Below are 264,833 nucleotides of genomic sequence, written 5' to 3'. Positions count from 1 at the left end.
GTATTATTGTATAACCTATCGAGGACTGAAGGATGAAACACAGGCGACGTCGCAGCGCGACGGTCTGCCTCAATGCGACAGGAGAGTGTAAAATAGTTCCGGTCGGCGGAAGGAGCCCTTATGGTACTAGGACATAGGCTACGTGCAGCTCTGTGCATCCGCAGCGGGTGAAACTGTCTAAAGGAGGGGGTGGGGCAGGAAGGCAGCTGGTGCCGGGGGAGGGTTCCTGAGCGATCCCATTAGTCATGTCATGGCCAAAACGAGGCTATGCCTTGTTTTCTTGGCTGCCATCTTGGTTCATTCGACGCGTTTGGCAAAACACAAGTCAATAAGTATCGATGGTTTAGACGGCAATAAACACGAGATTTCTCAGTCAATTCCCTACCCGTGAACACTGCCTATTGGACTCGTCCATGTCCCTCCACCACAGTGCTTTGTCTCAAGCAGTGGCGAGGCTTGGAAGGGCGGGAGCTGGGGATTGGCGGCCATTTTGTGGTCTCTCAAGTAGTTGAGTTGACTCGTAATGGCGGGCGGGTTGGGCAAAGCCCACCCACTCCTCATTGTGTGCCGTGTTTGACTGGAAAATGCCATTTTATTGCGGTTTTTTCACTACATTCCCATTCTACATGACGGGGAATGGACTTTGAAGGCTTTGCTTTGATGTAATGGGCGTTTTATAGCTATTTACATGGGAAGTCCAGTCAGGGTTTACCAGTTTGATAATGGTGGATGTGTAAACTCAAAGACTGAAACTTAATTCTACCAATTTTCTTACTTATTTTCCAGTTTACAAGAATAGGCTTTGTATATCACATATATATATATATATATATATATATATATTTATATTTTTTAAGGTACAAATGTAAGAGATGAAAATGATAATTTATAGTTTTTTTTAACAAAGTAATTTTTTTGTAGTGTTTTATGAGATTCTGAATAATTAAACCATTATTTTATTATATTTTTTCCTTAAGGATGGTTTTGTATACACGTTGGAGATGCCATTGGGACCACGGTCACAGGCAAAATGATGCCGCAGTGGACGCCATTGGGGTCCGGCTCATGACAAAACATACCCATAATGGAAACACATATTCTGTGTGTTTAGTGAAAGGGTAGAGGTGGAAAAAGCCATTTGTCAATCATTGTAAATTATAGTATGTTAAATATTGACAAATTGGCCATTTTATTAAATAAATGATGAAATTTTGTTGCAGATTTTACACTTTTTAAGTCCAAAAAAATACTATACACCGTACCACACAAAATATACCAGTATAAAAAAAATCTAAATGTTTATTTGCATTTATTATTTATGTATGTATTTTATATTAAAGATGTTGTACAATAAGGTCTCCTAAGTTTTTAACTCTAATCTTTTTTGTTAAAAGGAGTCCAAAAACTTAGAAATATATATATATATATATATATATATATATATATATTAGCTATACGTTGAATGTAATTTTTTTTCTACAAAATTTTTTGAATTTAATATATATTATACAAGTGCTATCAATGATATTGAGTTGACTTACAATGTAGGACTATTTTGCCCATCCATCAATGATATGTTGTACCTGATCTTAAAATAATATTGTTATATTATAATATGTGTCAGTTCTATTTTTTTTTTAAGGGGGCAAACGCGCGTGTATTTTTGCAAAATACACGTGTAAAAATAAGACTCCCGTTGACTTCAATACAGGCATATTTTTACACGTGTAAAAAATATCATTGAAGTCAATGGGAGTCTTATTTTTACACGTGTATTTTTACACATGTATTTTGCAAAAATACACGCACGTTTACTCCGTGTGAAGGCTCCCTCAGGTTTACAAAAATTGAAAAACAAATTTAAAAATGAGGAAAATAAATTGCATGGAATTTTTACTCCATTTTCTATTTGTTGCAAACAGATGTTGTTTTATGCCTTTATTATTTTTATGAAAAAAAATATACAAAATGAAAAAGTTATTCTTTCGACAATAACTATTACATTGAGATAGAACCGACAATATATCCACCACTTAAGTTTACTAAACAAGGAATTATATTAATCTTTAAGTTTATTAATCTAAACATTGAAATTTAATTTTTATCTTGGTTTTGTTAAAATATAATACTTTTTTTTTTTGCTTATACGATGTGCCATCCTATTCCACAAAGATGACCAACATGGGTATGGATGTTTATTTAATATAGATGATTAAAGTATAATTCCATTTATATAGCAAAATCATTATATTGCAGGAATAATAATTTTTCTGAATAACATTTCCTGCAGATTTTGCTTCTAAATAGCAGTACGAATTGGTTGTGATTCAGTCTGTTCATATCTGTGCACTAAGAAACTGGGCGTCCTGAAATGTCCATTTAACTCCCATATCCAGTAAGGGAGTGAGTGCTTATTATACTGCAGGAATGATTATTTTTCTAAATAATATTGCAGTTTTTGCTCCTAAATAGCAGTATGCATAGGCTGTGGTCCACTCTTCTGATGTCTATTCACTAAGAAACTGAGCATCCTGAAATGTCCGTTAAACGCCCTTCTCCAATATGGGAGGCGGTGATGTGGAGAGCTGTCTACTAGATAGTAGGACACCCTGTCTTCTAATGTAAGTCTGACTTTTTCATTCAGCGGTTTCACTTTAAAAGAACGAATACCCAACAGATCCTAATATAGCCAATGGGGTATGTCGGGCACTATTGATGTCTGCTATTTTAATGGTCCACATTAGTTATTCTGGTTCTCCAGAACAACATACAAGGGTTAGATTCTTGGTTTTGAGGTTTATCCAAGGATTTATTCTGATTGCGGTGATTAGGAAGGCTAGGAACCAGGCCCTTGCCCAAAGCAGAACAGAATTGCTGGCACCCAGATTCAGAGAAAAAGATGAGACCTCAATTCGCCTTATTGCCACCTATGATGACAAATTCAAGGAAATTAAACAAGTTAAGTCCGACATGGAAGATTTTGTCATTGGATCCTGACATATCTGATGCTGTGACTATACATCCCTCCATTACTTATCGCAGGGGACGGAATTTTAAAGACCTACTCACTCATAGCCATCTCGGCCCAGCCCCTAGAGAAAATAATTGGTTAGAAAGAAATATACCACAATGTACTTACAAATGTGGACAATGTAATGCAATGTCCCTATGTGAACAAGAGTGTCTCCTTTAAAAGTGTAGTCACTAATCGGACATTCCGAAATAGAGATTTCATTAACTATAAATCTACAGGTATTGTATACCTGGCTACCTGTACTTGCCCTAGGTGTTATGTGGGTAAAACCACGAGGGAATTTAGGAGGCGTATCCTAGAGCATATTGGAAACATCAACAGGGCGAGGAGCAACCTATAAGCAAACACGTATGGGAGTTTCACGGGGGGGACCCCAAGAGTATTTCTTTCCAAGGTATTGAAATGGTTAAAACAAACAGGGGAGGGGATCTCAATTGTCATTTATTACAGAGAGAGGCACAATGGACATACCGTCTAAAAACAGTGAAGCCTCAAGGATTGAATGATGCAATTTCATTTGCGCCATTTATTTAGATCCTTAGTAGGTCAAATGCTACATTTAGAGTCCCTGATGCATGACTGGAGATATATGCAATTGGAGGGATATATACAGAATAGTCACATTGGACAGGATGTGGTTATTCCTGTCTTTTTGTTCTTTTCATGGTCTTGGGGGGCTGTTTGTACATAAAAATCTAGTTCTATTGAACTCCTTTAAATGCACATGTGGGTTTAGTTATATAACATCAGTTCATATTATAGATATAGAAGATCTATGAAATACACCTATGCAATATACTTATATAGATATATACCAAAAGGGGGCATATTGTGACATTGTTTCAATTTAGTATCAGAACATCTGCTGTTTAAACTACCATCAGAATGCCTCTTATATCGATAAGTATAACATCTGGAATAGGGTATGGGAAATAGCTGATATGTATATTTAGGGATGTCATAGTGTGAACATGCGTAGGATTGATGCCACCGTACTATGCCCCAATGAGATTTTGGGCTGTATGGTGAACACGATACTGTTTTGTTGAATCATCGGTCTATGGTCATCTTTAATACATAGGTGAATGAGTGTGAGATAGTTTCTATATGAAAGAACTGTTGATCTGTTTATATTTACATACACCCAGCATCATGTGCTTATTGGAGATTTCATAACAATTTGTCGGGCTGTAATCTATATTGTGGTTCCTTGGTCCTAAATATAATCCTGTAGGTCCTAGGTGGTTCAATATAAAGCAACATTGATTAACCATATATCGTATTTTTCGGACTATAAGACGCACTTTTTTCCCAAAAAATTTGGGGGGAAAAGAAGGGTGCGTCTTATAGTCTGAATGTGGCGCCTGGCATCCGCTGTAATAGAGAGGCGGAAGCCGGCAAGTGATAGACGCCGGGGCCTGAGACATCGCTGCGCTCCTCTGCCCTGCATGAAGCCAGCAGCGGGAGGAGTGATGCTATTCCGCTCCTCCGTGCCCCCGCCGCTGGCTTCATGCAGGGCAGAGGATCGTAGCGATGTCTCAGGCCCCGGCGTCTATCCCTCCCCGGCATCCGCCTCTCTAGTACAGTGGATGCCGGGTCAGTATCCGTGGCCCCTTCTCCCCCGGGGCCGGTCCCCACCGGCCCCGTACCTGTGAAGTTGCAGGCCGGCTCCTGCGCGGCGATATCGCAGGAGCCGACCTGTTCGGGTGACAGCCGGGAGCCTAATGAGGCTCCCCGGTCTGTCACTGCTATATATTAGTATTGCGGCTGGGTCTATGACCAGCCGTAATACTAATACACAGAATGTCCTATAGACGGCAATACACTTGTATTGCCGTCTATGGGACTTGCGATCAAGTGACCGCAGGTTCAAGCCCCCGGGGGGGAATAAAATAGTTAAAAAAAAGCTTTAAAAATATGAAATAAATAAAAGTTCTAAATCACCTCCTGTTTTTTTTTCAATACAAGGTGATCTAAGCAATAGATATCCCCCAAAATGGTATAACTAAAAAGTACAGCTGGCCCCGCAAAAAAAACGCTCTATGCATCCCCGTACAGCTGCAGGGTCACCTGTCAATGTGGCCTTGCAGCTGTTGCAAAACTACAACTCCCATATATTAAATATTTTACCAGTTTTTGCTTCAAAATTTTTTTTCCCTATTTTCCTCCTCTAAAACCTAGGTGCGTCTTATAGTCCGAAAAATACAGTATATATCCATTCGATACCTTAAGGTTTAGTGGTGAAGAGTCATCTGTATAGATTTCTACTTACCAGTAGGTGCCCTTTGTAGATCTTAGAAGATCGATGATAGGGTATAATTCACACTATAAGGAAACACGTTTATTAACAAATATCTGCTTTGCGTTTTTCTGTTTTGTATCAGTTCCAAATTGATAGTGAAAATATGAACTCACCAGATAACTGGGACAGATATTGGTAGATTTTAAATACTAGTAGAGTATAAGTACATGTGATATCTGAATAGTGTTGTACAACTATTCAATTTGAGGTAGAATGGTATGGAGTTTCCAATATGGATGTATACTTACCATCTTTGGTCGATGTTTGTAAACATATGTTAAGTCATAAATTCACATTGCAGCGTTTTTTGCAGCAGTGCGGTTCCTTCCAGTGAGCGGTATTAATCCCACTTTGAAAGTGAACCCTAGGGATTACTGATAGATTTACAACTGACAGTAAATGTACATAGCCTAATCTGATCCCCAAACTAATGATGACTTTATTCTCCGCTTCATCTTGAATTTACTTTATTTTCGTTACGAGAACTTTGTATGTAATCATCCTTGTCCGCAGTCTATGTCTATATGCAGACGGCTGCAGAGCTTTGGTCCGGAGACGATAACCAATAGGAGAGTGGGGGTGGAGACTTGCCACCACACCCCCGTACCTAACGGCTCCAGGATTGGTTGGCGGCTTTTATAGTGAACATATATATATAGAACCGCTTGGCAGACGCTCGCTGGCTTACATCAAGTATCGGCGTCCACCACCAGGGCGCCAAGAACTGTGGTTCTTACCACAATTTATTTATTTTTGGGATCTCTATTTATCTCCTAGGTATATGATATTCTCCTGATGAACTTGGTAGATAGGGAAATGCGAAGGGAAACGTGTAGAGAAGAAGTTTATTGCTAATAGCCGGGGTTGGGCTTCATTGTGGGCTATAATATCAATAGCACACGCCTAGTACCATACCCCGAAAAACTAATAGGAGCAGTTTTTGGACAGGGACACACACATTAGTCTCTGCCTGACCCAAATTTGTACATATTGATGAATTGATGTGGCTCATTAATATATCCACATGTAGCTCTGGAATAGGAGTTTAATGTATATTGAATCATATCTGCTATGAGTTTGACATAGATACAACTTTGCTGCTATAAATTAGAAACAAACAATTTTTATTTAGTAGCCATAATATTCAATGATAAAAGGAAAATAATATACTGAATAGATTGCTCTGGAGTGAGTGGAAGGTAACAGTTGCATTTCCCTTTATATACATCCCACAGAATCGCACATCCCTTACTGCTTCCTGATGGAAATGTGAATGAGGGTTGGAGTTAATGAGAGGGTGTGGTTGGGTTATTACTCCTAAAGTCCCGTTCATCATATGTGGATGTTAGGCACACATGCACATTTTATCAGAAGCGTCTATATCCTTATCCTCCACTGAATGAGGTTTAGTGTAGGATTTTTTAGCATTTAGTCTTTATGTGGTTGGTTACACAAACACGAAGATTACATTACATTAAGGACTTTATGCTAGTAACATTGTAACATTATAACATCACTATATATGTGTAGTTTTAAATATTCTCAATAAAGTTTTGAAGTTTTAAATCACGTTATTTTGCCATACAATTTTGGTTACTAGAGTCGGGAAGGAATTATTCCCCTAAATTGAGGGAAATTTGGTTTCTACATCATGGGGTTTTGCCTTCCTCTGGATCAATATCGCAAATTAATAGGCTGATCTGGATGGACATATGACTTTTTTCAGCCTTACAAACAATGCGGAGATTCACGAAGGACTGGCATATTCAATGCCAGTCTCCATATCCCTTGCATTAGTGTAAATAATAAATCTAGCCTTCCTATCCATGAAAGTAGTGTTGGCAGTGCAAAACAGAAAAAAAGTTAAAAATCTTTTGTGCAAAACCAGATATACTATATATATATATATATGATGCCCTTTATAGCAGAAAACTGATGCATTAGAGATACTAAACCTGACCCAAAGTTATGTATTATGTTAAAGAACACCTACATAGTTATATGGTTAACTTGAGTTTATACATTATATGCTCTAAATAGTAATTAAAACGGTCACTGTTACTGTTTCAACGCGTTATCGTCGTCAGTGTTTGCAATTTATCTAGACATGGACAAAACAAATCTCTACATCTGAAATGTGTACTTATTTATTATTTTCTTAAATGAAGAGTGTCATTATTTTACAGTAGCATAGTGACTATTAAGGATTCAGACACATCAGTCTTTAAAGGGATTCTATCATTAGAATCATTTTTTTTCAGGCCTACCAGTTCGGAATAGCTTTAATAAAGGATATTCTTCCCCTACCTTTAGAGGTCTTCTACATGCCGCCGCTCCGGTGATATTCACGGTTTTTACCGTATGCAAATGAGTCTCCAGACAGCACTTGGGTTGTTCCCCCTGCGCTCAAACAGCACTGGGGGGTGTCCCCTGCGCTGCCTGCAGATTCTCCAGCAACGCCCTCCATCCTTCTCATGACCTTTTCTCTGCGTCTTCAAACAAATGCGCATGTGCGGGGGCCATTTTCCTGTGGCCTCTTACGCGATTGTCTGTTCGGCCACATGAAAATGGCTGCCGCACATGCCCAGAACAGCAGCATGGAGAAGACATCTAAAGGTAGAAAAAGAATAGCCTTTCTTAAGGCTATTCCAACGTGGTAGGCCTGAAAAAAAGGATTCTAATAATAGAATCCCTTTAAAGTGAAGAGTAAGCATTAGAGATGAGCAAACACCGTTCGATCAATTAGATATTCGAGCGAATATTAAGATATATTGGGCCTATATACTGCCGTATATACTACTATGACAGTATACAGGAACGAGTGAGTGAGTTGACAAACTGATGGATTGTATACAGATTTTTTTCTTTTTTTGTGTACACAGAAGGTAGATATATTGGGCCTATATACTGCCGTGTATACAGGATAACAGTATACAGCTTTCTTATTACCCCTATGAGACAGGTATACAGAGTATACCACTGGTGGAGAATTTGAGCCCTAAAAAGGGCTTTTGTGAAATTTTATGAGCTAAGTGTTTATACTAGTGGTGTATATACACTGGTGAAGTAGTTTATCTCTTAAAAGAGCTGTTGATTTAAATTTTTCCTGTCTATCCAAACCTAAATCCTCTCTCACCTTCAGCACATCGTCTCTCCCTATCTAACTCCAAACCGCAAATGACACGAATATGTCGGCTGACACTATTCTTATAAATCGGATGTCACCTGATTTCGCCAGCCAATTACTTTTTCCCATTTTTTTTCGATGCCTACGTTTTCCTGCTTCCTGTCCCACCTTCCCTACACAGTTATTAGTACAAAAAAAGCGCCAGGGAAGGTGGGAGGGGATTCGCATTTTCATTGCATTTACCGCGTGGTATTCGATTGGAATCGAATACCTTAAAATCACCCCAGCGAATCTGGTCTCTAAAGACCGGCCTATTGTAAAAATACGGCCGGTCTTCAGAGACCCCCTTGGCAGGGGAGGGAGCAGGGTTTAGGTGTTAATAACACCTAACCCTCCAATCTACAACATCCAGTCGAAACTGAGTCTGACTGGACGTTTTAACCCTTTCGATCGCGCCGTGAAACATCACGGCGCGATCTAAAGGGATCCGCCGACACTGTGTCACGATCGGCACCCACCGCAGCGAGATCGGGGGTGCTGATATCAGTAAAGGGTAGCCTGTAGAGATGAGCGAGTACTGTTCGGATCAGCCGATCCGAACAGCACGCTCCATAGAAATGAATGGATGCACCTGGCACTTCCGCTTTGACGTCGGCCGGCCGCTTAACCCCCCGCGTGCCGGCTACGTCCATTCATTTCTATGCGAGCGTGCTGTTCGGATCGGCTGATCCGAACAGTACTCGCTCATCTCTAGTAGCCTGTGGTCTGGCCAGTGACCAAAGGCTGCCCAGAGCCCCCACATATCTGGTGATCCTGCCAGGACCTTCTGACGTCAGACTGTGTCTCATAGAGCATAATAATCAAAGTATTGCTGATTGAAGTGTCCTAAAGGGACACATCAAAAAGTGAAAAAAATCCCTTTTTCACTATAGAAAATGAGTTCTATCAAAAAAGCACTAAAAATTAATAAAAACAATGCATATTTGGTATTGCTGCGTCAGTAACAATCTGTACAATAAAACTGAAATAATATTTAATGTACACGGGGAACGCCGGAAAAAAAAACGGAAAAAACTCGCCGGAAGTAGTGATTTTTCGCCATCTCACCTTATAAAATATGCTATAAAAAGTGATCAAAAAGTCATATGCACCCCACAACAGTACCAATAAAAGCGCAGGTTGTCCTGCAAAAAACAAGCCCTCAACCAACACTGTCAACCGAAAAATAAAAATGTTACGCCTCTCAGAAGATGGTGATGCAAAAAACATTGATTTATGTCCCCAAATGTGTTTTTCCTCTGCAGAATTAGTATCGCATAAAAAAATAATATAAATTAGGTATCGCCGTAACCGTACTGATCCGCAGAATAAAGGTCATATGTTACTTATACTGTACGCTGCATGGTGAAAAATTAAAAAGGTAAAAATGCCAGAATTGATTTTTTTTTTTTTTTTTTTTTTTTTTTAAATTCAGCAAGAAAGAGTTAATAAAATGTATTCAATAGATTGTAGGCACCCAAAAATGTTGTCATTACAAAATGCATCTCCTCCCACAAACAACAACCCCTTATATGGCCACGTCACCAGAAAAATAAAGAAAATATAGCATCTAGTAATGTGAGGACAAAAAAAAAATCGCCAAATCATTAGAAAACAACTGGCTGCAGCAGGAAGGGAATATATAAGCTGTGCGAGTGTCTATCAACAGACACCCCCAGATATAGAGCTTACAAGGGAAAATATACCAGAAGTGACCCCCAGAGTGACTCCCCCAATCATAGGAGCTACTGGGACATAGTGCGGAATTTGGTGTCTGCAATGTCCTCCGCACAGCTTATATATTCCCTCTTCATCATCCGCTCTGCAGTCACGTCCGGGATACTAATACTCACTACACCCCCTGATAAATTCTTTGAGGGGTACAGTTTTCAAAATGGGGTCACTCCCTTGGGGAATCCACTTTTCTGGTACCTTACAGGCTCTACAAACATGACATGGCGTCCAGATACCAAACATCTGAATCTGTACTGAAAAAGTCGCATAGCGCTTCTTCCCTTCTGCGCCCTGCTGTGTGCCCAAACTGCAGTTTATACCACATGTATGACACATGTATGATACTGGTGTACCCAGGATACCGTACGTAATGTCATGTGTAGTATAAACTGATATTAGGTCACAGCTGGACACAGAAGGGAAGAAAGGTTATTGGGGTTTTGGAGCACAGACGGTTTGGTCTTTGGATGCCATGACACTTTTGCAGAGCTGAAACGCCAGTAAAGTGGAATCCCCTGATATGAGACCTTATTTTGGAAACTACACCCCTGAAGGATTTCTCTAGGGGTACAGAGAGCATTTTTAACCCCCAAGTGTTGCTATAACATATTATCCATAAATGAATACGAAGCTGATTGTGAGAGGTGAAAATGACAATTTTTCCAGGAATATGTCATTTCTGTGCCTAATATGTTGTGCCCGCGTTATATTACATGAACGCTCTAAAAGCTGTTGTCCCCGGGATACCCACTTAACAGTTTTTGGAGTGTCTCTCCTGACATAAGTCGGGCACAACATATCGGGCACTGAAATGGCGAATCTCTGGAAAATTTTAATTTTTAACTTCTCATTATCAGTTGCGATTTCATTTCTGGAAACTAAATAAATGCAACACTCAAGGGTTAAAAATGCTCGCTATGCTACTTGATAAATCCCATCAGTGGGGTAGTGTCCAAAATGGGGTGACGTCTGCAGATTCCACTTTATTGGCAATTCAGGGACTTTACAAAAGTGGCATGATGTCCAAAAACCAAACTGTGCTCCAAAAACCAAAATAGCGCTCCTTCCCTTCTGTGCCCGGCTGTACCCAAACTGCCATTTCTACCCACATATGGCATTAAGCGCCTTATCCGGGGTACAGCAGTGTCATACATGTGAGCATACACCGCCATTTGGGTACACAGCAGGGCGCAGATGTGAAGGAGCGATATGTGCTTTTGGAGTGCAGATCTAGATTCTTCATTTTTGGACACCATGTCACATTTGCAGAGACCCTAAAATTACCCCTACAAAATGGGGTTACTTCTTGATGAATTCCAGATTACTGTCACCTCCAGGGCTCAGCAAAAACAACATGGCGCCCAGAAAGTCCCTCTAACTCTGTACCCCAAAAGCTAAAAAGCGCAGTGCTCCTTCCCTTCTGAGCCCTGCTGTGTGCCCAAGCAGCAGTTTACACCCACATATACAATGTGGAGAACATGGAGGTGAAAGAATCAAACCAAATCATTGACTGAGGGTTTATAATTGTATTTATTAACTCTTAACATTTTTAGGTTCAAAAACATCCCATTATCAGTCCCAACCTATGGAAATTGGCTCTGTGTTGTTCTTTTGTATTGTAAGTATCAGTGGCGTAACTAGGAATGGCGGGGCCCCGTGGCGAACATTTGACATGGGGCCCCCCCGACACCGAAGATCTCGACCGAGTCCCTCCTACGCATTCCTGCGCGCTCTATTATGTTCCATAGTGGCCCCTGTACACAGTATTATACCCAATAGTGGCCCCTGTACACAGTATTATACCCAATAGTGGCCCCTGCACACAGTATTATACCCAATAGTGGCCCCTGCACACAGTATTATACCCAATAGTGGCCCCTGCACACAGTATTATACCCAATAGTGGCCCCCTGCACACAGTATTATACCCAATAGTGGCCCCTACAGGACTAAATACTGTCACGTCACCCGCTGACCGCTATACCAGGACAAATTGTGGATAAAAAATTTGGTCATGTGCATTACAATTTAGTAACTCCATGTGCCTCATATTAATAGCAGTTAACCCCATCATCTCCCTCACATTAACCCCTGTGTGCCTCACCATAAGGGTTAATGATATGTGAGAGACATGGAGGTAATAATAAAGTATCTTCATTATTATTACCCCCATATGTCTCACATATCAGTAACACTTATGGTGAGGCACAAAGGGTTAATGTGAGGGAGATGATGGGGTTAACTGCTATTAATATGAGGCACATGGAGTTACTAAAACACAAGTAATCACCCCATATGCCTGACATTAATAAGTAACCCCAGTACGTACCTGTGTAGCTTTAGTTTCATTTTCCTTCTTCCTTTCTTCCTCCAGTGCAGGACGGCAGGAGCTCGACAGGGATAAGCCCCGCCTCCTCCTCTCATTGGTGGGCAGAGGACAGCAGAGAAAGGGAGGGGGGAGAAAGGGAGGGGGGAGAGAGGGAGAGTGTCCTGAAGCGCTGACAGGAGCCAGACCCGCAGCTCCTGTGTCTCAGCCGTTGCTGCAGCTTCGGGGCCCCCTGTTGGTAGAAAGTATTCCACCAACAGGGGGCCCCGATCATTATACTCGGGGGTCCGAAAAGACCTCCGAGAATAATGATAGCAGCGGTAGCAGCTGTCACCGGGCCCCTAATGCCCCGGGCCCTGTGGCAGCTGCTACCGCTGCTATGGTGGTAGTTACGCCACTGGTAAGTATTCTTTTTGCATGTGCTTACTTCCAAGCACTCGTACTACTATGGTTAACCTTTTATGGCTATGACTAGCTTTTAGTCCCTTCCTACTGGTGGCATTTTACAATTTTTGTTTATTTCACTCCTTTCAAACCACATACCTTTTTTATTTTTCCATTCACAGAGCCATACGAGGGCTTAATGTTTGTAATCTAGAAATTAATATTCTGTATGATGTACTGAGAAGCTGGAAAAAAATTCAGAATGGGGTGGAATTGAAAAATTGCATTTGTATAACTCTTACAAGCTTTGTTTTTATGGCATTCACTGGCCAGTCAAAATGACGTTATCTGTATTCTGTGGGTCACTATGATTCCAAGGATTATACAGTTTTACTTATGTTTTAACCCCTTAAAAAAAACAAAACGTTGCAAAAAAACAAACATTTTCTTGGAGTTGCCATATTTTTACACCCTAACTTTTTATATTTCTGTGTACAGGGAGGCATAGGGAATTTTTTTTTTTTTTTTTTTTTTTTTTTGCAGGACCAGATTTTTAATGGAGGCAAAACAGCTAAAAAAACAAAAATAGTAGTTTGATTCTTTTGATTTTTTTTTTCCTGCTACAGCGTTCACTGTATGAGAAAAATATTTTTAGAAGTTTGTAGACAGAGTGCTTTCAGGAACCTAATATGTAAGTGTTTCACTTTATTTTTTCTATTTTTAGGTTAAGGAAGGTGATTCCAATTTTTAATTCCTTTTTACTGTATTTATTAGAGCCCCCAGGGGTCTGATCACTAGTAAAATTCATAGAGCAGACTGCAATAGAAGGTAATGCCAGACAAGCCTGAGAATTTTCAATAGGCTCTCGGCTATTTTTTCAATAGGCTCTCGGCTGTCATGACAATGTATCGCCGGCCTCTGATCTCTTTCTGGGAAATGGTGCCTATGCACCACCAGAAAAATGGTGCCTCTGCTAAGACACCTGGGGCCTTAATGTGTTAGCGCAGGGTCTCTGCTGTGTAATACAATAGGGACCTGGCGGCTATGGATATATCACTTCAGGCACAAAATGAGCAAAATAAAATACAGCCTTAACTTCAGGCAAGACGGTGAGAAACAAACTCCTGTTTGTCTGAGCTCTTGACTAAACAGTAATAATAAACTAACTATACATGTGGCTTACTAACAGTCACACAAACAATTCAATAAGCACAATACAGTCTCATTGGACTCAGAAAAATAGGACAGACCCAGATGCCTCCTCTCACTCACTGTATCTGCACTGAAGTGCAGGATCTGCAGCCTTTTAGGGGCCAGTAATGAGTCAAGGACTCACACCTGGGCTGAAGCCTACACCAGACCCGCACTGTACCACACATAGGTCAGAAAACTGGGTCTGATATAGCGGGACTCCAACACTCTGCCTGTTACCTTTTCACTAAAATATATATGTGTGTGTGTATGTACATACACAGTCCATGCAGAAATAAAAGCACTTACATAGCTTGAGATCCCACCAGATGTGCGTAATGGGAAGGAAGTCCAGAGACTCGCCAAACCATGGTAGCATGAGGTGAATAGAACACCTGTAGCTGGACATCTGTTTGGTAGCCCAATACAGACCTATGAAAAAGTTTGGGCACCCCTATTAATCTTAATCATTTTTAGTTCTAAATATTTTGGTGTTTGCAGCAGCCATTTCAGTTTGATATATCTAATAACTGATGGACACAGTAATATTTCAGGATTGAAATGAGGTTTATTGTACTAACAGAAAATGTGCAATATGCATTCAACCAAAATTTGAGCGGTGCAAAAATGTTGGTACCCTTATCATTTTATTGATTTGAATACTCCTAACTACTTTTGTAACCTCACTGAGCTTTGAACTTCATAGCCAGGTGTATCCAATCATGAGAAAAGGTATTTAAGGTGGCCAATTGCAAGTTGTTCTCCTGTTTGAATCTCCTCTGAAGAGTGGCATCATGGGCTACTCAAAACAACTCTCAAATGATCTGAAAACAAAGATTGTTCAACATCGTTGTTCAGGGGAAGGATACAAAAAGTTGTCTCAGAGATTTAACCAGTCAGTTTCCACTGTGAGGAACATAGTAAGGAAATGGAAGACCACAGGGACAGTTCTTGTTAAGCCCAGAAGTGTCAGGCCAAGAAAAATATCAGAAAGGCAGAGAAGAAGAATAGTGAGAACAGTCAAGGACAATCCACAGACCACCTCCAAAGAGCTGCAGCATCATCTTGCTGCAGATGGTGTCACTGTGCATCAGTCAGCAATACAGCGCACTTTGCACAAGGAGAAGCTGTATGGGAGAGTGATGAGAAAGAAGCCGTTTCTGCACGTATGCCACAAATAGAGTTGCCTGAGGTATGAAAAAGCACATTTGGACAAGGCAGCTTCAGTTTGGAAGAAGGTCCTGTGGACTGATGAAACAAAGATTGAGTTGTTTGGTCATACAAAAAGGCGTTATGCATGGCGTCCAAAAAATACAGCATTCCAAGAAAAACACTTGCTACCCACTGTAAAATTTGGTGGAGGTTCCGTCATGCTTTGGGGCTGTGTGGCCAATGCCGGCACCGGGAATCTTGTTAAAGTTGAGGGTCGCATGGATTCCACTCAGTATCAGCAGATTCTTGAGAATAATGTTCAAGACTCAGTGACGAAGTTAAAGTTACGCCGGGGATAGATATTTCAGCAAAACAATGATCCAAAACACCGCTCCAAATCGACTCAGGCATTCATGCAGAGGAACAATTACAATCTTCTGGAATGGCCATCCCAGTCCCCAGACCTGAATATCATTGAACATCTGTGGGATGATTTGAAGCGGGCTGTCCATGCTCGGCCACCATCAAACTGAACTGAACTTGAATTGTTTTGTAAAGAGGAATGGTCCAAAATCCCTTCATCCAGGATCCAGGAACTGATTAAAAGCTACAGGAAGCGACTAGAGGCTGTTATCTCTGCAAAAGGAGGATCTACTAAATATTAATGTCATTTTTCTGTTGAGGTGCCCATACTTTTGCAGCGGTCAAATTTTGGTTTAATGCATATTACACATTTTCTGTTAGTACAATAAATCTCATTTCAATCCTGAAATATTACTGTGTCCATCAGTTATTAGATATATCAAACTGAAATGGCTGCTGCAAACACCAAAATATTTAGAACTAAAAATGATTAAGATTAATAGGGGGGCACAAACTTTTTCATAGGACTGTATTATACCTTCTGATGGTATAGATCTACACTGATGATTTGAAGATCATTTGTGACATCTGCTACTTACTTAATTTGCATAACCCTATGTCCTGTCCTTCTTGGTATTACAAATTTAATGTTGAGGAGTGGATTATCTTAAAAAGGGCCTGGAAAAATTTAAAAAGTGGCACTATGATATAGGTGAGTTAAATTGCCAGAGGATGTGGCCAACGTATGTAGGTATGTAAAGGTGTTTTTGTAAAGTGCCTTCTACCATGAACTGCATGTGCTACTATTGTAAGATTATGGGACACTTTAACCATCATGCTGTGTTCCCGCACTGAGAAATTTAGAATAAAGGCTGTATCTGTATACTGTCCTGGTCTGCTAGAGTAAAAAATAGGGCATAATCTTGCAAGTGTGACTTCACTACATGTGATAAGGAATGCAGGAGATAGAATTACTATTGTTATGATAGCGGTCTGAGAGGATATAAACCCAGGTTAGTAAAACCACTGTGTGGTCTTAGTGTGGTAACTATAGAGATTACTGTTATTATTATATTTTTTTCACAAAATAATGTCCATTAATGCTTGAGAAATATCTGCAACAAAACAGTGAATAATATTTCCTATAATACACATAATCATATTGTGGGAAATATCAGCATCCTCCTGCCAATGTATGTAAACATTGCAGCGGCACTCAAATCTGCATATATGTCCCCATTCCTAATCTGTGCAAAACAGAGGATACCTATGCAGCCTCAGGTGTCACTCATATCTACATGTAGGGAAGAGATTTAAATACTCTGAAAACACTGAAAAGCCCACTTAAATGGCCTAGATAATCTACATATCCCAGAGAACCTAGTTTATACCTCTTAGCCCTCCTCCCACCTTCAGCAAAACTCACAAGAGATTTAAAGAGGACCTTTCACAGGCAGTTCTATATACTGCTGGAAAGCTTACAGTGAGCTGAATTCAGCACACTGTCGGCTTTCCCAATCTGTGCCCCAGGTGTAGAGCTAGTGGTCCCGGTACCGTAGCTCTTTACAGTCAGAAGGGCGTTCCTGACAGTCAGTCAGGTACGTCCTTCTCCACAGCAGCGCCTATCGCGCTGTACAGTGTGAGCGGGGAGGAACTCCCCCTCCCTCTGCTCACAGTACTCATCCATAGACGAGTATTATCAGGAGGGGAGGGGAGTATAGCATTCGGCTAATCAATGCTGGTTCTACCAGAGGAGGCGGAGTCTAAGATCGGTCCACAGCAGTTTCCATTGTGGTCCGATCTCAGATGTAGCAGTGCTGACTCAGCTCTGCTACACGGAGAAGCAGCAGAGCTGAGTGTGCAGCAGGATTCAACGCACACTCAGCACTGCTATATCTGAGATGCAGCAGAGCTGAGTGTGAAGCAGGGTTCAACGCTGGAGTAGCCGAGCTGAGCGCACGGCCAGCTCTGCTTCATCTCTGATGTAGCAGTGCTGGCCGTGCACTCAGCTCGCCTGCATCTTCAGAGTAGCCGAGCTGAGCACACGGCCAGCTCTGCTACATCTCGGCATAGGAATGCATTGACCAGCGTTGATTGGCCGAATGCCATACAGAGTACAGCATTTGATCAATCAACGCTGGTTCTGCCGGTTCTGGTCCGATCTTAGACTCTGCCTCCTCATAGACGAGCCTCCGGCAGAACCAGCGTTGATTGGCTGTACTCTGTATGGCATTCGGCCAATCAATTCTGGTCAATGTATTCCTATGGGAAAAAGTCAGCTTGCGCATATACATCTATCCCTGTCTCACAGTCACATAGTTCACAGTCTCATATGAATCGGATATTAAATCCACTGTTGGTATAAATTGGAGGTCACCTGAATTAGCCAGCCAATTACTTTTTTCGATTTTTTTTTTTGGGATGCCTCCGTTGTCGTAGTTCCTGTCCCACCTCCCCTGCGCAGTTATTGGTGTAAAAAAACGCCAGGGAAGGTGGGAGGGGATACGAATTTTTAGTGAGTTTGCCACCTGGTGTTCGACTCGAATCGAACATTCCGAACAGCCTGATATCCGATCGAACATGTACTCGATCGAATGCTGTTCGCTCATCTCTATTAACTACCGTATTTTTCGGACTATAAGACGCACTGGACTATAAGGTTTTAGAGGAGGAAAATAGGGAAAAAAAATTTTGAAGCAAAAAATGGTAAAATATTTAATATATGGGAGTTGTAGTTTTGCAACAGCTGCAAGGCCACATTGACAGGTGACCCTGCAGCTGTACGGGGACGCATAGAGTGTTTTTTTTTTGTGGGGCCAGCTGTACTTTTTAGTTATACCATTTTGGGGAATATCTATTGCTTAGATCACCTTGTATTGAAAAAAAACCCGGTGGTATATGATATATATATATATGTGTGTGTGTATATATATATAATTTTTTTTTTCTAGGGACAGGAGGTGATTTAGAACTTTTATTTATATTTTTAAAGCTTTTTTTTTTTTTTTACTATTTTATTCCCCCCCGGGGGCTTGAACCTGCGGTCACTTGATTGCAAGTCCCATAGACGGCAATACAACTGTATTGCCGTCTATGGGACATTCTGTATATTAGTATTACGGCTGGTCATAGACCCAGCCGCAATACTAATACAGCAGTGACAGGCCTGGGAGCCTCATTAGGCTCCCGGCTCTCACCCGAACAGGTCGGCTCCTGCGATATCGCCGCGCAGGAGCCGGCCTGCAACTCTACAGGTACGGGGCCGGTGGGGACCGGCCCCGGGGGAGAAGGGGCCACCGATACTGACCCGGCATCCTCTGTACTAGAGAGGCGGATGCCGGGGAGGGATAGACACTGGCACAGGTGCCGGGCCTGAGACATTGCTGCGCTCCACTGTCCTGCCTGAAGCCAGCAGCGGGGGGACGGAGGAGCGGAATAGCATCGCCCCTGCCGCTGCTGGCTTCATGCAGGGCAGAGGAGCGCAGCGATGTCTCAGGCCCCGGCGTCTATCCCTTTCCGGCTTCCGCCTCTCTAGTACAGTGGATGCCAGGCGCCACATTCGGACTATAAGACGCACCCTTCTTTTCCCCCCAAATTTGGGGGGAAAAAAGTGCGTCTTATAGTCCGAAAAATACGGTACATACACTACTTATGTACCAGCCTCATACAGTGCATAAACCAGCATTCAAAGCTGAGAAAATACTGACCAAGGCATTTTAAAAAGATTTATATGTTTACAATGCCTGCCACGTTTTTCTAAATAAAGATTTACTGTATGAATAATAAAATATACTTTAACTTTATGTACAATTGTTTTGTAGTTATAAACATTTCATTGTTGCAATTTCTTGTGCAGTGATCATTGATAGTGAAAGAAATGTCTCCACCTAGTGGTGACGTAGGTGAAGGCATCTATATGTTATGTGTAACGTAATACAACTCTAGAACCTCTATTGTCTGTTTTTGGCCATGTTTATTGTAGATTTAGGTGTAAGCTGAAGACGATATATAAAATTAGAATTTTCTGATAGTTTTCCTTCTATAGATGGTAAGATGTCGTAGCATTTAGGTTTGACATATAAATGCATAGCATTATTGTTCTTAAAGCAATTCTGCCACACTAATAATATAGTCCAATCTGCATGTTATAGAGCAGAGAGAACAGCGCAGACTAATATGGATGTCTGTGGGAATAGATTCAGAATAACTTATATTTTATTCCTTTAAATCTCTTCTTATTCTGGGTTTACCATTAAAGTGGGCATTACTCAGTGATTGATAGCTGTCTCTGTATAGACACTCTCATGCAGGGAAGACTAGTAGGACCGCCCACTGGACTCCTCAGTTTAAAATCAGCAGGGATTTAATGGGGTGGTGCCCATCTCTATCTCATTATAATGAATGGGACTGAGCTGCAGTATGACCATATGACCAACACACATAATGTCTCTTCTTGAGAAGAAAAAAGCAGCCTGTCCTGTGAGTCCTGTGCCCGTTGAAATGGATAAATGTTACACTGGATGTTTTCCCACAAAACCTATATATACTCCTCAACACTAAAACACTAACAAGATAAAGTCATGGAATTATGGAAATCACAAGACCAATAGACATGTTCATGATACGCAAATAATTAAAACATCATGATTCATTCAGTATCGAGTATGAGTCCCATGTGCAGAAATCCCGGCACTTACACTCCTTGGCATGCTATAAATGAGGTCATTAATGGTTGTCTGAGAAATCTTATGCCACGCTGAATGTACTTGCAAATCATCAAGACTGGCTGCTGGCAGGTTCCTTTGTAGTTGCCGACAAATGACGACCCAGATGTACTTGATGGGAGACAAGCCCGGAGACACTGCAGGTTGTGGTACGATTGTTAGTGTTTGCTGCCATAGGCTTGGGATGTGACGTCCAATTACGCTTCGGTTCTGCACATCTCCTGCTGTCATTCCAGTTCATCATTATTCTTCCACCCACTGGACACACAACATTGAACAGTACTGATATCTAGGTCTAGCACATTGAAATCTTAAATCGTAATAAACCAAGTCACTCAGTGCAAGGATTCTTTCCTTCTCCGTTTGCAATAACTGGCTCGTTGTAGAACAGGAGGCATCACACAACATTGCTTTCATTCTGACTTTTATGCCCCGTCCACATGCCACACATTGAAGCTAGAAAATGTGATCATTTGCCGACCTTAGTGACACCGGCTACTTCCTCAATGTGTATAGCCTTACAGTTTGTCCGTCTTGGTGCTCTATTTCATTGTCGAGAAGTGTATCAGTCCTCTCACCTGCTCCTGCGTATTGCACTATATTATAAGTGTGACAGTGTTCAATTCAATGTGTTTCCTACAGGCGGGAGATAGGGAGAGAGATCCATGTACAGCAGGCAATGTGAATGGTGGCAGCACTGAAAAGGGCTGTTAATCACTTAGATGCCTACCAACCACAGCTTCTAAGCCATTGTGGCACATGGGCACTACCATCTTGAAATGAATCATCATCCCTGAAAGGTGATCGGAGGGCTGCGATCTGTTCTCATGATAACTGGGAGTTTATCATAGGCTCTAAGGCTTGTCATTTTTTTCCAGCTTCCCAGTGCATTGTGTAATATATTAAAGGGATCCTATCCTTCAATCACATTTTTTTCTCATTAACACGTCGGAATAGCCTTAAAGGGGTTGTCCCATCACAAGGATCCTATCTATACTGCTTGTTAATGTGGATGTAAGACTTTTCCTAAATACACTGCTTCAGCAAAACTACTTTGTTTGTCCACTATCTTACTTTATTCAATTCATTGTTGACACAGTCCTTGACTTATCTGCTCAAAAGTCAAGTGATGTATCTGCCTGCCCTCAGGGGGGAGGGAGGAGGGGCTAAGTGCACGGGAGCGAGCCTGTATTTCTAGCTATTCCTGTGTCTGCACCACGTGACCTAGCTTCCTGATCTCAGATAGAGGAGAGGAGCTGCTTTCATTTCTGAACATCTTTTGTTCTCCCAGTTATCAGGCTAGCTAATTCAGTTGTGTTCATTATGGCAGAGACTGGCATTCTATGGCAGTCTCTGTATGTAACACAGAATGGAGTTGCTCCTGCCTGTACTTAGTCCAATATTGTGCATATAGTGTTGTTTGAGGACCTTTGATGACATCACAGGCCCTTCAGCCGCCCCATAGGATCACGCTATGTGGTGGGCGGAGCTAAACGGCAGGTTGCATGTGAAACCCTGCCCACCAAATGATGCAAGAAACCAGGAAGAAAGAAGATTTTACAGCAGTGAAGACTGGTGAGTATGCGACGTGGGAATACCCCTTTAAGAAAGGCTATTTTTCTCCTACCTTTAGTTGTCTTCTCTGTGCAGCCGTTCACCTGATATTCCGTTTTTTGTTGGTATGTAAATGAGTTCTCTCGCAGCACTGCGGGAGGGCCCCAGCGCTCAAACAGCACTGGGGGCTTTCCCAATGCTGCCAGAGAACTCTCCAGCGCCACCTTCATCTGGTTCTGGAACGAGGTCTTCACCTCATTGGTGTTCCTTGAGGGTTCCGTTTCCATTCCGGTTTTTGTCGGTATGTAAATGAGTTCTCTTGCAGCACTGGGGGCGTCCCCAATGCTACCAGAGAACTCTCCAGCGCCGCCTCCATCTTCTTCTGGAACGAGATCTTCACCGCGTCTTCTTCCGATAGTGTCTTCTAACTTCTAGGCCTAGGGCAGGCCAACTGAACATGCCTGCCGGCCACGAGAAAATGACCGCATACAATACTGTGGAAGCGGCCATTTTTCTTGTGGCCGCGGGTATGCACAGTCGGCTTTGCCCTAGGCTTGAGGTGTAGAAGTTAGAATACACCGCCGAAAGAAGACGCGGTGAAGACCTCGTTCCAGAAGAAGATGGAGGCGGCGCTGGAGAGTTCTCTGGTAGCATTGGGGACTCCCTCAGTGCTGTGAGAGAACTCATTTACATACCAACAAAAACCAGAATGGAAACGGAACCCTCAAGGAACACCAATGAGGTATGAGAAATGGGGTACAGCGTGCACAAAGCAACAACTGACCTGATGATCTTCGAACAATTTACTAGTTAAGAAGCACTACGCGTTTCGGGCAAATAGCCCTTCCTCAGGTGCATAAAACTACAAAAATAAAATCATTCTAATACCGGACATGTCACGAGAACATTATATTACATTATATATTTAAAAAAAAAACAACAACACATAATAGATAAATGAATAAATAAATATGCATATGAGCTGTAATCAATTGACAGCCTTATAAGATTATCCCACTCCTGGGGTATATTCAGTCAGGTGTTGCGAAACTAAACTAAGCCAATATGGCTGTTCCCATGTGATGCACTAACCTTTACTTCCTAATGCTTCAGGAGTCTAAGCTATAGATTCCAATCAGGTCCTTAAATATCCCCTTAAACTTGCTACTATATAGAGAAACCTCCATTACTTACCTGGCTGATAGCCCTCTGATAGTGTATCCAATATGTTTAGACGCCGGAGCGCGTCTCTCAGCGCTTTAAAAAGGGTCTGGCTAATTCGTGGGCATAATTGAACCTATGCCCTATAGGTTACATAGTATGTATGGAAGAAGCCAAGACCAGGCTTCTCCGTGTAGCTCTATTGCGCATGCATGGAACCTCGCATGCAGCCGCGAGTCGCTCGCTGCCAAATTCTACTGAGTTTCTTCCTTTCTATAGTGGAAACAACAAATGTCCCTTGATGCAATGCAACAATGGGACTATTAGGGCAAAATAGATGGATATGTGATTTAATAAATAGATTACTAAACAGGTACCTAGGTGGAATATATGGCTTCTTAAATAGACTTACGCTAGGTTCACACCTGCGTTCTTCTTTCCGTTCTATGGTTTCCGTCTTCTGCATGCCAGAAGACGGAAACCATAGACCGGGTCCGGCCCTGAGCGGCGGTGAGCGTTTTATGCTCTCTGCTGCGAAACCGGATTTTTTTTATCCGGACACAGAGTACTGCATGTCCGACTCTGTGTCTGGATTATAAAACCCGGTTTTGCGGCGGAGAGCCTAAAACGTTCACCGCCGCTCACGGCCGGACAGCTTTCTCGCCCATTCAAATGAATGGGTGAGAGAGACTCCTGCAGGTTTCCGTCTCCTGCCTCTGTTTTAGGCAGGAAACGGAAACCTCAAGTACGGAGTGCCGGCGCAGATGTGAACGAGCCCTTATAAACCAGAACCTAGATGGAATATGTCACTAAACCAGTACTTAGATAAAATATGTCAATATTCTTTTATCAATGTTTCCCCATAAAAAATAATAAATAACAGTACATTATACAATACAAATTCCCAACAGTAGGCCTAATGAACGAAATCACAGAATTGCAGGGGTGCCAATACTTTTGGTCAACACTGTATACTGTATGTTGAAATAAAAGGAAAAAGAAAATATGGTTTTTGAAATGCAAAGGTGAAAAAATTACAGAAAATCATTTGGTCTGTAAGTAATAAACTAGGCTGTGTTTTCACAAGTATTTCACAATACTTATGCAGATCAGATGAAATGCTGATGCTTGTACAGAATGGAAATCTGTGTGTTTACATAGAAAGATAACAGCTGAATGATTGTCCTGCTGGCAAGAGCACTAAGTAATTGACATTACTTGTCCTATAGGTCCGTGGTTATAGCAATGCTGTGTACACAATGGGAGGAATACAGTAAGTTCACATAGCAGATAAACAAAGCAGAATTTCTAAAGCAATATATTTGAGAAAAGTCTTTAATTTACATAAGCTACCAGTATAGAAAAGATCCTTGAGATGGGAAAATCCTTTAAGGGTTACATGCAATGTCATATAAATAATGGTGTCATTTTAACTGCAAGCCACCACCACTAGGGGGAGCCCCTGTGTGTGGATTTACACTGGTTGTATTGATCCCAAAGGATGCTGTAGATTTATGTATTCAGTAAGTGACCTCTAGTGGTGGCTGCTGGTAAAGCTTATGTAAAAAAATATATACATAGCATGAAAAGCAGGCTTTTTCCTACCACAGACCCACATAAACCCTTATTCTTGGCTAGACACTACACTATAGCAATCACAATACTATACTGTTTCTTTCAGAATGCTGTTGTTATGGTCCGACTTTATATATAAGTGTATAAATATCACAACCTTAGATGATTTACAGAGCCAGATATCCAGCTGTAAACTGTCCTAACATCTCCAGAACCACTAGGACATGTACTTAGGCTTTTAGCTAGTATATAGTAAAGCTGATCTACTTGCCAGCATAAAATAGAAATGTCTTTGGATTATACACATATGTGCATATACCTCAGTTATTCCCAGAAGATACTAAGCACTTGGACTCTACAATAGTATCTTGTGATCAACAACACATGTAAATACGAGCTGCGGTCTATGGCCCATACACTAACATAATGTCTTCTCAGCTGCCATAATAATATTTATAATACACGCTAAGCAATTAAACTCCAAATAAGGAGAGAGACTCAGATTTTACTGGACTTACCAAATAAGACATTGCACAGTCACAGCTATATTTTTAGCTTTCATGTTTTCTGGCACTTACAATGTATTTTCTCCCCTAGAGAAAATGTTGCATTTCATTGATACTTTGATCAATTCTGGTGACCCCCTGCAGAGGGTAGTGCCCACGGACTAGGCAACTGAAACTTCCTCCACTCTTACTCTAACCCCGTCTTAGTGATTCTTACTTACTGTATGTAGGGCCAACCTATTCCATAACACTTTACGTAGCAGGGGATACATCTACAGTCATGCTCAAAAGTTTGGAGACAGTCAAATATTTTAGCTCTAACAAAGCTTGCTTGCTAACAAAGTCTCAAATATCATGTCCTCGCTCTATCTGAAACTAAATCTCTCCAAGACTGAGCTACTACTGTTTCCACCATCTAATAGATCTGTCCCTGATATAGCCATTGCAATCTCAGGCCTTACTATAACTCCTAGGCAGTATGCCCGCTGCCTCGGGGTCATGTTTGATGCAGACCTTTCCTTCACCCCTCATATTGAATCACTCGCACGTTCATGTCACCTCCACCTCAAAAACATCTCCAGAATATGCCCTTTCCTTACCAGAGATACACTAAAGACACTTATTGTCTCTCTGATTCATTCTCGCCTTGACTACTGTAACTCCTTACTAATCGGTCTTCCCCTCACTAAACTCTCCCCTCTACAATCTATTCTGAATGCAGCGGCCAGGCTCATCTATCAGTCTAGACGCTACAGCGATGCCTCTGGTCTGTGCCAGTCACTACACTGGCTGCCTATTCATTATAGAATAAAATATAAAGTTATCACCCTCATCCACAAGGCTCTCCATAATGCCGCACCTCCATACATTTCCTCCCTCATCTCTGTCTACCGCCCAACCCGTGCTCTCCGCTCACCCAATGACCTAACACTTACATCCTCTATTATCAGAACCTCCCACGCTCGTATACAAGACTTCTCCCGAGCTGCACCACTTCTCTGGAATGCTCTACCCCGGACAATCAGATTAACTCCCAATTTCTACAGTTTCAAACGCAAACTAAAGACACATCTTTTCAGACAGGCCTATCACAATGTCTAACGTAAACCCTTAACCCTCCTCTGTCCCCGCTCCCACATTTCCCCACATGATATCATGTCATCTAAGGATAACTTTATCTGTCCAAGCTCCATCCACATGTTACAGGACACGACTGTCGACTGCTCATAAAGTCTTATGTTTATGCAATGACAGTCACCTCTATTGCAAAAGTGTCTGACCTCTGTATAAGCAATGCCGCCCCTGCTACCTCTTGTGTCACCCCCTCTACCTTATAGATTGTAAGCTCTTGCGAGCAGGGCCCTCAGTCCCATTGTGTGAAATGATTTTCTTTGTAATGTATCTTTCTGTCTGGATTTGAACCCTACAAATTGTACAGCGCTGCGGAATATGTTGGCGCTATATAAATAATATTTATTATTATTATTATTATTATTATTATTTAGATCTTTAAGGCTAGGTTCACACTAGTGCTCGGTTTCCGTTTGGGGATTTCGTCGTCCATTCCGCTTGAAAAATGGGGAGGGGAAAGTTCTACTTGCAACCGGACACCGTCACTGCAGCTCATTCAAGACAACAGGAGCTGAGTTGCAATGGCGCCTGGCTACTTATACAAGGGATGGAGCAACGTATAGCTGATCGTCCGAGGGCCAGCTCTCAGCTCACTTCCCACCCATCAGGGATTTATGGCCTATCCTGAGGATAGGCCATAAATAGCTTAAGCCCAGTTAACCCCTTTAAAGGGGTTGTCCCATGGAAAGCATCCTATCTATACTGCTATTTTATGTGGATTTAAGACTTTTCCTAAATACATTGCTTTATCAAAACTGCTTTGTTTGGCCGCTATCTTAATTTATTTACTTCATTGTTGACACTGCGTTTCTATGGCCACTGGGCTTATCTGCTCATTTCCCAAGTGATGTAGCTGCCGGCTCTCAGGGAGGGAGGGAAGGTCTGACAAGCAACGGAGCTCCTCATATAGGGAAGGGGGAGGTGAGAGCTCCGGGATTACTGTGCTGTCTATCTTCAGCTTTTCCACTTATCAGCTGGTTCAATTGAATTTGGCTGATAAGGGCTGAGATAAGGAGTCTGTTACCTCTGTATGTAATGCAAGCTGACTTAAATCCAGCCCTGCTACATCAGTTTCCACATCAGCTTCATACTGTGGTAATGCATAACAGATAGCAGAGCACGTGAAACCCCCTCCACCAACGTGCCGAGAAATCCAGGAAGTGAAGAGAGCACAGAGCCCTCAGGCTGCAGAACAAGAGTTATGGGAATACCCCTTTAAGTCTTTGAGGAGCAGGAGAATTTGTTGATATTTCCTCTTTGCATTCCATAACTTGTTCATTTTCGGCTAGTTTTCTTTAGGTCTCAATATGGGTACAACTATATTAGTATTTAGAGTGAATCCATCAGCTTCATATGCGTCACTTTATAAGAGCAGCGTATTACAGCTACAGGACAGTACTTTTAGGGGCCAAAACAGCACAAAAATGTCTTGCATCAAGCCATAGAAAAAGTAATTTGCCGTACACACTTTCAAAGTACCAAGAAAATTTTTTAATATGCGATTTCCACAGAATAACAATACTGGTTGATACGCCATATATAGGAAAAATTGATGCAAAACTAGAACAATAGATCACTGTAACAAGTGACGTTTCAGTCGCAAGACCTTCTTCATGCAAAATCTACAGATGCAGTAACAGGGTTTACATGGCGTTGACTTTTCTTGCAACTTGGAAAGTATGTTCAGCAGTTATTTTTTTCTTTGCATTTGGGGTCGGAGGACCTTTTTTTTCCCTGTGCCACTATCCACTACTATTAGAGTGTGCGGCTCCATTGTTACATTTTGTATTGCATCAAGCCATGACCAGAACTATCACATAGGTAAACAATGAAGGGTTGAATTCAATGACAGCAAGCAGAGATCTTGAAAAGGTTGAGCTTCACTATTTTGTGAGTGATACTTATAAGCCGGTTCTGAGGGTGATGGAGAATAACAACCAGCGAGGTTTAGTCCTGTGGGTAAAAAACAGTTTGTTGACAAGAAGAGCCACAAGAGAGTGTCAGAGATTGCACAGGATATTCAGCTGGCCACAGTCCAACAAACAACAGCTCAATACCGTAGTGCAGTGCTGAATCTCATCTCGGAGAACAGTTTGTCACTTCTTGGCATGGATGCTTTACCATACTGAGCTATGGGGTTAAACAGCAGAAACAAAATGCGGCGAGGCAGGGGATGTGAAAATCAAAGCCGTAGTGGTTTGGTAAACAAGGAATTAATGCAGAAAGTATATTGGGATAATGTATAACTTTTTATTATACAAACTGGACAATCCCTTTAAGTCAGTGCTTCTCAAAGTGGGCGGTAACGCCCCTTTGTGGGTGCTGGAGGACTACAGGGGGACATTAAGGGGTCCAGAGAAAATTGGGTGAGTGTTGAGTGATGAAGCAGTTTAGGGGAGTGATGGCTGATTTGTGTTTTTCTAATATCTTAAACTAAAATTAAAACCTACCTCAACACTACATTTATTATTATTAGAGATGAGCGTATAGCATTCGATCGAATATCAGGCTGTTCGAGATATTCAATTCCAACCGAACATCACGGGGCAAACGCACTAATAATTCATATCCCCTCCCACCTTCCCTGGCGCTTTTTTTGCACCAATAACTGTGCAGGGGAGGTGGGACAGGAACTACGACAACGGAGGCAAAAAAAAAATCGGAAAAAGTAATTGGCTGGCTAAATCAGGTGACCTCCACTTTATATGAATGGTGGATTTCAGATTCGGTTCATATGAGACTGTGAACTATGTGACTGTGAGACAGGGATAGATGTACAGGCAGGGATAGCTAGGGATTAGCTTTATTTAGGTGGGAATGTCACTCACACAGCTCTTTGGGGCTCTATCTCATGGCAGCCCATTATATGCCAGTCGGGATCTCTGTCAGCTTGCGATATGCACGAGCTGACTTTTTCTCATAGGAATGCATTGACCAGTAGAGATGAGCGAACACTAAAATGTTCGAGGTTCGAAATTCGAATCGAACAGCCGCTCACTGTTCGTGTGTTCGAACGGGTTTCGAACCCCATTATAGTCTATGGGGAACATATACTCGTTAAGGGGGAAACCCAAATCCGTGTCTGGAGGGTCACCAAGTCCACTATGACACCCCAGGAAATGATGCCAACACCTCTGGAATGACACTGGGACAGCAGGGGAAGCATGTCTGGGGGCATCTAACACACCAAAGACCCTCTATTACCCCAACATCACAGCCTAACAACTACACACTTTACACACTCAATACCACCTCTCTGACAGTAGGAAAACACCTTGAAACATGTGTATTTGGCACTTGGAGTGAGGAGAGCTTGTCACCAGCAGTGAATTTGGCCCTTGTAGTAAGTTGAGGTTGGCACCAACATTTGTTTTGAAAATCAGGGTGGATTGAGCCTCTAACCAGCAGAGTTTGGGCAAATTCATGGTGGAGGGAGCCTCTAAACACCCCAGTTTGGACCAATTCATGGTGGAGGGAGCCTCTAAAAAACCCAGTTTGGACCAATTCATGGTGGAGGGAGCCTCTAAACAGCCCAGTTTGGACCAATTCATGGTGGAGGGAGCCTCTAAACAGCCCAGTTTGGGCAAATTCATGGTGGAGGGAGCCTCTAACCAGCCCAGTTTGGGCAAATTCATGGTGGAGGGAGCCTCTAAAAACCCCCGTTTGGACCAATTCATGGTGGAGGGAGCCTCTAAACAGCCCAGTTTGGGCAAATTCATGGTGGAGGGAGACTCTAACCAGCCCAGTTTGGACCAATTCATGGTGGAGGGAGCCTCTAAAAACCCCAGTTTGGACCAATTCATGGTGGAGGGAGCCTCTAAAAACCCCAGTTTGGACCAATTCATGGTGGAGGGAGCCTCTAAAAACCCCAGTTTGGACCAATTCATGCTGGAGGGAGCCTCTAAACAGCCCAGTTTGGGCAAATTCATGGTGGAGGGAGCCTCTAAAAACCCCAGTTTGGACCAATTCATGGTGGAGGGAGCCTCTAAAAACCCCAATTTGGACCAATTCATGGTGGAGGGAGCCTCTAAACAGCCCAGTTTGGGCAAATTCATGGTGGAGGGAGCCTCTAAAAACCCCAATTTGGACCAATTCATGCTGGAGGGAGCCTCTAAACAGCCCAGTTTGGACCAATTCATGGTGGAGGGAGCCTCTAAAAAACCCAGTTTGGACCAATTCATGGTGGAGGGAGCCTCTAAACAGCCCAGTTTGGACCAATTCATGGTGGAGGGAGCCTCTAAACAGCCCAGTTTGGGCAAATTCATGGTGGAGGGAGCCTCTAACCAGCCCAGTTTGGGCAAATTCATGGTGGAGGGAGCCTCTAAAAACCCCCGTTTGGACCAATTCATGGTGGAGGGAGCCTCTAAACAGCCCAGTTTGGGCAAATTCATGGTGGAGGGAGCCTCTAACCAGCCCAGTTTGGACCAATTCATGGTGGAGGGAGCCTCTAAAAACCCCAGTTTGGACCAATTCATGGTGGAGGGAGCCTCTAAAAACCCCAGTTTGGACCAATTCATGGTGGAGGGAGCCTCTAAAAACCCCAGTTTGGACCAATTCATGCTGAAGGGAGCCTCTAAACAGCCCAGTTTGGGCAAATTCATGGTGGAGGGAGCCTCTAAAAACCCCAGTTTGGACCAATTCATGGTGGAGGGAGCCTCTAAAACCCCCAATTTGGACCAATTCATGGTGGAGGGAGCCTCTAAACAGCCCAGTTTGGGCAAATTCATGGTGGAGGGAGCCTCTAAAAACCCCAGTTTGGACCAATTCATGGTGGAGGGAGCCTCTAAAAACCCCAGTTTGGACCAATTCATGGTGGAGGGAGCCTCTAAAAAACCCAGTTTGGACCAATTCATGGTGGAGGGAGCCTCTAAACAGCCCAGTTTGGGCAAATTCATGGTGAAGGGAGCCTCTAAAAACCTCAGTTTGGACCAATTCATGGTGGAGGGAGCCTCTAAAAACCCCAGTTTGGACCAATTCATGGTGGAGGGAGCCTCTAAAAACCCCAGTTTGGACCAATTCATGGTGGAGGGAGCCTCTAAAAAACCCAGTTTGGACCAATTCATGGTGGAGGGAGCCTCTAACCAGCCCAGTTTGGACCAATTCATGGTGGAGGGAGCCTCTAAAAACCCCAGTTTGGACCAATTCATGGTGGAGGGAGCCTCTAAACAGCCCAGTTTGGACCAATTCATGGTGGAGGGAGCCTCTAAAAACCCCAATTTGGACCAATTCATGGTGGAGGGAGCCTCTAACCAGCCCAGTTTGGACCAATTCATGGTGGAGGGAGCCTCTAACCAGCCCAGTTTGGGCAAATTCATGGTGGAGGGAGCCTCTAAAAACCCCAATTTGGACCAATTCATGGTGGAGGGAGCCTCTAAACAGCCCAGTTTGGGCAAATTCATGGTGGAGGGAGCCTCTAAAAACCCCAGTTTGGACCAATTCATGGTGGAGGGAGCCTCTAAAAACCCCAGTTTGGACCAATTCATGGTGGAGGGAGCCTCTAAACAGCCCAGTTTGGACCAATTCATGGTGGAGGGAGCCTCTAAAAACCCCAATTTGGACCAATTCATGGTGGAGGGAGCCTCTAACCAGCCCAGTTTGGACCAATTCATGGTGGAGGGAGCCTCTAACCAGCCCAGTTTGGGCAAATTCATGGTGGAGGGAGCCTCTAAAAACCCCAATTTGGACCAATTCATGGTGGAGGGAGCCTCTAAACTGCCCAGTTTGGGCAAATTCATGGTGGAGGGAGCCTCTAAAAACCCCAGTTTGGACCAATTCATGGTGGAGGGAGCCTCTAAAAACCCCAGTTTGGACCAATTCATGGTGGAGGGAGCCTCTAAAAAACCCAGTTTGGACCAATTCATGGTAGAGGGAGCCTCTAAACAGCCCAGTTTGGGCAAATTCATGGTGGAGGGAGCCTCTAAAAACCCCAGTTTGGACCAATTCATGGTGGAGGGAGCCTCTAAAAACCCCAGTTTGGACCAATTCATGGTGGAGGGAGCCTCTAAAAACCCCAGTTTGGACCAATTCATGGTGGAGGGAGCCTCTAAAAAACCCAGTTTGGACCAATTCATGGTGGAGGGAGCCTCTAACCAGCCCAGTTTGGACCAATTCATGGTGGAGGGAGCCTCTAAACAGCCCAGTTTGGGCAAATTCATGGTGGAGGGAGCCTCTAACCAGCCCAGTTTGGACCAATTCATGGTGGAGGGAGCCTCTAAAAACCCCAATTTGGACCAATTCATGGTGGAGGGAGCCTCTAAACAGCCCAGTTTGGGCAAATTCATGGTGGAGGGCGCCTCTAAAAACCCCAGTTTGGACCAATTCATGGTGGAGGGAGCCTCTAAAAACCCCAGTTTGGACCAATTCATGGTGGAGGGAGCCTCTAAAAAACCCAGTTTGGACCAATTCATGGTGGAGGGAGCCTCTAAACAGCCCAGTTTGGGCAAATTCATGGTGGAGGGAGCCTCTAAAAACCCCAGTTTGGACCAATTCATGGTGGAGGGAGCCTCTAAAAACCCCAGTTTGGACCAATTCATGGTGGAGGAAGCCTCTAAAAACCCCAGTTTGGACCAATTCATGGTGGAGGGAGCCTCTAAAAAACCCAGTTTGGACCAATTCATGGTGGAGGGAGCCTCTAACCAGCCCAGTTTGGACCAATTCATGGTGGAGGGAGCCTCTAAACAGCCCAGTTTGGGCAAATTCATGGTGGAGGGAGCCTCTAACCAGCCCAGTTTGGACCAATTCATGGTGGAGGGAGCCTCTAAAAACCCCAGTTTGGACCAATTCATGGTGGAGGGAGCCTCTAAAAACCCCAGTTTGGACCAATTCATGGTGGAGGGAGCCTCTAAAAACCCCAATTTGGACCAATTCATGGTGGAGGGAGCCTCTAAACAGCCCAGTTTGGGCAAATTCATGGTGGAGGGAGCCTCTAAAAACCCCAGTTTGGACCAATTCATGGTGGAGGGAGCCTCTAAAAAACCCAGTTTGGACCAATTCATGGTGGGGGGAGCCTCTAACCAGCCCAGTTTGGACCAATTCAAGGTGGAGGGAGCCTCTAAAACCCCCAGTTTGAACCAATTCATGGTGGAGGGAGCCTCTAAACAGCCCAGTTTGGACCAATTCATGGTGGAGGGAGCCTCTAAAAACCCCAGTTTGGACCAATTCATGGTGGAGGGAGCCTCTAAAAACCCCAGTTTGGACCAATTCATGGTGGAGGGAGCCTCTAAAAAACCCAGTTTGGACCAATTCATGGTGGAGGGAGCCTCTAACCAGCCCAGTTTGGACCAATTCATGGTGGAGGGAGCCTCTAAAAACCCCAGTTTGGACCAATTCTTGGTGGAGGGAGCCTCTAAACAGCCCAGTTTGAACCAATTCATGGTGGAGGGAGCCTCTAACCAGCCCAGTTTGGGCAAATTCATGGTGGAGGGAGCCTCTAACCAGCAGAGTTGTGGGAAAGCAGGGTGGAGGGAGCCTCTAACCAGCAGAGTTGGTGGAAATCAGGGTGGAGGGAGCCTCTAACCAGCAGAGTTGGGGGAAATCATGTTGGAGGGAGCCTAGTATTAGCAGAATTGTGCAACGCTTATGGTGGATGAGTATGAGGATGCGGAGGAATTGGAGAGGTTGAGTACAGACATGGAGTTTCATGTTGGGGTGCTTTACACAGGTGGGCACAAAAATGAAGGCTCTATCCAGTGGTGGTTCATTTTTATCAAAGTGAGCCGGTCGGCACTCTCAGCTGACAGACGGGTGCGCTTGTCAGTGATGATGCCACCGGCTGCACTGAACACCCTCTCAGATAGGACACTGGCGGCAGGACAGGACAGCACCTCCAAGGCATATAGGGCAAGTTCAAGCCACAGGTCCAACTTCGACACCCAATACGTGTAGGGCGCAGAGGGGTCGGAGAGGACAGGGCTGTGGTCGGAAAGGTATTCCCGCAACATGCGCCTATACTTCTCACGCCTGGTGACACTAGGACCCTCTGTGGCGGCACTTTGGCGAGGGGGTGCCATCAAGGTGTCCCAGACCTTAGACAGTGTGCCCCTCGTTTGTGTGGACCGGTGAGAACTTGGTCGCCTACTGGAGGAACTGTCCTCCCTGCCGCCAACGTCACATGCTGGAAACATCTCCATCATATTCTGCACCAATTGCCTGTGGCAAGCATTGATGCGATTGGCCCTCCCCTCTACTGGAATAAAAGACGAGATGTTGTTTTTATACCGGGGGTCAAGGATAGCAAAGATCCAGTACTGGTTGTCCTCCATGATTTTGACAATACGCTTGTCGGTTGTAAAGCACCCCAACATGAACTCAGCCATGTCTGCCACAGTGTTAGTTGGCATGACTCCTCTGGCCCCACCGGAAAGTTCAATCTCCATTTCCTCCTCATCCTCCATGTCTACCCATCCGCGCTGCAACAATGGGACGATTCGAAGTTGCCCGGAAGCCTCCTGTATCACCATCACATCATCGGACAACTCTTCTTCCTCCTCCTCCTCCTCCTCCTCCTCCTCCTCCTCCATTAAACGCGATGAAGCGGACAGATGTGTGGACCTACTCTCCAGCTGTGACGGATCGGATGCTATCCCTGACTCCTCTGTGTGATCTGAGTTATCCCTGATGTCAATCAGGGATTCTCTCAGAACACACAAGAGCGGGATTGTAAGGCTCACCATCGCATCCTCAGAGCTCACCCTCCTTGTGGACTCCTCAAAGACCCGTAGGATGTCACAAAGGTCTCTCATCCATGGCCACTCATGGATGTGAAACTGAGGCAGCTGACTTTGTGGCACCCTAGGGTTTTGTAGCTGGTATTCCATCAAAGGTCTCTGCTGCTCAACCACTCTATTCAACATCTGAAACGTTGAGTTCCAGCGTGTGGGGACGTCGCACAAAAGCCGGTGTTGTGGCACATGCAGGCGTTGCTGGAGAGATTTTAAGCTAGCAGCGGCTACTGTCGACTTGCGAAAGTGGGCGCACATGCGCCGCACTTTCACCAGTAGCTCTGGAACATTGGGGTAGCTCTTTAGGAAACGTTGCACCACTAGGTTAAAGACGTGGGCCAGGCATGGAACATGTTGGAGTCCGGCAAGCTCCAGAGCTGCTACCAGGTTCCGGCCGTTATCACAAACGACCATGCCTGGGCCCAGGTGCAGCGGCTCAAACCATATTGCCGTCTCATCGAGGAGGGCATCCCTCACCTCGGAGGCAGTGTGCTGTCTGTCCCCCAAGCTGATCAGCTTCAGCACAGCCTGCTGACGTCTACCAACGCCAGTGCTGCAACGTTTCCAACTCGTAGCTGGGGTCAATCTAACAGCGGAGGAGGAGGCGGTGGCGGAGGAGGAGGCGGTGGCGGAGGAGGAGGCGGTAGAGGAGGAGGAGGAGGGGGGTGTTCTTCTCGTGTCCCTGCCAGGAATGTTAGGCGGGGAGACGAGGTACACCGGGCCAGTTTGGGAAGCAGTCCCAGCCTCAACTACATTCACCCAGTGTGCCGTCAGTGAAATGTAGCGTCCCTGTCCGCATGCACTTGTCCACGCGTCGGTGGTCAAGTGGACCTTTGTGCAAAGCGCGGAACTAAGGGCCCGCCTGATGTTGAGTGACACGTGCTGGTGCAAGGCGGGGACGGCACACCGGGAGAAGTAGTGACGGCTAGGGACGGCATAGCGAGGTGCCGCAGTTGCCATCAGGTCCAGGAAGGCGGGAGTTTCAACAAGCCGGAACGCCAACATCTCCTGGGCCAGCAGTTTAGCGATGTTGGCGTTCAAGGCTTGCGCGTGTGGGTGGTTAGCAGTGTATTTCTGCCGCCGCTCCAATGTCTGAGAGATGGTGGGTTGTTGTAAAGAAGCGCCTGATGGTGCCTTTGATGGTGCAGGAGAAGGAGATAAGACAGGAACAGGGGAGGATGAGGGAGAAGTCAACAAAGTGGCGGAGGCAGATGAAGTGGTGTCCTGGCTCGTCCTCTGGAGTGCATCGCCAGCACAGTCAGCAGTGGCAGTGGCAGAGGCAGAGGCAGTGGCAGAGGCAGTGGCAGTGGCGTGAACGGCAGGCGGCCTTTGTCCTGCCGTTGCTGCCTGCCACTGATTCCAGTGCTTGGATTCCAAATGACGGCGCATTGAAGTGGTGGACAGGTTGCTCTTCTCAGAGCCCCTAATCAATTTCGAGAGGCAAATTGTGCAGACAACACTATATCTGTCCTCGGCGCATTCCTTGAAAAAACTCCACACCTTCGAGAAACGTGCCCTCGAGGTGGGAGTTTTTCGGGGCTGGGTACGAACTGGAACATCTTGGGAGATTCCGGGTGTGGCCTGGCTTCGCCTAAGCTGCTGACCTCTGCCTCTGCCTCTAGTTACCCTTTTTGGTGCTGCACTTGCCTCAACATCCACACTACTTTCCCCGCTTGACATCCCCCTGTCCAGGTCGGGTCAGTGTCCTCATCATCCACCACTTCCTCTTCCAACTCCTGTCTCATCTCCTCCTCCCGCACAATGCGCCGGTCAACTGGATGCCCTGACGGCAACTGCGTCACATCATCGTCGATGAGGGTGGGTTGCTGGTCATCCACCACAAAATCGAACGGAGATGGAGGAGACTCTAGTGTTTGAGCATCTGGACACAGATGCTCCTCTGTTAGGTTCGTGGAATCGTGACGTGGAGAGGCAGGTTGAGGGACAATGAAAGGAGCGGAGAACAGCTCTGGGGAGCAGGGACAGTTGGGGTTATTGTTCTGTGAAGCTTGGGAATTTTGGGAGGAAGGAGGACAAGACTGTTGGGTAATAGGAGGAGAGGAGGCAGAGTCTGACTGGCTGCTGGACAATGTGCTGTAAGCGTTCTCTGACAGCCATTGCAAGACCTGTTCCTGGTTCTCGGGCCTACTAAGGTTTGTACCCTGCAGTTTAGTTAATGTGGCAAGCAACCCTGGCACTGTGGAGTGGCGCAATGCTTGCTGCCCCACAGGAGTAGGCACGGGACGCCCTGTGGCTTCACTGCTACCTTGCTCCCCAGAACCATTCCCCCGACCTCGCCCACGGCCTCGTCCACGTCCCTTTCCGGGAGCCTTGCGCATTTTGAATTCCCAGTTAGAAATTGGCACTATATACCAGTAGCAAAAATTGTGGGTGCACGTAACCCCAATATATTCTTTGAATTCCCAGTCAGAAACTGGCACTATATGGCAGTAGAAAGAAATGAGGGTATTTGTAACCCCAATATATTCTTTGAATTCCCAGTCAGACAATGGCACTATATACCAGTAGCAAGAAATGAGGGTATTTATAACCCCAATATATTCTTTGAATTACCAGTCAGACAATGGCACTGTATACCAGTAGTAAAAATTGTGGGTGCACGTAACCCCAATATATTCTTTGAATTACCAGTCAGAAACTGGCACTATATGGCAGTAGCAAGAAATGAGGGTATTTGTAACCCCAATATATTCTTTGAATTCCCAGTCAGAAACTGGCACTATATACCAGTAGTAAAAATTGTGGGTGCACGTAACCCCAATATATTCTTTGAATTCCCAGTCAGACAATGGCACTATATACCAGTAGCAAGAAATGAGGGTATTTATAACCCCAATATATTCTTTGAATTACCAGTCAGAAACTGGCACTATATGGCAGTAGCAAGAAATGAGGGTATTTATAACCCCAATATATTCTTTGAATTCCCAGTCAGAAACTGGCACTGTATACCAGTAGTAAAAATTGTGGGTGCACGTAACCCCAATATATTCTTTGAATTCCCAGTCAGACAATGGCACTATATGGCAGTAGCAAAAATAGTGGGTGTATATAGCCCCAATTCTATTGCTAGGGGACTTGCAGGGTATTTCTGGGGTGAAGGTGGGGGGGCACACCGTTGGAACGGGTATCGGGGGTATATATCGGGTATACGGGAATACACTGACAGTGTATTCCATTCAGGATCCTGGGAAAGCTGGGTTGCGGCGATTGAGCCCGTCAGTGCCACGTTACACTGACAAGCTTCTCCCTGGAATTTAGCTCTTACAAGAGCTGTTGTGGTTGTCTTCTCCTTCCTATCCTAGCCTGTCCCTGCCTACCCAGAATCTAAGCCCTAGCTAGCTGGACGGAAACCTCCGTCCTCGGTGAATTGCAAGCTCAGAATGACGCGAACCTGGGCGGCGCTGTTCTTTTAAATTAGAGGTCACATGTTTTCGGCAGCCAATGGGTTTTGCCTACTTTTCTCAACGTCACCGGTGTCGTAGTTCCTGTCCCACCTACCCTGCGCTGTTATTGGAGCAAAAAAGGCGCCAGGGAAGGTGGGAGGGGAATCAAGTAATGGCGCACTTTACCACGTGGTGTTCGATTCGATTCGAACATGCCGAACAGCCTAATATCCGATCGAACATGAGTTCGATAGAACACTGTTCGCTCATCTCTATTGACCAGCGTTGATTGGCCGAATGCCATACAGTGTACAGCATTTGGCCAATCAACGCTGGTTCTGCTGGAGGAGGAGGAGTCTAAGTTCGGTTCACAGCAGTCTCCATTGTGGTCCGATCTCAGATGTAGCAAAGTTGACACAGCGCTGCTACTTCTTAGATGGTTCTGCTGGAGGCTCATCTGTGAGGAGGCGGGTCTATGATCGGTCCACTGCAGTCTCCATTGTGGACCGATCTTAGACTCCGCCTCCTCCAGCAGAACCAGCGTTGATTGGCCAAATGCTGTACACTGTATGGCATTCGGCCAATCAACGTTGGTCAATGCATTCCTATGGGGAAAAAGTCAGCTCCTCCATTATTAGTGGCGTAATACAAGGACTTGGGCTTGTTAGATGCCCCCAGACATGCTTCCCCTGCTGTCCCAGTTGCATTCCAGTGTTGGTGTTGGTGTTGGTGATGGTATCATTTCCTGGGGTGTGATAGAGGACTTGGTGTCCCTCCTGAGTCGAATTGTGGGTTCCCCTGAAACGAATCTTTTTTCCCCATAGACTATAATGGGGTTTGATATTCGTTCGAATAGTCGAATATTGAGCGGCTATTCGAAACGAATAACGAATATTGTATATTTCACTATTCGCTCATCTCTAATTATTATTATTATTAATATTATTATCATTATTATTATCCTTTTTGATTAAAGTCGAGCCTGATATTAAGAAATTTGTTAAAAATGATCAGATTCATCCTTCACATTAGATTAGTTTTAAAATTGAAATTGAAATGTTTGTTTTAATTTGAATAAAAGTTTTTCTGAATATTTTCATAAAATTGCATTTTATTGCGCTCATTAGAACAATCTCATTTAGCACTAGTTCACACAGAGTTTTTGCAGGTGAATCCGCTTCAAAATCCGCCTTCAAAAGAAGGCTCCCATGAAGTTGAATGGGAGCTGCTCGCTTTTTTTTCCCACTAGCAATTTTGTCCCACTAGCGGGACAAAAAAGCGACATGACCTTTCTTCTCGCGGATTCCACGGCTGAGACAACCGCAGCATCCGCGGTGCGAGACTCACTCCTGATTAGGCCCATTCATTCGGATGCTGTTGCACTGCATCCGGCATCCCGTCGTGGCTAGCCATGAGAGTTCACACGGCGGAAAAGATTTCTTTTGTGTGAACATACCCTTAAAATGCAAGTTTGAACTGAGAAACACGATAAGACTCATATGGCTGCTATAATTAAATAAAAGTAATAACTGCGATTGTGATTTTTAACCACTTCCGGACCGCCCATAGACTATAAATGTCCGGATAGTTGTTGCCTTGTTCTGACCGGACGTACCGGTACGTCCAGTCAGAACACAGTAGCGGCACAGAGATCGTGCAGCTACTGAAGCTGGGAGCCAGCTGTAACTTTAGCCGGAGCTCCCAGAGAGATGGCAGGGAAGGTTTATTCCCTTCCCTGCCATCTCGATTGCTGTGTATACAGCGCTCAATGAGCGCTGTATACACGGCTATGGGCGCCGCCATGATTCGCCTGCCCTCTGACCTGGTGGTCATGTGATCCGCTGGGAGCAGCGTCTTGCAAGAGCTGCTGGGTCCTAGAGGACCCAGATCAGCTCAGTAAGCTGTGTATACAGTGTGCAGGAGGCTGCATTCCTCCTGCAACTGAGGTTAAATGTACCAGCCTCAGTTGCAGGGGAAATCAGCCTCTGTAACAAAAAAAAAGTGATCAGATGTCCCCAAAGGTCTCTTATGACCTTATGGGGACACAATCTGAAAAAAAAAAAAATATATATAATAAAAAAGTTTTTAAAAAAATGTAAATAAAATAATAAAAAAATTATACGCTAATAAAACGCCGTTATTAAATGTTATAGCCCCACCCCCGACGACACCATACAAAATAAAAATTACCGTAATGGAGAGGAAAAACTATATTATAAAGTTTTTTCAGTGACACTTTGTGTTATTAAATAAAAAATAATAATAAATTGAAAACGAGACACAATTTCCCTCCTATTATGTTTATATTTTCCTGGATATAAAAAAAAATTAAAACACATTCGAAAATAAAAACAACATAAAAATAAAGCCCTATATGTCCCCGAAAAAAGACGCAATAATTAGTTGACTGAGACATACGGGAAAAATGTTACAGCCCTCAAAACCGCACATACAAAATAAACCTAAAATGTGCCTGGTCCTGGAGCACAAATTGGCCCGGTACTGAAGTGGTTAAGGTGAAGTTGAACATTTTAAGGGGAAATCAATTGATTCTCAAAGTGGGCGGTAGACGAAATAAGTTTAAGAATCTCTGCTTTAAGTCACTAGAAGCTTTGGTCACCTCTGCTTTTCTGTCTGCGCTCTGTGTACTGGCTGCGATGGTGACGTTTCCTTAGAGTCAGTGATAAGTTCAGGGCAGAAAGGAGGAAGATAACAGGACAAATAAATGAAATTTAAAAAAAGCTTTAAAAATAAATTTAGGTACACTTCAGGCCCAGTTCACATCTGCTTTTAGGTTTCGATTCGGGGACCCCCCAAACAGAAACCTGTCCGCATAAAAAAGCGGTTACCTCAGGAAAAACACGGACCCCAAAGACTATAATGGGCTCTGTGTGGTTTCTACTCAGTTTCCGAACAAAAAATGCAGAGAGAAAAGTGCTGCTTGCAGGACTTTTCTCTCCGCGTATTTCATGTGGATAGGGGAACGGAATAGCCCAAATACAGATGTGAACCGGGACTTAGATTATTACACCATGTAGGTCACCATATACTGTAGGTTACCATGACCTCTGATGTAATGAAGAAAAGGAACACAAGCCTGAATTGGGCTATTCAACTTCAACATCATGTATAACGTGCGTCTATCTGGACAATTACACACAGGGAGTCTGTCACCAGAGCTCAGCATATCAACCCAGCCCAGGTGGTTTTGTCAAAATTCAAACAAACAACTGGAGCCACATGGTGGCTCAGTGGTTAGCACTGCAGCACTGGAGTCCTGGTGTTCAAATCCCGCCAAAGGCATAAAACCATCTGCAAGGAGTTTGTATGTTCTCCCCGTGTTTGCATGGATTTCCATCCCATATTCCAAAGACATAATGATAGGGAAAAATGTACATTGTGAGCTCTGTGTGGGGCTCACAATCTACATAAAAGGAAAAAAAAAGTTCAAATCAACATTTCAGAGCAATGAGGGAGTTAGTCTTACCTCTTTGGAGCAATGGCAACACCCTCATTACTCCAAAGAGACATTTGCATGTTGACAAAAACATTGATATCATGGCAACAAATGCAGCGATTCACATGGGGAAAATCCCATTTGATTCAGGTGACTCTAATCTAAATTTCATAAGGGATATAAATAGTAAATATTTTAACATAGAAGGATTCATCACAGAATTACGAAGCTTTATTTACATTTGATTGGACAACATAAAAGGTGTAAGTTTGACCTTGACAGAAGATACAAATAGTATGGGTGAGGAATGTGACATATGTCCCACTGAACCTGAGAAGATAGGTTTACTGAGATGCTAAAAGCTGGGTAGATGAGTGAAGAGAAGAACCAGAGCTTTGCCAAACAAGACAGAGGGATTGCTCTGTTTGTAAACTGTAATTTAAAAGAGCCCGGGACCCCACATAGCATAAACGCAACGGTTTGGCCACAGCAGATTTTGGCTAATCCTATCCACACATTGCAGGAAAAAAATCTGCAGCGGAAAGCTGCAATTTCAAAAAAGTTTGCCAATCACTGTCCCATATAGGGCTCACAATCTACATTCCCTATCAGTATGTCTTTGGAGTGTGGGAGGAAACCGGAGTGTGGGAGGAAACCCACACAAACTTGGGGAGAATGGGGGCAACATGATGGCTCAGTAGTTAGCACTGCAGCCTTGCAGCGCTGGAGTCCTGGGTTTGAATCTTGCCAGCGATAACATCTGCAAGTAGTTTGTATGTTCTCCCTGTGTTTGTGTGGTTTTCCTCCCATTCTACAAAGGCATACTGATAGGAAAGATCCCTTTATGGGGCTCACAATCTACATTAAGAAAAAGAAAAAAATTTGAGTAGAACAAACAAACTCTTTGTCTTTGGCAGGATTCAAACACAGGACTCCAGTTCTGTATTATGGGAAACTAGCTGGTACCCGCGACTTCGTCTGCGGTGATTGTAGCAGTGGGTATATACAGACGCGGGTAAGGTTTTCGTACTGTGTATAAGGGATGGGATATGAAATGTAACTTTGTATCTTGTTGTTTCTGTAATTCAGAGAATACGTGAGACTTTTGTGTTGAAGTTACTTTGTATTTGAGCTGCTATACGGTGTTGTGAGAAACTTTACATAGTGACTTTGGGACAGAGGTATTTGAAGTTAACCCTTTCCCGCCGATGGCATTTTTTGATTTTGGTTTTTCATTTTTGACTCCCCTCCTTCTAAACCCCATAATTTTTTTATTTCTCTGCTCCCAGAGTCATATGAGGTCTTAATTTTTCTTGGGACAAATTTTTCTTCATGATGCCACCATTATTTATTCTATATAATGTACTGGGAAGCAGGGAAAAAATTCTGAATGGGGTGGATTTGACGAAAAAAGTGCATTTCTGCGACTTTCTTACGGGCTTTGGTTTTACGGCGTTCACTGTGCAACCAAAATGACATGTCCCCTGTATTCTGTGTTTCGTTACGATGCTGGGGATACCAAATGTATATGGTTTTATTTACATTTTGACCCCTTAAAAAAATCCAAAACTGTGTTAAAACATTTTTTTTTTTAAAAGTCGTCATATTCCGACAGCCGTAACTTTTTTATACGTCCGTGTACGGGGATGTATAGGGCGTCTTTTTTTGCGGGGTCGGGTGTACTTTTTAGTTCTACCATTTTCGGGAAATGTTATTGCTTTGATCACTTTTTATTCAAATTTTTATCAGAATCAAAAGAGTGAAAAAACGGCGGTTTGGCACTTTTGACCATTTTTCCCGCTACGGCGTTTACCGAACAGGAAAAATATTTGTATAGCTTTGTAGAGCGGGCGATTTTGGACGCGGGGATACCTAACATGTATGTGTTTCACAGTTTTTAACTACTTTTATATGTGTTCTAGGGAAAGGGGGGTGATTTGAATTTTTAATCCTTTTTATTTGTTTTTATATTTTTTTTACTTTTTTTTAAACTTTTTTTTTTGCATTTATTAGACCTCCTAGGGGTATTGACATGGGTGGGCGGTGTCGCGGATTGTCAGAGCGGTGGGGGTCGGCAAACATGGCTGCTCTGGAGCGTTAAAGAGCGCCTCCTGGAGTATCGTTAAGGTGAGGGGCAAAGTGGTAAAGTATATGTATATGAGATTGTGTGGGGTTAGGGGCGAGACTGTAGAGGGCAATAGGAATTTTGTGGCTTGCTATGGTCCAAAGTGTGTGAGATTGCAGAGATGGTGGTGTGAGTTTGGGTTTTGTGGGGGTCCTGGCACAAACGTATGTGCGCTGTTGCGACGAAAAGTAGCCTATTGCGCAATCGGGTGTATTAACTATGTTTGTGGAAACTTTCAGCCAAATCGGTGGAGCGGGTTTTGCATGATTGAGGAACAAACATCCGAACATGCAAACATCCAAACACACAAACACACAAACCCACAAACATCCAAACTCACAAACTTCACATTTATAATATTAATAGGATATTGCACTGTGTTTCCACTGCATTTTTTTCTGTATTGGTTTTTGGCTGCTGCTTGCTATGTGGGGCCTCAGCCTAAGGCCATACCTCCCAACTTTTGAAGAATGGAAAGAGGGACAAAATGTGTGGAAAATTTATCCCCGCCCACTTTTGTGCTGACTCCGCCCACTCGTTAATTTTTCATGTGCCCGCACACAGTATAATCCTCCTACAGTCACCCGTAAATTATATGTCCCCCCTCTATCTCTCCCCCAGTTTCATATACACCCTTCATCTGCCCCCAGTTTCATATCCCCCTTCCATCTCTGCCCCCAGAATCACATCCCCACGTCTCTGCCCCCAGATTCATGTCCCCTCCATCTCTGCCCCCAGATTCATGTCCCCTCCATCTCTGCCCCCAGAATCACATCCCCACGTCTCTGCCCCCAGATTCATGTCCCCTCCATCTCTGCCCCCAGATTCATGTCCCCTCCATCTCTGCCCCCAGATTCATGTCCCCCCATCTCTGCCCCCAGTGTCATGCCGTCCTCTCCATCTCTGCCCCCAGTGTCATGCCGTCCTCTCCATCTCTGCCCCCAGTGTCATGCCGTCCTCTCCTTCATCTGCCCCCAGTTTCACGTTCCACCTCCACATTAAACTTACCTTCTCCTCCGCTCCTTACGCTAACTGAACTGGAATTGTTTTGTAAAGAGGAATGGTCCAAAATACCTTCATCCAGGATCCAGGAACTGACTAAAAGCTACAGGAAGCGACTAGAGGCTGTCATCTTTGCAAAAGGAGGATCTACTAAATATTAATGTCACTTTTCTGTTGAGGTGCCCATACTTTTGCAGCGGTCAAATTTTGGTTTAATGCATATTGCACATTTTCTGTTAGTACAATAAACCTCATTTCAATCCTGAAATATTACTGTGTCCATCAGTTATTAGTAGAGATGAGCGAACAGTGTTCTATCGAACACATGTTCGATCGGATATCAGGGTGTTCGCTATGTTCGAATCGAATCGAACACCGCGTGGTAAAGTGCGCCAAAATTCGATTCCCCTCCCACCTTCCCTGGCGCCTTTTTTGCACCAATAACAGCGCAGGGGAGGTGGGACAGGAACTACGACACCGGGGGCATTGAAAAAAATTGGAAAAAGTCATTGGCTGCCGAAATCAGGTGACCTCCATTTTAGACGAATAGTGGATTTCAAATCCGGGTCATATGAGAATGTGAACTTTGTGACTATGAGACAGGGATAGCTGTACAGGCGGGGATAGATAGGGATAACCTTTATTTAGGGGGGAATGTTATTAAAAATAACTTTTTGGGGCTCTATCGGGTGTGTAATTGTGATTTTTGTGAGATAAACTTTTTCCCATAGGGATGCATTGGCCAGCGCTGATTGGCCGAATTCCGTACTCTGGCCAATCAGTGCTGGCCAATGCATTCTATTAGCTTGATGAAGCAGAGTGTGCACAAGGGTTCAAGCGCACCCTCGGCTCTGATGTAGCAGAGCCGAGGCTGCACAAGGGTTCAAGCGCACCCTCGGCTCTGATGTAGGAGAGCCGAGGGTGCACTTGAACCCTTGTGCACCCTCAGCTCTGCTACATCAGAGCCGAGGGTGCGCTTGAACCCTTGTGCACACTCTGCTTCATCAAGCTAATAGAATGCATTGGCCAGCGCTGATTGGCCAATGTATTCTATTAGCCTGATGAAGTAGAGCTGAATGTGTGTGCTAAGCACACACATTCAGCTCTACTTCATCGGGCTAATAGAATGCATTGGCCAGCGCTGATTGGCCAGAGTACGGAACTCGACCAATCAGCGCTGGCTCTGCTGGAGGAGGCGGAGTCTAAGATCGCTCCACACCAGTCTCCATTCAGGTCCGACCTTAGACTCCGCCTCCTCCGGCAGAGCCAGCGCTGATTGGCCGAAGGCTGGCCAATGCATTCCTATGCGAATGCAGAGACTTAGCAGTGCTGAGTCAGTTTTGCTCAACTACACATCTGATGCACACTCGGCACTGCTACATCAGATGTAGCAATCTGATGTAGCAGAGCCGAGGGTGCACTAGAACCCCTGTGCAAACTCAGTTCACGCTAATAGAATGCATTGGCCAGCGCTGATTGGCCAATGCATTCTATTAGCCCGATGAAGTAGAGCTGAATGTGTGTGCTAAGCACACACATTCAGCACTGCTTCATCACGCCAATACAATGCATTAGCCAGTGCTGATTGGCCAGAGTACGGAATTCGGCCAATCAGCGCTGGCCAATGCATTCTATTAGCCCGATGAAGTAGAGCTGAATGTGTGTGCTAAGCACACACATTCAGCACTGCTTCATCACGCCAATACAATGCATTAGCCAGTGCTGATTGGCCGAATTCCGTACTCTGGCCAATCAGCGCTGGCTCTGCTGGAGGAGGCGGAGTCTAAGGTCGGACCTGAATGGAGACTGGTGTGGAGCGATCTTAGACTCCGCCTCCTCCAGCAGAGCCAGCGCTGATTGGCCGAATTCCGTACTCTGGCCAATCAGCACTGGCTAATGCATTGTATTGGCGTGATGAAGCAGTGCTGAATGAGTGTGCTTAGCACACACATTCAGCTCTACTTCATCGGGCTAATAGAATGCATTGGCCAATCAGCGCTGGCCAATGCATTCTATTAGCGTGAACTGAGTTTGCACAGGGGTTCTAGTGCACCCTCGGCTCTGCTACATCAGATTGCTACATCTGATGTAGCAGTGCCGAGTGTGCATCAGATGTGTAGTTGAGCAAAACTGACTCAGCACTGCTAAGTCTCTGCATTCGCATACGAATGCATTGGCCAGCCTTCGGCCAATCAGCGCTGGCTCTGCCGGAGGAGGCGGAGTCTAAGGTCGGACCTGAATGGAGACTGGTGTGGAGCGATCTTAGACTCCGCCTCCTCCAGCAGAGCCAGCGCTGATTGGTCGAGTTCCGTACTCTGGCCAATCAGCACTGGCCAATGCATTTCTATGGGGAAAAGTTAGCTTGCGAAAATCGCAAACTGACAGGGATTTCCATGAAATAAAGTGACTTTTATGCCCCCAGACATGCTTCCCCTGCTGTCCCAGTGTCATTCCAGGGTGTTGGTATCATTTCCTGGGGTGTCATAGTGGACTTGGTGACCCTCCAGACACGAATTTGGGTTTCCCCCTTAACGAGTTTATGTTCCCCATAGACTATAATGGGGTTCGAAACCCATTCGAACACTCGAACAGTGAGCGGCTGTTCGAATCGAATTTCGAACCTCGAACATTTTAGTGTTCGCTCATCTCTAGTTATTAGATATATCAAACTGAAATGGCTGCTGCAAACACCAAAATATTTAGAACTAAAAATGATTAAGATTAATAGGGGTGCCCAAACCTGTGTTCGGGTCTCCGTTCTGTGGTTTCCGTCTTTTGCATGCAGAAGACGGAAACCTGTCAGACCAGGTCCGGCCATGAGTGCCAGTGAGCGTTTTATGCTCTCCGCCGCAAAAAACAGTTTTTTTTAAACCAGACACAGAGTACTGCATGTCCGACTCTGTGTCCGGTTTAAAAAAACGTGGCGGAGAGCATAAAACGCTCACCGGCGCTCACGGCCGGACATCTTTCAAACCCATTCAAATGAAAGAGTCCTGCAGCTTTCCGTCTCCTGCAGGAAACGGAAACCTGTATGAATGGAGACCGGGCGCAGATGTGAACGAGCCCTAATACTGTGTGGGAACACAAGAGAGTGGGTGGCATCAAAGGGGCATAGATGAGCAGGGTAAAGGCATGGCTTATCAAACAGAAATTTGCTACAATACATGCAGCATGACACAGATATTGTCCCTCTTTCTGTCATCTAAAGGATGATAGTGATGAATAGATTAGATGGGTTTACGTTGTCGTCCTGTGATCCATCTAAAGATCATAAAAATTGATTGTGTTGATGGGTTAATTTAGGCCAGGTCCCCACATGGTTTGGCAATAACTGCTGTGTTTCACAGTCCCTGCAAAGTGGAGGGTATTCTAGCAAATCCTATCCACACATTGCAGAAAAATATACACAGCGGAAGTGGTATGATTTCCAAAACCATTGCATTTTTCCCATAGGTATATTAGGGTCAGAAAGGGCTAGAGAGTCCGCATGGAAAAACTCTGCAGACTTTCTGTGAAAAGCACTGCAAGAAAAACCGCAATGCATTTCCACCATGGTTTTTTCTGCAGCTCTTTTTGGCTACAGATTGCTACGTGGGGCCTTAGCCTTAAAGAGGACCTTTCACCGATTTGGGCACAGGCAGTTCTATATATTCCTGGAAAGCCGACAGTGCGCTGAATTCAGCGCACTGTCGGCTTTCACGATCTGTGTCCCGGGTAAAGAACTATCGGTCCCGGTACCGTAGAGCTTTACAGTCAGAAGGGCGTTCCTGACAGTCAGTCAGGTACATCCTTCTTCCCAGCAGCGCCTATAGCGCTGTACTGTGGAGCGGGGAGGAACGCTCCCTCCCCTCCTAATGCTCGTCTATGGACGAGCACTGTGAGCAGTGGGAGGGGGCGTTCCTCCCCGCTCACACTGTACAGCGCGATAGGCGCTGCTGTGGAGAAGGACGTTCCTGACTGACTGTCAGGAACGCCCTTCTGACTGTAAAGCGCTACAGTACTGGGACCGATAGCGCTTTACCCGGGGCACAGATCGTGAAAGCCGACAGTGCGCTGAATTCAGCGCACTGTCGGCTTTCCTGCAGTATATAGAACTGCCTGTGCCAAAATCAGTGAAAGGTCCTCTTTAAGTGGGTTTTTAAAACCCTCCGCAGGTGTGCATAGATGATAGATAGATATGAGACATAGATAGATAGATAGATAGATAGATATGAGCTAGATAGATCCTACTATTATAAATGTGAAAGTTTGTGTGTTTGGATGTTTGCTCCTCAATCACGCAAAAACGGCTGAACGGATTTGAATGCTCATAGATAGCTTGTAACGTCAATTAACACATAGGCTACTTTTTGGCTTCACGACTGTTATGAATTTATGTTCACATACTATATTACACTGCTCTTGCCAGCAGCTTATTTCAGGTTTTGATAAAGCCAGGTCTGTTATCTCTCTATGTAAACACACAGCTTAACCCTCAGTGGATTGTGTACATGCATTTGCATATTATCTGATCTGCTCCAGGCAATGCTGACACACTGGATGGAAAAACACCTTTAATGTAAATTGGCAGTTTGCTACTTTTTTACATGCCGGGAAAAATAAAAATCTAATTTGTTGCAAAATTCTAAAACAAAGACAGCTATGAAGGTATCCAGAAGTCACAGAGTTCTCCTCAAGCGGAGCTGACAGGGATCATTGATACCAACAACAAACTCATTATATGGTTTCCCAGCGAGCTGGTGAGATGCTGGAAGAATCATGGGCACAATGCGAGGAACAAGTTCAGCGGCAGGCCAGCTTGACAACTGCCAAAATGCCGAAGCAGGTGGATTATCAAAGCCAACACACTCATTATATGGCTTCCCAGCGAGCTGCCGGGATGCCGGAACAATCACAGGCATGGCGTGAGGAACAAGTTCAGCAGCAGGACAGCTTGAGATCTGCTGAAACACCGGAGGAGGCAAACCATCGACAGCAGAAATTTGCTGAATATAGGCGGATCATCGAAGCCAACAACACACAAACGAAGTCGTGAGCAGAGGCTAGTATTAAATAGATATGAGATGATAGATAGATAGATAAATAGATAGATAGATATGAGATAATAGAGAGATAGATATAGATAGGAGATAGATAGATGGATCGAGATGATAGAGCGATAGATAGATAGATAGATAGATAGATAGATAGATAGATAGATAGATAGATAGATAGATAGATAGGAGATAGATAGATAGATAGATAGATAGGAGATAGATAGATAGATAGATAGATAGATAGATAGATAGGAGATAGATAGATAATCAAGCAGTTGATATAGAGTATGTAGCTAGATACAGTAGAGTATAGATACGGTTAGATAGATACGATTACACAGCTACATATCACATATCTAACAATTAGACATTATCGAATATACCATATACACTATAGTGATTAAATGACCTGAGCATGACCTCAAGGCATCATAAACAAATGAGCCATGACCAGATCACCAGCTGCAGAACCTCTTTAATACCACCCCCTACCCCCCATTCCAGTATATGTCATTCTCCCTCCCAGACAAAAGGCTGTCAGCCACCACCCTGTCTCTACAGTAGCAATGTAAATCCAGGACATGGGCTCCTGAGCAGTGGCAGGTTGGAGGGGGTGTATGAAGCATGCTGTACATCTCCCCACCCCTATCCTTCACTCCTCCTTCCAGAATATGATCGCTGAAGGAGCCGAGCAGCTGCTTACAAATTGCTAAACCCTCACCCTCTTCCACCCTGGGCTGTGTAAGCATTTTCTATGTAGGCTGGAGAGGAGGACCTGCCCCTGACACATCCTATTAGCCAGTCCCCACAGCTGGATTCTGTAGCCTGGGCTGTGCGCACACTAATGGCTGAGCCCTGCATGTAACATATCACAGAGAACATACCCTGCAGGACCCAGCTGATCAGCCATGGTGTCATGGATCATATCCAGGCTTGTAGTGTAAGTATACCCTCCTTATCTCAATGTGACACCCATGCACAGCTCGCCTATGTCAGTGCAAGGTGATCTGTCAGATGCTATATTTAGCTGTTGTCTTTCCCATGTGCTGCCCCTAGGATATAATAAAAGAGCACACAATGGTGTATGGCAGCCCTGACACTATACGGTTAAGGGCTTCTGTTTTTTTGCATGGCACCCATTTCTTCATCTTGGCTCTATCTAGCACACTTTGTTTTTGTGCAAGGGGGGTAAACATTTGCTATTGACACCAGCAGATGGCTCTGTAGTAGAATTACAGGTATTTGTCATTTATGTTGCATTATTGCTCTTATTGTTGCCATCTCTTTATTGTCACCTGGCTTGTTACATTGTATACGCTGGAATTGCCTGTGATGATTGCAGATTGTGTATTTCCTGGGTGGGAGAGGGGTCACTAGTGATGAAATATTCATTGCACATCTGTGATAAAATAGAGCAGGCACGATTCTGATATAATATGTAGGGGCAATGATGTAATGGCAGGATGGCTGGGCAGGGTATAGAGATGGATATGGAGTCTGGGCCTTGTAGCATATATACATGTGATACCGAATACAGTTGATTCTAAGCATTGTGTTTGATAGGAACTGGTTCTGGTTCAGAGGCCCAGCCTTTCTTTGTTCACATGAGGTGTATCCATATCATCGTCTTCCTCGGTGTATATACCTCGCTCTTTGTGAATATTCTGATGGGTTTTCGTATTAATCAATGTATTGTCTAGTGCACAGTTGTCATCTTTATACTAATATAAAATAATCACATTTATAGATAATTTTACGTACTGTCATAAAGCCTGTGTGTATGGAACACTTGCTACAGGCTTTAGTCGGCCATACAAATTCACAGCTGCCGAATTCAATGCATCTGACCAACCTTATATATGTGATGCCCCCCAAACACTTGTATGACAGTAAATGTCTGGGGAGATAAGGATCGGGCCGTAGGATTTCAGCAGCCCAATCCTTTTGTTCTTGTTGCCTCTGACAGCAGCTATGTCCCCTCTCTTGTTCAGGACAGATGACCCTCCCAGTCATGCCATGTGGACATATATATATATATATATATATATATGACTCAGGCTAGATAGCTGTAGGCTGTTGATAGCTTTCTAAAATATATGATCTACATTACATTTGTTGTTCATGTATCTAAGGCTGTGTTCACATATCTGTTAGGCTACATGCACTTGGATGGATGGTACATGGATGATATCCATGTGTGGTCTGTGCCCTCCAAGGACCCATTCATTTCATTAATGATCCCAGCCAGGCAGGACTGAGTTTTGCTAACAGCCCCTTAACTGTGATAATACATAGGCATGTGTATAGGGGCCATAAGAAAATAATGGGTCACAGATAGCACCCAGACAAGGCACACATCCATGTCTATGGAGCCTCAGTTTATTCTATCAGGTTCCCTTTACTCTTTGACCATAGTGTTCAATGTTGCTATTCACCATCTGGAAAAACATAAACCTGATGGATCCATTTTAAGTGAATAGGTGTAAAAACAGGATATTACAAAGAGCCTCTCTTGCTGTGGAGGACCCAGCCCATCAGTGCATTGTACAGACAGTCCATTGGTTTCAATGAGCACTATACAATGCATAACTTCCCCTGAGGTGGCGCTGTAAGGAAATTAAACCCTTGCTTCTACGTTACAGATCACGACATATCATTGGGGGTCCCGCGAGTAGGAAACCCTCTTATCATTTCGTTGTCAGGAAATCCTTATACCAAAAGATTTTCAAAGCAGACGGCTCTTTAATCTGTTCCAGATGTTCACCTTTATTATTATTCCAGCAAGTAAATGTTGCGGTGATAGGTTCGGTTTAGTACAATAGGTATTCAGGCAGGCTCTAAGCTCCTATACCTACAGGTCCCAGAAATGGAGAACGCCAGATGGGTATTTCAGAGCAGACTGGTATTAAGTGACAGTATCCTTGTATATTACTTGCTAGTTGTGACAAGAGCCAGATTGGATATTTTAGGGTTAAACCTTTTTAGGCTCTGCGGTAGGAAAGTGACTAGGGCATTGTTGTTCTCCTGCCAAAGCTTGTAGGGCTGGACTGTACTCGAGTACTGCTGAGCCATGTGCAGCAAACATCCAATATGTCATCTGTAATCACTGGAGATATAGATATAGATAGATAGATAGATAGATAGATAGATAGATAGAGAAAAAAGAAAAATGAACGGCACCACTTAAATTCTGGACAGGCTTCTTCTTAAACCAGTAAAACAACCAACAACGGATATATGTCAGGCAAACATGTATCTCCTTTTAATCAAGGTGGTGCTCACTGCATAAAACAGCATAAAGTCCACAAAAATAAAGAAAAAAAGATCAGGGCCCTCACCCAAGCAGACATATATAAAACCAAAACTCCTTTATTGAAAATCTTCTAAAAGATCGGTACAGCGTGGAGAGGATGGTAACGTTTACAACAGCGACGATCGTTTGATCAGGCTGATGAAATGCGGTTAGCATGAAACGATCATCGCTGTTGTAAATGTTACCATCCTCTCCACGCTGTACCGATCTTTTAGAAGATTTTCAATAAAGGAGTTTTGGTTTTATACATGTCTGCTTGGGTGAGTGCCCTGATCTTTTTTTCTTTATTTTTGTGGAGATAGATAGATAGGAGATAGATAGATAGATAGATAGATAGATAGGAGATAGATAGATAGATAGATAGATAGATAGGAGATAGATAGATAGATAGATAGATAGATAGATAGATAGATGATAGATAGATAGATAGATAGATAGATAGATAGATAGGAGATAGATAGATAGATAGATAGATAGATAGGAGATAGATAGATAGATAGATAGATAGATAGATAGATAGGAGATAGATAGATAGATAGATAGATAGATAGATAGATAGATAGATAGATAGGAGATAGATAGATAGATAGATAGATAGAAGATAGATAGATAGATAGATAGATAGATAGATAGGAGATAGATAGATAGATAGATAGATAGATAGGAGATAGATAGATAGATAGATAGATAGGAGATAGATAGGAGATAGATAGATAGATAGATAGGAGATAGATAGATAGGAGATAACTAGATAGATAGATAGATAGATAGATAGATAGATAGATAGATAGATAGGAGATAGATAGATGATAGATAGATAGATAGATAGATAGATAGATAGATAGATGATAGATAGATAGATAGATAGATAGATAGATAGATAGGAGATAGATAGATAGATAGATAGATAGGAGATAGATAGATGATAGATAGATAGATAGATAGATAGATAGGAGATAGATAGATAGATAGATAGATAGATAGATAGAAGATAGATAGATAGATAGATAGGAGATAGATAGATAGATAGATAGATAGATAGATAGATAGATAGATAGGAGATAGATAGATAGATAGATAGATAGATAGATAGATAGATAGGAGATAGATAGATAGATAGATAGATAGATAGATGATAGATAGATAGATAGATAGATAGGAGATAAATAGATAGATAGATAGATAGATAGATAGATGATAGATAGATAGATAGATAGATAGATAGATAGATAGGAGATAGATAGATGATAGATAGAAGATAGATAGATAGATAGATAGATAGATAGGAGATAGATAGATAGATAGATAGATAGATAGATAGAAGATAGATAGATAGATAGGAGATAGATAGATAGATAGATAGATAGATAGGAGATAGATAGATAGATAGATAGATGATAGATAGATAGATAGATAGATAGGAGATAGATAGATAGATAGATAGATAGGAGATAGATAGATAGATAGATAGATAGATAGATAGATAGATAGGAGATAGATAGATAGATAGATAGATAGATAGATAGGAGATAGATAGATAGATAGATAGATAGATAGATGATAGATAGATAGAAGATAGATAGATAGATAGATAGATAGATAGATAGATAGATAGGAGATAGATAGATAGATAGATAGATAGATAGGAGATAGATAGATAGATAGATAGATAGATAGATAGATAGATAGATAGGAGATAGATAGATAGGAGATAGATAGATAGATAGATAGATAGGAGATAGATAGATAGATAGATAGATAGGAGATAGATAGATAGATAGATAGATAGATAGACACCCCTTATGAATAGCACTGATACCTAATTTTCAGTATATAATTAAAGGGGCTTTCCAGGACTTTAATATACAGTACATAATCTTTCCTTAGGGCAGTCCATAAATATTTGACTGATGGAGGCAGACTCGGACTGGCTAACAGGGGAGCAGATGAATCCCCCGGTTGGCCCCTGGCCTAGGGAGGCTCGATCCCCCAAACCCTGTAAGAGTGGTGCAGGACACTCTATACTCACTGCACGCTATACAGATAGGCAGCATACAGCATCTCAGCCAGTATATGCTCCCATATAATAAACTACCCAGTTCATCCTATCCTATCCTAGTGCAGCTCAGTCACACACAAGTAAGGTCAAAGTGTCCCCCTTCCCTGATCAACCCCTTCATTTTGCCAATCGGCAGAGGATCCACAGTATCACACCTCTACCACTGTATACTAAGGGCCTATTTTAATCATTAGTGACATAGCAACCTATAAACCATCTACTGCTGTCTAGTTTATGGCGGCTTGGGCTGGTTTTCTGGGTAATTGATATTGACGTAGTGGCTGCTGAGAACAGCTGATCGGCTGGGGTGTTGGACCTTTGCTGATCTGATATTGATATGATATTTTTGTACTATTTGTGATCATATCCTTTTGTTCCTCACTGTTTCCAAGATCACTGCTTGCTGCTGGTGAACAGTCACACAGAAGATTGAAAGCCAGCAGACGAAAGTTGTCTGCTGAGAACAAACATTCCTGGAGTTTTCTCATCTCACCCACCTGAGTAGTCACCCCTCCATTACCTGACCAGCCATCGGCTTACAGTACTCTAAATACATATGCTTTCATGGACCATTTTTAACCCTAGCGGCTCAATTTTAGGAAGAAGAGCTTCATACTATGGCATGCATTTAAGAATGTTTCTCCATGGTCCTCATTGTAAAATTTGAGATACCCAATAGCACCCATAGAACTGTGATAGTGAACAAGGCGAGGACTGCATGGCGACCTTACTCTTATCGTGAGTGGAGAAGTCAAAGGGCGATGGGAATTACGGCCAAAGTTGCCATGTAGCCCTTGCCAAAGCATTAAGTGTAATATAGAGCTCTGTCATGTAACAAACCGTGCAGCAGTGCGAGTAGGACCAAATGTGTTTTTAGCTTGGATATCACCATTCGTTGAGAGCAAACACAGATCTCTAAAATGGTAAGAACTGGAACACAAAATACATTAGAAAGCTGGCGAACATGCACATTGTGTTAGGTTTCACCTCTGGTTGTCAGTCACTTTTCCAGTGTTGTAGGACATGCTATGTTTATTTGCACCCCATGTGCTGAACCCCAGGTTTTTCCTTATTTACATGGTTGCAGATTTTATTTTATATGTAGATTGTGAGCCCCATATAGGAATCACAATATACATTTTTTTTTCCTATCAGTATCACGGGGAGAACATACAAACTCCTTGCAGATGTTGTTCCTGGTGGGATTCAAACCAAGGACTCCAGTATAGCAAGGCTGCAGTGCTAACCACTAAGCTGTGTTGCCCCTCATGTTTGCAGATTTGCTCTGACTACTCCCCCTAGTTACTTACACAAGCCTGCTACACCCCTTTATACACTAAGGCATTGGTTTCATTGATTTCATGGCCTACACAGATTGCTTCATGAATGACTGCAAAGAAAAAAATCAATATCTGCCATACTGTGCTCACAAAACTGAGAGTCACTTTGCATAAAATGTGGATCATACTTGCAGTGGGAAGCCGTTCTTGTGATTGTAGTGTTCCCTGAAGCCTGCCAAGTTATGGAGCAAAGCCGTATGCACAGAGGCTATAGAGAGGCAAAAGAGCCCATAAGCACAAGCTGTGAGGGACTACCATATATTTTATCCAAGGCTGGCCCTAGGAACAAGTAGAAAAGACTCCTCACTCAAGCTGCTTGTATAACATGTCTAAATAACACTACCATACAGTGTCCATGCAATGCTACCGTATACAGGCCACATAATCTTATTATTTAGGGCTAGTTCACACTTAGTTATTTGGTTTGGATTTTGACATGGGAAGCCGCGTCAGTCACGGCCTCCGACAGTCACAGCTTTCTGCTCTGGATTATGCCCAAATGAATGGGCCTAGTCCAGAGGGATTGTCTTGAACGCCGCGGCGGTTTTCGACGAAGAATCTGCGTCAATATAGAGCAGGTCGCATTTTTCTGCGAATGGTAAAATACCGCTCGTGGAAAAAGAAAATGACCAGATCCCGTTGAATTCAATAGGAGGTGGTTTTTTGATGCAGATTCCGTGTCAAAATCCAGACCAACTAACTACGTGTGAACTAGCCCTTATATAGCACCATTATTTCCATGGGGCTGTACATTCGTGAGGGATTTTATATACATAGTACAAATACAATAAAGACAAAACTAACAAGATGCCTAACCCGATACAAGTAGGAAAGAGAACTCTGCCTAACCAGGGCCCTGGGCTGAATCAGCAATGGAATTTGTGGCAAGATCGAGCAGGACTTTTATTCTTTCAGCATCTGGCTTCAGATTCTGCCTCCCATCCAATACAATGGGGGAAGATTCAGATTGGAATTTGGAACTGGTTTTGAGGTGGAATACTGCTGCTCAGTTCCCTAATGATGCCACTGTACACCAGTACTACCTTGTGTTGGGGCTCATTTTAATCTAGGGTGGTCCTCATGGGTCTTAGAAGATGGTGTCCTTAAGCACTTGGCCACGTTCAACCCCTAAAACTGGCCTTATTCTCTGGATTCCTGCAGAGAGACTTGTAAAAAAATAGGAATTGTCATAAGCAAAAATGAGGCATGTTCTAATATAGGCCATATTATGAAGGTCAGGGTCTCTACGCACCACCATGAGCGCGGAACGTTTCTGCAACAAACAGAGCACACTTTGGGGATGAATATAGTTTATACACCACAGACAGTTTATAGAAAATGTTATATTGTATTTCTATCTCCTGAGTACTTCTTGCTCCTGAAGATGCAGGTGTCCTTTAAGGCTCGGTGTCCTGATATAACATTGCACTTCACTGCAGATCATCCTCCTGCTATACAGGAACAGACAGAGGAACATGCCAAGGAACATTAAGATCATTCTTCAGCAGATTAGCTATATAGAATTATAAGACGGAGTCCTATTAGTTACAGCCATTTGTTTGGACGTCTGTGTTAAATATGATTAAGAAATTTTATCCTAAAAAACTACGAAACCAGGACAAAAAGTCCTGAACTAATCCTAACCCCCTTTATGTCATCTGAGCAGGAAGTCCCAAGCCATGCTCTTTTGTAGCACGCAACCAGTAACCTTCTTCTGGATTTTCTGGGCTAAATAAAGTTCAACGTGAAAATAAACCATATAGATACATTAGGCAATCCAATGGTCTTTGTATTCCCCGCCGTAGGCTTGTGACCGCTGCGACCAATCAGGGCCTTCAACAGTCACATGGTCTACTTATGGACTGGTCGGGGAGTATGGGAACGAGTATTGATGTTTTGCTATTCTAGAGAAATTGCTTCTTTTTTTTTTTTTTTCCGAAACTGGAAAAATTTCTCACAGTTATTCCGGATTTTATTTGGACTGATAGTGTGAAATTGTTCAAAAAAGGATTTTTTTGGTTTTGTGGTTTGTCATTGCCCTTTTCCTGTCATGATTTCATTATGTAGGCCCACGTCACATGCAGTAACTTTTACTTTTATTTGCAATTTCTGACTTAAGACTTAAAGGGGTTTTCCAGGACTTTAATATTGATAGTCTATCCTTATCCTCTGCCAGTTCCATTTCTTTCCATCTTTTAATGGAGCACTACTCCACTGATTTCAGAGCAATCAGACTATATTCTCTAGCCTCTACCTTGTCCGAGGAATTGGAATGATGCTGTCAGTTTCGGTGCCTGATATGTTAATTAGGCTCTGTATGGTCAGGAGGGCGGTGTCAAGGACAAATAGACAACGGGGCATGGTTCTGAACTATTTGATACTCTCCGATCAGAGATAAACAGTGTCACATGTGTGATCTGGCCTATATAGTCTGAATTATTCCTAGCTGGTAAGCTGCTTGCTGCAGCAGAAACCTCACCCTAATACTCTTTTGGCAAGGAGACGAGGCAAAGTCAGATTCTCCACTTCTGCGCCCATCAATCAGTAATTATGAGCACTAGATATAGATGGAGGACAAGTTATGGGGAGTTATATAACCGCATGGGTAAATGGAAAATATGACATCTTTCTAGTCCTTTATTGCAGACATAACGACAGTACAGACTGCTTAAGTAAATGTGGTAGGATATCATGCGACAAAGCCGGCAGAGTGTTGTGACTGTTGGTTTTCAACACTTCAAGACGATACGTATTACGACCTGCATTGAGTCTCCTCCAGCGAATCCACTTACTTCACATTTTCATATCTAGACCCTCTCGAATAAATCATTATTGGCTTCAGCCCCGGTAAGTCCGGCTTCTCAATGGACAGGGAACAGTTGCAGCAATGAAACTCAATCCCGCTTTAGTTGAGACTCTCGCCTTGGATGGGGTTTAAGATGTCTCATTTCACAGCGACTTTCACCTCCCTTGCCCTGCGTTTAGTCACCGGTTTATCAGCTGTTCAGGGATTCTCGCTGATACACAAGGCCTTCTCCCTTTTCATGAGGGAAAGAATTTGGCAATGATATATCTGACTGTGCAGATATCAGCATGGCGAGATGACAGGAACACGATACTTTGTGTTTGTTTTTCCTTGTATTTTGTTTTACTTTTTGTGTGTAGCCTTGTGATCATTGTTTTATGCAGTTCTTGTGCATGTTTTCATCCAAAAATAAGAGTCACTACAAAAGACATTTGGCTATATTCACATTATGTTTAAACACTATGTTTGGCCCATGTGCCAGGAAAGCTCCTAGCATGTACACTGAATGTCTACATAGGATTCCATTGACCTAATGTGTTCCCGAATCTTATTTTTACTGCATGATATAGTGTCATACACAACAATCACACTCTACATAAGGTGTATCCTTAGGGCTCGTTCACACGTGAACAAAGGGGCGGATTTTGACAGCGGATTTCGCTTCAAAATCCGCCCCTTTACAATGGTGGTTTATGCAGACCGCCGGGCTTCTTTTTTCCACTTGCGGCGGGCTGCTGCTAGCAGAGAAAAGAAGCGGCATGTCCTATCTTCAGGTGGAAGCCGTGGCGCGCTGGTCCTCGGCTTCCGCCTAGCGGCAGCACCCTCCTATGTCGGCTCATTCATTTGAGCCGATATAGGAGGGGAAAGCCGCAACCGCGATGGTCACGGCAGGCAGGTTTTGACCAGAGAGAGACGAGGCTCGCCGCGTCTCTCTCTGTGTCACAACCCGCGCGGGCGCCCCACATGTGAACTAGCCCTTAGGGTGCCTTCACACGGAGTTACGCTCTGTGCTTTTTGTACATTTTACATGTGTAAAAAAACACGTGTAAAATGTAGTTAGCCATTGAGTTCAATGGCTTTTTTTTTTAAATGGGCGTCTTTGCGTTGCGCTAAAAAAAAGCCATTGAACTCAATGGCTAACTACATTTTACACGTGTAAACTCCATGTGAAGGCACCCTTAAATAGTTCAGGTTAATACAAGAAACTTTTCAATATATCTAGATAAAGAAATTTGTTCCTTCTCCACTTTTCAGGCTGGGTTACTTTGTACGTATTAGTCTATGAAGCGGATAGGAGGAATAGAAAGGACACTCAAATAATTGCTGCTTTCACATTTTGCTATTCTGAACTGTTTAAATGCTGTTAAGGACGGGTTCACACCTGCACCCGATCTCCGCTTTGTAGGTTTCCGTCTTCTGCCCGAGAAACTGGACAGGAGATGGAAACTGGCAGTCAGTTTTCAAACCCATTCACTTGAATGGGTTTGCAAGATGTCCGCCAGTGAGCGTCTTCTGGTCTCCGCGGCCTAACTGTTTTTGTTTTTTTAACTAGACACAAAGTCAGGTTACTTCCGGGTTTCAGTCTCCTGTCGGCAGAAGACGGAAACCCACAGAGCGGAGACCGGGGCGCAGATGTGAACCCGCCCTAAGTAACACTACTATACATGAAGAGAGCTGTGTTGTGTATAGTTATTTTCAGTGTATTGTGCATTTCATAAAGCTGTCACATATACAATGACTGAAAAACACTCAAGTATCAATGTACGTCAAGGGATTCTGGGATCAGATTTTATGACACACACAAGTTCTTCCTTCCTATTTAAAGCTGTGGCTTTGCTTTGAGAGATATTGATTTCATCAGGCTTTTATCAGGATTACAATCCTTCTGTTCTTCTACCATTATACTGTGGGTGTCACTGTATCTGGCAGACTCTGGTAATACACTTGTGTCATAGAACATTCTACTTCTATTCTACTAACTGACGTATCTGGGAATAAGACACCTAATATAGAGAGGTTCACTTTGTAGAAGCAGACAATAGCTCCTTCTCCCTCCTTGACTATGACAGAGCATGCTCACTGCACTCTCACAGATAAAATGGTTGGTCAATGGCTCCATATTCAGAGGCGTATCTCAAAGCCCCATTGCAAAATCTATAATGGAGCCCCTACCTGCCTTGCGCCATTTAATAGAGTGGTATATTTTATATGACACTAGAGGGAGGACCCGGCTTCGCACGGGTATATTACATGTTATGTTTGTGTAGTGGCCTCATAAGAATTGTCCAGTTTTGCACTGGTGTATGTTGTATGTTGTTTCTGTGTATGTCTATAAGCGTCATGTGATTATGTGTATCTCATTTTGGATATCAGTGAAAAAACTTTGATCAGTTGTTAAGAATACCAGGAGTAAAGCTGTATCTAATCCTTCCCCATGCAGTACTGTGTTTAGACGCAAGTATCTAATCCTTGTTGGTGTGGTACTGTGTACAGATGTGTGTATCTAATCCTCCGGTAAATGAAACTGTGTGCAGACGTGCATATCTAATCTTACAGCATGTGGTACTATGTGCAGACGCGTGTATCTAATCCTCTGGCGTGTGGTACTGTGTGCAGACAGGTGTATCTAATCACTGGCGTGAGGTACTGTGTGCAGATGCGCGTATCTAATCCTCCCCGTGTGGTACTGTGTGCTGAGATGCGTATCTAATTATCTGGCATGTGGTACTGTGTGCAGATGCATGTATCTAATCCTCCAAAGTGTGGTACTGTATTCAGACGCATGTATCTAATCCTCCCCTGTGTGGTATTGTGTGAAGAGGCGCGTATCTAATCCTTTGGCGTGTGGAACTGTGTGTAGACGCGCGTATCTAATCCTACAGCATGTGGTACTGTGTGCAGATGTGTGTATCTAATCTTATGGTGTGTATAACTGTGTGCAGACATGCGTATCTAATCCTCTGGAGTGTGGAACTGTATGTAGATGCGTGTATCTAATCCTACGGCATGTGGTACTCTGTGCAGACGTGTATCTAATCCTATGGCGTGTACAACTGTGTGAAGACACGTGTATCTAATCCTCCCCTGTGTGGTATTGTGTGAAGAGGTGCGTATCTAATCCTATGGCGTGTGGAACAGTGTGTAGACGCGCGTATCCAATCCCCCGGCATGTGGTACTGTGTGCAGACGCGCGTATCTAATCCTATGGCATGTGGTACTGTGTGTAGACGTGCGTATCCAATCCCCCGGCATGTGGTACTGTGTGTAGATGCACGTATCTAATCCTCCCCCGTGTGGTACTGTGTGCAGACGCGCGTATCTAATCCTCCCCGTGTGATACTGTGTGCGGAAACGCGTATCTAATTCTCTGGCTTGTGGTACTGTGTCCAGAGGCATGTATCTAATCCTCCAAAGTGTGGTACTGTGTGCAGATACACGTATCTAATCCTTCCTTGTGTGGTATTGTGTGAAGAGGCGCGTATCTAATCCTTCGGCGTGTGGAACTATGTGTAGACGGGTGTATCTAATCCTATGGCATGTGGTACTGTGTGCAGACGCGTGTATCTAATCCTATGGCGTGTACAACTGTGTGCAGACGCGCGTATCTAATCCTCTGGAGTGTGGAACTGTATGTAGACGCGTGTATCTAATCCTACGGCATGTGGTACTCTGTGCAGACGTGTGTATCTAATCCTATGGTGTGTACAAATGTGTGCAGATGCGCGTATCTAATCCTCTGGAGTGTGGAACTGTGTGTAGATGCGCGTATCTAATCCTACGGCAAGTGGTACTGTGTGCAGACGCGTGTATCTAATCCTATGGCATGTACAACTGTGTGAAGACACGTGTATCTAATCCTCCCCTGTGTGGTATTGTGTGAAGAGGCGCGTATCTAATCCTATGGCATGTGGAACTGTGTGTAGACGCGCGTATCCAATCCCCCGACATGTGGTACTGTGTGCAGACGCGTGTATCTAATCCTATGGCATGTGGTACTGTGTGTAGATGTGCGTATCTAATCCTCCCCCGTGTGGTACTGTGTGCAGATGCGCGTATCTAATCCTCCCCCGTGTGATACTGTGTGTGGAGACGCGTATCTAATTCTCTGGCTTGTGGTACTGTGTGCAGAGGCATGTATCTAATCCTCCAAAGTGTGGTACTGTGTGCACACACACGTATCTAATCCTCCCTTGTGTGGTATTGTGTGAAGAGACGCGTATCTAATCCTTCGGCGTGTGGAACTATGTGTAGACGCGCGTATTTAATCCTACTGCATGTGGTACTGTGTGCAGACGCGTGTATCTAATCCTATGGTGTGTACAACTGTGTGCAGATGCGCGTATCTAATCCTCTGGAGTGTGGAACTATGTGTAGACGCCTGTATCTAATCCTTCGGCATGTGGAACTGTGTGCAGATGCACATATCAAATCCTTCAGTGTGTGGTACTGTATGCAGAAGTGCGTATTTAATCCTCTGGTGTGTGGGACTGTGTGCAGACGTGTGTATCTAATCCTGTGGCGTGTGATACTGTGTGCTGATCTGTGTATCTAATCCTCTGATGCGTGTATCTCAGTTTGGATATCAGTGTTGGGTTGTGTATGTGGAGTGACCGTGTGTATTGCAGTTGGAATATGAGTGAAAGTCTTGCAGGTTTGTATTGGCTAAGGGGGGGGCATTGTGTTTGGAATGCTGTATCTCAGCAACGGTGCGTCCGAGCGAGTTGGAGTCTCGTCTTAAACCTTCCCGGATACCTGAAGTATCTCTGTACCAAATTTGGTGAAGATCGGTCCAGTCGTTTGGTTCGCATTAGAGCACAGACAGACAGACAGACAGACAGAAATTCATTTTTATAATTAGAGGGAGGACCTGGCTTCGCACGGGTATATTACATTTTATGTTTGTGTAGTGGCCCCATAAGAATTGTCCAATTTTGCATTGGCGTATTTTGTATGTGGTTTGTGTGTATGTCCATAAGCGTCATGTGATTATGTGTATCTCATTTTGAATGTCAGTGAAAAACCTGTGATCAGTTGTTATGGATACCTGCAGTAAAGCTGTATCTAATCCTTCCCCATGTAGTACTGTGTTTAGATGCAAGTATCTAATCCTACGGCATGTGGTACTGTGTGCAGACGTGTGTATCTAATCCTATGGCGTGTACAACTGTGTGAAGACACGTGTATCTAATCCTCCCCTGTGTGGTATTGTGTGAAGAGGCGCGTATCTAATCCTACGGCGTGTGGAACTGTGTGTAGACGAGCGTATCCAATCCCCCAGCATGTGGTACTGTGTGCAGACGCGCGTATCTAATCCTATGGCATGTGGTACTGTGTGTAGATGCGCGGATCTAATCCTCCCCGTGTGGTACTGTGTGCAGACGCGCGTATCTAATCCTCCCCGTGTGGTACTGTGTGCAGACGCGCGTATCTAATCCTCCCCCGTGTGGTACTGTGTGCGGAGACGCGTATCTAATTCTCTGACTTGTGATACTGTTTGCAGAGGCATGTATCTAATCCTCCAAAGTGTGGTACTGTGTGCACACACACGTATCTAATCCTCCCCTGTGTGGTATTGTGTGAAGAGGTGCGTATCTAATCTTTCGGCGTATGTAACTATGTGTAGATGCGCGTATCTAATCCTTCGGCATTTGGAACGTGTGCAGACGCACGTATCAATCCGCACGTATTTAATCCTCTGGTGTGTGGGACTGTGTGCAGACCCGTGTATCTAATTCTACGGCATGTGGTACTGTGTGTAGACGCGCGTATCTAATCCTATGGCGTGTACAACTGTGTGAAGACACGTGTATCTAATCCTCCCCTTTATGGTATTGTGTGAAAAGGCACATATCTAATCCTACGGCATGTGGTACTGTGTGCAGACACGTGTATCTAATCCTATGGCGTGTACAACTGTGTGAAGACATATGTATCTAATCCTCCCCTGTGTGGTATTGTGTGAAGAGGCGCGTATCTAATCCTACGGCGTGTGGAACTGTGTGCAGAGGCGCGTATCTAATCCTACGGCGTGTGGAACTGTGTGCAGACGCGTGTATCCAATCCCCCGGCATGTGGTACTGTGTGCAGACGCGCGTATCTAATCCTACGGCGTGTGGAACTGTGTGTAGACGCGCGTATCCAATCCCCCGGCATGTGGTACTGTGTGCAGACGCGCGTATCTAATCCTATGGCATGTGGTACTGTGTGCAGAGGCATGTATCTAATCCTCCAAAGTGTGGTACTGTGTGCGCACACACGTATCTAATCCTCCCCTGTGTGGTATTGTGTGAAGAGGCGCGTATCTAATCCTTCGGCGTGTGGAACTATGTGTAGACGCGCGTATCTAATCCTACAGCATGTGGTACTGTGTGCAGACGCGTGTATCTAATCCTATGGCGTGTACAACTGTGTGCAGACGCGCGTATCTAATCCTCTGGAGTGTGGAACTGTGTGTAGACGCGTGTATCTAATCCTAAGGCCTGTGGTACTCTGTGTAGACGCGTGTATCTAATCCTATGGCGTGTACAAATATGTGCAGATGCGCGTATCTAATCCTCTGGAGTGTGGAACTGTGTGTAGACGCCTGTATCTAATCCTTCAGCATGTGGAACCGTGTGCAGACACACGTATCAAATCCTTCAGTGTGTGGAACTGTGTGCAGAAGTGTGTATTTAATCCTCTGGTGTGTGGGACTGTGTGCAGACCCGTGTATCTAATTCTACGGCATGTGGTACTGTGTGTAGACGCGCGTATCTAATCCTATGGCGTGTACAACTGTGTGAAGACACGTGTATCTAATCCTCCCCTTTATGGTATTGTGTGAAAAGGCACATATCTAATCCTACGGCATGTGGTACTGTGTGCAGACACGTGTATCTAATCCTATGGCGTGTACAACTGTGTGAAGACATATGTATCTAATCCTCCCCTGTGTGGTATTGTGTGAAGAGGCGCGTATCTAATCCTACGGCGTGTGGAACTGTGTGCAGAGGCGCGTATCTAATCCTACGGCGTGTGGAACTGTGTGCAGACGCGTGTATCCAATCCCCCGGCATGTGGTACTGTGTGCAGACGCGCGTATCTAATCCTACGGCGTGTGGAACTGTGTGTAGACGCGCGTATCCAATCCCCCGGCATGTGGTACTGTGTGCAGACGCGCGTATCTAATCCTATGGCATGTGGTACTGTGTGCAGAGGCATGTATCTAATCCTCCAAAGTGTGGTACTGTGTGCGCACACACGTATCTAATCCTCCCCTGTGTGGTATTGTGTGAAGAGGCGCGTATCTAATCCTTCGGCGTGTGGAACTATGTGTAGACGCGCGTATCTAATCCTACAGCATGTGGTACTGTGTGCAGACGCGTGTATCTAATCCTATGGCGTGTACAACTGTGTGCAGACGCGCGTATCTAATCCTCTGGAGTGTGGAACTGTGTGTAGACGCGTGTATCTAATCCTAAGGCCTGTGGTACTCTGTGTAGACGCGTGTATCTAATCCTATGGCGTGTACAAATATGTGCAGATGCGTGTATCTAATCCTCTGGAGTGTGGAACTGTGTGTAGACGCCTGTATCTAATCCTTCAGCATGTGGAACCGTGTGCAGACACACGTATCAAATCCTTCAGTGTGTGGAACTGTGTGCAGAAGTGTGTATTTAATCCTCTGGTGTGTGGGACTGTGTGCAGACCCGTGTATCTAATTCTACGGCATGTTGTACTGTGTGCTGATCTGTGTATCTAATTCTACGGCATGTGGTACTGTGTGCAGACGCGTGTATCTAATCCTATGGCGTGTACAACTGTGTGAAGACACGTGTATCTAATCCTCCCCTGTGTGGTACTGTGTGCAGACGCGTGTATGTAATCCTATGGCATGTGGTACTGTGTGTAGACGCGCGTATCTAATCCTCTGGAGTGTGGAACTGTGTGTAGACATGTGTAGCTAATCCTACGGCATGTGGTACTCTGTGCAGACGTGCGTATCTAATCCTCTGGAGTGTGGAACTGTGTGTAGACGCCTGTATCTAATCCTTCGGCATGTGGAACCGTGTGCAGACGCACTTATCTAATCCTTCAGTGTGTGGTACTGTGTGCAGAAGTGCGTATTTAATCCTCTGGTCTGTGGGACTGTGTGCAGACCCGTGTATCTAATCCTCTAACATGTGGTATTGTGTGCTGATCTGTGTATCTAATCCTCTGATGCGTGTATCTCAGTTTGGATATGAGTGTTGTATTGTGCATGTGGAGTGACCGTGTGTATTGCAGTTGGAATATGAGTAAAAGTCTTGCAGGTTTGTATTGGCTAAGAGGGGGGCACTGTGTTTGGAATGCTGTATCTCAGCAACGGTACATCCGAGCGAGTTGGAGTCTCATCTTAAACCTTCCCGGATACCTGAAGTATCTCTGTACCAAATTTGGTGAAGATCGGTCCAGCCATTTGGTTCGCATTAGAGAACAGACAGACAGACAGACAGACAAGAATTCATTTTTATAATATAGATATAGGGAGATATAGACCTTTGGGGTGCCTTCCATCATCCATAGTTATCAATAATAGCACTATCAGTAGAAAAAGGCCCCCTTAGGCCTTGTTCATATCTGCGCATGGGTTTCCGTTCAGGGAATCCGCTTTGGGGACCCCATGAACGGAAACCTAATCTGTGTAAAAAAGCAATTACCTTAGGTGTAATCAACTTTTGTTAAATTTTTTCAAAAACAAAACAAGAATACCACACAAAGAAAAAAGGGCCAAGCGCCCAAGGTCCCGCTTGGAGGCCACGCAGGGCCAGAAATAGGAAAAGTACCAGGGGGGAGACCCCCTCACTACAAAAACAGATACTGGGAACCAAAATAACAGTTTAACAGAAGCGGGGTAACAACCCCTGGCGAACTGGAGGGGGAAGACAGACAACAGAAAGACCAGACATAAGAAACAGGGAGGAAAGGACACAACTGACAGGAGACAAGGGGGAGAGGAAAGAGATCACTGAGGAGGCAGAACAAAAAAGGATACGCTCCGGCCTTTCCAGGGCTCAACTAAAAAGGGAGGTAAACTCCGAGGTCTCCTGAAACACCACCCACGGCCGCCAGAGGGTTTCGAACGTAGAGGAATCAGGAGAGTCCATCGCAACCAGATATTCCATTCTACGGATAAAGAGAAATTCCTGGAGCCATTCCGTGAGGGAGGGAGGGACAGGACTGCACCAGTGGCGTGGGATGACCGTCCTGGCGGCCGTGAGGAAGTGTCGCAGGATGTCGCCTTTCACCTTGGATAATTTACCTGGAATGAGGGAGAGAAGTGCTACCTGAGGGGATGGGGCCAGGGTGTGGCCAGAGACCTTATTATATAGAGAGAACACCGCAGACCAAAAAGGTTGGATCCCACTGCAGTCCCACCACACATGGAAGAAGGTACCCTCTGCAGCCCCACAGCGCCAACATAGATCAAAAACCGCAGGGTAAATTTTATGAAGGAGGGTCGGACATCGATAGCATCGGGTCAGGATCTTGTAATTCTTCTCCTGTGCGCTACAGGGTAAAGGTAATTTATGGCATAGGAGGAAGCATCGGTCCCAATCAGCAGCAGAGAGGCGGACGCCTAAGTCAGACTCCCAAGACCTAATATAGGGCGGAGGCCCAGGAGTGATGGTTTTCAGGAGGCAGCTATAAAGGAGGGAGAGAGCACGAGGAGGGGTCTCAACCTGTGCTAGTAGGCTTTCCAAATCCGTGGGGGGAGAGGAGAGGCAGAGCTGTAAAAAAAGCAATTACCTTAGGAAACCCGCAGAACCCATAAATTGTAATGGGGTCCATGTGGTTGCGCTCAGTTTCTGCATAAAAAATGTGGAGACAAGAGTGCTACTTGCAGAGCTTTTCTCTCTGCATGAAAAAGGGGAATGGAATGACTCGAACGCAGATGTGAACTGGGCCTTAGTTGTTGGGCCCCATAGCAGCTGCTGTGTCTAGTTACACCCATGCCAATATGTCACTTTTATATGAGTTTCCTGCATAACCATAGCAGCCTATCTACAAAGATGATGCAGTATAAGTGTGACGGCAGGTCAGAAGCCTGGGATCTGTCACAAGGACAACCCTTTAATGCTGCTACACCGCAGTCCCCAATAACAGCTGTGCCCTATGGAGGCAATACCCAGCATTGCCCGCAGATAGTGACTCTGATATAATTTATAAAAACATAGCGGGGCATCCTGTATAATACAAGGCACTGCCTGTGCCAAGTCCAGCAGAGCCTGAAAGTGCTTATTAACCGGGTCACCATGATGTCATCCAGTATATGAACAATCCCATTCCTGTAAACCGTGCCATGTATTACAGTTAGCATGTTGTGATTCAGAGTGCAGCAAGGGTTAGATGCCGAGTCCCTTTGTGCTGGGAGGTGGATATAAAAGCGGTGTTTCCAAGCGAGAGGCTTTGTTGTGCCAGGTTGCTGCCTCATATAAACTGTGGGGATTGTCAAGCTAATAGAGCCCTTCCTCCATGTGATAATAACCTGTTATCTGGGGATGATATGTGACAATTTATGGATCTCTGCTGTGTTAGTCATGCTCAGTTTGTACCAGATTTTACATGCTGCAGATTGTTTGGTCCCTGAGCACCCTGTAAGGTGTATGCATATATTTGGTGGAACATTGTTGCCAATGGGATGCCTTGATTCCTCTTGCATAGATATGTAGTATCAGTGGTGCAGTGGATGGAGTTGGGTTGAATGATATAAACCTCTGTGGTCAGCACATCATCTTATACTTCACAGTGTGTGTTTTAGATCTTGTGGTGATGTTTTTCAGCTTTTATGTGATTCAGAACCAGACAACTCAGTGCTGTCAGGCTCATGTTGGTGCTGCTGGTATCTGCGGAGAAAAATTCAGGGTGTGACAGAACATGAAAGCATGAGGATAGGGGATGATAGGCTATTAGGATGCATACTCACTGCCCTACAGCAAAATCAATGAGAGCCAGGCAACGTGCATAAGACATGAGACCTATATGGCGGTGCAGAATACAGAATCATGTTCTGCCTCTACATGGCACAGTCTTCTCTGTAAGGTGAGAGCCAAGGGTGTCTTCAAACGGACTGAGAAATTTAAAGGAAGAACTTATACTTACCTTCTGCTAAATCCATTCTTAGCTTTGGCTCAAAATACTGCAGCGAAATCTGCAACAAAAAAGCCCCACAGGGCGCAAACACCACAGTTTTATATTCCCTACAAAATGGATTCTAGCGAATCCCATCCACACATTGCAGAAAAATACACATAGCGGAAATGCTGCGATTTCCAAAACTGTTGCGTTTTTTTTGGAAATCACAGCATGTCAATTATACCTAAGTGTATAGTTACCAATATGCCTGGGGCGATATTTGATGGAGACTAACCAGCAGAGTGTCTCAAGCCTGAGGTACAATAGGAGTTTGTTGCAGAAATTTCAATGTCGAAAAATCAGTACCAATCATCTGGCTGAAGTTCTCTTTGTGGCAGGCACCCTTATGGTACAGTTATCAAAGCTGTGTCCTCCAAGTAGCTCAGCACCTGTATGTCTGTGAAATGATGAGGATGGTGCACTTGTTACCTGGCTCCTATGTTCTGACAACGTTATTAGTCGCTATTGTTTACAACTAACCATTGTTATTTTGCAGGCTGTAAATTCATGGCCATGACTATTTACCTACTCCCATCTACCCATATTCACAATGTCAGAGTCCATTTATTAACAGTGTGGCTATCATGTGCTGTTCCCTTCTCTGCTAAAATATGCATCACATAAGAACACTGTACATGAAATATACATTAACTGCCAAGTTTCTGGAGGTGGGGATAAATATAGCACTGAGGTTCTGCTTATTCCGTTATCCCTTTGTTATATCTGTCTGCATTTACTTATCATATTGGCTGAGGGAGTCTCTTTGTTCTATGAGTGATTTACAATGCTTTCTTCCTTGGCAGACTCTGTATCTGTATTAGGATACAGTGATGAGAGGAAATGCAGGAAATGGAAAACTAGAGATATTACACTCTTTCCATAAAATCAGCCTGGCTGTCCTGACGCTTATCATGTTATTGTAAATCTAGTAAAGCAAGAGATGACATTTATGTATTACAGGTGTTGGTAAATCCATCTACTATGATACTACCCCATGTACAAGTATATACTATAATACTGCCCCTATTTACAAGTATATAACTACTATAATACTGCTCCTATGTACAAGAATATAACTACTATAATACTGCCCCTATGTATAAGAATATAACTACTATAATACTGCTCCTATGTACAAGAATATAACTACTATAATACTGCTCCTATGTACAAGAATATAACTACTATAATACTTCTTCTACGTACAAGAATATAACTACTATAATACTGCCCCTATGTACAAGAATATAACTACTATAATACTGCTCCTATGTACAAGAATATAACTACTATAATACTTCTTCTATGTACAAGAATATAACTACTATAATACTGCTCCTATGTACAAGAATATAACTACTATAATACTGCTCATATGTACAAGAATATAACTACTATAATACTGCTCATATGTACAAGAATATAACTACTATAATACTACCTCCTATGTACAAGACTATAACTACTATAATACTGCTCCTATGTACAAGAATATACCTACTATAATACTTCTATGTACAAGAATATAACTACTATAATACTGCCCCTATGTACAAGAATATAACTACTATAATACTGCTCCTATGTACAAGAATATAACTACTATAATACTTCTTCTATGTACAAGAATATAACTACTATAATACTGCCCCTATGTACAAGAATATAACTACTATAATACTGCTCCTATGTACAAGAATATAACTACTATAATACTGCCCCTATGTATAAGAATATAACTACTATAATACTACCTCCTATGTACAAGAATATAACTACTATAATACTGCTCCCTATGTACAATAATATAACTACTATAATACTGCCCCTATGTATAAGAATATAACTACTATAATACTACCTCCTGTGTACAAGAATATAACTACTATAATACTGCCCCTATGTATAAGAATATAACTACTATAATACTACCTCCTATGTACAAGAATATAACTACTATAATACTGCTCCTATGTACAAGAATATAACTACTATAATACTACTCCTATGTACAAGAATATAACTACTATAATACTACTCCTACGTACAAGAATATAACTACTATAATACTGCCCCTATGTATAAGAATATAACTACTATAATACTGCTCCTATGTACAAGAATATAACTACTATAATACTACTCCTATGTACAACAATATAACTACTATAATACTACCTCCTGTGTACAAGAATATAACTACTATAATACTGCTCCCTTTGTACAAGAATATAACCACTGTAATACTATCCCATGTACAAGTATATAACTTTTGTAATACTGCTCCTATGTATTAGGGTTCGTTCACATCAGCTTCATTTTCAGTTGTTGCTCAGACTGATCCATTATAGGATCAGAACAACAGACTGAAAAAAACTAATATAATAAGAGATGCAGACTGGGCACATTTATCATTCACTGTAATGTTAAGAATAAGACAAAAGCTTTCTTCTGGAAACCCAGCATCAGTATGACTTTGGTGACAATTTGTTCTTAGATAACATTGGAGGTAGATATCAGCTGTATAGCAGTAGATTTTAGCTATTGACACTAATGGTAAAAAATAGGTTTACCGTATAAACTATGCTTTCATATAGAGGGAAAAAAAATACACTGCAGACGTACCAGCATATGCCACAAGGAAGTGCTTTTGTCATATTATGGATGTATGGGTGCCCATAGATATGTATGGAGTAGGCGCCTGGAGCTTTCCCAGCACATACGTCAAACATGTTTATAAGTCAAAGTGTGAAGAGAGCCTAAGGACCATTTTGAAACAATCCTAAAATGATAAAGTAAATATTATTATTATTATTATTATTTATTTATATAGCACCATTAATTCCATGGTGCTGTACATTATTATATTAATTCCATGGTGCTTTACATTTGGGGGTTACATACAGTACACAGAATATACAGGTAGATATAATACTAACAGTGATTGGCTGGCACAGTGGGGTAGAGGGCCCTGCCCCGAGGGCTTACAATCCATGAGGGAAGGGGGGTAGAGACAGAATGAGAGGGGGAGACTGTACAGATGGCGGTGCGGTGATAGTGTTATTGGGGTTGTAGGCCTTCCTGAATAGGGGAGTCTTCAGGGCCTTCTTGAAGCCTGTGATTGTGGGGGTCAGTCTTATGTGGCGTGGTAAGGAGTTCCAGAGTATGGGGGATGCACGGGAGAAATCTTGGAGACGGTTGTGTGAGGAGCGGATGAGGGCAGAGCGGAGTAGGAGGTCATTGGAGGATCTGAGGTTACGTGTGGGCAAGTAGCGGGAGATTAGGTTGGAGATATATGCAGGGGACAGGTTGTGGATGGCTTTGTATATTAATGTTAGTAGCTTAAACTCAATATGCTGTGTCTTAATCTTTGTGTCTGTCTCTTCCAGGCTAATATTTGGCACTCTGTACCCTGCATATTACTCCTACAAAGCTGTGAAATCTAAGGACATCAAGGAATATGTAAGTATTGTGATGAAACATTATAAGCACATTCCAATTACAACTAATGTACTGTTATGTCTATTCCATGGCCTGAGGAGGGCAGTGCTAAGCACATCGATTCAGAGAACCCCAAAAAGAAGTTTCCTCAGGCCTGCACTAGGCAAAACAAGGTGTATTACAGAGGTCATGTACAGAGTATCCCTTATGTAGGCAGAACCTTCTGAACAGAAACTCATACATATGCTGACGCTTTATTACCAGGAAACTTAAAGGGAATGTTTAATTATTTGTGGTCTATAGCATAGGTCATATATTTGTTATGTATTTTAGTAATTTTTTTTATTGCTTTTTGAGTCATATGAAAGAGGAGAGTCTCATTATGTTTTATGAGATGTAATCCTACAGGAAGATTTCCAGAGAATTCACTGATTTTGTCATAGAAATACTCCAATCCCGACTTGCCCGGGCAGCCATATTAGAGACAAAAACTTTCCTGGGGTAGTTATGGCAGGAGAAATAAATAGGGACCAATTGGTTGTATTTACTCTGACCCAGTCTATACAGCAAAGCAATAAAGTGGTAATAGACCATCACTTACAAGTGAGTGCCGTGTGTTGCTACTTTTTAGATTTATGTTAACCATCCTTACTAGAGATGAGCAAAGAGTAAAATGTTCGAGGTTCGATATTCGTTTTGAGTAGCCCCTCAATATTCGACTACTCGAATCGAATATCAAACCCTATTATAGTCTATGGGGGGAAAATGCTCATTTCAGGGGTAGGCAACGTTCAATCAAACTATACTTACCAAGTCCAGGTGTGAGCATCGGGCTGGATCCTCCGAGAAGTCTTCTCCTTGCAGCATCCCCATGGCTGTTAGGACCCGGTCTCAGCAGTCTCGGCCTGTTAGGTTCAGGCGCAGAGTGTCCGGACGGCATTCAGTGCGTGAACCACCTGATGCACGGCAGGGGAATGTTCACACCAGACATGCAGTTTCTGCTCTGGCACTCAGGCGTGGATCACGTGGTGAGTGGCCTGGTGGATCAGTGCCTGGTGTGTCTTGGCCTCTGAAGGGGTTAAGTTCTCTGCAGTGCTGAATACTTTACAGGCCATGGGCGAGGCCTTCTCCTTACTATATAAGGTTGTTGCACATGCTATCTGATGCCGGTCTTAAACGTCTGTTCCTGTTCTCAGTGAATGTCTGTTGTCTGAAGCTGCTACCATCTGCATCCTGGCCCATCCAGTTTCTTGCTCCTGTTCACACAGGACTGATTCGCTAAGTATTGAGCTTGTATCCAGACATAGTGTTCCGGGCGCAGCGAGCCCTAGGTATTTTTCTGTTTGGAAGTTTGGAATTTTGTTAGGGGTTTTTGTGTGTGATCCTAAGTTCTGTTTTAACCTATCCCTTGCTTAGTTCAGTTATTCTGTGTTTCACGTTTATTCTCTTCCTATGCTTTTGTGTTCTCATGTTCACCGTTAGTCCGCATCTGGACATCCGTGGGGGGCTTGTTTTGTATCTGCCTCTCCTTCATAAATGTGAAGCTAGACAGGGGCTCTATTTCCCTTGGTAGGTTAGCTACTTCTCCGGCTGTGCTCGTGCCCCTTCAGGCAAGTTAGTCGGGCCCACGGCTACTTCTAGTTGTGCGAGGCAGGGTGTAGGAGGATCCACACTAGAAGTCCAAACTGCTCATACTTCCGATTTTGTTTTCTTTTGGTGTGTTTTTCCTGTACTGTACTGAGAAGTTATCAGTCAGGGGCCAGTCCGTGGTCGAGGATCCCCAGACCATAACAATGGCGTCTTCCGGCTCTTCATTCACTCTGACAGGCATTGGGCCTGGGCAGAGCCGACTGCGCATGCCCACACTACAAGTGGACATGCGCAGCCGGCTCTGCCCAGGCCCGATGCCTGGCAGAGTGAATGAAGAGCCGGAAGACGCCGCGGGGAAGCTGCACGGAGAAGACTTCTAAAGGTAGGAGAAGAACCAGCGTTGATTGGCCGACTATATAGCATTCGGCCAATCAATGCTGGTTCTGCGTCGAACTTTTACATTCGAATAGCGAGTGGTACTCGATCAAGTACAAGTATTTCGAATACCGTAGTATTCGATTGAATACCTACTCGATCGAGTACTACTCGCTCATCTCTAATCCTTACCATCCATACAGCAAAGATGACAAATGTGATGAAGAATACAGGAAGTGTTCGCCTATGTTCTGTCTCATGTCATGTGTCATATCTGTCTATATCTGGCACCAGGGCACATACTGGCAAGGCTGCAGTGTGCTGAATTGGGAAAACAAACAGAAAATTGGCCAAGCCCCTTGTATATTAGGTGGGACAGGGCGTGGGACAAGAGATAACTACAGGACCCTGACAAGTAGGGAAGGAAGAGGCAAAGCAGGAAGCAGATTCCTTCATGCTGGGAGATGGTCGTCATTACATGTTCATTTCACCTAGTAGGATGAGGATAGGATCCACCAGATCTGACCACCTATCTCTCCAGGTCCCATAGTAGCTGTGAACATCTGTATTGTTTCTGTACAGGATATAATATAAGCTGGTGCCCTCTCATCTCTCCAGGCTTCACTTGTTTCTATGTTAGATATGTGCGTGGGGAGATAAAGCACACGTGTCTGTGAGTTACTGATAATTCCTCTATTTAGTCTGATCAACCATAGAAAAAAAAACCATCATCTCTTCAGTACATTATGTAGAAGCTTGTGACTCTGCCCCTGGCATGGAAACTGTTAATTAAACATGTCTGAAATTGCAGTGCAGTCAGCATATGACCCACATAGCGAAACACAAAACCACATTTAAGACGGAAAAATCCATTTAAAGACCAAAGTAAAAAAAAGAGCGTCTATGCTTTAGGGGAAAAAATCAAATAAATATTCCATAACATTCTGCAACAATTACACCGTCTGTTCCTACTTCAGTCATAATGGGATTCATGTTATTGTAACACACGCTGCCAGCTATGCCGGGTGTACACAGGCCCATCATGGGGCAGGATCCAAGGCCCATCTCAAGGAAGTACTGCTTGGCTTGGAAATATTCCTAGATAGCTAAATGCAGGCATAGGTTGTCATATAGGATGTCTGCATGGTCAGACCGGCCCATAACAGAACTAGAGGATCCTGCATTGAGTCCAGGTCCTTAAAGGGAATGTGTTACCAGAAAATAATAATAATAATAATAATAAATTTTATTTATATAGCGCCAACATATTCCGCAGCGCTATACAATTTGTAGGGTACAAATACAGACAGAAAGATGCATTACAAAGAAAGTCATTTCACACAATGGGACTGAGGGCCCTGCTCGCAAGAGCTTACAATCTATGAGGTAGAGGGGGTGACACAAGAGGTAGCAGGGGCGGCATTGCTTATGCAGTGGTCAGACACTTTTGTAATAGAGGTGACTGTCATTACACAAACAAAACTTTATGAGCCGTCACTAGTGGTGTCCTGTAACATGTGGATGGAGCTTGGACCTATAAAGTTAGCCTGAGATGGCATCATATCATGTGGGGTAATGTGGGAGCGGGAACAGAGGAGGGTTAAATTTTGGGGATTCTAATTATAGTACGGAAGGGTTTACGTTAGAAATTGTGATAGGCCTGTCTGATAAGATGCGTCTTTAGTTTGCGTTTGAAACTGTAGAAATTGGGAGTTAATCTGATTTTCCAGGGTAGAGAATTCCAGAGAAGTGGTGCAGCTCGGGAGAAGTCTTGTATACGAGCGTGGGAGGTTTTGATAATAGAGGATGTAAGTGTTAGGTCATTGAGTGAACGGAGAGCACGGGTTGGGCGGTAGACAGAGATGAGGGAGGAAATGTAGGGAGGTGCGGCATTATGGAGAGCCTTGTGGATGAGGGGGATAGAAAATGAACTTTATGTTTTGTTAATCATATTTTTTTAAGAATTTTTACTTGCCTTCTTTTGTAAAGTAAAATCAGGAAGGTTCATAGCAAGCAGAAAGTGGCAGGCTATGAGTGACTAGCAAAACTTTAATCCTATAGCCCGTCCACTTTTTTATTCATATGCAAATGAGAGGAAACGTGTTTTTAATATGAAAGGGGTTTTCTGAGAGTTAGATACTGATGGCCTATCTTTATAATGTTATATCAATATCTGACACAGAGTCACCCCATTAGCTGATATTGGGAGCCTCGGCAGACAGGGCTATACAGTGATCTGTGTAGTGTCTGTTACTGAAGGCCAAATTCCATTCAAGTGAAAAATTGGCGATGGAGAAATTGGGTTGGGTTTGCTTTCTAGAGACCAGACTGTAATAACTCCCTTTCTTTATATCTTGTCCAGGTAAAATGGATGATGTACTGGATCATATTTGCACTTTTCATGACATTAGAAACTTTTACAGACATATTTCTTTGCTGGTAAGTACAAAACGAAATACATACCGTATATACTCAAGTATAAGTCGACCCGAATATAAGCCGAGGCCCCTAATTTTACCACAAAAAACTGGGAAAGCTTACTGACTCGAGTATAAGCCTAGGGGGGAGGGGGGGTTAATGCAGCAGCTACTGGAAAATTTCAAAAATTAAAATGGTCAGAGTTTTTGGGTGCAGTAGTTGCTGGAGAAGGGGAGGGGGTGTTTTGGTTGTCTGTCTGCCCCTTCCCTGAGCTTGAGGACTGAGTTTTTTTCCCCCACTTGGAATTCAGTCTGGCTGAATATAGGGGATCTGTAGTGCTCCTATTAACCCCTTCCTGATGGAACAGGAGCACTGCAGATCCCCTATATTCAGTAGACCGGGCACTGTCAGACACAGGGATACCTAATGTGTTTGTGTGTCACAGTCATTTTCTACTTTTATATGTATTCTAGGGAAAGGCGGGACTTACAACTTTTATTAATTTCAATTTTTATTATATTTTTTAAAGCTTCTTTTTTTCCCACTATTTTATGGGAGATCCTATACATTACTATAGCGGTTGGTCATAGACCCCCCCCCAAAAAAAAAATAATAAAAAAAAAAATTATTTATCAAGTATAGGCCGAGGAAGGGGGGGTTCAGCACAAAAACTGTACTCGAGTATGTACGGTATGTGTTTTTAATAAGTGTTTCTATTATTTGTAGCTAACAGATCCCCCCAAAAAAGCTGCACTACCAGATATGACCACTAGTTGAAGATGTTGAAGTATTATACTCCAGAGCTGCTCTCACTTTGTAGGGTTGTAAAATATGTAGAGAGTCCACCAAAAATCAGCGGAGGAAAAAGTCCTGTACGAAGGGCTTTTGCCTTTTCCGATTTCAGTTTAAAAACAACAGAGTCAATGGTCAGTGGGGTCTACCGGACTCTGTGTGTAAATGCTGTTTTTAGTGGTCCACCTCTCCTTTGTAAACCTAGCATAAAATACTGCCAAATAATAACTCTCTAGCCTAATGATGCCATAGTAGTAGGCATATAATCCCACTATAAACAGTACATAATACCAATTCATTTTGTAGGTGGTAAATGGTTTAATGTCCCCATCCCTTGTGGTCTAGGACTAGGTTGTGTACAATGTTATGCAATGAATGAAGAAATCTAACACTGACACTTATCACCTGAGACATAAACAAGACCAGAATTTATGACAATTATATTTCAGATATAATAATAGCAAAACCTGTCATGTACCCCATCATGGAGACTATCAGTTTTTCTTCTTTTTTTAAATTATTGCTGTTTTATATAGATGACATTAAATGTTATTTTGTATCTTTTAGGTTTCCATTTTACTATGAGCTTAAAATTGCTTTTGTGGCCTGGCTGCTGTCTCCATACACAAAAGGATCTAGCCTTCTTTATAGAAAATTTGTGCACCCAACACTATCCTCAAAAGAAAAGGTATAGTAAAAACAGGACATTTGGGTTGGATGGGTGGATGGATGGATAGGAGATAGATAGATAGATAGATAGATAGATAGATAGATAGATAGGAGATAGATAGATAGATAGATAGATAGATAGATAGATAGAGTGATAGATAGATAGGAGATAGATAGATAGATAGATAGATAGATAGATAGATAGATAGATAATGTGACAAATTAATATGTGATAGATACATTAGATATAAGATAGTAACATAGGAGATAAGGTTGGATAAAGACACAAACCCATGAAATCCAACCTATAAACCTACCAAGTAGTTCCAGAGGAAGGCAAAAAACCCCATGTGACTGACACCAATTACCCCATCAGAAGAAGAAATCCCTTCCCAACTCCCCCAAATCCTTTCCTTTGTCTCACTGCTCTTACTGTAAAGAAGCCCCATCTATGACTGTGTTAAAACCTGGGAAGAATATGCAAATCTGACTTCCGTGATGTAATTAGGATGTCAGTGCCTCAAGTGTGCACACCAATAGAGGGCGCTGACTGAGAATGTGCAAGTCTAACTTCCATGATGTCATTAGGAAGACAGAGTCTCAGTCAAGCAAAACCTTTATCCCTGTATCTGGTTAAATTCCAACATCATAGCAAACAAAGGCCTCTGAGAAGGTCGGCATGATGTTAAAGGGAGCGCCCTCTATAGGTGTGCTTGACTGAGACTCTGTCTTCCTAATTACATCATGGAAGATAGACTTGCACATTCTCAGTCAGCGCCCTCTATTGGTGTGCATACTTGAGGCACTGGCATTCTAATTACATCATGGAAGTCAGATTTGCATATTCTTCCCATGTTCCTTTGCAGTGGAGCGCTCATGGCTTAATAAGACTCCACACACCTCAATGGTGGTCTCTCCCTATGGAGTGACGATATCCCCTCAACTATGTTAAAACCTTCATTTATATGTATATGATACCCCCTTGTCAGAGTTACAGGCCTAGGTGTAAAGAAATTATTGGAAAGAACACTGTTTTGACCATATGGGATAGATAGATAGATACATAGATAGATATGACATAGATAGATAGATAGATGACACAGAGCAGAATATGCGCACAAAAGGGTTGTTCAACACAAAAAGTTTTTCATTGGGTTCCAAATGTATATTGGCGGGGGTGTATGAAGCCTGCTATACATCTCACCACACATATCCTCCGTTTCTCCTTCCAGAATATGAGTATAATTTAATATTCTTGGTGATAAAGGCATTTTCCCTTTTAATTTAGGAAATCGATGAGTGTCTCATCCAAGCGAAAGATCGTAGTTATGATGCCCTGGTACACTTTGGCAAGAGAGGACTTAATGTTGCCGCCACAGCCGCAGTCACAGCTGCTGCCAAGGTAATTATTGCAGCTTAGGTACATTGATAGTAAGGCTGGTTTTACATCTTTGTTGGAGTCTCTGTTGTAGTTCGCTGAAATTTGGCAGAAGAAAAGGTTCTGCACGAAGGACTCTTTCCTCCACCGCTTAAGTTTTAAAACAGTGGACCCCATTATAGTCAATATGGTCTGCAGCCTCTGTGTGTAACCCTGTTTTAGGCTGAGGCCGCACATTGCGAAAACGCAGCTTTTGTTGCAGATTTTGCTGTGTTTTTTTGAGCCAAAGCAAAGAATGGCTATAGAGGGAATGGGGAATATATAGGAAGCTCTTATACTTCTCCCTTCTGCTCAATCCAATCCTAACTTTGGCTCAAATAACAGCAACAAAATCTGCAACAAAAGAAGCTGCGTTTCCGCAATGTGGGGCCTCATCCTTAGAGTTCCACCTCTTTCTTGTTCTGGATTCCCAACAGACCCAAATGATGGAGAGTCACCACCAGTGTGAACCTAGTGTAAAGTTTAAGGGAATCCATCACCACATTTGTTGGGAAAAGTTTTAAAAAAATGTATTTTTTTAGTTTACTTATAAAAAAAAAACAAAAACAAAACTATTTGTATTTGTATTTTCAACTTTCCTGCACAGGCTGAGGGTGGATGAACAGAGGCACTTACATATCATGGTAAAGAGAAGTTACTATTACAGATGACAGATTTTCCCTATTCAAGTAATGCATCGACTATAAAGAAGCCTAGGCTGCTAAAGGGAGAATGAAGCATTTAATGTCATATTATTACATTTCTTATATTCACCTGTAATATTCACTTATGGAAAGTTATTTTATAATTGAAGGCACTCTTTAAAGGGGTGTTCCAGCTAAAACAAGTTACCCCCTATCTAAAGAATATGGGGTAACTTGCTGATTGGTGAATGTCCCACCAATCTCAAGATCCAAGTTGTTTTGCACCCCAGTTCTGACCATGGCAAGTGCCACTCAATTTATATGAATGGGGACACCTGGAAATTGGTGAGTAAGCATTTGGCTATCTCTAATGGTCCCCATTCAAATGATTGGAAAGGCACGCACTGCATGGCCAGACATGTTCTAACTAGAAACCCCTTTAAGTCACAGCATGTCCCATGTTAGGCAGAGCTTGGTTCATTGCTAACTTGGGGACGCGTTGGCACAGGGCACAGTTTCACCCCTGGATGTGGGGATAGGACCATTAATTTAGGAAGGAAGTTGTTCCCATCAAACTTTGGTGAGAATAGCTTGTGCAAAGGGTTGGTAGAGCTGATGAGTGAGTTTAACCCAAACTCCCAGCATGTTTGGTAATGGCTAAAACTGTCCTATTCTGATCCAAGGATTAGTCTATAGTCAGCTAGAGAGACGTGCCCACAAGGAACAGTCACACTGAGATAGATATGCCATATAATCATATATTTCTAACCATAGGAGTCCAGCTAATTTGACTTTGAAGCCCTGTCTAGTTTTCCAGACAAAGCAGGAGCTTTCTAAATATGGTCCACTTAGACAAATGCATTGTCTATATAAGCACCATGTATCATATACATTACTGGCAGGATATACAATATACCTAATACAGTATATGACGGTTTCTGCTGAACTTCACATGAACTTACAGTGGAATGAAGAGATCAGACCCAGGGGCGAGCAATTCAATTCTATTGGCTTGGAGCACTTTCCACGTGTAGTTATCACATTATTATCTTGCAAATTTTGCATAAACATAATTAAAGGGGAACTCCAAGCGAAAATACAGTATGTAACCAGTAGTGTGCCATCACCCCACAAGACTGTATTCACAAAGACCTCAAATTGTTGGTCTAAATTGCAGAAAATGTCAGAATGTTTCATTCTGCTTCAAAGCAAAGAAAATCCTATTAATATTTTATGTGAAGATGTCTAGTGTCGGGACAGAATGATGTCTTAGTATTTTTGTTGTATACAGAGCAGATGCGGTGAATTATATTAGTTATATGGAGGAGATAGCTGAAATGGGTGCAGATGGCACGGCTTCATCTGAGTGCTGGTGACAGATAGGGTCCATTGACCCGGCTATTAGATACAAGGACGTCAGACCTATAAATGAAGCCTGAGGGTAAGGGGGATGTGGTACAGATTTAGAATCAGGGTACAAGAGCATCAGGTTATACCTCTATTTAGATGAGACTGGTTGCAGATTTTAGCTATAAGACTATGAGATGAGAACAATGGCAGTTGTACGTGATATGAGCTGCCCCGATGCAGCCTGCGCTTCTTAGAATAACATCATTCATTATCGGGCCAGGGCTTGGCAGTGCAGAATAAATTCTCTGCCAGAACAGTGATATAAACTTACGTCTCCGGAGCCTTAAGATTCGGTTTCTACTCTCAAAATATTCCAGCTGTATTTTATATTTTTACTGACATGTTATGACTATGGCTGTTGGAAATGGATGTGAACTGACTATACGCCATGTTCCTTGGAGCAGAGACAAATATTTTTATAAGTAGGGTGGAGCCGATCTTGACTTTTCAGGATCGATTTTAAAATCCGATTTCCGATCATTTTTCATTCGAACCCGATCTCGATCCCAATTCCGATCCCAATGCAAGTCAATGGGATTTTTTTACTAATCGGAGATCGGATTTTAAAAGCAATCCTATTCACTATACAGCATGGAATCTAACAATTGAACGCTTTAATTGTTAGAATCCACGCTGTGTAGTGAATCACTAAGTAGCCAGAGGATTTTTTTTTTAATCCTCTGGCTACTTAGTCCCCCCTGGTGTCCACTTACCTGCAGAGATGGCTGCTCCGGTGTCCTTCTCACTGCCACTCCACGCTGCAGTCTTCTTTGCCTCGCTGCCCCTTGCCTCCCAGGTTAGGAGAGTGTGGGCGGGTACTGGGAGGGGAGACGTCACGTCTCCCCGCCCTGTACCTGCCCACACTCTCCTAAGCCACAAGCCCCGCGTTCCTAGCTCTTTAAACACTAACCTGGGAGGCGGGGCAGTAGGCAAAGAAGAGCAGCGTGGAGTGGCAGCGAGAAGAACACCGGAGCAGTGGAGCAGCCATCTCTGGAAGTAAGTAGCTACGAGACATGTTAGTTTAGTCTCTCTTTAAAATGAATGGAGGCAGCCGGCGCGCAGGGGGTTAAGGCTGTGTGCCGGCTGCTTCTATTCATTCCTATGGAACCGCAGCGGAGCCTTCACACTGAGTATACACTATATACTCAGTGTGAAGGCTAAGGGGAAATAGTGGGGAAATAATCCTCGATCTCGATCCCACCTAAATAGATCATGTTCGGAATTCCGATCGCGATCATGAAATTTTCTCGATCACCGATCGGAATCTGATCTTTTCCCAACACAATCGCTCAACCCTAATTACAGTCATGGCCAAAAGTTTTGAGAATGACACAAATATTCTATTTTCACATGATCTGCTGCCCTCTGGTTTTTATGTGTGTTTGTCAGATGTTTTTATCACATACAGAAATAGAATTGCAATCATATTATGAGTAACAAAAGCTTATATTGACAGTTAGAATGAGTTAATGCAGCGAGTCAATATTTGCAGTGTTGACCCTTCTTCTTCAGGACCTTTGCAATTCTCCCTGGCATGCTCTCAATCAACTTCTGGACCAAATCCTGACTGATAGCAGTCCATTCTTGCACAATCAATGCTTGCATTTTGTCAGAATTTGTAGGTTTTTGTTTGTCCACCCGTCTCTTGATGATTGACCACAAGTTCTCAATGGGATTAAGATCTGGGGAGTTTCCAGGCCATGGCCCCAAAATCTCTATGTTTTGTTCCCTGAGCCATTTAGTTATCACCTTTGCTTTATGGCAAGGTGCTCCATCATGCTGGAAAAGGCATTGTTGATCGCCAAACTGCTCTTGGCCGGTTGGGAGAAGTTGATCTTGGAGGACATTCTGGTACCATTCTTTATTCATGGCTGTGTTTTTAGGCAAGACTGTGAGAGAGCCGATTCCCTTGGCTGAGAAGCAACCCCACACATGAATGGTTTCAGGATGCTTTACAGTTGGCATGAGACAAGACTGGTGGTAGCGCTCACCTCGTCTTCTCCGAATAAGCTGTTTTCCAGATGTCCCAAACAATCGAAAAGGGGATTCATCAGAGAAAATGACTTTACCCCAGTCCTCAGCAGTCCACTCCCTGTACCTTTTGCAGAATATCAGTCTGTCCCTGATGTTTTTTCTGGAGAGAAGTGGCTTCTTTGCTACCCTACTTGAGACCAGGCCTTGCTCCAAGAGTCTCGGCCTCACAGTGTGTGCAGATGCACTCACACCTGCCTGCTGCCATTCCTCAGCAAGCTCTACACTGCTGGTAGCCCGATCCCACAGCTGAAACACTTTTAAGAGATGGTCCTGGCGCTTGCTGGTCTTTCTTGGGCGCCCTGGAGCCTTTTTGCCAACAATGGAACCTCTCTCCTTGAAGTTCTTGATGATGCGATAGATTGTTGACTGAGGTGCAATCTTTCTAGCTGCGATACTCTTCCCTGTTAGGCCATTTTTGTGCAGTGCAATGATGACTGCCCGTGTTTCTTTAGAGATAACCATGGTTAACAGAAGAGAAACAATGATGCCAAGCAGCAGCCTCCTTTTAAAGTGTCCAGTGGTGTCATTCTTACTTAATCATGACAGATTGATCTCCAGCCCTGTCCTCATCAACACCCACACCTGTGTTAATGGAGCAATCACTGAAACGATGTTAGCTGGTCCTTTTAAGGCAGGGCTGCAATGATGTTGAAATGTGTTTGGAGGGATAAAGTTCATTTTCTAGGCAAATATTGACTTTGCAAGTAATTGCTGTTAAGCTGATCACTCTTTATAACATTCTGGAGTATATGGAAATTGCCATTAGAAAAACTGAAGCAGTAGACTTTGTATAAATTAATATTTGTACCATTCTCAAAACTTTTGGCCATGACTGTATAAGCCAAAACTGAAATGATATATCATTAAATGCATATATATATATATATATATATATATATATATATATATATGTGTGTGTGTGTTTAAGAAATAGAAGGGTCAGTAGTTTATTTTTGACAATTAACAGCATGAAGGTAATGAAGAAAGGAGAAATCTAAATTCCATCACTATTTGGAGTGAGCTTTGCCCTTTGCCTTCCATCAGTTCTTCTCGGTACTTGCAGACAGTTTTTGGCAGAACTCGGCAGGGAGGTTGTTCCTGCCATCGTGGAGAACTAAGCCCAGATCTTCTGTGGATGTAGGCTTGCTCCAATCCATCTGTCTCTTCATGTCATCCCAGACAGACTGGATGATGTTGAGATCAGGGCTATATCTGGGGGGGCTGTATCATCACTTCCAGGACTCCAAAGGGCAAAGGTCACACCAAATATTGATGAGATTTACATTTTTCTTTTCTTAATTCACTTCCATTAATTCCTTGAGAAAAAAATTGAACCATTAGCCGTTCTATTTATGAAATCTGTGCACCGTATAGACTTTGTGACTTCAATACAATGTGTAATATGGACCAAACATGTATATTTTTCTTTCCCCCAAGGGACAGGGAGCCCTTTCAGAAAGACTAAGGAGTTTCAGCATGCAGGACCTCTCCAGCATTCGTGGTGACAGTCCTACAGCCTCTCCAGTCACTGTGAGAACAACAAGCAAATCAACCAAGGCTAAATTATCCCGAAGCGCAACGCAGGGCAGTGAACCCTCAGGTTGGTACACTTACTGACATAACACGGTCTTACTTGTGGTCCCTCATGTCATCCAGTCTTATCAACCATTCATCTCAATGTTGATATGTTGACATGTAGTAGTGGTTAGTAGATTTTTTTAGCTTCTTCTTTCTGGACCAGTGGCCACATTAACACATTGGTGCAATAGGTGATCCTATTAACCTGTAAATCTTGAATCTAAAAGCCAAAATGGCATAGAGCTAGGCGTCTCTCGACTGAGTGATCAGCACAAGGATTAGCACAGAAGTAAAGTGCGTCATGTCAGGGTTTCCAGCCGGGATCCCTGTGACATCCATCAATGGAGTGGTGACATGCAGGAACGTTCTCCCACAAAACATATAAGAATAGAGGACAATTGCATAGCAAAAAGGGGGTATGATAGTAAACAGTTCCCAAAACCTATAAGTATTGTCTCTGAAGGATTCATTCACACATCTTGGATTTGACATGGATTTCAGCACAGGTATTGCAACAAAATCTGCCTCAAATCCAAAAATAATCCTCATCTACCATCTACTCCCTGCTTCACCATTCGGCCCCCATCTCTGCTCCAGGAGCTGTAGGTGCCATGTGATGATATCACTTACACCGCGCCGGCAGCTCCCTGGTGCCTCCAGGAGCAGAGGCTTCAAACAGAACAGCAGGGGAGCAAGGAGGGGTGAGGATCAGTGGTTTTTTTTATGTTTGGTTGGTACCAGGAGAGGGACATAATATTGTGGGGGCAGCTAGAGGGGGAAATTAAACTTTGGGTGCAGGAGTGTGGGCATGTGTGCCTTTAAAGAGGACCTGTCATGTCCTCAGGCACATATGGTTTTATATACTGTTAGAAAACAGACAGTGCTCTGAATTTAGCGCATTGTCGGCTTTTCCGTTATGTGCCCCAGGGATGGAGATATCAGTGCCATTACCAATGTCAGAAGGGCATTCCTAACAGGCTAGCTGGGCTGCGAGGAACACCCCCTTCCCGACAGAACTCATCCATAGCCCTGTACTGTCAGAGGGGGAGCCCAGCAATATTGCTGAGCTGTGAAGAATGCCGCCCAGTAGTAGTCTATGGACGAGTACAGTCGGGGGGATGTTCCTCACAGCTTAGTGTCATGGTTGTGCAGTAAGGAGCGCCCCCTCTGACAGTACAGAGTTATGGACGAGTACTGTCACAGTCCAGCTAGATTATCAGGAACGCTCCTCTGACAGTGGGCAGACATCGGTAACGGCACTGATATCTCCAACCCCAGGGCACATATCAGGAAATTCAGCGCACTGTCGGCTTTTTAGTGGTATATAAAACCGCATGTGCCCAAGGAAAGGTCCTTTTTAAGAATCTACAGTGCTTTACTATGCAGCTTAAATAAAAGTGAGGTGATTTTGTAATAGAGGTGTCATGTTTTGTACAGATAATTCACATTATACAGTATGTTGCATTAGTTCAGTGAAAGCAGGGTGCCAATTGAGTGGGTGCATAGGGTAGTACCCCTCTGTGATAGCTATGACGTTTGTCCACTGTGAGCGAGCTAAGGACTCTCATCTAGTGTTCGGAGGGCTGATTCATGGTCATGATCCATAAAAGCTATTGACTGGATCTCTTAAACAATAAACAAAAGAGCATAAAAGTCACTAAATATGTGTCCTTGCTGTACTGTATAGAGTGACATTGTGTATAGCAGAAAGGGACTGTACATGTACTATGACACTTACAGTGAGCACAGAGAGCTGCTTGTTACATCTCCCATGAGGCTTTGTATCAGTGATATCATTGGCATTGTTATATACAGAGGCCATGTGTGTTATCACCACTCTCTCGTGAGCTCACAGTCACACAGTGTCTATAAATCCTGCGGATATCACCATAATACATCTAGAATGTGATATATAATATTATAATATATAATAATATAATTTTTCATCATTTAAAGATAATTTGACACTGTCAGATCCGTTCACATATCGAAATCAGTAAAATACTCTAAGGATATGTTCATACATGTGGAAAAATCCAAGGCAGTTCCTGCTGATAGCTGTCTGTCAGATTTTTGCAGTGGAATTCCAGTTTTATATGCGACTGATCTACCGTATACGACTGGGCTGGTCTGCATTTTGGTATTGATGTGGAATTCAATACGATGTGGGTACAAACAGCGCCTTATAAACTACAGCTCAAGTTCCCACTGAATTGAATGGGAAAGGTCATGAATTTTGGTTAAAATCCATCAACCATTCTGGAACTGCACTTAAACACTCTGCCTATACTCCATAATATACCATCGTTGTATCTGATGGCCATCCACTTTCTGACTCCTCTTCTCTAATAGACCCCTTCGTGTCAATTTTATAATATTCGCCACCAAGTATTAACTAGCAGGGTTGCGTCCACTTCACAGTCCATTGATGTCCATTCATTCATTGCATGGCCTGTGTGCAGCTCTGCAGAGCTGCAATACCAAGCATGGCCACTATACAGTGTATGGCACTGTGTAGTGAAGGGACCACCACTGGTCCAAGCAATGTAGTCTCTCCAAACATTCAATCGGCGGAGGTGCCACTTGCCAGACCCCCACCAATCTGATAATGATAACCTCAGAAAACAATTTAAAGACACAGGTCATAGTGTTGGATTCACTTTGTTCAGGCTGAAGTTATATTTTATAAAGTAGGCAGTGCATTGTAAACTAAACCCCCCCAATTCTTGCAACCCCACCAGCTCCTGCACCATGTCTCCCAGTCCACTGGCTAGACGTTGTTGCATTACTGCACGTTGGGGGTTTTTCATTGCCTTCTACATCTTCTACAGCCGGCCATCGCAATGAGCTCTGCCACTATTTGTACCTATTTTATTAAAATTCCCCGAAATAGAGAATATAGTCTTGTCCATACTAGGAATATTTCAATGATATGAAAGCTAGCCAGGCTGATAAGCGACAACCTGTTTAAAAGAATTCTCCAGGAATTAGAGCAACCTGTGGGGCGGCCATGGGAGGTGTACAATGAAAGAAAATTAAAAAAGCATGCTCGCCTATCCCCAGCGCTTTGTTGTCAAGCTTGTCAGTCCCTCTGGTCCTTGCCGCTGGTAAGGAGCCGGTGACGTATGTAGGAGATATCTTGGCGACTGCTAAGGACACTCATTGATCATGCCGCCCCTTATTGCAATGCCGCCCCTCCTACCTCTTGTGTCATCCTCTCTACCTCATAGATTGTAAGCTCTTGTGAGCAGGGCCCTCAGTCCCATTGTGTGAAATGACGTTCTTTGTTTTGTATCTGTCTGTATCTGAACCCTACAAATTGTACAGCGCTGCAGAATATGTTGGCGCTATATAAATAAAATTTATTATTATTATTATGTAAGTCACTGGGCCTCTGGCAGGCACCCCATGGGTTGCTGCAGTTCCTAGAGAACTCTTAATGAGCCAGAAATGTGTGCAGAGACGTTGTCACTTTTGTCACTTCCATTCCCCAACTCTTTTCCGCTAGTCATGTATTATTCAGCAGAGGATGACAATGAGCACTGACGATAGCTGCTGGTAAGGTTCTGTTCACACCATTGTTTATTTACGTTAGTCAGCTCCATTGTTTGATCGGGCACAGACTGACAGTAATGAGGTCCTTCAGGTTTCCGTCATAGTGTCCATCAATTTACCAGGTGAAATAGTGCAGCATGTTGTGCGGTATTTTTCGGAATCTATGACGGTGAATCCTAAGCGAGCCTCCAAAGCCGATGTGAACACAGCCTATGGTAAAGTGTCTGTGATATATGGGTCAGGATAGAAATAGAAATGTACTGAGCTATAGATGACATGATCACATATATGACCCTTTTTACAGTATGTGCGTGTTGTTCTGCTGGGAAATACATACGAGGTGAGTGATCCCTCCGCCATCTGTGCCGCTAACAGCCCTGGTCCCATAATAATCCGATAACCTGAGTGCTTTGTGTGCCTGGTACTATAGTCTTCTAATGGACTGTGCTCACCTCTACCACTAATGGCAGTGCTCACTCTAGTGTCTGTTTGCTCTATATTTTTTGTCATTGGACATAAGCCTATATTATCCTCAAAAAAAGGGGTGGGCAGCTGGCAGTCACTTTCAACTCTCAGATGCTCAACCTGTGGTTCTTTAAAGAGGACCTTTCATGTCCTCAGAAAGATAAGATAAGATAATCATTTAATAGTCCCACATGGGGAAATTTCAGTATGTTACAGCAGCATAGTAATACAGATACAGGATAATACACAGTAATATAATACAGACATAGACACACATATGCTGAGAAGAGAAGATATACTAGGAGTCCATAGCAGCTAAGGAACAGAAGAAGAAAGAGGAAGACCTCATGGTCATCGTCATAATCATATGTAGTATTATATACTGCCAGAAAGCCGATTCAGCGCACTGTCAGCTTTCCCAGTATACACCCCAGGGCTGGAGATATTGGTGCTATTAGTTTTGGCAATGATATCTCTCCTCTGTCAAAAGGGCGTCCATTAAAGCCTAGCGTCATTGTAGACAGTGAGGAACTCTACCCTTGATAGTACTCTTCCATAGTCTTGTACTGTCAAAGGATGGCGTTCCTTACCGCCCAGCGATGACACTAGTGTCCTTCTGACACTCCTGAGAGGAAGAGGTATTGGTGCCGAAACTAATTAGTGTGAACATAGCCTCAGCCCCCAGCTCTATAGCCGTACAATATGCCATACCCTATGGCCCCCTGCATGAAGGCTTTGATGTGTGTGATGTAGATGAAACTGCTGTGATATATTTGTAAACTTTAGCAGCATGATGAGGCATTGTCATCTCCTTTCAGAATAAAAAAAAAAAAAATAAAATAAACACAGAAATACTTAAATGGATTTTATTGGCCCACCGGCCATTTTATTAACATAAAATACAAACAAATTCTAAATATATATAATAACCATAACTTACAACTCTTATCTCATTCGCTCCAAGCGAGGCCCAAACGTGGGAGATCCTCGGATCCACCATATCTGGTTATAAACAATGTGTATTACCTCCAGCTGTTCCAAACCCTAGCTCGAACGCACCAATTCACCCCACTCGGGTGATCGGGCTCCTTATTTCCCCTGCATATTTCAGACCAGACCAAATGCCATAGCAATAATAACTGCAGAGTCCAGAGCTTTATAGGTTCCCACCTATCCTCCATAGACCATAAGTGACCCCCCAACAGATCCTGTTTTCGTCCCTATCTATTTACATTGGGACACATTTATCAATCCAAGTCTGACAGTTTTCTGTCTACACTTGCACCAAAATTCATAATGCACAGAATTTACGACATATTTATGAACAGTGTGCGCCAAAAAGAATAGAAAAATATGACAGGCGAGTTGAAAAATGTGCACCAGAATGGGCGTGGTTCAGAACAGAATGGGCGTGGTTCAGAACAGAATGGGCGTGGTTCAGAACAGAATGGGCGTGATTTAGAACAGAATGGGCGTGGTTCAGAACAGAATGGGCGTGGTTCAGAACAGAATGGGCGTGATTTAGAACAGAATGGGCGTGGTTCAGAACAGAATGGGCGTGGTTCAGAACAGAATGGGCGTGGTTTAGAAGTGTCTAACTTTACGACACATTTATGAAACAGAGAAGAATAAATATGGCACAGATTTCCTGGGCCATAAAGACCAAGTTTAAAATGGTGTGAAGAATTTTCTACAATTTACTTAGTGCGCCAAAAATACCTGTCCTGCGCCAGATATTTGAATCAATAAGCGAGAAATGATTTGTCTGGTTATGTTATGCAATTATGTCTTGCACTAAATATTTGTCTCATGGTGAGACAGAATTTTGGAGCTTCTAGAAACACTTCACGTTTATGAAGGTCTGTATGACAGATTCATAAATGTGTCTAAAATTATGAATGATAGAAAGTTAGATAGTAATGATAAATGTGCCGCAGTGTCGTTCGCCAAGTCTGCTCATTTCTATATTATTGTTTCTGAGAAGCAAGAAACTGTAATTGGCTGCCAACCATAAATTATACAGAAGAGCTGCAAGAGTTTCTATAAAATCAGACGTGACATTAAATTTGAAGCAAATCTCATTAAACAGGTCATGTCCTATGTCCGACAATGATATAAAGTACTTACTGGGCTGAGGTCCAGCTCGCCATGTCCTGATGAATGTCATCCTATATGCATACCTCCCATCTTTCCAAGGACTGAAAGATTGACAGAATCTGCAGCACGCTAAGAGCGCCTCTGCGAGTATAGGCCCACCCACTTCCACTTTGACTCCAGTGATAATGAATTCCTCCAGTTGCCCCCACATTATAATGAATTCCTCCAGTTGCCCCCACATTCTAATGAATTCCTCCAATTGCCCCCACATTATAATGAATTCCTCCAGTTGCTCCCACAGCATAAACTCCCTCTACTGGTGTGACCACAGTATAATGTCCCCCACCAGTTGCCTCACAATATAAAGCCCCCCCCCCCCCAGTTGCACCCACAGTTTAATGTCCCCCTCCATCTGCCCCCTCAGGTTGATGTCCCCTCCCAGATGTTCCCACAGTATACGTTCTCCCTGAAGTTGTCCCCACAGTTCTATATTCCGCTCCTGGTACCCCCACAGAATCAAACAAACATAAAATAAAAAAACTAAAACCTTGCCCCGTTCCCCTGCTGTTCTTCTCTTCTGTCTCTGTTCCCAGAGGCTTCACCTACTCACCACATCACACCTTCTGCTCCCAAGAGACCAGGAGCAGAGACAGGGGCCGAATGGTGAAGTAGGGAGAGGGTGGCTCTAGGCTTCACCAAGGTATTCAACTCACCTGCGGCCTCCGGACAATTTCGCCAATAGTTGGTGGTCCTAAAACAAGAAAGACATAAGCAGTGAAGATGAGATTTATAATCCTTTAAGGCCCCACTTAGTGAAACACAGCTAAAAAAGCGATGGATATATAAACGTGCCAAAATATACTGGCATATTCCATGCCAGTGTTCATATCCCCTCCCCTGGCGGAGGGTGCACCGCATTTATGAAATTGGTGTGGGCAGAGCAAAACAGAAAAAAGTACCAAATTTTTGAGAAAAATTCAATTTGTACAAAGTAAACTGCAACTTTTTTAATGCCTCGTATGCCAGAAAACTGATGTACAAGGCCTAATAAACCTGCACCGTAGACTTTAGGTTTTTTAGTGGAAACACTACTCAAAGTCATTCGGCACTTGGATCCATTGGAGATGCAGTTGTAACAGAAAATAGTGCAAAGTCTTACTACTTAAACATGACCTTGGGGCCACGGCAGCCTGAATGGTTTAGTTTGGAGGTCTCATCCTGTGATTATTCAGAATTCTGTTGCTATCATTGGCGTCCAGCACTGGCCTTGATAACAGAATCCGTACGCTTCACGGGATCCTCCGCTAGAATACCATAACATTTAGTAAAGCTTCAGGTTTATGAGCTGTATTAGATGGGGCGTTACTAACAGAGGGCCATTTAGGGTTTGTGGATAACAGAGTTCCTTATCAGACTGCCGACTATAATGACTTTAGACTGCAACTTCCTGTTTTGTTGAAGAAAACATGCAGATTAGCAGATTATGGAGGTAATTAAAGCCATTAGTCGCAGAATTTACCACATTTACCTTATCTTAAGTGATTGATCCCATACATTACAATAGATGTAATTAGGAGAACAGTGCCTCTGTCTGCTGCAGACAGAGGCACTGTTCTCCTAATTACAGCCTGGAGAATAGATTTGCATATTTTTTACCCAGAATCCCTAGCGGAGCAGGAATGACTTGTAAGTCTCCGTACTGCCTATGTAGGCACACACTCTCGTTAATGTGTATGTTTATCCCCTGACCCTGGTCTGTAGTCTCTCTTTGCCAAATCAGTATCGCTGCGCTATGCTGAGGAGGTCCAAAAGACCGAAACAGTGCTGTCCAAAGCTGGGAATCTTTTCCTTTTGGAATAGGAATACTAAATTGGCAATAAACCCCGCATCATGATAGTAGACTTGTGAACTGAGTCATGCATGATGTTAAGGGGGCTGTCCCTAGAGGGCGGCGTACAGAGTGCACTGTTCTCCTAATTACATCCTGGAGAATAGATTTGCATATTTTTTACAAAGTATTAACAGATCAAACACTAGAAGTGAGGGCCCTGCTCGCAAGAGCTTACACTCTATAAGGAAATAAGGGGACACGAGGTAAAAGGGCTTGTATGGTACAATGGTCCAACCATTTTATAATAAGGTCATATAACTGGAGCTGTATGAGCTGGTATCTGCGAATATACAGATACTAAGTGCATAGCGTGAAGAGTAACTTCTAGATGGAGGGGTCAGGATCTGAGGAATAGAGATAAAAAAAGTTAATTTAGGATAGGAAATGTTAGTGTAGTGTAGAACAATATGATCAGGTTATGTGATAAGCCTGACCAAACAGATGTGATTTTATGACATGTTTGAAGCTGCTGTAGTTGGGTATTAATCTGATTGTCCGGGGTAAAGCATTCCAGAGCACCGGCGCAGCTCGTGAAAAGTTATGGGTTATTCAGATAACAAGTCTACGGTCATTGGCAGAACGGAGGGGACTAGTAGGGTGGTAGATATAGATAATGGAGGAGATGTTTGGATGTGCAGCTCTATAGATGGATTTATGGGTGAGAGTGATAATTTTATATTGTATTCTGTGGTGGACGGGCAACCAGTGCCGCGACTGACACAAGGTAGATGCATCTGTCTACTGGAGTGACAGAAAGATGAGTCTGGTGGCCGCATTCAGGACAATTATAGAGAATTTAGTAAGAGGAGGCCCAAATAGTAGAGAATTGCATAGTGAGAGAATCAGAGTAACAATGAGGGGTTTTGATACAGGTTTTTACACAATGAGAAAAGGGCAGATTCATATGAATGGTTTCATATAATGCTACTAGAGATGAGCGAACACTAAAATGTTCGAGGTTCGAAATTCGATTCGAACAGCCGCTCAATGTTCGTGTGTTCGAACGGGTTTCGAACCCCATTATAGTCTATGGGGAACAGATACTCGTTAAGGGGGAAACCCAAATCCGTGTCTGGAGGGTCACCAAGTCCACTATGACACCCCAGGAAATGATTCCAACACCTCTGGAATGACACTGGGACAGCAGGGGAAGCATGTCTGGGGGCATCTAACACACCAAAGACCCTCTATTACCCCAACATCACAGCCTAACAACTACACACTTTACACACTCAATACCACCTCTCTGACAGTAGGAAAACACCTTGAAACATGTGTATTTGGCACTTGCAGTGAGGAGAGCTTGTCACCAGCAGTGAATTTGGCCCTTGTAGTAAGTTGAGGTTGGCACCAACATTTGTTTTGAAAATCAGGGTGGATTGAGCCTCTAACCAGCAGAGTTTGGGCAAATTCATGGTGGAGGGAGCCTCTAAACACCCCAGTTTGGACCAATTCATGGTGGAGGGAGCCTCTAACCAGCCCAGTTTGGGCAAATTCATGGTGGAGGGAGCCTCTAAAAAACCCAGTTTGGACCAATTCATGGTGGAGGGAGCCTCTAACCAGCCCAGTTTGGGCAAATTCATGGTGGAGGGAGCCTCTAACCAGCCCAGTTTGGACCAATTAATGGTGGAGGGAGCCTCTAACCAGCCCAGTTTGGACCAATTAATGGTGGAGGGAGCCTCTAACCACCCCAGTTTGGACCAATTCATGGTGGAGGGAGCCTCTAAACAGCCAAGTTTGGACCAATTCATGGTGGAGGGAGCCTCTAAAAACCCCAGTTTGGACCAATTCATGGTGGAGGGAGCCTCTAACCAGCCCAGTTTGGGCAAATTCATGGTGGAGGGAGCCTCTAAACAGGCCAGTTTGGGCAAATTCATGGTGGAGGGAGCCTCTAACCAGCCCAGTTTGGACCAATTAATGGTGGAGGGAGCCTCTAACCAGCCCAGTTTGGACCAATTCATGGTGGAGGGAGCCTCTAAACAGCCAAGTTTGGACCAATTCATGGTGGAGGGAGCCTCTAAAAACCCCAGTTTGGACCAATTCATGGTGGAGGGAGCCTCTAAACAGCCCAGTTTGGGCAAATTCATGGTGGAGGGAGCCTCTAAACAGGCCAGTTTGGGCAAATTCATGGTGGAGGGAGCCTCTAACCAGCCCAGTTTGGACCAATTCATGGTGGAGGGAGCCTCTAAACAGCCCAGTTTGGGCAAATTCATGGTGGAGGGAGCCTCTAAAAAACCCAGTTTGGACCAATTCATGGTGGAGGGAGCCTCTAACCAGCCCAGTTTGGACCAATTAATGGTGGAGGGAGCCTCTAAACAGCCAAGTTTGGACCAATTCATGGTGGAGGGAGCCTCTAAAAACCCCAGTTTGGACCAATTCATGGTGGAGGGAGCCTCTAACCAGCCCAGTTTGGGCAAATTCATGGTGGAGGGAGCCTCTAAACAGCCCAGTTTGGGCAAATTCATGGTGGAGGGAGCCTCTAACCAGCCCAGTTTGGACCAATTAATGGTGGAGGGAGCCTCTAACCAGCCCAGTTTGGACCAATTAATGGTGGAGGGAGCCTCTAACCAGCCCAGTTTGGACCAATTAATGGTGGAGGGAGCCTCTAACCAGCCCAGTTTGGACCAATTCATGGTGGAGGGAGCCTCTAACCACCCCAGTTTGGACCAATTCATGGTGGAGGGAGCCTCTAACCAGCCCAGTTTGGACCAATTCATGGTGGAGGGAGCCTCTAAAAAACCCAGTTTGGACCAATTCATGGTGGAGGGAGCCTCTAAACAGCCCAGTTTGGGCAAATTCATGGTGGAGGGAGCCTCTAAACAGCCCAGTTTGGGCAAATTCATGGTGGAGGGAGCCTCTAACCAGCCCAGTTTGGACCAATTAATGGTGGAGGGAGCCTCTAAACAGCCAAGTTTTGGGAAATTCATGGTGGAGGGAGCCTCTAACCAGCCCAGTTTGGACCAATTCATGGTGGAGGGAGCCTCTAAACAGCCAAGTTTTGGGAAATTCATGGTGGAGGGAGCCTCTAACCAGCCCAGTTTGGACCAATTCATGGTGGAGGGAGCCTCTAAACAGCCCAGTTTGGGCAAATTCATGGTGGAGGGAGCCTCTAAAAAACCCAGTTTGGACCAATTCATGGTGGAGGGAGCCTCTAACCAGCCCAGTTTGGACCAATTAATGGTGGAGGGAGCCTCTAAACAGCCAAGTTTGGACCAATTCATGGTGGAGGGAGCCTCTAAAAACCCCAGTTTGGACCAATTCATGGTGGAGGGAGCCTCTAACCAGCCCAGTTTGGACCAATTAATGGTGGAGGGAGCCTCTAACCAGCCCAGTTTGGACCAATTAATGGTGGAGGGAGCCTCTAACCACCCCAGTTTGGACCAATTCATGGTGGAGGGAGCCTCTAAACAGCCAAGTTTGGACCAATTCATGGTGGAGGGAGCCTCTAAAAACCCGTTTGGACCAATTCATGGTGGAGGGAGCCTCTAACCAGCCCAGTTTGGGCAAATTCATGGTGGAGGGAGCCTCTAAACAGCCCAGTTTGGGCAAATTCATGGTGGAGGGAGCCTCTAACCAGCCCAGTTTGGACCAATTAATGGTGGAGGGAGCCTCTAACCAGCCCAGTTTGGACCAATTAATGGTGGAGGGAGCCTCTAACCACCCCAGTTTGGACCAATTCATGGTGGAGGGAGCCTCTAAACAGCCAAGTTTGGACCAATTCATGGTGGAGGGAGCCTCTAAAAACCCCAGTTTGGACCAATTCATGGTGGAGGGAGCCTCTAACTAGCCCAGTTTGGGCAAATTCATGGTGGAGGGAGCCTCTAAACAGGCCAGTTTGGGCAAATTCATGGTGGAGGGAGCCTCTAACCAGCCCAGTTTGGACCAATTAATGGTGGAGGGAGCCTCTAAACAGCCAAGTTTTGGGAAATTCATGGTGGAGGGAGCCTCTAACCAGCCCAGTTTGGACCAATTCATGGTGGAGGGAGCCTCTAAACAGCCCAGTTTGGGCAAATTCATGGTGGAGGGAGCCTCTAAAAAACCCAGTTTGGACCAATTCATGGTGGAGGGAGCCTCTAACCAGCCCAGTTTGGACCAATTAATGGTGGAGGGAGCCTCTAAACAGCCAAGTTTGGACCAATTCATGGTGGAGGGAGCCTCTAAAAACCCCAGTTTGGACCAATTCATGGTGGAGGGAGCCTCTAACCAGCCCAGTTTGGGCAAATTCATGGTGGAGGGAGCCTCTAAACAGCCCAGTTTGGGCAAATTCATGGTGGAGGGAGCCTCTAACCAGCCCAGTTTGGACCAATTAATGGTGGAGGGAGCCTCTAACCAGCCCAGTTTGGACCAATTAATGGTGGAGGGAGCCTCTAACCAGCCCAGTTTGGACCAATTAATGGTGGAGGGAGCCTCTAACCACCCCAGTTTGGACCAATTCATGGTGGAGGGAGCCTCTAACCAGCCCAGTTTGGACCAATTCATGGTGGAGGGAGCCTCTAAAAAACCCAGTTTGGACCAATTCATGGTGGAGGGAGCCTCTAAACAGCCCAGTTTGGGCAAATTCATGGTGGAGGGAGCCTCTAACCAGCCCAGTTTGGACCAATTAATGGTGGAGGGAGCCTCTAAACAGCCAAGTTTTGGGAAATTCATGGTGGAGGGAGCCTCTAACCAGCCCAGTTTGGACCAATTCATGGTGGAGGGAGCCTCTAAAAAGCCCAGTTTGGGCAAATTCATGGTGGAAGGAGCCTCTAACCAGCAGAGTTGTGGGAAAGCAGGGTGGAGGGAGCCTCTAACCAGCAGAGTTGGTGGAAATCAGGGTGGAGGGAGCCTCTAACCAGCAGAGTTGGGGGAAATCATGTTGGAGGGAGCCTAGTATTAGCAGAATTGTGCAACGCTTATGGTGGATGAGTATGAGGATGCGGAGGAATTGGAGAGGTTGAGTACAGACATGGAGTTTCATGTTGGGGTGCTTTACACAGGTGGGCACAAAAATGAAGGCTCTATCCAGTGGTGGTTCATTTTTATCAAAGTGAGCCGGTCGGCACTCTCAGCTGACAGACGGGTGCGCTTGTCAGTGATGATGCCACCGGCTGCACTGAACACCCTCTCAGATAGGACGCTGGCGGCAGGACAGGACAGCACCTCCAAGGCATATAGGGCAAGTTCAAGCCACAGGTCCAACTTCGACACCCAATACGTGTAGGGCGCAGAGGGGTCGGAGAGGACAGGGCTGTGGTCGGAAAGGTATTCCCGCAACATGCGCCTATACTTCTCACGCCTGGTGACACTAGGACCCTCCGTGGCGGCACTTTGGCGAGGGGGTGCCATCAAGGTGTCCCAGACCTTAGACAGTGTGCCCCTCGTTTGTGTGGACCGGTGAGAACTTGGTTGCCTACTGGAGGAACTGCCCTCCCTGCCGCCAACGTCACATGCTGGAAACATCTCCATCATATTCTGCACCAATTGCCTGTGGCAAGCATTGATGCGATTGGCCCTCCCCTCTACCGGAATAAAAGACGAGATGTTGTTTTTATACCGGGGGTCAAGGATAGCAAAGATCCAGTACTGGTTGTCCTCCATGATTTTGACAATACGCTTGTCGGTTGTAAAGCACCCCAACATGAACTCAGCCATGTCTGCCACAGTGTTAGTTGGCATGACTCCTCTGGCCCCACCGGAAAGTTCAATCTCCATTTCCTCCTCATCCTCCATGTCTACCCATCCGCGCTGCAACAATGGGACGATTCGAAGTTGCCCGGAAGCCTCCTGTATCACCATCACATCATCGGACAACTCTTCTTCCTCCTCCTCCTCCTCCTCCTCCTCCATTAAACGCAGTGAAGCGGACAGATGTGTGGACCTACTCTCCAGCTGTGACGGATCGGATGCTATCCCTAACTCCTCTGTGTGATCTGAGTTATCCCTGATGTCAATCAGGGATTCTCTCAGAACACACAAGAGCGGGATTGTAAGGCTCACCATCGCATCCTCAGAGCTCACCCTCCTTGTGGACTCCTCAAAGACCCGTAGGATGTCACAAAGGTCTCTCATCCATGGCCACTCATGGATGTGAAACTGAGGCAGCTGACTTTGTGGCACCCTAGGGTTTTGTAGCTGGTATTCCATCAAAGGTCTCTGCTGCTCAACCACTCTATTCAACATCTGAAACGTTGAGTTCCAGCGTGTGGGGACGTCGCACAAAAGCCGGTGTTGTGGCACATGCAGGCGTTGCTGGAGAGATTTTAAGCTAGCAGCGGCTACTGTCGACTTGCGAAAGTGGGCGCACATGCGCCGCACTTTCACCAGTAGCTCTGGAACATTGGGGTAGCTCTTTAGGAAACGTTGCACCACTAGGTTGAAGACGTGGGCCAGGCATGGAACATGTTGGAGTCCGGCAAGCTCCAGAGCTGCTACCAGGTTCCGGCCGTTATCACAAACGACCATGCCTGGGCCCAGGTGCAGCGGCTCAAACCATATTGCCGTCTCATCGAGGAGGGCATCCCTCACCTCGGAGGCAGTGTGCTGTCTGTCCCCCAAGCTGATCAGCTTCAGCACAGCCTGCTGACGTCTACCAACGCCAGTGCTGCAACGTTTCCAACTCGTAGCTGGGGTCAATCTAACAGCGGAGGAGGAGGCGGTGGCGGAGGAGGAGGCGGTGGCGGAGGAGGAGGCGGTAGAGGAGGAGGAGGAGGGGGGTGTTCTTCTCGTGTCCCTGCCAGGAATGTTAGGCGGGGAGACGAGGTACACCGGGCCAGTTTGGGAAGCAGTCCCAGCCTCAACTACATTCACCCAGTGTGCCGTCAGTGAAATGTAGCGTCCCTGTCCGCATGCACTTGTCCACGCGTCGGTGGTCAAGTGGACCTTTGTGCAAAGCGCGGAACTAAGGGCCCGCCTGATGTTGAGTGACACGTGCTGGTGCAAGGCGGGGACGGCACACCGGGAGAAGTAGTGACGGCTAGGGACGGCATAGCGAGGTGCCGCAGTTGCCATCAGGTCCAGGAAGGCGGGAGTTTCAACAAGCCGGAACGCCAACATCTCCTGGGCCAGCAGTTTAGCGATGTTGGCGTTCAAGGCTTGCGCGTGTGGGTGGTTAGCAGTGTATTTCTGCCGCCGCTCCAATGTCTGAGAGATGGTGGGTTGTTGTAAAGAAACGCCTGATGGTGCCTTTGATGGTGCAGGAGAAGGAGATAAGACAGGACCAGGGGAGGATGAGGTAGAAGTCAACAAAGTGGCGGAGGCAGATGAAGTGGTGTCCTGGCTCGTCCTCTGGAGTGCATCGCCAGAACAGTCAGCAGTGGCAGTGGCAGAGGCAGAGGCAGTGGCAGAGGCAGTGGCAGTGGCGTGAACGGCAGGCGGCCTTTGTCCTGCCGTTGCTGCCTGCCACTGATTCCAGTGCTTGGATTCCAAATGACGGCGCATTGAAGTGGTGGACAGGTTGCTCTTCTCAGAGCCCCTAATCAATTTCGAGAGGCAAATTGTGCAGACAACACTATATCTGTCCTCGGCGCATTCCTTGAAAAAACTCCACACCTTCGAGAAACGTGCCCTCGAGGTGGGAGTTTTTCGGGGCTGGGTACGAACTGGAACATCTTGGGAGATTCCGGGTGTGGCCTGGCTTCGCCTAAGCTGCTGACCTCTGCCTCTGCCTCTAGCTACCCTTTTTGGTGCTGCACCTGCCTCAACATCCACACTACTTTCCCCGCTTGACATCCCCCCTGTCCAGGTCGGGTCAGTGTCCTCATCATCCACCACTTCCTCTTCCAACTCCTGTCTCATCTCCTCCTCCCGCACAATGCGCCGGTCAACTGGATGCCCTGACGGCAACTGCGTCACATCATCGTCGATGAGGGTGGGTTGCTGGTCATCCACCACCAAATCGAACGGAGATGGAGGAGACTCTAGTGTTTGAGCATCTGGACACAGATGCTCCTCTGTTAGGTTCGTGGAATCGTGACGTGGAGAGGCAGGTTGAGGGACAATGAAAGGAGCGGAGAACAGCTCTGGGGAGCAGGGACAGTTTGGGTTATTGTTCTGTAAAGCTTCGGAATTTTGGGAGGAAGGAAGACAAGACTGTTGGGTAATAGGAGGAGAGGAGGCAGAGTCTGACTGGCTGCTGGACAATGTGCTGTAAGCGTTCTCTGACAGCCATTGCAAGACCTGTTCCTGGTTCTCGGGCCTACTAAGGTTTGTACCCTGCAGTTTAGTTAATGTGGCAAGCAACCCTGGCACTGTGGAGTGGCGCAATGCTTGCTGCCCCACAGGAGTAGGCACGGGACGCCCTGTGGCTTCACTGCTACCTTGCTCCCCAGAACCATTCCCCCGACCTCGCCCACGGCCTCGTCCACGTCCCTTTCCGGGAGCCTTGCGCATTTTGAATTCCTAGTTAGAAATTGGCACTGTATACCAGTAGTAAAAATTGTGGGTGCACGTAACCCCAATATATTCTTTGAATTCCCAGTCAGACACTGGCACTATATGGCAGTAGCAAGAAATGAGGGTATTTGTATTCCCAATATACTCTTTGAATTCCCAGTCAGACAATGGCACTGTATACCAGTAGTAAAAATTGTGGGTGCACGTAACCCCAATATATTCTTTGAATTACCAGTCAGAAACTGGCACTATATGGCAGTAGCAAGAAATGAGGGTATTTATAACCCCAATATATTCTTTGAATTCCCAGTCAGACAATGGCACTGTATACCAGTAGTAAAAATTGTGGGTGCACGTAACCCCAATATATTCTTTGAATTACCAGTCAGAAACTGGCACTATATGGCAGTAGCAAGAAATGAGGGTATTTGTATTCCCAATATACTCTTTGAATTCCCAGTCAGACAATGGCACTGTATACCAGTAGTAAAAATTGTGGGTGCACGTAACCCCAATATATTCTTTGAATTACCAGTCAGAAACTGGCACTATATGGCAGTAGCAAGAAATGAGGGTATTTATAACCCCAATATATTCTTTGAATTCCCAGTCAGACAATGGCACTGTATACCAGTAGTAAAAATTGTGGGTGCACGTAACCCCAATATATTCTTTGAATTCCCAGTCAGACACTGGCACTATATGGCAGTAGCAAGAAATGAGGGTATTTGTATTCCCAATATATTCTTTGAATTCCCAGTCAGACAATGGCACTGTATACCAGTAGTAAAAATTGTGGGTGTATATAGCCCCAATTCTATTGCTAGGGGACTTGCAGGGTATTTCTGGGGTGAAGGTGGGGGGGCACACCGTTGGAACGGGTATCGGGGTATATATCGGGTATACGGGAATACACTGACAGTGTATTCCATTCAGGATCCTGGGAAAGCTGGGTTGCGGCGATTGAGCCCGTCAGTGCCACGTTACACTGACAAGCTTCTCCCTGGAATTTAGCTCTTATAAGAGCTGTTGGTTGTCTTCTCCTTCCTATCCTAGCCTGTCCCTGCCTACCCAGAATCTAAGCCCTAGCTAGCTGGACGGAAACCTCCGTCCCCGGTGAATTGCAAGCTCAGAATGACGCGAACCTGGGCGGCGCTGTTCTTTTAAATTAGAGGTCACATGTTTTCGGCAGCCAATGGGTTTTGCCTACTTTTTTCAACGTCACCGGTGTCGTAGTTCCTGTCCCACCTACCCTGCGCTGTTATTGGAGCAAAAAAGGCGCCAGGGAAGGTGGGAGGGGAATCGAGTAATGGCGCACTTTACCACGCGGTGTTCGATTCGATTCGAACATGCCGAACAGCCTAATATCCGATCGAACATGAGTTCGATAGAACACTGTTCGCTCATCTCTAAATGCTACATTATACCTGCAGCTGATCGCTGGTGGGGAGAGAAATCGGGCTAGCTATACAAAAATGAATTGTTTTCAGGGTATGATATCCACTGTGTTTAGGGAGGGATGGACATGAAAGCCGTGACCACATCTACTGTAGCTACATGGATTCTACAGGAGCTTGGAATATCTGAGATGAAAAAATCTGGTCATCTGGACATATTATTTAGTCATTCTGGTGACCTGCTAACCAAGTTTTTTCAAGTCAAAGTGAGTGAATTCAAAAGGAATGAGAAATATAAGGGAATAACGTAACCTCTCTTGGCTTTGGCTACAAAAGAAGCTAAATCTGCATCAAAAAACCCCAAACACTCAATATGTGTCTTCAGCCTAAATTTTGGATTACTCTATACAAAAAAAGTGTTACTACAAAAAGTATAGGCGTGATGTGGCTCATATGGCTTTCCCTTGCAGTCATTGTTTTTCAGTCTCCTTTTCCTCGGAAGCCTGTGGTTAGACAGGACATCACTAGGATATTGTCTGAAATCTCAAGTTACACTCGATCGGAAATACACATCGCACATATCTGATATGTAATAAACCAGCATTGTAATTTTATCTGCTTCTATACACAGGCTTATGCCCTGTTCACATCTGCGTTTGGATTCCATCCAGGGGAGTCCGCATGGGGACCCCCCCGAATGCAATACCAAACGCAATTGCAAGGGCTGTGTTGTAAAAGCACATGGACCCCATAGACTATAATGGGGTCCGTGTGCTTGCCGCCCGCAAGAATCAAGCGGACAGGAAAGTAGATTGAGAACTACTTTCCTGTCCGCATGATCCTTGCGGAGATCTGGCGGCAAGCACACGGACCCCATTATAGTCTATAGGGTCTGTGTGCTTTTACTGCACCAGTGCTTGCAATTGCGTTTGGTATTCTGTTTGAGGGGTCCTCATGCCGACTCCCCAGACGGAATCCAAACACAGATGTGAACGAGGGCTTAGGCTGGGTTCACATCTGTATCTGGTATCCGTCCACTTGCAAACCGTTATAAGAGAAAAACAGTTTGGTACAAAAAGGATTAAACAGCAGATACCTGAATCTGTTTTTTTAGACAGATTAGTCAATGGGTGTCAGTTCAAAAAAACCTGACCATTTGTGTCGTTTGTAATCCGTTTGTCCGTTTTTGACCAATTTGGGTTTTTTCCTTCCCCCTTCTTCATTATGAGCATGTGCAAAGGGAAAAACGGATTGCAAAAAGGACACAAACTGATTGCTATCTGTTTGTAACCCCTTTGTGATCCATTTTCCATAGACCTCAGTGTTAAAAATAAATAAATAAATAAATAAAAAAAAAATGGATTGTTTGCTGTCCGTCTGGAATCTTTATTATTAGTGCGGAGACAAAGTCCTGCAAGTTCCACTTTTCGCTCCGCACAATAAAGCGGAAACCAGATGGAACTGACATGAACTGATACATGCGATTACTTTTAAAACTCATTGAAATGAATGGATTTTAATCCGGACAGTTCAAAAACCGTTTTTGAAGATTTCAATGACTGATTTCTAACGGATTTGCCAAACGCAGATGTGACCTGGGCCTTAGTGGACTAAAGATGATGATGAGGGTTTTTTCATGGTAAATCTAGAGCGTTTAGAGGGGTTCTCTGAGACTTTGATATTGGTGACCTTAGAATAGGTTGTCAATATCAGATTGGTGGGGGTCAGATGATGAGCTGAACAAAAGCAAGCACTGCATCCCCTTCACTGTTTACCAGGCACAGCACCATACATTCCCTAGTGGTTGTGCCTGGGATTACAGCTCAGTTCGACAAAGCTGGAGTGAACTGTAAGGGGTAGTTCACACTAATGTTGTTCTTGTTAACAGTACATGAACTGTAGCAGAGTAAGGGCTAGTTCACACGGGGCTAAAGGGGCGGATTTTGACAGCGGAATCCACGTAATAATCCGCCCCTTTACAATGGTGGTCTATGGAAACCACTAGAGTTCTTTTTACCACTATCGGCAACTGCCGATAGCGGAAAAAAAGAAGCGAGCTGCCCTTTCTTCAGGCGGATTCTGCGGTTCGCTTTGCCACGGCTTCCGCCTGGCAGCCGCAACCTCCAGCGTCGGCCCATTCATTGGAGCCGACTCCAGGGTGGGGGAAGCCGCGACCGCGACATCGTGGCAGGCGGGTTTTGACCATATTTTGACTTGGCTCCCCGAGTCAAAATATGGTCAAAATCCGCCCCACCGCACCCCGTGTGAAAGAGCCCTAACAGACACAGATGGATCCCCCTCTGTCTGTGTCCAGTCCCAATGACTCTAATGTAAATAAAATGACGGACGCTGTCATGCACAACTTTTTCTTCCATCAAAAAAGGAAAACATGAAGGAATAAAGCTTCTAGCATGTTTTTTACTTTGAGGTTAATGCGGCCAACGGAGGGGGCTTTTTCTGCATATGTCCTTTTAATGTCCGTTGCCATTCTGGGAAGGACAAGAGCAATGGACATTAAATAACAGTAGTGTAAGCCTAGCCTAATAGGCAAAGTACATAGTAAACAATGAAAGGGGCATTTAGCCAGGCATCCCCCAGGACAGGGTTGTGTCAGGAGTCAGAATTTCACCAGTCTGATATTGATGACTTATCCTAAGGATGGGCCATCCAAGTCCCAGAAAACCCCTTTCCCATAATTTTGGCAAGGGTGGTAGTCTCTAGAGAAATGGCTGAATGAATTTGCCTACATAAGAACAATACATTAGACTGGATGTACACCCCAAACACAGCCAGGATGGATCCTAAGGCTACATGCACACGAACATGTGCATGTATGGGTGTGTGGAGAAACATGACAGTAGGCACATGATATCCATTTATCGTCCATACCCTCCAATGACCGATTCATTACCAGCAGTAAACAGACAGAAATAGGACCGGTCTTGTCCTGGGTTCACAGCTCCCCATATGGTCCCATGAACATACAATGGTGTGTATAGGGCTATAGAACATAATGGGTTGGTGTGCTAGCCATTAGACACATAGCTAGCACGCTGACAAGGCGCACATTCATGTGTATGGAGCCTTGCAGGCAGTGCTCTTGTGCGGTTCGCATGCTTTCTTTGATGTGGCAGTTTTGCAGTTACCAACTAGTAAAATACACTGTAAAAATACAAGAATGATTGGCTTTTCTTTGTTTATGGAGAAAACAGATTTAATATTTTTTATCTTTTTTTTTCTCTATGTGCCTATGTTTTGGGTCTCTGATGTAAGTGTTACAGATCTGCATGGAAATGTTGAAGCCTTGTAACCACCATGTTGTGTATTAAAGGGAATCTACCATCACCAGCACGTATTTAGTCACTGGGGGCTGCGGGTGACCGCTTTTTAAAGCGTTCAGGTCCCTGTGCGGATCCATAGAACAGAAACCCCAATGCAGGTGTGAACTTAGCGTTAGGCAAGCAATGGATGGTAGATACAAAGTGGCTGAACTCCCATAGTGGCCTCTGCAGGGGAAACCGTATCATTAGGCACCCAGAATAAGATAATGTAATACATGGTCATGTTGAGTCCTCCAGACTGGGAGACACTCTTTACATTGACTCTCTGACTTAAAGAGGTTATCTAGGGAGAATAAAAGCAGGGATAGTAATAACATTAATAAGCGTCTATATTTACTGCTCCGGTTCTCCATGTTGCTGGCCCTATAGGATAACACCAATCCCTGGAACCAATAAAAGGTCTTGGTCATTGCCTTATTCTATAGTGAGGTCATCCTATAGTTCTGGCAAAGAGAATCAGAGCCACTGCCCAATAATGGAAGATCAAGGGAGACTGAACCACTTTTATATCACGATCCCTGTCACCAGAGAACTTTTATGATCCCTGGATAACCCCTTAATCTTATAGCTAGGGTTCCCAGGCAGAGAGCTCAGTATGTGATATCTATATACTGTAATAGCCAGGGTTATCCATTTTTCAATGTCAGCTGTAAAATGGTGAATATATGATCTGTTCTAGTTTCTTGCTTTTACAAAATAGTAACATGAAGTGATTTAAAGGGCTTTTCCAGATGCAAACTAAGTTTTCATGCTGATGATCTAGTCACAAGATAGGTCTTCATTATGTGATCTGACACCTATACTTACACAGAACATCTGTTTTAGGAGCATCTGGCACCCAGATGACGTGCAGTACAAGTAATAGGAACGGCCCAACAGCCCCGTCCACTGCATAGTGGTGGTCTCGGTGAACTTTAGCGCTGCTCCTATTAATTGAATAGGAATGGTGCTGTACGTGCCACCCATCCACTAGCAGCTTCTGGTACCCGGAGACTATTCAGGGTCCAGGTATCAGTCATATATTGATGACCCATCCTGTGGATAGGTCATCTGTATGAAAACTAAATTTTGTGTCAGGAAAACCCCTTAAATACTTGAATGTGACTTTTGTGTGATGGTAGAATTCCTTTAATGTCTGAACAGTGTGATTCCCACTAACCACGAGTCTAGTTCCCTGGCATCCAGTTAGATCCACTTATAAAAGAGAGTGATGTTTGTTAATATGAACTATGGAAAAGAAGACTAATATCTGGAAAAGGTTCACTTGAAGATTCCCATCTCTATCTAATGATAGCATTGGATTATGCCCAACTCCTATCCTACGCCAGATTATAAATACATCTGTGCACCCTGTTTTTGGAGCAACTTTTCTAAAAATATCACCAAATGGAGATATTGGGGCATATTTTTTTTAACACTTTAATGTAGATAGAATTGAACCAGGCTAGTTGTGCCAAATTTATCACAGTGGCTCATGTTGGAATGTAAATTTGCCGCATCTTTAGAGAATTTCGTCTAACTTTATGCCACTTCTTGGTGAATTTACTTTAGACAATTTTAGGCAAGCGCTAATGTGAACTTACTGGTCCTGCAGAAACAGCATTGATTGGCCGAATGCTATACAGTGTACAGCATTCGGCCAATCAACACTGGTTCTGCTGGAGGCTCGTCTGTGAGGAGGCGGAGTCTAAGATCGGACCACACTGGAGACTACTGTGGTCCGATCTTAGACTCCGCTTCGTCACAGACGAGCCTCCGGCAGAACAAGTGTTGATTGGCCGAATGCTGTACACTGTATAGCATTCAGACAATCAATGCTGGCTCTGCAGGACGAGTAAGTTCACATTAGCGCTTGCCTCCTGTCCGGAATGAGTCCGCAGTAGGACCCCCTACCTCCCTGAACTGAATGTCAGCGCAACTGCAAGTGCTGTGCAGTTAAAGCGCACGGACCCGTTATAGTCTATGGGGTCCATACACTTTAACTGCACAGCACTCCTCCTAAACACTCCTCCTCCCGCTACTCGTGGACTTGGTGACTCTCCTTTAGTCAAATAGTGGTTTCCCCTGAAACGAGTATTTTTTCCCATAGACTATAATGGGATTTGATATTCGATCGAGTAGTTGAATATTGAGGCTCTACTCGGAACGAATATCGAACCTCGAATATTTCACTACTCGCTCATCTCTAGTACTAAACATGGGTGTAGGTACCAGAAATAGGTACAGGTACTAGACATGTGTGTATGTACTTGGTAATGGTGTAGGCACCGTACATGGGTACATATATTAGACATGAGTGTAGGTACTAGACAAAGATACAGATACTAGACATGAATGTAGGTATCAGATGTGTACAGGTACCAGGCATGAATTTAGGTGCTAGACATGGGTACAGGTACTGGACATGGGTACAGATACTAGACATGGGTACAGGTACCAGGCATGGGTGTAGGTGCTAGACATGGGTACAGGTACCAGGCATGGGTGTAGGTGCTAGACATGGGTACAGGTACCAGGCATGGGTGTAGGTGCTAGACATGGGTACAGGTACCAGGCATGGGTGTAGGTGCTAGACATGGGTACAGGTACCAGGCATGGGTGTAGGTGCTAGACATGGGTACAGGTACTAGACATGGGTACAGATACTAGACATGAGTACAGGTTCCAGACATGAGTACAGGTGCCAGACATGGGTTTAGGTACCAGACATGGGTACAGATCCTGGACATGGGTACAGGTTACCAGACATGGGTGTAGGTGCTAGACATGGGTACAGGTACTAGACATGGGTGACAGCATCACTAATATCATATTTTGAATTTATTTCCATGATTACTTTGCATAGCTTTAAAAATAATAATAATAATAATAATTTTCATCATTGTAACCATAAGAAAAATATCTGCACATTTATATAGAAAAAACAGATTTTTTTTATTATATAAATCCAAAAATTAAAGATGAAGCAGATTAGACAATCACAATCATTAACCTGATCTGGCAACCAACAACAAATATTCCACAGTAACCCAGTTAGTTTGCTCACCCTAAACTAAAACTTTTGCAGAAGTCCTGTGTGGTTTTATCATAGAACTGAAGCTCATTAGCTTTACCCATCTGGATTTTTGTGACTCGAGCTAACTTTCTTTATGTAGAGGCTTTGGTTGACCTGAAGTGCATTGACTAACATTAGATACTGGATAATCTGTCCTTTATGTGCACTGCTGTTTGACACTATTCATATTTATTCAATGTGTAGCTTGGTGTGGACATAGTTGTTGAGGTGGATCAGTGTGAGACAACCATTAACTCATCATATGAGATACAGGAAGTTATTTCAGATGAAGAAGAAGAAGATGATGGTGGAATAGTTATACTGGAAAAGACCCCTATACATAAACCACCACGGAAGAAGGACCGACCTATTGAGGTATGGGATGTAGATGCTCAGGTTCCTCTGTGTCTGTGTAACCTCAACCATAGACCCCTAGCCAATGCTAATAAGCCAAGTCTTAAAAATCTGAAAGGTGAGGGCCCCAACTATAGGACCAACCATTGATGTGAGTCTTTTGATTGGGTTCCATAACTCAAATTGATTTTAATGGAGATGTACCGACTCCACAAATACCAGTCCAGAGCCCATTCATTCCTAAGATCAGTGGTGGTGGATGTGGAGATCACTTGTGGAAAATGTTAAAAGAAGTAGAAGTAGTTTTTCTCTTTGTGTATCAATACTCTTTGGTGGGTTCATGGTGCCACTGTTTCTTCGCCACATGTCTACCTCCTTGACCAAGAGATTGTGGAGTAACTATGAGATGCTAAGTCCAATAACTCCATTTCACCAGGGTTTACATAGAAGATAAGGGGATCTAAAATAAAGATACAAATAAAGTCACTTTTTAGGAACTACTGGGCTCCACCTTCTAACTACTCAGGAAAAGGAATTCTTGCCCACCCCATCACATTTCACTTGTGTAACGCATATTTGTGAATGGCTGGTTCAGTGGAGCCACTCTGCCCCCGAACATAGTGTTATTAGTGCACCTAATAAATGCCAAAATCTATATACAGGAGAGTAAAGGCTGAACAACTCTTTAAGGCTAGGGCCACACAGCAACTTTGGCCATGACTCTCGTTGCACAACCAAAGATCACTGTCTCGCCCAGCCTAGCCTGCGACTTCACTCATGTTAGTGAGTGGGGGCTACTACCATGACTTCTAGTTGCACAAAGTCAAAGATTGCTCAACTTTTTGTGATGGTCGCAGCACCCTCAGTTCGCAATGTGACTCCATTCACTTGTGTGAACATGAGTGAAGGAGTTACAGAGTGACACAACGATCTTTGGTTGCATAATGGGAGTTGCATATATATATATATATATATATATATATATATATATATATTTATATACTCGAGTATAAGCCCAGTTTTTGTGCTGAAAAAGCCCCCCTCGGCTTATACTCGAGTCGAGTAAAAAGAAATTTTTTTTATTTTTTTTTGGGAGGGGTGTCTATGACCAGCCACAATGTTAATGTATATAATCTCCCATAAAATAGTGAAAAAAAAGCTTTAAAAAAATATAAAAAAATAAAGTAAATAAAAGTTGTAAATCCCTCCTTTCCCTAGAATACATATAAAAGTACAAATAGATTGTGAAACACAAACACATTAGGTATCCCTGTGTCTGACAGTGCCCGGTCTACTGAATATAGGGGATGTGCAGTGCTCCTGTTCCGTCGGGAAGGGGTTAATAGGAGCACTGCAGATCCCCTATATTCAGCCAGACTGAATTCCAAGTGGGGGAAAAAAAAAACAAGTCCTCAAGCTCAGGGAAGGGGCAGACAGACACCAAAACACCCCCTCCCCTTCCCCAGCACCCAGCACCTACTGCACCCAAAAACTCCGACCATTTTAATTTTTTAAATTTTCCAGCAGCTGCTGCATTTCCCCCCCTCGGCTTATACTCAAGTCAATAAGTGTTCCCAGTTTTTTTGTGGTAAAATTAGGGGGGTCGGCTTATACTCGAGTATATACGGTATATAGTCTTTTTATCAGGTAGGGAGTATAAATCTTTCTTTCTTTCCTTTCTTTCCTTTCTTTCCTTTCTTTCTTTCTTTCTTTCTTTCTTTCTTTCTTTCTTTCTTTCTTTCTTTCTTTCTTTCTTTCTTTCTTTCTTTCTTTCTTTCTTTTGTACCTTCACTCTAAAATCGTGAAAAAGATCGGTTTTGGTTGAACATTCTAAAAATCTTTACCCTACCCTTCTGTCATTCACTACAGACCTTTTACTGCAACATGAGATATTTTTTCAACCATGCCAGCTGTATGAAAGTGAGAGTGAATATGGTTGTCAGTCAATAAACCAGAAGACATAGCATAGTCCATATATGAGTGACTCCTGAATGTGTACACTCTTGTTTCTGTGTTATACAGTGCCTCTTGTAAGTCCTTCAGTCCTGAGAACAACCATCTTAACGTTATTTCATTTGCTTTTTATTAAATTGATCAGGGGATAAGGAGTGGAGACCATTGATGCCATGAGCCCCACTTTAATCAGATGGACTAGGTGATGTACAGGAGCAGTGCATGTGCCTACCAGGGTTATGTCCTGCTTTTCTGTAGCAATATTATGCATGGAGCTAAGGAGATATTCACATGATCTATGGGTCAGCTACTATACGTTTACAATGTAAATGGTATCAGAGTAAGGTTGGCAATGAATATTCTATAGCAGTGACCATTGCAAAACTAAAATTCCCATCATGTCATCATAGCCATGGCAGTGATTTGCACTCCTACACTATAACACTTGGAGCAATAGGTTTTGGCTGCATCAATCCAACCATATTTGCATGGGTAGAGGTTTTATAATAGTGATGGATAGTATGACGGTAACCTGGAGACAATTTCCTCTTGCCAGCTTTCTCTAATGTACCAATGCACTTCTGGAGCAAAATGAACCAGGGATATTGAGAAAGGAAAAATAACTGCAACCCAATGAGGGCTCGGGCAAATCAGAATATGTTTTTACTATGGATGCATCAAGTTCTGCTGCAAGTACCTCTGTTGTTCTTCTGGGTACCATTATGGCAACTTCATTTCAAAAGAAAAGTGAATTGTTGGAGGGGGCTGAGATGTATGGAGTCTCACAGGTCTATTCTGGGGGCATTAAACATTTTTTTTTCCTTTTGGGTTGGAATCTACAGTAAATACAACCTTATTTCTGAGATTACATCCAGTCCACCATTTGCAAGGCCCATTTATTTTAAAGTCTGTCCCCAGAACCAGCATATCAACCCAACCCCGCAGATAGATAGGGCAGATTCACCTGAATCAAGCAGTGTCTACCCCTTATACATCACTGCCTCCATTGCTGAGATATTAGTGTTTTTGTCAGTATGTAAAGAAGAAGTAAAGCTGCAAAATGGCAATATCTCAGCAATGGAGGTATTAGGGTCTATTCACACGGAGTAACGTGCCGCGTGATGTGGCACATATACGGCGTGTGAGACTTTGCGCGCCGTAAAAGCTCCCATTAATTTCAATGGGAGCCTGGATCGTATACGCGGCGTTATTGTACAATCTATCTACGGGACTGGGTTCTGTTGCCAGATTTGCAGGGCCACATCTGATGGGTAAGACTGTGGGTACACCTTGCTTTGCTTTTTGACATGGTTGATGTGCAACTTTAGAGGCATTCCTTGGTTTTAGGGATTATCATTCATCCAGCTTGCACTGCTTTCACTGCAGCCTAAGGACTTACTCTAGGATCACACTAACATTTGGATTTCCGATTTTTGGGTCCACATGGGGACCCAAAAGGTGGAAACCCTGTCTGCTTAAAAAGCAGTTACCCGCAGAAACCCACGTACTGCGTATAAACTATAATGGTGTCCACACAGTTTCTGCATAGGACTGACAGAAACCACAAAGTTCCCATTCTTACCTTCCAGGACTTTTCGCGCCGCTGAAGAACTAGAATTTTCTACAATGCTATAGAACGTACTCAAGAACTTATCACTATTTTATCAATGGACTTCATCTATTGTATCTCCAACAGTCTAATATTTGTTACTTGCGCTCTCATTACACCTGATGTTTCAAGGAAAGGTATACGCAGATAAGTTTTTCTTGATGAAAGAAGGAAAACTTACTCTAGCACCATCAGTCGGTCTGTAAGACTCCCAAAGATAAATTACATGGGAAGAATATGCAAATCTGACTTCCATGATGTAATTAGGATGCCACTGCCTCAAGAATGCACACCAATAGAGGGCGCTCACTGAGAATGTGCAAGTCTATCTTCCATGATGTAATTAGGAAGACAGAGTCTCAGTCAAGCAAACCAATAGAGGGCGCTCCCTTTAACATCATGCCGACCTTCTCAGAGGCCTTTGTTTGCAATGATGTTGGGATTATACAAGGCAGTCCTTCATCCAAGGACAGCTGTTTCGATGTGTTGCATCTCATCAGCTTGGCGCAGAGAGGACTGACCTGGCAGAGGTGAGAGGCTTAGACAGGGTTGGGGGGATATCGTCACTCCATAGGGAGAGAACCACCATTTAGGTGTGTGGAGTCTTATTAAGCCATGAGAGCTCCAGTAAAGCATATATGATCTGTGAGACTCTTCACGCTGTAAGTTGGCTTGCAAAGGTGACGTCTCCCTAAGGAGATATAGTAGCCCATCTGATCTGATATTTTAAGAGACTCTTCTGGAGATTTATTCTGTCTTTGCTGAAGTCCTATCATGGTCATCCAATCCATTGATGGATATGGACCACTTCCGTTTTAAGACAAGGCAAGATAAAAATATGGAAAACTGATCCAGCAAGCCATAGGATGATAACATGTATAATACAGGTGGTTTACAAGGGTTTGCCTCATGGTAACAACTCCTATCATATATCCTATTACGATGTAAGGACACCATAATACAGGTGGTTTATAAGGATTTGCCTTATGGTACCAGCTCCTATCCATATATCCTATTACGACATGAGGACATCATAATACAGGTGGTTTATAAGGATTTGCCTTATGGTAACAGCTCCTATCCATATATCCTATTACGACATGAGGACATCATAATACAGGTGGTTTATAAGGATTTGCCTTATGGTAACAGCTCCTATCCATATATCCTATTACGACATGAGGACATCATAGCTAGTGCCCCTAATCTTTTACCTACAGCTAACTGAAGTATGAAGGACATCTGTTATTAGTCATACTTGGAGAGACGGATAGTACAATGTTAAGATGAAGAAGCTTCATGAATAGCTCCTGTTTCTCTTTGTTTTATCTTTTCCATATTGTACTAATGCCAGTAAATGTTTGTGACGGAGCATCATGTACCAATTGTAAGATTGTCCAAGCTCATTACATCCATTTCCACTTATGTGTCTTTGTTGTAAAGACCAAGAACTGAGATAAAGATCAACTCCTGCACCTTCTCCATCCCCTCTCTCCCTCTCCTTCCCTTGGTTGATATCTTCAGACACAGGAGAGACCGAACAGAAGGTCGCTCAGTCTCCACCGAAAGCAGCTGCTGTGAAAAGACCAGAAGACTCCAGGAGCAGAACAAGCTTAAAAAAGCCGCAGTAAGACTCCATTAACCATGACACTGCTGGTTAATGTGAGTATGACATCTGCTATTTCTATGTATTGGAGATCCTAGGATTTATGAGGTTGTCCTTCTCACGTAGATAGGTGGGGTAAATACACACACATCCCCTAATAGGTAACCAATGCTCATACAAAGTAATGAACCAGCCAGTGCAACATTACACCCCTCGAAAGAATTTCTAAGGGGCTTATGGCCAGAAAATCTCAAATAGATATTTGTTGGTTGCTGGGACAAGAAATAAAAAAGATGCCAAACCATACCGATTATAGCAGTAATTCACAACTAATAGATTCTGCCCCTCGGCCCTGACATGCATCACTTGCAGGGGCTTTACCTGGAGAATTAGATAGATCAGAAAGACATATCCTTGACTACAAGTCACTCATTCCTGACCTAGTGGTGTGCAGTGAAAGCCTCAGACAACTTTGCTGAATCCACATAGAAAAAATTAATGCATGTCATGTAGACATATGTACTGCAGGTGTTGGAGGACTCCAGCTCCAAGTTCCTGTAGGTAAGGTTTCACATGGATGTACTAGAGCATTATGAATGTGCAGCACATCTAGTGCCAAGAACAGGTCGCATCCAATTCTATGAGATCAGTAAAGCCTATCTCATCTTAGTGAAAGCCTGTCCAAATATCGCAGGATGGCATCCGATCCATCACTGGCTCTAAATATACTGCTATTCATGATCCATCATTGGCACTAAATATACTGCTCCTACACGGAGCAGTAATATGCTTGTATGATACCAGCCGTACACTGGTGACAAGACGTATCAATTATGCATTGACCTACTTACGGCATTGTCTTTGTGCCAGTATATCACAAGGTTTCTGAGATGTGCATTACATTCTGCTTTTTCGTAGTGCTAGGACCTTCACAACCTAAAGTCTCAACCTGGCCATACACATTAGAGGTAAACTGGCCAAACCAGATAATGTAATCTACTGTTTATGGGGGGTCTCTCATCTGTATCCTTGTCGGAGGAGATGTGGATCAGGGAGATGTTTTTGTTCTCAGGGATAAGCCACCACCAACGGTGTCTGATGGCAACATATTTCCCTTTTCCTAAAGAGAACGCATACGTGTTTGGTGAGTCAGATCTGTACGTACTCATTAGAGATGGGCGAAACTCCCAAGATTCGTTTTGTTTCAGTTTGGGTAGCTCGGGTCCCTGATTTATTTCAGGTCAAACATGTTTGGATAGAAGTGGAAGTGAAATTATTATATTCTGGGGTCTCTTCAGACCCCATTGTATAATAGGATGAGGTATCAAAAAAATAAAAAAAAAAACATTGATACTCATTCATCTGGCGCTCTCCCTTGGTATCCTTGGTAAAGTCATTGTTAGGATAGCAGATGCAGTTCTGAGCCGATAGTGAGAACCAATACTAGACACACTGATCAAAATGGCAAAACACGGCGCCATGCATCCAACACCACCCGGAGCAACTCCAACCCCACAGTGGTGTTCACCAGGGCCCCAGATGGTGGGGATGAACTTGGCGGCACTGCCAGGCAGAGAGGTACAGGTCAGGGAAAGCCAGACACATGGCGTACCACAAATCACAGCAGAATCAGAATCTGGGAACTCTTACCAGCAGATCATCAGAGTAGTTAACAGGTGGCAGCAAAGTATCAAAGCATAGTCGTCCAATCTGGGTCATCCATGAGAGGGCAGCGCAGTACAGAGGATAATCCAGAGGGAAGGTCAAACAAGCCGAGTCAGTAACAAGAGAGCAGAGCAGTACAAAAATCAGGTTCAGGGAGCAGAGATCTAAAGGTAAGCCGGGGTATTCAACAGAAGCAGGCACAGTTCAAAGGTCAGGAGGCAGAGTCAGAGGTCAAAGCAATGGGTCAGAAAACGAGGCAAACAGACAATAGGAGATGCTTACTATCAAGAACCAGGCACACTGAGTAGCCAGGGGGGGTCCGGAGCAAGAGCCCATGTTAAATAGGCTCCAGCCCGACGCTATTGCTAAAATACCAGAAGTCCCTGGACCAACTAAGGAGGAGACCGGCTATCCCCGCACATCGCTGCAGAGGTTCCAATCAGCCTCCCAAGACCTGGAAGCAGGGAACCGAGAGCGTAGAGAGGAGAGGGCCAGCAATCTCTGCACAGCATTGCGGAGGCTCCGGCCCTACTCCTAATAGTCATGTTCCTGGGGTGACCACTGAGGCATGTTACTGTGACATCATGACACTTGGCATGCCCAATCAAATGCCTCAGTGGTAAGCCCAGGTTCATGACGTTACCAGGAAAGCACTGGACGAAGGTCTGAAGAGACCCCCCAATATAATAAAGTCACTTCTGTTTCTATCCAAACTTCTTCGACCTGAAACAAATCAGGAACCCAATCCACCCCAAACAAAACTTGGGAGTGTCGCCCATCTCTATTGAGCACATACAGATCTAATTCACCAAACATGTATGTGTTCTCTTTAGGATGAGAGTGTTTACAGCAGTAGAATAGCCATCAATGGCAAACATCTCTATGTGAACTCACCAATACATAATACAAATTGAGCTATGTCCTATATTTGCATCATGATGTACAGGCCAGAGCCCTTCCCTGATACATTTTGCTCCTGTTGTGTATTAAGATCCTGTTTTACTGGATTTTTACTAATAACCATATCTGTGTCAAAATTAATCTGAGAGCATAGGTTACGTCTCATAGGTCATGTGAATATGAATATGGCAGAAAATTGGACAAAATGGCTGCAAATGCAAATATTCCTTTCTGCCTTGCTGCAGGTTGTGATTGTATGTGGATGAAGCCATTGCTACGTTCATTTGCGCTGCCATGGTATTGTTATCAATGTTGGCTACAGCATTAAGATATTCTTAATACAGATCTAGAATTGTGTTATAAATAAAGATACAAGAGTTGAGAATGTTCAATGAGTTCAGTTAGAGTACATGGGTAAACCTGGGGGTCCTATAACATGCGCACCCCATTTTTCTGAAGGAGATGCGGACTCGGATTCACTGCATACTGATCTATGATCCCTATATAGTGAGCTCTCTCTAGCATATAAAGCCAATGACAGCTGGAATTGCTCAGCCATCAGTGGGGGTCTAATCCCCGGAATCCCACCAACCAAATCAAAAGTTTTAGGAAACTACAGGTACACTTTAAATTATAGGTAGACTTTATCATTCTAAATCATATAATGATACACTATAGATATGTCTATACACCTATATTAATAGCCAACCCCCATACCCCACTAAACATTCAGGAATATTGGGATATCATCCCATAACGTCCCTAGACGACCAAGACAAAAGATATATATAGAAATAAAGCATGCTATCTTCTAGGATCTTTGCACATTAGTGAGTGCGATCATTATGGATGGGTGGAATATCAAAACTATTGTGAAGGTATCTGTGTATAATAGGAAGGTCTATAGGAATATTCAGAGTATAGAAAAGACAAGAGTCCGGTGCATTCACCAGACATATCCCACACCTCACTCTGCTTTGTATGCCGAGACTTATTCTGCAATGTTATTACAGACATTGTTATCACTCAGTGTCCCTTGAGCAGCTACAGTCTTTATCTAAATGTCTTTGGGGTTGGAGTAGAAACCATAGAACCCAGAGGAAATTGAGACAGACACATGAGAACTTAGATACTCCTTGCAGATGATGCACTTGGTTCAACCCAGGACCTGAGCATTGTAAGACAACAATGGTAACCACTGAGCCACCATGGGCAGCCAACCATCGATCACGGCTGAAATTTATGGGGGTGTTCTCCTCCTGAATACGTTATGTGTCCCAGTCCAGTGTATTCTCCGACCCCCATTAGCAAATGGCTCGATATTTTTTGTGCCATTTTGGCTAATAGCAGAGCAGACCTGTCTATACTATATCTGCTTCAAGCTTTGGATGTGAATGAAGTCCATAATATGATATAACAAAAGGTCATTTACTTTTTTATAATGTGGATTAGGTTAAGGTAAGAGTGGACAAAGTTTAGTTACTGGGACTCATATCCAGAGAATGGAGTGGTGGATTGATAGGAAGTGGTCATACATGAGTGGTCACTCTCCATTAAAATGAATGAAAGTTATGGATACCCTAAAGGTGGGAGACCCTAGAACCCCCAATAATATTGAATCATCTTAGTATTAGAGATTCCATCTGTACACAACATGTGCCTGTCCACATAGCTTCTGTTATTATTGTATAGGTTATTTGTCAATCATCCCAAAACAAATAGACCTTAATGACAAATCACAGCCAAAGTCACCTCCAAATGGGGTTGTCTTCTGCTGGGACTATAGGGACCAGTTTTGTGCCGGAGTCTGAGTCCTAAAGTCTGGTACTCTGGTAAACCTGTCTGTTTGGGCCAGTCCCTTCATTGTTATTAACCTATGTTTACATAAACAGGACTGGATTAAAGTTGGTGGGGGTCCTCTTCTCACCTCTGCCCATTGCCCTCAACACTCAAATCTTTGGGAGTTATGGAAACTTCCTTAAGCTAGGTTCACACTAGTGTTCGAGTTTCTGTTCTTAAACAGTTACTCGCAGAAAATCGCAGATCCCATAGACTATAATGGGGTCCGTTGTGTTTCCAACGTTTCTATACTGAGATCAGCAGGAATTTTCAGTCTGCCTATTTTATGTGGAGTGAGGGACAGATTCCCCAAACACTAGTGTGAGCCTAGCGTTAGCCTTCACAAGAAAGTGCCATCTATTCTGCACAGATAGGATCACAGAATAGTCACCAGAGAAGCTAGGTGGTGGAGTCCTCCATTATCCCCATTGTGGCGGAGGTTTCAGGGCCTATGACATAAGTTGGGTTCACATGTGTGTCAGAGTCTTTCTTGGAGATTCTGTCACAGAGACAGTCTGAGAAAAAAGTCCTGCACAGAAGAACGTTCAGTTTGAAAATGGCGGACACCCTGGTGACCCCATTAAAGTATTGGCTCCACCGGTCTTCATACATAACCACTGTTCTAGCAGTCTGACTCTCCATTGTTCAGGTCCCCTGATGGACCCGAATAGCAGAGAACCTGGTGCTAGTATGAAGCTAGTGTAAGACATTCCCCTAAAATGTTATAACTTGCATAGGATACAACCAAGGATTGATTCTGTGTGGTCTGGCTAATAAACAGCATGAACAAAGGGAGGGGAAGAGAAGAAAATTCCAGAAATAAAGGAATCCTTCACAAGACAGGGAAGAGATCACAACCTTACAAATGATTATCTGCTGAATCTAGTATGAGATAGCAGAATATCTCTATGGCCAAACCCTTCACTGTGAGAGGCATCAATGATTCACATCTGATAAAAGAATTGTCTGACTGCCTAATGCACCAAGCACAATGACCACATCAATACTAATACAAATCAAAGATATTTCCTTCCACTGTACAATTAGATATAATGGACAAATCCAACAATTCTTCAAGAAACATATCATTTACAGGAACTGAATGTGCTAAAAACAAGCAGAAAACAAATGTAAGACCACAGAAGACTGTCTGCAAGTTCAAGGAGCGCAAAATTGTCTATCTCGTCCTAATCCCCTACAAATTATAGGAGCGGGGTTTAGTCATTTAGGCATTTGGGAAAGTTTCTAAAGCTAGTGTCTTCCCAGTCAAACAGTGGTCATTGAGAATTACATGAAAACGGACGGATTACTCCAGTGAACTCTAATTTGGGTATTTAAAGGGATTCTACCAGTAAACCAACATTTTTTCTAATTACTACGTCGGAATAGCCTTAAGAAAGGCTATTCGTCTCCTACCTTGCTCAGTCGCCACCGGCACACCGTTACGTAGAAATACCGTTTTTTACCGGTATGCAAATGAGTTCTCTTGTAGCAATGGGGGCGGGCCCCAGCACTCAAACGGCAATGGGGGCATCCCAATTGCTGCCAGAGAACTCTCTCCAGCGACGCCTCCCACTCTTGTAGTTCAATACAGGAGCGGCCTCCCAAAAATGGCCGCCAGCTGGCATGCGCACTCAGCTCTGCTGGTGTCTCACTGGCAGAGCCGACTGCGCAGGCATCACAGTTTGACGAAGACAGAAGACAGAAGAGGCGGTTGCAGCTAAAGATGGAGGCATCGCTGTAGACAGTTCTCTGGCAGCAATGGGGACGCCCCCATTGCCGTTTGAGCGCAGGGGCCCGCCCCCATTGCTGCGAGAGAACTCATTTGTAAAAACCGATATTTCTACGGAACGGCGGGCCGGAGGCAACTGAGCAAGGTAGGAGATGAATAGCCTTTCTTAAGGCTATTCCAACGTGGTAAATAGAAAAAATGTTGGTTTAGTGGTAGTATCCCTTTAAAGGGAGTCTACACCACCGAAATCCCTTCTAACTTACTTGTATGCTATTGTAGGGCTGGTTAGCGACATAGTGAACTTACGTTTTTGTGTCAAAGTGAAATCTTGCTCCTGAGAAAATCAGCTGTTAATCCATATACATATAAGATTGGTGTTTGGTGCACCCAACTCGAACCTCTGTGAACGTTCTGTGCACAGCACTGCGGGAAGAACCGCAATACATTGCCGCCACGCTTTGTTGCTGCGGGACGCCACGTGGGGCCTTAGCCTTAAATAGATTTTTAGGAAATAACAAATTGCTGTGAGTCTGACTTCTGATATCTGGCAAGCAGCGGCCAAGCGGTCATGGAAAATGAAGTACATGTCAGCCAATATTACGAAATGGTGACCATGTAATAGATGGATAAGCCAAGTCAGAGCAAAAGCAGCTTTGTATTTGCAAACATGTGATCCGCATAGTAGGGCATATGGGAAAGGATTGGCATTGTGAAATAAGCCATTACATATTAAGCAGCCCAGACCTTCGGTCTCCATCTACTGCTGTTCATCTATGGAGTTACAGGGCTGTAGGCTTTATTTTAGCTGCAGGTTTAGCTGAAATGGACCCCAAACCCTCCAATTAGAACAGGGGTTCACATATTTTTTTGGTCATGTCCCCTTATTCTTTAGGCCACAGCGGCAAGAAGCGTTCTTTGGGTGCCATCTTTTGAATGCTCAAGTTATACCTTGAAATAAAAATAGCTTAGTTTGGGGACTGGGATTAGATTATGTGACGGCACTTTACATCTATAAACATATCTTGCGCCTTCACAAACCTCATAGGGATTCAGAGATTTGCCTGGGAATTGGCGAGCAGAGTCTGTTGCCATGTAACACTGTAACGCCCTTATCCCAGCAACACGACAGCTTTATAATCATCTCATATCCATGTTTATTACCACGCTCCAAAGTCTAGAGGACATCAATTCACTTCTATTCAAGCGAAAATGTCTCCAGCATTATAAAGGAGTATATCCCGGGCAACCAGATATAATTATACAGTATAATGGGGAGGCTTAGCTGCAGAATATGTCCAAGAGAAAACAATGACTCTCACCCAAAACCACTGCGCAATGTGACTCCATTTATATTACAGCTATGGCGTTCGTAGATTCCTGCAATTTACAGCTTGGTTACGATAAATATCCAATGGAGGATGTGCCTTATTTATGATCTCTCCTTTAGGGATTGTGGTAATGAGTTATAACAAGTTTTCACCTAACTTTCCCCAGTTCCCCTGTTGATGGTCGCGCATGCACACAGTACTACTCTATTCAACATTTATGGGACTGGCACAGATAGCTAAGCTTTGCGCCCAGCAATCTCCTATAGACTCTGAAACAGGTAACCTAGGATCCTTGTTATCAGGATAGCGGAATACTCCTTTAAAAAGGACCTTTCAAGCTCATACTGGAAAGCTGACAGTATGCTGAATTCAGCGCATTGTCAGCTTTGTTGGTATCTGCTCCGGTTGCAGAGATATCAGTGCTGTTAGTTTCAGCACTGATATCCCTGCACTGTCAGAGGGGCCGGGTTTACAGTTCAGCCCCTTCACTAGACAGCAATGATGTTAGGCTGTAAGGTCAGCCCCTCTAACGGTGCAGGGATATTGGTGCTGAAACTAACGGCACTGATATCTCTGCAACCAGAGCAGATACCAGATAATGTGCTGAATTTAGCATGCTGTTAGCTTTCCAGTGGTATATAATATGGCCAGTTTTTGAAGACCCTCTCAAGAGGACCTTTCATCACCTTCTCTGATTCCAGCACAGTTAGAATTTTTTCTCTAACTCGCATTACTGAGCAATTGGTGCTGTAAGTTTTGGTGTTTTATATGCTACTTAGTCTTTGTACTGTCAGTAGGATGGTGTCAGGCAGAAACAGACACGGGGGCATGAATCAGTGCTCCAATAAGAGGCAGCCAGTGTCAGAGCTCAAAATCACACCCCTTGTCTGCTCCTGCCTGACACCGCCCTCCTGACAGTACAGAGACTGAGTAGCATATAAGACACCAAAACTAACAGGATTCATTGCTCAGGTATGGTGGGGGCTAGAGAAAAGAATTCCAAATGTGGAAAAATCAATGGAGCCATAACTATTAAATGATGCAAAGACCTAGAGTTGGTAGAAGTGGTGAAAGATCCTCTTTAATGTTGAATATGATTTTTTTCTGTGAAATACTGTCTTGTATCCTGCAATTGTTAAGTATGATCTGTTAAAATAAATCAGTAAAGTATACAAATTGCAAAGTGGTACAAAGCCTTCCTTAGACTAATGCATGATAGATAGATAGATAGATAGATAGATAGATAGATAGATAGATAGATAGATAGTTTGATTGATAGATAGATAGATAGATGGATAGACATAATTATATATCTAATTCAGTTATCTTCTTGTTCTTCAGCCTCCACCCAGAGTCCATAAGCCTCGATTCAGGAAGAAAAGTACCTCTGCCTCTAACACGGAAACTGCATGAATGCAGCTAACATCAAGAACCACAGAATGTCTCTTCCCTGCCTTAAAAGAGCAATCCATACCAAGTGACAAGGTGGCGCTAGAGTACAGAAAAAAACAACATCAGACGTGACTTTTCCCAGAATCCTTCACTTCCCCGTCATATCCGTCAGTGTTCAGCTTTCAGTACGTAGCTGCCTTGAAACTGCTCCAAGAACATACGAGGACATTAGCATTATGATTGATTGTGAGCCCCGCTTGGAAGTTGCAGTCCCCTAAGCCTACGATGTGGAAGCTGCCATTGTCCTGAGTGGTATCAGTGACCATCCACTTCCATGTCCTGACCCGGTGCCCATCTTAAGTATTGGTTTACTATCGACATTGAATAGCCATGAGTGTTGGAAAGTTGATTTTTCTCTGTATCTGCTACATGTTTTTGTTTGTATAAATTATGATTGTCTTTCTATGTTTTTGTTTCAGCCGTGATCTTTAGCCCGTACTGGCTATATTTACCCTAGTGGACTAGTCCTATAGTAGTAATGGATAGGATGAACAGCTGCCAATGCATTCTTCAAGGTAGTAGATACCCTACATTGTAAGTATGAGAGTAGAAAGAAGGTTTCTGGTTTCCAGAAGTGGTGCCACTCTTCTACAAATACGTCATTTTTAGAATATCATCTCCGTACCAAACACTACCGCTTCGCACCATCATACCCAAGGAAAAATATCCTTAGACTTCTGTGCAACAGCGCACCCTCAATTCTAGAATGACATTGTAATGAAACATCCAAAGAGAGTAGACCTTCCATGTAATGGACACAGTGCTGTTGAAAAAATATAGTCCCTTGTAGGAAATTTATGGCTAACAAGAATCTCCGTGGGTGAAAAATCCTTCTACAAGATGGAGTCATGAATATTTGGATCTCACAGTAATGTTCTGCAATGGGTCTGAAGATCTTACAGGTCACCTTATTACTCAACATGCCTTGTGCCCGTACTCCAACTCTGGGATCCAGACCCCCATGTAACCACCTATCATATATACTATGCACATGGCTCTTGGAGTTAAGAGACAGATGAGCCTTAGACTCTAAAACTTAAAGGGATTGTGCAGTTTAGTAAAACCATTTTCATACACGTTATTAGGAAGTTTTAAGTTAAAGGGTTTATCTGATTTCTATGACTGGCAGCTTATCCTGATGATAAGACATCAATATTAGATCTGCGGGGGTCCAACACCCGAGACCCCTGCTGATCACCAATACTGTGACAGTGTACGATGCCATGCTGCTCACTTGTCATACAAATGTAGCTACTGTTGGAGTGTAGGAGTGTAGGTACAGTTTGTACGGTGAGTGAGCAGCACTGCCTTGATAGCAGGAAATTGTGGTGGTCCCGGGTGTTGGACCCCTATATTATTGATGACCTATCCTAAGGATAGCCCATTACTCATAGAAACTGGACCCCCTTAATAGAGGAGGTCCATTGTTTTATCTCTTGGCCAGAAACAAGGAAGGTTAAAAATAGAGTTTCTCACTTTGGAGGACCTGTCCTATCCTACATTATAGTGACAGCCTTTTGGTTTCTATGGGCACTGAGTAATGCTTAATTTCACCAGTGGAGGCGCTACAAGGAATTTAAAAGCTTATTCACAGATTATTATTGGGATTCCTAGTGATTGTTGATGGATCCTGCTTGTTTTTTTTTTTACAAATATGGATCATCCAAAGCAAATAATCCCTTTAAACCCATTTCTTGCTCTTTTGACCTGGTTGCGATTTAACAAACAGGTTGGAGGAAGGGGCAAGGGTGGATAGAGAATTGGAGGCCTTCTAGGACCGACATAAGGACAGCACTTTACAGACATTGTCAATCTCTGTCCCTTTTAGAACTCAGTCTGAATTCCCTATGAAACCCTCACAAACTTGCAGATCGTGTCCTTGGTTGGACTCAAGCGTAGGACTTCAGCACTACAAGACCACCATGTTGCCCCTTTCCAATTCAGAAAGGGTCAGCAAGTATTCTCTGCTATTTTGGCAACTCCCATCTAAGTGAACTGAGAAAGATGTGCATGCCTATCTCTTCTAAGGACTACCATTCTTGGGATAACTGTGGGTCCCAGTGGTGGGAACGGCATTTATCTGATACTTATGACCCATACGCTTAAAGAACGCTTGCACCAAGATTGAGTCTTCGTATGCCAGTGGCCACTCCACTTACCAATCCCAAATCCAAGTATTGTACAGGAAGATCGCAGCACGACGAGTCTTGCATCGGGGGGAAAAAATGTCTGTCCGTTACTGGATCAAATTAGGGACATCACAAAATTGTGCAATGTTTTGGCCAGGATACCCACTTTATCCAGCATGAATATGCCATAAATGATGATAGAGAAATATCCCTTTAAGTATTCTAGTGACTTGTGACTACAATACAGTAGATCAAGATCAGTAACTGTGTAAATACGTGTTGTATATAATATTTATTTAATTTTTATTTATGAAAAAATATTTAAAAAATACTGAAAATTCTTCACCTCTCCCAAATATAAGACGTTCTCCATATCCACTCTGTTCAGGAAAAGAACTGTTGTATAGGGAGACCTATGAGCCACAGAGGGTCCAGTACACGCACATGTTCATGGGTAGTCAGGTTCTAGCCTCATATTTTTCTGAGGGTTCAGGGACTAGGGGTCAGGGTTTCTTTTACAGGTTGTTATAAAGGTGAGACCTTTGCAGATTTGTGTCAAAAAGCGCACTTTTAGCATACTTTGCAACTTTTACATTGGTAATATAGGAATGTTTAAAAGGGTTGACCGGGAATATATTTTATGGACAACGGGAGCTGAGGTGAAGTTGATACACAGCCACTATACAGTGTACAGAGCTATCTTCTTCCAGCTCCATGCACTGTATAGTACAGAGACGGGACAAGCTAATCTGTGCCGTGGCCTCCTGTTAGCCCCAAACTGATCAGATATTCATGGTGTATCCCATAGGTAGGCTAAAAATAAAATCCAAAGATCCTGAACACTCCTTTAAAGGGATTCTACCATTAAAGCAACCTTTTTTCTAATTACCACGTCGGAATAGCCTTAAGAAAGGCTATTCGTCTCCTACCTTTAGATGTGGTCTCCGTCGCGCCGTTCCTTAGAAATACTGGTACTTACCAGTATGCTAATGAGGTCTCGGCAGCAATGGGGGCGTCCTTCTTCTTCATCTGCCTCCTCCCCTTGTCTGTCGTCTTCTTTCTTCGTCATGTCTGACGCCTGCGCAGTCGGCTCTGAGACCCTGTTAGAGCCGACTGCGCATGCTCAGTAAGGTCCGTACAGCCCTCCGACGCCTGGATGAGTTCACTCGCACGTTGGAGGGCTGTACGGACCTTACTGAGCATGTGCAGTCGGCTCTAACAGGGTCTCGCTGTCAGAGCCGACTGCGCAGGCATCAGACATGACGAAGAACGAAGACTACAGACAAGGGGAGGAGGCAGATGAAGAAGAAGGACGCCCCCATTGCTGCCGAGACCTCATTAGCATACCGGTAAGTACCGGTATTTCTAAGGAGTGGCGCGACGGAGACCACATCTAAAGGTAGGAGACGAATAGCCTTTCTTAAGGCTATTCCGATGTGGTAATTAGAAAAAAAGTTGCTTTAATGGTAGAATCCCTATAAGTCCTGATTGCAGACTGGGTGGGACCATCCAATTTTTGACATTTTGAGCATACCCTAATTCACCAGGATTCATTCCAAAAATTCTGCACCATCCTAGTAAATTTGGGATATCTGGTAGTTATGATTTTGAGTTGTTTTGGGGTGTTACTGGGCACAGATTAAAAAAAAAAAAAAGTACAACCATTTATGATTTAGAAGATGGTGTCCATGCATTGATTAACACTGTAGACAATTGGAAAACCTGTGCCCATAAAACATAAAATGATGGACCAACCTTTCATAGGTTTGTCTGATCCGCAGCGAGAGGATATACTTGACCGCCAATTTTTATATTTGACCCCCAATATACCTAATGGGCACAAGGAGATGCCATTACTAAAGCTGTCCTGTAGCACAATTTATATAAAGTACCGTACTACAGGATGTGGCCACGTATTCTCACATACGTTTTATTGTGGTCTCCAGTCTCTGGTCCTGACTTAAGTGACAACATTTACAGAAATCAACCCCAGAGGGTACAAATTTAATATTATAAAGTATGAGACCCTAATAAACATATTTACACAGATTTGGAGTATTCCTTTAAATTTGGAATCTGACTTTCATGTATTACAGGTTAATAAAATCCCCCATTTGGTATGCGTGGGTCTATATGGTGGCCAAACCATAGCCATAATACTAGCGTCATTGAACCAACGTTTAGGTGAGTGCCTGCCCCTCTCGGTGCCACATAACCCTTACAAGTGGAAGCAGCCATCTTGGATCTAACACCTTGTCAGTGACAATAATGGAGTCTCATAAACATTATGTGAAGACTATTGCCAATTGAAAAAAGAACATTGAGTATGTCCCTAGGGCAATGGCAAAATGGAGGAACCCTTCAGAGCGACCAATCCGGTCACTGCTTTCATTTTCAACAGCCCTGTGCTTATATGGGAACGGCGATGTCATTGGTTGATTGATATCGGGATCTGCTCCACTTCTCTTTGGTTCTGTTCCCTACTGTGATAACTTTGTTATTAGATGACATTATAATAACAAAGTATATAAAATTAATACAGCGTCCAAATTTAATTTTAGAAAAATCTGATTAATAAAGCGTTATGATCCGAGACAGAATGGTTGCTCCCTAACAACCCTATATATAGGCTTAAAGGGGTTGTACAAGATTTGCTTTCTTCCAAAAACAGCACATCTGTCCATTGGTTGTCTTGTACAGAGTCTACGCTCTATTAAAGTGAATGAGGCTGAGCTGCAATGTCGCGTACAACCTGTGGACAGGAGTGGCAGTGTTTTCAGAAAAACTAATGTTGTACAATAAGCAGTATGGCAAAATGTCTCCCAAGCCTCATCTGCTCAGCTCGACTGGCACCGGGGCACATAGAACAAGTAATCCAAATCCCTGAGCTTCAGCACTGTTGATGCTAAATGGATAGCCTTAGGCCTTATTCACGGCCATTATTAAAACTACAGGGGTGAAAGGGTATATAGTCACATGGCCATTTTAAAACTATCATGTGAATAGGGTCAAAAACGGACCGAAACGTCTGTATTTTACGGATAATAAGTCAGCGGAAATAAAACAGTTATGTGAATAAGGCCTTAGACTCTGTAACACCCCCACACCCACTTGATGACAATGATAATGACCCGGCGGCCTCACCATCTCGGCCTGCATTAGTAATCAGATTTTTTGCATCTGGTCAGAGAATCTTACTGAAATCTATGAGTGTATCCAAACCTATCCATTACCACCACCGGTCACAAACTGAGTGCCTCGTCCTTATACCGTAGTGTAATATTGTGTCACTGTGATGTCTACTGTAACAGCCAAAATACATGTGCTGCTATGGCTGTGATCCGCACCGAGTGTTTGATTCATGGTAGTGACGCTGCACTGATAACACATTAGGCTAGTTCACTGGAGTAACATAAGGATTGAAAAAACATGGCGGCTTCGTTTTAGAAACAGCGCCATGCCTATCCAATGGTTGTGTGTGGTATTACATCTCAGCTCCCTACAAATAAATAGAACTGAATTGCAATACCAGACACAACCTGAGGTCACGGTCGGCAGTATTTTTGAAATGAAGCAGCCACGTTTTCCAACCCTGCACAACCTCTTTAATATCTTCTATCACAATCTTAGATTTAGTTCTGATCTCACACTATTAATCATAAAAACTAGATTTTTCACAGATTTTAGTGCCCAGTTCAATTCACAATTTGTCAATTTCACAATTTAGGAAAAAATCAAAATGCATCTTGTAATTTATGTAATGTATCTGGCAGGCCAGAGGAATTTCTTTACAGGTGTTAATGTATATTTTGGGTGTATTATTGCATTGTATGTGCTGCATGTTGTTTGTATTTTTTTTATTTTAGTTTACTTTTTTCTTTTTCTTTTTACAGAGCCGTACATACTAAAAAATAAATACAAACGCTAAGCTCATGACGTGAATGTGTCAGTGTATTTATCACACTTTATTGGTCCAATACAGTGACAGTCACAGTGCCCCAAAATACTCTCGATTTTATTTTGCTTCATGAGATTGGACAGCAGGTGGCGCTGTTTTATAAGCATAACACTAGCCAAGTGCTGTATATCTAGTTGCACTATATGTATAGTATATGTATACTACTCTTAGTGTTATTACAAGTGCAGCAACTAATACAAAGTATACAGACACTAGCCAAACAACTGACAACAAATGCCATTTATACAAATTAAGACGAGGTATTCATTCCCTCGAAATAATACATTTAGCTATAATAATAATTATACGTTTTATTTATATATATATAGTGCCAACATATTCCGCAGCGCTGTACAATTTGTAGAGTTCAAATACAGACAAAAAGAGATATTACAAAGAAATAGTCAATTCATACAATGGGACTGAGGGCCCTGCTCACAAGAACTTACAATCTATGTGGTAGAGGGGGTGACACAAGAGGTAGCAGGGGCGGCATTGCTTATACAGGGGTCAGATGATTTTAGGATGGAGGTTACTGTCATTACACATAAAAAGCTGGATGAGCCGTCACCTGTCATGTCCTTTAATGTGAATATGATGCCTGGACATATAGAGTTAGTCCGATATCGTGTGGGGTCATGCGGGAGCGGGAACAAAGGAGGGTTTGTTTTAGGGATTCTAATTACGGAATGGAAGGGTTTACGTTAGACATTGTGATAGGCCTGTCTGAAAAGATGCGTCTTTAGTTTGTGTTTGAAACTGTAGAAATTGGGAGTTAATCTGATTGTCCGGGGTAGAGCATTCCAGAGAAGTGGTGCAGCTCGGGAGAAGTCTTGTATACGAGCGTGGGAGGTTCTGATAATAGAGGATGTAAGTGTTAGGTCATTGAGTGAACGGAGAGCATGGGTTTGGCAGTAGACAGATGAGGGAGGAAATGTATGGAGGTGCGGCATTATGGAGAGCCTTGTGGATGAGTGTGATAACTTTATATTTTATTCTATAATGAATAGGCAGCCAATGTAACGACTGGCACAGACCGGAGGCATCGCTGTAGCGTCTAGCCTGATAGATGAGCCTGGCCGCTGCATTCAGAATAGATTGTAGAGGGGAGAGTTTAGTGAGGGGAAGATATGTGTCATCTGTATTATATATTGTAATAGAAAGCATCTAGGAATTTATCATTTATCCTCAATGAGATCACCATTGAAGTACAGTTTGTGGAGTGTGTGAGGGGGTGACAATTCTTGAATAGTGCATACATTACGCTATGTTCACACCTGCGTTCGGGTTTCCGTTTGGGGGGTCTGCTAGCAGCGCTTTTCTTTACATATTTTTCCAGTGGAATGGGGAATGGAATCACCCAGTGCAGGCGCAAGTATGAACTTAGCCTTAGGGTCCATTCACATGGAGGAAAATCTTGAGGAATTTGGTGTGGAATTTCAGCGCTGAAAACAAAGCCTCCCATTGACTTCAGTGGGTTCCTTATTCTGATAGCAAAAAAAGGAACCTATTGAAGCCAATGGGAGGCTTTTTTTTCAGTGCTAAAATTCCACACTAAATTCCTCACCATTTTCCTCCGTGTGAATGGACCCTTACTTATCTCTTTGTGGAAGGGATGGACATAACAATAAGCAGGCATTAAGGCTGTATTCACTTGACCGATGGACAAAATGACAAAAAGGGACATTTTTCACAGCAGTGTTACATTTGATGGGCACCCGTTTTCACGGATCCTTCATAGATTTGAGTTTATTGAGAGATCCATATAAATGGCCGAAATAGGACATGACTTATTTTTCTAAAAGTGAGAAGAAAAGAACGCCGAGTGGCACATAGCGTAATCCTATTTAAATTAGTTCAGGAGGTACTCAATAAAACAATGGGAACTATGGAAAGGTGACAATGCACTCGTACAAACTGGTAAGTGGTCAAGATGTACTCTCACCTTCACGGATTGTGAACAGTCACAACCACTATAGTCGCACGTAGGTAAATACCATCACCAGTATGCAGCAGGACATCAAATCACCTTGGGATGTGGGATCCAGACAACAAACTGTAGAGAGTCAGTGGTGAAGAACCAAAATTCTCCAAGAGAATAAAGATCCACGCTTTTTCCAGTGGATAAAGCTTTATTGCACAAACACACATGTAGTGAAGCTAATTCCAGGGAACTGTCCATCCCATGTGACCGCAGCCTTAAATGTCAAGTGACAGAACACCAAAGGAAAGAAGGAACATCGTCAGAATTTTGAAAAGAAGTTGTCACACATTCACTGGAAAAAATTTAAAGGGGTTTCCTGCGCAAATGATAGCGATGACAATATCCTTGTAATTACTGATGATGAGTCAATATCAGATTTGCAGAAGTTCCACAGCCAGGACTCCCACCAAGCAGCTGTTCTATGAACCCGCAGTACACAGAACAGAGCTGGAACCGGATTGATGTGTTTTCTGTGTAGTGACCGCACTACATGATCTAATGTGCATGCTATGCTTTTTCTGTAACATATACTGCAAATGTTGGAATTACCCACTTAATCACCAGCTAAACAGATTATTTCAATTACTACTGGTGAAATCTTGCATAACTCAAATAACACCTTTTTAAGAATCTTCTTTTTGATCCAAGATTACAGAGTATCCAGGTGTACTCCAAAATAAGTGCAAACCACCCAGACTCTTGGAATAACATTCAAGTCATACATTCAGGTCAGTCTTTCCATAAGGATCAGACAGTCATTGAGTAACCTACTGAATCACTTATGCTAGGGCTACATGGTGAATTTGACAGTGACGACCTGCACTAAGTGAAGCCTGCAACCAAATTCACTTGAATTAATGTAAGTGTCAAAAGGTGACGCGGTGATCTTTGGATGTGTGACAGAATTTGCAGTCAAAATCACCATTTAGCTCTGGCCTAACATCCAAACTCTTTTCCAATGTGGCTACTGGTTGCCTACCTGTAATATTTTGGAAGTGGAATAAATGAATACAAGAGCAAAGAGGGCATTGTGGAGGTCACTGTTATGGGGTCCCTGGAACTACCAATTTTATGGCTGTCAATGTTATGAAGTACTTTTAATATTTATCGAAAGCACAAGGTCCTGATTTTCCCATCCAAGTGTTGCTATAATGGTGCAAAATTACCTGTTATGAGGCACAGCAACTGCTATAGGGACATGGTGGCTGCCATTGTTATAAGGGACCTATGGCTGCCACTGTTATGGGGATCCTATGGCATTTTTTTTAATGAATACAAAAGAGGGAAACACTCAGTAAGTAACAGCTCTACTCAAGGCAAATCCTCACCAAAAGGAAGGCTCTGATAACTGCTACTGTAGAAGTATACTGGGATGGTTTCTTCCCACGGTATATGGGGCTTGGCTCTCTAGGGGTTAGTCACTGCAGGTGACTAGTGAAAGAGAAGGCAGCAGGACTTGGAAGATGAGGCACTTGTCAGACGTCACTTTCAGTGTCTCTGGGATACAGCAGAGGGCGGTGGGACATGAAGGAGACATCTTAGGACAGCACATGACCATCATGACCGCGGAGCTGGATGGGAGCAATGCTGTTGCAGTCACAGTAAATTTTGGGGCCGTTCATAGCAATATTGTCTACGAGGTTGATTTTCTCTTTTTTTACTGCATTACTTAGCAAAAATCATCCAACTTCTCCAAACAAGTTGAAGAAACAAAATGAATTTTAAATATTATGTAATCTATATCAGCATAACACAGGCACATTCATATGGCCATATTATTGCTGCAAGTCCCAGCCAGCTTGTGGCTAATGTGAGGGACAGGTATAGTCATGTATTTCTATAAACTCCATTTTGTATATGTCATTCATTTTGTATCCTAAGGGTGCATTCACACTACGGAACGCCAGCGTGTATCACATCCGTACACGCCGGCGTTACAGCAGGGCTGCCGGACACTACCCATTCATTTCTATGGGAGCCGGCATGCGAGCGCTCCCCATAGAAATGAATGGACTGCTTTTTTCCATTCATTTCTATGGGGAGCGCTCGCATGCCGGCACCCATAGAAATGAATGGGTAGTGTCCGGCAGCCCTGCTGTAACGCCGGCGTGTACGGATGTGATACACACTGGCGTTCCGTAGTGTGAATGCACCCTAACACATATACTATGAGGTCAGGTCACTCAGAGTGCGAAGCGATGCAGGCACAGACTTTCTGTAGACTAGGCGGTAGTCTAGGAGAAGTCTGGCACCCAGCATGTCATCTTATCTCTCGTCATGATATATACATCTGAACACAGTGTGGAAGATGCCAGCTCACACATTAAGCATCCTGCATTCTTCTTTGTTTCATAAGAAAGCTTACCCAGCTCTGGATAAGTTATAATGAGATGCAGGTTACATTAGGCCTCATCCAATAGTCATGTGCCAGGCTTATCTTATAACTCTACAACCAATCATGTTATACTCATTAGAATAGTACAACCTTTCTTTGTCTGCATTGTATAAAACTACCTGTTTCCCGCCATTAAATCTGAACACTTTTGACATACAGAATGTGAGTGGTCTGTATTCTGTGTTCTCCGAGCTCGTAACAGAACCCATCTTTCCTAGATTAGGGTACCGATGGAATCTACCCCGGGGCATTCCCCTGACACTATCAATGACCTAAATAAATAGCATCATAGGTCCTATGGTGCCTGCCATCTGGTTAACTAGACCTGTAGTTGAGTCCGGACTTGTTGAGTCCGGGCTATGCGTATGTGAGTGTATATATATATATATATATATATATATATATATATATATATATAAGAATACACTATGAAGCAGTGTTCACACCTGTACTCTGTCACAGATCCACCCCCCCCCCCAAAAAAAACAAACAACAAAAAAAACCCAGTAGAATTTAAGTGGAAGTGGGCTGCAGGTGTGCGTCATATGCAGATGTGAACACAGCCTTAACCTCACATGCTGCTTAAAAAAAAATAAATTCTATGATTTATTTATACAGTAGTTTTCCACTATGACAAACCTGATTATGCTGCACGTGTTATCAGCTAGGAAACTGAACATATGATGGAAAGCAAAATGATGCGATTTCTATCGGTTGTTAATAAAGCTATTTGAATTAAAAACAAAAAAAAACAAACACGTGATAAGTTCTCTACTGTACTATGTAAAATTTGAATAAAGTTGTTGAGAAAAAAAGAAAGCCGCACGCTGCTGTCTAGAGGGGGTGTGGTCAGCCAAGGAGGCGTGGGCGGTGTCAGTTCAGGCTGCGCGGTCACTGCTCTCATTCATCCCGTACCGGGACATGTTGTGCTGAGTCGGACACCGGACTGATTCCTCCCCGTTACTGCAGGGAACATGCTTCGCGTGTGCAGGAAGGCCCGTGCGGCGGCGCTGGCAAAGGTAATAGCGCAACATGACGTACTATTGGCTGTGGCCTGCTAATAACGCCGGGTGGTGGGTTTGGAGGTGGCGGACACGTACCGGCCTCAGCGGTTGTGTCAGACGTCTCCATACCCAGCACCTGGCGGCGTTACACCGGCCACTCTGGCCTCACAGCGCACCGAGTATTGCCTTGGTGTCCAGCCAATCAGCTGTCACCCCAGGCAGCGCGGTGACCAATCACAGTGCGCCGTTCTCACTAATTCCGCCAATCGCTGGTCGTTTTCATGACCTTTCAACTGTACTACGTAAAGGGGCGGGCTTAGCTGTGAGCGGCGTATTCGTTGTCCAATAGGATTTAGTTATATTTTGATTGACACGAGAATTATCCAATAGGAAGGTTTGGCTTTGGCAGGTCTGACACTAGATCCGGTGTAAGTCCTGAGGACAGTTGCTGGAAGAGCAGCATGTTAGATGTGAGGACGGGGTGCTGACTGACAGGGCAGGGGGGCGCTGTCTCCCTCTGTGTGACCCCCAAGTCTCAGCCCAGTCCTGCACCAGCAGCTGAGCTTACCGTGTGTCTGTGTGTAACCCCAGGAGGACGTGACCTTGTAGTGGGTGTCACCCCCAGACTCTGGGCCTCAGTCACTCAGCTTTATACCGGCCCCTGACTGGCTGAGGGATGTCCTGTGGGAGTCTAGAACTATGTGCATTATATGTACAGTGTGAGGAGTCCATGAAGGAGTTTACAAACAGGATCACGGCCATGGAGGGGTTAACGTGGTACCAGTCTGACCAGTACTAAGTAGTTTTTACTGGTTGCAGGTTGTTCACCACGCAAAGGACTAAACTAATACAATATATAGTGATAACAGTGTCCAGAACTTCTCCGGGAGCAGGAAATTGTATAAGACAGTATTCACTTCCACGTGTCAGGCTGTGCTCACACTAATGCTGGCCTGTCCGTTGTTCTGGTCCATTGGAGGACAGGGGCAATAGACAGGCAGACTGCTACAATATGGTATACGTGCGTACATAGACTGATTTTGGAGCACAAAAAGAGGACTTTTACTGCCCCTGATTTCGGGTGGACGTTGCGATAGTCTTCTGTGGAGACTCAGATGTGAACATAGCCTAAGTGAAGACTTCATGTTCTTAGTACCTGTGAGCACTGCAGCCAGTTACTGACTTTGTGCGAGTTTGGGCTGTGACTACTGAGGCCAGGTATTGGCTGCGGCACAATATGAATGATGGATGTGCTGTAGAACCAGCGGGAACCGCAGTGGTGGACATTTAGGGGCCGTTCACATCACATGGAGACATAAAAGATGGAAACTGACCGTCCGATTAGAGTCCGTGTTAAATAAAAATGGATCATTTTCTCTACATTGACATAAACAGATGGTCGTCCATAACACTGTTCTTCATGATGGTAGTTTTGACCTTTGACCAATGTTATTTTGTCACTAGTCATTTAATTTATAAGCCTGCGCCTCAGAACGGACAGGAATAGGACATGGTCTTAGTTTTGCCTCCAGTCAAGTGTATGAGGCCATAAGAAAAGAATGAATCAGTGTGCTAGCCGTTAAATTCACAGGGAAACATGTTATAATCCCTTTAAGGCTGAGGCCCCACGTTGCGGAAATGCAGCTTTTTCGTTGCAGATTTTGCTGCATTTTTTAAGCCAAAGCCAAGAATGGCTACAAAAGGAATGGGAAATATCTAGGAAGTTCTTCTGCTCAATCCACTCCTGGCTTTGGTTAAAAAAAAAAAAAAAAAAAACGCAGCAAAATCTGCAATGAAAAAGAGCTGCGTTTCAGGGGCCACACGGTGGCTCAGTGGTTAGCACTGCAGCCTTGCAGCGCTGGAGTCCTGGTGTTCAAATCCCGCCAAGGGCAAAAAACCATCTGCAAGGAGTTTGTATGTTTTCCCCGTGTTTGCTTGGATTTCCATCCCATATTCCAAAGACATACTGATAGGGAAGAAAAAAAAAGAGCTGCGTTTCTGAAACGTGGGGCCTCAGCCTAAAGGATACTCCAATGACTGGATAGGTCGTCAATATAGGATAGGTTAGTAGCAGTAAACATAGAAGAGGAGGGAGACGGCAGGGCGATTTGGGGCAGTCGAGATCCCGAGTCAGAATCAGCCCAGAACCCCCAGGTCCAGCATGAAAAAAAAAAAACTCAGAAGAACAGAGTGAAATAAATTCCCTGGACCCGACCCCTTTTAAAGAGACCAAGACTCATCATTGTGACTTGTAAAGGACCTTTCATTCTTCTTTATTCCTTCACAGCATCTGTTTCATTTGCTGTAGGAATCTGGATCAGCCAATCGTGTTGCACTATAGTGAAGGCAGTAGTAGAGTGTGATTGGGCAGACTGGTCACATGACCTGCCATCAGGCGTGAGTGTCAGACAATCTGGTGGTGATGTAATGGTGCAGAATTCGGGTTTTATTTTTGTAGAGAACCCCTCTGACTAACTGTGATCCCCATGTTGTTTTGTCATGTTTCAGGCTGTCAGCTACTAGATCTCTACTGGACTGCATGCATACAAGGCTGAGGCCCCACACTGCAGAAAAGCGTTTTGTTTTGGGGGGTTTGCAGGTTTTGCTGTGGGTTTTTTTTTTAGCTAAAAGGAATGGGAAATATATGGGAAGTTCTTATACTTCTCCCTTCTGCTCAATCCACTCCTGGCTTTGGCTTAAAATGCATTAAATAATGTTGGGCCTCAGCCTCCCTTTTTCTTTACCATCCATACAGTTCTAATAAACCTCCATGTGATCACATGATGATATTGTGACATAATTGTCTCTGGGGTTTTGGATACTGTACCTAGGGGTTCTGACCCCAGGTCACATGATCAGAATCAGCACCTGGTCTCCAGGGTCGCTCCTCCTCCTCCTCTCCCAAATTTACCACTAGTTACCTGTGTAATGGGGGATGACTTTATTATTAGTCTTAAGAGCCCCCAGAGCACAGGTGAACTACTTGCAAAAAATAAACGGGAGAGAAGATGACGGTGCCGGGTGCTGGTTCTGATAATGACCCGGGGTCCAAATCAGTCCGGAACCCTTAGGTATCGAAAAAAAAGACTCCCTGGACACCTCCTTTTATTGATGCACATTTTTCAGCGCCATCTTGTGCCACACCACATGTAATAAGCCGCCCTGGAGCCTCAGTCTACGTGAGATTAGAAAGAGTCCATGCTTGTCAATGGGTGAGTATTGCAGCTCATCTCCACTCAAGGGAATGCTGCAATACCAGACACAGCCAGAAGACAAGAGTGGTGCTCTCTCTGAAACAAAAATCTGATCTTATAAAAGCAATTATTAGAGCACAACCACTTTCTGAAGGCAGGTCCGCTAACTGCTGGAACACCAGGCGCTCCCAGAGGAACTACATTTATGGTTTCTCTCTTCATCTCTCATACGCTCTGTATGTACTAGAGGCAGCGGCGCTAACACTACTTGTATTAGCCCCAGCATTTTTATTATTATTATTATTGTTTATTTATATAGCACCATTAATTCCATGGTGCTGTACATTTTCTTTGGGTGACAGGTCACATGACCCTGCGCTGGGTCTAAACCTAGCAGAGCCCCGATGTGCAGTGAGCCCAGGTCTCTCTTGTCAAAGCTGTTTTATGTTAATACATCAATAGAAACTTACACCATGTGCACAAAAGTATTGGGAGCTTTTATGACATCATACTCTAAATCCATAGACGGTAATATGGAGATATTCCCCTCTGCAGCTAAAAGTTTCCACTCTTCTGGGAAAGCAAGATTTTGGGGTTTCTTTTTACCCAGAAGGGCATTTGTAGTGTCACACACTGGTGTTGGAGAAGATGGTCTGTGCTCTATTTTATCCTAAAGACGTTCTGCGGGGTTAAAGGGATTTTCCATCCCTAGATGCATTTCCCTTCTGATGACCTATATACAGGATAGATGGCCAGTATCTGATCAGAGGGAGTCTGACACCCGGACCCTGCACAGTGTCGGAGGCCATAGCAGTGAACGGGGAGTGGAAGCTTCTCTGCTCTTACGCAAATATTGAGACCATTATTAGTATTTTCTGTTCCCCGTTCACTGCTGTAGCTTCTGTCATCCAGATATATCACTGTACAGAACACATCTCCACTGCTCCAGTGTGCATTGCACTTTACATACAAGGCTAGGATGCAGGTGCTTGGCCATGGACACCCATGCCATGAAGCTCTTCGTGGGTGCAGTTTTTGAGTTGAGAAGGGTGCAGAGCATTGGCCACTTTTATGTCCGTTTCTTTCTGTTTTCACAAATTCACCATAGACTTGATGGTCCGTGAAGTGGACAGAAATAGGACATGTGCTATTATTAGATGGCACTTTAAAATCATCCAAAAAAAACCAGACATGTAAGTAGCTTCATTGCAATAAACAGGCTGCAGGGTAGAGATGTGCCTCTTCCTCAGGGCTACAGCATATAAGTAGTTAAAGTAGTAGCAGTCACTTGATGCAGATTGTGTAGACACCGAAGCTATGTCTGCTACCTATGCCAGTGTGCAGGAAGGGGCTAAGCTTGGGTTAATTTTGGGGAAGTGTTAAGGAACCACCAGACGACCCATAGCCCTGCACATAGAATTTGACAGTCCTAGCTTCTTTGCTTGGACTGTTTCCCATCAGTCTGTATAGTGCGCCCCATGATGTCTGGCTCGTGTAATAAGATCTGTGTGTGCACCAGTGTGGAAGGAATGATGGCCCTGCCCCGTGTCTTTCCCAGCGCTGCCCTTGGATACCTCCGCCTAGGAAAAAGAGGGAGAACAAGGCCCAGCTGGTATAAATATCCGGGACAGGAGGCTCGCACCAGCCATGGAGGACATGAGTCACTAGAAGAGAGCAGAGCGAGGCTCAGGGGGAAGGTTCTGGGCGTTTCACCAGCTGCTCCTGCCATACTCCTCCTCTGTTATACTCTCTCACCTGCGTCACATCACATTGTACTCTAGTACTTCTAGGGATTGCTGGGTGTTATAGTGCTAACCACGAAGACACCATGTGGCCCATGTGTGGCCGCAGCCCTCTCATGTATGTGTTTAAAAAAAAAAAAAGTGTCATAAATTTGGCAAGTTTAGCTTTGTAAATTTTCCCCAATATCTATTTAAAGGTAAAAATAAGATTTTTATATTAAATATATTTTTGTTTTTTAATTTTCCATCTATATTTTTTTAAAAAATCCTAATAAATGTTCCAATTCTTGCCACTAAGTCTAAAATAGTTTGTGCCTTCCTGTCTCCTGGAGTTGGAGCATGATCCATAGACATAATGGGATGGAGAAGACCCTATTGGCTTCTAAGGCTGAGGCTCCATGTTGTGGAAACGCAGCTTCTTTTGTTGCAGATTTTGCTGCGTTTTTTTTGAGCCAAACCTAGGAGCAGCTACAATAGGAATGGGAAATCTATAGGAAGTTCTTATACTTCTGCCTTCTGCTCAATCCACTCTTGGCTTTGGCTCAAAAAAGCTCAACAATATCTGCAAAAAAAAAAAAAAGTTGCGTTTCCGCAACGTGGGGCCTTAGCCTAAGAGTTAGTTTTGCCGGCGTGCTCTGTGACCTGGGCAGAGGTCGTTGTGCAGAGAGGGGAATAGCGAAACCAGAAATCCTCTATTGTGACTGGTGGATTCTGTTACTTATCTGCATATACATGGTAGCTGTGATCATCGGTGTTCTGTAAAGTGAGGTCACTGCTGCAAAGAAATGTACAGGGAACGGGAAGTCTCAGCATATTATTTGGCTTTGTGACCAGAGTCAGAACTGCAGGGATTTTAGGATTTTTGTAAAATTTTGAAAATATGGAGAATAATAATTTAAAAAACAAAACAAAAACAACTCCCCAAAAATTCTTTAAAAATCTGTTTAACATAAAACAAAAGTCATGTTCTAGTGACACATTCCCTTGTGTTAAAGTTTGTTGTGGGTACCATCAAGTCGCTGCTACGTATCCTGGAGGATAAATAGTTGTCACACGCTGTGGATGTAAACATCTGATGTCTGTAATAGTACATTCATTAAAGGGGCACTCCACTCAAAACTGAAATTTTCATGTGTACTCTGCCTGATGTGTATGGCCGGCCTAGTTGTAGGTTAGTAAGATTTTCATTGCTATTAGGTTTGGTGGTTCCTCCTACCTATGGTTTAACATATTGCTAAAAGAAAAATCTGATAACTGTGAAATAATACGTCTTAAAGAGTCCGGCTCAGGTCTTTGTGACACTTTGCTTTCTTTTGCAGGAATGCCTGTGCGTGAAGAAGTCACTTAACCCCCTCCGCGCAACAAGAGCCTACTCCACAGAGTCATCAGGGTATGGTGTTTTCTATACATTTCTTGGAGGGTGTCTGAGTGCCATGCAGGGGTGGACTGAACATCCGGGTCCTGTAGCCAATACACATGTATCACCTGTTACAGTCTGAGCCCAAGGCCAAACGTTCCACAAAATCTGTTTCCTAAATGTCCTTAGTCAGAGAAGACTTATTTTTGGCACATGCTCTATTTCTGAGCGAAACTAAAAGTGTAAGGTGTTCAAATGGCCGGAAATGTCTCATGCATTTTTGGCATTATTGCGACCTCTGTCTGACTTGTTTTGTACATTTTTAGAACATTTCTTGTGTGTTGTATTCTGCAGGTTTTTGTTTGTCCTACATGTGTCTGCAGTAACACAGATTCCAGTCTTATCCTGCATATGCAGGCCTGGAGCCGCCATGTCCTTGACGGCCTCTCACCTTAGGTGTAACATGAAACCTCTGTGCCCAGCGCTGGGTATATACAGTCCAGCACTGAATACGCAGAGCCGAGGAGTCACGTTACTGTATGAAGGTTAATACCAGAAGTCGTTGTGTACAGTGCAGGCTATATCCTTAGCACTAATCCGCCCTGAGATAAAGGTGGTTGTGTGATGCCGGTGAACTTTCACCTGCCTGACACAATGAATAGATCTTTGCAGTAAGGTTGCACATTCCCTATCGTTCCTAGAAATTTAAAGTGAGGAATATGCAAATCTGTCTCCCAAGATGTAAATAGGTAAAAAATGTGCAAATCTATTCTCCAGGATGTAATTAGGAGAACAGTGCACTCTGTATGTCGCCCTCTAGAGGACAGCCTCCTTAACATCATGCATGACTCAGTTAATAAGCCTACTGACATGATGCGGATTTAATTGCCAAATTAGTATTTCTATTCCAAAAGAAACAGATTCCCAGCTATGGACAGCGCTGTTTCGGTCTTTTGGGCCTCCTCAGCATAGCGCAGGGATACTGATTTGGCAGAGTGAGAGACTATAGACCAGGGTCAGGGGATAATCATACACATCAGGGAGAGTGTTTGCCTACATAGGCAGTACAGAGACTTACAAGTCATTCCTGCTCCGCTAGGGATTCTGGGTAAAAAATATGCAAATCTATTCTCCAGGATGTAATTAGGAGAACAGTGCACTCTGTACGCCACCCTCTAGAGGCCAGCATCCTTAACATCATGCATGACTCAGTTAATAAGTCTACTAACATGATGCGGATTTAATTGCCAAATTAGTATTTCTATTCCAAAAGAAACAGATATAAATAGGGAGACAGTGCCTCTGTTATGCCGCCCTCTATAGGAAGCACCCTGAACATCATGCATGACTTTCCCAGAAGCATTTACTGCATAATGTGGGGTTTTTACCAAGTCAATTTCTCAGCTACGGACAGCCGTTTTGGTCTGGTTGGACCTCGTTCTTAAGGAGAAACCGCCTATTAGGTGTGTGGAGACTTATACAGCCATAGTCGCTCCACTGCACCCATAGTTCCTCCCATGTTCCCTTGCAGTGGAGCGACTATGGCTGTATAAGTCTCCACACACCTAATCGGTGGTTTCCCCTTAAGGAGGAACATTATCCCCATAATCTAGAAATTTAAAGGAAAACTTCCACATTGAAGGTTCAATCCAGTCTGTAGGCAATTGGTTATGTTATATGTTGTTGACCATGTAGTCCTGTTCGGGTACATTTCCAAAACCAGGAGTGGATTTAAAAAAAAAAAAAAAAAAGTCATTTCTACTTTACCCCATTTTCTGATCCACACCTGGTTTTGCAAGAGTCTTTTATAGGGACTTGTATGCAGTTAGTATATGTAATAAGCAGGTTTCTGTTCTTTTGCAGGCCCTCTGCTGGGAAGATCGTGGCTGCAGGACTCCTCTTTGCAGGTGGCGGGGTCGGGGGCACTGTCCTTTATGCCAACTGGGATCCAAAGTTTCGTGAAAATGTGGAGAAATCCATTCCTTACTCTGACAAACTTTTTGAGCTAGCCTTAGGACCTGCACCATATAACCTACCAGTGCCAAAGAAACCAGTAAGTTGAGTTCTGCCTGCATGCCTTGCACTTTGTCCATACGATACGACATGGTTTGTGATTGGCAGGAGTCTGACACTGTTCAGCGGGAACAAGTTTGACAATGCAGCCCTATTAAAGTATAATGGGTCATGCTGGAGATAGGCAATGGAACAACCGTGTATGGTAAAGCAATGAATGGACTGCAACTTCTAAAGATCAGAGGTTGGACTCCATGATCCTAAAGCCATAGCATATTCTAGCAATCAGCTTTTACTTGTCAAGAAGGGAATAACCCTTTAGGTGTGTGTTTAGTGCTATACAATGCAAACATCTACATGTATCAGTGTCACATGTTTTTCACATGCAAATATATAAAAACCCATAGATCCATTATAGGAGTTGTCCAGAAATTGGAGGAGCTTGTGGAGGCCGCAGGAGGTGTGGCAAAAAAGCATTGACCCTGCTGGGCCCAAAGTCATCTGACTGCTTAGACTAATCAGTGGGACCACGGGCGTTGATTATATATGGCATGGGTTCCAATTTTATTTTACACCTCCCTGGGCCCGATTCCATTACTTTAACCCTTTACTTCCCCGAGAGGCTAGTTCACACATAGTAACATAGTAGATAGGTTGGTCCTGTGTCTTTACCCAACCTTATAATCCTACCTTTTTGATCCAGAGGAAGACAAAAAAAAACCTTGAGGCTGACACAAATTGCCCCATATTAGAGGAAATCTACAAATACAACAATCAAATTCCTGGGTCAACATCCTATCCAAAAAAAAATGTAGTTCCTCTAACTTGTGATATTTTTACTTTCAAGAAAGGCATCCAGTCCCCTCTTGAACATGTAGATGACTATGTGTTTGCTTTTATCTCAGGTGATGGCTTCCGGTCCACTAAAGATTTCTTCAGTATCGGAAGTGATGAAGGAGTCTAAGCAACCTAAGAAAGAAAGTATTGAGGCGCCACCTGCAGCGGGTGACATTGTAGAAGGTAACCTGTGTGTGTGTGTGTGTGTGTGTGTGTGTGTGTGTGTGTGGAGAGAATCAGAGGTTCTCCAACATAGCTGGGAACAACCTCACTTGTTAACCATGGAAATTTTGTTAAACATTAGAATTAATAATCATTCAATTGTATTCTTTTATTCTTTATTTTTCATTGATTCAGAATTCTGTCTCTTTGTAGCTCCGTCACATGTCGCACAGATTATTTCTGCCACTGGTGACGCAGTTTCAGTCCCAGCATCTGTGGTGCATGAAGAGGCTCCAAAGGTATCCGAGACCGATGAGAAGAAGCCGAAACACCCCGAAAGTGCAGGTAAATTCCCAACATCTGGACTATACACAACAATTCGTATAGTCCAAGTAGAAACTGTCCACAATTGGAAATGTAGGCATTATGTTATCCTTCCTGAGCTATGTGCTATGAAACTCTATAATGTAAGATCTGGCCATAGCCACAGAAAGAAATATGATTGGGGGAGGGAGGCCAGCACATCACTTACGTGTTCCCAGTATTTTAGCACGGGCTCCATTTTAACTCTTGCTATAATTTGGGTCTCCGTGGATTGTCGTACTCACTTTGCCCTCTCGTTTCCTCTCCTTCCTTATAAAAGCAGAGCACTGTAAGGAGTGCGATCATGAAGCGGCTCACCATCTGAAGGAACGTCCTGCAGAAGAGGTGACCGCTCGCCTCGTACAGCAGGACAAAGAAGAGAAAGAAAAGATTGAATGTAAGTCATAACTGACCATATCTTACACAGTATTTGATGTCTTTATTGTGTATTTTAGGTATTGGGTTAGTACATTGTATTGATATGAGCCTTTGTTCCTTAGCTATAGCCACTTTACTAGAAGAAGCACTGAGTGGTACAGCCCGCGTCACCCTACAGGCCGTCACCGCACAGGAGTCTGCTGTACAAGCTGTCAACTTTCATGCTCAAAAGTTGCGTGAAGCAATGGATGACACCCAGGTGAGTAGATACCAGCTCTGTCATCCATCGTAAGATAATGATAAATGTGATGTCTTGTGGATTTTGTTACAAACTGGTGATCACGACATCTTTTAACCTCTTAGACCTCAGCAGAACAGAAGTCCTTGCAGTGGCGGGATTTGGAGGATGCCTTGAAGGTGCGCAGCAAAGCTGTGGATGAGGCGGCTGATGCTCTACTCAAAGCAAAGTTCGTATCAGCCTGTTCTGTACAAGCCTATTGCTTCAAGCCAACCCTATTCTGTAGTGTATTGTAACCATGTTTCCTGCATGATACAGTCTGCAATGTATATACATATATAATATCTTACTGAACCTTTGCTATAGGGAAAGGCAGCAGAAATACTTAACCCTATATGAAACGTACTGTAATCAAAGATCAGCCCCACAGACACATGCTATAATTGCCTATGTATTTGCACAATACAGTACATTGGTGGTGGATCTTACACGTGCGCACTGACAAATTAAAGGGGTTGTCCCATAATAAACACTGGTCACATATTGCAAAAGGTGATGAGTATTTGATCAGTGGGGGTGCCACTGCTGGGAAATCACATGAACACGGTCCAGTGCCTCCTGTTTGAATGGAGCTCCATTCAGTCTATAGGATGAATATAGTGGACTACTGTCAGTCCCATAGACAATCAATGGGGAGGCAGAGTGCTCGTGTGATCACCACCCCAGTCAAACCAATGACTTTGTGATTTGGCACAGATTTTGAAGCATGTGTGCCCCCTGGTGACATATCGGTGATTTTATGTCTGTTTATCTTAGGGAAGAGCTGGAGCGAATGCGGGGTGTTATTGATGAAACCAAGAAGAACGCTGTTAATGGCGCCAAACCTCATATCATGTCAGCCGAGGAAAATTTGCATCGTATGATCGTAGACCTGGATAATGTTGTTAAGAAGGTAAAAAAAAATATATATAACGTGTGTGTGTGTGTGTGTGTGTGTGTGTGTGTGTATATATATATATATATATATATATATATATATATATATATATATATATATATGAATATGCCCTCGTCTAACATGACAGTTGTCCGTTTTCTACAATATATACTTGTATGTCCTATAGTCTAGCAGACCAGATATGACATCTGTATCTTACTATAGGTACAGTCTGCTCAGTCCGAAGCTAAGATCGTGGCTCAGTACCATGAGCTGGTAGCCGTTGCTCGACAGGATTTCCAAAAAGAACTGGATAGTATTACACCAGAGGTGCAGCCAGGCTGGAAGGGGTTAAGTAAGTATCTGCAGTCTTCCTATGTACAACCAGCTGGTGGCGACTCCATCTCAGACCAGACCAGAGATGACCATGTTCCTCCTGATCCAGTGCACAACATTCTTGCCTAGTACTGAAGCTCTCGATTCTGTAACAGAAGTTTCTATCTATTGTGTTGTATACACTGTACATGGAGGACGTGGCCATCGGCCAGAACTAGGAATCTGGACAGACTGTACTTCACAGTTGTGTTTCTTCAAGGGTGTGCATGTAGCCTCCTTATCTATACTGGTCCTATGTGAGGTAATTGTAAGCCCTGGTGGTAGTCACCATGCACAAGGCCCTGTCACCTCTGCTCACATGCCATATTCTACATAAAATTACTGTTCTGAAATATCTTTTCTTAAAACTGCTTAGAATTCTTCAGTTATTCCTCCTGGAAATTTAGAGTAAATTGATGACTTGTCATTGGGGTGTGTCTGACGGCATACAAACACGAGTCCATGATGATCTTGATCATCGGGTGCTGAATATTAAAGGGGTTTTCCCATTAATAGTAACATACAGGTATTTGTGTGGAAAACCCCTTTAAGAATAAGAGTCTGGAGGCTGCCGATGTGCTGACATGGGGTGTCTTTAAACTTCAGCTGGGGGTTACTGATATCTATGAGGGTTGCCAGATAGTCGCTTGTGGAAGAAACCTGTATCAAGATGGGGATTTCACCTGCCTGGTTTCTCAGAGTGGTTTTTAGCAGCCGCTCATCCTTTCCTTTTTGCTTGTCTGATTGTACCTGATATCCCAGCAATTGTGCATGTTAAAGGGGTATTCCCAAGTGATGGTGTATCACTAGGATCAATCGCTAGGACCCCCAACAAGCCTAAATGAAGAAGCCACAACGTTCTTCATAGCTGGGAGCACTACTAAGGATGGCCTCAGCATAATCTGTGGGGAGCCCAGAGGTCAGACCCCTTACTCATAAAGTGATGGCATATACTAGCGATAGGAGGATGTGGAAATGATGGCTATATATTGTCTATGGCTGGCCATGGTGGACTGTTAATATTCCTGCTCAATCTGCATTTCTCCTCGCTATATAATAATTGCTGTGTTAAAGGGGTTTTCTGGGACCTTCATAATAAAAACCTTTCCTGTAGGATAGCCCATCAGTATGGGATCAGTAGAGGTCCAATTCCAAGGACTCCTGCCGATCAGATATTTGAAGAGGTCATTGCACTCAGAAGAGCGTCGGACATCACCTTGATGAGGTGCATGGGGCTGAGTTGCAATGCCAAGCACAGCCAGCACTGTGCTTGGTATTCCATGAAGAGACCGCAGTGCTCACCTGAATACTATGGTGTCTTCCACTAGCTGATCAGTGGGGGTCATGGATGTCAGGTGCTCACACATTGATGACCTATCCTAAGGTGTCCTGGGAAACCCCTTAAGTCTCCTGTTATGTGCTGTGTGTGTGTGTGTAGATAAGCCATTGTATTTGGATAGCTTTCTTTCTTTCCATTTGAATATGGCACAAAGCTCCAGTGTAGAGAGAAGAATCTGTCTTACCCCGGGCTATGGAGACAAATCATTCATGGTAGAGAAGTCCATATAGGAGCTCTGACATAAGACAGACATAACTTGTCTATAAAGGGTCTCTTCTGCATCCAGCTGAACCTAAACCGACAAGCTGGGGCCGGAGATAGGCTTGCGATAAGTGCAGTACCTCTAATCCACCATGTGGTGGCTCCAGATGTCACAGTCAATGCAATAGAACAGAAGCGAGTACAGGCCCTGTCAAGCCTCATTGCTAAAAACTTGTAAGTCTCCGTACTGCCTATGTAGGCAAACACTCTCCCTAATGTGGACGAGTGCCCCCATACCCAAGCCTCATTGCTGTACATGACACAGGACATGCTGTTGCTTTGTTTTTGTGTGGTTTTTCCCTTTCTGTTTGTCACGTGTTACTAGATTATAACTGCATGGTGCACGCCTCAGTAAGCGCATGTCACGTATACTGCTCTCTCTCCCTTGCATTTGCTATTGTACAGCTTTTTATCAGGTGGACATAGTAATATACAGCCCACTGATAGAGAAGTAGTAAGGGTGGGGGGTGGTTTTGGAATAACCAAGGGTGTTACGCATTTCCTAACCCCTCTCATTGTTTTATATGCCAGTGATCGCTCTGTAGTTGTAAGACCGTGATGACACAACCTCGGAGTCACAAGTGACTTGACATGGTCGCTCTTCTTGTGTTGCTCGCGGTTGTGGACAGTAACTCCATTTGAAGTCCTCTCTCTAAAGAGGAAGCATCACCACTCCGGACATATACTTGTGCTCTCCTTAAAATTTTTGAGAAGTTTTCTTCTGTTGTTCCTCCTGGAAATAGGCAACTGGGACTTTAAAGAAAAAATGCTCCAGAATTTTTATTTTGTGGGGAATACTAGTGTATGTAGGTGCAGACAGACCTGTCAGGAGAGTTGGTGCTGTAGTCTGTGTTATATATTTGTTGTGTATCCTGGGTACTCGCTCTTATGTTAGTGACTCTCTTTACTATGGCACTCTCTCTGCTCTGCCTTCAGCATTCTCTCTCGTACACTCTCATTCCTATTTGAGGAACCTCATATTAACTCTAGGATTCAGATCCGCACCTTGGGGTGACATCTGCATTGTATTACGCAATATTTTTGGTGGGAGATGAGATGAGCTATCCTCTAGGAAGAGAGTGAAGGGCAGTATGCTGGAGTGCTGTCTGCTGGGGAGGGGGATTTGGCGTCTCTGCATGTAGAGTCTTGTAAGTTTCTGGCGTTAACCTCTCTAAACCTTCCTTTTTCTGTTTCAGAGATTTCCGATTTAGGTGAGTTCTGCTCATGTCTCCCTTCTAACCCTGACTCCTTCCTTTACTCTCTGCCCGTGTACCCTGTAATCTGCATGTCACACCATGTTGTCTGTCTACATCACCTGTACCTCTGTGTAATAACGCAGGCATAGTGCTGCTCGGACCAGTAAGTAATAGGGTCACGTACAAATCTGTATGCCGACGTTACTTTGATGGTATAACAAATATCAAAGCGGTTTGTGCAGTTTAGAAAACCTAGAGGGCGTCCTCTGTGCAGGGTCCTCATACCTTACCAGAATAGAGAGCGGATACAAGGAATGTCTCTGTCCTGTCCTGTATTACACAGAAAACCATTGATTTAAATGGACACGGTGTAATACTTCATTTGCCCTGTGGTGGCGCTGCAGGAAAACTGAACACTTACTAGTAGGTTCACTCACAGATTACAGCTGATCAGTGGACACTTTGTGATCATCTTACTGTATATTAGAAGTAAAGCTTGTCCCAAGCAGCTAATGCCACGTGACCACTTAGTCCTGTAGCCCATGCAGGACCACTGAAGATTATTTCACCTCGTCTATTCCTCCAAGGTATCTAAAATGAGAAATGAAGCAACTTTGCAGTCAGTCTAGATTAACAATGTCTTCTCGATTTACGTCTACAGGTTCTATGCAGACCTATGTGTCTCCTGGGAACAGAAGACAAATCCTGTGTCCCCTCCTAGCTTCTGTCCCCTACATCTAACTACCCTACCATGTGTACATAGTAGTGACTATGACGGCATGATATGGCTACTACAAGGCATTGGTTTGTAATGATGGCGGCACATAGGTTTGCATAGGAGCTGTATACCCAAAACGCTAGTATATTTTTAGTCATGACTAACTGCAAAGTTACTTTTTTAGCCCCACCCCGTGCAGACCCCAGAGTATATTGAGTGGAGGTGATCAAACCTAAAAAACAGTGTTAGGCCCCTCGTAGACAACAAAGTGCTAGGCCACGTTTTCCCATATAGCACACTAATCCATTCATTTCTTTGGTCCTGTGCACGTGACCGTGAGTTACGTGGATCTGTGTGCGTGCCACAAAACTCAGGACAGATCCTATTCCTGTCCGATTTTGCAGCCGTACTTCGGAGGCCTCTATTAATTGAATGAATGGTGCTGCGTAAACATGGGCGGCACGTGATATCTGTGTGTTACCCATGAAACGCCGTGCCGAACGCCCACGCATGGTCATGTATGACGGGCCTTACTCTCCTCTCCTGGACTCCAATGTGACTCCTTCTTCTCTAGCGGTCTGCTGACTGAAGAAGCCTGTGATTGGGCCTCGGCGTCATGTGGCATTGTGACGCATAGACACAAGTGTCGCAACACCACGCGACAACAGGGAGTCACACCGGAATCCAGGAGGGGTAAGTAACACTGCTTTTATGTTTGATCCTCTCCTCTCATTATACTCTGGGGTGTGAAGAGACCGCACGGTTTCGGTTTAGACAACACAAAGTCATATTGATGATCGGTTTTGGTTATTCTTTGATTAATCGCTGTTACATTGTGTCTGTCACATCTCACATGGGAAGTTTTTACATGTTTACAAAACATTCAATTCTTCTACATACACAATCTCCCATTATAACATCTCTGTACTTTAGGGTTGTCACCCCTCCAACCTCTAATCTAGGGAGCCAAACATGACCCGAGTCCCTATTGACTGGCGTAGCAGGATCACATGACCTCATCCATTAACATGGCATCCATGGACGCTATTCTATAAAGTGTTCTAATGCCATGCCACTATTATCTGTAATCGAAGCGACATGATCTCTTGCTTTCCAATCACATCCAGAGCTGCGTAAGCAATTTTACTAGATTCCCATTCACTCACAAGCTGCCCGGCCGCCTTTCTTCCTGCCATTGTGACAGTTGCACACAATAGGTTCTGGTTATTTGTATTGCTAGTGCGGACAATAGGCACCGTGGCATAGGAAATAATGACAAGCCGTGCATGCCTGGAAACTAATCTGAATGCAGCTGTGGATGTGACTGGAGTAGAAGACTCCAATATCAGAAAGTGTCAAGAAAACTGAGTATTTGCAGAATTATTCATGAATCTGAAGAGCAAGTGATGGTTTGTCTTGTGCTGTTGCCTATGGGAGACTTCTGTAGTGTTGGAGAAAGCTCGCACCGATTCTGCCTGTATATATACTGACTGTCCTTATTCTGTGCAGCCGGAAAGCTGAGCACCGAAGACCTGAACTCTCTTATTGCCCATGCCCACCGCCGCATCGACCAGTTACACAAGCAGCTGGCAGAGTATCGGGTGCGGGAACAGCAGCACATCGAAGCCGCGCTAGAGAAACAGAAACTGGAGGACAGCAAAGCTCTGGAGACCGCCGTGTCCAAAGCGCTGGAGCACTACCGGGCTGAGATCAAACTGGAGCAGGACAAGAAGGTACTGGGAGACTGCCTTGTATACGGCGTGACGGGGGTACCTAGGGGTAGGTCGGTTGCCCGTATCTGGCACCCTGATAACTGTGCTGGTGGAAACTTCAGTAGGTCCTGTGAGCACTCTCCTTACTTTACAAGTTCAGTGAGCACTTTTATCAGTACAGTTATATGGGGTCTATTATAGTTGGGGACACTGTGGGCCATTCTATGTGTAGGTAGTGTGAGAGCACCATGGAGGCCATTCTATTACATGGGGTGCACTGTAGGGACCATTACATAACTGTTAAGAGGTACCAAATGAAGCCGTATAGGTGATATGTACTCGGTTGGGACGTTTCCTCAATAAGGGGGTCCTTCACTTGAAAAGGTTAAGAACCAATGGGCTAGATGACCAGGTCAGAGCACTGTCAAAATGTCAGGTCTTGTTGGGGTGCTCCTAAACCTAATCCATTGTAGGTGGAAGAGGTTCGGGAGGTGATGGAGGCGGAGATGAGGACCCAGCTACGCAGGCAGGCTGCCGCACACACTGACCACCTGCGGGACGTCCTTGGTGTCCAGGAGCAGGAGATGAAGGCCGAGTTCCAGCAGGTAAGCTCGCCTTTTGGCAATGCTTAGTGTTTGGCCTGGGCATTACTAGGGCAGGGCTGACATTGTGCTCCTTATCCACAGTCTCTCTCCGAGAAACTGTCAGAGCAAGAAATGCAGTTCAGACGTCTCTCCCAGGAGCAGCTCGATGGCTTCACGCTGGATATTAACACTGCCTATGCCAGGCTGAAGGGCATTGAGGAGGCTGTTGAAGGTAAGAGATTGGTCGGGGTCACTCTCCAGTACACTAACGTTTTGGTGGAGGGCATGAAGAAATCAGAATGAATTACAGAACACACACACACACACACACCTCACTTCTACAGTCTCCTTCCAGGGCTCTAGCTCTTATTATCACTGATAGATCTTCTCTCTGTACCATGTATTAGTGTGCAGCCCAGTGGTATGATACAAGGTACTGAAGCCCCTGAATAGTGGGGGTCTCAGCTGACCTCCGCACCAGCTATATTGTCATCTGACATTTGTATAACTAGTCAGCAGATATAGGTGCATCTTCTTTCACTGCTAATTTTTAAAGAGACACTGTCAATACCCTGCATTAAAGGGATTATCTACCGGTCCTTAGGATACGCCATCAGTATTAGATCATAGGAAGTCCGACCTTTAGTCACCTCCGCTGATCAACTGTTCACTATAGCTTTGTCCTATTATCTGCAATACCAAGTAAACAGTGAGGGGGATACATTGGTCCCTGCAAACAAGTCCACTAGGTAGGACTGCTGAGAATGGGAACCTCATGGTGTAATGACCTATTCGAAGGACAGGCCACTGGTTTTAAAGAAGCAGATGAACCCTTCAACGACTAAGATTCTTAGACACTGCAAGTGACAGGTTTACTCTAAATACCATTACATTCTCAGCTTAGGCAGATAGAGCTCCAAATCCTGCCTGCCCGCAGGCCACCACTAGGGGGAGGTCATGGTAAATGCATGAGGATTTAGTACTCCGGGTCAGTGTGTACAGTGAGCTCCCCCTAGTGGTGACTGCACACAGCCAGAATTGTATCATTTAACTCATGACTGTCTATCTTTTATACATTGTAATTAGATCGCCCCATCTAGACATTTTTACAGAATCTGTTTGAAGGCATTTCTGATCTACTACAGCATCTAGGAAGTGAAGGTTACTTGTCTGGATGTAGACAACCCCATCACTGATAGTTTCAACATTTTGTACATTTTGGTGACTGTTGTTGTTCTGGTGCAGGACATGCCGTCGCGGAGGAGGAAGCCAGAAAAGCCCATCACTTGTGGCTCGCCATTGAAGCTTTAAAATTTACATTGAGATCCGCCTCAGGTGAAACCCCCACCGAACCCCTGGAGGGCGCTGTCCAGGCAATAAGAGCAAGCTGCTCCAGTAATGAATTCACAGAAGCCCTCACCACCGCCCTGCCCCAAGAATCCTTGCAGCGTGGCGTATACAGCGAGGAGGCCTTGAGAGCCCGATTTTATACCGTCCGTAACCTTGCCCGTCGGGTCGCACTGATTGATGAAACCAGAAACAGTCTCTACCAGTACTTTCTCTCCTACATACAATCCATTCTTATGTTCGAGCCCAAACAACTCCGACCCCCAAGTGAGCTGACCTCCGAGGACCTGGACACATTTAAACTACTTTCTTACGCCTCCTATTGCATCGAACATGGAGACCTGGAGCTGGCCGCAAAATTGGTGAACCAGTTGAGAGGAGAGTCTAGACGGGTAGCTCAGGATTGGTTAACCGAGGCCCGCCTAACCTTAGAAACCAAGCAAGTCATCGACATCCTCTGCGCCTATGCCAGCGCGGTGGGCTTAGGTACAACACAAGTACAGTAACTTAAAGGGAAGTGTAAGGCCCAAAAAGTGGCAGAATTTGTTCCCCTTTTGTCACTCACTAAGATAACCCCTAATTTAAGTTCTGGTTGTTTTGGCGTTATGTACACTATACCGATCACAGTAGGGTTTTGTTGCACTCTGACCTCTCCTCTATCATGTGCGCAGACTCCGAGAATGTTACGTCCTCTACCCTGTATTACATTTTTAAGTTACTGATCAAACCAAAATGAGAATAATTCTAATAATTTACTGTTCATGCCTCCTGGAAGATCTGAATAAATCAGAGTCCGTGCAGTGCGTGTTCTTTGTGTCAGGCTTAATCCTAAATCTTTCACCATCCTTTTCCGATAACCTGATAACTGAAGTGGATGCTGCAGTACCTGACAGAGGCTGTAGATAAGAGTGGCGTTGCGTCTCAGGAATAGGCAGGTCTTGGTTTGTAACACTGCAGGCCAGTCGTTATCTACTGTGGCACAAATCTACAATAAAAGTGTCACGAACCTCACAAAACTAGAGTATGTTGTAGAGGGTTAAACATAATTTTCTAGTAGGTAGATGCTGGAATAGATTGGGTAATGTTGGGTGCTGCTTGGTGTGCTGTAGATCCAGTAGGTGGCGCTGCCTTCTGTGACTGTTAGTATGAGACACCACCCGCTGTATCCATGTCAAACCAGACCGGTTATGGTTGCATATAGGAGAGGAAGAGTTACCCTCCATATCAACAGTTCACCACCCGAAAATGCAGAGGCTCCTGGCATGTTAGCTGTGATGTTCTGGGAGGCAGAGCTGAGGCAGCGCCACCTACTGGATCTACAACATACTTGATGTAAGTTACAGTAAATTAATCAGGTTTTGAGACCCAGTCCCCAAACAAGCCCACTTTAAAAAAAAACAAACCACTTCAAAAGTTGCAAATTTTGGCAAAACAAAAAAACAGCCATATGCCAACTTTTAGCATACAGTTTATGCCAATACTGTAAAAATGTATGAAGATAAATCTGCTCCAGTAAAGCTTCATGCACAGGACTATGGGCACCATCAGAGTGTGAGCTAGCACAATCCTTGTGGTCCGGGCTCATTAATTGTGATGAATGGACAAGTGGAGGGCACAGACAGAACACAGAAATCATTCCTGTACCGTCTGAGAAAACTTATATTACCTTGTAAGCCAGTTTCTTGGCATAAAAAGTAGCAATTTTTTTGTTCAAATTGGTTTGGGAAAAAAAAATATTTTTTTTTTGCACCTGCTTTGCCACTTCTCCCCCACTGTATTTATAGTCATTTACTTCAGAATAGGGCATAAATGTGGGAAATGAATGGCAGCTATGAGACATTTCCCTTCCAGTGCATGGCCTAGTCGTACATCAGGAGAACCTTCCACTTACGATGGGGCTATGAAGACCGCCATTAACACCAGTCTTCAGAGATGAGACCCATCCTATTTTTTACATTGCAGGTTAGACACAGGTAGGTAAACAAGTAAGCTGATCTTCCACAGGCTGAGAAAAGTAGATGCAGCTTAAGGACAGACTCGCTCTGAGAGGTACGGATCAGATGTTGGCCATATTTCCTGAAATGACCATGGTGTTGGGATCCAGATTCACGGCATCTTAGTCCTTTAAGATAGTAAGAGTCCCACCTGTTCCATCATGGATCTACTGTCCTGTACAGAAAACATTGTAGTATGGAAAAAAGAACAGAAAGCAGCGACTCTTAGCATCATGGGTGACTGATGTTGGGAGCCTGGGAGTGATGGCCGTCTGGTCTGTATTTCTAACAATCTGTGTAAGTTTAGGTTCACACAAGTGCTTGAAAAAATGCAGGAATTTTCTCCCTGCATTTTTCAGTTGAAAACCCCATGGCAGATGCTTTTTTAAGCAGATTGGGTTTCTAGGTTCTGCCTCCCCAAGCAGACCCAAAGAACGGAAAACCAAACTCAGATGTGAACCTAGTGTAACGCCACCCATTGGTGGTGACATACCAGGTTGGCAGGGCATATGGAATTCTTTAGACTGAGGACACTGTTTTTTTTTGTGCAGGGCTTAAAGGGGTTGGCCACTTTCAGACAGTCACAGCACAGTAGTCAGACATCTGCCTGGTAACAAGATGTGTCCATCACATGGCCATGCTTTTAACCACTGGTATACAGAATGAACGACAGCAAGCAGAGACCTAGAAAATTGTGAGAAATTGATACAGAAAGTAAATTGGAAAATTGTACAACTATTTTTTTATGCAAACAATAAAATTGGTCTGAAAGTGGCCAACCCCTTTAATAACGCACTCTAGGCTGTCATGTGCAGATCCCTATTAAGCCCCACCAAAATCGGGGTCAATAGGCGCCTGCTAATGTGCACACAGCGAGTGCAGCTCTGGAGTATCCTGCTGGATGCAATTCATGATCAGTAAGAGAAATTCTGTATTTGCAGTTCTTCAGGTTTTTCCATAGACGTAATCCATATGTGATGTGTAGCAGAGAGCTGACCTGGGCTTTACAGTGAGTAGTAGGAAACGAGAGGAAAACTTCAGGAATAATTTATTGTACATTCTCTTATGAGTAGAAACCAACTTAAAGGAAACCTACCTCCTGCCCCAAGCATACTGATCAGCCAATATGTCTGGGGAAGGCCATAGGCTCTCTTAGAATAAAAGCTAACACTTTGTGACTATTTTATTCCCTCTTCATTTATCTCAAGGCTCCACATGCCAACCCAATCATCTCAATCACGGTCGCTGTCACTACTACTGCTGGTGCTGTTGTTGTTGCTGCTGCTGCTGCTGCTGCTGCTGGGACCGCTGCCCTGGGTCAGGTCTTGTAGGGTTATCCTATAAGAAAAACAGAACATGGATCACGAAGGGTAGAGATCAATGAGATCACATGTGATGAGGTTTTCTGCACCACTTCTCAGAAGGATGGCTGTATTATGGAGCAGTAGACATGCATTGCTGTATTGTGCTCCATTGTGCCTTCCTAGTCATGAGTCCATAACCTACCACAGCAGGGGTGGGCAATTAATTTTCCCATGGGGCCACATAAGAAATTTAAACTATTCTAGAGGGCCATGCGCACTGTGGCCAATTTAGCTCCACCCACTTCTGTTGACTCCGCCCATTCTCAATCATCTTTTCATGTGCACCCACAAAGTATAATCCTCCTACAGTTACCCGCACATTATATGCCCCCACATTATAATGTTCCCTTCCAACTGTCCCACAGTATTAAGTCCCTCTCCTGGTGCTGCAGTTTAAACTGGTGGAAACTAGAGGGGAACATTAAACTCGGGCAGCTGGAAGCAGATATTAAACCGTAGGGGTAGCTGGAGGGTGACATTAAACTGGGGGCAACTAGAGGCAGACAGGTCCCCCTCCAGCTACCTGCATGGTTTAATGCCCCTTTCCGTTGTCCCCAGTTTAATGTCGTCCCCAGTTTAAGTGCCCCCTTCATCTACCCCCAGTTTCATGTGTCCCCCCCCCCCCCCTCCATTTCTCTACCAGTTTCATATTCCCCCTTCATCTGCCCCCCGTATAACATTCCCCTTCCACCTCTAGGTTACTGAAACACACACACACTCCACCCTGCATCTCACATAGGGGGCTCAGTACCTTAGGACATACACCACACGTCTCCATCTTCTTGCACTGTCCTGTCGGCAATAAGACACGCCTCCCTAGACACTCTATGCGTTGCCCAGGTCTGTACCACAGGATAAACCATCAGTATCAGATTGGTCAGCGCCAAATTCCTAGAGCCTGTCCTGATCAGCTGTTTCAGCAACTGCTGCTTCTATTCAAGTGACTGGGAACAGAGTTGCAGTTCTGGGCTCCGCTTACTACAGTGTACAGAGCCGTGCACACTGTACACAGCTTCCGGTCCATCCACTGTAGCGGTGGCACCTAGAACTGCAGCCCTGCTCCCCTTCACGAATAAAAAAACAGCGCTGCTTCCAGTCACCGGAACAGCTGATCAGGATGGGGACTAGGAGTCTGACCCCGACTAATCTGATACTGATAGCTTATCCCATGGTAGGTTATGGAGTGATGACTAGGAAGGCTTAGGGTGGAGGTTCGCACACTTTGCAGAGAATTGACATGACGTACTCTATTGATACAATGACCTCTAAATGAATTCCATTGTCTGTATTAGGAAATATTAAAGACAATGGACTTCATTTCGCGGTCATTGAGCCTTCAGGTCTTGTGCACATGTCACAGACACTGTATGGAGGCACAAAGTAAGTATAGGACTATTCTTCCCTACCAGCAATACAAGGTGTGAATTAGGCTTTACACCCAGCACATAAACCCACCATTACATGTACATTAGAGCACATGGCTTACCTCTGTTCTTCTGTCAGGGTGAAGTCATTCAGCACCTGCTGAGCAATCTGCGGAGTGTCTGGCAAACTAAAACTGACCGCCAGCTGCACCAGGTCGACCGCCACCGCTCTATTCCCTGCAGCTTTAGCCCCATCTAGAAGCTCTTTAATGACATTGGGCCTAAAACATGAAATGATAGTATTAAACCACAGAAGTCAATCCCTCTAATCTCCAGCTGGAGACAAACTGTAGATCACCGGACTCAGAAGTCTATGGGGAGGAGGGAGCGTAACAGGTTTAGTCTGATGCTGGAAACAAATAGGAGCTTTATATCACAAACAAAAAAAAATAAAAAATCTTTTCATGACTTGCGAAGTAGATGGGATTCTGGCTAATCCCATCCATACATTGCAGGGAAAAATAGTGTATGAAAGCAACAATTAAACCGTAGGGGTAGCTGGAGGGTGACATTAAACTGGGGGCAACTAGAGGCAGACCGATCCCCCTCCAGCTACCTGCACGGTTTAATGCCCCCTCCAGTTGTCCCCAGTTTAAATGCCCCCCCTTCATGTCAGTACAGGGCTTGTCACATAACTGAAAGATGAGCACTGCAGGCACCCGATATATTACAGAGGATTCAACCCGTGTAGGTCATTGAACTCGTACTCACCGAGGAACAAGACGCTTACTTTGGAAAGACTTAAGAATTTTCCTGTTAAATAAAAATAAAAAAATCAGGAGGTTAAAATGTTCTTTTTTGGGTCATTGTTCCTATTGATGAAGAGCATGATGAAGTTCTTATTTGTCACTACAGGTATATTGATCTGCATTATCACTGATAACATACAGCGCTATCGTACATACTAGTGATCCCGCTATCATACACACCAGTGATCCCGCTATCATACACACTAGCGATCCCGCTATCATACATAGTAGTGTAGATGAACAATACGGGCAAGAACCTTACCAAGCTTCATCCAGTCTTCCGGCTCTGGTCAACAGTATCGCTATGTTCCCAAATGCAGATGAAGATTCCTTTAGTTGGATTTTGGAATTCTCGCTGGATTCATACACAGACTTTATGGAAATGGCGGTGTCAGCAAAGGCAGCCTGGAGCTAAGGAAGAGGCGGCCAAAGGAAGAACTGAGCAAACACATTCCCCACATACATAAGAGCCATAGTACTGCTGCTCTATTAGGACTTACCAATAACTAGCCATGTTAGTTACGGTGACATAAAATACATAAACCACAGCTTTGTATTTAGTGTCACTATATTGTCTAATATGTATATGAGCCTGGACATATACAATCAGTCTCCTGACCCCTAATACACATGCATGCTCTGCTTGGCCAAGTGTGCATGAAAACTGAAGAGTGAAGTAACCCACTACAAGAGAATAAAAAAGTCCTTCTCTCTCCCAATATCTGCCAATGTTGGCATGGAGTTCCACATCAACATAAGATGGTCCCGTCCTTCTAAAATCAGAAGGGTTGGGGGCCACACAGTGGCTCAGTGGTTAGCACTGCAGCCTTGCAGCACTGGAGTCCTGGTGTTCAAATCCCACCAAGGGCAAAAAACCATCTGCAAGGAGTTTGTATGTTCTCCCCGTGTTTACATGGAATGTACATTGTGAGCTCTAGGTGGGGCTCACAAATTAAAAAAAAAAAATCAGAAGGGTTGTCCACCATTAGCCTTATCTGTGTATATAGTGTGTAGTTACTATCCTCCCTTATCTGTTTACCGTATTTTTCGGACTATAAGACGCACCCAGGTTTTAGAGGAGAAAAATAGGGAAAAAAAAATTTTCAGGCAAAAAATGGTAAAATATTTAATGTATGGGAGTTGTAGTTTTGCAACAGCTGCAAGGCCACATTGACAGGTGACCCTGCAGCTGTACGGGGACGCATAGAGTGTTTTTTTGCGGGGCCAGCTGTACTTTTTAGTTATACCATTTTGGGGAATATCTATTGCTTAGATCACCTTGTATTGAAAAAAAACCCGGTGGTTTATGATTATATACCGTATTTTTCGGACTATAAGACGTGAGTCTGAATGTGGGTTTGCAGCATGGCCGCGCTACTGCCACCGCTGGTTTTCTTCAGCGGCAGTAGCGCGGCAATCTGCAGGCCCCGGCAGCTAAGACAAAATTTTTTTTCCCTATTTTTCTCCTCTAAAACCTGGGTGCGTCTTATAGTCCGAAAAATACGGTATATATATATATATATATATATATATATATATATATATATATATATATATATATATATATATATATATATATATATATATATATATATATATTTTTAAATTTTATTATTTTTTTTCTAGGGACAGGAGGTGATTTAGAACTTTTATTTATATTTTTAAAGCTTTTTTTTTTTTTTTTTTTTTTTTTTTTACTATTTTATTCCCCCCCGGGGGCTTGAACCTGCGGTCACTTGATTGCAAGTCCCATAGACGGCAATAGCCTCATTAGGCTCCCGGCTGTCACCCGAACAGGTCGGCTCCTGCGATATCGCCGCGCAGGAGCCGGTCTGCAACTTCACAGGTACGGGGCCGGTGGGGACCGGCCCCGGGGGAGAAGGGGCCACCGATACTGACCCAGCATCCGCTGTACTAGAGAGGCGGATGCCGGGGAGGGATAGACGCTGGCACAGGTGCCGGGCCTGAGACATTGCTGCGCTCCACTGCCCTGCATGAAGCCAGCGGCGGGGGACGGAGAAGCGAAATAGCATCACTCCTGCCGCTGCTGGCTTCATGCAGGGCAGAGGAGCGTAGCGATGTCTCAGGCCCCGGCGTCTATCCCTTGCCGGCATCCGTCTCTCTAGTACAGCGGATGCCAGGCGCCACATTCGGACTGTAAGACGCACCCTTCTTTTCCCCCCAAATTTGGGGGAAAAAAAGTGCGTCTTATAGTCTGAAAAATACGGTATATAATATTTAAGCCCTAGCAGTACAATACAATTTTTAGCAACTCTGCCACCAATGACATTGTGATGACTGCTTATTCTGTCCCAGTCTGACATTTTCTATTTTTAGTATCGTCTTTGCTGTATAGACTGGGACAGATAAGCAGAGTCATTACACTGTCAGATCAGCAAAATATTAAGATTTTGTATGTGTACAATATATACATACCTCTGCATTTAGTTTCCCGCTTGCCATCAAGTTCAGGACCTCCTCCAGCAAATACTCCTTGTTCGCATGACCAATTTGTTTGATATCTTGGGGTAAAGAAGGGGGGATAATAAAATAAAAAAGACAACAATACACACCACAATATGGCAGTCTAGACATTATATTTAACAGGGTGCGTATAAATCAAGAGCAAGCACTTCTTTCTTTAACATATACTATTACCTACACAAGCTGAAGGGGGCAGTTCTGTGGGCCAATGTCTTACTTACCTTTCCAGATTTCGGGTATGAGCTCCAGTCGATTCTCCATCTCTAGAACCTGTAGGAGGTTCTGGAAGCCTCTGGAGGTGGGATAATAGCGCTGGTTAATAGAAAAAAAGATGGAACAATATTAGAGCCCAGGATATTTAGCCTCAAAAATCTGACATTAGGTAGAGAAGATCCAGTGCACGCACCGATGGGACCAGTTCTCGGTACCACTTCAAGACCATGTCAGCGTTTTCCATCATACACACTATTTGGAAGAGCCGGCCACTGTGGATAGACAAGAGACATGTCAGTGACCTGGATGCTGAATATAGAAAGCACCAGCCCAGGCGCCAGTGCCAGTCCCCTAAATACTCACTAGTATGCAAACACCTGGGGGGTCTTCCCTAACAGCCTCCAGTTATCCCCGGTGTTCAGCAGGTTGTGGAGTTCATAGGCCAAGTCCAGGTCCTTTGCTTCTAAACACTGCAAATAAGTTAACATATACAGAGTGAGCATAGGGGGATAGAGGCAGAGGCATATTGATGGGTATACATGTGCCAGTCTATCAGATTCACATTGGATATTTCTACTGCACCATCCACAGTCCACATATCTGACAAAACAAATCTATAGATCTCCATAATGAGTCTAAAGTCCGAAACCCAATGTTCTGCATTACAAGCCAGTCTGACACACATTTATCATAGTATTTACTAAGCACTTGTTAACAACAGCAATTATCTACTGTTCCTCTGTTACTCCTCCTAAAAATGATCAAACTGAATATTACATGTTAGGGACATGTCCCCATATCTTGACACAATACAATCAGAGCCCACGGAGCACAGGGATGTCTTGGCCACCAACGCAACTCAATTACATGGGGCCTTAGACATAACAGAGGGCCTCCGCAGCTGTGGGGTGCAAGGTAGCATTATAGTCTGGGCAGGCTGCAAAGCGGCCCCAGTAATGCTAAATCTACCCCTACACACCCTATTGACGAAGGAAAAGGTAACACCCAGATGCCACTTTATTCATACATTTCTAGGAAGAATAACAGAGGAACAGAACAGCACAGAGTAATAAGACAAGATGCTGCAGTCTAGTTATTAGTGGGGAATGCCAGGATTTACTAGACATGTCACAGGAGATGACTGCCCTTTAAGACAGAAGCCATCCATTCTGTTATGTGACTTCATTTCTTGTCTTTAGCACAGCCCATGACGGCAAGTTTATACGCCCAGTGATACGTTTGGTTTATGACTGGCATATCATATAATATTATGTTGTCCCTGCTATACCCAGTACTGATCCTAGTCGTATATGTAAATCATGTAGCAAGAAGAGGAGGCAGCGCTATATAGGAGCAATGGTTGCAGTGTTCTAGTCTTACATAAAGAATCAATACCCCTCCTAGCGACACTGACAAACTCTTACCAACCCCACCTGCCCAGTCCTGGCACTTCATAGCGTGAGGCGTGCTGTACTGCACATGCGCATCTCATGTCACCTACACCCAGAAGTGAACGAGCGCAGTACAGACTTCATCTGGCATAAAGTAAACAGCCATTCATTCTAACAAATTTTAGCACTGTACTGACGGCGCTGAGAACTATAAGGTTAGAGGTTTAATAATGTTTTTGGTGCTCACAGACTCCCTTTTACAGCATGTAATGGCGAGCATTGGTAATGTTTTTGATGGTCCAAGACAATTCCTAGGGTTTACTCACCACTCTCATGGCTTCACTGAAAAAGAACACTACAAAACAAACAAAAAAAATCCACATTAGTTATAATATTTTTAATCACTTTGCAAGAATGATGGGACAGACTAGGACAGACATTCCCACATGACGACACGGAGCAGTCTCGGGTACGGATAACATGTAGGAAACGGTTATATCGCTGCGGGACGGTCTAAGAATGAAGTATCTGAGCAGACATATAATACAAATGTTAAGCTTGCTAGTTCATACTATCCTTGTCGATCCTCCCTTTTTTACAAACCGTTTAACCATTGCAGAGGCTGCTGTAATCTCAGGACTTTATTAGACAGTTCCTTGTACAGCCAAACTGATCATTTACGGTTTAGGCGAGACATTCAAGTTGCTTTAGCAGCATCAATACCTCTAAATCCCTCTGCAGGGACTACACTCACAAAATGCCTTGGCAATACAGAAAACATAGGAGGACCACATACTGTCATCTGGATCCTTGGCTGTAAAGCTCTGTCCTCGTGCCTGCTCCAGAACAGAAGACAGCAGCTGGGCCTGGCTCAATAGGTCGCCTGCAAAGATAGAAAAAAACAAATGAATACAGCAAACTATAAGCAGCACGGATATTTCTTAATAGTTTGGGCCATCTGCCTCAGAATAATGGGAAGCATGCAGAAATAAAGGGATCCTATTGCTGTGCAAGTGCCCCAGGTCTGGGACATGTGCATTGAAGCCTCAGTGTAGTCCCCTAGATTCAGTGAAGAACTCTGCTAACGTGGGGCGGATAGGGGCAGGGGGAGTATAAAGCATTTTTAATTTTTATTGCAGGCATGGATGACTTTATAGCAGGGTGATCCCCAAGTTTATAAGGACCTGTGTGTGGTAGAGTGCCCCAAATCACCAAGACTGATTCCCTTAAATATATTAATCACCTATCCTTAAGAGACATCGGTCACAGGGCCTGTTGGCAGTTCTGTCCCATTCAAGTGAATGGAGCAGAGCTGCAATGACAAGCAGAGTCACAATAGAATATACATCGCCTGCTTGCTTTACTCTTAACATCGTGTCCTCTTTGAATAGCTGATTGGTGGGGCAGACACTCACCGACCTGATAATGATGACATGACTAGAGATGAGCGAGTACTGTTCGGATCAGCTGATCCGAACAGCACGCTCCATAGAAAAGAATGGATGCACCTGGTACTTCCGCTTTGACGGCGGCCGGCCGCTTATCTCCCTGCGTGCCGGCTACGTCCATTCATTTCTATGGAGCGTGCTGTTCGGATCGGCTGATCCGAACAGTACTCGCTCATCTCTAGACATGACCTATCCTAAGATCATCAACATCAAAGTCATTACAGCAGAGTCATGGAAAACCCCTTTAAGTATGTCCCAGATTTGAGGTTGGAGATATATAAAGACGTCATCCTTTCTGACTGTACAGTATAAGACTGATGATGTAACTAAGGATAGAACAGTAAACCACATCCGCATGTATTATTGAACTTACCAGGTTTATAGAAGACTCCCAACAAATGGTTGTATGTGGCAAGGCTCGGCTCTAAGGAAACACAATTATTGTAAGACGCTTGTATAAAGAGGAGAATACAAGTCATTTACAATGTAACTCCATAACATCAGCCAGCCAAGAACTAGTAATGTTAAGTAATGTCCATATCGTCCTACCTATACCCAGTGCTTTCATCTCCATTAACGTCTGCATCGCCATGCCTTTCACTGCCGGCCCAATCTTGCGTAAACTCTTCAGGACGGAATTGAAGGTCATTAAGTTTGGAGAAACCTTTTGTTGCACCATGTGGTTCAGAAGCTCCTGGAAAAGAAAATGAGAAGAGCAACAAGTTACGAAGTTTAATAAAAAATAAAGTTTCAATCTGACCTAAAGCCATGACCATAGGTAGCAGAGGCAACTCCAGGGAGTCCTGCTCGGGTTTGTAAAATCTCTTTCGGAACTGCGCACCTCTCCACAGAAACATACAAGGGAATGGGAATTATCCAAGCGGTGTACACTCAATAGCAGCAAGTAAGATCCACATGTAAAAGGTGTACATTGTCTTTAAAGGGGTTTTCTAGGTTATAACCTTATCCATAGATAGGGGATAACTTGCAGATTAGTGGAGATCTGAGTGGTTGCTCCTCACTAAAAAGGAGAATGGGGGAACTCTGAATGAAGCGAGGGGGGGGGGGGGGAGTTGGGCAACAAGGACAACGCACATAACTTCAAGTTATCCCCTATCGATGGATAAAGAATAACTTGCTTTGTGAGAAAGCCCCAGTATGTATTTTCTACTATACAGACCTGTGGACATGAATGCTAGAGTAAACTTTCTTACCACAATCAGGCCGGCCTTATCCTTGACCTCTGTTTTTGTCTCTGGAGCTCCTAATATCAGTGCATTGAAGGTGTGCACATCTCCTGCAGAGTGTGGGAGAAAAGCATATCATCTGGTGAAAAAGTGAAACCCTTTTATAGCCGCAGATCAGCAAGTCAACAAATCTTTATACTAGACCGGACTCTACTTTTAAGATATAGAACTTTAAAAAAAAAAAAAAATTAACAAGACAACTGAATATTGCACTAAAAGGGTAAAGTGAGTGCCCATTTTTATGCCACACTATTTTTTAGATATAAACCTGCAGTATTGGTGCATAAGTATATCGAGTGGACTCACCGGTGAATCTGTTATTTAGGAGGTCTGTGTACATGCTGAATGCCTGGGCATAAGCTCCATGCTGAAATAACACAGCATACATTTACAATTGCAGCCGGGATACATTACTGGTCCATGTAGTCTGTGTGTGTCAGGTACATTACCTTCACCATTCCTCGGATCATGGTGCAGTAGGTATGGGTGTTTCTTTCTGGCATCAGGTTAAAGATTCTCTCTGCATTGTTATTTTCTCTATAATACACAAAGAGACGGGAAAAGATTGTATTACAAGTTCCCAGGGAAAGCAGATTATGTGGACACCACCACTTATATGTGTGAATAGAGGTATAATGGAAAGTTGGCAAAGTGGTCCCTATTACTGTGGTCTCACCTACAGCCAGTGGAAACTGCAGACGCTAAGAGTGTATAACTACAGTGGATGTGGCTATACAATTGGTCCCAAACACACAAACTGACCCATTCATTTCTATGGCCTCAGACAGATGTCCCTGGTTTTCATGGGTCAGTGTCCGGGCCATAGGAATTCTCTGCAAAATATATAGACTGTCCAATTTTCTTTCTATAATTGCAGACATAAGTGTATGGGATCGTGCAAGTCTATTGTGGATTTATAATTACAGATGACATACTAATGCAATGCAGACATGTTTTCTGCAGACAGTAAAGACCACTATGGCCATGTACATTTAGCGCTAGGATTTTCCATGTTCATTCTCTTACTTCCATGTTTTTGCAGCCGGGATATGCTTCAGAGGAAGATTTCTCCTCTTCATGTTTTCCTGAAAATACTAAAAAGTTAAATTAAGTTATAAGACAGTTTATCCACTTTGTAGATACCCTACCTACCCTGAGTTATATCCTGAATTATACCCCAGAGCGGCGCTCACTATTCTGCTGGTACAGTCATTGTGTACATACATTACTTATCCTGTACTGATCCTGAGTTACATCCTGTATTATACTCCAGAGCTGCACTCACTATTCTGCTGGTACAGTCACTGTGTACATACATTACATTACTTATCCTGTACTGATCCTGAGTTACATCCTGTATTATACCCCAGAGCTGCAATCACTATTCTGCTGGTACAGTCACTGTGTACATACATTACATTACTTATCCTGTACTGATCCTGAGTTACATCCTGTATTATACTCCAGAGCTGCAATCACTATTCTGCTGGTACAGTCACTGTGTACATACATTACATTACTTATCCTGTACTGATCCCGAGTTACATCCTGTATTATACTCCAGAGCTGCGCTCACTATTCTGCTGGTGCAGTCACTGTGTACATACATTACATTACTTATCCTGTACTGATCCCGAGTTACATCCTGTATTATACTCCAGAGCTGCACTCACTATTCTGCTGGTACAGTCACTGTGTACATACATTACATTACTTATCCTGTACTGATCCTGAGTTACATCCTGTATTATACTCCAGAGCTGCAATCACTATTCTGCTGGTACAGTCACTGTGTACATACATTACATTACTTATCCTGTACTGATCCTGAGTTACATCCTGTATTATACTCCAGAGCTGCAATCACTATTCTGCTGGTACAGTCACTGTGTACATACATTACATTACTTATCCTGTACTGATCCCGAGTTACATCCTGTATTATACTCCAGAGCTGCGCTCACTATTCTGCTGGTGCAGTCACTGTATGTACGTTGCCATACTTATCCCATATCTAGAGTATAATACAGGATAATGTATTTCTGTCTATATATTAAGTATATGAACTCCAATACAAGTACTCACACTCTCACTATCCTCTTGCTGATGCTGCTGATCTTCTGCTATGGGCTCACGGTCTCCATAAAAACAAAGAAGATCTAGAAGTTTATTTGTAGTCTCCAATGAGGGAGTTGTTCCTACAAAACAAGATAGATAAATTAGTTACATGATAAACATGCAGCAGATATAGAAAACTGACACACTGTAACAGTTCTTCTGCTCTCTTCAGCCACAGATCAATATAGTAGTAGCATGGACAGTCTACTGCTGCAGAGTTCTTATTCTAATCCATATTATATACCCAATAACTGGGATCCCCACAAATCTGGAGATAGAAGGACAGAAGTCCCTTATACAGAACTCTTTTGAAACCAAAAACATTTAGGTGTCTGTTATAAAACCAGTAGACTGAGGTCCACGTGTCACCTACCGCCTTGAAGAAGTTGGTCAAACAGGTCGACGGACTCCTTTACTCTTCTAAGCTTAATGCGTTCATTCAGGGCTTCCTCACTGACACTTTCAATCTGAGGCTGGATGTTGTCAGGCATCAGACACTGGAAGGAATAGATCACATCATGTCTGTATGGCCATTGTGCTGATATGGAGCACCCCGAGAAGGACATACCCGTACCATCCCACTTCACAGCATTACATGGGAGTGTCAGAGATAGCCAACCACGTACATTCGGCTGCTTCTACTGCACCCATTCACTTCTATGAAGACGCATGCTGCATGGTTGCCCTGCTCTAACGTCAAGAATAGGATTTATAGACCCCTTAGTTTCAGAAATGTTGGGGTCATAGAGGTCAAATCAAATCAAAAAATGCTTTATTGGCACGTCCGAATAGGTATTTGGCATTGCCAAAGCTATTAAAGTGCGCGGGGGGGGGGGGGAGTTGGGTTGGGTGGGTGGTGGGTATGGGGGGGTGGTTTGGGTTATAACAGTCCATGGAGTCTCATCTTCCTCAGTTTTGGCAACCACTTGGTAGGTGATGAGAGCACAATCACAAGAATGGGGGTCCCCATGTCTGCTGTGTGAATATACAGAACCACTGCACCATTCAATCCAATAGGACTGAAGGAAATAGAGTTGGGCCAGATGGAGTAGTGTGGTCTTCTTCTTGTGACTGCTGGGGTTCCAGCAGTTGGACCCCCAGCAACCAGACTCTTAATACCTATCCTGTATATGGGTGATAAAGGGATATTACCATTAAAAGCATTATAGTTTTACTCCAAACACAATAGATTTTAGATGGCTCCAACCAACAAAGGAAGCGACTGTTCAGCCAGGAGTCCAAAAATGAAATGTCATATGTAAGTCTGCAGCTATAGGAGAGCATGCAGGCGAGTTATTTTCTTCAGATCTTGCTCCATGGCTGTTTTTCCCCTCATCTCTATAAGGACAGAGCCATGATCACTAACTACATCTTGGTTCCAGTGTATACAGGGAGTCTGAGGTAGTCTAAGACACACCCCCTGCCTCATCATTGGTTCAGGCTGCTCAGTCCCATCCGATTGCCTGTTATATATAAATACATCTATATCACAGGCAATACCTCTAATGATACATTTGTTACATGAGCCTTAGTAAGGTGGAGCCTGGAGGGTCACTTTAAAAGTAGTTGATGTTGGGTTAGTGTAGACAAGACTGTAAGTTACACCATTAACCAGACGGCACGTCTTCACTTACTGGAATGTGAGGATCTGCAATGTCCTTCTGAAACAGGTTTGGATACATATTCACGATATATCTTGCTGCATTTTTTCCAGATTCTTTGGACATGGAGAACATTTTCTAAAGAGAAGAACATGTAAAAAGAAGATTACTTATGATGACGTCAGTAACCACTAGAATATTCTCCAGGGGCAGGGGTAAACACAGAGCGCCGGTAACTATAGATTATTATTGTATGGCAAACGGGCCAAGGGACCGGTGTGAAGCACTGCAAATGCTAAACTACTGGCAATGTAAAGAACACTTGCTTACAAAATCTGTGGATGTGTTGGGAATGAGGTAGGGGTCATCCTGAAATGTGTAAGAGGAGGCTGTAGGGTCCTGGAAAAAAAAGGATCAGAAAGAGTTAATCGACAAACAGTATATGAAAATATACATATTCAAGATACAAAGTATCACAAAATAATACTGCACACTTACATGGTTGACAGTGTAGGCCAGGGCCTGCAGAACAGCTGTCTTGTCCCTGAACACACAGGTAGAATATTGATTAAAATGACTATATATTATAATAATGTCAGTATATAGCAATATGGGGTCATTGCCATGGTCTGACAATCCAGTCGCCACACTACATATATATAGATGATGACAGCTTACTAGTGAGAATAAGTGGTGGAATATCATAAAACCAGACATCTGGCGACATACAATATAGAACATTACAGAGAGGATTACATATACAAAGGTACTGACCAAGTCTTTCTTCTAGGAATGTCAATGTCTTCCGAGGCTTCAAGACATAAAAATAAAAAGATTGGGGGGGGGGGGGATTATATAATATAAATATATTTATATTACACACATATATCAACTAATAATAAACTCCACTTTATACATCATAAGCATCCTGGAAAAATAACACCAGATATCATACTGATGTGTCAAAAAATCTCCTTCATCTCTAGATGACTGCCGCCGAGAAGCTCAATACAGCACTCAGCTATTCCTGGCAGTCTGAAAGAGTTCAATAGCGTGGCAATGCACACTCTCAACTATCACCTCATTCAAACAAGGTACACAGAGACCCCATACTCATAATAATAATAATAAATTTTATTTATATAGCGCCAACATATTCCGCAGCGCTGTACAATTTGTAGGGTTCAAATACAGACAGAAAGATACATTACAAAGAAAGTCGTTTCACACAATGGGACTGAGGGCCCTGCTCGCAAGAGCTTACAATCTATGAGGTAGAGGGGGTGACACAAGAGGTAGCAGGGGCGGTATTACTTATACAGAGGTCAGACACTTTTGTAATAAAGGTGACTGTCATTACACAAACATAAAACTTTATGAGCCGTCAACAGTCGTGTCCTGTAACATGTGGATGGAGCTTGGACCTATGCAGTCGGACCCCCACCAATTAGACACTTATCCTGTGGTATAACTTGGTATAATCTCTCTAAACATGAATGCATTTCTGTGTTCCCATGTGAAACACTGTGCGCTGCAGTTTGTGAACCCTCGGCTTATACTTTGGGCGTGACTGTAGCAAACTCTCAGCTGTCACAGCAGGTCTGTATAGCTATCAGCCTCTCAATGTAAACAGGGATACATCTATTCACTGACAGCAGAGAACTTATATAATACTAAATATGGTAAAACCCGTAAAAGGGAAGTTGGGGCAGTGATAATGACAATGGCTGACATTACATGGGGTTACCACTTTCACTAAAGTCTATAACAACTCATTGAAGGATATGAGAAAGCAGAGAGACTTACCTGCAGCCGCCTGATGGCTGCTCCTCCGACACAGAGCCCTGTATAACACATAAGAGGGAGACCTGTGCTTAGTAATAAGTCCATGGCATCCAGCCCTTTATATACTACTGTAAGTCAGACAATAATAGATTATTCTTCACAACCACCTGACATACAGATCTGCTGTCAATGTCTGAGTTGTCAAAGGGGTTGCAGCTGCATTCACCTCTATGGGACCGATAGTCAAGTCCTGTGATATCCTCAACGGTCCTATCAAGATGAATGGAGTAGCAATATACATGCTCTACCACCGCGCCATTCATACAGGGATCATGTGACCACCATCCTCGCAGTGGTCAATTAAAAGATAAGTGTCCATTTTGGGACAACCCCTTTAATTATGGCAATACCCCTTTAAGAGTGCTTACAGGGGTCATAGGACAAATGTCTGAGTGCTGAATATGTCACACACATGTCACCTGCACATTACAGAAGCTAAGCATACATGTACTAGCCATGGTCACATGTCTGTCACAGGGTCCAGGCAGCACATGGCTGATAGCTCTCATATACATAGTAGTATCCTATTCTGTACACATATCCCACCACGTACCCGCCCGCCACAGTCACTACCTGAGTATACTAGCAGCGCGGAGCTGCACAGCACCCAGCCTCACACAGGGCAGCGCCATGACACCACGATCAGGACTGCACCACCTACAAGACAAGACAGGGGGAGCTACAGCCAGTCACCGCTATGAACACCGGCTGCCTGCCATTAGGCGTCACTACGGTGCTGAAACTAACACTCCCCCATCTGCGAGAAACTATGGTACGCTCCACTTCCGGGTCACGCACATGTGTACAGTGTCCTTGGCAGAGTCTATCAGTAATGTGGGAGGAGATGTTGTCTGTAGCAGCCAATCAGCGGCCAGCTATCAGATACTAACTAAAACATGGGCAACAATGAAGGCCCTGCTGCTTATCAGTGGTAGGAAATAGGCGACTGCTATATGAGCTCTTTCCCGTCACTAATAAGGAGCTTTATGCCCCCTAGTGGTCAGGTCCTGAACTGAAGCAGTATATAGGCAGCTAAGATCCCATAACCTATAAGGTAGGGGTAGGGAACGTACTGCTCTCCAGCTGTTGCAAAACTACAACTCCCATTATGCATACTGGCTCTGCTGTTCTGGGAACTCCCATGGAAGTGAATGGAGCATGCTGGGAGTTGTAGTTTCACAGCAGCTGGAGAGCCGAAGGTTCCCTACCCCTGCTATAAGGGCTAAAGCTTCATGCACATGGCTGAGACTGATCTATATGCTGTTAGAGTATTGGAGCGCCCCCCGTCTACACACATGATAGTGTGCATGAAGCCTTATTCTTTGGTGTAAATCACGGACTGCATGTGACCCATTGATTTCAATGAGTGCCTGCAGCAGTCCATTAAAAGGAATTCTACCATTAAAACTTTTTTTTTGTGTGGATAAAACGTCGGAATAGCCTTTAGAATGAAAAATTAAGAATGATAATCAGTTTTCCCTTAGCCCAAACAGCAGCACAACTGGGGTATTCCTGCCCCTATGGGCTGTTAGGACAGGTGGAATTTTTAATTACCTAACAGCTTTCACCCCTATAAGAGGCCGGAAGACCAACTCCCCCTTGTGTTAGTATAAAGTACAGCGTATATTTCACAGAAATAATATAAAATATTACAACATAGTACAAAATACAGCATAGGGAGGGAGCCTTGTGCTGCTGTTTGGGCTAAGGGAAAACAGATTATCATTCATAATCTTTCATTCCCCCTACACCCAACAGCAGCACAACTGGGGATTTAGCAAGTATCGCTTTACCCTAGGGTGGGTGATTCTGGAGGGCTGATGCCAACACAGAGTGTCCAAACGCTGTAGAATCCATCATACGCCAATCCAGTCTATAATGCTTGGCAAATGTTAGATGCGAACTCCAGGAAGCCGTGGCGCATATCTGCTCTAAGGAAAGGGACCGCCTTTCGGCCCAAGATGTTGCCACTGCTCGGGTGGCATGGGCACGGACAAAGTCTGGTACTGGAAGATCTTAAGCACGTAGGGAGCAGATGATGGCTTCCTTGACAGAAATGGTTTGGATGCTTCGGCACCTCTATTGTGGCCAAACACGTTGACTAGCAAATTCTCTGATTTTCCGAAGGACACAGTGCGCTCCAGGTAGATCCATAAGGCTCTCACCAAGTCCAACTTGTGCATCTTCTCCTCCCACTCAGAGGTGGGAGAGGGAAAAAAGGCCGGTAAGACAATTACCTGGTTGGTATTCTGAAGTGTAGGTACCTTTGGCAAGAATCCTGGAAAGAACCTCAACTGTACTCTGTCTGGAAAGAAAGTTATAAAGGGTGTTAGAGTCAAATCCTCCATCTTTGTATTCAGTCATCTTGTAACCTTTCACACATAAACTGTATAAGTAAGTCGCAGCTGGCTATTTGTATATCTCTTATCTTCATGGTATATGGAGGTCACTGAGACTCATTTAGCACCAACATGACATCTTATCTCTGTTTCCATGATATATACATATAGACATAGTGAGAGCTGTTAGTTCACACATATTATTTTGAAACTTTGTTTAAAGGACAAAGTCCATTAAGCTATAATAAGATGCAAATTACATGAGGCCTCAGCCAATAGTCATGTGCCAGGTTTATCTTATAACCAATCATTTTATGCCAACCATGTTAGAATAGTCCAACCTGCTCTTGTCTGTATTGTATTTAAACCACCTTTGTGCACCATTAAATTAGAACTCACTTGATACACCATCAGTTGTGTGTGTGTGTGACTTCTCCAGACCTGATAATGGGCGTAATTACTTCAGGCCTGATATTTAATTTGGAACTCAGCAACATACTCTATTATGGGGACCCCTTGATGTCCCCAACAGAACCTGGCGCCCAACGTGGGGCATCGATAATCGTTTAATGTGCAGCCGATAGTGTACTGATCCACTCGCCAACCGATTTGGAGACGGGCCCGGAGGACCTCAGATGAATAAAACGGCGCTGTAACGGTAAGTCCTTTTCTTGCCAAATAACTAATCTGAGTTCCTACGTGTCCCGGATCCTGTGTGTCGGTGAGTGAGGATTAGTGCTGCATATGTTATAACAATCGATGCCATATTATATAGTGTGCAAGAACCTGAATAGTATGTTGTCTGTAGTGGGGTGGGAAATGTTATACCTCATTCTTTGTCTACTGTCCATGCTGTCATTTGGTTGTTACATCTGTTATAGAGTGTAAAAAGCGGCGCAGAAGAGAGAGTTATTCTTCATCCTTAATCCCTAGAGTGGAAGTACTGAGTGATTGAAAAGTCCTTGTTTTGGACACTAAGGACTGAGTAGAATCTGAGTAAGTACATGCAATGATTCAGGGGTGTTCGATAGAGGGACACAGACAAAGTGGAGTCTGTGGAAACCAAATGAGGGTTTTGCCCTGAGCACTACGCCAGAACATGCACATTAGAGATTAGTTCAATGAAAACAGAGTGACTGTTTGGGAGGTCCCACTAGGTGAGTCAAAAGTGACCCTCTATTGTCTTAATTGCCCTAGAGGAGTGGGACGCTCACGGCTGACTGGCCATCAGCTATTATGGGGGAGGGACCCTCTGAGGTAGGGTACCCCCATATGAACTAATAGGAATGGGAGAGAGAGAAGAAGATGCCGCTCAAGAAAAAAAAAAAAAAAAATTAAAAGGGCAGGAGTTACCAATGGAGATTAGACAGGACAGATACAGGGATAGAGGGAAACCAGGAAGTGTTTTAATTGTGGAAACCAGGGACACTTGGCTAGAGATTGCTGGTGTCCTAAGCGAAGGACAAAGGCTTTGAGTGTAAGGAAATGTATAGTGAGCATCCATTGGGTTAATGTGCTCGGCACTTAGCATTGTGTTGTTAGTTTGTTGGTTAGTGGAAAGTGGAAACATGATATGTTTTGTGGTGAGGATACTGCAGGTTAAGTGTAGGTATGTATATACACATATGTGTGTATATAGGCTTGGGGGTGGACGTTAAGGAATTTCTAGAATGTCTATAGTGTCCTTTTATTCAGGAAAGGTTTCCCATTTTGAGAATTCTCCCCTCATGGTAATGTTTTTAAAAATTGGATAAATGGCATAAATATGAGATCAACATTATTATGTTTATTTTATAGTAATATGCAAATTGGTAAGAAGATGAAGGCAACTATATACATGTTTTGGTTTGTTTTCTCCTCAATATTTAGCTGTGCAGGAATTATAACTAACTCTGTGCCTATTTGTAGGAATAAGCCGTCCCGAGACAATAAGTGATATCACGGTACAAAATATATGAATATTTTTTATTTTAGTTCAGACAAGTTCTTTTTGATTTAATTGACATTAGTTTTGTTTTGTCTGGAGCTCCAGTGTGACGTTGCATGTTTGTATGGAAGGTTCAGAAAAGTGAATGGGCCCATATGTGTGTCAGTTATATGTACATGTTACATGTGTCTGCTATGTGTACATGTTCTGTTTGTCCATGTCTGTATTGTTACATTTTCAGTCTCCACAGCGAGCAGATAAAGATATTGACTGCTGATAACACCACAGAGGGTGGTGACAAGTAGATATGAGAGGGAGGCATAAAAGTTCTTTCCATTGTTGAATATATATGTGTGTTCTGGTGTAAATGAGATGTACTTGATATACCATGTACATGTATTATGTACTCAGTGTGTATTGGTGCGTATGTGTATCAAATATATCACATGGGCTTTACACTTGTAACATAAATATTTGTTATGGGTTTATTCTATAAATTCATGAATGTTAACAATCGGGATTTATTGTGTGAAAAAGTTATTCAGATGTTCCTTCTGATATGGGATTAGGCCCCATAGGGGTAGGCAATACATGTGAACTATCTTGCCACAAAGGGCACAGAACGCCCCTAACATGTACATGCAGGTAAAGATAAATTGCAGTTCTACAAAATTAAAGTGGTGTTTCTGGGTCATTGTTTGCTTCAAGGTGCTACATAGCTGACTAAGTAAATCAGAAGTCACTCACATATCTGCTCTGTAATGGCTGATATATTTTGAGTATTTACTTACCTCAATGAATTTCTGGAGTGTTTAGAAGCTTTAAAGAACTGAATTTTCTTGGGATTGTATAAATAAGTCTGCTGGGATATGTAGTACTACAGCTATGACAAGGGTGGGGAGAGTCAGCGCAGCTGCTTCCATGATAAGACAAAGGGGTGATAAATCTTTCATTGGAAACAAAGATGACAATGGCTGGATATCTCAGGCTGCAGTGTGTCTTATCTATGTCTTCTAAATGTAAGCTTTGCATTCTGTGCTGCACTACAAGTCCCATCTAACCTGTTAACAATAGTTTCAGGGGAGGAGTAAGGAGAGTCAGATAACTTAAAATTAATTTTACTTTTGCTGATTTGATTAAGTAAATGATGAATCTATTGTTAACTCTGATGAGAATTCTTTTGTTTTAGATGATTCTCGTTTTGGGAATGATGGTGGATTCTGCACCAGATATGTCATGGTCACTGAATATGAGGTAAACCAAGGGTAAAACCAAGCACAAGTAGAACCATTATGGAACTGTATGGGTCTCAGCTCATGAAGCTGAACTAGAAGCCATCACTGAGACAGAGTACAATGTCTGAGGGTAGGTGTTTGATATAGTGGGACTATGGTCCAATCTGGAGAGCGAGAGCTTTCTGTAGGGTTAATGTTAAGCCTAAAAGGATTTCCAGGCTGTTCAGGTAGTGATGGAGACCCTGCTCCTGCCTCCACACAGGTGGGTATAGTCAAAAGTCAGGACACACACCAAGGCTGATACGAAGGAAGGTAGAGGTAACATGTGGGCAGACACTGCCGCTAACCCAGCTGCAGAGGCCTAGGGGATATGCCTTACTGATAATTGGTCACTATACTCGATCCAAACCCCCCCTTTTAGTTCTCTTTTCAGGTTTTACAACACTGAGGCACCAAAAATGGTCCAGGACTACAGTAAAAGAGGATGTACAAGTCCTTATCTCCGGTGGTAAGAGAATATATTTACTGAGTGCATTGTCCCCACTGATGGCATAAAGCAGTGTCTAGAAGTAGCCTTGTGTGACCTGGTGAGCAGAGGATGGGCGGCTGCAGGATTTAACATCACTACAGACACTGCATGGCATGTGTTAAATGCAAAGTAGGCCAAAAAGTGAAAAGTTTCTCAGAGCCAGGCCCAGAGCCCTTGTACCCGTTCCAGAGATTGCAGGTTAACTATATGCAGTTACTAAAGGTGAGACGGTATAAGTACGTGCTTGTGTGTATAGTTATCTATCTTCAGAAAAGTCTGAGGCATATCTGGTGAAGAAAGCCATCACAAACGGGGCTGCAGATAGACGGCTACTGAAGAAGTAGTGTGTCACTTGTATTGGTATTTTCTGTAAGGTACCCTCCTAAGAGAAGAATTGGCTTTAGCCCATGTCAAACTTTCTTTAGGTCAGCCCCTAGGTTAGGGTTGTATTCTTGGCAATTCCTCCAGATGTGGTATGGTGTACTGGCTGACTATGTGATGTCTTGGCAAAAACATTTGACTAATGTATGGTTTTGAGTTTTCTCTCCTTCTCAGATTTTAAGTTAGTGGGCGGGACCTATTCATTTGAACCAAGAGATTGATGGTGATAAAGAGACACGTGAGAAAAACCTTGGAGCCAAGATTTGATGGTCCATTCCAAATGCTGCTGATAACCAGTACTTCTGTGAAATTTGAAGGAGAGCCTAATTGTATCCATGCTTCATAATGCAAGAAAGTATCTAACATAAAGCGATGAAGATTCTCCTGATAATTCTGTTACAGATGGTCCTGACGATAAGCCTGCATAGAACATTTAACAATGAAGTGGCACAATAAGTTTCTTAAACATCATATGATTTTGATCGAAGATCTGAATGTGTCAGATTGTAGGATATGTACTCATAACCCCATATTAGCCTAAGTCATGTCATATATAGCTGTTTCCTTGACACAACAGTAAATGTTTGAAGTATATAGTTAAGAAGATACCACCTCATATTTTAGGAACGATACATAGTATAAACAAGTAAATATCAGCAAGTTGTAGTAAAAATCTTATGTTCATTTTGTTTGTTTAATACAAAACATATACAAAAGGATGAGCAGACCAAGATATAAAAGGCCAGAAATATGATTTAGATTAGGTTGGAATACAGGAACATATGAGGGGAATCTGGTAAAGACCGGCAGTAGACATTAGGTCACTGAAGTACCTAAATATGGATTCCTGTATTCAACCATCTCAAAATGGGGGAATGTTAGAGTCAAATCCTCCATCTTTGTACTTCGTCAGTCATCTTGTAACCTTTCACACATAAACTGTATAAGTAAGTCGCAGCTGGCTATTTGTATATCTCTTATCTTCATGGTATATGGAGGTCACTGAGACTCATTTAGCACCAACATGACATCTTATCTCTGTTTCCATGATATATACATATAGACATAGTGAGAGCTGTTAGTTCACACATATGTATTTTGAAACTTTGTTTAAAGGACAAAGTCCATTAAGCTATAATAAGATGCAAATTACATGAGGCCTCAGCCAATAGTCATGTGCCAGGTTTATCTTATAACCAATCATTTTATGCCAACCATGTTAGAATAGTCCAACCTGCTCTTGTCTGTATTGTATTTAAACCACCTTTGTGCACCATTAAATTAGAACTCACTTGATACACCATCAGTTGTGTGTGTGTGTGTGACTTCTCCAGACCTGATAATGGGCGTAATTACTTCAGGCCTGATATTTAATTTGGAACTCAGCAACATACTCTATTATGGGGACCCCTTGATGTCCCCAACAAGGGTTCGGAGGCCGCTAGGGCCTGCAGTTCGCCAACCCTCTTGACGGAGGTTATTGCCAGCAGGAAAGTCACTTTGTATGACAGGTACTTCCAATGCACTTCAGATAAGGGTTCCAAGGGTGGAGTACAGAGCCCCTGTAGAACCGCAGCTAGGTCCCAGGTAGGGACAGGAGGCTGCACTTGTGGGCGGAGCCTAGCAGCCCCTCTTAGGAATTGTTTGATAAGAGGATCTTGAGATAATCTAGTCTCCAGGAGAGCAGACAGCTGAAACTTGGACCTTCAGGGTAGCGGGTGCTAGTCCCCTTTCCATGCCATCTTGTAGGAACTCCAAGACTGAATTTCTGTTAGGGTCGCGTTCTTTACCTGTACACCAATTCCGGAATATCCGGGCGATCCTTCGGTAGCTCTGATTAGTTGATTCTGCTCTTGAATGCGCTAGGGTCCTTAGCACTCCCTGGGACAATCCTCCTTCTCCGCATACGGCATTGTTAACCTCCAGGCAGTGAGGTTGAATTTGTCCAGGCCCTGGCACAGCCGGCTGTTTAGAGTTACCAGGTTTCGGACTGGTGGAAGCCTCCAGTAGTTCCCCCGACTCATAAGGATGAGGTCGGTGAACCATGCCCTTTTTGGCCAGAACGGCATGATCACTATTGCCGAGGTCTGGTCCTGCCTGAGTTTTGTCAATACATTCGGAATCGTCGGAATGGGAGGAAAAATGTATGCCAGTTTGAACCTCCAAGGTATTGACAGGGCATCCACAGCCAAAGGGTTGTCTTCCCGGTACAGGGAGCCGAAGGTAAGAATCCAGGGGGGGAGAGGGAGCCCCGACCCCTGTAAGAGACCAGACCACCTCTCCCCCTACCACCTGTCCTGTCTCACAGGACAGAAAAAAACACAAGGGGGAGTTGGTCTTCCGGCCTCTTATAGGGGTCAAAGCTGTTAGGTAATTAAAAATTCCACCTGTCCTAACAGCTCATAGGGGCAGGAATACCCCAGTTGTGCTGCTGTTGGGTGTAGGGGGAAAGGCTATTCATCTCTTACCTTTAGACGTGGTCTCCGCCGCTCCGTTCCTTAGAAATACCATTTTTAACCGATATGCAAATAAGTTCTCCCGCGGGGCACCAGCACTCAAACAGCGATGAGGGCGTCCCTACCGCTGCCAGAGAAGTGTCTCCAAGCGCCGCCTCCTTCCGCGTCATCTTCAATGACTTCCGGTGCAAGCTCGTAACTTCTAGCAGAGCAGAGCAGACTGTGCAGACGCACAGGTCACGGGAAAATGGCAACTTGCACAGTATTGTTAGCGGCCATTTTCCCGTGGCCTGTGCGCCTGCTCTGCTAGGTTACGAGCCTGCGCCGAAAGAAGACATTGAACATGACACAGCGGACGAAGAAGGAGGCGGTGCTTGGAGACACTGCTCTGGCAGCAGTGGGACGCCCTCATCGCTGTTTGAGCGCTTGGGCCCGCACCCATCGCTGCGAGATAACTCATTTGCATCCCTGGAAAAAAAACTGTATTTCTGAGGAACAGCGCAGCGAAGACCACGTCTAAAGGTAAGAGACAAATAGCCTTCTAAAGGCTATTCCGACGTCTTATCCACAGAAAAAAAAGGTTTCAATGGTAGAATCCCTTTAATAGGGATTCTATCATTCAGAAAGCCCGTTTTCAGCTAAACTTATGTCTGAATAGCCTTTGAACTGTACGGTTGTGCAATTCTCTACAACATAATGGCACTCGGACATGCGCAGTATCGCTCAGAACAGATTGGTACAGCGCATGCCCCAGATTTCAAGGTTCTGGAGTGAGAATAGAGAAGAAATGGGCGGTACAGGATGTCTGGAGGAGGAGGGCATACGGAGTACAAGCAATGGAGAGGTGTTTCTGATGTATGACGCGAGGGGTGCTCAGTGAGCCTCATTTACATGTACGGTTCCTTCGTTTTTCCAAGAACCGGGGGGGGTCATTTGCAGGACTAGAGGCAGCACCTGCGTAGGCTTTTTAAAGGCTATTCAGACATATGTTTAGCTGAAAAAGGGTTTTCTGAATGATAGAATCCTTTTATTGTTCCAAGTGGCCCTTGATGCTCCAATAGGCTCCATGCACACGACCGAATGTGCACGCCAGAAAGAAATGATTTCATAGAAGAACAAGGCACTCAGATGTCATCCAAGTGTCATCTGGGCCCCCACTTCAATGAGTGGTTCCATTCCAATGTCACAGAGTGGTTAGGACCTGCTCTATAGTCATCGGAATGGAACATTGTGCAGAGTGCTGGAGCCCCAGGTTTCTTTCATATGTGTGGTCCAGGGCAGATCTGGAGTAGGCCTCAGCACAGGTGTAGATCCTTGGATCATTACTGGGCCATAAAAATGCTGCAGAGTCTGCATTCTAATGCAGTTCCATGAGGTGAAAGGAGGTGTCTGGTTCTGTCCTGTAACCCTGACTCTGGTCAGACTATATCGCGCTTGTTTTGTTCATATGGCTGGAAGTAAGCCACACATATACCGTATTTTTCGGACTATAAGACGCACTGGACTATAAGACGGTTTTAGAGGAGAAAAATAGGGGAAAAAAAATTTCAGGCAAAAAATGGTAAAATATTTAATATATGGGAGTTGTAGTTTTGGAACAGCTGCAAGGCCACATTGACAGGTGACCCTGCAGCTGTACGGGGATGTATAGGGCGTATTTTTTGTGGGGCCAGGTGTAGACCGGGCATTTTCAGACACAGGGATACCTAATGTATATGTTTCACAGTAATGTTATACTTTTATATGTATTCTAGGGAAAGGAGGTGAACTTTTATTTATTTTATTTTTTATTATATTTTTTTAAAGTGGTTTTTTTTTTTTTTTTTTTACTATTTTAATATCCCCCGCCTAGGGGGCTTGAACCTGCAATCATTTGATTGCAAGTCCCATAGACGGCAATACAAGTGTATTGCCGTCTATGGGAGATTCTATACATTACTATCGCGGAGGGTCATAGACCAGCCGCGATAGTAATATATATCTATGACAGGCCTGGGAGCCTTCATTAGGCTCCCGGCTGTCATCGGAACAGGCCAGCTCCTGCGGCCTCGCCGTGCAGGAGCCGGCCTGCATCACTAAAGGTATGAGGCCGGGGGGGGGGGGGGGGCTAACTGACTGTCGGGACCTGCGGAGGAGCAGTGGGTTTGCAGCATGGCCGTGCTACTGCCACCACTGGTTTTCTTCAGCGGCAGTAGCGCGGCAATCCGCAGGCCCCGGCAGCTAAGACAGTCCCCGGCATCTGCTGTAATAGACCGGCGGATGCCGGGGAGTGTCTTAGCTGCCGGGGCCTGCAGTATTGTCACACTCCTGCCGCTGAAGAAAACCAGCGGTGGCAGTAGCGCGGCAATCCGCAGGCCCCGGCAGCTAAGACACTCCCCGGCATCCGCCGGTCTATTACAGCAGATGCCGGGGACTGTCTTAGCTGCCGGGGCCTGCGGATTGCCGCGCTACTGCCGCTGAAGAAAACCAGCGGTGGCAGTAGCGCGGCCATGCTGCAAACCCACATTCAGACTATAAGACGCACCCTCATTTTCCTCCGAAATTTTGGGGGAAAAAAGTGCGTCTTATAGTCCGAAAAATACGGTAGTTAGGTTATCAGTTCTGTTTAGTTAGTTGTTCAGACGAGCAGGTTTTTTATTTTGTTTTTGCCTGAAGTTAAAGCTGTATTTTGTTTTGCTCATTTTGTACCTGAAATCAAGGTTTATATATTTTCCTGTTTTTTTTCTAAATAAACCAGTTTGCTGAATATTTTGTATCCCTGTCTTGACTGTTTGGGTCTGCACAACTGCTTCTACTGAACCAACTTCCCCACATATGGTGGAGGATGCGGGCAGACTCAAGTTGAACAGCCTTAAAGAGAAATACACATTTTTTTTTTCTTCTCTCCTATGTCCTGGGTGAAGGCTGCAGGAGAGATTAGAAAGGAGACTGCCAGCATGGAGGGCTTTGTAAAACAGTTTGGGCAGGTCATCCTACAGGAGCAGCAGACTCAGGCACAGCAGCGAAAAGCCCTGATGGAAGCCAAGAGGCGACAACAGCAAGCACAGCAGCAGGAGGTGAACTTATGGAGATGCTAACGCAGCTCAGCAAGGCTCTGGTTGACAGAAAAAGCTGGAGAGTGTGCTGGTTCAAAAGAGACCCAGCGACTACAGGTCACTGCCCAAAGTGCCATGCAGAGTTCCCTGCAAAAGATGACGTCCACAGATGACATAGAGGCATATCTTTAGGGTATTGAGCCAGAGAAGTTGCCAAGGGAAATGCCAATGCTCTCTCCAGGACCTATTGTATGTGGGTCAAAAGTTTCCACCCCTACAGGTCCGAAAAAGGAGGGAGGGGGGTGTATGTCAGAAGGTGATAGGCAGAGTGCTGGAGTGCAAATATATTAGCCCCAAGTTTCTAACATATGTGTAATCCAGGGCGGATCTGGAGCAGTCATGTTTTTCTAATCCTTAACAGCAATTCGACCGGAAGTATAATGTAACTTGGTTTGATAAATTCACACATGAAAACCCCAGGTTTCTATATACTTTATTAGACATCATAGATTGATATAGAGGTTGAGGTCTACATATTGAGGTTGGTGCGGTCGTGGTACTTCTGGTAGGGGTCGTTGACGTACCAGTTCCTCCTCTTCCAGAAAGACGTGGTCATCTTGTCCAGCAATTTGCTCTGTGTTTTGTTACAGAACACGATTTCTCGGAGACGCTTCTTTCTGGCAGCCGTCTTCTTCCACAGCTTCTTTTTATAACCAGCCTGTAAATGGATATTAGCATTAAAGTGGTCTCCTTATCTGTGTATTGTTAAAGAACCAGACAGGAGGATTTCCTATCTGGACAGTCAATCGCGTGTTATGTGTAGAGGTTATGGACAACTTATAGACTGCATCTGATATCAGTGCCTAGTCAGCTCACAGTGCAGTGTAGGAGAAGACTATATATAGCAGACACAGTACTGTCCATAAAGGCTCACAGCAAGTATACGGGGGAAGATTGTACTGTGTTACTAAAGCAGTATTTTCTCTAATCTCCAACACTAGACTAAAAGCTACCCTGTCACTGAGCCTTACAATTATCTTCTACCCATAGGGGCCAACAGCCTCATAGCCTTCATGGATAGGGGATATCACCCCCAGCACCATAAAAGAACACTGGTCTAAAGGATAGGGGGCAACTTGTTCCAACTTAAAGAGGACCTTTCACCACCTGGGGCACATGCGGGTTTTATATACCGCTAGAAAACTGACAGTGCGCTGAATTCAGCACACTATCGGCTTTCACGTTCTGTGCCCCGTTGAGCTATCGGTGCCTGTACCGTAGCTCTTCACTGTCAGAAGGGCGTTTCTGACAGTCAGGAACGTCCTTCCTCACAGCAGAGTCTATAGCGCTGTACTGTGAGAGTGGTGAGGCTCTCACTGTCATCGTTGGATAGTAAGCAACGCCCCCTCTCACAGTACAGCGCCGTAGACGCTGCTGTGAGGAAAGGCGTTCCTGACTGATTGTCAGAAACGCCGTTCTGACAGTGAAGACCAACGGTACTGGCACTGATTGCTCTTCACCAGGGGAACAGAACGTGAAAGCCGATAGTGCGCTGAATTTAGCTTTCTAGCGGTGTATTACACCGCATGTGCCCCAGATGGTAAAAGGTCCTCTTTAAAGAGGACCTTTCATGGTTTGGGGCACAGGCAGTTCTATATACTGCTGGAAAGCAGACAGTGCGCCCCCTCCCCTCCTGATAATACTCGTCTATGGATGAGCACTGTGAGCAGAGGGAGGGGGCGTTCCTCCCCGCTCACACAGTACAGCACTATAGGCGCAGCTTGTACAGAAGGACGTTCCTGACAGACTGTCAGAAACTCCCTTCTGACTGTAAAAAGCTATGGTATCGGGACTGCTAGCTCTGCACCCGGGGCACAGATCGTGAAAGCCGACAGTACGCTGAATTCAGCCCACTGTCGGCTTTCCAGCAGTATATACAACTGCCTGTACCCCAAACCATGAAAAGTCCTCTTTAAATACCTCTCTTAAGTCAGGACCTACATAGACACTATAGATTGAAATCTATTTATCAAAAATACCTTTCTCCGAATCCACAGTCCACAGTGCAGACGCATAAATCGTTGGGTTACAGATCTCACAGTCTTCCTCTTTCCTTTCCGAACACTTATATAGGTGACTGTCCTTGACGGCTGCTGAAGGATGCTGGGAAGTAATGGATTTACTCTAAAAAGGCAAAAAAAAGGGATGGAAGTAAATAAATGTACAATAGTGGTAAAGTCCCAGATCCACCCCAAGAGGATATACAGTGGGGCAAAAAAGTATTTAGTCAGTCACCAATAGTGCAAGTTCCACCACTTAAAACGATGAGAGGCGTCTGTAATTTACATCATAGGTAGACCTCAACTATGAGAGACAAAATGAGAAAACAAATCCAGAAATTCACATTGTCTGATTTTATAAGAATTTATTTGCAAATTATGGTGGAAAATAAGTATTTGGTCACCTACAAACAATCAAGATTTCTGGCTCTCACAGACCTGTAACTTCTTCTTTAAGAGTCTCCTCTTTCCTCCACTCATTACCTGTAGTAATGGCAACTGTTTAAACTTGTTATCAGTATAAAAAGACACCTGTGCACACCCTCAAACAGTCAGACTCCAAACTCCACTATGGTGAAGACCAAAGAGCTGTCAAAGGACACCAGAAACAAAATTGTAGCCCTGCACCAGGCTGGGAAGACTGAATCTGCAATAGGCAACCAGCTTGGATTGAAGAAATCAACTGTGGGAGCAATAATTAGAAAATGGAAGACATATAAGACCACTGATAATCTCCCTCGCTCTGGGGCTCCACGCAAAATCTCACCCCGTGGGGTCAAAATGATCACAATAACAGTGAGCAAAAATCCCAGAACAACGCGGGGGGACCTAGTGAATGAACTGCAGAGAGCTGGGACCAATGTTACAAAGCCTACCATCAGTAACACACTACGCCGCCAGGGACTCAGATCCTGCAGTGCCAGACGTGTCCCACTGCTTAAGCCAGTACATGTCCGGGCCCGTCTGAAGTTTGCTAGAGAGCATTTGGATGATCCAGAAGAGTATTGGGAGAATGTCCTATGGTCTGATGAAACCAAACTGGAACTGTTTGGTAGAAACACCACTTTACGTGTTTGGAGGAAAAAGAATACTGAGTTGCATCCATCAAACACCATACCTACTGTAAAGCATGGGGGTGGAAACATCATGCTTTGGGGCTGTTTCTCTGCAGAGGGGCCAGGACGACTGATCCGGGTACATGAAAGAATGAATGGGGCCATGTATCGTGAGATTTTGAGTGCAAACCTCCTTCCATCAGCAAGGGCATTGAAGATGAAACGTGGCTGGGTCTTTCAACATGACAATGATCCAAAGCACACCGCCAGGGCAACGAAGGAGTGGCTTTGTAAGAAGCATTTCAAGGTCCTGGAGTGGCCTAGCCAGTCTCCAGATCTCAACCCTATAGAAAACCTTTGGAGGGAGTTGAAAGTCTGTGTTGCCAAGCGACAGTCCCAAAACATCACTGCTTTAGAGGAGATCTGCATGGAGGAATGGGCCAACACACCAACAACAGTGTGTGCCAACCTTGTGAAGACTTACAGAAAACGTTTGACCTCTGTCATTGCCAACAAAGGATAGATAAAGTATTGAGATGAAATTTTGTTACTGACCAAATACTTATTTTCCACCATAATTTGCAAATTTGTCTCTCATAGTTGAGGTCTACCTATGATGTAAATTACAGACGCCTCTCATCTTTTTAAGTGGTGGAACTTGCTCTATTGGTGACTGACTAAATACTTTTTTGCCCCACTGTAAATATTAAAATTCACTTTTATTGATATCTGAAAGTTAAAATATAGAAACACTTATCATACATAATAGTGCACTGGTAAGTGATTTAAAACTCACTGACTAATAATATAACTGCAGCCAAAATCCTTCTATTCATTTTCAAATTTAGGACTAGGTAAGTATAAGTGTCAGATATAGAATAGCTAAAAGGGGACTGAACTGAATACAGACACTAGTTCTCGCTTATTGTATCCCAATGCTTTTTAGCCCTTGAAATGTATAAGTCCCATAGCATAATGTTCAGATCTGCCAGGTGGGGTAGCAATGAGAAACCTCCCCCCTATTGTTGAGATCTAACCCATACCAGAAAAACCTATGTAATAGCGTCTCCCTGGTTCAATTGAGTCACCTATCCTGCCAAAGTTTGCTAAGGTCCTAAGCGATCTCAGTCAATTCAGGAGATCATCTAGTCCCTATATATAATGTAATCTATAGTAATAACATTATCGCGTTTCTTATGACCCGGGACGCAGGCCGGGTTCATGTGACGTCAGGAAGAAGGCTTGGCAGGATCGTGGAGAGGTAAGTTACATGTTTTTTACGTTTCTTACCTCTCCCGGTCCGCCAATCGTTATACTCGGGGGTCCGAAAACACCCCCCCAAGTATAACGATAGCAGCGGTAGTAGCTGTCACCGGGCCCCCTAATGTCCCGGGCCCTGTGGCAACTGCCTCCGCTGCTATGGCGGTAGTTATGCCACTGGTCCTAAGAATAGTGGATCAATATCAAGAAGCTGGACAACCCCTGTCAGGGTTCAATGGCTGTAACTGGAGTGCCAGTTGAGCCCACAGCATCACTGTACATGAAGTTTCAGGTTAACTCTCCCGCTTGCGCTGTATATATACTGCAGAGCAGGAAGGAGTTAATGTAGATATGCTGTGAAATAACGTCTGACAAGCCCATGTCACAGGTATTAAGCAGAGTATTCCTAGCAACCCCACTGTCTCATGGGAATGGCTAGCACTGGTAACACCAGGGAGACCCCACTTACCTGCTTAGAATGGCGCCGCTCTGGGTAGGGGATACACTATGGGTTGCTGGAAGGAAGACGCTCTGGGTGGATCTGGCAAGTGGAACGCACAACGCTGACCAATGTCGCACATTATTGGACACGCAGGGGTTTACCAGTGGCCTAAACAGTGCTAAAGACAAAAAAATAAAAACAAAACACATGACAATAATGTAGACTTGATTGCTATGCAGGACTGTGATGGCGGCCATATTGGTTGCATCCTCCCCTACAATATTACCGATGCTTTCAGATACCCATTACTCTATATACAAAGGCCAGGCGTAGTTATCAGCATTTACATACCTGCAGACGGAGAGGACTTCACTGGCCATTGTCTAGAAGAAAGATCAGAAATCTTGGATAAGGACACAACCGAATATAGATAAATAGAAAACAAGTGTGCCGTATAGAAAAAGGTCTTCCTACTGCCCGGAAACTGTCAGCAAGCTGCTGGAAGGAGATCTGAACCGCTCCATCAACAGCAGCCTGTTGGAGATTCCTTTAGTAGGGTTTCTGCACTACGCAGGGTCGTATACAAAGAATATATAAGGTAACACCAAGGAAATATGATCACCCCAATGATACCCCATCATACAGTCCCATTATTGCCATCACTGTCCTGATCACTGGGGCCTAGAGGTCAGACTCCCACCCCACAACTCAAATATTGATGGCCTACCCTAAGGTCATAGATAACATCTTTTAAGGACTTACACATAGAGGACCTATCCTTAGCACAGGTTCACCACCACTGATTGGTGGGGGGTCCAACATCTGGGACCCCGACAGTCTGCGGATTGCAAAGACTGTAGTGCTCACAAATGCTGCAGACTCTTCTTTGTACCAATAACGTCACATTCAGTGATCACATGGCTCAGTCCCATTCAAGTAAATGGGGCTGAGCTATAATACCAAGCACAACCGCTACGTAACGTAAGACACAGTGCTTAGTATTGGGAGAAGAGTCAGAACACACACACAAACCAGTGACATGTGACAACATACTTGCTGACTGGTTCCACTGACAACCACTCTCTGTCTGCAGTATATTTACAGTCCAAGATTATAGATGGACGTTTCCTTTAAGCAGCTACAGGTGTCCCAGAAAAGTACTAAACCAAACTGTACAAGCTCCAGATACTGGGAGAACCACAAGTCCCAGAAAGCAATAGTATAGCTTCTAAATGGTAGAGAACTACAAGTCCCAGGAAGGCAGGCATTACCAAACATACATGACAGCCTGGCACTTGTAGTTCTCCGCCATGTCCTCTAATAGAGGTGATAAACGCCACATCTCCCCATTCCCCTACAAATGGAATGGTCTCGTCCTTACAACCCAATGATCATAATTAGCACACTCTGCTCCCCATCCCTACAATCCCCCCTCTCTACCTGAGCAGTGTACCCGTCCTGAGACAGGCAGCCCGCAGCGGACCACAGGGCAGCGCCATATTGATAGAACCTCAGCTACAGGACTGTACCAAGCGGGAAGGGGGAGCCGTTCTTATGTCATACCTATAACTCTCATTGTGTAACTCAGCTTCTTTCTATGAAAAAATACAGGGATTTGTGTCTGCTGTATCGGGTAACAAAGAACAGTCAAACTGTTTGTAGTGAGTGACAGGTGGTGTTCACCAGATCCTCCCCCGTATGAGCTGAACAGTGGAATAGTCCAGCTTCCGGGTCCTGCACGTGTGTGTAGACGTGAGGGATCTGCGGCCGGAGAGCTCGCACTCTACACCATGATCTTCTCTAAGGACGTGCCATGGCGGCGCCTGCAGGACATCTCATTCTGTATTTATTCTTCAGAGGAAATCAGGTAACCGGCTGTCCTGTTATATCGTTTATATCATACATCTTATATGTCACACGTGACGTCATATGTGTACCATGTGCTGCATGCTGGACTGCTGTATGTTATTATACTGTATACTGTGTATACTGACCCCGGCTACTGAAATAAATATATATCATAGCATATTAGCTATAGTCATGTATATATACTTAAGTGTGTGAGTTTTACTCCGGAGCTCACTCACTATTCTGCTGGTACAGTCACTGTGTACATGCATTACATTACTTATCCTGTACTGATCCTGAGTTACATCCTGTATTATACCCCAGAGCTGTGCTCACTATTCTGCTGGTACAGTCACTGTGTACATACATTACATTACATATCCTGTACTGATCCTGAGTTACATCCTGTATTATACTCCAGAGCTGCACTCACTATTCTGCTGGTACAGTCACTGTGTACATACATTACATTACATATCCTGTACTGATCCTGAGTTACATCCTGTATTATACTCCAGAGCTGCGCTCACTATTCTGCTGGTGCAGTCACTGTGTACATACATTACATTACTTATCCTGTACTGATCCTGAGTTACATCCTGTATTATACTCCAGAGCTGCAATCACTATTCTGCTGGTGCAGTCACTGTGTACATACATTACATTACTTATCCTGTACTGATCCTGAGTTACATCCTGTATTATACCCCAGAGCTGCACTCACTATTCTGCTGGTACAGTCACTGTGTACATACATTACATTACTTATCCTGTACTGATCCTGAGTTACATCCTGTATTATACCCCAGAGCTGCACTCACTATTCTGCTGGTACAGTCACTGTGTACATACATTACATTACTTATCCTGTACTGATCCTGAGTTACATCCTGTATTATACTCCAGAGCTGCACTCACTATTCTGCTGGTACAGTCACTGTGTACATACATTACATTACTTATCCTGTACTGATCCTGAGTTACATCCTGTATTATACCCCAGAGCTGTGCTCACTATTCTGCTGGTACAGTCACTGTGTACATACATTACATTACATATCCTGTACTGATCCTGAGTTACATCCTGTATTATACTCCAGAGCTGCACTCACTATTCTGCTGGTACAGTCACTGTGTACATACATTACATTACATATCCTGTACTGATCCTGAGTTACATCCTGTATTATACCCCAGAGCTGCAATCACTATTCTGCTGGTGCAGTCACTGTGTACATACATTACATTACTTATCCTGTACTGATCCTGAGTTACATCCTGTATTATACCCCAGAGCTGCAATCACTATTCTGCTGGTGCAGTCACTGTGTACATACATTACATTACTTATCCTGTACTGATCCTGAGTTACATCCTGTATTATACCCCAGAGCTGTGCTCACTATTCTGCTGGTACAGTCACTGTGTACATACATTACATTACATATCCTGTACTGATCCTGAGTTACATCCTGTATTATACCCCAGAGCTGCGCTCACTATTCTGCTGGTACAGTCACTGTGTACATACATTACATTACATATCCTGTACTGATCCTGAGTTACATCCTGTATTATACTCCAGAGCTGCACTCACTATTCTGCTGGTACAGTCACTGTGTACATACATTACATTACATATCCTGTACTGATCCTGAGTTACATCCTGTATTATACCCCAGAGCTGCGCTCACTATTCTGCTGGTGCAGTCACTGTGTACATACATTACATTACTGATCCTGTACTGATCCTGAGTTACATCCTGTATTATACTCCAGAGCTGCAATCACTATTCTGCTGGTGCAGTCACTGTGTACATACATTACATTACTTATCCTGTACTGATCCTGAGCTATAGCCTGTATTATACTCCAGAGCTGCACTCACTATTCTGCTGGTACAGTCACTGTGTACATACATTACATTACTTATCCTGTACTGATCCTGAGTTACATCCTGTATTATACTCCAGAGCTGCAATCACTATTCTGCTGGTACAGTCACTGTGTACATACATTACATTACTTATCCTGTACTGATCCTGAGTTACTTCCTGTATTATACCCCAGAGCTGCACTCACTATTCTGCTGGTACAGTCACTGTGTACATACATTACATTACTTATCCTGTACTGATCCTGAGTTACATCCTGTATTATACTCCAGAGCTGCACTCACTATTCTGCTGGTACAGTCACTGTGTACATACATTACATTACTTATCCTGTACTGATCCTGAGTTACATCCTGTATTATACTCCAGAGCTGCACTCACTATTCTGCTGGTACAGTCACTGTGTACATACATTACATTACTTATCCTGTACTGATCCTGAGTTACATCCTGTATTATACCCCAGAGCTGTGCTCACTATTCTGCTGGTACAGTCACTGTGTACATACATTACATTACATATCCTGTACTGATCCTGAGTTACATCCTGTATTATACCCCAGAGCTGCAATCACTATTCTGCTGGTGCAGTCACTGTGTACATACATTACATTACTTATCCTGTACTGATCCTGAGTTACATCCTGTATTATACTCCAGAGCTGCACTCACTATTCTGCTGGTGCAGTCACTGTGTACATACATTACATTACTTATCCTGTACTGATCCTGAGTTACATCCTGTATTATACTCCAGAGCTGCACTCACTATTCTGCTGGTACAGTCACTGTGTACATACATTACATTACTTATCCTGTACTGATCCTGAGTTACATCCTGTATTATACCCCAGAGCTGTGCTCACTATTCTGCTGGTACAGTCACTGTGTACATACATTACATTACATATCCTGTACTGATCCTGAGTTACATCCTGTATTATACCCCAGAGCTGCAATCACTATTCTGCTGGTGCAGTCACTGTGTACATACATTACATTACTTATCCTGTACTGATCCTGAGTTACATCCTGTATTATACCCCAGAGCTGCTCTCACTATTCTGCTGGTACAGTCACTGTGTACATACATTACATTACTTATCCTGTACTGATCCTGAGTTACATCCTGTATTATACTCCAGAGCTGCACTCACTATTCTGCTGGTACAGTCACTATGTACATACATTACATTACTTATCCTGTACTGATCCTGAGTTACATCCTGTATTATACTCCAGAGCTGCACTCACTATTCTGCTGGTACAGTCACTGTGTACATACATTACATTACATATCCTGTACTGATCCTGAGTTACATCCTGTATTATACTCCAGAGCTGCACTCACTATTCTGCTGGTACAGTCACTGTGTACATACATTACATTACTTATCCTGTACTGATCCTGAGTTACATCCTGTATTATACTCCAGAGCTGCACTCACTATTCTGCTGTATAGTGAGCCTGGCTGTTCAGTGAGATCAGTGACAAGATATGTGTTGTATAAATGTTTCTATAATCTGGCAGAGATCTTGAACCTTGTACATATTTGTATCTGCACCAGTCAGCAGACATAATAACATCTGGTTGTTGGCGGCCACATTTGATACATACATAATATTGATATAAGTTCTGTCAGTCTTTGCCTCGGCCTCGGTTGCTGCTTCTTGTCAGACTTGTCACCTGTGTCACTTTCTGTTTTAGGAAGCTGAGTGTATTGGCTGTTTCCAATCCCCAGTACCTGGACCCTGCAGGCAATCCCTTGAAGAATGGCCTGTACGACCTGGCCCTGGGCCCTGCAGACAGTAAAGAAGTATGCGCCACCTGTTCTCAGGATTTCATCAACTGCCCCGGACATCTCGGCCATATTGAGCTGCCTCTGACCGTGTACAATCCTCTGCTGTTTGATGTAGGTGTTCTGATGCCATTTGTACTATGACTTGTGAGACATGGACTCCCTAAACATGGCATGCCTGGGTCTCCTGTCCTGTCAGAGGAGCTGCCATTGTTGCTTGTGCACTTCCCGGGCTTCTGCTGCTCTCTATTTCATGGTTCCTGTTGACATGCACAAAATGGAGCGATATCTTCTGCAGGATAAGGAGTAGAGAGCAGTATGGAGGTGTCAGGACAGCAGCAGCCAGGGATCGGAGAGAATCGCTGCCCCTTTAGAGGTTATCCGGGGGATACATTTTTTTAAGAAATAATATTTTTGCTTTGCTGATTCCTCACTGCTGAACTTATCTACACCACTGAGACTCCCACTAGAATGATATCCATGTCCCCAGGATGGGATGGTGGTCCTACATACTGCTGCTCTGTTCATGGTCTATGGCAGTGTTTTTCATTCTTTTCAAGTACTCTCCTAGCGAGAAAATGTCCCAGCTAAGTACCCCAAAGTAGCGATCTCTTATAAATGACTTCTAATAGCTTTGTAATGGTCCCCACATGTAACGTAACGGTCCCCGAACCCAGGGATGTGTTATATTATATGCAGCGCTGCATGCAGGATCCTATAGAAGCACAATGAGCGCTTCCATCAGTACTGATAAAGGTTCTTATTGCGCTCGGGAGCGAGCGGTGAGCGCCATTCATTGCAGTGTTGTGTTGTGGGGTCTGCTGTGATGTCAGCACATGGTGACTGATGATTGTCGCTCACCGCCAGCGGCGCCAGTAACTGCAATGAAAACCTCCATCAGTACTGATTGAAGCAAAGCATCAGGGGCTATGTGTGAGTGTCTGTCCTGGGCAGGGGGAATCTGTATGCAGTAGTACCATGTGTAATATATAGCAGTGGGGTATACCTACTGGGGTACATGTGGGACTGACTGACTGCCAAGCCCTTGTATCTACCAACTCTTGGGATAAATTATGCTTATGGAAGAACCACTGTAAGGCCGAGGCCCGGTGTTGTGTAAATGCAGAGTTTTTACAGTACCAGTAAAGTGAATAAGATTATAAGGGGTTGGACACGTTCAGGACAATTTTAAGAGACAAATATTATCGTTTGTATAATATAAAGATGTACAATTTTCCATGAGTGACTTCTGGCATGTAAACCTTTCCAGAGCGGCTGATCTGGTGAGGTCAGATCTAATATTGATAACCTCTCCTAAGTATAGCCCATCCACTAACTCCTTTAAGACATCTTTAGTTGCCATCCAAAATACCAGTTACACCTCCTCATTGTGAGCAGATTTGACTGCACTACGGTTTGCAATGTGATATGACTGCTACAGTCCTATAATCTTATTCTGTGCTGCCACATGCTGGTTGCATGCGGTACTGCATTTTATATAGTTGACTTCTTAAAAGTGATGAAATTGTCATTGGCTCATCAGTGTAATAATCTCTTCTCCTTGCGCCGTGTAGAAACTCTTTTTGCTAGTGCGAGGCTCCTGCTTCTACTGCCATCTGCTGACATGTTCTCGTTCCGCCATCCACCTACTACTGAACCAGCTGAAGCTACTAGACAGGGGAGCGCTCAAGGAGGTGCATGAGGTGGAGTGTGTCCTCAACCAGGTGAGTGAGGCCTTATCTATAGGGCATGAATCTCCTATACAACCAGGGATTTCCCGGAAGACAATATTTAAGATAAAGTAGATTTGATAACTTCCTTGTGTTTTATCTGTGCCTGCAGTTTTTAGAAAATAACAACCCCACCGGGGAGGAGATTCGTGAAGAACTGGAAAACTACACCAGAAACGTGCTGAAAGCCTTCCCTGAGAAGCAGGAGGAGTCCCGTGTAAGTAACTGCAACGAGAAATTGATGTTGCATTCCCAGCATGCTCTGCAGCAGGGGGCGCTCTGTATAGGATGACAGCGCAGGTACTTACGTTACGTCTCTGAATTCTTTTCCGTAGGTGAAGAACATCTCTATGATCAGGCACAAACTTATCACTCAATTCTGGAAAGTTTACATGAAATCCAAGAGGTGTCCTTATTGCCAGTGAGTCACGGAGGAGACCGAGAAAGAATTTTGGGCAATTCGATTCAATTGATTTATTTTTATGTTCATTTGTTATTTTAAGATTATCTTATTTTAGCTTGAATTTTTTTTTTTTATCTCGTTTTTTTTGCAGGATGACTTGAATTTTGTGGCGTTTTAGGTGCAAATAGTTAGATTTTGAGTTAAATTATTATCATACATCTATTTACATACATTTGTTTTATTTTTTTTCATTAGGTTTTAAGTAATGTCAGTGTCTGTTTGTTCGGGTTATGGCCAGTACCGTATAGAAAATATACATTAGAAGTTGCAATTTATTTAATCACTTACACAATACTTTGGACTTCATAATGCTGCAAAGCATCACAATTTAAAGGGGTGTTGTGATTAAAGGGATTCTACCATTAAACTACTTTTTTTCCTAATGAACACGTCGGAATAGCCTTAAGAAAGGCTATTCGTCTCCTACCTTTAGACGTGGTCTCCGCCGCGCCGTTCCGTAGAAATACCGGTTTTAACCGGTATGCATATGAGCTCTCCGCAGCAATGGGGGCGGGCCCCAGCGCTGAAAGGCCGATGAGCGCATCCCCATTGCTGCCCGAGAGCTCTTTCCTGCGCCGCCTCCTTCTTCTGCAGCAGCTCCGCCTCTTCTGGCTTCTCTTGCTCTTGTAGTTCTATACAGGAACATAGAGAGGCCACCCCAAAATGGCCATTTTTGGGTGGCCGCTCTTGCAGTTCAATACAGGAGCCGGCTGGTGGCCATTTTGGGGTAGCCGCTCTTGCAGTTCAATACAGGAGCCGACCCGCGGCCATTTTGGGGTGGCCTCTCTATGCTCCTGTATAGAACTACAAGAGCAAGAGAAGCCAGAAGAGGCGGAGTTGCTGCAGAACAAGGAGGCGGCGCAGGAAAGAGCTCTCGGGCAGCAATGGGGACGCGCTCATCGGTGTTTCAGCGCTGGGGCCCGCCCTCATTGCTTCGAAGAGCTCATTTGCATACCGGTTAAAACCGGTATTTCTACGGAACGGCGCGGCGGAGACCACGTCTAAAGGTAGGAGACAAATAGCCTTTCTTAAGGCTATTCCAACGTGTTCATTAGAAAAAAAAGGTAGTTTAATGGTAGAATCCCTTTAATACTTTTATAAATGATGTTTTTATATTAATCTTGCTATAAATATGAAACAAACCCTCTCCCCAGGCCTGTTCCACTGCTAGGATAACAGGACAGACCTATAGGCCGTTATAGCGCTTTGCAATATGGGACCCATACTTGTGCCAGTGCAATACTGAACAGTCAGGCCATTCACTTGCCCGAGAAATCACAACCCCCTTGACAGTCAGAGTGGAAGCCAAATTCTCCCAAACATAGTAGGGTACAAGGAACATGGTTAAATATGGGTTCTGTAATGTAGAGGTGGAGTCGCAGCCTTGATACCAGTTTTATTCCAGCTCTTGGGTCCTGACAGTGATTTCTGTGTTCCTCAGTGCGCCGTGCTCCGTAGTACGGAAAGAACACAACTCCAAGCTCACTATGATGATGGCCTCCGACAAAGAGAATAACGTATCAGAAGAGCCTGAACCTGAAAGTGAGTAGCTTAATCTGCCCCGATGTGGGGAAGTTGTACTTGTATTACCTGTAATAGACTGGGTGAATCGAAAGTCAGATATTTGTGTAGGTAAGGTGATCTACTTCTCTGACGCTGGACCCCACTATCATGAGAACCTGTGTGCCCCATATAAATGGCATGTCTGTGTGTGCTGACCCTCCTTCATCTCTATGCGATTGCTCAGTACAGTAGTTGGCTATGTCCAGCACCCCACTACTTGTCTTCTCATGATTGGTGGGGGTCTTGATGGTTTCACCCCCATCGTTCAGACATTGGGGGAAATCTTGTAAGGACTGTCATAGACTACTTAAGGGTACGGTGACCTTAGCGCTGACCATCGCAGTAGATCAGTGCTGTAGTATGCCCATGGACCCCTTCATTGTTTACCCAAGCATAGTGCCATACATACAGTTGTGGCTATTTCTGGTACTGCAGCACAGTCCCATGCCCCCACCAATCAGTCAATGGTAACTTATCCTAAGGATGTCATCTTGCCAAAGTTTCTCTCTAAGACCAGTTACTTCCCAACTTTTGACGTCTCGTGTTAAGCATTTCTTGGCGACCTTTTCTTGTTTCAGACGAGTTTTCACCTTTTCGTACTTCCTTTTCAGAAAAGGAAGTAGTGGAGCTCACCCATCGAGGCTACATGACGCCGAACACGACAAAGGAGCACATAGAGGCTCTCTGGGAAAATGAAGGTAATGTCATGTCTATACTGTGTACTGTATCTAGTGGTACACAACGTAATCAGAATTATGTGACCATCACATCTATGCGGCTTATTCACTTTGCCTCTAGAGCCGGAGGATTGACTCATAACTGGTATCCATTACAAAGCTACCTAGTGGAAAATGGCCCTTGCTTTACAGCACTACAGCCAATGATTTGAGCGGTGATCTAAGACTTGTATATGGCAACAGCTCTACTGTGTTAAAGGGATTTTTTTTTTCTTTATGTAGATTGTGAGCCCCACATAGAGCTCACAATGTACATTTTCCCTATCAATATGTCTTTGGAATATGGGATGCAAATCCATGCAAACACAGGGAGAACATACAAACTCCTTGCAGATGGTTTTTTGCCCTTGGCGGGATTTGAACACCAGGACTCCAGTGCTGCAAGGCTGCAGTGTGGTGTGGCCCCCTTTGTGTTAAAGAGAGTCTATCATTAGAATTCCTTTTCTACAAAGACCACGTTGGAATAGTCTTTAGAAAGTCCTCCTTTTCTTTTTCTTATCCGCACCGCCGCTCCTTAGAATTTTCTTTTTAACTTCTTCTGCAGATGAGTCTTCAGAAAGCAAAGGTGGCGACCCCTGTGCCCCCTGAAGACGCTCCAGTGACTCCCCTGTCTTCTGTTGACACCTCTCTGCTGCAACGTCAGCCGGTAGAGCCGATTGCACATGTCCGTTCGGCCATTTTCCTGTGGCCTCTTATATGGGCGGCCATAGGAAAATGGCCGAACTGACTTGCGCAGTTGGCTTTGCCGGCTGACAACGCAGGAGAGAGGCATCGACAGTAGAAGACAGAGGTGTCGCTGGAGCGTCTTCGGAGAGCACAGGGGACGCCACCTGTGTTTTCTGAGGACTCATTTGCATAATAAAAAAGACAATTCCCAAGAACGGCGGTGCAGATCAGAAAAAGAAAGGTAGGATTTCCTTGTGATTTCCACCCTACCTGTGTCACCACTATGCATCTGTTGTACTGAGGAAGGTTGTCAAGGTTTACACATATCTCTATTTGGATGCAATAAAGCACACCTCCTTGTCCATGTTTGATCCTGTCTTGTGACCGCTCCTTATTTTATGCTTCCAGGTTTCTTCCTACAGTACCTATTTTCTGGCATGGCGGTAGATGAGAAGTTTTCCCCAGATGCGTTCTTCCTTGATCTTTTGGTGGTTCCTCCATCACGGTAATTTGTAGTTCAATACTCCCTGACTTTATCCATTGAAATCTAAGTTCGGAGGAGAAGTTGGCTACTTCCTGCCTCACTCGTCGCAAGTGGCCATGATGGGACCTGCACAGGAAGGAGGTGGAGAGAGTCGGGATATCATAGTGACTGACTGCCTAAGAGAGTCAGTGTTGGGATGGCAGCACACTGTGTGACCGGGTACTAAGGACGTTGGTCCTGAGGTAGCTGAAACGGCTGATCAGTTTCTAGGACAGGACGTAGCTGTCTGAAGGAGTCAGTCTAGATCTGTCTGCATCTTCTCCAGCAGCCATCTCTGTCCACTGTGACATTTCTTCTTGGACTTGCTCTCCTCCATTTCTGTTGTCTTCCTTATGATGGACCCTTCTGTCTTTGCAGTTACCGGCCTGTCAATCGCATGGGAGATCAAATGTACACCAATGGACAGACTGTTAATCTGCAGGCCGTCCTGAAAGATGTGTCCGTCATACAGAAGCTACTGGCAGTCATGGCCGAGGACCAGACCAAGACTCCACTTGATACTGAGACTGAGGTAAGACTTAATGTCGTCTACCTGAGGACATTGCCCGGCACTTCCTTGTGTTACTGGTGTTCCCAGCTGCCATTGGTTTAGTCTGAGGTTACATTTTTCCGATCTCCTTCACTTGATGGGTATAGTATATCACAACACATGACAGATTGCTTCTGGTAAAGACTAGGGTCACATGGAGGAATCGGCCAAGGATTCCGCCCCCGGATCAGTTTCAGATTCCATCCTGAATATGCTACCCATTGTTTTCAATGGGAGACAGAGATCGCAGCAGGATGTGTGTGTGTGGGGGGGGGAATCATTGTCCTGTTCAATCTTGCCATGGACTCAGCGAACAAGAGGAAAGCCTCAACGGACTGCGGATGTCGGGGTATCGTCATTCCATTGCAGAAATCCCACCACTGAATACGACGGTGGAAAATGAAGAGGAATTTCCCTTTATTTTCTTCCGTATAAACGCAGTGTTAAAAAGTTTTGATGCTGGTGTGTATGGAGTCTTAAGACAAGGAGTTGTGCCACTATGGACTCTAATCCCTGTCCTGTGGATAGGTGATAAGTGTCCAATCGCTGAGGTCCCAAATACTGGGTCCCCAATTGATCAGGATAACTAAAAAACGCAAGTCCCCCTGACGCCTCCCCTGATGGTCACACAAGTGCAGTAGCACTCCATTCATTTTCATGGGACTGTGGGTGCTGAAGCACCGATCACACAAGCACGCACACAAGGAGGCATTCTGGGGAATTTTGGTCCTCCATCCTTCTGATCACATGGCATTTGGGTTCCCACTAAAAACAGTGGCTAATATTTTGATGGTAATATTATATAACATAACTAGATGGCGCCCACTGCTCTCATTGGTGAATATAGTCTTGAATGGTTACAGAAGGCTACGACTTGAAAGGGGTATTTTGGTCACAGCCAGTTACTCCCTATCTTAAAGAGGACCTTTCACCACTTTTGGGCACATGCAGTGTTATATACTGCTGGAAAGCTGACAGTGCGCTGATTTCAGCGCACTGTCGGCTTTCCCGATCCGTGCCCGGTGTAAAGCGCTATCGGTCCCGGGACCGTAGCGCTTTAGTGTCAGAAGGGCGTTTCTGACCATTAGCCAGAGACGTCCTTCTGCCTCGCGGCGCCAATCGCGCTGTACTGTGGAGCCGGGAGGAACGCCCCCTCCCTCTGCTCGCACAGCTCGTCCATAGACCAGCATTATCAGGAGCGGGAGGGGGGAGTTCCTCCCCGCTCCACAGCACAGCGCGATAGGCGCCGCGAGGCAGAAGGACGTCTCTGGCTAATGGTCAGAAACGCCCTTCTGACACTAAAGCGCTACGGTCCCGGGACCGATAGCGCTTTACACCGGGCACGGATCGGGAAAGCCGACAGTGCGCTGAAATCAGCGCACTGTCAGCTTTCCAGCAGTATATAACGCTGCATGTGCCCAAAAGTGGTGAAAGGTCCTCTTTAAGGATAGAGGGTAATTTGCTGATCAGTGGCGGTCCTAGTGGTCAGATCCCCACTGATGAGCAAATGACCCCCAATCCTTAGGCCTAACGGGCTGTGACCGAAACACTGCACGCAGCAGTCTCAAGTGATTCCATTGAAATGAATTGGGCGGTGCTTCCTGTGATCGGTCGGGGGTAACTTGCTGTGACTGGAGTAACCTTTTACCATGAATTAATATCTTCCTTCTTCGGTTTTCAGGAAAATCCTGAGCAAGAGCAAGGCATCGACCGAGCCTTCTTAAACACGTTGTCTGGCTTGACCCTGACAGATAAATTTTACAACTCTTGGGTCCGTCTGCAGGCACACGTCAACATTGTGTTTGATAGTGAGATGGACAGAATCATGGCTGATAAGTATCCCGGTGTGCGTCAGGTAAATGTCTGATTGAGGGGTCTTTAGTTCTCTAGTTCGGATCTGACACTGGTCAAAAGGATGCCAAGTGTATGTGTGGAGAGTGTTAGTGACATCAGGTACAGACGCTACCATGTCGAGGTTAAAGGGGCTCTCCTACTTCAGATGTTCACAGGATATGGCTTATAAACGTCATAGGGAAAAAGGGGGGAGTGCTGCTTTCTCGCTCTGTAGAAGTCTATAGTATATGGAGAAACCCTCTATTCTTCTACTGTTATTGGAAACAGTCATCAAGTTTGTTGTCAGAAACTGTTTCGCTTAGCTTCTCTAACAAAGAAGGCAATTGGGATTACCAGCAGAATAGTGAGCGCAGCTCTGGAGTATAATACAGGATGTAACTCAGGATCAGTACAGGATTAGTAATGTAATGTATATACACAGTGACTGTACCAGCAGAATAGTGAGTACAGCTCTGGAGTATAATACAGGATGTAACTCAGGATCAGTACAGGATAAGTAATGTAATGTATGTACACAGTGACTGTACCAGCAGAATAGTGAGTGCAGCTCTGGAGTAAAATACAGGATGTAACTCAGGATCAGTACAGGATAAGTAATGTAATGTATGTACACAGTGACTGTACCAGCAGAACAGTGAGCGCAGCTCTGGAGTAAAATACAGGATGTAACTCAGGATCAGTACAGGATAAGTAATGTAATGTATGTACACAGTGACTGTACCAGCAGAATAGTGAGTGCAGCTCTGGAGTATAATACAGGATATAACTCAGGATCAGTACAGGATAAGTAATGTAATGCATGTACACAGTGACTGCAGCAGCAGAATAGTGAGCGCAGCTCTGTAGTATAATACAGGATGTAACTCAGGATCTGTACAGGATAAGTAATGTAATGTATGTACACAGTGACTGCAGCAGCAGAATAGTGAGCGCAGCTCTGTAGTATAATACAGGATGTAACTCAGGATCAGTACAGGATAAGTAATGTAATGTATGTACACAGTGACTGCAGCAGCAGAATAGTGAGCGCAGCTCTGTAGTATAATACAGGATGTAACTCAGGATCTGTACAGGATAAGTAATGTAATGTATGTACACAGTGACTGTACCAGCAGAATAGTGAGTGCAGCTCTGGAGTATAATACAGGATGTAACTCAGGATCTGTACAGGATAAGTAATGTAATGTATATACACAGTGACTGTACCAGCAGAATAGTGAGTGCAGCTCTGGAGTATAATACAGGATGTAACTCAGGATCAGTACAGGATAAGTAATGTAATGTATGTACACAGTGACTGTACCAGCAGAATAGTGAGTGCAGCTCTGGAGTATAATACAGGATGTAACTCAGGATCAGTACAGGATAAGTAATGTAATGTATGTACACAGTGACTGCACCAGCAGAATAGTGAGTGCAGCTCTGGAGTATAATGCAGGATATAACTCAGGATCAGTACAGGATAAGTAATGTAATGTATGTACACAGTGACTGCACCAGCAGAATAGTGAGCGCAGCTCTGGAGTATAATACAGGATGTAACTCAGGATCTGTACAGGATAAGTAATGTAATGTATGTACATAGTGACTGTACCAGCAGAATAGTGAGTGCAGCTCTGGAGTATAATACAGGATGTAACTCAGGATCAGTACAGGATAAGTAATGTAATGTATGTACACATTGACTGTACCAGCAGAATAGTGAGTGCAGCTCTGGAGTATAATACAGGATGTAACTCAGGATCAGTTAAATATAATAAAAGTATCTTTTATGTAAATTACATTAATATGTAAATGTATTTTTATGCCACCACGTGAATCTTTTATTTCTGTTACAGATGCTTGAGAAGAAGGAAGGTCTCTTTAGGAAACACATGATGGGAAAGCGTGTGGACTATGCAGCGCGATCTGTTATTTGCCCAGACATGTACATCAATACTAATGAGATTGGCATCCCTATGGTATGTATCTGAAGGTACAGCAGATGGGTTTTAACAAGAACCTGTCACCAGCCATAGACTCCATTCATAGCTCTACCTGACAAGACGCCGCCACTCCCCCAAAATACACAAGAGGACATATTTATTTGACACTAACGTGTGAACCCTTTTACCTTTATTTAGTGGCTGATAGAGCTCATGGAAAGGGAGGTTTGTTTTCCTTATACAGACAGCCAAATCCTCTGCATACAGTGAATGCAGGTGTTAATGGGGTTATCCACCTACGTAATATTCAGAGCTCACATCAGCTGTTCCAAGGCACAAATGTACAAAATGTAGTGGCACTGCAATGCTGCCTCATATACTTCAGTGGGATAGCGCTGTAGTATATGAAGCCACCGCTACATTTTGTATAGCGAGTAAGCATCATGGCTACTTGCATGTAAGCATTATCTAGAGCCGTGCTTAGCTTGAACAACTGATCTGCGGGGGTCCTGGTTGTTGGACTTCTGCAGAGCTAATATTGATGACCTATGCTTTAGATAGGGCATTAATATTAGAAAGTGGATGTCCCCTTTAAAGATGGGAGCGTATAAGCTTACTTACTGTGCTGTTGATGAGCCTGGGTTCCATAATATTACTTTATAGGTATATTATGAGACACATTTTTAACATATTTTAGCAATCATGTACATTAACGCTATGCCGACTCTGTATGCTCACACGTATGCTGTATCTCCTTTTAGGTATTTGCCACCAAGTTGACCTATCCCCAGCCTGTCACATCCTGGAATGTGCAGGAGTTGAGGCAGGCGGTTATAAATGGACCCTCTGTCCACCCAGGGGCAACTATGGTGATTGCTGAAGATGGGTATCACACAATATTGACTTCTTCTGACCAGACACAGCGTGAGGCCATTGCCAAGCAGCTGCTGACACCATCCACGGGTACACACAGATTGGCGGCAAAAATCGTAAGTGACTGTGTTGGTGTATACAAGTCTATATATCAACTCCTTTCTATACTCCATATTATGGCATGTGACCTTCATTTAAGATGGGTCACTTGCTTATTGTTATCTGTGTTGGCTACAGCAGCTCCATACTGTGGAGGTCTTGGTGCAGCCAGATACTTACTATCCTAATATTATAAAGTTTGTGTGTTTGGATGTTTGTTCTTCAATCACGCGAAAACGGCTGCAGGGATTGGGCTAAAATTTGGAACATGCATACCTTGGAACCTGGAAAGATACATATGCTACATATTAAGCCGCTAAATGCCCACACAACGCCACCGCAAGCCCCGAATTTGCCATTCCGCAAGGCTAATGGAGCCGAGATGATGTCATCCGCTCTGCTTCAGCTGCTTTCCAATAGGCCCGTGGTATTGTGTGGGCGGCGCTGAGGATGCTGTACACGCTGTAGCACATGCCTCCCACTGCAAGCTCTGGACCATCCGGAGCGAGCAGCCGTGCTGTAGGTGCGCAAGAAGTCCCTCCGCTGTGCCGACAGTGCGCGCATGCCGGGGGACTCAACGGTTCAACCACTGCTGTGGAAGGGTTACTTGCCCCGCTGTCGCTAACGACAAGACAAGTCTGCATGCGGTGATGCAACGTGCGCACGGCAGGGCAGTTTGGGAAGGAGGGGATGGGTGGCATGAGTGGGGGGCAGCAGGTAACGGGGGAGCAGTGGGTAACGGGGGGTGGGGCCAAAGTGGTAACCATTTGGGGTAGGGAGCAGGGGGTCCTGGGTCGTGGTGGGTAAATGGGGGTACGCGGGAGGGGGCAAAGGGTGAGGAATGGTTCCAGGGACCCACTGCACTATGAGGGACCCCGGGACGGTGGTCACACGCATGCGCAAGGGTGCTTGGGGGTTGCTGGAACACTATTGGCTCCAAGCTAGTCAGTCCTCAGTAGAATAAAATATTGTCATATAGCTCAATTCAGGTAACAACCCTGGTGGTCTAGAGCACCAAAATGGTCAGTGTCCACCTGCGTTTGGTTCTAGGTTATTGAATTGGTTTTTGGTACAATTCTTGGTCTTCTAGGGCAGTCAATGGGTTATTGACTCCCATGCCTGGTGGTCTAGTGCATTTATAGTTAGATTCCAGGTGGTCTAGGGCAGTGAAGGAATTATTCTTGTCATCCTTGATGGTCCCTGATGTCTGTATCCCTGGTTGCCTAGGGTAGTGAATAATTCAATACCAGCATCCCGGGTAGTCTTTGGAAGTCAGTGGGTTCATGGTAAGATTTCATAGTCTGTGGCAGAAAAGACGTTAAAGGGGTTTTCTGGGACTTTCTTATTGATGACCAATCCCTACGATAGGCTATCGGTTGAAGATCAGGGGTCTGACACCTGGGATCCTCCACAGATCAACTGTTTGCAAAACCTCTTAGGCTTCACAGTTCATGTGACATGGCGTTTATCGATCACATGGCCTTTGTGCAGATCAGTCCCTTTCAAGTGAATGAGGCTGAGCTCCAATACCGAGTATAGCTAGCATACCAATGTACGGCACTCTGCTTGGTAAGTCGTGTAGAGGCCGCAGTGCTTATAGGGATGTGATGTAACTAAGGCATGTATCCCTGGTGGTCTGCAGAATGTCATGTAGAAATGGATAAGATCTGTTAACCCCATGTTTTCTGCCTCTCCTTGCATCTCAGGTATATCGTCATGTTAAGAACGGTGATGTCCTGCTACTCAACCGGCAGCCCACGCTGCACAAGCCGTCCATCCAAGCGCACAAGGCCCGCATCCTGCCGGGAGAGAAAGTGCTGAGGCTGCACTATGCCAACTGCAAGGCTTATAATGCTGACTTTGACGGAGATGAAATGAACGCTCATTTTCCTCAAAGTGAGCTGGGTCGGGCTGAGGCCTACACCATAGCGTGTACCGACGAGCAGTATTTAGTGCCCAAGGTAAGGAGGGAGGAATGCTTTGATTGAAGGTATGGTGTAAATCTGTAGGGAATGCAGGGATCGTGTCCCCTCCCGCTAGCCCTGGCTCTGATAGGACCACTCTTTGGAAAAGTGCGTTGCACAACTATGCCAATATTGCATATTTTGGAACTAAAAGGGCCGAGTACCATAATTTGCAGCTTTACTCATTCTTGGTGTAAAATGTGATAGATTCATCTCCTTGAATTTATGAGCCTAATGTGTTGTGTTCCTTTCCGTCAGGATGGTACACCCTTAGCCGGCCTCATCCAAGATCACATGGTATCTGGAGCCAGCATGACCATCCGTGGTTGCTTCTTTACCAGAGATCAATATATGGAGCTGGTATATAGAGGACTGACTGATAAGAAGGGCCGGGTCAAAATCCTGCCTCCGGCCATTATGAAACCCTGCAAACTGTGGACCGGAAAACAGGTAACGTCTTTAGTTTTTATATTGGGTGGTTATCTGATGGCCATCAAAATTCGATCTGTGGGCGTCCGACACATGGGGTCCCATTGAAGTCTATGGGGAAATACCTCAGTACCCGTGATCTGCAGGAGTCCCAAGTGTTGGCCATCAATCTTAGAAATTGGATAACCTCAACTGTCCAAGGAACAGGAGGAAAATGTTAGATTGGCGCCCAACCATTGGGAATCCTACTGAAATATTATAATGATAGTCCCCCAAGTTTGTGTCCAGGACTTGAGAGGCATTGTAGCTTCTGGTGTATTGAATACATTGTCACAAACCTTCAGCTGTGTGAGCCAACAGCCGATTCGAATCACACGCTCCCATAGAAATGAATGGATGTAGCTGGCATGCGGGGGGTTAAGTGGCCAGCTGCCGGCAAAGTCTGCGTGCCGGCCGTTTCCATTCATTTCTATGGAAGCGTGCTATTCGAAACGGCTTTTTCGAATAGTGTTCGCTCATCTCTAGTTAATACGGTTTAGTAACAATGGACTGCTGGACATTAAATACAATGAAGCTTGCTATACCAGTATTGAATACATGGTTGTTGTTGGAGATGGATGCAATGGCTACTTATTTTAGGTTAAGGTTACCAGAAAGGCAAGAGTTAAAATTTCATTAGTCTTGTTCTGAAAGGGGTGAAACTTACCCAGTGTCTTCCTCTCCCTCATTGCTTGGGCATTATTTCTAGTAGCTGCTGTTGCTCTGTCTGTCCACTATAGGGACATCTAGGTTTTCCTTCCCCTAAAGCTGGGTTCACACGATGTATTATGGCACTTAACGGGGAACGTAGACGGCGCGGGAGCTTTTGCGGGCCGTATACGCTCCCATTGTTTTCAATGGGAGCTGCTACCGTATACGCGGCGCTATTTTGCGGCCGCCGCAAAATAGTGCCGCGTATACGGTACCGGCTCCCATTGAAAACAATGGGAGCATACACGGCCCGCAAAGGCTCCCGCGCCGTCTACGTTCCCCGTTACGTGCCAAAATACATTGTGTGAACCCAGCCTAAAAGTGGAGTTGACAAATGAACTGACCATCCCAGGTACAGATTAGAAAGTGCATTGTGTAAGGGGAGGGGGAAGCATTTCTGGTTTGGCATTTCAATAAAATTTTGTTAGCTGCCATTGAATAAAGCTGGACATGTTTGTACAAAAAATGTAAAACATGGCGGCCTTTTCTGCCACACCTATCGATAGATTATCCACTCCATTGAAATCAATGGGGCAAGATGTAATACCTTACATGACCTGTGCTCAGGGGTGGTGCTGTTTTTAGAACCTTACACAGTTCATTTAACCTCCCATGTGTCAAATTGCCTTTCCATGAGGGATCTATCAAAATGGGTGCCCTCAGGTGCAAAACGGCCATTTTATCCCGTGTTCCTCTCCGTGTAGGATTACTCGTATTCTCTCTTCTCCGTCACAGGTGGTCTCTACATTACTGATCAACGTAATCCCAGATCACTTCCTACCGCTCAACCTGACTGGAAAAGCAAAGATAGGTGGGAAAGCGTGGGTGAAGGAAACGCCTCGGTCCATCCCTGGGTTTAATCCAGACTCCATGTGCGAGTCTCAGGTGAGCAGTATGCAGAGCTGACATCTATGTCTAATATGGAATCCATATGGTATAGTGAGAATTGAGCTGGTATGTGTCCTATGTCCCAGGCTGGTGACCTCCTGTACACTTCTGATCTTCCAGGTCATCATACGAGATGGGGAGCTTCTCTGCGGCGTCTTGGACAAGGCTCATTATGGCAGCTCCTCCTTCGGCCTTGTCCACTGTTGCTATGAGCTGTACGGTGGTGAAACCAGTGGGCAGCTGCTGACGTGCCTAGCCCGGCTGTTCACAGCGTACCTGCAGCTCTATCGTGGCTTCACTATGGGTATGTTTGTTATGTTTGTTCCATTTGCAATGATATTTCTGTTCCGCTGTGTCCATCATGTGCATGTCTGGTAACTGTGCTACCTTACAGGGGTGGAGGATATTCTGGTACGTCCGTATGCTGATAAAGCCAGGGAGAAGATTATCGAGGTCTCCCCTCTGTGTGGAGGAAGGGTATGTTTCAAGATGGGCCATCAATGTCCAATTAGCTATTGGAGAGCCAATATGGCTGCTGATTCAGCTACTAGTCTGAATGTTGCCCAGTTTTCCTGAAGTCTTGCATGCAAGCACTAATGTATGTATAGCATGGCAGACTGGGGATTCTGGGTTATGTGCATATGAGGTACCCTGTAGGTCATGTAGGTTGTCCAGAAACGGATGCAACTAGGAGACCTCTTATATGTAGTCAGACTTAGTCCACCTGGCAGCTTGGTGCAAACTTTGCGCACCCCTGTAAGCCCCGTGTGGATTACTGTCACGCCGATCATGCGTGTAAATAGCACATGATCGCCGTGACCAATCACAGGCCAAATCAACCATCTAGCAATGACGTGCATCGGACCAGGGCGTTGGAGCCAACAGGGACCCCGGAGTGTTAGAGGGGGGACGTATTTATTATTTTGCATTCACGCCCGCCCAATACCCTTTCCTATTTGCCTCCATCTTTTTTCAGGCACTTGCACATGAGCAGTCTATTGCTGTAGCTTCCTGAATGAAGGAGCATACACCGCGTCAGGAGCGAGACATAACTTGAAGCTCTAAAGCAAAATCTGTAATGGGGCCCCAACCTATCTTGTGCTATATTTTATGTACCAAGGGACCTTTCGGGGCCCCTTCACAGTCCATGGGCTTGTAGCTGCTCCCCTTATAGCTACGCCATTACCTGTAGGAGAGATCTGTGACTGCTCTTGCAGGGAGAGATGGAGCTGAATCTTGTCAGCGTCCACAGCCAGTGTCCGACATTTTGCACCAATCACTTCTTGTATAGTGTACTAGAAGAGCTTATAACTGAGTAGCTGTAGATGAGACCCCCTCCGTTACCGTACCATTCCCACCTATCTACCATGAGTGCTATTGAGGCCTGGTGCTCTCCGAGGTGAATGTGTACTTTATGCTCATTAATCTATAAGCCTTTCCTGACAGATCAATTGTGAAAATAACCCCATTATGTTGCTGCTCGTTCCCATCAATACGTTATCAGAAGTGAGCCAGCTGTTCCTTTCTCAGCCTGACACGAAGTCTTTGTAAATGAGACATCAATCTCCGTACATTTCCTGAAATTTCTATCATCGCTGTTCAGTGCCCGTATCTTGGGGGGCTGGAGCGGTTCTATGGAAACTTTGGTGCTGTATTGTTTGTAGGATTTATGGTATTGACAGCTGGCGCTTGTCCTGTTGTCAGAGCTGTAGTATGTCGACCAAGCCGAGCACCTTGTCCCCGACATACAGTGTTAGCCCTGTCCTGACTCCTGGTTCATTCACTAGGCCTGATCAGAGGGGGTCTGACTGCTGGGACCCTTACTCATCCAGGGAACAGGATGTGAACGCAGTATCACTGCATTGAAGTCCAAATGAATAAAGTTGTCTATTGATACATTTTCAGGAAGAGTAACAGAGGAACGGCACAGTCTCATTCTAAGAAAAGTTTCATGTTCATAAATAATCGGACATGTCAGGAGAACTTTCCTGACCGTTAGTAGGTCAAGAGCTGGAGTTGTACCACGTTGATAGGGAGCAGTGAATGACGGGCATTGTTTCATTACATCTAGGCTGTCCGAGCTGCCTTCAACCTCTCCTCATTGGCTTCAGATGAGGAGGCCAAGGAGAAATGGGAGGACGCTCACCTAAATAAGGACCAGAGGGACTTCAACATGGTTGACCTGAAGTTCAAGGAGGAGGTGAATCAGTTGAGCAATGAGATAAATAAGGTGAGTATCTGGAAGTACACAAGTTCTGGGGGGTCTTCTGTCTTCCTGGAGCGTGCTGGGGTGTTACGTCTCTAGGATGTCCTCAGTTAGATGTTGTTGTGTCTTCTAGGTGTGTATGCCGCTTGGTCTCCACAGACATTTTCCAGAAAATAATCTACAGCTGATGGTCCAGTCTGGAGCGAAAGGATCGACTGTGAATACTATGCAGGTACCATACGGGACTGGCTTTATCTCGGTTTCCTTTAAATGGGTATTCGCACTTTGGATGTTTCTGGCACATCCACAGGTTATACCATACAGGTCCCTTGACCTCCCATCTTGTATCTGCTGTGAATGGAGATGTGACCGCACAGGCTTCTCCAGCCAGAGATGAAGCCTATGGGCAAGGGCTTGTCTTCATAACTGCTTTAACCACAGGGCCATGTCTTTGGCTTTCTTGCTTCTACATGGCTGGCTGTATACAGTCACTGTCCTAATGTCTGATTATATTGCTTTCAGATTTCGTGTCTTTTGGGTCAAATTGAATTGGAAGGTCGGCGACCACCACTGATGCCTTCTGGGAAATCCCTGCCTTGTTTCCAACCGTACGACTTCGCACCACGATCTGGTGGCTTTGTGAGCGGCCGCTTTCTCACTGGCATCAAACCTCAAGTAAGTGTGAGCCATCTTGTATGGAGTAGGTTTTCTCCTCTTCTATACTGTCGTGGTGAGATGAACAGATTATAGGGCATCTTAAAGGGTTTCTAATGGTAATGGATTCCCCAATAAATAGCACGAAGAAGACTGTTAACCCTTAATGGTGACAAGGGCAGTAACCGTTGACTGTGTAACTTACATGGCCCTTCTGTAAGCAGCTGCGGCCATCTTTCTCCTGCCTGAGCCTGTGTATATTATTGCACCTCTTTAGGAGTTCTACTTTCACTGTATGGCTGGCAGAGAAGGTCTGGTGGACACTGCGGTGAAGACGAGTCGTTCCGGGTATCTTCAGAGGTCAGTGGGCAAGTTCTCCATCTCATTTGCTTACTAGTGATTGGTCTAGTCAAAGATCGCTGGCAGAGACGCATATATTGTCTTTAAACCCCTCTTCCTTCTCTTCTAGGTGCGTCATTAAGCATCTGGAGGGGCTGGTGGTTCAGTATGACCTGACAGTGCGTGACAGCGATGGCAGCGTGGTACAGTTCCTGTATGGTGAAGATGGACTGGACGTACCCAAGACCCAATTTCTGCAGCCAAAGCAGTTTCCTTTTATTGCTGAAAACTATGAGGTATGTCCTTCTTAAGTGACTTGTGCTGCTCCTTTTTTTTCTGTATTAATAAACAGATTTCCCAAGGAAGATGACTAAAAGATAATCATGAATGAAATTCATGATTGAAGTGTCACCACTAGAGGGAGCCTACTGCATACTGTCTTATTATAGGGTTCAGTGCACATGCTGTTCACACTTATGTCCCCCTAGTCCAGTCTTTCTCAAAGTGGGCGATAACACCCCCTTGTGGGCGCTGGAGGCCTATAGGGGGGGCAGTAAGGGCACAGAGAAGATTGGGGGGCGTTGAAGCGGTTTAGGGGGGCGATGGCTAATTTAAAGGGATGGTATCATAACAATGATTCTATCTATACTGCTTGTTAATGTGGATTTAAGACTTTTCCTAAATACACTGCTTCAGCAAAACTGCTTTGTTTGTCCACTATCTTACTTTATTCACTTCATTATGGACACTAGCACCTGGCGCCCTGCTCATTGCTGAGGGAGCCACATGACGTAGCTCCCTGCTGTGTGGGGGGAGAGGGGGGGCTGAGTGTACGGAGCCAGCCTGTGTCTGCACCACACATACACATCACCTAGCTCCCTGCTGTGAGATAGAGGGGTGTGTGGAATAAGTGCTGCTTTCTTATATAAAGCAGTCTAAATCCTACTGGGCTAAAGGACCTGGTCTCTCTGTTCACTAGGATAAAGCTTTATTATATAGAGCAGGCTGCTAGTGGGCAGAGGAGCCAGGTCCTTTAGGAAACTCCGTACATTGTACTCCGTAAATTGTACCCTGGATTGTGGTCCATCGTTCAACGATTTTTGATAGCATTCCCATCATCGTATTTGTGTGAACGTGGATTTACTGCTGTGGCAACGTTGCTAACTAAAAAGAGAAATCGGTTGCAGATTACCGAACGCGGTGACTTACGGCTGTTTTTGAGTAAATTCGAGCCTGATATTAACAAACTTGTTAAAAATCATCAAATTCATCCTTCACATTAGATTAGTTTTAAAATTAAAATTGAAATGTTTGTTTTAATAACATGAATAAAAGTTTTCCTAATATTACAAAATGGTGTTTTACATTACCCTCATCAGAAAGTCTTATTTTCACGTGACACACATAATTTAATTATTAACATAATGACTGCAATTGTGATTCTTAAGATGTAGTAAAGTAAAAAAAAATTGGGGGGGGCGCTAGAAAATAATTAATTCTCGAAGTGGGCGGTAGACAAAATAAGTTTGAGAACCTCTGCCCTAGTCGGAGGATAAAGCCAAAAATGTGCTTGTTTACTAAAAAGCTGTCCCCTGTGAAGGTGGATTAACAAATAGGTAGAGAATGTTGGCACAAGACGTGGAAATTCACTGCAAATGTCCTATGTGTGGATGTACAGGGGAGATGGGTGCTGGTTGAGCTTATTGTACATGTCCTCTACCCTGTAGAAGAGACACCTACAATATCCACTAGTGCCTGCTGCTCTTATACTACACACTGCAGCTCGGCCTCCTCAGATTGGCTTCTGTGTATGAGCACAAGCTCCACGCCAGGAGATTTCCCATTAATCCCTAAAAAGTTATTTGAACCCATTCATAGAATGGAATCTATAATGATGGGGCTGTATGAGGCGTACGGTGAGGCAGATATTATCTTTCACATGGAGGTATAATGTATACATATGCCATATGGTCTCCACTGATATGGATGGGGATATTACAAAGTCATGAAATAATCTTTAATCCTGGTATTTATGATGTTTGCTGTGGCCCATGTGTGAAGCTTCTGTGCACTATAACCTTTGGAATCATTGAACGATCCATCCTGAGAGGTGTAAGGTCAGGAACACGGTAGCTCAGTACCAGGTAACCAGGGTTTTCCGACCATTGATTAATAATGATAATGAGTCAGATCCTCCATGTACAAAGTCAATGGTCAGGAGGACAGTCATGCTGGAACAGAAATGGGCCTTCCCTATACTGGTCCCACAAAGACGGAAGGATACAATTGTCATATGATATACTGAAGCATTGAGATTTCCCCTTACCAGAACAAAGGGTGTAGGCTGACCCTTGAAAAAATTACCCCATAGCATTACCCCTCCTCCATCCAGTGACTGCACCAGCAGAATAGTGAGTGCAGCTCTGGAGTATAATACAGGATGTAACTCAGGATCAGTACAGGATAAGTAATGTACTGTATGTACACAGTGACTGCACCAGCAGAATAGTGAGCGCAGCTCTGGAGTATGATACAGGATGTAACTCAGGATCAGTACAGGATAAGTAATGTATGTGCACAGTGACTGTACCAGCAGAAAAGTGAGTGCAGCTCTGGAGTATAATACAGGATGTAACTCAGGATCAGTACAGGATAAGTAATGTATGTACACAGTGACTGCACCAGCAGAATAGTGAACGCAGCTCTGGAGTATAATACAGGATGTAACTCAGGATCAGTACAGGATAAGTAATGTAATGTATGTACACAGTGACTGCACCAGCAGAATAGTGAGCGCAGCTCTGGAGTATAATACAGGATGTAACTCAGGATCAGTACAGGATAAGTAATGTAATGTATGTACACAGTGACTGCACCAGCAGAATAGTGAGCACAACTCTGGAGTATAATACAGGATATAACTCAGGATCAGTACAGGATGTAATGTATGTACACAGTGACTGCACCAGCAGAATAGCGAGTGCAGCTCTGCAGTATAATACAGGATGTAACTCAGGATCAGTACAGGATGTAATGTATGTACACAGTGACTGTACCAGCAGAATCGTGAGCGCAGCTCTGGAGTATAATACAGGGTGTAACTCAGGATCAGTACGGGATAAGTAATGTAATGTATGTACACAGTGACTGTACCAGCAGAATAGTGAGCGCAGCTCTGGAGTATAATACAGGATGTAACTCAGGATCAGTACAGGATAAGTAATGTAATGTATGTACACAGTGACTGTACCAGCAGAATAGTGAGCGCAGCTCTGGGGTATAATAAAGGATCTAACATATTTGCAAGCTGACAGTATATGCTGAATAGTTCTATATAGGGTGGACATAATCTTTAGGTTTTACTTTTATCCTTTGTTCTTTTTTCTACTTTGATGTTGTTGTCTGGTCATGTGATGTTCCTACGTAATGAGGTCCTGGACTTGCTTCTTCCAATACTTATGAACGTTGTTCGGTCTTGTACAGATTGCTGATAATCGTCTTTCCTTTAATAGGTGATCAAACGGTCAAAGCGCTTGGATGAAGTCTTATCTAAAATGGATTCTGAGCAAGCTAGCCAACATAGCTTGTCTATCCGAAAGTGGAGAGCCACCCATCCTACACCTTCCGAAAGGATCGGTGCCTTCCTCATGTACTCCCAAAAGAAGATGCCGGCTTTTAAAGCGCATTTTTCTGAGGAATTGGAAAAAGGGAGGAGCATGGCCGCATGTCGGGTGAGACTGATCTTTGAGATATGTGACCTATAGGCTAGGACTGTGCTTTAACAAATATTAAAATGGTACAGTGTTGGCCAAAAGTATTGGCCCCCCTGCAATTCTGTCAGATAATACTCATGTTCTTCCAGAAAATGATTGCAATCACAAACTCTTTGGCATTAATATCTTCATTTATTTTGCTTGCAATGAAAAAACACAAAAGAGAATGAAAAAAAAGTCAAATCATTGATCATTTTACACAAAACTCCAAAAATGGGCCGGACAAAAGTATTGGCCCCCTCAGCCTAATACTTGGTAGCACAACCTTTAGACACAATAACTGCGAACAACCGCTTCCGGTAACCAGCAATGAGTTTCTTACAAGGCTCTGCTGGAATTTTAGACCATTCTTCTTTGGCAAACTGCTCCAGGTCGTCCCTGAGATGTGAAGGGGGCTTTCTCCAAACTGCAGCAAAGCAACCCCAAAACATCAGGGAACCTCCGCCATGTTTGACTGTAGGGAACGTGTTCTTTTCTTTGAAGGCCTTTTTTTTTCCCTGTAAACTCTATGTTGATGCCTTTTCCTACTTTTGTCTCATCTGACCAGAGAACATTCTTCCAAAACGTTTTTGGCTTTCTCAGGTAAGTTTTGGCAAACTCCAGCCTGGCTTTTTTATGTCTCTGGGTAAGAAGTGGGGTCTTCCTGGGTCTCCTACCATACAGTCCCTTCTCATTCAGACACTGACGGATAGTACGGGGTGACACTGTTGTACCCTCGGACTGCAGAGCGGCTTGAACTTATTTGGATGTTAGTCGAGGTTCTTTATCCACCGTCCGCACAATCTTACGTTGAAATCTCGTCAGTTTTTCTTTTCCGTCCACATCTAGGGAGGTTAGCCACAGTGCCATGGGCTTTAAACTTCTTGATGACATTGCCCACGGTAGACACAGGAACATTCAGGTCTTTGGAGATGGACTTGTAGCCTTGAGATTGCTCATGCTTCCTCACAATTTTGCTTCTCAAGTCCTCAGACAGTTCTTTGGTCTTCTTTCTTTTCTCCATGCTCAATGTCGTACACACAAGGACACAGGACAGAGGTTGAGTCAACTTTTAATCCATTTCAACTGGCTGCAAGTGTGATTTAGTTATTGCCACCACCTGTTATGTGCCTCAGGTAAGTAACAGGTGCTGTTAATTACACAAATTAGAGAAGCATCACATGATTTTTCAAACAGTGCCAATACTTTTGTCCACCCCCTTTTTTATGTTTGGTGTGGAATTATATCCAATTTGGCTTTTTGACAATTCTTTTTGTGGTTTTCCATTGAAGACAAATTAAATAAAGATAATAGTACCAAAGAATTTGTGCTTGCAATCATTCTGGAAGAAAATGAGTATTATCTGACAGAATTGCAGGGGTGCCAATACTTTTGGCCAACACTGTATGTCTGGGATTAGATCAATGGCTGTTTTTTTCCGAAAACATACATTTATTTTTACGACTCTGATTACTCAACTTAACAGTGCTTAGCTGCAATATCACACCCAACCTGTGGGCAAGTGTGGTGCTGTTGTGGGCTGAAAGTAACCATGTTTTAATCCTGCGCAGCCGCTTAAAGGCAAAATCTCCATTTTTTTTTTTTTTCCAAGTAAATATGATTTTTTTTTTTTTTTGTCCCCAGCTTGCGGAGCATTGGAATTCCCTGGACCCAAAGCAGCAGAAGAAATACATAAAGCGGTCGTCTCGCCTGCCTGACCCCTGCCTCTCAGTGCTCCGACCAGATCTCTATTTTGGATCCGTGTCCGAAAAATTTCAAGCCAAAGTCGATGAGTACATTTGGCAACGGGATATGCAGAACAGTTCCAGCTATGAATCTTCCAAGATGTCATCTGAAAGGTGATTGATCGCAACATGTACTTTATATGTGGTGGAATTGGTCCAGGTCAGCGGGTCTCCAAAATTATGTATAAAGACGCCCTCCAGTTTGTACACGCTTTACAGACTATGGAGGTACTCCGCATCAAGCGGGGATAATCTTGTAATATTGCTCCTTGTGAATATTTTGCATATTATGTTATATTACACGTCATTACAGCTGGTTTTTCCCCTTTTTTGGATAAAGTTTAAGGAATTTGCTACAGCTAAAATGGCAAAGGGCTCTGTGTGACCCCGGGGATGCGGTGGGCCTTCTTGCAGCTCAGAGCATCGGAGAACCCTCCACCCAGATGACACTGAACACTTTCCACTTTGCCGGCAGAGGAGAGATGAACGTCACTCTGGGTATTCCCAGGTAAGTGGTCCGATCTGGTTTCTGTCCCATTGATTTGATGCATAGAAGCCTTGGAAAACATAACAGGATCCCATCCCCACTCTCATCAGCTACTCCTATTCCCTGCAGTGGCCACTACAGGAGAAATATAGTATTACATCTGGTTGTGTAAAGGAGCATGATTCCATTATGGCTGATAGTCAGGAGGGAGGAGTCCTAAGCAGGTGACACCTTTCTATCATCATCTTATTTAAACACTTTTTTTTTTATCTTTTCTACTTCTTTTTAGGCTTAGAGAAATTTTATTGATGGCAAGCAGCACTATTAGAACTCCCATGATGAGCGTGCCTGTCCTCCCCACTAAGAAAGCTGTGAAGAAAGTGAAAAAACTGAAGAAGCAGCTGACCCGTGTGTGCGTGGCCGAGGTGAGCAAAATCACGGTCTACTTGTGCTAGGCTGCGGCGATTCTGTCCTCGAATAGGGGCTTACATTGGAGAGAACACTAGTATATAGCTGGTGCAACTATCAGGGAGCCGTTATGTAGCAGAGCTGGGCTTGTCATGTGGCATAAGTAATGTTGAGATTTGGCCCTGACCCCCCCCCCCCCAAAAAAAAAAAAAAAAAAAAAATGTGTGTGTATAAATAATCCTTTAATAGTCCCACAGTGAGGAAATTTCTATATGTTACAGCACAGCAGCATAGTAATACAGATACAGGATAATACACAGTAATATATTACAGGACACACGTATGCTGAGAGGAGAAGATATACTAGGAGTCCATAGCAGCTAAGGAACAGAAGGAAGACTGTCACTGGAATTAACAGCGTAGCCGACCTCTTATGATGAAGGGGAGGGGGAGTTGATTTCTTAAATCTGAGCACTGGTATAGTGCATTGCATAAATGCTAAACTTCTGACCAAAGCCAGCAGGAATTATTGCCGTCTTCCCTCTGCCCTATAAAACAACTGGCTTCAGCAGAGATAACACATCACCCTTGCCCTATAAAACAATTGGCTTCAGTATAGGTCTCCTGCCTCTGCCCTATAAAGCAACTAACTGCAACAGGGGTCTCCTCTCTGTGCTATAAACCTGCAGCAGGAGCCTCCCCCCTTGCCCTATAAACTGTCTGCAGCAGGAACCTCCCCCCTCTATTCTATGAAACAGCAGGAGTTTTCCTTCTCTGCTCTTTCTGACTGAGCATAAAAAGATAGCTCTATCCCCTCAGTCGGTCTATCACCTGAACATCGAACCCCTTTGTTCTCTGCAGATTTTTTTCTACAAGACTGACTGTGTCTGGCTCCTGCAGAGAACGTTGCAGGCTGACTACCTGTGAGGACAGCTACATTTCTAGTCTTGTTCTGGGTTGAGTGTTCCTTTAAGATGGCAGGGTTATAGGGTTATCGCTGTACTTTGGCTACTGGTTACCTATAATTTGGTTGTTATTCTCCCTACACAGACTTATCACATAGTATCTCTGCAAAAAGTGAATCTCTAATGCTGTTTATTTGCCTATAAACCGATAAGATCTCTGTCTGGGCTGTTTGCGTTTCTGCGGCTCCGTCTTCTGTAAGCGGGAAGGAAGTATTTATTAGTCATATATATGCCAGCTAGTAAATTATGTTCAGTGAGAGAGTCGTGAGCAGCCAAACCACAGAGAGAACTCTCTTAAAGAGACACTTCTGTATTCTACAAGATCATACTCGGAGAACACTATATGTACCGTATTTTTCGGACTATAAGACGCACCCAGGTTTTAGAGGAGGAAAATAGGGAAAAAAAAATTTGAAGCAAAAACTGGTAAAATATTTAATATATGGGAGTTGTAGTTTTGCAACAGCTGCAAGGCCACATTGACAGGTGACCCTGCAGCTGTACGGGGATGTATAGGGCGTTTTTTTTGTGGGGCCAGCTGTACTTTTTAGTTATACCATTTTGGGGGATATCTATTGCTTAGATCACCTTGTATTGAAAAAAAACAGGAGGTGATTTAGAACTTTTATTTATTTCATATTTTTAAAGGGTTTTTTTTTTTTTTTTTTTTTACTATTTTATTCCCCCCCCGGGGGCTTGAACCTGCAGTCACTTGATCGAAAGTCCCATAGACGGCAATACAACTGTATTGCCGTCTATGGGACATTCTGTCTATTAGTATTACGGCTGGTCATAGAGACTAGCCGCAATACTAATATAGCCGTGACAGGCCGGGGAGCCTCATTTGGCTCCCGACTCTCACCCGAACAGGTCGGCTCCTGCGATATCGCCGCGCAGGAGCCGGCCTGCAACCTCACAGGTACGGGGCCGGTGGGGACCAGCCCCGGGGGAGAAGGGGCCACGGATACTGACCCGGCATCCGCTGTACTAGAGAGGCGGATGCCGGGGAGGGATAGACGCCGGGGCCTGAGACATCGCTGCCCTGCCCTGCATGAAGCCAGCGGCGGGGGGACGGAGGAGCGGAATAGCAGCATCACTCCTCCCGCTGCTGGCTTCATGCAGGACAGGGCAGCGATGTCTCAGGCCCCGGCACCTGTAATGGCGTCTATCACTTGCCGGCTTCCGCCTCCCTATTACAGCGGGTGCCAGCGCCACCTTCAGACTATAAGACGCACCCTTATTTTCCCCAAAAATTTTGGGGAAAAAAAGTGCGTCTTATAGTCCGAAAAATACGGTACCTGCCTGCCAAGGTCACCCAGACACTGTACTCATTGCCCTTATTGCCATTGCCCTTATCCTTATCCTTCCCCGTATGTTATAACCGCTTGGATTACTGGGAATGTAGAGAATGGTTAACTAAGGAGACCTTGAGTAAATAGCCTGTCTGTAACGTGTACGCTCCATATTTTGTGGACTTTAAAGGGATTTCTAGGACATCGTGCAGGACAGCCACTACACAGTGCACAAAGCAGTCCCATTTCTAATCCATATGCTGTACTCTGGGTAGCTGATCTTAGGGGTGCCACGTGTTGGACCACCAGCAATATTGATGCCCTACCTTTAGGACAGGTCATCAATATCAATCTAGGAAAACCCCTTTAAGATCCATTCCTAGATTAGACAACTTAAAGGGGGTTTCCAGTTAAAGATTGACGGGGGTCCGATACTTGGGCCCTCTGACGATCAGCTGTTTTTAAAGACCACTGCGCTTTACAGAATGGGACTGAGCTGCGTACAGGTCACATGATTGATGAATGTGATATCACATAGTCTGTGAAGCAGAAGCAGCTGTTACAATCTGACACTTCAATCAGTCTTCAGTTTGCTCCCCCTAGTGGCAGCATTAATAGAGAGATATTTTTCCTGTTCTAGGTATTGCACAAGCTAGATGTAGAGGAAACCTTCCACATTGATCAGAAATCCCAAAAATTTCACATCTTTAAAATAAAGTTCCACTTCCTGCCATATGAATACTACCGTCAGGAGAAGTGCTTGCGACCTGAGGAAGTTCTACACTTCATGGAGACCAGGTTTGTTCATCTCACTATATGCTTTATTAGACTTTGAGGACGGCTCCATTTTGTCCTGGGCTTACTGGGGCTTCCTTTGCAGGTTGGCACATGCACACAAGCCCCATATGCCGCAGTCCTATTTACCATCTTCACATAGCTCCTGATATGGCACAGTGGCCAGGCGCCTTATGCTCGGCTTTGTGTATGGCCACCATAAGAAGCCCGATTTTTCCTTGCTGCAGAGATCTGTGGTCTTCAAAGCTTTGCTTTACGGCTATTGCAAAACTACAACTCCTAACAGGACATCTGCAGGTTATGCTAGGAGTTGTAGCTTTGCAACGGGCTAGAGAACACTCCCTATGCATCCACCACCCCATCCGCTCATTGGTCCAGTATATGGACTGCATGGTCGTACTGTAATGCCTGTGGCCACTTTCAGATTCTTCATTGGCCATTATGGGCCATAGGGGGCACTGTACTCAGAAGAGTAACGTATTCATCAATCTGCAGGTTCTTCCGATTTATGTTAGATGCCATCAAAAGGAGAAGCACAAGACTTGCCTTCTATAGTGACGTGACCAGCAGAAAGGCGTTTCAGAAAGATCAGAATGACGACGGAGAAGCAGACGAGTCACAGGTGAGTAACACGGAATGGTGGCAATTCCTCCTGTCCCTCCTATACACATTTATACTAGGCTCAACCTAGCGTGCATGTGTTTTCAATGGGATGGTGATGAAGCTGCTGTCCTCTCTAGACTCTGGAGGCAGCTTACTTCCCAGGGGAACGAAGGGTCGGACAAGAAAGGGGTTACTCATTACTATGATACTAATTGCTGCAGCCTCTTTATTACTTGCCAAGCACAGCGCCATACATTTTTTAGTGGTTGTCCTTGGTATTGCAGCTCAGTCCTCAATCATTTAGATAGACATTCCCCTCCCCCATACACATAAGAAACTGCATGTTCAGCTGACTTTTCTGTTACGTGTATGCGAGACCTAAGAGTAGCCATTACACAGCCCCATGTGTAGAGCAGGGGTAAGCAATATTTGGCAGCATGCATACGTTCCCTGTAGATTTTCTAATATTCAGATTTGTAGCTTGTCCTTCTTCTGACATGATTAATTCCCATATTTGCACTCTCTGACAGCACTGATATTGTCAGACGGTGGTGGGCTACACAGCGATTTTTCGCTGAAGATCGCCCTTTTGCTATATTACATTACAACATAGTGAAGGTAAATGGGGTCACGTTGCAATTCACTTTGCTGTGACAATGACACTATAGTCTCAAGAAATCCAGCAGCAATTGTAGTGTCACCGTTGTGGCAACCTGCGCCAACCCATGATGAAAAGGCTATGTTGCGGGACAGGTGCCCATAGTGACTGTTTTCATACATTTCCTGGAGGGATAACAAAGGAACACAACGTAGTATACATTTATTACTAAAGCTGACATGTTGGGGAACGCTGGCTTGCCTGCTTTAAGGGATTTATGATATGTTAGTTTTACAGCGGGGTCAGGCTAATGAATACTCGCTGCTTTTTGTCCTATACAAACACTTTAATCCTACAAACTTCCCTAATCCTTGTTGTGGTGTAGCACCGGGGTCTGGGCCGGCTGTTTGTTGAATAAGCTTCCTCCGCTTATCACCAGGCTCTTATCTGAGGCTGCCATGACATATAATACAAAGAACCAGTGACTGCGTTCATCCTGCGCCCTCTGTTTACTTGATGCCTTGGCGCCAAGTATGGATACGGCCAGCTTGCTGCTTTCTCGTTTTATTGACCTTCACATTTTAATGAACTGACAATGAAAGATAACAGGCTGCTTATTCAGGTGTCTGCCGCCATGGCCTCCGGCAGAGTCACGTTTATGATAGTGAGATGGTTTGTGTTTTAGTGAATCTCTCTCTAGTTAGATATATAGATATATGCCCCATTCTCCCCAGAGAACAGGAGAACGGCATTAAATTCCCCCTTCGTCCTCTGTGAGGATAAGATACTGGTGCACTTGTCCAATCGATGCTTCATTCACTTCTATGGAGCTTCTGGGACTGCATTTAATGGCAGCCCCATAGAAGTGAATGGTTGTGCTGGTTGGGCATGTGCATTGGTGCTTCATTCACATGGAGGACACAGATATTTTTGGGCTCTGTTCACCTTATCGCTGGGGGTCCTAGCGGTCAGACCCCCATCGATCTGACAGGTATCCTATATCTTGTGGATAGGGAATAGGTGTCTGTAATAACAAAACCCCCTATAGAAAGAACCGTCATAGAAAGGTTTCACCTTCTTCATAATTTTATATCTGATTTGATATACAGTTGATCTTTTCCGCCCTATAGCCAGACAAAGGACCCCACTCCCCTTCCTCTATATTGACACTGACTACTTATCCCCCCCATGGTTGGCATGGAGTGAGCCTCATATCACGCCACTGGGGTCTCGAGAAACTGTACAGGGCAAATGATGGCACACAGGTGGGGTGGGGGGGTTGTCTCAGACCACCTCAGGCTCACTGTAGACTCTGTTGTTAATCTGTAGTCACCGATCACTGCTTTGCCCAGTAGGAGCTGAGAGATGTGACTTACAGTACTGCCTTGGTTAGGACATGTGTAGCTTACACAGCTCTTCTCACAAAGCTCAGAGCGTTGCATTCTGCCCTGTCCATGTCACCTCATACAGTAATAGAGATCATGTCGTCATGTGTTTGCCTATTAGGAGAACGAAGACGGTGAGGCTGCCGAACCAAAAATCGTAGATGCGGATGCCAATGAGGGCGATACCGATGCTACTGATGTAAAAATGAGAAAAAAGCAAGAAGAGGAGGTAAGAATCCTGGTCAAGATGACCCCAGCCAAGTCCATCTCTCTTAAAGGGATTTTTTCCACGCTCATAAAGTGTTGGCGTGTCTCTTAGATAGGCCATCACTTTATGATCAGTGTGGGGTTTGACACCACATTGATCCTAAAAATGAAGGGGCTGCAGGACTGATTCAGTGCTGAGAACCTGTGACTGGTGTTTATCGGGCCACACAGCAGTACCTGTACTTGTACGGTGATGGCCAGGACCGCCGCTGTGCCAGAATAGATTGTGAAGAGGTCACAGTACTGATTCCTTCATTGTTAGAATTGGTTGTGGTCTCAGAGGTCAGAGACCCCACGGGGCCTACAGTGATGGCATACCCTTGCAATGTGCTATCCCTTCCTCTGTAATGTATGGATAAATCTATAACTGGGTGTTTACTGTCCTCTTTATTAGTAGAATGTGTCTGTATGTAATGTGACGGTGTTGCCACGTCTCTTCCTTTGCTCCAGGACCTGTTCTCTAATCCTCACTTTCCGTTTGTATCCGGAATTTCCTTGTTCCTCCATTTTTTCCCCCTTCATTTTGACATAATACATAGACTATTCCCTGCTGAGCTTTCAGACAAATTCCTGTGACTGCTTCAACTCGAAAAACCCATAATGGTAACCCAGAAGGGAAGTTATGGGCAGCTTCTTGTACCACATTCTGTAGACTATAGTATTGGAGCGATACATTTGTTTCCGTGTCTTCATGGTCATTTTTCTGGTAGGTTGACTATGAAAGTGAAGAAGGAGAGGAGGAGGAGGAGGCAGCGGCGGTGAATGGACCCGAGAATGAAGAAGAACAGAATGAGGAGAACCCTTCTGCTGAAAAAGAGCAAGAGGGTGTTGAGGAGGAGGAGGAGGCCTTCCCGATAGAGGACAATCCTGAACCCTTACAAGCGAGATCCTTCAAAACCAAAAATAACCAAACAAACCTAACAAAGGAGGTGCTGACCGAGAACAGGGTAAACCACGTCCTGGGCCTCAATACCCAAATCGAAGACTATTCTTATGACACAGAGAAAAGCTTGTGGTGTGAGGTAAGATCTTGCGGACACTTGTGAAGATTATTGTATATTGGAGCTATCGGAATAGCAGATCCTGAACATGGCCAGAAGAATGGAGTCTTGTGTCTTGGCCATGGTCAGTGCACTTTCCTGGTATGTGTCCCGTTTTTGGAGATAATTTCGGCACCGATATTTACCCACTGTCAGAAGGGCGGGGCCTTACAACCTAAGCATGAATGTTGGGCTGTGAGGAACGCTCCCCCGACAGTACAAGGCTATGGAAGAATACTATCAGGGGTTCCTTACAGCCCAGAGATATCTGTAAGGCCCACCCTTCTGACAGTGGGGACATATCGGTGCTGAAAATTGGCATTGATATCTCTAGCATAGGGGTGCATACTGGGAAAGCAGACAGTGTGCTGAAGACGTGAAACAGTCCCTTTACACTTTCTGACAACTTTTGATTTTCTGCCAGTATTTGTGTCATTATTATATTTTGTAATCTACTTTATTTGGTGTCCTATGATCATGAGGTTCTCATCTTTCATATGATACTGTTGCTGTTCTACCTGTGTGATTTACAGACATCACTGGTAGAAAACAGTCGAGATTGGGATATTTCTAGCTGCAGCTGTGTATGAATATCCCAATCCCAACTGTGTTTTCAAGCAGTGATATCTCTGCAAATCTTCTGTATAGAACTGCATCCTTATTGAGAATCTCCTCTTTCATATGACACCTAACGCAAGTTTGTCATTTTTCTAAAACCTGAGATATAGCCATTTGAAGTGACCCTCACAGCCCGTACATTACACAATGAGTAGCAGGGAACAGCTGTCAATAGAGGAGCAAGGGAAATAGAATAAAAGTTCAGGATTTCACAGAAAGGAGCCAATCTTTGTATTTTATAAAATTTAAGATTGGTTAATAAATCTGCCCTATGATGTGCAACAGAGGAGTAGAGAGGAGGTTGGTGCTCTGCATGGGAGCACATAACTTCACAATAAAGCTCCGTAACATTACACTACACACAGACTCCATTTTCAAATGAAGGTCCTTATTTTGTCACACATAGTGGTCTGTGAAGATGAGCAGGCCGAGCGTGTACGTGTAAAGTCTAAAAGGGTCCTAGGAACAGTAAATGTGCAGTAATGGAGCGGTACCCCTATCCCCTGTCGGTCATTTGAGGACTCCCATTCACCTTACTCCAGATAGTCGTAGTCTCTTCCTGATGGGATTTACATTTCTCTTCATTCATTTTATTTTAGTTGACAGACTTCAACTATTAACACTTCTAGTCCTGAAAGCATTCTTGCATCGCAGCGTTTTCCACACCTGCCTAAAACTTTTGCGCAATACTGTATGGCGAGCCATCATTATAGGCTGCATTACTGTATGTCTATTGCTATGTGTAATGTGCTGACTCCTCCTCTACAGATCACATTGAAGCTGCCGCTCATGAAGGTCCACTTCGATCTCTCATCTCTCATCTCCTCCATGGCACACAACGTTGTTATTCACGAGACCCGAGGAATAACCCGCTGCCTCCTCAACGAAACCACAAATCAAAACGGAGAGAAGGAGCTGGTCATGAACACAGAGGGCATCAACCTCCAGGAAATGTTTAACTACGCAGATGTAAGTCCATGTAACCGAGGTCTCCTCCATTACATGTTATCTACTGTATAGGCAAACTAGGCCCTTGTCTGGGGCACAACAGGTAGTAGGGAAGCTGTAGCAACACAAGTGCGTGATCAAGAGAACCTGATGGCCGTCCTGACATGCCAGGTTAAATAAACACTTACAGTCACATGAAATTAGAATCCTGGGTTGTGTCGTTCCTCTTTTATTCCTCCGAGAAACGTATAAATAAGTAGATGTGTTTCCATTTGACAAAGTCAATTCAGTACTCGCATCGTCACAATGGGGGAATTTTACTATTCTCGCTATACCAGAGAACTGGTGTAGATGAGAATAGTTGTGGCACGTCTTTGTCTCGAGGTCTTATTTTACTTTTACTTACACCAGAAGACCAGCCTGAGTTATAGAGGAATTCTACACCACCACGTTCTGCCTGGCACATGGGAGTGCGGCGCCAAGCCTCTTAATACTTCAGGCACATCTTACGTCAGTTGGGGCCATTATTAAGACTGGTGTACAGAATGCTAGTCTCAATAAATGCCCATGGTGCAGGGATACATCCTACTAGTGGTAATCAGTTCATACATTTCCAAGAGGAATAACAGAGGAACGACACAATGTAGTGTTATAGGAAAAGAGGCTTTGGAATGGTTTTTCATGAGAATACAGTTATATACTATAACGGAGATTTTAGGACTGGTATATGACCCTTTGTAAGTGCAGGGGGCGCTGTGTATGCTATATATAGGTGTTTTGGGGGTGCAGATTTACAACAGGAGCGGTGAGCATATGACTGTGAGGGCACTGCTTATAGTAGTCAGATGACATCTGCGCTTCTATGTGGCCCTGTCTGCTCGTGTGGTCTTCTATTGCGATCCACCCCACTTCTAACCACAGGGTCGATAAGGAGAACAATAGAGAAAAGTCCCTGGCCGCGTTCCGCTGAACAAAACAATGGATTTCCCAACGTGTGAATGAGACATTGTGTTGGCTGCTGACATTGGGTCGGTTTCCTCAGTTACTCATTGATGTACGGCGGGCTCGTCGCCAGCGGCGTCTGCAAAGTCTATGAGATGAGTCAATAATACTTGAGTCTCTTTATACAAGCGAAATGGATATTATTCCAGCAGAGTGAGATATGCCAATATGTATCCAAGTGTAAAATCCTGAGCGTATATTCAGGGCGCTGGATACGGGCGACATAAGTGCCGTTGGCTTCAGTTCATACCAATGCTGTAGGATCCATCATTCTCATCAATGTACCTGCGATCCCTTCCCACAGGTCCTGAACCTAAAGCGCCTGTATACAAATGATATCCATGCAATGGCCAACACGTACGGCATAGAAGCTGCGGTCAGGGTGGTGCAGAAGGAGATTAAAGACGTGTTTGCTGTATATGGTAAGGATCGCCACGTCATGGAAGAATAAGCAGATATTCTTAAAAACTTCCTACCGCTTTGTGTTTACCGCTCCTGTGCAGACCTAAGCATCTCCTTGATAACAGACTACAAACACAAACTCTGTGTGGTCTGATCCTGGTGTAGGAGACGCTGATCTTAAGATTCTTCCCAAGGTGTTCATTGATTTTTGGTAACAAAGGCGGCAAGAGGGCAGATTGAAGCAAGTCAGACTACACAGATTTTGGTTGTAGTCTGTTATCATGGAGATGCATAGGAGCAGCATAGAAAAAATCTATAGATTCTAACTATCCCATCATTTTTTCCAGGTATTGAAGTAGACCCCCGCCATCTCTCCCTAGTATCAGACTACATGTGCTTTGAGGGAACTTACCGGCCTCTCAGTCGCTTCGGGATTCAGTCCAACTCGTCTCCTTTCCAGCAAATGACCTTTGAGACCAGCTACAAGTTCTTAAAGGATGCTACATTGAGTGGTAAGTAGTCTAGAACAGGAACGCGGGGATGTCACGGGTCGTGGTGCTACGAGAGGCGTGGTCATCACCTCGGTCTCCATTATTGTGTCCAGTCTCCTATTGAGTTGTGATACGGACTACAAGTCTCATTGTTCAGTGATCGCTCCCGGCATCAAAAGTGATGACCTTTCTCCATACCAGTTTGTACCCCACTGGCAGCTCTTGTAGTAGTCTGTGCCAGCCTAGCTGGGTAACATGGAGGACTGGGCATATACTTAGTACATACACATGGCGGTAGTATTACGTTATAGGGGATGGTAAAGATGTGACCTTTTAAGGGGACCCCCTGATTCTGAAATTAAGGGGTCCCCATTCACAGGCTGTACATAGCAGCAAACCAGTTCAGCTCTGCTACATCTTTGTATTGGTAGTATACTCCAAGCCTCATTGCATTGTGAGGTAGTACAGTATAGATCATATATTTACCTGCTATCTGACATTCCATACATGTCCATACTTTCTATACATTCCTTACGAGATCATGAGACGCTTTGTCTTCAGCTGCTGGGACGTCACATGACCCGCTCCCCGCAGAGATACTAGTGTCTCTGCTATTTAAAGACCCGGTCTTCTGTTTCACCATAAAAGGCTGAGTGTGTATGCGGCTTAGTCTGTGTATATAGAGGCCGTGGCTCCTGTATGTGATGGATATACAGCTCTGTTCACACTTTTAGTGTCGGTGGAGATAGTTGTGTTTAGTCCACAGCCAAGGTCATAAGAGCTAAAGGCCTGTTTACATGGACAGACTTTTTGTCATCTGCCATTCGTACACACAAGTTGATGTGGAACAGAGACCTGGAAGGAACGGTCATCTGGTTGACTATCTCCACACGTGAATAGGCCTTAAAGGGATTTTCCAACAAATGTTATATAATGGGTAAAAGTCCTCTGTTCCCTGTGCTGATCCCGATTGACACTGTTCGGGCTCTGCTTCCTGGTCTCCTCTTGACAGACAAGAAATGCCCAATCATTGGCAGGGTGGGGTCACCTCGGTGGCCAGTGATTGGCCGAGCAGGCACTTCCTGAGAATTGAAAAGGTCCATAAAGTCAATACCAGCCGGGCATTGATATTGTTTTATTAACCCATTATCAGGGGGGAACACCCCTTTAACGGTAGTAGATCAGTTGGCGAGGAATGGTCCTAAATGGACGCTGGGAGCCAAATGTATATCTAATGTTATGCCTAGCGCAGGTCATAAGGGGGCGGTGCATGGCAACCATTCAGAAAACATGAAGACAATGTCAGTGTCATGCAACTCCCTTGAAGATCTGCTCTAGTCTTTAGCTTTGTCTGGCATGCTCCTTTAAGGAGGTATTAGGATGTAAAGGGAACCTCTCATGGTGATATGGGGCACTAAACCACCCCCAGGTCCTTATGGATTTATTGTCCAAATAGCCCCGTTGTAAAGGCCTCCATGTCTGTACTAAATATATAAAAGTTTTACACTCTCCGTACTGCTGTGTTCCCCATTTTGGTGCAGTTCTTTACTGAAGCTAGAGGCGTACACTTCAGCTCAAGTGCGCGTGCGCCAGATCTCAGGTAGCCTGCTCTGGCGTTTCACCAGCTCTCAAGCTGTCCTGCTGCTGAACTTGTTCCTCACGCTGTGCCTGTAATTGTTCTGGCATCCTAGCAGCTCGCTGGGACACCATATAATGAGCGTGTTGTTGGCATGATTATCTACTTGTTTCGGCAGCTGTCAAGCCGGGCTGCGACTGAACTCATTCGTCGCACTGTGCCTGTGATTGTTCCGGCATCTCAGCAGCTCGCTGGGAAGCCATATAATGAGCCTGTTGTTGGCGTTGATAATCCGCCTGCTCCAGCATTTCGGCAGTTGTCAAACTGGCCTGCTGCTAAATTTGTCCCTTGCACTGTGTCTGTGATTGTTCCGGCAGCTCGCTGGGACTCCATATAATGAGTTTGTTGTTGGCGCCGATGATCCCCCTTATCTCCGCTTGAGGAGAAATCTGTGACTTCTGGCTACCTTCATAGCTGTTGTTGTTTTAGAATTTTGTGACAAATTAGATTTTCTTTTTCCCGGCGTGTTTAAAAGTAGCAAACTGCCAATCTGGATTAAAGGTGTTTTCCCATCCAATGTGTCAGTATGTTGCCTGGAGCTGATGAGATAATATGCAAATGCATGTACACAATGGACTGAGGGTTAGCTGAGTGTTTACACAGAGAGATAACATCCCTGGCTGAGATAAGCTGCTGCAGGAGCAGCATAATATAGTATGTGAACATAAATTCATAACAGTCGTGAAGCCATGTCATTTACTGGGATAAAAAGTAGCCTATGTTTTAATCGAGGTTACAATCTATCTATGTGCCAAATTTCATTAAAATCCGTTCAGCCGTTTTTGAGTGATTGAGGGACAAACATCCAAACACACAAACTTTTACATTTATAATAGTAGGATAGCACAGGGCACATAGCAAGTACATGACATAAGAGATGTTAACTATATCCGATTCTGGAAAAGCTGGGTGAAAACCACATGTCAGAGTCATCTACATGACATTTGAGCTTTGCTAACACATTTACTAAGAGATATTGGTAAAAGAGGAAACAGAATTATATTTCTGGGACAGGGAAAGCTGGGTGCCTGCCATATTAGAGAGCTGAGTAGGACTTCTGGCTACTGGTGACGTGTTAGTATTTCTGTGTCGCATCGGTGTGGTCATGTTGCTTTGTTTTAGTCAGCCATTTCCTCTTTCTTCTCATACGCTTATTTTATAAGCATCACATGACCTCGCGCCTCTTCATCCGATTTCCTGGGCTAAGCCTCCGATTCCTTTCCTCCACAGTGTTTGGCATTTGTAAGCTTCTCCCACAAATCTAGGTTTACTTCTGAAAGCGAACCGACTGCTAGTCTAATTTAGGAAAAGCCAACCCAGCTCTAATGGTGGACACCACCCAGCTTTCCCAGACTCCAGAATGAAAAACCTGCTTAGTTATTAAACGATCCATAACAGACTTTTCTATGGCTATGTACCAAGGTGTTGGGAGAGGTGGGAGCTGTCGTGGCTGACTTTGCTTACCACCCAGCTTTTACAGAAACTGATAATACTAGGATTTCTGAATACTAAATTGGCTGTGTAGAGGGGTCGCCCTTTAAAGGGGGTTTTCTGGGCTTATAAGATTGATGACGAATCCTTTGTAAAAGTCCTCACTAGAACATGGACAGACACCAGGGACCCGCACTGACCCTCTGTTTTAAGAGACCATATTGTTCAGTTGTGAAGTGTTGTGGCCCTTTTACTGGAACCACCAGCGCCGTACCTTGTATAGTGTCTGTGCTTGGTATTGCATCTCAGCCCATTCACTTGAATAGGTCATGTGACCGATTAAACATGACATCACATGACCTGTAAAGCACAGAGAGCTTACAAACAGCTGATCTGCATGGGTTTTGGGTGTCATCACCTACGTTTTGGAGTCCATATCCCCAGCAAACAGTCTTTGTTTGTCATTGCCACATCTGGCTGTTAGAGATGAGCAAGTACTATTCGAAACTCTTATGTAATGTACATAGATCCATTATGTTACTTAGTCCTGCTACATGGATACAGTTTTGTTTTGTCTAATACAAGGATTGTTGTGTATTAACAGGTGCAAAGGACAATCTTCAGTCACCCTCCGCATGCCTCGTGGTTGGAAAAGTTGTAAAAGGGGGCACTGGATTGTTTGACCTTAAACAGCCGATGAAATAACCCTCAAGGACTCGCACTCAGAGGCCCGGCTTGGTGCCAGATACTTAATGTAACACACAGTGCCTTACACAGCAGCGGCGGAGCCATGCCAAGACATCAACAGCTTTTGTGTCGTCCCAGACTCATCACCCAGCAGCTGAATTCAGCAGGGAACGGACCCGGCGCTCTCCTACAAACACAACGGAAATGATTAACTGGCGCCTTTACAGCTGCTGCCTGGCGTCACCCACGGCTGTGTTTAGTAGCGGTTGGAATTTACTGACAACCACTTTAAGTAACCATCTTGTGTAAATGTTTACAGATGTAAAATGAGCAAGTGTAGCTATGTAATAAAGTATATTGTGAAAACTGCGCCCCAATGTGTGTGTTAGGGATCATTCACCCTCGTAAAAAGTGATGGTGAAACGTTCTGCAATTTTCTAATATACTGTTATTCCGATACGGATATAAATATCTACAGACACCGTGGAGTGCAGGAATTCTCAAACATTCGGACTTGGCCTCAACATTCAGTGTGTTGTGATGCTGGAGCCACTCCAGGAAACAAATACTACTATAGAGTGCCAAACAAATACCATGGTGGTGTACACATAATATAGTACACATAATACCACCATAATATAGTACACATAATACCGCCATAGTATAGTACACATAATACCGCCATAGTATAGTACAAATACCACCATAATATAGTACACATACTACTGTACCGTACACATACTACCATAATATAGTACACACAATACCACTGTACTGTACACATACCACCATAGTATAGTACACATAATACCACCATAGTATAGTACACAATACCACTGTACTATACACATAATACCACCATAGTATAGTACACATAATACCACCATAGTATAGTACACATAATACTGCCATAGTATAGTACACATAATACCACCATAGTATAGTACACAATACCACTGTACTATACACATAATACCGCCATAGTATAGTACAAATACCACCATAATATAGTACACATACTACCATAATATAGTACACATAATACCACTGTACTGTACACATAAGGGCTCGTTCACATCTGCGCCCGGTCTCCATCCATACAGGTTTCCGCTTCCTGCACAAAACAGAGCAGGAGACGGAAAGCTGCAGGACTCTTTCATACCCAATCATTTGAATGGGTTTGAAAGGTGTCTGGCTGTGAGCGCCGGGGTGCGTTTTATGCGCTCCATGGCAAAAGTTTTTTTTTTTTTTTAAACTGGACACAGAGTTGGACATGCAGTACTCTGTCCGGTTTAAAAAAAAAAACTGTTTTGCCGTGGAGAGCATAAAACGCTCACCGGCGCTCACGGCCGGACTCGGCATGACAGGTTTCCGTCTTCTGCATGTAGTGCTTTCTAGTGATCTGAATTCTGCACAGTCCCCAATGCAGGGACATCGGACCCTCCCTGTGGATCACAGGCGCACAGGTAAGCACACAACTGTGAACGCAGCTCTGGATACTAATTCAGGAATTGTACTGTAATGTATTTACAGAGTTACCTGGCAGAACGCTCAGAGTTATTGTCCCTGTAGTGCAGCTAAGGTGTGTAATATCCTCCTAAATCACACATTTAACACAATTTTCTGCTCCATGGACTCTAAGCACTGACCTGACCCATAAATAACATTGTCATTAGGATATAATGTAACAAGTGACTTATTACATTGTTTACTGAACACAGAGCTGTAATTTGTTGAAGGTCAGTAAGATAGTGATCACGTCCAATGTTATGGATTGTAGTGAACTGCTTACACTGCTGTCCTTTATCTAGTCAGCTGCCATGTATACATGTGAGATGGAAGATAACCTGTTTTAGAATTTATTTTTTTTTAGTTTTCCTCTCTGCAGTTCCTAATTTTTACTTCTCCCCGAGCTAGTGGTTGGCGACCAGCTGCTATGAGGTCTCCCATACACTGCACACAGAGGGAAAAGAAGACCTTGCTCTTCTGTCTATGACATAGACTTCAAGGCAGCAGCATGGAGGACATTATATATCAGTAATGCACAGTGTGGCAGTAAATATCTAGCATTGGGTGAGGCTGTAAAGCACTTGGTGTAATGGCAGTGTGTCTTTCTTTCATTGCAGTGGCTCCTTCCTCCTCCTGACCCCCTTTTGAAACTTTTGAGAGTAACAAGGTATACATCCTTACCATTTTTGTATCCCCCTTTGTCACGCCCCACTTCCCTGTGTTCTGCACTGGACATTATGGTGTGTGTTTATATTCACCTGGTATGTTCCTTTAACTAGGGGTACTAGTCAAAAACATGAACGCTTTTACCCTTAGGATACAGCTACACTCAGTGGCATAACTACCGCCATAGCAGCGGAGGCAGCTGCCACAGGACCCGGGACATTAGGGGCCCATTGACAGTCGCTACTGTTGCTATCATTATACTCAGGGGTCTTTTCGGACTGGGGGGGGCCATGTCAAAAGTTCGCCACGGGGCACCGCCATTCCTAGTTACGCCACTGGCTACACTCTTCCGTCACACATTTTAGAAAGACTTGCTGATACATGGAAGATTCACCCATGACTCAGTTGAGGTCAGTAAGATGAAGGTCACACCCAATATAAACTGTTACAGTGAACTGTCTGCTCCGCCGTTGTTTATACAAACTATTATATGTGTGATTCAAGGTTACATTTAGGAGACCATCTAATGAATATGATCCTTGGAAGTTTATTGCATAATGTTACTGAGTCTTAAGAAATAGAAGACATAGGCTGAAGCATAAGACTGTCAGGTAGAGTCATCAGACGTTGTACAGTAATATAGAAGACTCTACCTAAACTACAAAGTAACAGTCCACAAGTCTGCTGACTGTTTCCAATAACAAGCAGCAGAATTGTGAATGCAGCTCTGGACTGTAGTATAGGATTGTTGTAAGATAAGTGACCACATGCATAGTGACAACAGACCAAAACCTATTTCTCCCGCGTCACCTTCGTGTCTTCATCCAAAAGTCTTCATCCTCTCTCCCGTTTGGCCACAGGAAAATGGCTGACGGACATATGCAATCGGCGCTTTTGGATGAAGGTGGCGCGGGAGAAGAGGTGGTCCGGAGAAGAAGACGGAGGTGTCCTGGAGAGTTTTCGCACAGGAGAACACCCCTAGTGATGTCTGAAACTCATTTACATATGGAAGAAAGAAGATGTTTCTCAGGAACGGCGGTGCAGATCAGAAAAATAAAAGCAAGAGAAGAATAGCCTTTTCTAATGATAGAATCCCTATAAAAAGGGCGGAGCTTGGCCGCACTACGTAATGGCCGCTTGATCCCGGAGCTCCGACACAAGCCCGCATCGTACACCAGCTCAGGGAGCCCACACAGCCTTCACTGCTCCGCGCACAGCACCGCAGCCTGTCGGAATACACCCGGCACCCGTCATGACCAGGAGGAAATCGGGGAAGCCCGATATCACGCTGATATCGGACTTCACAGTTCAGCCACCACGCGCCTCTGGCGCGCAAGATGGCGCCTCCTCACCGCACTCAAAGAGAGATGTCCCAGCCACTACACAACCGCAGCCCCAGACCCCACAACGGCTGCCCATACCTCCGATGCTTGACTCACAGAGGAAACACAAAAGGGAGTTAGCCCTCTCACCACTGTCGTCCCCATCTGCAAAGGAACCTGTGAGTAAGAAGAGCCAGCAGGCTCCAACAAGTAGAAATAACTCCAGCAGCAGCATGTGCAGTTCAGACAGCAGCTCTGCTATCACTGTGTATGAGCAGGAGCCCTGTTTAACCCCTGATGTCCCAGCTTCAGAGCGCTCTATACAAGTTATGCTAACCACTTTACAAGCTAATATCTGTGCTAACTTTAATTCTGCAATAGCTAATCTGCAATCCACTATTGGTGACCTAGGTGATCGCACATCTCATCTGGAAAACAAAATGTCTGAAGTCGCACAGTCACATAATGAGCTAGTATCTGCATTTAATGAAGCTGATGTGGAAATACAACGCCTGAGAGACAAGGTTACGGACCTGGAAGACAGGTCACGTCATAACAACATAAAGATTAGAGGCGTATCAGAAGATGTGGCACCTAATGATATCTCCAACTATCTAACAGCCATGTTTAAATCCCTATCACCCACCTCTTCTGACCTGGATCTCACTATTGATAGAGCGCACCGCATACCAAAAGCTAGAAATGCGCCCGAAAAAGCCCCTAGAGACATTCTCGCTAAAATTCACTTCTACTGTACAAAAGAAACTTTACTACTGGAAGCCAGAAAGAAAGGCTCATTACCTAATCCATATTCTAATATCAAGCTGTTTCCTGACCTGTCCGCAGCAACGTTACAAGCTCGCAGGGCATTTAGCCAAGTCACAGCAACTCTACGCACTAACAACATCAAATACAAATGGGGCTTTCCAACCAAATTAATTATCACCAAAGATGGCTCCACCTTCATAATTAACAACCCAGAAAAAGGCTTACTACTTCTTGATAACTGGCGACTTCCTACAAACGCATCTCCCCCGACTCTTTCTCCACAACATCATCCGTTCTCTCCGGCCTTAATTACTGAGGACTGGAAAATTGTTGGAAAACGCGGCAATCACTCCTAACTACGCAAAACTCCCTATGCTGGTTCTTTAACCTACAGATCAGGCCCTCACGGGCTTTATGCTGAATGGGCTCTACTTTCCGGAGCCGTACCTCCGTTTATTCATCGCAATGCTAAGTACTTTACTGGCATCATTTATTTTTTTCCTGGTTTATTCTTGTTATGTATGTTTTGCTTATGTCTTTGTTTTCTGTTCCTGTAGCACCCTCTTAAACATCCTGACAGACAGCCTCATGCCTCCGACCGACCCGGACCCAAATTCCGCTGTACACTATCCTGCTTCATGTATTATAGTGAGTACAAAACCTATTCCCACATATAGACACCCAATAGTTTATATATCAACACGACCCCTAGACAAAAATGGATTTAACAATTTCTTCCATAAATGCTAAAGGACTTAACAGTCCTTATAAACGACATTTATTATGGAAAGAAGCCCTAACTCTCAAGTGTGACGTACTGTTCACACAAGAGACGCACTTCTCGATTACTAAAACCCCTAAAATAACTCACCCTAAATTCCCACATGTTTACTTATCCTCAGCTGATACAAAAAAGAAAGGAGTACTGATAGCCATTGCTAACTCAGTGGTATTCACACTTGAACAGATTATTACTGACACACAGGGACGTTTCCTATTTATAATCTGCCAAATTAATAATATTCAGTACACTCTAGCCAACATTTATGCCCCAAATACGAAACAACACGAATTTCTAGCAAAAATTTTTGCGAAACTACGGAAAAAAGCAAAAGGCATAGTAATAATAGGTGGTGATCTAAACGATATTATGTTCCCAGACCTCGACTCCACATCTACCTCTAGGCACATGTCATCTATTCGTAATTTGTCACTCAAGGAGGGATATGTCGATGCCTGGAGGTGTACACATGTTACTGAAAGAGATTACACATTTTTCTCTTCCCCTCATCAAACATACTCCAGGATCGACATATTCCTTCTAAATCACTTTAATCTCAATCTGATTAAATCCACAAACATTGGCTCAATAACATGGTCAGACCATGCTCCTATCTCTATAACACTACACCAACAGTCTTATCCACCGAATATATATCTTTGGAGACTAGATGACTCTCTACTCTGCCACTCCGACTATCAAACCACTCTAGCAGAGCGTATCTCTGAATATTTTCGGCTTAACTCTATCAGTCAATTAGATAACTCTATAGTTTGGAATGCACATAAGGCGTTTCTTCGCGGTATACTTATACAACTTGCATCAATCAGGAAAAAACTGAGACACAAAGAATCGCAACAATTATTAAAAAGTATATCTGAACTGGAGATTGTACATAAGCGTAATCCTACTGACCTAGTTACCTCCAAGTTAAGAGATTCAAGAAACCAACTACAACAATTACTCACAGATTCTTATAATAAATTACTGACCAGATATAAGTTAAATTACTATGCACATAGTAACCGACCCGGTAAATTCCTAGCTAGTCAGGCGAAAAAAAGATCTGTAAACCAACGAATCTCCTATCTGATAAACCAGAACAAAGAAAAAATTATAAACCCCCAACTAATAGTAAACCATTTCAAACAATATTACGAAAACCTTTACAACTTAAAAAATGATAAAAGTATTTATCAACCATCTGCTGAAGACATTTCTGCATTCTTAGACGAGCTAAATCTACCCCAAATCTCTAACTCTCAACTTGAAGCTCTTTCCATGCCTATTACATCACAAGAAACACTACAGGCAATTACAACATTAAAAATTGGTAAAGCACCCGGCCCGGATGGATTTACGAATGGTTATTACAAAAAATTTGCAGACCTGCTAGCACCCCACTTAACATCGATGTTTAATGAAGCAATAAATAAAAAAGAATTCCCAGAAGAGATGCTATCAGCTACACTTATCACTCTCCCAAAACCGGGCAAAGACCCAATTATCCCAGCGAACTTTCGCCCCATATCGCTCTTAAACACCGATGTAAAGATTTCTGCAAAAATCTTAGCTAAAAGATTAACATCAATAATGCCAACTATTATTCATCCAGACCAGGTAGGTTTTATTGCTGGCAGACAAACAACAGATGGTACACGCAGGTTCATAGACCTAATTCAACATGCTGAACTGACCCAAACGCCTTCTCTGCTTCTGGCCTTAGATGCAGAGAAGGCGTTTGATAGAGTGCATTGGAACTTCCTGAAAAAAGTACTGATAAAATTTGGATTTACCGGAAACATCCAAGACGCTATTCTTGCACTCTATTCCAACCCCTCGGGCAGAGTATACAACTCGGGCTATATTTCAGATAAATTTACTATCACAAATAGCACCCGTCAGGGATGTCCATTATCTCCTATCATCTTTGCTATGATTATGGAACCGCTAGCAGAGCATATAAGAAAAAATCAAAACATCTCGGGTCTTAAAGTAGGGAAGACTACCCACAAGATTGGCCTGTATGCCGATGACATCATTTTAGCCATTACCGACCCTGTTAAATCCCTCCCTATAATCCAACAAACGCTTAAACTATTCGGCAATGTGTCCTATTATAAGGTCAATGAAAACAAATCACACATTCTTAATCTGGGTGTCTCTAACTCTTGCAGAACCAAGCTTTTAACCATGTCTGCCTTTCAATGGAATGAAAAAAAAGATTAAATATTTAGGTATTAACCTGACATCTCCCAGTTCCATCCTCTATAAAGAAAACTTTCCACATTTATTAGACAAGGTTAAGAAAAAACTGGATTGTTATCACAAACTACCTCTATCCTGGATAGGCAGAATCTCCATCCTTAAAATGTTAGTCCTTCCTATAATTTTGTATCAGCTCAGAACACTTCCAATACACATTCCTATTTCCTTCTTTAACAATTTCCAAAAAGCACTAAATAATTTTATCTGGAGCTATAAGAAACCCAGAATTAATGTCAACACTATGACTATGTCCTGGAAGGTCGGAGGCATGGGGCTACCTGACATACGTAAGTACCAGATCGCATCCTTACTAGACCAAGCTAAATCTTGGTGGCGTCAACCACAGAACAGATGGTCACAGATAGAAGACTTCTATGTTCACGGACATTCCATCCGACTTCTAACACCAAAGAACGAAGTGGATAACATAACTCTTGCTAAACCCCCCTCCCCTAGCTTATATAGTGTTAAAGCTACATGTAATGCGTGGGTAACTTACTCTAAATTGACTCCAAAGATGGATACAATACCAGTGACTTCTCTGCCAATCCGTTATCTTTACACCATTGTCCCTGATCTCGACCTCACCACATGGGAAGATAAAGGAATCCGAAATATCGCTGACATACTGGACGGTGGTTCCTTGGTTCCTTTTGCATTCCTAACCTCGAAGTTTCATATACCAACTAGAGACTTCTTCAAATACCTACAAATCCGTCACGCCTTAGCGTCTCACCAGTTCACCACCTACACCTTCCCTAGAACTGCCTATCTATTTTTCATGAACTCTAAGAAATCTTCTGGAGGAATCTCACTCTTTTATGGAAATCTTACCACACCCAGTGATGATGCAAAACCTAAATATATGATGCGTTGGGAAACCGACTTGGAACAAGTGTTTGATCTCTCATTATGGCACAAAGCCTTCATGTGGACGAATCGCATATCTAAGGGCATACACCATATTGAACTGTCCCGTAAGATTTTATTACGTTGGCACATCACACCAGCTAAGCTGGCCAAAATGGATCCAAACTATCCTGACCTATGCTGGAGAGGATGCGGCAACAAAGGTACTTATTTTCACGCCTGGTGGTCCTGCCCTATAGTTCACACTTTTTGGCTTACCGTTTTTTCTGCTCTCAACAACTCACTTAACCTTCACCTAACATCTACCCCAAGCCTAGCACTATGCTTCCTCAACACTGAACTCCTACAAATACCCACTGCTACAGTCGTCTCCCATATTATACTGGCATCTAGAAGCATTATTGCATCTTCCTGGAAAAGTTCAAAACCCCTGCACATCTCCGAAGTCAGAGAAAGAGTTAATGGTGCAAAAGATTTGGAATTAAAATTTGCCTCACAAAAGAAACGATGGGTACTAGAAAAAGAGAAGTGGCAACTCTGGAACCCGGCTACTTTCCTCTAATATAGTAACTTTTTGTGTACATTCACAACTTGCCTTCCATAGAGTATACATAGGAATATAGATGAGCATATTTGCCTGATATTCTACTTTTCTTCCCTCCTTTCCACCAAATGTACTACCTTTAAAATTTGGTTAGGTCAATCGGAAATATGATTCAATATTGTCCTCTCTTCCTTCTCCACTCACTACCCTACCATACTGCGGTGCTACTACTGTTACACCTTACCCTTGTTATACGGTTTTATATTTCTAAACTGTTGCTATAAATTTCTTGTTTGTATTCTTAAAAATATTTTCAATAAAAATAAATTTGAAAAAAAAAAAAAAAAAAGAATCCCTATAAAAAAGAACATCTGATAGGCCCCATTATAGTCAATAGGGGCCCTTGGGCTCTGTTGGTGTCTGCTATTTTAGAGGTCCAGTTGTCCACTCTTTTGGTCCCACGATGCATCAGAAGATCTTCTGTGGTGTTAACTTGCTCGACAGACTGGGAGATGTTGAGATCAGGGCTATATCTGCGGGGGCCGTATCATCACTTCCAGGACTCCTCCTCCAAAGGTCACACCAAATATTGATGGGATTTACCTTTCTCTTTCCTCTATTCCTTTCATTTTGATAATTGACAAAAATAAACTATTAACACCGCGATATTTTAGGCACCTGCCTGAAACATTTGCATTACATTATATACATTATAGTATATTATTTCATTTGATATATAGTGATTTATTATGTTAGTAATATATTTCACTAGTAGAATACCCGGCGGCTTCGCTCGCAGAAAATATGTTAAATTGTTGGTTATGCTAAAGTAAAATTCTCAGTGTCACACTGACAGCGACATCCTCAGAGCTACACGAAATCCTTTTTTCCACTTTAAATTTTTATTATTTTGGCATTTTAGTAATTTGTCGTAATATTGATGTGAGCAACTTTCTTTTTTAATTTCAATATTTTTATTAATTTTATATATTCAATACATATTATGTAGTATAAACCATTACAACTGTTTTTTTAACACCTTACACAAACATATAAAACGTTTACACCAGGGGCGTAACTATCGGGGTAGCAGTGGTAGCGGCTGTCACAGGGCCTGGGACATTAGGGGGCCCGGCGACAGCCACTACTGCTGCATATTTTTTTTTATTTTTTTTGAACAGGCCGTTACAGGCTGGAGTTACTCCAGACGGTAACAGGCCCTATTTACTTACCAATCCTGGCAGCGGCCGGGATCGATAAGTGACGCCCCGGGCCCCACAAACAGTATTGTTATACTCAAGGGTCTGAAAGGACCCCAGAGTATAATGTCCAAAATCCCTTCATCCAGGATCCAGGAACTGATTAAAAGCTGCAGGAAGCGACTAGAGGCAAAAGGAGGATCTACTAAATATTAATGTCACTTTTCTGTTGAGGTGCCCAGACTTTTGCACCGGTCAAATTTTGGTTTAATGCATATTGCACATTTTCTGTTAGTACAATAAACCTCATTTCAATCCTGAAATATTACTGTGTCCATCAGTTATTAGATATATCAAACTGAAATGGCTGTTGCAAATACCAAAATATTTAGAACTAAAAATGATTAAGATTAATAGGGGGGCCCAAACTTTTTCATAGGACTGTATATACTAGTAGAATACCAGCAGCTTCGCTCACGAAAAATATGTTAAATTGTTGGTTATGCTAAAGTAAAATTTTCAGTGTCACACTGAATTTGACATTGTCAGAGCTACACGAAATCTTTTTACCACTTTAAAATTTTATTATTTTGGCATTTCACTAATTTGTTGGTTTTTTTAATTACTAATTTGACATTTTTATTGATTTTAAACGTTCAATACATATTATGTAGTATAAACTATTACATCTTTTTCTTGAACTATTTTTTTAATCAAAAATTAAAATGTATGCCCCTTACACAAACAATTTTAACAACATAGTGCACCCCTCCCCCTCCCTCCAGGGTCATCTATAAGTAGTTCACGGACCAAAGAGTAACATTGGTTTACAGTTATACAACTATCTATTGTGGTGCTGTTTGGTACACAATGTTTCTGGTTTTACCTTCAGGTTTATACCTGTATATGAAAAGATTTTGGGGTTACCCACTCTAGAGCAAGCGACGTACCACTGTCCATGTGAGAAACACAGGCTCTCCAAATGAATGCCGGCTACTTTAAGGGATTGACCTTGTGCTTTGTTTATAGTCATAGCAAATGCAAGTCGGATTGGGAAGGGCATGTCGCTTGGTAGCAAAGGAATACGCGGAATGAAAACATTTGCTCCCTAGGGCTGGGGCCCCACGGACCGGAAACACCGTAATTATTCCCCCGTGGGAAAAATCGCAGCGTTTAGAGTACTTTCAAAGTGGATGGGATTATTTTTACACGTGTATTTTACACGCGTGTTTACTCCGTGTGAACGGGCCCTTACATTTAGCCTGTCTCATCCGTTTCTTTTCACGCTGCGAGTCACTTTGTTTACTTGTCTCAGCTCTTTGACACAATTCTGCGCTCTTAGCTTTTGGATAAATTTGCCCAATAGATGGTCATTTTTTGGGCGGCATTTAAAAAACCAGTCCTTAGTATTCTGAGCTTTTAGTATTCACCTGACACTGATAAGAGATGTAATAGGATGACTAGTAATACAGAGCGGCCATCACAGTATTACTAGGGCCTGAAGGAGCCGCCTCACAGGCAGACTTGTGGAGTTGCCCATAGCAAAAAATCAGAGTCCAGCTTTGACTTTACCTCAGCAGCTTCAGTGATGAAAGCTCCTGTATACATTTCCACATTTCCCCATTATATATATAGGGCCAGTGGCGTAACTAGGAATGGCGGGGCCCCGTGGCGAACTTTTGACATGCCCCCCCCCAACCGACGCCGAAGACCTCAACCGACCCCCTCCTACGCATTCCTGCACACTCTATTATGCCCAATAGTGGCCCCTGCACACAGTATTATCCCCCATAGTGGCCCCTGCACACAGTATTATCCCCCATAGTGGCCCCTGCACACAGTATTATGTCCCATAGTGGCCCCTGCACACTGTAATATCCACCATAGAGGCCCCTGCACACAGTATTATGTCCCATAGTGGCCCCTGCACACAGTATTATCCCCCATAGTGGCCCCTGCACACAGTATTATCCCCATAGTGGCCCCTGCACACAGTATTATCCCCCATAGTGGCCCCTGCACACAGTATTATCCCCCATAGTGGCCCCTGCACACAGTATTATGCCCCATAGTGGCCCCTGCACACAGTATTATGCCCCATAGTGGCCCCTGCACACAGTATTATCCCCCATAGTGGCCCCTGCACACAGTATTATCCCCCATAGTGGCCCCTGCACACAGTATTATCCCCCATAGTGGCCCCTGCACACAGTATTATCCCCCACAGTGGCCCCTACACACAGTATTATGCCCCACAGTGGCCCCTGCACACAGTATTATGCCCCACAGTGGCCCCTGCACACAGTATTATGCCCCATAGTGGCCCCTGCACACAGTATTATCCCCAATAGTGGCCCCTGCAAATCGGGCGAGAACTGTGGATTTGTATAGAGCAGACTACTACAGGATTTGAGTTTTATATATATAGATATATATAGAATATAGATTAATATGACTCTTTGGTTTCTATGAGCCGAGAACATTACTTTGACGCACAAGGACTCATTAGCTTTGCATTATGCTCCTGAGGGTATATATTATGTATATATCTGCACTGGCACACATGTCATATTAATGTTACAAATATCAACATGGTGAAATATCGAGCTGGTGTCTATGGTGACATCCCCAAGAGAAGTTCTACAATTTGATTAGTCTCAAGAAGACACTTTTTTCCTGCTGTGCGGTGAGGACTGGTCACGGGGGAGAGACGTGTTTACCAAACCTAGAATCAGTTATTGTGTTTAATACCAGGGAACAGATTTCTCCGATCCAAACAACAGAACGCTGAAGTTTACCAAGTGTGACTTTATATTTTTATGAAAATTTAATTAACCTTTTATCATCATAACAATTAAAAGAGACCTTTCACTTCCTCCAGTAACTCCAGATCTTTGCATCCTTTCTTTGGCACTGATTCCAGCACAGTTGCATCCTTTGTAATGCTGAAGGCCCCACCATTCATGAATTGTCAGTGCATGTAGTTTTGGTGCCTCATATGATGTTCAGACTCTATACTGTCAGCAGGGCGCTATCAGGCAAGAGTTGGCAAGAGGGGGGGGAATCTGAGCTCTGATACTGGTTGCCCCTAATTGGAGCTCTGAATCACATCCCTCATCTGCTCCTACCTGACACCGCCCTTCTGACAGTACAGAACCTAAATGGTATGACAGGCATCAAAACTAACAGCATGGATTGCTCAGGAATGGTGGGGGCTATGGAAAAAAATCCAAATATGCTGGAATCAGAAAGGTCCTATTTAACAAGTCGTGAGGGCATGTAAACCCCAACATAATAAGTTGTTTTATATATATATTTGTATTGTATCTATATAGTAAAATATATATATTATGTATAGTATTATGTATAGTATTTTATATATATATATATATATATATATATATATTTATATATTTATATATATTATTATGTATTTTGTATAGTAATATATATATATATATATATATATATATATATATATATATATATATATATATATATAGTAAAATATATATACAGTGTTGGCCAAAACTATTGGCACCCCTGCAATTCTGTCAGATAATACTCATTTTCTTCCAGGAAATGATTGCAATTACAAATTATTTGGTATTATTATCTTCATTTATTTTGTCTTCAATGGAAAACCACAAAAAGAATTGTCAAAAAGCCAAATTGGATATAATTCAACACCAAACATAAAAAAGGGGGTGGACAAAAGTATTGGCACTGTTTGAAAAATCATGTGATGCTTCTCTAATTTGTGTAATTAACAGCACCTGTTACTTACCTGAGGCACCTAACAGGTGGTGGCAATAACTAAATCACACTTGCAGCCAGTTGAAATGGATTAAAGTTGACTCAACCTCTGTCCTGTGTCCTTGTGTGTACCACATTGAGCATGGAGAAAAGAAAGAAGACCAAAGAACTGTCTGAGGACTTGAGAAGCAAAATTGAGAGGAAGCATGAGCAATCTCAAGGCTACAAGTCCATCTCCAAAGACCTGAATGTTCCTGTGTCTACCGTGCGCAGTGTCATCAAGAAGTTTAAAACCTCGACTAACATGCAAACAAGTTCAAGCTACCCTGCAGTCCGAGGATACAACAGTGTCAACCCGTACTATCCGTCGGCGTCTGAATGAAAAGGGACTGTATGGTAGGAGACCCAGGAAGACCCCACTTCTTACCCAGAGACATAAAAAAAGCCAGGCTGGAGTTTGCCAAAAATGTTTTGGAAGAATGTTCTCTGGTCAGATGAGACAGAAGTAGGAAAAGGCATCAACATAGAGTTTACAGGAAAAAAAAAGAGGCCTTCAAAAAAAAAGAACACGGTCCCTACAGTCAAACATGGCGGAGGTTCCCTGATGTTTTGGGGTTGCTTTGCTGCCTCTGGCACTGGACTGCTTGACCGTGTGCATGGCATTATGAAGTCTGAAGACTACCAACAAATTTTGCAGCATAATGAAGGGCCCAGTGTGAGAAAGCTGGGTCTCCCTCAGAGGTCATGGGTCTTCCAGCAGGACAATGACCCAAAACACACTTCAGGTCAGCACTAGAAAATGGTGGTGAGAGAAAGCACTGGAGACTTGTAAAGTGGCAGCAATGAGTCCAGCCCTGAATCCCATAGAAGACCTGTGGGGGAGGAGAGATCTCTTGATGGCAGTTTGTAGAAGGCCCCCTTCACATCTCAGGGGGGACCTGGAGCAGTTTGCCAAAGAAGAATGGTCTAAAATTCCAGCAGAGCCTTGTAAGAAACTCATTGCTGGTTACCGGAAGCGGTTGTGCGCAGTTATTGTGTCTAAAGGTTGTGCTACCAAGTATTAGGCTGAGGGGGCCAATACTTTTGTCCGGCCCATTTTTGGAGTTTTGTGTAAAATGATCAATGACTTTTTTTTTCATTCTCTTTTGTGTTTTTTCATTGCAAGCAAAATAAATGAAGATATTACCAAAGAGTTTGTGCTTGCAATCATTTTCTGGAAGACACTGAGTATTATCTGACAGAATTGCAGGGGTGCCAACTCTGTGTGTGTGTGTGTGTATATATATATATATATATATATATATATATATATATATATATATATACATATATGTATGTATAGCCTGTAGTATATATCAATGAAGGTAGCTACAATACAAATATCTAAATATATCTCTATATTATGCAATCAAATGTGTATTTGCTCTACTGAAACTGAGTAAATATCTGTACATCAACCACCATCATGATATATATATATATATATATATATATATATATATATATATATATAGATATAATGCTTAATAAGATAAATTAAGATAAAATAAGATAATCCTTTAATAGTCCCACAATGGGGAAATTATATATGAATATGATTGCCAAATTTACATTGCCAGTGACCTGTATACACACTTAAGCTACCATAGAAAACAAATAAGCCCCAAGTTCTTTCAGGTTGATCTGCTCATGAATAGGGAGTGTGTTTATTCTTATGCAAAACAAAGTCCAGTCAGGATGTCAAATAAATTTACATCAACGTCCAGGTCTCCTAAGGACAAGAGGTCAATATGGCGACTGTGTACAGTGAGACACTCTTCACCAGCTCTCCATGCTCATAGACAACTTTCTTACTATGACTTTTTCCTTAAATATGGGGCAGGTACTGGCTTCATGTCCTATACATTGTAGGCTGACATTCAGGTTCTTCTGATCCAACAGATGTGAACAAAGACATGTTTGGAAACAATTTGGTGCTATTATGCCTGTATATAGCATTATTATATTGGCACTGTAGGGCGGCATTATGCAGGCTGAAAACAAATTTAAAATGGCGCACTGAGGCTTGTCTCCTCTGTTTATAACACTGACACTGCCTGGGTACCTTTTATTGCAAAGATTGCCCCATTTCATTTTGGGCACCAAACCACCCTTTACTAAATATGACTGGGGTTGCTTGTCACTTTTTTGACCTGGGGAGGGACAGCTTTTTTTTTGTCTGTACCTCTCCCAGCACTTGACCATAGTAACTTGACTATTGATTCAGAAAGGAAGGTCCAAATAGGAACTCTGGCTATGAAGAACCCAAGCTACCAAGGATCCAAACAGGATCCAAGTCTATGAAGTACCCGAATAGGATCCCAGATGATGAAGGACCCAAACAGGATCCCAGGCTATGAAGGACCCAAACAGGATCCCAGGCTATGAAGGACCCAAACAGGATCCCAGGCTATGAAGTACCTGAACAGGATCCCAGGCTATGAAGGACCCAAACAGGATCCCAGGCTATAAAGGACCCAAACAGGATCCCAGGCTATGAAGGACCCAAACAGGATGCCAAGCTATGATGGACCCAAACAGGATCCCAGGTTATGAAGGACCCAAACAGGATGCCAGGCTATGAAGGACCCAAACAGGATCCCAGGCTATAAAGGACCCAAACAGGATCCCAGGCTATGAAGGACCCAAACAGGATGCCAAGCTATGATGGACCCAAACAGGATCCCAGGTTATGAAGGACCCAAACAGGATGCCAGGCTATGAAGGACCCAAACAGAATCCCAGGCTATGTAGGACCCAAACATGATCCCAGGCTATGAAGTACCTAAATAGGATCCCAGGCTATGAAGTACCTGAACAGGATCTCAGGCTATGAAGGACCCAACCAAGATCCCAGGCTATGAGGGACCCAACCAGGATCCAAGTCTATGAAGTACCTGAATAGAATCCCAAACGATGAAGGACCCGATTCTGATCCCAGAATATGAAGTACCTGAACCTGATCCCAGACTTTGAAGTACCCAAACATGATCCCAGGCTATGAAGTACCTGAACAGGATCTCAGGCTATGTAGGGCCCAAATAGGATTTCAGGCTTTGAAGGACCCGCAGTCGGACGCAGACTATGAAGGTCCTGAACAGTATGACAGGCTATGAAGGAGCAAAGAAATTTAATGTGAAATCTTGGTTGTAACATCATGACCCCATGGAAACTTCATCTGAATAATTAACAGAATATTCTTGTGCAATATTAATCTCACAAGACAATGGAAAGCTCTGTAATAATTATGAACTTTGATAACCCCATGGACCTTAGAGCCTGGGAATTTGCTTTAGTCTCTAATGTGCGTCAGTAATAAGATAGAGACAGGAGTGTATCAGTTCATCACATTGTGTCTGTAGAGAACAGGGAATAATTGTTCTGTTGGAGTGTGCACCGACCTCATACTGCTCATCACACAAGGCCGAAACACTGTGTAGGGTGCACAAACGTATAGCAGAACATACTGGGGTAGTATATGGAAAAACTGGGAAACTATATGGATCTTTGCAATCTTTTTTTTCTTTTAGACACTATTTGCAAGGATTTCCTTTTTGGTATTCAATTATACAGATTGGCACTAAAATTAACCCTCTAACGATTTAAGGATGTAGTCTGGATTGTAAAAGCCATGTGACCCCATATCAACACTTTTAATATAGCCCAGCGTACCATGACCACCGTATGCAGAAAGTCCACAACTTTACAACAATTTAGGAATAATAAATATAGTGATGTCAGTGTATAGAAATAATACACACAGTGATGTCACAGTACAGGGATAATACACACAGTGATGTCACAGTACAGAGATAATACACACAGTGATGTCACAGTACAGGGATAATACACACAGTGATGTCACAGTACAGGGATAATACACACAGTGATGTCACAGTACAGGGATAATACACACAGTGATGTCACAGTACAGGATAATACACACAGTGATGTCACAGTACAGGGATAATACACACAGTGATGTCACAGTACAGGGATAATACACACAGTGATGTCACAGTACAGAGATAATACACACAGTGATGTCACAGTACAGGGATAATACACAGTGATGTCACAGTACAGGGATAATACACACAGTGATGTCACAGTACAGAGATAATACACACAGTGATGTCACAGTACAGGGATAATACACACAGTGATGTCACAGTACAGAGATAATACACACAGTGATGTCACAGTACAGGGATAACATACACAGTGATGTCACAGTACAGGGATAATACACACAGTGATGTCACAGTACAGAGATAATACACACAGTGATGTCACAGTACAGGGATAATACACACAGTGATGTCACAGTACAGAGATAATACACACAGTGATGTCACAGTACAGAGATAATACACACAGTGATGTCACAGTACAGGGATAATACACACAGTGATGTCACAGTACTGGATAATACACACAGTGATGTCACAGTACAGAGATAATACACACAGTGATGTCACAGTACAGGGATAATACACACAGTGATGTCACAGTACAGGGATAACACACACACAGTGATGTCACAGTACAGGGATAACATACACAGTGATGTCACAGTACAGGGATAATACACACAGTGATGTCACAGTACAGGGATAATACACACAGTGATGTCACAGTACAGGGATAATACACACAGTGATGTCACAGTACAGGGATAATACACACAGTGATGTCACAGTACAGGGATAACATACACAGTGATGTCACAGTACAGATATAATTTAAGTAACAATGGGCTTTGGGTCAGAGCTATACACTATATTAAGCAAGTGGTAGATGTAAGAAAAAAAAAGGCAGAAAATGATAGACTGAGCTGTACGGGTGATTCTGTATACAGTATATACACCCCACAACATTGAAATAGTAACACCAAAGAGGACAAGCCACAAGGCTATGGAAATAGTGTCAGGTGTCACTAAGATCTGCAAAGACCCTAGCTCCAATCTGTTGCATATGGGAGGGGTACAAAAGCCATATGGAAAGCAATGTTCATAGTCGAATGAAACCTCAAAAATTGGATCACGTGGTGTGAGATGATTGTGTGACACCTCCTGGTCGACATGCCAGTTATTGCCACTTTTTCTAAACTGGCATGGACAGAATCCTAGAGCTGAGAGACCTTGGTTCATCACTACAGCAGATCACTATGTACCTAGGCCGAGATGTCAGCAACTGCTCAATGTTCTGTGTCCTTGTGGTTGGGAGAATGACGACGAACTGGAATAGCAGAAAGAGTTGCACTGAGGACAGCTCGCCTGGTTGTGGCACATAGTGAACTACAAGTGAAATTCTATGTCACATCCCAAGCCTGGGGCGACAGATAGTGTCAGCAGCACAAACAAAGGTGTCTGCATGACATTGAGCTATGAGCCTGACGTCCAGCTACCTGACGTCCAGCTCTATTCACCTCACACCACCACTGTCAAAGTATATCATGGTATTCATGGGACGTACCTCCTTATTATTCCACTGTTCAGGGACCAGTGGACAGAACCAAAAGCAAATCTCTTCAGAACCCAGAGTATACAGTAATAGGTAGAGGTGCAGGGGAGGTGTATAAAACATTTTAAAAAATTCTACTCACCTTCCCTCATCTCTTTTTGGCCTCTTCACGTTAATAAATAATAATAAATTTTTATTTATATAGCGCCAACATATTCCGCAGCGCTGTACAATTTGTAGGGTTCAAATACAGACAGAAAGATACATTACAAAGAGAGTCATTTCACACAATGGGACAGAGGGCCCTGCTCGCAAGAGCTTACAATCTTCGAGGTAGAGGGGGTGACACAAGAGGTAGCAGGGGCGGCATTGCTTATACAGAGGTCAGACAATGTTGTAATAGAGGTGACTGTCATTACACAAACAAACACGTTGTCCGGCGCTCTCTCTCAGTGTGACATCTTCTCTGGAAACAGTCCCGGGGCCAGGTTTCACTTCAGAAAGTTACAGAGCAACATCTTAGCACAGCAGATGAGACCACAGGTTCATTGATGCTGCAATGAAGATCTGGAACAAAACCTGGTGACTCAATCCCAAATTCTTAGAGGGAAGATCATTGTTCCCTGAGTGTCAAGTGGTGATCAATACCGGTGTCTCACCCAGAGGATGGGTTGCTCTCTTGGGTTCCAGATTATCATGGGGTGCTTGGAGTCCCACAGAGAGATAAGACTAGCTTTCTTGGAGGTTCAGCCATGGTTAACAGGAAAAGTGGTTCTCAGATAGTTGGACAACTCCTTTATTGTTTTTTACCTGAACAAGCAGGGGGGAACCAGGAACCCACTTCACATTCAAGAAGGCATGAAGATGTTCCTCTGCGCAGAGAAATACCTGTCTGCCGTACACCCGAGGGAAGTTTCGAACAGGGAAGCAGATTGGCTCAGTAGGAATCCAGTCAAGCCAGCCGAATGGGCCTTAAGCTTGCAAGTGTTTCACATGATCACTAGCAGATAGGGAACTCCTTCCCTGCATGTCCTAGCCACAAGGGGCAACAGGAAGGCTCATAGGTTATCAGGACAATCCAACCTTCTTGGATGCCTCACCTTGAAACAAGAAAACATCTATGTGTTCCCTCCTGCCCACTTTCGAGGCACTAATAAAGGGTCTCATGCCAGCAGAACAGACCCATAAAGGGTCTCATGCCAGCAGAACAACACCCGCTTGCTGGATTAAGGACAGCATTCTCCACTGTTATACTTTGGAAGACATATCCGATAACGGCTTATTCCACTCGCTCTATGTCTACCTCATGGTCAAGAATGTAATTATGTGGACCTCAAGCAGATAGCCAGAGCTGCCACATGGTCTTCTTTCTCAACCTTTGCTAATCATTGTAGGCTGGACAGGGATGCCAGTGTTGCAGACAGTTGCCCCATGCAGTGATGCAATGCTCTCCATCTTGATACTGCTTTTGTTCCATTATGTTTCTGCTGAAGAGAATGAAAGGAAAGATAAAATTGTCTCATCGGTAATTTTCCTTCTCTTGAATATGAGGCAGCACAGGGACCCTCCCTAATATTCCTCCTAATATAAGGAAAGGAAAATTACAGGAGACATCATTTTAGGAGTGTGATACTCGATACTGAATAAATTGAGATTTTTATCTCCATTTTTTTTATCATTTGCATATTATTAAGATGTCTATCTATCATGTAATTTCCAGAACTTCTTGTCTTTTACTTTTTGGTGACGTGGAGTGCAATAATAGTAATAATAATAATAGTAATAATAATAATAATAACAGAAAAAGTTGTGCAATGATAATAATATTAGTACTACTACTGATAACATAAAATAAGTGTCCCATGTATGGAAGGTGCTGGTGATACTGGTGATAACACAGAAAGCCTTGCACACAATACATGCTGCGGAGCTTCTGTACTTACTATGAAAAATTTGCACCCACACCCATATTGAATATGACACTACTTTATAGAAGCCACTATGGGACATTATACTGTGTGGAGGTGATACGGGACATTATACTTTGTGGAGGGGCCGCTATGGAACTTTATACTGTGAGGGGGGCCACTATGAGACATTATACTGTGAGGAGGAGCCAGTATGGGATATTATACTGTGTGTAAATGGGGCATTACACCATGTGTGGTGGGGGGGCAGTCTTTGTTAGTAATTAGAGATGAGCTGATCCGAACAGCACGCTCCATAGAAATGAATGGATGCACCTGGTACTTCCGCTTTGACGGCGGCCGGCTGCTTAACCCCCCGCGTGCCGACTACGTCCATTCATTTCTATGCGAGCGTGCTGTTGATCCGAACAGTACTCGCTCATCTCTATTAGTAATGTTTTTTTGTCAGAAATTTTAAAGGATCAAAAACCCTTTTAAAAAGGACCTTTCATGTCCTTGGGCACATGCAGTATTCCGCTAGAAAGCTGACGATGAGCTGATTTCAGCGCACTATTGGCTTTCTAGTGGTATATAAAACCACATGTGCCCGAGGACATGAAAAGTTCTCTTTAATCAAGATCATTTAATTGACGTTGCACTGGATGAACAGGTTCAACATGATGAGGATCTAATGATGGCTTTACCTTTAGCAGACTAAATCTGCTGTAACTGGCTCTTATAAAGTTAGGTGTATGCAAAATTAGCCGTATAAAGATAGTAATAAGTGACACCCAAGTCATAAACCAGGGCTGCACCGACACCACAGTCTATAATATCAGTCCATTAAATGCATTGCCTAATCCACCCCATAGTAATCGAGGAACTTTTGTAACCAAAGCCATGAAAGCTAAATCACCCGAATGATGGATTTATAGGTGGAGGTTTAATTGCTTAAATGTTTCTGGGCTTGGAATGGAAAACACTGGTTTATTTTTTAGGATTCAACCAATGTAGAATATTCTATATAGGACATTATAGGGATCCCAGATTGGTGACAATGCTCCTGTAATCTGTAGCCCCTGAATCTTCAATCCAATAAGACAAGGCACCATAGCAAGCTTTTGACTGCCCCCCCTTCCCCCAGCCACCACAACGGAATAATGCCCCGTTTAATGATCTCATGGTATATTCTGCTGTTACAGGACTCCACATGTGTAATGGGTGCAATATACCAATATATTGCCTCCGCATACAGACCACAAAATAAATATGTTAGGCCGCTACCTACTGGATCACTCCAACAGGTGACAACCGATTTTAATTTACCTATTCCAACTCCTGTCCACTGCTGCCACCGCTTAGACTTTGGTCCGAAAGGAACAGCCAGGTGAACAGATAACCTTGTCTCAGGCCGGGGCCTTACTCACAGATACACTGTCCTATACGTGGCTGCCTCCATTTCTCCTTCTGCCCTCCAGGGAGCCCTGTGCATCCCATATCAGTTTTACATTATATTGGACACACAGGGCCCCCTGAAGGGCAGAAGGAAAAGTGGAAGCAGCCATTAACAGGAATGGGGATCGGTAAGTAAATAGGGCCTGTTATTTGGGGTTACTCCAGCAGGTAACGGCCTATTTAAAAAAAAAAAAAAAAAAAAAAAAAAGCAGCAGGGGCCCGGCGATAGTTGTGCCACTGAGTGTTTCCTATGTACTCTCACTGACAAAAAGGTAGATCTGTAAATGATTACAATTGTGCTTTGATTAGACACTGGGCCTTGCCACAAGAGGGCGTAAAAGTGCATCTCCCACTGCCCTATAAAAAAGGCTACTTTTGGGTAGTGTACATCTTGGTGAGTGATCATCAATTGCTAGATATGCCTCCATGACGTGCTCAAAGACATTTTGCCAGTTGACAGACTTTAAGAGTTCACGGATTATTGGACTGAGGGCCCCTTCACACAGCGTAAGCGCTCGGCTCATTCCGAGCCGTACACGCGAGCGCTTCTAAACACTTCCCATTCACTTCAATGGGAGCGCTTGTAAAGCCGGCTTTACACGCGCTCCCATTGAAGTGAATGGGAAGTGTTTAGAAGCGCTCGCATGTACGGCTCGGAATGAGCCGAGCACTTACGCCGTGTGAAGGGGCCCTTAGAGAAGCAGGATGATCGTTTCAACAAAATTGCCATCATCAACTCTTACCACTAAATCTAAAATAATCTGTGTAACTCCATGAGTTGCTTATTTTTGGCAGACCATTCTAACATGAAGGCATTGTCCAAAATAGATAATCGTCTAACATGTAATAGTTATTATGAATCATGAATATATCCCATTGTTTTCTACTTATGAATGTTGTTCTTTGTAAGTAGTTATGTATGTATTAATTCTAAGTCTCATTACTAAGGATGGGCGAACCGAGCCTAAATTTTTGGGAGGAACCAGAAGTGCAATTATGGGGTCTTTATGGAATTATGGAAAAATATAATTTCAAAGCCACCTATGTCATAATGTATGTGTTACAAAAACCCGTGTGCGGGAGTATAGACAGGGACCACAGATTCTTCTCCAGACCCAAGCACCAAGACTCTTTATGAAACATCACAATTTATGTATTGGATGAAAGGATTATGATTTCATGTTTGGTATGCCTGCAGTGGTGGATCCAAGCTTTGCGGGGCCCTGGGCAATTGACTTTGGTGGAGACCTACTTACCGGGGGGTCTGGCGGGTACCCCCCAGGGGAACAGTGGGTCTGGGGGTCCCCCCCATGATTTTTTGAAAAAATTAGCCCTAAAAATGCGTTTTTCAAATGCGATTCATATTTTGTGCCATTACATCCTGCCATTACAATAAATACAATGCAGTAATACTCACAGGAGATGTCTCCCCACATTTCCCGTCTCTTCCCTTTGGACTGCCATGACCACTTCTTTCAGCTGTGACTTGACTCTGTAAAGTTTGAAACATAGACATCTTTGACTCCTCACTTCTCCACACACCCAACCTCTCTCTCTCTCTCTCTCTCTCTCTCTATATATATATATATATATATATATATATATCCCACAGCGGCCCCTGCAGCCTATATTATGCCCCACAGTGGCACAATAAACTGTGGGGCATAATAGAGGTTACAGGGGCCACAGTGGACACTTCAAGCTCTATTATTATACTCGGGGGTCTTTTCAGACCCCTGAGTATACTAATCGGAGCCCCAGGGGAGATGAGAGAACATAATAAACACTGTTACTCACCTCTCCGGGATCCGATGTTAAAGAGGACCTTTCATGGTTTGGGCAAAGGCAGTTCTATATACATATAGAACTGCCTTTGCCCAAACCCATGAAAGGTCCTCTTTAATCCTAGCAGGCTTCGGGCTTATATGGTACTGCTAGCACAGGCTTTGGGCCTATATGGTAATATACCAGACCACGTGACGTCTGGGCATTACCATATCGGCCCAAAGCCAGCTAGGATTAACATCTGATCCCGGAGAGGTGAGTAACATTGTTGATTATGTTCCCTCACCTCCCCTGAGTCTCCGATTATTATACTCGGGGGTCTGAAAAGACCCCCGAGTATAATAATAGCGGCAGTGGGATCGCGGCCTGGCTCGGGTCTATTCACTGACGGCCTCTGCGGCCTATAGTACAAGGGGAAGCGGGGGCGCCAGTGATCAGGTCCAGGGAGGTTGGTAAATAGGACGCTACCGTAGCGGCCTATTATAAAACAAAATTTTTTTTATTATACTTACTGATCGCGCTGCTACTGCCCCCACTGCCTCCGCGATCCTCTTCTCTTGGCAGACGTCTACATATCAGCGTAGGCGGCGTGATGACGCCGCCTACGCTGATACATAGACGTCTGAACCAACGCATGGAGAGCGGCAGCTCTCCTGCGCTGGTTCAAAGAAAAAAGGAAAAAAAATAAATTAAAAATCGCCCGGGCTGGCGGCGCTGGGTCCGGCCTGGCCCTCGATCTGCCCCTGTATGCCTGGATTTGTATACCATTCTGCATCACAGGCCAGATACATCATATCTTATGAGCAGTGTTCGGAGTATTTAAAATACAAGTAATTAAAATAGTATTTAAAATACTTGTCAGGTATTTGTATTTAGTAATTAAAATCCTTTTTTTGTTCAGTATTTTGTATTTGTAATTAAAATACTTTTAGGAAGTATTTGAAGTATTTTAATTACTGTCTAAATTCAAAACAAATGTTGTAATTTAAATAACCCGCCTCACCGCACTTAAAAAAAACAAAAAAACAACAGCACTAGTCACGTCATCACTCTCGTTTATCGTATCTCGTGCGAGGTGCTACTAGAGGAGGGAAAATTCCAGCGCGTTCCAGCAACGCAAGTATTTTTAGTTTTTAATCATCCCGATTGCACAATCCATTCCGTAAAATTACTTCAAAAATGGAGGAAAATCGTAAGACCAGTGAAGAGGACGGAATCGACGATGATTCAGATCTCGAAGACCCACATCTCCCTGCAATTTTGGACGGAACTTTTTTCAAAATTAATAAGACTAAATCCAAAGCGTAGGGGCAGGACAAAAAGTGTCTGCTTACTGCAAGGCCTGGCCAAACAAGTTACTCACGGGTCAAATAAACTCAACGTCCAACTTCCTTAAGCACTTAAGGGTAAGTTATTTTATTACATCATGGTTTGGTTTTAATTTTACAATCCCCAACTCCGAAGCAAATTTTTAAAACCAGACGTACGGTTTAGGGGTGCGTGAGCTGAAAGTGATAAAAGCCTTTTACTTTTTTTTTTTTTTTTTTTTTTTTGGACGATTTATTTTTTACCACACTATTAAAAATTAAAATAAAATGCCGACTTAAAATAAAAAATTAAATATAATCATATAAAATATAAAAAACAAAATGAATATCCTTTTTTAAAATAAGTAAAATACGTTAAAGAATATTCTCACGTGTCCCGCGATTCACAAGAATTGACGAGAATCTCGCCCACGCTGCGTTAACTTGTTAATTTATTAATGATAAAAATGAACAATTTCTATGTTTTTCCTTGTTTTTTTAAAAAAAGTATCCGATCAGGAATACATTACTGTATGATTATGTCGTGAAATACAGTAAATTAGGTTCTTTTGCATTTTTTTACCGCATATTTTTTTAGGTTTTTTGAATGCACATTTTGTGCTTTTCGAGAATCGGGATACTGTTGCCAATACCGTTCAATAAAAAAATTAATAAATTCAGTATTTTTTCCCATAAAATGATTAGATTTTTATTTGCGTTTTTTATTAACCCCTTAGTGACCAGCCTATTTTGGACCTTAATGACCAAGCCAAATTTTGGAAATTTGCCCTGTGTCACTTTATCAGTGAATAATTCTGTAACAGTATAGCACATCCAAGCGATTCTGATATTGTTTTTTCGTGACATGTTGTACTTTACTGAGAAGGTAAAATTAGACTGATATAACTTGCGTAAATTTATTTAAAAACTCGCAAATGCTGAAAATTTTTAAAATTTTTCAATGTTTTCCATTTTTAGCTGCGATATCTCACATATACACAATAATACAGGGCAAAAAAGTTAGTAGTTATATACTTCCAAATGTTCCTTTTGTGTTTCAAGCATATTTGAAATAATTTTAGCATATTTGAGTAACTTAGACAATTTACAAGTTTATCAAGTTTATAAGCAAATTTTGGAAATTTTGAGTTTGTCATTTTTTCCTGTACCAAGCTCTGTTTGCAGACAGGAATTGGTGGAATAATGACAGAACCTCCCATTAAATGACCCAATTTGGAAAACTAGACCCCTTCAGGTATTCGTTGAGGGGTATAGTGAGTATTTTGATCAAATAAATATTGTTTTGCAAGAATTATTACAAATGATGAAAAAAATGACATTTTCATTTTCTTCAAATATATGTCATTTTAAAGCCAGTTTTTTTGCACACAACACATCAAAAAGAAGAAACACACCCCAAAATATATCACCCCACTTCTCCCGTGTTAAAATATGTTCATTTTGTGGCCTTAGTCCTATGTACACACATATAGTAGGGCCTAAGAGGTAAGGAGGGCCAATTGGATTTCAAAACACAAATTTTGCTTGCAGATATTTTAGGCCCATTGCACATTCAAACAAGATTTGAGTTACCAAAGCAATTGAAAACCCCCATAAATGACCCCATTTTATAAACTAGACCCCTTAGGGTATTCATTGAGGGGTATAGAGAGTACTTTGACCCCATAAGTTTTGAGAAAATTTGCGTCAAACAAAAAAAAAATCATATTTTTTACACAAGTGTCATTTTATAGGCAGTTTTTTTGCACATAACACATGAAAATGAAGAAAAACACCCCAAAATAGATGACCCCATTTCTCCTGTGTTCAAAAATGTACACTTTGTGGCCTTAATCCTATGTACGGACGCACGGTAGGGCCCAAAAAGAAGGGAGCACCAACTGGATTTCAAGACACAATTTTTGCTTCTAAATGTTTCAGGCCCATTGCACATTTAAACAAGATTTGAGTTACCAAAATAATTGAAAACCCCCATAAATGACACCATTTTATAAACTAGACCCCTTGAGGTATTCATTGAGGGGTATAGTGAGTATTTTGACCCCATAGGTTTTAAAAGAATTTGCGTCAAACAAAAAATTCTCATATTTTTTACACAAGAGTCATTTTAAAGGCAGTTTTTTTGCACACAAGGCATGAAAATGAAGAAAAACACCCCAAAATAGATGGCCCCATTTCTCCCGTGTTCAAAAATGTACACTTTGTGGCCTTAATTCTATGTACGGACGCACGGCAGGGCCCAAAAAGAAGGGAGCACCAACTGGATTTCAAGACACAAATTTTGCTTGCAGATATTTCAGGCCCATTGCACATTCAAACAAGATTTGAGTTACCAAAACAATTGAAAACCCCCATAAATGACCCCATTTTATAAACTAGACCCCTTAAGGTATTCATTGAGGGGTATAGTGAGCATTTTGACCCTATAGCCGTTTCACAGATTTTACTAACCTTAGGATGTGTAGGTTAAAAATTACTAAAATGTCCCTTTATCCCCAAAGTTTTCATTTTCACAAGGGGTTAAAAGAGAAAAAGCCCCCACAGTTTGTTACACAATTTCTCCTGAACACGGCAATACCCCATATGTGGCCATAATCTGCTGTATGGGAACATGGTGGGGCTTAGAATGAGAAGAGCGCTATTTGGCTTTTGGAGGGCAGATGTTGCTGGAATAGTTTTCAGGTGCCATGTCGCATTAGCAGAGCCCCTAAAGTATCAATACAATGGAAAGTCCTCAGATGTGACCCCATTTTAAAAACTACACCCATCAAGGAATGTATCAAGGGGTATTATCATTTTGAGCCTAAAAATGCTTCCCAAAAATTAATGTACAGAATGAAAATTGAAATTTTTAAAGAAATCTGCCATCTCGGTGCCCAATACGTTGCACCCACTTTGTGTTGTCAGAGACCTGCACTCCTAAAACTATTAAGGGGCCATCCCGAGGGGCAAAAAATTATATATGTGGGTGTAAACTGCTGCTTGGGAACACAGCAGGGCTCAGAAGGGAAGAAGCACTGCGCTTTTTAGCTATTGGGGTACAGAGTTAGAGGGACTTTTGGGGCGCCATGTTGTTTTTGCAGAGCCCTGGAGGTGCCAGTAAACTGGAATTCGCCAAGAAGTGACCCCATTTTGTAGGGGAAATTTTAGGGTCTCAGCAAATATGACATGGTGTCCAAACACCAACAATCTAAATCTGCACTCCAAAAGCACATAGCGCTCCTTCACATCTGCGCCCTGCTGTGTACCCAAATGGCGGTGTATGCCCACATGTATGACACTGGTGTACCCTGGATAATGGACTTAATGCCATGTGTGGGTAGAATCGGCTGTTTGGGTACAGCCGGGCACAGAAGGGAAGGAGCGCTATTTTGGTTTTTGGAGCACAGTTTGGTTTTTGGACGTCACTTTTGCAAAGCCCCTGAATTGCCAATAAAGTGTAATCCGCAGACATGTCACCCCATTTTGGACACTAGCCCACAGATGGCATTTATCAAGCGGTGTAGCGAGCATTTTAACCCTTGAGGGTTGCATTTATTTGGTTTCCAGAAATGAAATTGCGGCTGATAATGAGAAGTTAAAAATGAAGTTTTCCAGAGATTCGCCATTTCAGTATCTGATAAGTTGTGCCCGACTTATGTCAGCAGAGACACTCCAAACACTGGTAAGCGGGTATCCCGGGCACAACAGCTTTTAGAGCGTTCATCTCTGATACAAGGCGGGCACAACATATTAGGCACTGAAATGACGTATTCCTGGAAAAATGGTCATTTTCACCTTTCACAATCATCTGCGTATTCATTTATGGATAATAAGTTATAGCAACATTTGGGGGTTAAAATGCTCTCTGTACCCCTGGAGAAATCCTTCAGGGGTGTAGTTTCCAAAATAAGGTCACATATCAGGGGATTCCACTTTACTGGCGCTTCAGCTCTGCAAAAGTGTCATGGCATCCAAAAACCAAACCGTCTGTGCTCCAAAAACCCAATAACCGTTCTTCCCTTCTGTGTCCGGCTGTGCCCTAATATCAGTTTATACCCACATATGACATTACGTATGTTATCCCGGGTACACCAGTGTCATACATGTGGCATACATGGGGCATAATCTGCAGTTGGGGTACACAGCAGGGCGCAGAAGGGAAGGAGCGCTATGCGGCTTTTGGAGTACAGATTCAGATGTTTGGTATCTGGATGCCATGTCATGTTTGTAGAGCCTGTAAGGTACCAGAAAATTGGAATCCCCAAAGGAGTGACCCCATTTTGAAAACTGCACCCCTCAAAGAATTTATCAGGGGGTGTAGTGAGTATTAGTATCCCAGACGTGACTGCACAGCGGATGGCG

General features: G+C 43.8%; 5 protein-coding genes across 11 annotated transcripts; 3 read left to right on the top strand and 2 right to left on the bottom strand.

Moving 5' to 3' along the window:
* The first annotated feature begins 50,675 nt into the window (after window positions 1–50,675).
* REEP1 (receptor accessory protein 1) lies at window positions 50,676–126,106 on the top strand. 5 transcript variants are annotated; one of them, XM_075261282.1, is made up of 10 exons: window positions 50,685–50,990; window positions 74,112–74,184; window positions 78,491–78,567; window positions 79,906–80,026; window positions 81,296–81,409; window positions 86,950–87,112; window positions 90,950–90,985; window positions 111,482–111,636; window positions 113,714–113,770; window positions 125,589–126,106. In XM_075261282.1, the coding sequence occupies exons 1-9, from the start codon at window positions 50,959–50,961 to the stop codon at window positions 113,735–113,737; spliced, it is 795 nt and encodes a 264-aa protein (XP_075117383.1). In that variant the 5' UTR covers window positions 50,685–50,958; the 3' UTR covers window positions 113,738–113,770; window positions 125,589–126,106. The 5 variants fall into 5 exon arrangements, with proteins under 5 accessions (XP_075117391.1, XP_075117374.1, XP_075117383.1 ...); XM_075261265.1 differs by lacking the exon at window positions 113,714–113,770 and having other exon boundaries at window positions 50,686–50,990; XM_075261286.1 differs by lacking the exons at window positions 50,685–50,990; window positions 113,714–113,770 and adding an exon at window positions 51,136–51,288.
* Window positions 126,107–136,998: 10,892 nt separating this feature from the next.
* On the top strand, window positions 136,999–156,722 carry IMMT (inner membrane mitochondrial protein). Of its 3 annotated transcripts, none has more exons than XM_075261259.1 (15): window positions 136,999–137,184; window positions 143,425–143,495; window positions 145,326–145,515; window positions 146,381–146,495; window positions 146,688–146,819; window positions 147,121–147,234; window positions 147,338–147,474; window positions 147,579–147,682; window positions 148,270–148,405; window positions 148,616–148,745; window positions 151,562–151,576; window positions 153,789–154,012; window positions 154,465–154,596; window positions 154,678–154,807; window positions 155,821–156,722. In XM_075261259.1, the coding sequence occupies exons 1-15, from the start codon at window positions 137,140–137,142 to the stop codon at window positions 156,426–156,428; spliced, it is 2,283 nt and encodes a 760-aa protein (XP_075117360.1). In that variant the 5' UTR covers window positions 136,999–137,139; the 3' UTR covers window positions 156,429–156,722. The 3 variants fall into 3 exon arrangements, with proteins under 3 accessions (XP_075117360.1, XP_075117352.1, XP_075117365.1); XM_075261251.1 differs by having other exon boundaries at window positions 147,118–147,234; XM_075261264.1 differs by lacking the exon at window positions 151,562–151,576 and having other exon boundaries at window positions 147,118–147,234.
* A 2,224-nt stretch (window positions 156,723–158,946) lies between these two features.
* On the bottom strand, window positions 158,947–174,488 carry PTCD3 (pentatricopeptide repeat domain 3). Its single transcript, XM_075261240.1, has 24 exons — window positions 174,374–174,488; window positions 173,762–173,799; window positions 172,730–172,766; window positions 172,454–172,499; window positions 172,286–172,354; window positions 171,989–172,093; window positions 170,728–170,851; window positions 170,322–170,434; window positions 169,263–169,330; window positions 168,686–168,773; window positions 168,543–168,603; window positions 168,204–168,286; window positions 167,539–167,683; window positions 167,363–167,413; window positions 166,338–166,424; window positions 165,868–165,896; window positions 164,514–164,620; window positions 164,344–164,422; window positions 164,159–164,249; window positions 163,890–163,975; window positions 161,716–161,864; window positions 161,416–161,457; window positions 160,767–160,925; window positions 158,947–159,254 (listed from the first exon to the last, which is right to left on the bottom strand). The coding sequence occupies exons 1-24, from the start codon at window positions 174,430–174,432 to the stop codon at window positions 159,149–159,151; spliced, it is 2,022 nt and encodes a 673-aa protein (XP_075117341.1). The 5' UTR covers window positions 174,433–174,488; the 3' UTR covers window positions 158,947–159,148.
* An 11,696-nt stretch (window positions 174,489–186,184) lies between these two features.
* MRPL35 (mitochondrial ribosomal protein L35) lies at window positions 186,185–192,043 on the bottom strand. Its single transcript, XM_075261370.1, has 5 exons — window positions 191,960–192,043; window positions 190,871–190,902; window positions 190,547–190,697; window positions 187,742–187,886; window positions 186,185–186,420 (listed from the first exon to the last, which is right to left on the bottom strand). Exons 1-5 carry the CDS (start codon window positions 192,016–192,018, stop codon window positions 186,232–186,234), a joined length of 576 nt encoding a protein of 191 aa, XP_075117471.1. The 5' UTR covers window positions 192,019–192,043; the 3' UTR covers window positions 186,185–186,231.
* Window positions 192,044–192,260: 217 nt separating this feature from the next.
* POLR1A (RNA polymerase I subunit A) lies at window positions 192,261–235,211 on the top strand. The gene is made up of 34 exons (XM_075261228.1): window positions 192,261–192,386; window positions 195,971–196,175; window positions 197,636–197,785; window positions 197,904–198,008; window positions 198,127–198,212; window positions 199,696–199,796; window positions 200,429–200,515; window positions 201,629–201,725; window positions 202,122–202,275; window positions 203,975–204,148; window positions 205,986–206,108; window positions 206,834–207,061; window positions 208,751–209,005; window positions 209,267–209,458; window positions 210,923–211,072; window positions 211,196–211,379; window positions 211,470–211,552; window positions 213,147–213,305; window positions 213,415–213,513; window positions 213,804–213,956; window positions 214,213–214,295; window positions 214,405–214,570; window positions 217,787–218,005; window positions 219,671–219,885; window positions 220,112–220,279; window positions 220,548–220,683; window positions 223,564–223,721; window positions 224,214–224,340; window positions 226,426–226,533; window positions 227,282–227,593; window positions 228,998–229,198; window positions 230,484–230,601; window positions 230,929–231,093; window positions 234,744–235,211. The coding sequence occupies exons 1-34, from the start codon at window positions 192,310–192,312 to the stop codon at window positions 234,842–234,844; spliced, it is 5,139 nt and encodes a 1,712-aa protein (XP_075117329.1). The 5' UTR covers window positions 192,261–192,309; the 3' UTR covers window positions 234,845–235,211.
* Window positions 235,212–264,833: the final 29,622 nt, after the last annotated feature.

The sequence above is a fragment of the Leptodactylus fuscus genome, chromosome 1, assembly GCF_031893055.1.
Source record: "Leptodactylus fuscus isolate aLepFus1 chromosome 1, aLepFus1.hap2, whole genome shotgun sequence".
Classification (NCBI taxonomy): Eukaryota; Metazoa; Chordata; class Amphibia; order Anura; family Leptodactylidae; genus Leptodactylus; species Leptodactylus fuscus.
The sequence above is the reverse complement of the archived record's forward strand: the minus strand, read 5'-3'. Positions and strand labels throughout refer to the sequence as shown.

What these genes read in the sequence shown, in the direction of transcription:
- REEP1 (XM_075261265.1), top strand. Translation starts at nt 50,959, where the DNA reads ATGGTGTCATGGATCATATCCAGGCTTGTAGT. An exon ending in ATCATATCCAGGCTTGTAGT is followed by an intron (nt 50,991 to 74,111) that starts GTAAGTATACCC and finishes TGTCTCTTCCAG; the next exon opens with GCTAATATTTGGCACTCTGT. An exon ending in CTAAGGACATCAAGGAATAT is followed by an intron (nt 74,185 to 78,490) that starts GTAAGTATTGTG and finishes TATCTTGTCCAG; the next exon opens with GTAAAATGGATGATGTACTG.
- MRPL35 (XM_075261370.1), bottom strand. Translation starts at nt 192,018, where the DNA reads ATGGCGCTGCCCTGTGGTCCGCTGCGGGCTGCCTGTCTCAGGACGGGT. An exon ending in AGGACGGGTACACTGCTCAG is followed by an intron (nt 190,903 to 191,959) that starts GTAGAGAGGGGG and finishes TCTTTCTTCTAG; the next exon opens with ACAATGGCCAGTGAAGTCCT. An exon ending in AGCGGCGCCATTCTAAGCAG is followed by an intron (nt 187,887 to 190,546) that starts GTAAGTGGGGTC and finishes TTGCCTTTTTAG; the next exon opens with AGTAAATCCATTACTTCCCA.
- IMMT (XM_075261251.1), top strand. Translation starts at nt 137,140, where the DNA reads ATGCTTCGCGTGTGCAGGAAGGCCCGTGCGGCGGCGCTGGCAAAG. An exon ending in GAAACACCCCGAAAGTGCAG is followed by an intron (nt 146,820 to 147,117) that starts GTAAATTCCCAA and finishes TCCTTATAAAAG; the next exon opens with CAGAGCACTGTAAGGAGTGC. An exon ending in AAGCAATGGATGACACCCAG is followed by an intron (nt 147,475 to 147,578) that starts GTGAGTAGATAC and finishes TTAACCTCTTAG; the next exon opens with ACCTCAGCAGAACAGAAGTC.
- PTCD3 (XM_075261240.1), bottom strand. Translation starts at nt 174,432, where the DNA reads ATGGCGCTGCCCTGTGTGAGGCTGGGTGCTGTGCAGCTCCGCGCTGCT. An exon ending in TTGCAGATCCTCACATTCCA is followed by an intron (nt 170,852 to 171,988) that starts GTAAGTGAAGAC and finishes TATTCCTTCCAG; the next exon opens with TGTCTGATGCCTGACAACAT. An exon ending in TGACCAACTTCTTCAAGGCG is followed by an intron (nt 170,435 to 170,727) that starts GTAGGTGACACG and finishes CTTGTTTTGTAG; the next exon opens with GAACAACTCCCTCATTGGAG.
- POLR1A (XM_075261228.1), top strand. Translation starts at nt 192,310, where the DNA reads ATGATCTTCTCTAAGGACGTGCCATGGCGGCGCCTGCAGGACATCTCA. An exon ending in AACTGTGGACCGGAAAACAG is followed by an intron (nt 209,459 to 210,922) that starts GTAACGTCTTTA and finishes TCTCCGTCACAG; the next exon opens with GTGGTCTCTACATTACTGAT. An exon ending in AAAGGATGCTACATTGAGTG is followed by an intron (nt 231,094 to 234,743) that starts GTAAGTAGTCTA and finishes GTGTATTAACAG; the next exon opens with GTGCAAAGGACAATCTTCAG.